General features: G+C 41.1%; 10 protein-coding genes across 15 annotated transcripts; 4 read left to right on the forward strand and 6 right to left on the reverse strand.

The window, feature by feature from the left end:
• Window positions 1-20,145: 20,145 nt before the first annotated feature.
• LOC148891383 (netrin-G1-like) lies at window positions 20,146-90,414 on the forward strand. 2 transcript variants are annotated; one of them, XM_089008157.1, is made up of 7 exons: window positions 20,146-20,263; window positions 30,314-30,822; window positions 57,290-57,933; window positions 74,925-75,097; window positions 81,037-81,063; window positions 82,380-82,424; window positions 87,293-90,414. In XM_089008157.1, exons 2-7 carry the CDS (start codon window positions 30,577-30,579, stop codon window positions 87,517-87,519), a joined length of 1,362 nt encoding a protein of 453 aa, XP_088864283.1. In that variant the 5' UTR covers window positions 20,146-20,263; window positions 30,314-30,576; the 3' UTR covers window positions 87,520-90,414. The 2 variants fall into 2 exon arrangements, with proteins under 2 accessions (XP_088864283.1, XP_088864284.1); XM_089008158.1 differs by lacking the exon at window positions 82,380-82,424.
• Window positions 90,415-107,931: 17,517 nt separating this feature from the next.
• On the reverse strand, window positions 107,932-141,986 carry LOC148891384 (guanine nucleotide exchange factor VAV3-like). 3 transcript variants are annotated; one of them, XM_089008555.1, is made up of 28 exons: window positions 141,652-141,986; window positions 138,505-138,621; window positions 136,688-136,746; window positions 136,373-136,438; window positions 135,628-135,736; window positions 134,417-134,509; window positions 133,807-133,875; window positions 133,603-133,706; window positions 133,385-133,484; window positions 133,213-133,308; window positions 131,227-131,295; window positions 130,808-130,894; window positions 129,244-129,329; window positions 129,052-129,184; window positions 127,771-127,880; window positions 126,366-126,467; window positions 126,191-126,282; window positions 125,174-125,196; window positions 124,987-125,044; window positions 123,260-123,390; window positions 117,925-117,990; window positions 117,605-117,639; window positions 117,418-117,534; window positions 115,483-115,570; window positions 114,237-114,366; window positions 111,084-111,137; window positions 110,430-110,578; window positions 107,932-109,212 (listed from the first exon to the last, which is right to left on the reverse strand). In XM_089008555.1, exons 1-28 carry the CDS (start codon window positions 141,853-141,855, stop codon window positions 109,171-109,173), a joined length of 2,589 nt encoding a protein of 862 aa, XP_088864681.1. In that variant the 5' UTR covers window positions 141,856-141,986; the 3' UTR covers window positions 107,932-109,170. The 3 variants fall into 3 exon arrangements, with proteins under 3 accessions (XP_088864681.1, XP_088864680.1, XP_088864683.1); XM_089008554.1 differs by having other exon boundaries at window positions 107,933-109,212; window positions 134,417-134,512; XM_089008557.1 differs by lacking the exon at window positions 111,084-111,137 and having other exon boundaries at window positions 107,935-109,212; window positions 134,417-134,512.
• A 1,720-nt stretch (window positions 141,987-143,706) lies between these two features.
• dcaf8 (DDB1 and CUL4 associated factor 8) lies at window positions 143,707-155,751 on the forward strand. 2 transcript variants are annotated; one of them, XM_089008334.1, is made up of 13 exons: window positions 143,707-143,941; window positions 144,283-144,338; window positions 144,410-144,487; window positions 145,388-146,046; window positions 147,638-147,778; window positions 147,880-147,974; window positions 150,094-150,204; window positions 151,948-152,078; window positions 152,278-152,385; window positions 152,454-152,584; window positions 153,006-153,125; window positions 153,204-153,320; window positions 153,751-155,751. In XM_089008334.1, exons 2-13 carry the CDS (start codon window positions 144,302-144,304, stop codon window positions 153,856-153,858), a joined length of 1,836 nt encoding a protein of 611 aa, XP_088864460.1. In that variant the 5' UTR covers window positions 143,707-143,941; window positions 144,283-144,301; the 3' UTR covers window positions 153,859-155,751. The 2 variants fall into 2 exon arrangements, with proteins under 2 accessions (XP_088864460.1, XP_088864461.1); XM_089008335.1 differs by having other exon boundaries at window positions 144,410-144,469.
• Window positions 155,752-156,578: 827 nt separating this feature from the next.
• ndc1 (NDC1 transmembrane nucleoporin) lies at window positions 156,579-166,250 on the reverse strand. Its single transcript, XM_089008333.1, has 18 exons — window positions 166,101-166,250; window positions 165,595-165,715; window positions 165,419-165,520; window positions 164,798-164,972; window positions 164,601-164,727; window positions 164,416-164,524; window positions 163,546-163,597; window positions 163,338-163,470; window positions 161,316-161,408; window positions 161,160-161,241; window positions 160,931-161,098; window positions 159,954-160,202; window positions 159,780-159,892; window positions 159,179-159,229; window positions 159,046-159,109; window positions 158,872-158,972; window positions 157,612-157,772; window positions 156,579-157,192 (listed from the first exon to the last, which is right to left on the reverse strand). The coding sequence occupies exons 1-18, from the start codon at window positions 166,137-166,139 to the stop codon at window positions 157,129-157,131; spliced, it is 2,004 nt and encodes a 667-aa protein (XP_088864459.1). The 5' UTR covers window positions 166,140-166,250; the 3' UTR covers window positions 156,579-157,128.
• A 578-nt stretch (window positions 166,251-166,828) lies between these two features.
• LOC148891387 (uncharacterized) lies at window positions 166,829-167,597 on the reverse strand. Its single transcript, XM_089008667.1, is given in 3 exon segments — window positions 166,829-166,892; window positions 166,894-166,931; window positions 166,933-167,597. Coding segments are annotated over 3 exon segments (711 nt in total). The 5' UTR covers window positions 167,542-167,597.
• A 1,153-nt stretch (window positions 167,598-168,750) lies between these two features.
• On the reverse strand, window positions 168,751-174,212 carry yipf1 (Yip1 domain family, member 1). 2 transcript variants are annotated; one of them, XM_089008239.1, is made up of 10 exons: window positions 174,139-174,212; window positions 173,789-173,901; window positions 173,192-173,334; window positions 173,016-173,096; window positions 172,679-172,766; window positions 172,467-172,583; window positions 171,643-171,809; window positions 171,354-171,536; window positions 171,126-171,221; window positions 168,751-169,530 (listed from the first exon to the last, which is right to left on the reverse strand). In XM_089008239.1, exons 2-9 carry the CDS (start codon window positions 173,820-173,822, stop codon window positions 171,141-171,143), a joined length of 894 nt encoding a protein of 297 aa, XP_088864365.1. In that variant the 5' UTR covers window positions 173,823-173,901; window positions 174,139-174,212; the 3' UTR covers window positions 168,751-169,530; window positions 171,126-171,140. The 2 variants fall into 2 exon arrangements, with proteins under 2 accessions (XP_088864365.1, XP_088864366.1); XM_089008240.1 differs by having other exon boundaries at window positions 174,168-174,186.
• A 259-nt stretch (window positions 174,213-174,471) lies between these two features.
• On the forward strand, window positions 174,472-177,424 carry lrrc42 (leucine rich repeat containing 42). Its single transcript, XM_089008426.1, has 7 exons — window positions 174,472-175,153; window positions 175,395-175,526; window positions 175,594-175,715; window positions 175,886-175,971; window positions 176,054-176,167; window positions 176,235-176,319; window positions 177,012-177,424. The coding sequence occupies exons 1-7, from the start codon at window positions 174,750-174,752 to the stop codon at window positions 177,287-177,289; spliced, it is 1,221 nt and encodes a 406-aa protein (XP_088864552.1). The 5' UTR covers window positions 174,472-174,749; the 3' UTR covers window positions 177,290-177,424.
• Window positions 177,425-177,968: 544 nt separating this feature from the next.
• tmem59 (transmembrane protein 59) lies at window positions 177,969-183,886 on the reverse strand. Its single transcript, XM_089008974.1, has 8 exons — window positions 183,655-183,886; window positions 183,415-183,520; window positions 183,203-183,297; window positions 180,764-180,916; window positions 180,609-180,654; window positions 180,392-180,512; window positions 179,334-179,451; window positions 177,969-178,472 (listed from the first exon to the last, which is right to left on the reverse strand). The coding sequence occupies exons 1-8, from the start codon at window positions 183,802-183,804 to the stop codon at window positions 178,311-178,313; spliced, it is 951 nt and encodes a 316-aa protein (XP_088865100.1). The 5' UTR covers window positions 183,805-183,886; the 3' UTR covers window positions 177,969-178,310.
• A 214-nt stretch (window positions 183,887-184,100) lies between these two features.
• On the forward strand, window positions 184,101-186,655 carry tceanc2 (transcription elongation factor A (SII) N-terminal and central domain containing 2). The gene is made up of 4 exons (XM_089008544.1): window positions 184,101-184,751; window positions 184,833-184,974; window positions 185,326-185,519; window positions 186,054-186,655. Exons 1-4 carry the CDS (start codon window positions 184,653-184,655, stop codon window positions 186,240-186,242), a joined length of 624 nt encoding a protein of 207 aa, XP_088864670.1. The 5' UTR covers window positions 184,101-184,652; the 3' UTR covers window positions 186,243-186,655.
• A 146-nt stretch (window positions 186,656-186,801) lies between these two features.
• Window positions 186,802-193,858, reverse strand: cdcp2 (CUB domain containing protein 2). The gene is made up of 6 exons (XM_089008668.1): window positions 193,826-193,858; window positions 192,723-192,948; window positions 191,072-191,419; window positions 190,295-190,636; window positions 189,172-189,528; window positions 186,802-187,638 (listed from the first exon to the last, which is right to left on the reverse strand). The coding sequence occupies exons 1-6, from the start codon at window positions 193,856-193,858 to the stop codon at window positions 187,154-187,156; spliced, it is 1,791 nt and encodes a 596-aa protein (XP_088864794.1). The 3' UTR covers window positions 186,802-187,153.
• Between the last annotated feature and the right edge of the window lie 94,500 nt (window positions 193,859-288,358).

Consider the following 288,358-nt stretch of genomic DNA (forward strand, 5'->3'; position numbering starts at 1 on the left):
CAAATAATTATGATGTGGACCAGGATATATTCGATTCCAGACAATGTTAAATTCATTTACGTGCACTTCCAACATGAACCATTGCTCCCAGTACCCTATGATGTTTGAGTACAAGACAAACACTTTATGACATGAAGCAGTTCTAGATGAAAGAGCATATTTTGCATTTAAGATGTCATTTAAAACATCGTGTTGTCACATGACAATCAGGTCAAATGAAAAGAGCCCCCCCCCCAAAAAAAAAACATACCACAAAAATAATCTTGCTTGACTTTGCCATTTCCTTCAAGGATATTCTCTGCATCCTTAACTCTTTGTCTCTGCAGACATGACTGGCGTATACACACACACAAATGCGCGCACACACACACTGCAATGACAACACCTTGCATGGTCTAATGAGAAATGACAAAGGCATAAATCATTCAGGCTCCGGTGCGACACACAGTCAGTCGGGCACCACGCTCCAACGATGAAGACTAACGCCAAAAGACTCACGTCACAGTGCTGACTTGATAAAATATTGTCCATGATGTTCAACCAACCAGTGCATTGCCGTCATATCGTAAAATGGATGTCAAAATATGGAACTTATGGAACAATTTGGACCCATTTGTTCCCAAAATAACGCCTGTGTCAAACTTGTAAAAATCATCTGGGCGGACGTCAGGTGTGCATGATGATATACGGCGAATTATTTGATTATTATTTTCAAGATGCATGGTTTATTTGACAGAATGCAGCAGTGATGAAAATACAAAAATCTACTTCAGAGCCAGCACTCCATCCCTTCACACGCAGTTAGTTCAGAGGCTGCAGGGTCAGTTGGAGGAATCCCACCGACCCCCCGCTCCCCTTCCCTGCTAACCTCCACCAACTCCAAATCACATCAGAGAGGCGGGAATCCCTCAGCGGCCAACAAGCCGTAACCCGCCGGCATCCCCTCTTTCAGTGGCGTGGAGGAAATGGAGGCTTCGGCCATTTGATTCGCTTCCCGGCGGGGTCTATTAAGTACTTCAAAATAGAGTCCACCTGCCACTGCTTTCATCATGTGTAGCGCACCAAACAAAGAAGCCTCTCATAACCGAAATAAGGAGTATTTAGATTTTGCAAAGGGGGGAGAGGAATCATGAAAATGAAAGGCTAGGAAAAAGCAGATGTGTGTGTTGGGGTGAGGGGTAGTCGATACCAACTCGAGTAAAAGGGCAAGATAACAAAAACAGGCACCTACCAAACAAAACTGCACATGGACTTAAAGGACAACCGACGTCTCTGGACAAGTTGTGTCCATAATTTGTAAAATGGCTTCAAATGACTTCTACTGAGTGTATTTTACAAAGATTCCACCGCATATAGCTATATTTTACGTTTTAAGACTTTTGCTGAATATTCCGGAAGTCTTGTTTTTGAGTTGGTGACGAGTCCTCAACCTACGTCACTGAAGGCACGCCCCTAACCGAGAAAAGACATACCTTGCATCACCTCAATGCATTTTGCGGTACTTTGTTTGGTCTGAAAACTTCGTGTTGATCCGTGTGAAAACACATAAATTACGCAATGGTGAATCATTGTATGTTACACCGAGACAACTCTTTGATATTCGTTGACAAAAATCCCAAGGTGAAGAATAAAACTATTTCCAACGGAGCTCTGCCGCCATCTTCTGCATTTTCTGGAACACTACACGTCAAAATGATCCTGAAGACCTTCTTTAATCGATTGCAAACATGTATGCTTTCCTCTTCAGAACTATTTGAATCATATTCATTAGTGGATGAGTAACAAGAAAGCATCTTCTCCGAATCTGAAGCCATTGTTTTGATTCTAGAGCAAGGCAAGACGTCCTGGCATGATGTCACTAACAAGGGGGCGGGACCTTCTGAAACTCACCATTTCCGAGGTCATTTTGAAGTAGTTTTAGGACACTTTAAGTCATTTTTTATTCGTGTTTTGCATTTGACTAAAAATATCAGCCTGCGTGTTTTGGGTATTTTAGATGATATAAAAGGTTTTTGCTGATGTCAGTGAGGAAACAAAAAAATTGTGTCGGTTGTCCTTTAAGTCATTCACTGCCATGCACGAATTGATTCGGGAGTTGAAAATATGACGTAGAGCACAATTCACGAATTAGTTCGGGTTTTGTTTTTTGTTAGTCATTATTAATGAAGCAGGAATCAAAGAGGGAGGGGCTGGTTGGAAGAGCTTTTATAAAGACGTACAGGATGTGACGTCATGACAGGAAGTCCGAGAAAATAAAACGATGTAAAGATGGACAGAATGTGACATGATGACAGAGAAAAAAATAAAATGATGTAAGGAAATAGAAAATATGTTAAAAATTTGTTCAGATAGCAAATTGCACTAACAGTTTTTCTTGCTTGGGTGAGAATAAAGCGCTGGTCAGACCTCTGGTAATGTTTTTTCCCTTCCACAAGGGGACAGACTTCCCCTTTTTTACATGTTAGCACTTTATTCCAGCTTCAGCTATTGTTAAAGTGCTATATAAACCAATATGTATGCATTGCATTGTATTTTGGGCAGCCGCCCGCATATGAGGCTCATTCAACTCCAGACCCTATTTTTTTATCTGATGAAACAAGAGATTCGAAGGTTTCTTAGGCTGCATAGAATATTTATGTAGTCCTAAAACTTAATATTAAGTATGTCCTGGAATTTGAGTGACAATGACACAAACCCTGGCACTGGAGTAGACACATTTTTACACGTCTGGAAGGCCACTAGAGAAACCTACCAAAATAATTCTGAAAAAAAAAAAACTACCAAAATAATTCAGGAAAAAAAATGGTTGATTCGAACTCCAAGAGACAACAGAAAAAATCCCAAAAGGAAGCTTTCTGCGGACGATTTGAGCAAATAACGCGGCTGAGAAGTTGGTATGGCGGTGTGATTTTTCTCCTTACAAGGCAACGGCTGTCATTTTATTTTAATATACTGAGTGCCCAAAAACCTTGAATAATTGAGTAGCAAGTCAAGGTAAAAAAAATAAAATAAAAAAAAACAAGCGGTTACATAATTTATCATGACACGTTAAGCAAGGTACTCACAAAGCAACATGCTGTTACTTTGTTGAAACAAAATAATCGCTTCCGGGTTTAGGTAATGAAACAATGTACCAATTGATGCTATTTGCTAACACGTCCATGCAAGTTGTCATGAGGTGTTAGTATTAAGCATTCAGACAAATTGTATGTTTGTTTTAGATTAGCAGTGTAGACCTTTACATTTCACAGGAGCAAAGTAATGAAAACAAGAGGAAAGGAAAGGAAGACGTACACAAATAAAATTGAGGACCTCCTGTAAAGGAAGCCACTCTCGTGCTGCGATCTTAAAGTAAAAATAACACAAAAAAACTAAATAACAAATAGTGTGACACAACACAAAAGACACAGACAGTTATTCAATCTGAAGCACTGTCCGCTGCACCCACTTTGTTGTATGAAGCAGTTCTAAATGAAAGAGGAGAGGATCAAAGCGTCGCTTTCACCAGTGGATCAGGGACGACATGTTGGAATGTGCACGTCTACGACAAGCCAAATGTTGAAAACAAACACGAAGCTGTATCATCCATTGATGCAAAGATATTGTCTCACATCTCCTGTCCCACGTAAATCCGCTTCAATTCTAAGCTGCGACAGTACTGACCTTTCCGCTGAACAAAGCGGGACTGTGAAAATGCTGTCCATTACAGACGCAAAATAAGCACAATCACCCCAGAGCTGTCCAGCGATGACAGTCAAATGGCACCGACATTCTTGCCAAATCAAAAACAGTGCTGGCACATTCGTGCTGCCGAAAAGATGCAACCGCTCAGCACAGTCTCCTCCTTGATGAATGTCGTTTTTGAATGTGCAACAGGGTCGTTGTTTCGGGTTGAACAACAAATGAACAAATTGCTGCCACTTTCTGAAGAATTCAGCCATACTGTCGCATGTTGTAAAGTCAGTGGAGAAGAGTTCACTGACTCCAAATAGCGCTTGTACCCCAAATTGCAATTTTGATTGTGGTAACGGTGAAATACGCTGGGCATTAGCTAATATCGGAAAAGTTGTGAAAAGTAGGACGCAAACATTTCTATTTTATTTGTTTTTTGGGCCTTGTTTCGAATGTCTGGAGTTTTCCGAAATGTTTTGTCAACGGCTTGTCAACAGCCTACCTACAGTACTTTTTCCACTCAAAACTCAAGAGGCGTTGTTTATGTATTCCAACAGCATCCCGACACGTGCCCATCACTTCATCCAGACTTGTAAACAGCAGCCTCAAACGAAGAGCTTCCTGTGTGTATTTTCTATTTATTTTATTTATTTTTCTTCCCCCTCATTCCGGCTCCTTGAAGTCACCTTTGTCATTCCGAGAATCTGCAATGCAGGGCGCCTCTCCTCGGTGGAGGTGTTTGTTGGGCGCTGGCGGAGAAGGCTGCATTATTTATGACCAGGCGGGCCGAGCTGCAAGTGATCGGCACCGGCAAGTCGAGAGCGAGAGCCGTCGTAACCGCAGTGGAGCAATCAGAGAGCGGCCTCGCCACGCCGCTTTTCATTTCGTGTCATTAGATGTTGCCTGGTTCCCGCAGGCGGTCCGAGCGTTTTCTCCCTAAATGCTGATGGGGGAATTGGCAAGGAATCGTGATAAATATCCAACGCGATGAACAGGGACACCTTCATCTCCGGGCCAATTGGCGTCGTGTTTTTTCTGAAAAAAAGTAAAATCAGGGCAGGGGGGCATAAATTCACGCCCGTCCCCCAATGTACAAACACATACGCGTGACACGCAATGTACGGCCGTGCATTACCCATTCCAGAAGGTGTTATTTGTGCGACGCTACTGGAAATGAAAACGGCATGAAGTGTTGAGGGTTTAAGGAGACATATAGATACGTTTCACCCAGGATCGTGTGCCCTGTTATGAAGACGTGTCATATAATTATCTTTCCGCTTGTTATTCATGAAAACGGCGAAAAAGAAATCAACAATAGGACTCCAAAGAAGCCACAAAGTCAAAGCGCCTGTATGCTCACTCACGCTGGAGCGTGTGCACTTGAAGCATGGTCGGTCACATAGGATGATAATTAAGGCGACGACGATGGGTTGTTAACTGTAAAAGTCACTTTGCACAATGGAAACTAACATAAGACCCCCCCACCCCCCACCCCCAAACCATGGCCTGAGGTATGTTCACACACGCGCGTATCTTCAAATGGAGATGCATCATAAAAGCAGGTAAAATTCAGGCACGATTTATGATTGAGGCCAGATTGAAAAATAGAAATCAACAAATACTCAACATGAGCGGTGGAAACGTTGACACGCAATCCTCTGTCAATTTTATGTCACACAATAGAAAAAGCAACAGAATGACAGTGAACCACAAAGTGCTATACTATATACTAAATAAAAATAAAAATAAAAATAAAAATAAAAATAAAAATTAAAATAAAAATAAAAAAATTAAAAAAAAACATTTAAAAATTTTAAATAAAAAAATAAATAAATAAAAATAAAAATACAAATAATAATAATAATAATAATACTAATAATAAATACTAATAAAATAAAATAAAATAAAATAAAATAAAATTATTGACATGCGATCTTCTGTCAGTTGTTTATGTCAAACGTGACTTGCCTTGCACAATAGAAAAAGCAACAGAATGCCAGAGTTCACCGTAAATTAAAAAATAAAATATAATAAAATAAAATAAAATAAAATTCAATAAAATTCAATTCAATAAAAGAAATAACATAAAATTACATTAAACCAGACAGAGTAGAATAGAATATAATAGAATTGAATAGAACAGTATAAAATAAAATTAAATTAAAAAAAGGCCAGTTATTCATGAACCAAACCACCGTGCACACAATAGAAATAAACGGAGAAACTGGCAACAATCGAAATGACCGTGTATTATGAGTGAATATTTATGTACCTCTGCTGATTGATATACATTTTCATGTGACATAAATGCAATGGAAATTTAGTAATGTCTCTTTCGGCCTCGTGCCTCAGAGATAGTGTAAAAAGTAATACAGTAAAGTCTCGTTATATCGATATCGGATATATCGATAGTCCCGGTTATATCGATACTATTTCTATGCACGCACGGAGAAAATTACATGCAAACAGGGTCGGATATATCGATAGTCCCGGTTATATCGATATTTTTTTGGACTCCCTTGAATATCGATATAACAAGACTTTACTGTACTGTATTCCTTTTTTTGAGTGTGTGTGTGTGTGTGTGTGTGTGTGTGTGTGTGTGTGTGTGTGTGTGTGTGTGTGTGTGTGTGTGTGTGTCATTGAATGAGATCACTACAGGGTCTTCGCTTCGGACAAATAAGTTTGATCCTTTCATTCCCGCAATTGACTTCAAATCCACCAAAATGGATTTCAGTGTTCCTCTGGAGGCTCTCCCGGCACTGGCCTCATTTTTCTGATCAAAAGAGTTTGTGAGTGTGTGTTTTCCTGTTCCAGTTTTTTTTGGGATTAAATGGCTATCTTTGATGAGTCACTTAGCGAAATTACAAGATAAACAACCCTCCCTCGCCCCCAGTTTATCTCCTTCCACCTGCATGTGAATCATCTACTGATCAACTTTATGTCCACTGAATGTCTTTAGTGAAACAGCCATTGGTTCATATTTCATTGAGCATATCTATTTTTTTAAATATTAGTCAATGCTGGTTGTTTTCGTGAGAGGTTGTGTTTCGCTTCCGCTAATGTTAGCCTGAGTTAGTTACGGCTAAAGTTTGTCTACTGTGTATCCATTTAACTAATATTCAATTCGATGGATTGCTAATGCTAATGTTAATGTTGACGCCGTATTAAATTCGAGTGCAGGTTACTCTTGAACCTAGTCACTTATACTGGTTTAGAGAAAAGAGACATTTGAATGTGTTGTTGGTTTACAGTAAATCAAGTATTGTGGTGGATGTACTACGAAGCAGTCACGATGGAGCAAAGCTCAACGGAGTGAAAGGACGGAAGGAGAGGTTGAATGGGGGTGGGGGGTGGCGTCAGGGCTAAGTGTTATGCGGAGGCAGCCGTTGACCTAGCAGCTCACGAATTGGCTCCAGATGGGAAGTGGCAAGCGGGAGAAGCGTAAGGGAAATGGTATTGACAAGCCTGGCCCGGGCAAGCCTTGAGCAATGCCATTAGACCGTGTTTCCAGTCACCGGGGAAGCATCTGAGATTTCACTTCACCTCCAGGATGTGTTGAAGGCAGGCAGCACCATCAAGTGCCATAAAAGGTCAAATAACAAAAAGAACAGCGGACAACAATACCTGTTCAACACGTTAAACCTTATATTAATTGATACGGATGATACTTTTGGTTTAATGAAATATGTTGCGCTTACTGTATTTTCCAGTGTATAAGGTGCACCCAAAAGCCTTGATTTTCTTCAAAAGATGACCCTGCGCCTTATACGCAGGTGCGCCTTATAAGTGAAGTAATATGTGAAGTGTGTAGTGCGTAACCCCAGCCGCTACTGTAGCGCCGTCTTATGTGGTGTGCCTTATATTTGGAAAACATTTATATACAGTAAAGTCTCGTTATATCGATATTCTCAGGAGTCAGAAAAAATATCGCTATAACCGGACTATCGATATATCCGATCCTGCGGCATGTAAATTTTCTCCTTGCGTTCATTGAAATAGTATCGTAATAAGCAGTACTATCGATATAACCAATATCGATATAACGAGACTTTACTGTATCTATAGATTATATTTGGAAAACCTTTGCCATTCATGAACGTGCGCCTCATACTTAGGTGCAAAAAGTTTGAAAATACATCATTCATTGAGGGTGCACCTTATACTCCGGCGTCATACACAATGCTTGAATTTATAGTGTTTTGGAGGGGGGCATTATTAGTATGTTGTGCGTGTAGTGTCAACATCACAGCAGTAACAGTTTAATCGTGACAATATTGCTCTTTGTTATTGTAGTACAATTTGCTTGAATGTGTAGGGTAAGACTGTAAGCTTTTTCCTCTGTATTGTATATCACAGTTGTCAAAGTCAAGGCTCGGGGCCAAATCTGGCCCCCCACATCATTTGATAGTTCAAAGGCAGAGTGTAGACTGCAAGGTTAAAATTCCCATCAATCAGGCTCCACAAATAACCCGCACTAGCCATCAGTTCAATTTGAAATGAGAAGAGAAGCAAGGGAACCAGCTATTGATGTTTCCAGTGTGTCCGCTTGCATCTGTTGCTGTTGCTTCCAAGATGTACAACCCAGAGCTCCTTGAGACACTTTTTGCAAAAAGCTATCCATTCCATCAAAACATCGACCATCACAAAGGTAAATAAAATGACTTTATTATAAAGTACAGTTCATTTCTTTAATTATAATACCATAGCACATTTATTATACGTAAAACAAGGTATATTTTGTGTAGTTTTAAGGCTTAGAAAATTAGAAAGTAGAAAATTATGTTTTATGGGCACCTGGGAACGGATTATTCTCATTTTAATGGTTTCCTATGGGATACACATTTTTCACCTTACACACTGTCTGGGAAACAATTAAGTTCGTAAACCAAGGTATCACTGTATGTGGAGGAGAGTAAACATTCCAATCGCTTCCCCTAATTCATAACGGCTACCTGAGAGGAAACCGTAACTCCAATGTGGCCGGCGACAAAAAAAAGACAACCTTGCTATATATGATCAGCCGACACGAAACACAAGGTAGACATTCTCACCTCACTCTCTTTATGTGCTGAGTTACTCGTGTCTGTCACCTCTTGCGGTAACGCGTTGGCTTGTTAGCATGTACATGCATGTGGTGCTTGCCTTGTAGGACTTCCCAAGTTGTCTGAGTCGAGGGACTTGTTACAAGAAGCTCGGTCTGCTTTTCTTGGCGTGAAAAAGAAGAGGAGCAAAAACACGATAGGTGATGTAGCTGATGCGTTATGACAGGTTGCCAGTGTGTTTAAGGGCTGCACCTGATAAAATACGATTGTCATCACACGATAATAATTCACTGTAATTACGAAACAAGAAGAAACAATGCATCCAAAACCAATACTATTTTGACGAGTGTACAGTCAAACTTTGGTTTTTGACCATAATCCGATCCAGAAACCTGTTTGAAAACCGACTTGGTGGAAAACCGAAACATTTCCCATCATAATCTATGTCAAGGGTCTTCAAAGTCGGTCCTCGAGGACAGGCAGGACAGCGGCCCTCAAGAACCGACTTTGGAGACCCCTGATCTATGTAATCAACGTCTGCTTATTTTTGTCGTGATTGAACAATACAAACACGCCTCCTCACAATGAAACGCTACACTAGGATAATGTGTAGATCACAATGAGAAGTGACACAAGGAAGTGATGTATAAGACAGCAGAGGGGGGCCAAGTGATGCATTTAGGTACGCTCAGTTTGGTCGAGAACCGATTTTAAGATGTAAACCGAGGCATAAAAATTCCAAAATCTTTGGTCGAAATCCGAATTGGTCGAGAACCGAGACATGCTAAAACCAACGTTTGACTGTACTCCGATACTATTCGTTTGCTTCTGAAGGTCTGACATGCCAGAATTTCTGTTCGTCTTGCCACAGATTATTATGAGGTTGATGGTGATGCGAAATTGTCAGAAACCTTAGACTCTCTTCTTTCATCAGAAAAAAATTATTATTTCCTAAATTATATGGGTCAGAGTTATCTTAGCTTGAAATGCGGGCGGCTGTCCAAAATGCAATCCATACATATTGGTTTATACAGCACTTTAACAACTGTTGCAGATGCAACAAAGTGCTAACATGGAAAAAAGGGAAATGCTGCCCCCTTGTGGAAGGGAATACATTGCTAGAGGTCATGCCAGCGCTTAATTGACACCCAAACAAGAAAAAACAAAACCCGAATTAATTTGGGAATGTCGCTCTACGTCCTATTTTATAGTCCCGAATAAATTTGTGAATGGCAGTGAATGAGTTCAGGATTGGATTGATTCAGATGGAGCACAACTGAAGGCCTAGGTGTGAAATTCACGGCTCACCACTGATTCTTTGTATTAAAGGTACTTTTGAAATATACTTCGATACTTTCATTTGATTTCATAAATACGATATGATGCAATACAATTGACTTCACTGCTGCGAGACCAAATGAAGATTCGATTAGGATTCACTTCCACTACAATGTGCAGCAATACAACTCACACAAATTATCATGCGATACGTCATATGACTCCGTCCAATTACACGACTCTCTTAAATCACATTGCAGCACAAAACAATGAAATTCCCTCAAATTGAAATTTATGATTCCATCCAATTGCGCAATTCACTCGCCATGATATACAGAGAGATTAAATCTAATTACGCGACACAACTACCTCTAATTATGGTACGACTAGTCCAAACTACTACTCCAACTAATCCAAAATTCCTCAGCCCGGATCATCACTAAAACCCCCTCCTTTCACCACATCACTTCTATCCTGCAGCAGCTCCACTGGCTCCCTCTTAAACTTCGTATTGAATTCAAGATACTTCTGTTCACATTTAAAGCCATCCATAACCCCCCCTCCCCTATCTGTCTGACCTACTTCAAATCTCCGGTCCCTCTCGGGCCCTTACATCCTCATCCTCCCTCCACCGCTGTATGCCCTCTGCCCGTCTCACCACGATGGGGTGAGGAGCTTTCAGCCGCTCTGCTCCCAAACTCTGGAACTCACTTCCACCCAACATCCGTAATATTGACTCCCTTCCTACTTTCAAATCCCACCTCAAAACCGACCTGTTTAAACTTGCTTTCATGGTCTAGTTTAATCTGCTATTTTATTACAGTAAAGTCTCGTTATATCGATATTCAAGGGAGTCCGAAAAAATATCGATATAACCGGGACTATCGATATATCCGACCCTGTTTGCATGTAATTTTCTCTGTGCGTGCATAGAAATAGCATCGATATAACCGGGACTATCGATATATCCGATATCGATATAACGAGACTTTACTGTATTTATCGTTTTATTCATGTTTTTATTGTAAAGTGTCCTTAGGTGTTCAGAAAGGCGCTTGTAAATTAAACGTGTTGTTATTATTATTACGATGCATTATTCACTCCAATTATCATGTGACACAATACGAATATGACCCCCCCTTCTTCCACCAAATATCCTTAATCCCAATTATTCCATCCTTGACAAATAAACAAAAGTATCCACTCCCAGTCATCACGTTATAGATGAATCCTAATCTCATTGTGAACACGGACAAATGATTGCATGTGCGGGCTTGCCTCGTCTGAGCGGCTGATGGATTTCGCAGACGCAACCCCTATATTTCCCTCCTTGGGCATGGATAAACGAATTAGTGAGGCCAGAGTAGCTTTGGGTTTTTATCTTGGAGCACTATGAAGCACATTACCCCGAGCCGTTAAAAGCCTAAATACCTGCCGGACCCCCCGCCGTAGAGCGGCTGGCTGCCTTCGGGAGCCCGTAGAAGTGAGGGGAGTGGTGGATGGCGGCAAAATCCATTCATTGATTGAGTGGACAACCGGCGTGAGGATTGAGTTGCATGGCTCGGATAAAAATAAAGTGTGCATTACGTTTTTAACTGAGTATAAAGAAAAAAAATGACAGACGTTTGGCGTTTCACTTTACATGCCATATCTGTGTTCACTACCTCTCTACTACACATTGTGTTGATTCACGGCCTGTCTCCTAAAAAACACCATGTGTCAACTACCCCAAGAGTCCTGATAACAGTTTACACTGCATGCTTCTTTTCTCCCATCTCACGGCGCTGACGCAGAATTTAGCCACAGGTCCCTAGCAAATGAAATGAAAATGACTTATTATACGTGTTTGAAGATAAATACGCAAAGTCCAGACACCGCTAACATTTAGCTAGCCTTTCCCGAACCACATTGCTAACTTTTCAACGCGTTAGCACTAATCCTGACTTTTACCTCAAGACGATAACCAACCGTGGGGCTGTCACAATCGACGATGTGTAAAAATGCGTCCACTCCAGTGCCAGGGTTTTTTCATTTTCACTCAAATTGCAGGACCAACAGAATTTTGAGTTTCACGACTACATTTAAACATTTAATTCGGCGTAAGAAAAATCTTGGAATCTCTTCTTTCATTAATAAAAAATAGTGAATTCCTAAGTTAAGTCTGGGCCTGGAGTTATATGAGCTTGAAATGGGGGCAGCTGTACAAAATACTATATATATATATAGATATATATATATAGGGCGGCCCGGTAGTCGAGTGGTTAGCACACCGGCTTCACAGTGCAGAGGTACGTATATATATATATATATATATATATATATATATATATATATATATATATATATATACGTATATATGTAATACATACATGTATATACATATGTATTATGTATGTATATGTATGTATATGCATATGTATATGTATATGTATATGTATATGTATATGTATATGTATATGTATATGTACAGTAAAGTCTCGTTATATCGATATTCAAGGGAGTCCGAAAAAATATCGATATAACCGGGACTATCGGTATATCCGACCCTGTTTGCATGTAATTTTCTCCGTGCGTACATAGAAATAGTATCGATATAACCAGGACTATCGATATATCCGATATCGATATAACGAGACTTTACTGTATATGTATATGTATATGTATATGTATATGTATATGTATATGTATATGTATATGTATATGTATATGTACATACATACATATTGATTTATATAGCACTTTAATAACAGCTGAAGTTGGAACAAAGCGCTAAAATGGACAGAAGGCAAATGCTGCTCCCTCGTGGAAGGGTAAAAAACATGGTTAGAGGTCTGACCAGCACTTTATCGGCAACCCCCGCAAGAAAAACCAAAACCTGAACAAATTCGAGAATGGCGCTCCACATCACACTTTTCAATTCCCGAATAAATTCGGGAATGGCAGTGAATGAGTTAAAAGCGAAACGCCCGACACCCGTTCCTCTGTCGTGTTGAAAACAGACACAGAATGCGGGCTGCCAAATTTGCTGTGAAATGAACAACGCAGCTGGAAGAAATCCGATAAGACAGCGGCAAACATTTTGGCTCTCGGGTTGCTTATCTTCCACAAGTATGGCCACGCACGAATGCTAAAGTTGCTTTTATCGAGATCCGGATAAGAAGACAGCAGCTCAGATAGGAAGACAAACAACATACTGCAGATCATCACCGAAGCTAACAGTACGATTTGTACAAATTCACATACATATATTTCCATTATTCAACAATTCATTTTGCGATGCGCTTTATCTTCATAAGAGTTGTAGGCAGTAGACGAGGGACACCCTGAACCGGTTGCTCGCCAATCGCAGTGGAACTGGCATTAAATCAGGTACCTCTGCACTATGAGGTCGACACACTTCCCACTTGACTATTGGTCTACCTGTATTTTTGAATACAGGCGCTCCCCACCTTACGAACGAGATACGTTCCGAGCCGTCGTTCGTAAGGTGAATTCGGTCGTAAGTTGCTTCAGTGCTATATTTTGTATGGAATATATGTTTAACTCAAAGACTGAACGAGGACGTATAAAACAGATGCTCTAACAGTCGTAAAATAAATTCATACATTCATGGGTCTTCAGTAAGCCATTACTGAAGCTGCTGTCAAGTATTTCCTGAATTACGTGCCAGCAGCCATTACTTTTTGTTATGCATCGCGTCCTCCATGAGCGCCAACTGGGAAGAGAGATTTCCTCAGTACGCAGCCAATCGCAAGCGAGCTCGGACGGAAAAAGGCGCGTGATACAAAATATCTAACTTACAGCATCTCTGTCCAAACATTTTTCGACATACCTGCAAAAATGTTGGTATGTATCAGTTTTCGTAATCCAAATATCTGTAAGTCAGGGAATGTCTGTACAATACAATACAATACAATACAATACAATACAATACAATACAATACAATATACTTAATTGCTTTCCCTGTTCAAGACCAAACGAGGTGTCAAGAATGTGAAGATTTTTTTCTCACAAACCAAATGAAGCTCGTCGTCGGCAGCAACAACACAAAGGGCGAGTGAGTGAAAGGACCTTCGACCGCGCTCTTAACAAACACACACAAACAAAATGCCTTTCTGCGTCTGCTACAGCTCTCATACAAACCTCAGTGTTGGACAATTACAGGGTCGACTGTCACAATACTAAGAGGGAGTGGGGTTCGACGGGGGGGGGGGGGGGGGGGGGGCACTTAAAAAGAAAACAAAAGTTTTATTACAAAATATGCCGACAATTGTTAGCTAAATAGCTATTTGCTATCAATAGATGAGCTCCAACATGTGATATCAATTACTGAAAACCCAAATCAAAGTCATTTGTTGACAACAACAAAAAATATCGCAGAAACAAGTCTAGGAAAGATGTTTGTGTTTTGCGTTGCTTACGGACAGATGATGTATGTATTATGTTGGTAAGCTCCCCTAAAAAATTACTCAAAAGAAGGCGCGATCCGGTCACGGTGGATATAGAAGACAAAACGTAATGCCTGTAACAGGATTTGCAGCCGTCTCACTGTCATCTCTTCACTTTGACTTTGGTATTGGACGATGGAAAAGCAGGTAACCATTATGAGAGGCCAATGAAACAAATGAATATGACACTAATATGGGTTCATGGATCCCTGCAATTTCCTGATGGCATCTTCTGTATGGTGATGATAGACAGACATTGGATTTGTGGGATGGATTTGTAATTTAACAGAATAGCAGTCTTTCTATGAATGTTTTTTTAGGAACACGGGACTTTATTTGCCTTCTCCGTTAGCGGTGTTGTACATTTGAATTAATCTGTGCTGCGATCACTTTTATTTTTTTGGGTAGGTTTCTATTTCCTGTTTTTCTTAACGTGTCTGATGCGACTCAGGGTGTTGATGAGCATTTGTCTCACATTTATCTCCATTTGTTTTTGCTCTTTATGTTTTGCCGACTTCTCTTCAGGTCTTTTTGTTCCCTTGATAGAACTTTCAGCCATGGCCAGAATATAAAAAAAACATTTTGTGAAAAAAGGATTTTGAACACTTAGTTTGAAACTGCTTTTAATGGTACAACTCTACTTCCTGTTTTGGTCCCCATGGCGGGAATAACATGATTTTGATTAGATATTTCTCTGGTCTGTGACCTATTTCAAAACCCTATTTTCTTTTTCTTCGGTTCACAAAATCGGTCACTATTTAGCTAACAACGTGAACTACCATAGAAAATAGATTTGAAGCTGAATACGCTCTGGCTGCACAGTGCAGTTCGATGTGGCTCAAAATAGGGCGGACCTAAATTTGACCCGCCCACATGGAATCCTCAAAGCTCTTATTTTTCTTTATTTGTTAACAAATATTTCCTTGGTGGCTATAATTATCTGCCAATTCATTATTTGACACTATTTCACGTTGAAATTTGCAAACGATCAATTGATGGAACCCAAACACTCACAAAACTATACAGGCAGCGCGCCCTCAGCTGGTAATATTTTATACGACACCATTCGAGTTAGCTGCAACTGTCTGAGGGTTGAAATATATACGTTTGATATATTTTCAATATATCAAGCGTAAAAAGTAAGCCTGACGTCATTAGACACCATATCATTAAAAAACCACCAAGGACATATTTTAACACAAAAAAAAGCTTCCACATCCAGCATTTAATTGTTTACTATTACTTGCATTTTCGCAACACATCCCCCTCGCGTTGTTTTAATAGCTCCTAAATTGTTTTTGGCACCGTTTAATTTGTGTTCATGAAATCTGCATCAACTAACAGTCCTTTTTTCCTGGCATCTAAAGCCGCAATTACAGATTTGTGTAATGAGATAATAGTTGTGCAATCTTCACAACGGATTAATCTTCACAAGGAAACATGAATTCACCAAACAGCAACAATTTATAAAATGTTGTCACTTTTATAGCATGATAAATCAGCGTGTCGGTTCATTTCCCCAAGTGATGTTAAAAACGGCGTAACTGGTTTTATTTTGGTGAAAAGGTTTCTTCAGCCGTCATCTGTACTTCTCTGAGGTGTCGGAGGTTTCGCTTCTTATCCAAGAAACTTCGTCAGCGAACTAAAGTCTTACTGGTAGTTTAGGCCCTATATATATATCCCTACTGTCCAGCAATGGCGGTGCCGGACTCTGCTATGATAGGTCCCTGCTCTCAGATTGGGGGGAGCAGAGGACTACTCCCTGCAGCTGTTCCACTGATAGTTCCTATCGTTCTGACCAACGACTGGCCTGATTGCCGCACTTCCACCGGTATCACCTCATAAGTATTACTAATCCTATGTTGACTAAGCAGGCTATTGTATGAACGATCCAAATTGAACCTCACCCCACCAAACCGGTTTAATGAAGGATTTAGTTGTTTTATGAAATCGCTTCTTTTACTCTCCTTTCAAACCATCTATGTTCTTTCGCGAAGATTTTAACCTCATTGTCGTCAAATGAGTGGTTGCTAGCTTTAGGTGCACCTAAAAGTGTCGTTTTTTTGTTATTCAACAAGATCTTAGATGGTAAACAGATGCCTGAAGAATGGATATGAAGTGTACTCGTGCCCATTTTTAAGAAAACATTGAGATGTGCAGTTGTACATGTAACTACAGTGAATAAATTTGATGAGCCATACAATGAAACTCTGGAAAAGAGTAGTTGAAGCTAGACTAAGAGCAGAAGTGAACATTTGTGAGCAGCAGTATGGCTTAATGCCAAAAGAGAGTACAACAGATGCAGTGTTTGCTTTAAGAATGCTGATAGAGAAGTACAGAGAAGGTCAGAAGGAATTGCATTGTGTCTTTGTAGATCTGGAGAAAGCGTACGACAGGGTGCACAGAGAAGAGCTGTGGCATTGCATGAGGAAGTCTGGAGTGACGGAAAAGTATGTCAGAGCAGTGCAAGACATGTATCATGACTGTAAGACAGTTGTGAGGTGTGCTGTCGGTGTGACGGAGGAATTCAAGGTGGAGGTGGAACTCCACCAGGGGTCAGCTCTGAGCCCCTTCTTATTTGCTATGGTGATGGACAGGCTGACAGACGATGTTAGACAAGAATCTCCTTGGACCATGATGTTCGCAGATGACATTGTGATCTGTAGCGAGAACGGGGAGCAGGTGGCGGAGATGTGGAGATATGCCCTGGAAAGGAGAGGAATGAAGATCAGTCGCAGCAAGACGGAATATATGTGTGTGAATGAGAGGGATCCAAGTGCAAGAGTGATGCTACAGGGAGAAGAGATAAAGAAGGTGGAGGATTTTAAGTACTTGTGGTCAACTGTCCAGAGCAATGGAGAGTGTGGAAAAGAGGTGAAGAAGCGTGTCCAGGTAGGCTGGAGCGGCTGGAGGAAAATGTCAGGTATGATGTGTGATAGAAGGGTTTCAGCTGGAATGAATGGAAGAGTGTATAAAACAGTGGTGAGACCAGCCATGATGTTTGGACTGGAGACAGTGCCACTGAAGAAAAGACAGGAAGCAGAGCTGGAGGTAGCAGAGCTGAAGATGTTCAGGTTGTCTTTGGGAGTGACCAGGTTGGATAGGACCAGGAATGAGTACATTAGAGAGAGTCAGAGAGGCTAGACTGAGAAGGTTTGGACATGTCCAGAGGAGAGAGAGTGACTATATCGGGAGAAGGATGCTGAGCCTTGAACTGCCAGGCAGGAGACCGAGAGGAAGACCCATGAGGAGGTTTATGGATGTGGTCAAAGAGGACATGAAGGTAGCTGGTGTGAGAGAAGAGGATGCACAAAACTGGGTTAGATGGAGGACATTGATTCGCTGGGGTGACCCCTGAGGGGAAAAGCCGAAAGGAAACACTAATATCCATCTCAATTGTATTGTTTCCTTTTATATAAATCAGTGATATGCCCATTTGTGTGCATACATCCAAGCAACAGGAGTGAGTTAAATCATGCGTGCTCTTCCGTGCAGGGCATCTCCAGGAGGAAGGAGTTAATGAAAATGTCAAGAGCAGCAGTCGCTCAGAGCCCAAGCATTTTTTCCTCAGAAGAGACGCGTGTCGTCATTCAAGCAGTATCCACGATACCGCCCCATAAAAAAACACTAACAACACAAAGAAAAAATGTCACTGTGACTTCTTTTGATAGGCATACAAGTCTTTCATTACAATTGAATTTGATACATATCAATAAAAAGAGTGAAGCGTTGCGGATGCAATCAGCTCGCTCACTGAGCGAGGTGTGATGGCAGACCATAATAAGCACCGTGATGACAGATAATCGGCATTCTTTACTTAAAGGACAACCGACGCCTCCGGACAAGTTGTGTCCATCCATCCATCCATTTTCCGTACCGCTTATTCCTCATTAGGGTCGCGGGGGATGCTGGAGCCTAGCTCAGCTGTCTTCGGGCACGAGGTGGGGGACACCCTGAATTGGTTGCCAGCCAATCGCAGCGCACACAAAGACGTACAACAGTCACTCTCACACTCACACCTAGGGACAATTTGGAGTCAATCTGCCTGCCATGCATGTTTTTGGAGTGTGGGATGAAACCGGAGGACCCGAAGAAAACCCATGCAGGTCCGGGGAGAACATGCAAACTCCACACAGGGAGGCCGGACCGGGACGCGAACCGTCGACGTCGGCACTGTGAAGCCTGTGTGCTTGACTACCGGGCCGCCAAGTTGTGTCCATAATTTGTAAAATCACTTCAAACGACTTCTACTTAGCATATTTTACAAAGATTCCACCGCATATCGGTATATTTTATGTTTTAAGACTCGCACTGAATATTCAGGAAGTCTTGTTTTCGAGTTGATGACGATCCCACGTGACGTCACCATTGGAACGCCCCTGACCGAGAAAGCGACACATAATGCATTGTGCGGTACTTTGTTTGGTCTGAAAACTTGTTGATCTGTGTTGATGGCAAAATTAGAATGAAAACACATAAATAATGTGATGGTGAATCGTTGTGTGTTGCACCAAGACAACTATTTGATATTCGCTGACACAAATTCCCAGCAGACAAATCAGCCCATTTCCAACGGAGCTTGGGCGCAATTTTCTGCATTTTATGGGTGCTACATTGCTGTCATTGACGGCTCGAATTGAGATGGGAGGACTCCTTTAATCGATTGCAAACATTTATGCTTTCCTCTTCAGAACTATTTGAATCATATTCATAACTGGATGAGTAACAAGAAAGCATATTCTCCGAATCTGAAGCCATTGTTTTGATTCTCGAGCAAGGCAAGACGTCTTGGCGTAATGTCACGAACTGGGGGCGGGACTTTCTGAAAATCCTCAATTCACAGCTCAATTTGTTGCAGTTTTAGCACACTTTAATAAGTCATTTTTATTGGTGTTTTGCATTTGACTAAAAATATCAGCCTGCGTGTTTTGGGTATTTTAGATGCTATAAAACGTTTTTCTGATGTCAGTTAGGAAACAAAAAAATGGTGTCGGTTGTCCTTTAAATACAAATGAAACACATCCTTCCTGCTCATGACTTACTTTTTTATTATCAGAGGTGTATGATTGGTACCTTACCAGACTATGTATTCGCCCTTGTATTTGTTGGTGTTTTTATTTTTGATATGTTTTGACTTCAGGTTCCTCCCAATTAGTGATTAGCGTTCTGTGCGTGAAGGACTGTTGTTGCTTTTATGGCATCTTAATGTTATTTTATATTTTCAAGTGTTCAAAGTTGTCAGACAGAAATGAAGTCGATAGACAACTTAATTTTTGACAATTTAGCCTTTAATGGCAACATTGCCCTTGCTAACATGATGCAGGACGTGTGATTATTTTTTTGGTCCTGCAAGTCAAAGGAGACAATTGGGTGGACAAAAAAAAGTAATCTTCTTCTTCTTTTCCTTTCGGCTTTTCCCTTCAAGGGGTCGCCACAGCAAATCAGTGTCCTCCTCATACAATATATAAAATATATTTAAACAGCATCTATAGTTTCAACCTATGGACATGAATTAAAAAAAATCACTGCGTGCCATTATTAGCGACATCTCACGACGAAGTGTTGGTGGCCCGCAGAAGAAGAAGAAAAAAATAAGAGGAGAAGGATGAAGATGAGGAGGTGGAGAGGAATCCAAGACTCCTCGCCGGGAGGGAGGGGGTAGGTGGTGAAGTGGAGGGGGGGGTTGGTAAAGCCCACCCAGCCAGCATTGACTGCTGCACCCGGCAGTGTGCGCTGCTACGCGGTTGGCCGGCGATTACACCCCCCCTCGTACCAGGATTATTATTTCACGGGCTTCTCCCTCATACTACTAATGGAAGGTAAGACATTTTACAACCCCCAACCCTCGTAGATTTACAATCTCACCTCTTTATGTTTACTGTGATTTCATCCGTTTAAACGTCCGTTGCACGGTTTGAGCAAAAGCCTCCCCTGCTCGTTAACTTTAATAACGGCAGTAAGTTGTGAACACGGCGTCGATATGTGCGTAATTACGCCATAAATCAGCGTTTAAAATGATACGCGCGTCTTTTTTATGAGTTCGTATAAGTTGAAAGATGATTTTGGCGTAAAGGGCGGCAGGTGTTACCTTTAGGACCTCGCGGGCGAACAAAAAAAACGGAAAAAATGCGCTTGCTTCAATATTTTGAATCCATCATTAAACATCTCGATTCGCTTCTGGAAGGCAACAAACAGAGCGATTCTCCCGAATGTCATCAAAAAGGAAAAATAGCGACATCGACACGTGAAGTGTTTTTGTAACGTCGATATAAGCGACGTCGTTCTGGCGGCATCAAGTGTTGCCAGAAATGCTGGGGACGTGTTAAAAGTTGCCCGAATACGTCGTCGTCGTCGCTGTGGACAACTTGTTGAACGTGAGTATTTTCTCCACGTTGTGGCTTGGGTGCATCCCCAATAATGATGCTGGTGCGTATCGAATACATTTTGATTGAACTCAACGTTTTTCTTGACGGTGTTTGATTGCGTCTCATCAAGGTTTGATTATTTTACTTCCGTTATCGTATGTTTGTCAGTTATTTTTTTTGGTTTCAATATTTTTGGAAACATTCTGGTAAACATGAATGCATTTTAGGGTTCTTATTCCATCTACCCACGCACCCCTAAATATCACTGTCGCTCTGTCTGTCTGTGTGTCTGTCTGTCTGTCTGTCTGTCTGTCTGTCTGTCTGTCTCTCTCTCTCTCTCTCTCTCTCTCTCTCTCTCTCTCTCTCTCTCTCTCTCTCTCTCTCTCTCTCTCTCTCTCTCTCTCTCTCTCTCTCTCTCTCTCTCTCTCTCTCTCTCTCTCTCTCTCTGTCTCTCTCTCTTTCCCTCCCCTCCCTCACCCCACCTCTCTCTGTCTCTGTCTCTCTCCTCTCTCGTCATGAAATTCAGTCCATCAAATCCATCATAATATGACACCCAAAAAAAAGTCTCGAGGGCCCATGCTCTTCAATTCAGATGGAGGTTGGGCTGATTTGTATTGAATTCCGATTTTGGGGTGAAAAATCAAAATGAACCGTGATCTGAATATTTGTTGTTGTTATTTCATATGGGTGGATATCAAAATGGAACACAGTGCTACCTCAGTTTACGAACCCCTTGGCTTACAAACTTTTCGGTTTCCGAATGTTAAATTTATGAAAATGTTACCTTGGCATAGGAACTACAGCAAAGTCTCGTTATATCGATATCGGATATATCGATAGTCCCGGTTATATCGATACTATTTCTATGCACGCACGGAGAAAATTACATGCAAACAGGGTTGGATATATCGATAGTCCCGGTTATATCGATATTTTTTCGGACTCCCTTGAATATCGATATAACGAGACTTTACTGTATTTTACGGGATACACACGGAGCTGCCACAATAAGTAATGTGTCGTTCGCGAACGAGCCCGTTCTCCTAAAAGAAAATGGCAGCCAGCTTGTTTTGGTCCTCTATTCCCCACCCTCAGTCGTCGGTTAAAGCCACGTGATTGGTCAAGAATGCAGCAGTGAGGGGAGGTGGTTTGAAGTTTAAAGAGACAGGCAGACGACAGATAGAGAGTGACAAAATGGATATAAAATAGTGAAATTTGGACGAGTTTCAACTTTGATAGTTCAAAGGCAGAGTGTGGAATGCAAGGTTAAAATTCCCATTAATCAGGCTCCACAAATAACCCGCACTAGCCATCAGTTCAATTTGAAAGGAAAAGACAAGCAAGGAACGCAGCTATTAATGATGTTTCTAGTGTGTCTGCTTGCATCCGTTGCTGTCGCAAGATCACAACTTCCGAGATGTACAACCCAGAGCTCCTTGAGACTTGATGCAAAAAGCTATCCATTCCATGAAGCCATCAACGACCATCACAAAGGTAAATAAAACGACTTTATTACACAGTACTGTTTTTTTCTTTAAATATAATACCATAGCACATTATAGATAAAATAGGGTATATTTTGTGTAGTTTTAAGGCTTAGAAAATTAGAAAGTAGAAAGATGGAGGACACTGATTTGCTGTGGCGACCCTTTGAAGGGAAAAGCCGAAAGAAAAAGAAGAAGAAGAAAATTATGTTTTATGGGGACCTGGGAACGGATTATTCTCATTTTAATGGATTCCTATGGGAAATAATTTTTTGGGGTACACAATTTTCGCCTTACACACACTGGGAACCAATTAACTTTGTAAGGTATCACTGTATTTATTTTGAGGATTCACCACGAAAGACAGTGGGAAAATAAAGCTCCCTTGAGGTAAAGTTTTTCCCATTGACATGCAATGGGGGAGACAGCATGCATGAAAAAGTGTGCGTGCCTGCAGGTGTTGCAGATTTACATCTGTGCCAGCGTCTCGTACAGTAACACTTGGCTTTCGAGCAGGGAGACTCCGCTGATAAAACACACCCGACCCTCACGGGCCCCTTCAATGTACGTTCACTCAGACGCTATGGCTTGTTGCTTTCGGATAATTAGATGAGTAGAAAAAAATGGTGCAATGGGGTCAAAAGTGGGCGGGGCATGTTCATTGAGACCCATTACAATGCGCCTTCACGCTTGTTTTCATTTGTCGATAGCTAAATTGGTGGCTATGACAGTGGCAATTGCTATCAATACACAGGTTGGGTGTACGAAAGCCGCAAAACTTGACGATTGCGGGCAGGGAGCCGGGAGGAAGTTTGCGTCGATGTGCGTCCAGTGTGAAAGGGTCTCCTGGGTTATTTACCATGTGTGCCGTCTGCCTGTGTGGTTGCATGAATGTTACATGAATGCTAGCGATGTGCTCCACATTTTTTTGGGGGGGGCGGTCATCTGAGAGAAGTAGTGCGTGAATAATGCACAGTGATAACAAGGTCCCTCACGTTGTCACCCCTTCCATGAAAATGGAAAGTGATCCAACCAATACAACGTTTGTCTTATTTTTAGTTGGTACGTCGAGTTATTTCCGCAAGGTTCCTGTTCAAACTAACACGGAAACATGGAAGAGGATTAGGTGCCAGTGCGATGTGTGGGGAGGTTCCAGAAGGAGAAAGACAATCACAAACACGTGCCAGCGCAGACATGCTAGCTCCTGCCAAACTGATCCCGCTGTGACGCATTTCAGACGACGGGAGGAGGGGGGGCACCCGTTGGCTCCGACGTCCCCCGGGCATCGGCGGCGGCAGCATGGACCCGTCGATTCTCGGGCCGAGCAGGTGTTCCATACAAAGACGAGTCACGGTTGGAATGGCCGCACAATGGGAAGGCTTGTTTTGTTTTGAAATTGATTCAATTTGTGACACAGGTGTTGGAATCATTTCCACGTTTTGGCTCTCTAGCTCCCCCTGTAGGAGTTAAAGGGGAACTTATCCTATCCGGCAACTAAAATCAATGCAGGTGCGTGTGTGATAACAAGTTGATTTCTAATCTGAGTTTGGAAAAATTAGTTTAGGGTTATGGTGTCAAAATCGGTGATTGATCAGCAAAATAATTGACAACTACTGTATTTTCCAGTGTTTAAGGCGCACCGGAGTCTTTTCAAACGTTTTCAATACAAGGCTCACCTTCAATGAATGAAAAGAAACATTTCCATATATAAGGGACACCACATTATAAGGCTCTATAATAGAGGCTGGGGTTACGCACAACTTCTTCTACAGGGTGAAATGGAGTCAGTGGCTGCTGACAGTCGTTGCCAGACCTGTTGTGGCGCAATATGACTTCACATATAAGGCGCACCGGGGTATAAGGTGCAGGGTCATCTTTTGAAAAAAATCAAGGCTTTTGGGTGTGCCTTATAAGCTGGAAAATACTGTATTTTAATCATTTAACTTATAATTGCCCAAATATGTGGATTCCAGCCACTCAACTGTCATTATTCTCAGATTTCTGTCATCCTTCATCAAAGCATATGGATTATATTTTGTATTTGATCGCCATAATGCATTTAGTTGCAAAGTAAATTTGGACAAGATTTACTGATTCGCTGCCATTCCCATATTTGTTCGGGTACTTGTTTTTCTTGTGGGGGTGCCGATAAACTGCTGGTCAGACCTCTGGCGATGTTTTTCCCTGCCACGAAGGGACAGTATTTGCCTTTTGTCCATGTTAGTGCTTTGTTACAGCTTCTGCTGTTGTTAAAGCGCTCTAAAAAATCAATATGCATGTATTGTATTGTATTGCATTGTATTTTGTACAGCCACCCACATTTCAAACTCAGATAATTAACTCTTTCTTTGGGATGAAAGAAGAGAGTCTAAAGTTTCTTACGCTGCATTGAATGTTTATGCAGTCCTAAAATTCAATATTCTGTGGGGCCTGCAATTCGAGTGAAAAATAACGAAAACCCTGGCACTGGACTGGACACATTTTTGCACATCGTCTGGCAATGAATGAGTTAATAGGCAAGATTAATCGATAGAATAATTAATTCTAAATATATGAAATTGTGACAGCCCCACTGTTGGGATTCGTCTTGAGGTAAAAGGCAGGATTAGTGCTTGGTCGTTAGAAAGCTAGCGATGTGGTTCAGGAAGGGCTAAATGTTAGCGGTGTCGAGCCTTTGCGTAATTATCTTCAAACACGTATAAGAATTAATTTTACATGGTCTTTAAACTCCGCTTTCACATCACCCCAATCTTTACACGAAGAATATTCCAAAATCAATCAGCATTTTGTTTTTCTACTTCTTTCTTTCTTTTCATCTTCCTTTCAGCTTTTCAGCAACTTTGTTGCTGTGAAATGTAAATTTCGCCACTGCGAGACTAATAAAGATAAAACCAATCCAATCGAGTGAATAAATGTATCTTTTTTGGCTAATGTTCTAATACAGTAAAGTCTCGTTATATAGATATTCAAGGGAGTCCGAAAAAATATCGATATAACCGGGACTATCGATATATCCGATCCTGTTTGCATGTAATTTTCTCCGTGCGTGCATAGAAATAGTATCGATATAACCGGGACTATCGGTATATCCGATATCGATATAACGTAACTTTACTTTATATTGTTTCCTAAATCATGTGGTACCAAAAGATTCAACCAGAGGTCACTGGCAGACATTCATACCAAAAAATAAAAATACAAAATCTACTAATAAATAATCTTCAGATTTTTTTTTTCTAAACCAACGAATCTAATAAACGCACTCTTGGTGTTGGTGAAGCCGACGGGGAAGCTCTTGACTGCCTGCTGACTTTGAAAATCCGTCCATGTTTTGAGGCTGTGTGAACCCACACACATGCACACGCGCACACATAAAGCAGCGTTTCACTCGCTTGAGGGGAAAAAAAACGAGTGAAAGCAACAGAGTGAGGAGGAGGGGGGTGCACTCACGGGGTGGTCATTTAACATCCTGCCTTTCCTTCCAGACTGACAGCTGCTTTAATATTGATGATTACTTCGAATAGAATGGGACCGCGTCTTATTTTTCAAATGACTTTTTATGAGATTTAACTTGCCAAGGTTGTGTCAGTGGACGCGGTAATGCGACAGCTCCTAATACCGGTGATTCGCGATCATTGCGAGACTGCAAAGACGAAACCAACAGGACAAGTAGAAATAATGCAGCGTATTGAATACAGTGAATAGAAACGTAGAATAACTAAAGCAGTAAAATTTGTGACTGTTTTTCTTTTAAACTCATTCACTGCCAGACGATGTGCAAAAATATGTCTACTCCAGTGCCAGGGTTTTTGTCATTTTCACTCAAATTGCAGGACCCACAGAATATTAAAATAACTTTGCTGCTGTGAAATCTCAATTTGTTCTCAGCGAGACGAATAAAGGTACATCCAATCCAATATTGAGTTTTAGGACTACATAAACATTCAATTCGTCATAATAAACATTAGATTAACTTTTTTCATCAGAAAAAAAATCCTGAATGATCTGTGTCTGGAGTTATCTGAGCTTGAAATGAAGGCCGCTCTCCAAAAATACAATACAATACATACATGGTGATTTATATAGTGCTTTGACAACAGCTGAAGCTGTAACAAAGCGCTAACATGGTAAAAAGGGAAATGCTGCCTCCTTGTGCAAGGGAAAAACATTGCCAGAGGTCTGGCCAGAGCTTTACAAAACCTGAACACATTCGGGAATGGCGTTCTACACCACATTTTCAATTTGCGAATAAATTCGGGGATGGCGGTGAATGAGTTAAGTTTTAGGACTACATAAACATTCAATACAGTGTTTGAAACCTTAGACTCTCTTCTTTTATCAGAAAAAAAGCGCAAATTGCGAAATTATACGGGTCTGGAGTTATCTGAGCTTTAAATGGGGCGGCTATCCAAAATACAATTCAATACATACATATTTATTTAAATAGCGCTTTAACAACAGCTGAAGCTGTAACATAGCACTAGCATGGACAAAAGGCTAATGCTGTCCCCTTGTGGAAGGGAAAAACATTGCCAGAGGTCTTGCCAGAGCTTTATCTGCACCCTCGCAAGAAAAAACAAAACCCAAACAAATTCGGGAATGGCAGAGAATGTGTTAATAAACACATACCAGATGCACATCACCAACATACCAACATTTCCACTCATACATTCTTCCATTTAGACAGTCATCAAACAATCAATATTGAACCACTTTGCCGAATCACGTCAAAGACATCCGACTGGAGCACGCCAACACCTGTCTTTCAAACTGACTTTTTCCATCAAAGCAAAATTGCCATTGTTGACTTCAGTTGCTGCTGCTTATTAGCTTGTTGTGTTCCCTATTAAATAAAAAATAAGATGGGAGTGGTTGAATTGAGGATGCGAGGTGCCGCCACCACGAGCCACCCTGCTGCTGGTGCTTCATTTGGCTGCCTTGGTAATGAAAGTCAGGCGTTATGAAAGCAGGGCGCGTGTCGGGGGTGCCTTTGCATGATGCCTCCTCAGATCAGAAGCTGACATTTACATTTTTTTATTTTGAAAGGTGCATATTAACATGTTGGTCATCAACATTTCATCATGTTCCGTCGCCAGCTTTATTTTTCTTTTCCTCATTTGAGCCGTCGCCCCTGACATGGCGGCCAACCGCCGTCAGGCGCCGTCAACGGTTCGTCGTCTTGATGGATGACTTGTGATGGCTTCCATCGCCAAAAGTACAATCCTTCAAAGAGACCATTTCTGTCTCGCTATTTGACTTTAATATTTCCCCAAATGCCTCGCGAGGCTCTGTCGGCAGCGCCGGCGGATTGGCGACGAGGCAGCAGTTTGGAAAAGCAATAAGTTAAATGCAGCGACTTGGGCGGATGGAAATAAGCCCCTTTGTATGAAAATCACAAAGCGATTTGGGCCTTTGCGGCTCTCGGGCATCACTTGAATCCTATACTCTGATTTGTTATTACAGAGCCGCGCACGCGTAAAGCCATGGAGGAACCAACGTCAAATCAATTTGCTTTATCACTGTGCAGCCTGTGTTAGTGCATGTGAAACATATATGTTGTAATACAAACATGGGACCCTGCAAAGTCACCCTAACAGCACAAGCAAGACAAATGAATGAAGCCGGAGACTCAAAAAAGCCAAATTCTATTGCTCACAGAGGAACTGAATGTATTTAAATTAGATATGATGTAAAGTGATACCTCAGCTTCTGAATTTAATTGATTCCCAGAAAGTGTGTGTAAGGCAAAAAGTTTGTCTGCCAAACATTAATTTCCCATAAGAAACCATTAAAAATGAAAATTATCCGTTCCCAGGTCCCCATAAAACATAATTTTCTACTAAATAAGCCTTAAAACTACACAAAAAATACCTTATTTTATGTATAATAAATGTGCTATTGTATTGTAATTAAAAAAATAAACTACCGTATAATAAAGTCGTTTTATTTACCTTTGTGATGGTTGTTGATATAGTTGCCTCTTGATGATATCTGAGTGAAGTTGCCGTGCTTTCTCTGCGATAACACCCTCACTCACACTGTCCCCTGGTAGCTGCTTTTCGTCAATCCAAATCAACAGAACCTCTTCTATTGCCTGAGATCGTTGCTTAGACAACACAGAAACACCCTTAGCCACACGTAGCAATGGTCGACTTAGCATACTGGTACTGGGACGCAAAATCACACAAACGCACACCTCATTTGTGTTTTTCAATGATCTTCTTCAGCTCAACCGTAATTTTCTTTTGTGTCCTCTTCGACTTAACACTAGCCTGCGGTGGGGTCTTTTTCGGTCCCATAATAGCAAAAGTCCACTTGATAACAAACCACGTCTGCACTCAAAGTGTGTGTGGAAAACTAGTCCGGCAGCCACCGTGACGCTGTGTGGTTTGGTTCGTCCGCCGAAAACTAGTTTGTATGCCAAGATCATATTCTCGCGAATTTAATGTTCGTAATGTGAAAGGTTCTCTCAGCTAAAGCGTTCGTAAACTGAGGTATCACTGTTTATGTTTGGAAGTGAACACCCATTGGTTTGGTGTTTGTGCGGTTTAATGTATATATCAGACATGTCCAAAGTCCGGCATGGGGGCCAAATGCGGCCCGTGGTTAATTTTCAACTGGCCTGCAGTCTCTGTCATAAACATGTCTGGCCCATTGGGTAGTAGCACTGTTACTTGCGTGTGCTAAGTACTGCCATCTAGAGGCTCAATTAGGAACAGCAACTTAGTACAGTAAAGTCTCGTTATATCGATATTCAAGGGAGTCCGAAAAAATATCGATATAACCGGGACTATCGATATATCCGACCCTGCTTGCATGTAATTTTCTCCGTGCGTACATAGAAATAGTATCGATATAACCGGGACTATCGATATATCCGATATCGATATAACGAGACTTTACTGTATGTAAGTAATTGACTGAATGAGCCACCTAATATGCTAAAATCGCGATTATTAAATATGTTAATTACTGTTAAAAAAGTTAGGTTTGTTGAATATTGTATTTCAATTTTCATTGTTCTTTCAATTTTGATATGCATGTTTCAAATGAACCAAAAACATGCTTAACTCATTCACTGCCATTCCTGAATTTTTGCTGCGACAAAATACCATTAACGGAAAAGGAATTACATTCTACCATAATATAACCAGTAACATTAAAGTCAGACAGACCCAGTCGGGGAAAAACAATCAATTGTTCACAAAAGTTGGGCCAATTCTGGCGGAAAATTCTTTTGATGGGACAAAAACAAAAACAGGAAGTGGGAACCTACCGAAATAAAAATGGCTTGATTAGATTAGATTACCGGTAGATTAAATAAAACTACATTTAATCATTTAATGCCATTCCTGAATTTGTTGGGGTTTTGATTTTTCTTGCAGGGTGGGGTGCCGATAAAGCGCTGGTCAGACCTCGAGCAATATTTTTCCGTCCCACAAGTGGGCAGAATTTGCCTTTTGTACAGCTGCCCCCGTTTCAAGATCAGATAATTCCAGACCCATATAATTTAGGAATTAATTTTTATTTCTGATGAAAGAAGAGCGGCTCAGGTTTGTCACACTGAATTGAATGTTTAAGTAGTCCTAAAAGTCAATATTCTGTGGGTCCTGCAATTTCAGTGAAAATGACAAAAACCCTGCCACGGGACTGGACACATTTTTGCACATTGGCAGGCAGTGAAGGAGTTAAAATAGTTCAAATAAAATCAAAATCAAATGTTTGCTGAAATGTATTTAAATTAATTGCTGTAATATGTAAAGGACAGTCGCCAAGGTTGCCCCACCCCCTACATTTTTAACACATCAAATCTTGCCCACTTTGAAAAAAGTTTGGACACCCCTGTTATGAATTAATCTCTATGCTATGAAAACCAAGACCACCATGAATAATATTTTCCTTTTCTTGATTTTTTCCTTCTATTCTTTTTGATAATTTTTTTCATATAAAGGATTCAACTCGCTGCTTAGCCAACCAGAGGACCTTATAATTAAGGTCTTATTTTTTTTCTGCCCCTTAGGATAGCGCCGCCCGTGGGCCCAAACACCAGTGTGGGGATTTCCAATCGCCGCATGCGACGGCCTGTTTGCGTATCATATCTGAATGCAAAGCAAAGAAGCTCGCCGTCGACACGCTTGTTGATCACACCTGGAGCGGCCACGCGCAAGCTAATCATGGAAAGGATGCTATGGTAGCTGTCAACCATGAGGCTCATCTAAATCATCCGTAAACGCGCTTTTGTGACCATTTAATGCTCGAAAAAGAAGAGGATTCAACTCAAACATGATCTTGAGCGTCTTACTCGCACTGCACGCCGTCTACGGCGGCGTAGCCTACACCATGCAACATTACCCCGCCGCATGGGGACACTACGACGTTTGCAAGTCGCAAATCTACACGGAGGAAGGCCTGGCGTGGGACTATATGGCTTGTCAGCCAGAAGCCACCGACATGACAAAGTACTTGCGGGTGGCCCTCGACCCGCCCAACATCACATGCGGGGATCCGCCGGAAACCTACTGCGCTCTGGTAAGTGAGAAGCTCACACGAAGCTCAGATGGAGATGAATGAGGATGCCGGTGTGGCGGGTCAGAGATACGCCAGGCGAGGCATTGTTCACCGTAACGGAGATTAATGAACATGGCGAAACCTTGGGCGTGCACACGGGCGGTTGCGCGTGAGTTACCCCAAAAGCCAGAAAATAGGGAACTTTCACAAATTCACTAGTTTTTCATGTCGTCGGATGGTACCCGGAAATTTGGAATACCATGAAAGTGAAAAACAGTACAGTGATACCTCGGCTTACGAACGACTTGGCTAACGAACTTTTCGGCTTACACACGTTACATTCACGAGAATTTAATATTGGCATACAAACTATTTTTCGGGATACACACGGAGCACCACAATGTGTGATGTGTCGTTCGTAAACAAGCCCGTCCTCCTAACAAGGAAATGGGAGCCGACTATTTAATTGTCCTCTATTCCCCACCGTCAGTCTTTGGTTAAAATCGCACGTGATTGGTCAAGAATATAGCAGTGAGGGGTCAGGGCTTACATAAACACAGAGCTGCAAATAAAAGTAGATTAAAGCCGTTCATAATTCTGTGGTTCCTGCCATTTGAGTGAAAATAACAAAAACCCTGGCACAGGGAATGACTTAAAGGACAATGACAGCATTTTTTTGTTTCTTAACTGACATCAGAAAAACGTTTTATAGCATCTAAAATCCCCAAAACACGCAGGCTGATATTTTTAGTGAAATGCCAACACCAATAAAAATGACTTATAGTGTCCCAAAACTGCTACAAATGATCTTGAAACTGGGGAGATACAGAAAGTTCCGCCCCCTTGTTCGTGATGTCACATTAGGTTTGGCCCGCCCACCCACAAGCTGCCTTGTTCCAGAATCAAAACAATGGCTTCAGAGAGTCCAGATTCGGAGAAGATCCTCCCTTGTTCCTCATCCAGTTATGATTATGATTCAAATAGTTCAGAAGAAGAAAGCATAAGTGGTTCGCGATTGATGAAAGAAGTCCTTGCGCAACTTATCGGGCGGTGTCGGTTTTCCTTTAAAGGACAACCGACGTCTTCGGCCAAGTTGTGTCCATAATTTGTAAAATAGCTTCAAATGACTTTTACTCTTGTTTTTGAGTTGTTGACGAGTCCGTACATGATGTCACTGAACCAAAAAAAAAGACACATTGTAGCAGTCCTTCCATCACGTCAATGTATTTTGCCGTACTTGTTTGGTCTGAAAACCTCATGTTACACCAAAAAGCCGCCAGAAGAGGGCGACCAAGCTCCATGGAAGGAATTTATCAGCCTGTGGAAACGGCATGATTAATTCCTCACAGGAGCTTGGATGCCATTTTCTACCTCTTTTTGGGTGATACATTTCCCCCCAATGTTGCCTCAAAATGGCACGGAATAAATTCTTTAATCGATTGCAAACTTGTATACTTTCCTCTTCAGAACTATTTGAATCATATTCATAACTTGATGTGTAACAGGAAAGCATATTCTCCGAATCTGAAGCCATTGTTTTGATTCTCCAGCAATGCAAGACGTCTTGGCGTGACGTCACAAACTGGGGGCGGGACTTTCTGAAAATGCCCAATTCGCAGCTCAATTTTTTGCAGATTTTGAACACTTTAAGTCATTTTTTTGGTGTTTTGCATTTGACTAAAAATATCATACTACGTGTTTTGGGTATTTTAGATGCTATAAAAGTTTTTCTGATGTCAGTTAGGAAACAAAAAACTGATGTCGGTTGTCCTTTAATGTACGAGCCACATCACAAAATTTTCATTTCTTAGTCCAATTTAGGCCTCAGCAAACTAAACAATTCAATGCGAAAAGCTAGCACGCTGACAGGATTTTCCCAACATGCTGTTGATTTTTATTTTTCCTCTTTGTCATCTTACATTAAAAAAACAAAAAGCAGCACATAACAGGCAGCACCGCTAATAAAGTGATTGACCTTAAGCGAGTCTCATTGGTTATTTAGTGGCTATTGTCAAGAGCCGAGCCACAGGTTGCGTTTATCCGCACTCACAATCAAAGACGGCATCAGCGTCAGGAAGCGCAGTGGCGCTTAAAACACGCTCCGAGCGCAGCCCCGCTGAGAGCTCCAGCTCGTAAATATTTACCAATTAAAAGCGTTTAAAAAGCGGCGCGTCGGTGCTGGTGGCTCCAGATGGCGCTGAGACGTTTAATGCCACCGCCGGATAGAGCGAGGGAGAAAGAATGGACGTGCTGAGCTTTACATCAAAACAAACAGCAGACAAAAAATTAAGTAGCTCCGAGCTTTAGCGGAGGGGGATAGACGAGGAGGCTTGTGGTGCTGCATAACGATGAAGACACGATGGAAGTTCTGTCAGGGGAACAAGAGCACAAGAGTGGAAACCTACCAAAATAAAAGCAGCGTAAACAGATGGAGTCAAAATGCACGACAATATTCACAGAACAACCAAATAAAAGTAATTTGCTCTGCTCAACACATCGCCATGCTAATGATGATGTTTACGATTATTATTGTATTGTTATTTTTGCTGTAATAAAATACCGTTAAGGGAAAATAAATTATAAGCTCCCATAACATAATCAGTAACGTCCTGGAATTCCAGTGACAGTGACAAAAACCCTGGCACCAGAGTGGACACGTTTTTGCACGTCTGGCAGTGATTGAGTTAATATTTTATCTATTTGTTTGCTGCTCCTGTACATTGAATCTTCTAATCTGAATTTTTTCTCTGGCCACGAATAAAGAATATATTATGTTCTGCTTGTGACGGGAATGACAGAAACATGCTGCATTGACCAAATCACTTCGACGGTCTTGAATGACAAGCGAAATGAATAGAGAAGACTCCGATTGGTGTTTGATAAAAAGGGCAAATAGGGATAACGGCCATCGCACTTCTGGAGGTCCGTCGGGGGAGATCAACCGAGGAACGTCGGCTTTGAGTTAGGGCACTATTGGCTGACACGTTTCTGCGTCGGGCACATTTCTTGCGGTGTCTTTTGAGTCTAGCTGGGTGGATCCCTGTAATCCCGTTGAACTCTAAGAATGGATGAAAGAGCCCCGGCTGCCAGTTCGCCACATCACCCCCCGCCCCTCGAGGTTTAAGGATGGCAACACAAGATGAGAGCCGGCACTAAGCCGCTGGGGAGACTGCTGTATATTTATTGTTCATCGACTTGGAGAATGACTTTTATCTGCTTTTTGGCTAATCAAGTCTTCACTCTAAGGTTGATGGTGTTCTCCGGGAGCTCAACTTATTGGATGGTGGTGGGGGGATAGGAGTGTTGGACCTCACACTGATACTGAGACATATTTGCAGATATTTATCATCCTACTTTGATGTCTCCCCTATCAAAAGAAAAGAGGCATATTCCTTCAAAGATGAAGTGGAGACAAAAATAACGTTAATCAGGTGGCCAGAGGCGGCCATCCACATAAATGTTGATCTGCATCTGCTGGGAGCATCAATAAGCAAGTGTTTACAATCAGGTGACAAGTTGTCCGCAAAACGCTTTGATTCAAGACATTAATGCAATCAAGATAAGTTTGAACATTTTTTTTCTCACTAATGGCACTTATTTATTGGGTTATTATTTGTTTATTTACCCATTTGTTTATTTATTAGTTTATTTATTTATTTATTTATCATTTTAATTATTTATTTATTACGAAAGCATGACCTGTTCACAAAAAAGGTCCAACTTTTTTATACGGTTTAACTGGTATAACTGGATTTTTGTATTTGTTTTTTAAATGTATTTATTTATTTATTTATGCATTTATGCATGTATATGTTTGCTGGTATGAGAGAAGAGGATGCACAAAACCGGGAAAGATGGAGGACATTGATTCGCTGTGGCGACCCCTGAGGGGAAAAGCCGAAAGGAAAAGAAGAAGATGCCTGTATATGTTTACATATTTATTTATATTTATTTATATATGTATTTATGTAGTCATTTCTTTACATGTTTTTTAAGCTTGATTCCTTTAAAAATGTACACCGTATTTTCCGTATTTTCTGGTGTATAAGGCGCAACGGAGTATAAGGTGCACGCTCAATGGCACACCTGAAAAAAAAATCTAAATATAATATATTATATATTTTTATGTAAGGCAACCCACATTATAAGTGGAGACTTCATCATTGGTGTAAACAGTACTCAACAGTATTGATATTTTCTCCCACCCTAAATTCAAATGGTAATTATCACATAAATATCAATTATGTATCATCAATAAAAATAGACTGACTTGTCACATTATGACTATTTTGTCCCACCCGTGGTTAAAATTAATTAATAGTTGACACTTGTATCAAAGATGCAGCTTGGAGCAGTTAGAAACGGGCGGGTTGCGCCATTGTGGGCGTGAACAAGGCTGTGTCGCTTCACACCCAATCAATGCGGCTCCTCTGATTCCCTTTAAAATTAATGCACAAGAGGGGCACTTGATTTGCTCGGGCCCACAAAGGAGGTCGAAATATGTTTAGAAGGAACTGCAATTAGCATATTTACTGTAAGGCGCACCTTCAATGAATGAAAAAAAGTTTTCCAAATATAATATACAAATATATAGAAATTTTCCAAATATAAAGAAAACCACATTATAAGGTGTTACAGGAGAGGCTGGGGTTACACACTACTTCTTCTACAGGGGGAAATTAAGTCGGTGGCTGCTGACAGTAATTGCAAGACCTGTTGTGGCTCATTATGACTTCACATATAAGGCGCACCTGCGTATAAGGCACAGGGTCACCTTTTCAAAAAAAAAACAACAATCAAGGCTTTTGGGTGCACCTTATACACCGGAAAATACAGTAATTTTATTTTATCTGGGAAGATTCCAATCCTTTAAAAAAATATTTCTTTCCAACTTAATTTACAAAAACATATTGCTTTATTTTCCGTCTTGTAATAATTACTACGTGGGTGGCATCGATCAATTAACAAAACATTGTTTTTATGACCAATGACACCATTTTTGATCCCAATTAAATGAGATTGGACAATATACCACCTGAACACAACACTGCGTTTGGGAATCAGTCTCAGAACGTATCATATTTTACATCGTCAGTTTTGGATGTCATAAAATCGTATTGTATCCGAGATGGAGTGAAATGTATTGCGTCATATTCGAAGTTTGTTCTATCGCGACGTCCCATCTCGCTATCACGTCTACAAATGATGTCAATGTTTATCTCAGCCGACAAATCGAAGAAAAAAAAAATCAAACTCCACCCGGTGTTATTTATATGATAACGGGGTCACATCCTTGCTTCAGAATGTCACACTTTTAAGTGCTCGCTAAATCAGTTGGTGAACCTCCCTCCCCAGACCTCCACATTGACCGTTTACGGAGTACTGAGTTTTGGTTTGACGAGGCGAGATTCACTCATCCGTGCATTTGTTTGAAGACGGGAAATGGTTGGAGCGTTTAGCCTGCTGTCACCCCACCGCCCTTGACTCGACCCGGGGCATCATCGCCGCACCGGTGACCGCCGAGACACGGCGGTGACGTGTGACATGTCCCCCGACGCCAACAGGGGGTGGCAAAGGGAACCATCACTTATGCTTTCATTCGCCTGCCACCGTTTTTTAATTTTCCCACGCCTTGTTTTCTGTCAAGCGATGATGCATAATATCTCGGCCTAGGGTTGGCCACTGTGTAGGCTTGACAGGCAGAGATGTCGCCATTATTTGCAGTTACGCGTGACAGGTTAATTCCTGGCCGGTTGTAAATACAAAGATGGATTGAATTATGCATGGGACAAGCAAAGGGGGCGGGGGGTACTGGCCTATGTGTGTGTGTGTTTTCTTCCTGGACCGTTTCACACACTCCGCTTTACTCCACTCCGAATGATTTGACTTTTTAAAAAGCTTCCGCGGATGACGATTTTGCTAATTGGCTTCAATGAATTTTTGTTGTCGCACAAGCAAAAAAAAACTAGCTATCGACAAATACATGTCTGATTTGCATATGCTCTCTCGAGTTGTTTATTTGTTATCGGTGGTTCCCCTTTTAAAAATTTTAGGAATTCACGATTCTGCGAAGGCAGATTTTTCGGCTGACACTTTCTGGGAACCAATTCAGTTCGTAAGCTGAGGTATCACTGTACGTATTTTATAGGTTGTAGTGATTTTGAATCAAAATTAGTATCAATATGCAGTGTCTGAAACTCATGACAAAAAGCAGACAACTCAAAAGTTGCCCTCCCGGCCATAAAGTTGCCTGCCCCATTTTTCACAACTTGAAACGACTAATCGCAAAAACAAAGAAAAACATTGTTGCGAAGTATAAATATTTTTTTTAATTAAGGAAGTACCTACCATAAATGCTCCCTTGCTTCATTTAGGGTAAATATTCCTTGCTGAAGATTTTGCTCCAGTTGTCGTTTGTCGTCATGGTGCACAATGCAATGATTGCGTTGCGTTGTCTGCTCAAAGCCACATGGACTCCTCTTTCTAAGCGGCTTTCAAAACTCGCAAGTACACTTTTCAGTCACGGTGTTTCGTGCTTCGGACTACACCGTGACTGAAAACTGTACTTGAGAGTTTTGAAAGTCGCTTAGAAAGAGGAGGCCACGTGGCTTGTAGCGGTTTGTTTGTAGCCTTTGCTTTATTGAATAAAACAAACATTGTTTTTTTTAAGAAGTTGTCATCCACCCGGGCCGAGATGTTTTGAAAGTTGTACGCCCCGGACCACCGGGCAGACGCTATTTCAAACACTGCAATATGTATTAGGATCAATCATTGTAATCGACATGTGTGATTCTGTAATTTGAACAAATCGTACCGTAATATGAGTCTATGCTCTTGTACCGTATCCAATTGTATATTCAATGGAGAGAATCGTCTTGCGTTTCATGAGACAATGTAATTGGAGTCAATTTCATTGCACTGCGTTGTAATGAAAATAAATCGGATCGTAAGCGGAGACAATCGTATCGTATTGCCTTGAGTCTAATCGTCGTTGGAGTGAATCGCATTACAACCGCCGATGTTGGACCAAACTATATTTTAGTTGCTCACAAACAAAAAATAATCTTCACATTCTGGTTGAATGACAACTTTCCACATTTGCAAACCAAAGCCACATCTCACCATTGATCCAAAGGCAACCCTCTTATTTCATCATGACTCACACGTTTTGCTGCAAAAAAAATTACAAACGCTCATAATCGTCTGGCGCGGGAAAAAAAAGCCCGGCATGAGTGCGTCACGGCTGAATTGTGCTTCTCACACTTGGTTAATTTGACATTTCGCTGATGAGACAGACGTTCCTCGACGGTGGCCGTTATTCACACTCTTCAATGAGAGCATGTTGTTTTATTCATTTATTTATTTTTGCGATTCACAAATTCATCCCTGACCTTCGCATGCTGCTTAAACTCCAGTTTAAAAGGCATATAAGGTCTTCATAATAGCATTTCTTTCCCGTTTGTTTGATGATTGACGACGAGGAAACTGACCCCATCAAGCCATCTATTAAAGTGAACCTCCGGCGACCCGTTTCGCGTTATTGATGGAGAGCCGTTTTATAAACGTTGATAAAGAGCCGGCCGGTGTTACCTTTTTTTTTGTGTCCGGGCGGGTCTGTGAGAAAGGCACCAATGTGGTTCATTTTATTTATTTTTTGTTTCCTAAATGATATCAGAAAAACATTTTATAGCATCTGAAATACCCAAAACACGCAGGCTGATATTTTTAGTCAAATGCAAAACACCAATAAAAATGACTGAAAGTGTCCCAAAGCTACTTCAAAATGCCCTCGGAAATGGCGAGTTTCAGAAGGTGCCGCCCCCTTGTTCGTGACGTCACGCCAGGACGTCTTGCCTTGCTCTAGAATCAAAACAATGATTCAAAGGCTTCAGATTCGGAGAAGATTCTTTCTTGTTACTCATCCAGTTATGAATATGATTCAAATAGTTCTGAAGAGGAAAGCATAAATGTTTGCAATCGATTAAAGAAGTCCTTCCGGATCAACTTGAGGCGTCTGGACTCCAGTGTAGCTCCCAGAAAATGTACAAGATGGTGTACAAGCACCGTTGGAAATCAACTGATTTGTCTGCTGGGAATTTGTATCAAATAGTAGTCTTGGTGCAACACACAACGATTCACCATAGCATTATTTATGTGCTTTCCTTCCAATTTTGCCATCAACACGGATCAACACAATGTTTTCAGACCACACAAAGTAGCCAAAATGCATTGTGTGTCGCTTTCTCGGTCAGGAGCGTTCCTGACGTGACGTCACATCAGGAATCGTCACCAAACTCGAAAACAAGACTTCCTGAAATTCAGAGCGAGTCTTAAAACGTAGCATATAGCTATATGCCGTGGAATCTTTGTAAAATACGCTCAGTAGAAGTCATTTGAAGTGATTTTACAAATTATGGACACAACTTGTCCGGAGGTGTAGGTTGTCCTTTAAGGTGGCATTTTAAAAATGGCGACACAGTGATTAAGTGGTTAGCTCATCCGCCTCGCAGTGTAATCATAAGCTGACGGGACTAACTCGAGTTTTATTTATTTATTTGCCTACGCTATCCAATCATAGCCGAGCATGGCATCAAAATTTCAAATCTTTCGGTGCTTAATGTCAAAATGTCTGCTTTTGTTTGACCACCTTGAAGGTAATCATCAGAATCAGAATCATCTTTCTTGGCCAAATGTGTAGAACACACAAGGAATTTGTCTCCGGTAGAACACGCTGCTCAAGTATTATCATTAAAAAAATGTTATAAATAAGTATGGAAGGTAAGTAGTACCTCTCAGGAATCAACTGTGCAAAATATAAAGCAAAGCGAAAGTGATCAGTGATATAATGAAATATGATAACAGTTGTACAGTTGGTGCAAAAAATCAGTGAACCATTTTAAGTCATTCACTGCCATTCACGGATTTATTCAGGAATTGAAAATATGACATCGAGCACCATTCCGAATTTGTTTCGCTTTTGTTTTTTCATGCTTGGGTGCTGACAAAGCGCTGGTCATAGCCTCTGGCAATGTATTTTCCTTTCCGCAAGGGGGCATCATTTCCCAATTTTTCCATGTTATCAGTTTGTTCCAGCTTCAGCTGTTGTTCACGCGCTATATAAACTAATATGTATGTATTGCATTGCCACCCTCATTTTAAGTTCATATAACTGCAGAAGCATATAATATAGGGATTAACTCTTTTTTTATGATTAAAAAAGAGAGTCTAAGGTTTCTAACCCTGTACTGAATGATTATGTAGTCCTAAAACACAATATTCTGTGGGTCCTGGAATTCAAGGGACAATGACAAAAACCCTAGCACTGAAGTTGACATATTTTTGCATGTGTCTGGCAGTGAGTTAAAGTGATCAGTCGCTGTAATTGTAGTACAACACATGTGCAATTATGCAGATTTCCTTGAGCGCCTCAAAGTGTCTGTCGCAGGATATTATATTGGTCAGTAACAGTGGTTCAAGGGAGTCCAGAGCTGAAGCTACAATGATTATAACGGGATGCTGTTGCACAGCGTTGTGCAAAATTGCAAAGAGGCACTATACAGTTACATTTGGGTTACTGTTTAGAGTTAATGGCTAGGGGGAAGAATGTTTAAATGTCTGCTGGATTTGGTGCGCATGGATCGATAGCGCCTGCCTTAGGGGACTTGCTGGAAAAGGTGGTGGGTAGGGTGGGCAGGGTCCAGTCAGATTTTCCATGCCCTTGTTTTGGTTTTTGCAGTCTTTGAGAGTGGGACCCTTCTCAATGATTTTTTTTCCGCTGTCCTAACTGTCCGTTTAAGTCGTAATTCTGCCCATGGCTCAATAAATACATTTCCATGTAAAATGTGGCTTATACAAACCTTTTAGATATATGGATTCACTTTATTTACTCATTATCATGTCATCACAAAGAGGGTACAGCAAGTCCTGAAGAATGAACGTCTCTCTGTGTCTTTCATTTGTCATATTGTCTCTATGCTGTCATATTATTTGTTATTTAGTTTTTTTTTTTGTTCTTTTGACTTCAAGACGGAGCCGCGAGAGTGGCTGCCTTTCCAGCAGCTCATGTATTTTGTTTTTCTACTTTCATTCCTTTCATCACTTTGCTGCTGTGAAATGTAAATTTCTCCACTGTGAGACTAATAAAGGAAAATCCAATCCAATCCAAATCCAATCCAATTATTTCATCATTTTTCACTCATTATTCACTCGTTATTCACTCGTTATTCACTCATTTTTCACTCACTCACTCACTCACTCACTCACTCACTCACTCACTCACTCACTCACTCACTCACTCACTCACTCACTCACTCACTCACTCACTCATTCATTCATTCATTCATTCATTCATTCATTCATTTATTTTGAGTTAAAAAAATCCTGCAGCGCCCGGACAGGTTTGAAGTCAGAAACAGTGGCAGGATGACATGCAACTGTTGGGAGCTCGCTCTCCCCCTCAGCCATTACGTTGTCAAGCCACATCGATCTGAGAGGAAACCAAAAAGTGTGTGTGTGTGTGTGTGTGTGTGTGTGTGTGTGTGTGTGTGTGTGTGTGTGTGTGTGTGTGTGTGTGTGTGTGTGTGTGTGTGTGTGTGTGTGTCTGTGTGTACAGGCCCGGAAAGAACAGGGGAACGGACTTTTTTTTTCGGGGTGGGCAGGATTTTTATATAATACTGAATGAAAGGCTGACATTTGAGCACTGCTTTATTTCGCAAGCCGGCTGGCATTTGAAATTAATCGACGGCTCTAATAACTATGCAGATTGACGCGGCGAGTTAGCACAATAACCGCGCGATTTTCCCAGTCTCGCTCTCAATATCATCTATTTGACGGTGTCGACCGTGATAATTCACCGCCCTTTGTGAAAGCACAACCACCACCTCCCAAAAAAATACTATCATAAATGACTTAACTCAAAATATTTTTTTACTGAAAAAAAATGGAACACCCCCTCCTCCCCAACATCAAACATGGTGAACTTGTCACCTCCGTCTGCCGGAGTCAGCGCGGATTTGGTGCTACTTAGCGTTTTGATTCTCTGGAGATGTGACAGACCTACGCCGGCATCCCCGCAAGTGATGTTATGAAGAAGAAACCAGACTTCAATTGACAGCAACGCAGAATTGTTTTCACCCGCGGTATCGTGAAGTGTCAGATATCGGACGTCCAACTTGGTAAAATCTTGTGCGACTCAGAAAATGCAAGATGAGTATCGAGAGGAATACATGGCGGCCCAATTAGTATCGAACGCAAACACGTGACAGGATGAGCAGTGGTCGCTATGGCAACAATGGAGATCACCAAGACAAGACCGAGACTGGGAGTGGAGCCTGAAACCAGACCAAGACCGCTTTTGAGTGTTGCAACACTTTTTTAAAACTCATTCACAAATTTATTCGGGAATTGAAAATATGACGGAGAGCGTCATTCCCGAATCAGTTCGGGTTCTGTTTTTTTCTTCCTTGGGTGCCGATAAAATGCTGGCCAGACTTCTGGCAATGTTTTTTCCATTCCACAAGCGGGCAGCGTTCCCCTTTTTTTCCATGTTAGCACTTTTTTCCAGCTTAAGCTGTTGTTAAAGCGGTATATAAACCAATATGTATGTATTGCATTGTATTTTGGACAGCCGCCCTCATTTCAAGCTCGGATAACTCCAGACCCATCAAATTTAGGAAATAACTTTTTTTTTTAATGGAAAAAGAGAGTTTTTTATGCTGCATTGAATGTTTGTATAGTTCTAAAATTCAATATTCTCTGGGTCCTGGAATTCAAGTGGCAATGACAAAAACCCTGGCACTGGAGTGGACACATTTTTGCACATGTCTGGCAGTGAATGAGTTAAAGAATATATTTACTAATTTCAATTTATTGTCAAGTGAGTTAATAATAATAATAATAATAATAATACATTTCATTTATAAGCGCCTTTCAAAACTCTCAAGGTCACTTTACAGTCACAGGATAAGTTTTTTTGTCGGTGAGTAGCGGCAGCCACACACCCCGGCGTTCACTCAACACGGAATTAACTCAAATAGAAAGAAAGCTAGCTCACTAGCTAATAGATAGCCAATAGATAGCTAAAAGTTAAACAGATAGGTAGCGGTATAACTAATAGATAGCCAACGAGATAGCTAATAAGCCATCCGAATAGCTAATAGATAGCAAATAGATAGCCAGCTAGGTAGCTATCTAGATAGCCGGCTGAGTAGCCTGCTAGATAGCGACAAATACAATGATAAATAAAAAAAATAGTCACTATACAGTGCATGTAGCATACATTTCCACCTTATACTCCGCAACAAGGGTGTCAAACACATTTTTTTGCCACAGGCCACATTGTGGTTTCCTTTCGAATTTGGGAAGCCGAAAAAACGTTTTATCCCCTCCACACATTACATATAGAGCGCACAAAAAATTAATGAATCACTAGTTTTCAAATCTGGAGTCACGAATAATGACTGTTATTGTGGTTTACGTATGACAATTTGAAATTTTGGTTCAGATTCTAGCAAGGAAAATGGCACTTGAAATGCTTGATTTTCTTTTGCGGACCGAATAAAATGATGTGGCGGCCCAGATTCGGTCCCCGGGCCTGTACTTTGACGCCGTTGCTCTAAAAGGATGTCTCGATACGAAATGAACTGCTGTCCCCTTTATGAAGTTATGTATCGAGCTCTTTGCTTTAAATTTACCCCTTACTAGCGAACCACTTAACAGGCGGCGTGATAAATCAAGCGCATCGCAATCCGAGAACTTGCAGAGAGAATTAAAAAGCCGCTCATTAGAGTAACGTTGAAGCGTTTTATTCAACCCTCAACATCAGAGAGACTCTAATCCCGTACGCACACACGAGTACACAAACGTACCACGCAACGATGTTATACAGACATGGAAAAGTTTGTCCGTACACACAACTGTTAGTGGCGCTATGATCACGATAAGCGGCGTTAAATGCGGTCCAGTGGGACAGCGCCACGTGGGACAGATAATGAGACAAGGTGTTAATTAACACACAGCTCTATTTCCCTTTTGTCTGCAGTCGTAGATCTCAATTTGGATTCATGGGGCAGTGGCGGCGGGGGGTGGACAGGGTGGGTGGGGGTGGGGGTCTTATTTGGCTAGGCGTCGACTTCAAAGGAGCAGACTTGGAAGCGGTGGCGTCCTCAAAGGGACTGCCTCGGCTAGGTCTACGTTTACGTAAAAAAAAAAAAAACGGGGGGGGGGGGTACACAGTGCTTGATGTGCGGCAATTGGAAAACATGAACACGCCGCAAGATGTGTGGCTTTTCCGTTGGTGGTTTATGATTAAAATGTTGACGCAGATAGCGAGTTACGAATGTCACCTCTGCACCCCCACCCAACACTTGACGTATGTCTTTTCATGTCTTTTTTTATATAACAGAGTGAAGCCCAAAACATTAAATTGACCTAGCGTTAACTTGAATTTATTTTAATACTCCACTCTTTGATGTACAGGATGGACGACATCAAAGCCGGCCGGCGTGATCTGTTTCATTTCTAAATCCAAAACACAAGATGTCAACGTATCACGCCAACGAAGAACACGTCAGACTCAATCACGGGGAATTACTCATTGTCCTTTGCTTCTTCATGTGGCTCACCAGAAATCTTAAATTGCTCCAAGATTTGGTACAAAACAAAAATAGCATCTTGACAACCCTTAATAATAATACATTTCATTCATAAGCGCCTTTCAAAACTCTCAATGTCACTCTACCGTCACAGGATACGTTTTCCTTTGAGTGAGCAGTGGCAGCCACATGCGCCAGCATTCACTCAATCTGTAAGTACCTAAAATAGATAGAAAGCTATCTAGCTAGCTAGCCAATAGATAGCTACCTAGATAGACGGCCAGGGAGCTAGATAGCAAATAGATAGCAGATAGCTATAGCTAGCGAGATAGCCAGCTAAATAGCTGGATACCTAGATAAATAAGTCATGAAATATTCACACTAAATAGGGGACTTTTCTTTGACTCTTTAGCTTTAGCTCTGCAATTCATACAACAGGTTGTACTAATATTACATCTTTTACCGGATTCCTTCATTTTCTAATCCACTTTATCCCCCACAAGTATCACAGGGTGTGCTGGAGCTTATCCCAGCTGTATTTGGGGGACACCCTGAACCGTGAACAACCATCTGAGCTCACACAACCGAGCGATAATTTGTGTTTAATCATCCTGCCATGTTGTAGCTACGATTTCCTCTCTGGGACTGTTGTGAATTTGGGGAAACCATTACAATGTTTAATACCCTTCACATATATTTTCCGGTGTACCTAAAATGAACCTGCGCCTCATACGCAGGTGCGCCTTATATGTGAAGTAATATTGAGCCACAACAGGTCTCGCAAATCCTGTCAACAGATACCGACTCCATTTCCCCCCCTGTAGAAGAAGTAGTGTGTAACCCCAGCCTCTACTGTAGAAACTTATAATAATGTGGTGTACCTTATATATGGAAAGTATTTATAAGTTATATTTGGGGAACATTTTTCACTCATTGAAGGTGCGCCTTAGAGTCCGGTACGCCTTATTTATGGAAAAAGTTAGAAAATACACCATTCATTGGGGGTGCGCCATATACTCGGTGAGGCTTATACACTGGAAAATATGGTACATATTGAACGCACAACACATTAATGAATAACTAGTTTCCGGACTTTGTACCGATCTGTCGTGGTGAAGAAGGAGCTGAGGCAAAAAGCCGGTCGACCTACGTCCAGACCCTCATCTATGGTCACGAGCTATGGGTTGTGACCGAAAGAACGAGATCCCGGCCGGGTACAAGCACCGAAATGAGCTTTCTCCGTAGGGTGTCCGAGCTCTCCCTTAGAGATAAGGTGATAAGCTCGGTCATCCGGGGGGGGCTCAGAGTCGAGCCGCTTCTCCTCCACATAGAGAGGAGCCAGATGAGGTGGCTCGGGCATCTGATTAGGATGCCCCCTGGACGCCTCCCTGGTGAGGTGTTCCGAGCGTGCCCGGCTGGCAGGAGACCCCGGGGACGACCCAGGACACGCTGGAGAGACCATGTCTCCCAGCTGGCCTGGAAACGCCTCGGATATCCACCAGGACGAGCTAGGAGAAGTGGCTGGGGCGAGGGAAGTCTGGGCTTCCCTACTGAAGCTGCTACCCCCGTGACCCGACCCCGGATAAGCGGCAGAAGATGGATAGATGGATGGATAGTTTTCAAATCTGAAGTCAAGAATAATGCATGTTATTATGGTTTGCATACGACAATTTTACATTTTGGTTCGGACTTTAGCAAGCATCATGGCATTTCACAAGTTTAATTTGCTTTCACGGGCCGAATAAAATGATGTCGGGCCTTGACTTTGATACCTTTGTGATATCAGTCACTCGCCTGAAAATTATACCACCATATGAATTTTGGGCTGTACACAGTATACAGTTATTTTTGCTCAACACCCTAACCCTCCAAATTTAATCTGCGAGGAAATTTTAGTCCTCCAGGACTTTTTGGATTCCACAACAGAAAGCCAATGCGTATGTGGAATTGTCGCAGCTTGGAATTGAAGCGGATTTACGTGGGACAGGAAATATGAGACAGTCTCTTTTCGTCAATGGATGCTACAGCGTCGTGTTTGCCTTTGACATTTAGCTTGAAGCAGACGTGCACACTTCACCATGACGTCCCTGATCCACTGGTGAAAATGACGCTTTGATCCTCTCCTCTTTCATCTACAACTGCTTCATACAACAAAGAGGGTGCAGAAAGTGTGTCACATTATTTGTTATTTAGTTTTTAAATGTTATTTTGACCTCAAAATTGCGCTTTGAGAGTGGCTGCCTTTACATCAGCTCCTGTATATTTTCTACTTCTTCCTTTCCTCTTACTTTATTCACTTTGCTGCTATGAAATGCAAATTCCTCCACTGCGAGACTAATAAAGGCTAATCTAATCCAACCTTGCTTATCTCCTGTATATCAGATGTACTCCACAACTTTCCAAGTCATGTGATACTCGATCCCGAGATATGATCGAGCGGTCACTCAACCCAGATGGATTTTGTAAGCCGCAAACGGCCCAGATATGTTGACCCCTATTCCCGTCGGACGCTTTATAAGACACTCAAAAGGATCAACAGTCCGATAAAATAGAGCGACACACTTGGTCCTTTTTATAGGCCCGATCTCTGTGGATGTCATCCACTTAGGAATCATTTGGATTTACACAGCGTTGCTTTTGGGGGCGTTGGAAAAATGGAGTTTGCCTTTTCAACCGATGAGAAGTTTATTGTGTTCGCCGATTGCCACCTTGCGATTTCATCTAGTGGTGCTTCATCCGTTCGCCATTTCTGTTGTCCGGCGGTGGGGGTGGATCAATTCCCACTCGGAGGAATATAATGGAGAAAGACGCCAATTGTCAAAGTCCTGGTGGAGTGTGATTCATGGCAGACATGTGGCGGGGTGCATGCGCAGGTGTCATGTAGCAGGTTGGGAGGTGTTAGGACGAGCGGGACCGCCGGCTGATTAATCCAGCGACACCTCTTGCTTTCACATCCAATGGAAGTTTCTTCTTTTTTTTCCAGCCCCAAAGGTTTTGTTAAGTTACGCTCTATTTAAAGACTTTTTGTGTTGTTTTGACTAGAAGGCTTTGGTTGATGATGAAAAAACATACGCCCAAAAACAATGGTGACGATGTACAATAAGAAACATACAATCCATTCATCCGCTTTATCTTTAGAAGGATTGCGGGGGAGGTGCTGGAACCTATCCCAGTGGTCATTGGATAGTTGGCGGGGGGGGGGGGGGGGGGGGGGGCACCCTGAACTGGTTGACAGCCAATCGCAAAGCTCAACTAACCATTGAGAAAACTAACCATTCACACTTACAATCACGCTTTAGGACAATTTAGTTTTTAATCAGCCTGCCATGCATTTTTTTTTGAGTGTGGGAGGAAATCGGAGTACCCGGAGAAACCCACATATGCTAATAATGTGGTGGTCAGACCTCTGGCAATGTTTTCCCTTCCTCCAGGGGGCAGAATTTGCCTTTTGTCCATGTTAGCTTTTTCTTAGCTTCGGCTGTTGTTAAAGCGCCACATAAAGCAATACGTTTGTGTTGTATTTTAGACAGCCGCCCCCATTTCAAGCTCAGATAACTCCAGACCGATATAACTATAACACATTTTTACACATTCAGTTTTTTCAATCACGTGTTTATTAAGAAGCCTGACAGCTGACAATTGGGCAGCATTTCCCTTTTTTTCTATGTTAGCGCTTTGTGCTAGCTTCAGCTGTTGTTAAGCGCCATATAAATATGTATATATTGCATTGTATTGTGGACAGCTGGCCCCATTTCAAACTCAGATCACTCTAGACACATATAACTTAGGAATTAACTCTTTTTTTTTATGAAAACAGAAAGTCTAAGGTTTCTTACACTACATTGAATGCTTATGTAGTCCTAAAACTCAATAATCCTTGGGTCCTCCTGGAATTTGAGTGACAATGACAAAAAACCTGGCACTGAAGTGGACACATTTTTACACATCATCTGGAAATGAATGAGTTAAATATGAAACCAGCTGCTTAGGTTCATCAGTAGCTTTAAAAAAATATATATGGAGCCTGATGTTGACCGTTTTTATGACCCGCCTTATTAAGACTGTTGGAATATTTTCATGCATAATTTCCATTCACTTTGTTTTATTTTAAGTGTGCTCGGCTTTTCGTATCAGCATCTTGACTTTTCATTTCATGTTTGATTTTTTTAAACCGATTGGCCGGCCGCCAATTAGATCGGCTTCTTAATTCCACGCCCGCTGACATTTAACACGATCTGCGCCCCCCACCCTTTTTGCTTTTTTTTTTGGTTTTGCTAATGATCGGACCCTCGCTGCCATTGTACACGTCTCCATCGTCACCGCCATGCAGCCGGGAGACTGCAGATGGTCGAGGCTAATAACATGGCGCACAATGCAGCGCCCTTAAGATCAACCTTATATTACTGTTGAAGGAAAACAGGGTGGGGGGCATGATTATTTCCATCTAAATCTCATAAATCCCTTTTCGTCAATGGATGCTACAGTTTAGTGTCTGCTTTCAACATTTAGCTTCTAATAGACGTGCATATTCCATCATGACGTCCCTGATCCACTGGTGAAAAGGATGCTTTGATCCTCTCCTCTTTCATCGAGAACTGCTTCATGTAACAAAGTGGGTGCAGAAAGTTCATAACAATGAATGACTTCCTGTGTCTTTGTGTTGTCATATTATTTAGTTGTTTGTTCTTTTGACTTCAAGATGGCGCCGCGAGAGTGGCTGCCTTTCCAGAAGCTCCTGTATTTTGTTTTTCTACTTTTTTTTTCCTTTCTTTTCTTTTCTTTCATACTATGCTGCTGTGAAATGTAAATTTCTCCACTGTGAGACTAATGAAAGATAATCCAATCCAAATCCAATCCAATAAAATAAGAACATTTTGATTTTCATTTTTTTATGGGATTATGATGCCAATATCTGATGATTTTTTTTCTGCCAGGTTGCGATGCCAATTATGATTTTTTTGGTCCTTTTTTTCAGGGGGGGGGGCGGCATAGTCGTCTTAATTATTGCCTTCTTGAAATAATTTTATGTACCGATACCTCACATGAAAAATGAAGTCAAAGTGCCCCTTGAAAAGTCCAGTAAGTGACTCAATTGGATTGTGCGACACTCCCAAAGTGATCCACAGCGGCTATATGATCACCTGTTGAGTCAGACAATTATCGGTTTCATCTTCGTTGCCTCTGCCTTGACTGCAGGTGAAGGATCAAGCTGATGGGGCTTATTGTTTTCCAATAGGTGGCCCCAGGTAGGTAGCGAGGCTATCGATCAGGCAGGAGGTGGTGTTTTCGTTGTTAAAGGACAACCGACATCAATTTTTTGTTTCCTAACTGACATCAGAAAAACGTTTTATAGCATCTAAAATACCCAAAACACGCAGGCTGATATTTTTAGTCAAATGCATAACACCAATAAAAATGACTTAAAGTGTTCAAAAACTACTTCAAATTGAACCCGTAAGTGGCCAGTTTCAAAAGGTCCCGGCCCTTGTTCGTGGTGTAACGCCAAGACGTCTTGCCTTGCTCGAGAATCAAAACAATGGCTTCAGATTCGGAAAAGATGCTTTCTTGTTACTCATCCAGTTATGAATATGATGCAAATAGTTCTGAAGAGGAAAGCATACATGTTTGCAATCGATTAAAGAATTTATTGCGGTCATTTTGACGCATGTGGAGAGAAATGTAGTGACAAACTCTTTAGTACTCACAGTACCCAAAAAAAGGCAGACGAGGGCGAAAAAGCTCCATGTAAATTGTCTCCTGGGACGTTTTGCAAGCGAACATCAAATACACTGTAGAAGTCTTAGGCGCAACACACAACGATTCACCATCGCGATATTTATGTGTTTCCCTACTAATTTCGCCATCAACACGGATCAACACGAAGTTTTCAGACCAAACAAAGTACAGCCAAATGCATTGAGGTGATGCAAGGTATGTCCTTTCTCGGTGAGCGGCGTTCCTTCAGTGACGTAGGGTGAGGACTCGTCACCAACTCAAAAACAAGACTTCCGGAATATTCAGTGCGAGTCTTAAAACGTAAAAAATAGCTATATGCGGTGGAATCTTTGTAAATTACGCTCAGTAGAAGTCATTTGAAGCGATTTTACAAATTATGGACACAACTTGTCGGGAGGCGTCGGTTGTCCTTTAAATAACCACCGCGGGACATCCGACGGAAGGCTCTGACCTTCTTTTCCTTGCCCGAGCCATCAGAAAGAATTCCGTCGCGGTGGGCGTTTCGTAGCTCAGAGTAAATAGTGTCACTTACTGTTAGATGGGGAAAGTGCCTCTGCTCTATTGAGCATTATTAATGATGGAAGGGACTTTTGTGAAAGGAACGAATCCCCCCGCTGCTGCCGAACGGGGCTTCCTCCAAGAGATTGATCGCTTTCCCCGAAGCCTCAAAGTGGATGCGGGCGACGAGAGGATGATTATGGATTGAATTTATGACCACTTTCCTCATTTCTTCTGCCGGCGCGGCGATGCAAATGTCTCCCTTATTTACTTATTTGCGGCTTGCTGTTCGATGGGGAAATTGCTCGTCGTTAGCTGCGGACGTGACGTTTCAGGGAGACCAACAAATGAAAGACCTTGGGGAAATCACAGGTTCTGTAAAACCTTCAAATATAAGACCATATAACAAAAAATCCCACTACTTTTTTGATCATATAACAGGCTTGAAGCTAGCTAGCTAATTTCCTGTATAAGAAGCTTAGGGAGATTAGAAACTTTTTTTTACGCCGTGCTTTGTCTTGTCAAAGAGCACTCACAAATAGTCAAAACTCGGTTTTTGAACAGCTCGGTTCTCAACCAAAATGTTCTTTTATTTTATGCCTCGGTTTACAACCGAAAATGGGTACTCAACCAAACTGAGTGCACCTGAATGCACCACTCGACTCCCCTGTCCTTCCTTCTACATCACTTCCTAGTGTTGCGTCTCATTGTGACCGAAGCATTATCCTCGTTTAGAGTTCCAATGTGAGCAGAAGTGTTTGTATTGTTCAATCACGATAAACAAAAACAAAAAGCATTGATTGCATTGATTACCATGGAAAATGTTTTGGTTTTCGACCAAATTGGTTTTCAAACTGGTTTCTGGAATGGATTATGGTCAAAAACCAAGGTTGGACTGTAAACAATGTTCCTATTAGATCCAAATCAAAGTTCTTTGGTATCCAAAATTTGGTTGAGTGGATTCTCATGTTGTCTTTAACTCATTCACTGACAGACGTGCAAAAATGTGTCCACTTAAGTGCCAGGGTATTTGTCATTGTCACTTGAATTCCAGAACCCACAGAATATTGAGTTTTAGGACTACATCACACATTTAATGCAACGTAAGAAACCTTAGACTTTCTTCTTTCATCAGAAAAAAAGAGTTCATCCCTAAGTTATGTGGGTCTGTAGTGATCTGATCTTGAAATGGGGGCGGCTGCACAAAATACAATGCAATACATACAGACTGGTTTATTTAGTGCTTTAACAACAGCTAAAGCTGTAACAAGGCGCTAACATGGGAAAAGGGGGAAATGCTGCCCCCTTGTGGAAAAGAATTAACATTGCCAGAGGCCATGGCCAGCGCTTTATCGGCACTCAAGCATTAAAAAAAAAAAACCCGAGCAGATTTGGATTGGCACTCTGTCATATTTTCAATTTCGGACTAAATTTTTGAATGGCAGTGAATCACATAATGAACATTGTCCAGCACCATGCTAGCTACATGCTACTTGTTGTCCATTTGGCACGCATTGGACACTTTTCCTCTTAGAAGGGAGATACTTAGAAGGGATATTTTTGACATTTTTCTTCTCCAGTTGGCAATTTTGATCAGGAATCTTGTTAATATGTTTCAACAGTCACGCTTGCTAAGCTCTTTGAGACTTGTGTGATTAAGAGCTATACAAATTAATTGAACAATTTTGCTATATTGGCTCTGGTTGACAGTGTCATCAAGCCAAGAATATTGAATATGAAAAAAAATGTCGGAGGCTGCCAAAACAAACCACAAAAAGATGGCCTCAAATGCACGACATCAATAAAAAATTCATGTGCACAGGAAGTACGAACCTACCAAAATAAAACCAACAACAACCCAGATGGGCTGAGTTGCACTACTAAGGTCCCCGAAAATCCAAATAATGTGGATTTTTTTTAACATTTCAACATTTAGCTTGTAGCACATTCCACCATGCCTAATCCACTGGTGAAAAGGACGCTTTGATCCTCTCCTCTTTCGTCTAGAACTGCTTCATGTAGAAGGTACAGAAAATGATAAAGAATGAATGATTGTGTTTTTGTGTTGTCATATTATTTGTTATTTACTTTTTTTGTTCTTTTGACTTCAAGATGGCCCCGCGAGAGTGGCTGCCTTTCCAGCAGCTCTTGTTTTTCTACTTCATTCTTTCCTTTCCTCTTCCTTTCATAATTAATAAATCCAATCCAATCCGATTTTGTCCCCCAAACGTTGGACAATGATGGCTCAGAATTCGAATCCAACGCAATGGGAAGAAAAGGAACATCTAAAAAGCTGTCAAAGCAAAACCAAAGGCAGCAAAAACAGACTTCATCAAATACAGTGATACTTCAGCTTATGAACGGCTTAGTTTACAAACTCTTCGCCCTAAGAACATTAAATTCGCAAGAATATAATCTTGGCATATGAACTAGTTTTTGGCAAACAAACCAAGTCATCTATTGACAACTATTATCACAAAGGTAAATAAAATGACTTTCTTATACATAGTACAGTTTATTTCTTTAATTACAATACAATAGCACCGTTATTATACATAAAATAAGGTATATTTTGTGTAGTTTTAAGGCTTATTTAATAGAAACTTATGTTTTTTGGGAACGGATTATTCTCATATTTATGATTTCTTATGGGAAATATATGTTTGGCAGACGAACTTTTCCCCTTACACACACTGTCTGGGAACCAATTAAGTTCGTAAAATGAGGTATCACTGTGCTTAATGGCAATCTTAGGAGATTTAAATCAAAGTCACTTGTTCATAAAACATTGAGCAATAACCACGTATACGCACCGAAAAGAGAAAGTCAACCCAAATTACAAAAAATAAAATATAATAAACAGAAACCACAGACATAATTCAACATGGCTTTGATGTATCAAATCACGACTTCCATCACACATTTTGTTTTATTTTTTTCTGCCTCTTTGGCCTGTGCACGAGTGCGTTGCCGTCTCAAGAAGGGAAACACTTAAAGGACAACCGACGTCACTTTTTTGTTTCCTAACTGACATCAGAAAAACATTTTATAGCACCTAAAATACCCAAAACACACAGCATGATATTTTTATTCAAATGCAAAACACCAATAAAAATGACTTAAAGTGTCCAAAATCTGCAAAAAATTGAGCTGCGAATTGGGCATTTTCACAAAGTCCCGCCCCCATCCCTGATGTCACGCCAAGACGTCTTGCATTGCTGGAGAATAAAAACAATGGCTTCAGATTCGGGGAATATGCTTTCTTGTTACACATCAAGTTATGAATATGATTCAAATACTTCTGAAGAGGAAAGCATACATGTTTGCATTCAATTAAATAATTTATTCCGTGCCATTTTGAGGCAACATTGGGGGCAAATGTCTCACCCAAAAAGAGGCAAATAAAGGCCACCGAGCTCCTGTGAGGCATGGATCAGCCTGTTTCCACAGGCTGATAAATTCCTTACATGGAGCTTGGACGCCCTCTTCTGGCTCTTTCTGGTGCAACACGAGGTTTTCAGACCAAACAAGCATTGATCTGATGGAAGGACTGCTACAATGTGTCCTTTTTTCCGGTCAGGGGCGTTCCTTCAGTGACGTCACGTACGGACTCGTCACCAAGTCAAAAACAAGACTTCCTGAATATTCAGTGCAAGTCTTAAAACGTAAAATATAGCTATATGCGGTGGAATCGTATTAAATATGCTCAGTAGAAGTCATTTGAAGCCATTTTACAAATTATGGACACAACTTGTCCGGAGACGTCGGTTGTCCTTTAACAGTTTCGATGGAAACACCGCCAGCGGAAAAGGTCTCCTTTTCCATTCCTCCCCGCTTGTGTCTCGGCGGCATCACCCTTATTAGCCTTCTAATTGGATTACGCCACGCGCCTTTGAGTCGGGCTCGCCCTGCAATCTTGCCGCCGCGTGGCCTTGTTATTGACTCCCCACTTTGCTGAAGTGCAAGTGGCTGATAGAGTTGGAAAAAAAATGGGGGGGGGGGTCTGTATCAGGGCGCAAGGGTCATGAATCAAGCCTTTTTTGAACAGTGAAATAGAGCTTCAAATAAAACGCCTTTTGAGATAAATGCCATGTGACAAAGATTTTTTAAAAAACGCGTGTGTAAAAACTCATGAGCTCAGTTGAGGCTAAAAAGAGAAAAATAAAAACGGCTTTAAAATAACAATGCTATGGCTTATCAGTATTGTTTGTGGTGATTCTCTATCAGCCGTGTCCATCTCGCGTCTAGAGAGACGAGAGCGAGAGAGAGCAAAGCGACAAACGACTGGCTGTCGCCAAAATGATTGTTCCACCTTTAGATAATTCCAGCGTGTGGGGTGTCAAATGATTGCTGATTATCGAGCCGCTTACAGTGGGTGCGAATCTCATCAGCACTTAACCTCATTGTTCCGCGGGAGGTCGGAGGTGGAGGTGGTGGGGGAGGGCGGGGGGCGAATCGGGCAAGGGTGAGCAGAATGCCAATGGAAGTCAGTCTTCTGATCGCTCGCTCTCTTACTCTGTCTCTCCTCGCTCCCATCTCTCTATCGTTCTCACATCCCCCTCGCTCTGTCTGTTCCCCTCTATCTCTCTCTTGCTCTCCCCTCTCTCTCACCCCCTCACTCCCCCCTCTCACTGCCATCGCTTCCCACTCGCTCTCTCTTGCCCGCTCTTCCTCTCTGTATCTCTCTCACCCCCTCACACTTTCTGTCCCCCTCACTCCTCTCTCTCTCTCTCTCTCTCTCTCTCTCTCTCTCTCTCTCTCTCTCTCTCTCTCTCTCTCTCTCTCTCTCTCTCTCTCTCTAACTCTTCTGCTCTTTCTCTCTTCCCCGCCACTCTTCCTCTCTTTCTTTCTCCATCTCTTTCCCTCGCTCTCTCTCCATCTCTCTCTCTCTCTCTCTCTCTCTCTCCCTCCCTCCCCATCTCCCCTTCTTTCTATTTCTCTCTCCCCCTCTCTTCTTTTCTTTCTCTCTCTCCCCCTCACTCTTCTTCTCTTTCTCTCTCTCTCCCTCTCTTCCCTCCCTCTCTCCCCACCTCCCCCTCTCTTTCTATTTCTCTCTCTCCCCCTCTCTTCCTATCTCTCTCAGTCCCTCTTTCTCCGCATCTCCCCTTCTTTCTATTTCGCTCTCTCCTTTTCTTCTTTTCTTTCTCTCCTCTCTCTGTCCCTCTTTCCCTCCCTCTCTCTCCCCATCTCCCCTTCTCTATTTTTCTCTCTCTCTAATTCTCTCTCTCCTCTCTCTTTCTCTCCCCCTTACTCCCCCCTTCTCTCTCCCTCCGTCCTCTCTCTCTCTCTCTCTCCCCCTCACACCCCCATCTCTCTTGCTCTCCCTGCCCTCCCCCCCCTCTCTCTCTCTCACACACACACACACACAGAAACACACGTGTTTTTGTCGTCAGATCCTACTCAGAGATAAATGCAGAGAAGACACACACACACACACACACACACACACACACAAACAGACTGGGTTGATGCCTGTCGTATACAGAGCAGACTGGGGTGGCCATGAAAAATACATGTGACTCTGATGCTTTATAAGAAACAAGTCATTTGGATTCCAGTCCCCCTCTCGGCTCTGAAATACCAAAGAGGAATATCAATTACAGCAGCAATTTGGGTGGCGGTGGTGGCAGAACGCTAGTTTGCGAGCATCGGCGTGGACATCTTAATGAGGCGCGCCATGCATCGAGTGTGCGCGCTTGATCAAATGCCCAAAGTACTGAAATGAACACTGGCGGAAGAAAGGCCACTTGTTTTTTTTTTTGTTTTAATGGTGAGAAGTGGGGGAACCAAGAATTCCATTTTTGAAGTATTACACTGAGGTTTTGACTTGACATACAAGTCCCACTTGTATTTCTTCATTCTTGCTTTGAAAGAGATTTTATAATGTTATTCAGTAATTTCCGAATCTCTGTTTTACTTTGACATGTTTGAGTGGGGTTGTTTTGTGAAATGTGTCACTGTGATTCTTTGTTGCGAAATGAAGCTTGTTAACAATTGATGAAAATTAGTGTTCAGATTAACGATTAATGTGGTGTAAGAGACACATGATCAATAAACACGAAATATATTTGTCAGGAAAAAAAGTCCGAAAGTAAACAGCAATTCCACCATTGTGCGTGTTTCTGGCATTAATATTTTACACGTAAGCAGTGGTAGAGGAGCATGGTTGTGATCATTGTACATTACACTATACAGTGATACCTCGGTTTACGAACTTTTCGGTTTACGAATGTTACATTTATGAACATTTTACCTTGGCATACGAACTTTTTTCGTACACGGAGCTGCCTCAACGAGTGATGTGTCGTTCGCGAACGAGCCCGTTCTTCTAACAACAAAATGGCAGCCGATTGTTTATGTCCTCTATTCCCCTCCCCCAGTCTTCGGTCAAAGCCACGTGATTGGTCAAGAACGCAGCAGTGAGGGGGGGAGGGTTAAACATTAAAGAGACAGGCAGACGACAGTGAGAGTTTCAACTTTGATAGTTCAAAGGCAGAGTGTAGACTGCAAGGTTAAAATCAGGCTCGACATCAATCAGGCTCCACGAACAACCCGCACAAGCCATCTGTACACCAAAGAGTGAACAGAGTGGCTCTTAGGGTTCGGATTTGTTCTTTTTTTTTTTTACTTTTACATGTGATTGATTTAATTTTTCTTCACAGGAGAACCCTTACATGTGTAACAACGAGTGTGACGCAAGCACAGAAGAGCTGGCTCATCCGCCCGAGCTAATGTTTGATTTTGAGGGTCGCAATCCCACGACCTTCTGGCAGTCCACATCCTGGAAAAAATATCCCAAGCCGTTGCAAGTCAATATCACGCTGTCATGGAACAAGACTATCGAGCTGACCGACGACATCGTGCTGACTTTCGAGTCGGGCCGGCCTGAACAGATGGTTCTAGAGAAGTCGCTAGACTACGGCCGGACGTGGACGCCCTACCAGTTCTATGCCACAGACTGTTTAGACGGATTCACCATGGAACCAAAAACGGTGGGCGATCTCACCCAGCGCACCCTGCTGGACATCATCTGCACCGAGGACTACTCGCGGGGCTACGTTTGGAAGAATGACAAGACGGTTCGTTTTGAGATCAAGGACCGCTTCGCCCTGTTCGCTGGGCCGCGCCTGCACAACATGGCCTCCTTGTACGGCCAGCTGGATACCACCAAGAACCTGAGGGACTTCTTCACCATTACCGACTTGAGGATTAAGCTGCTGAAGCCAGCCACCGGTGCCACAATGGTGGACGAAAACAACCTGTCCAGATATTTTTACGCCATCTCTGACATCAAAGTACAAGGAAGGTGAGAATGTTTATTTATTTTTGGTAATTTCACCAGGTTCTGTTCAATCCATTTTGCCTCATTTAAAGAGAGCGGGCGGTCCTCAGTTTACAACAATCAAATAAATTAAAAACATGAAATCCCGTAAGCGTAAAATCAACCTCTGTTACTCATGACAGATTTCATTTTGCTACTCGCTGGATCATTTCAACACGCAGTGACACTTGGTGGAAACAGCAGTTTTTCCAAGTGTGTCATCTATGTGTTTGCTGGTTTCCGGTAAATTATTAAAACAATCAATTTAATTTCTGTGAATCAATCTTTTTGGCTCTTCCACTAAGACTTCATATTCTATCACTCAAACCCTCTTTTTTATTTTTCACAAAGATTCCCCTGAAAACCACTGAAATGATTGCAAAATACACCATAGCAGTAGAAACCACTGTGCCTATGTGGCGGCCATGTTGACAGGGGCAACTTGCCTGTTATGCATGGGTAAAATGTGTGTTCGGGGTACTTAACATGTAATAATAATAATAATAATAAAACAATAACTTCAACAAGAACAAGAATAAGAATAAAAATATTTTTTATGTATTTGAAAGTGCTTTTCATCACACTCAAACACACTGTACAGGAGCTTAAATTGCAGAATAAAATGTACACCTGAAGGCAAGCATGCATAATTGTCAACAAAACATCTAAATGAACAAAGAAGCCCCAATATACATATTTTTTCCCTGTAAAAGGTTATTTCCCATTTTCTGACTGTGTAGGTGTCAAGCTGAGGTCATGGAGGGGCGCTCGCTGTCTTGCATGCTTTCCTGATCTTCTTCTTGCAGTGAATATTTTACAATGCACCTGGTTTAAGTGATCTAGGACTCTTGCAATATCATGTGCAAGACCATATTTAATATGATGTACCGTGTTTGTGTTCTTTCAGCTATCTTGCCATGCACACACTTGGAATTCACTTGCCCTTACTAGCTTAGCATCGCTAAATGACACAATAATAATAATGAGCATTTGTTTGCCTACCATCAATGACATGGTCCTGTTTTTATGTCCTTTCTGAATGTTCTGAACTTCTGTTTCCAAGACAGGTGAGCCACAGTCTTTCTTTAGACATCAAACTCATCAAAACCAACGGCGCCTCTGTGAGTTGTTTTACGACGCCATTAATCTCCAATCAACTCCGCACAATCGAGCTTGTTCTTAACCGTGGCGGTAAATGCTTTTTTTATTTGCCTCGATGTAACTCCAAATACCTAACGCCCGTATAAACGATTCACTTACCTTCTGTCAACAGAGCTACGAGTCCCTTTGCGTTAGAGTTCGCGCTATAAAATGTACATTTACAGAACATTAGGGACATTTAATTAGGACAAGGTAAAACGCCTCTGTTGCCACTGCGGTTTTCTTTTCAGGGGGACGGAAACGTTATATTGGCGATGGAGGGGAAGGGCCCTCAAGATGGCCATAAAACATTGGCAGCTGCTCTCCAAACTGGAGCGGTGCTGCCAGCCTGGCGGTTGGTTTATACGAATATAACTAGGCTAGTAATGACCCATCAGAGGGGCCCCCGAGGTGAATTGAAACAGTTAGTCCCTAATTGCGATTCAGTTGGCAGACGAGAACCATTAGCGCATTGGCAAATTGGCGGGAGCCTAATGTTGTAATTAAGAGAGTTTGCGGCTGATTAAATGGTAATCACCGGGGACGTGTCAGCGGAAAGTGAGGACATGGGAGAGTTTGCCAGGTTTGCCCAAATTTTCCCATTACAAAAAATGGGACGTACGCTTTGAATGAAAAGCCATTCCGTTAAAACAAGCTATGCTGTATGAGATTGAGTTTTCGAGTTGATGACAATACCTGACGTGATGTCATGTCTGGAACACCCCTGACCGAGAAAGCGACACACAATGCATTTTGGGTACTTTGTTTGGTCTGAAAACTTTGTGTTGATGCCGAAATTAGAAGGACAACACATAAATATCGCGATGGTGAATCGTTGTGTGTTGCACCAAGACTACTATTACTAGTACTTCACCAATAGTGAAGATGGTCATCTCTTGTCAAAGAGGACGATCACCACTATTTGATATTTGTTGACACAAATTCCCAGCAGACAAATCAGCCCATTTCCAACGGAGCTTGGGTGCCATCTTGTGCATTTTCTGAGACGCTACATTGGAGTCCTGATAGCTCGAATTGATCCGGAAGGACTTCTTTAATCGATTGCATACATTTATGCTTTTCTCTTCAGAACTATTTGAATCATATTCATAACTGGATGAGTAACAACAAAGCATCTTCTCCGAATCTGAAGCCATTGTTTTGATTTAGAGCAAGGCAAGACGTCCTGGTGCGATGTCAAGAACAAGGGGTCATTTTGAAGTAATTTTGGGACACTTTAACTCATTTTTTATTGGTGTTTTGCATTTGACAAAAAATATCAGCTTGTGTGTTTTGGGTATTTTAGATGCTATAAAACGTTTTTCTGATGTCAATTAGGAAACAAAAAAATTGTGTCGTTTGTCCTTTAAGTCATTCTTTAGCTTTAGCAGCAGAAACATGACGGAGAAATAGTTGTTAATGTCTATCAGTATGCAGCACCGCTTCCACGCTCATCCAACAATGTGATGCTGAATCGAGACCGTTCAACTTAACTCATTCACTGCCATTAACCAATTTATTCGGGAAATGAAAATATGACATAGAATGCCATTCCCGGATTTGTTCGGGTTTAGTTTTTTTTCTTGTTTGGGTGCCGATAAAGTGCTGGCCTCTGGTGTGTTTTTCCTTCCACAAGAAAGCAGCATTTACTTTTTTTCCCCATGTTAGCGCTTTTTTTCCAGCTTCAGCTGTTGTTAAAATGGTATATAAACCAATATATATGTATTATGTTGTATTTTGGACAGCCACCCACATTTCAAGCTCATATAACTCCAGAATCATATAATTAAGGAATTAACTATTTTTTTCTGATGAAAGAAGATCATTGACGATTTCTTACGCTGCGTTGAATGTTTATGTCGTCCTAATACTCAATATTCTGTGGGACCTGGAATTTGAGTGAAAATGACAAAAAAACCCTGGCACTGGAGTTGACATATTTCGGCACATGTCTGGCAGTGAATGAGTTAAAATAAAATCAAGGCATAAGATAAAATTAATTACCTACATATGCTTGCTCGAATAATGAGTACCACTCTTAAATTCCGTGTTGTACTGCTGCTTTCACCCTAGCGTCCGTGTTGCATTATAATTCTCCACTGTACTCTGCAACATGAATAAATGCAAGTCTGGAATTATACCACCCATAAATAAACCTTTCGTTCGAAAATAAAAAGTTGGGATGGACAGGGAAAACGTGTGATTTGTTCAATTCTACCTGCTTATCCGCTCCTGGGCATTAAATGCAATTTTACCACCCTAAAAAACCTTGCGGTGTAAATTGAAGTGAAATGAACGTAGTGCTTATGTCCAGCGGCGGATCAGCGAGTCAGTAGCGTGAGGCTGAGTGGACTTCCCGGCAACGTCGGCGACCCTCTGGCGAAGGGAACGAATGTGAAAATCTTATCGCCGTGTGTCAGCGCCTTACTAGAAATCCTTGTCCATCAACCATGGAAGGTTTCCCACAACACCTTTCTTTCCCCCAGCATCATCTAAGAATGCTTTCATTTTCATTCGGCACAGGGCGATGAATACAAATTTAAAAAAAAAGTCCCATCTTATTGAATGAATCAGACCTTCATACGGAATCCGGAGTAGCAATGTCGAAGGGATCATATGAGACCGCTGACTGGCTTCTGCTAAATATACAAGGCGTGCCAGATCATCTGAACACTGCACCCTCGCCTCATTTGTTTCTCTGACTTGAGTCGGTGGATTCACAGAAGACGAAAAAAAAAAATACAGACTCAAGATGATTCAATTCTGACTCAAAGAAATCAGCCGCAAGATTTCACGGTTTCGCCGGCTTGTGAAAGCAGACTACGGTCAACAGAAACATCGTACATTGCATATATTCATTTGGTCAAATCAAGTGACTGACTCAAGTTAATGGACTCAGTGGTCATGTGGTTTGATCACTCCAGTTAAACAACTCCCCGTCGAAACAGAATCGATTCTAACAACAAAGTACCTGAAGTTCGTTACAGTGTACGTTGAAACAAATACACTACTAAAAAACGTTCACAATGAACCTAAAATAGATTTAGCTTTTTTTTTTTTGGCACGACTATCTCCTCGACGGGTAAATATATTTACACACACATGTTTTTTCAGTTTTTGCTATCAAGTTTGATCACAGGTGTCAAAGTCAAGGCCCGGGGGCCAAATTTGGCCTGCCATATCATTTTATTCGGCCCATGAAACTAAATCCAGCATGTCAAGTGCCATGATACTAGCTAAAGTCCGAACTAAAATTTTTAATTGTCGTCTGTAAACTACAATAACAGTCATTTAGATGGTTTGAAGGGGAAATACCATCAAATGGTTGTTTGAAAGGGGAGTAAAAGAAGCAATTTTTGTAAAACAGCAAAACACTTCACTAAATCGCCATGGTGGTTTGAGGTTTAATTTATACCATACTTAGAACAGACTTCTTAGGTCATTACCACATAGACTTAGTCATGCTGATGAGGTGATACCAGGGCGAATGAAGCCATCAGGGCCAGGCATAGAACATTAGAGGTAATCATACAGGACAATAGATGTGATCAGATTAGCTTCAGGGAGTAGTCCATTGCCCCCACCCCCGCAAACTTAGAGCAGGGACCTATCAAAGCAGAGGTCCGGCACCGCCACCTCTGTCCATTAAGGATATGTATATCCTAAATGGAAGCTCTTTGAATGAGGAGCGAAACGTCCGACACTTTCAAAGAAGTACAGATGACGGCTGAAAAAACCTTTATCAATTCTAATGGTTTCCCCAAATTCATAACGTCAGTATTCTTGACACTTCATTTGAAAACTACCGTATTTTCTGGTGTATAAGGCGCACCGGAGTATAAGGAGCACCCCCAATATAATTTTTCCATATGTAAGGCTCACTGGACTACAAAGCGCATCTTCAATGAATGAAAAATGTTTTCCAAATATTATATACAAATATATATAAAGGTTTTCCAAATATCAGGCACACCACATCATAAGGCACTAAAGTAGAGGCTGGGGTTACGCAGTAATTCTTCAAGGGGGGTGAAGTCGGTTGCTCTGGCAGTAGTTGTGAGACCTGTTGCGGCTCAATATTACTTCACATATCAGGCACACCTGCGAATCAGGCGCATTTTCACCTTTTGAAGAAAATGAAAGCTTTCCGTGTGCCTTATACATGGGAAAATATGGTAGTCATTAATTTGTTATGCATTCTGTATATATGTGGAGGAGATGGAACACTAATGGTTTCCCCAAATTCATAAAGGCCCTTGAGAGGAAACTGTAACTACAACATGGCCCCGGCAAAAAAAATTAGTTTCATACCCCTTAGCTAGAACAGTTACCATGACATCATTAAATAGCCCACAGAAGGCACTTTAAGTTAAATAAATAAATAAAATACAAAATCAATGCAAAGAGGACGGAATGGATTTTTCCATCCCCGAGTCGTGTCGTGCACTGCTGCTATTCTGATGTTATGTGAGCCTTTGTAGGAAAGGTGGCGAGAGTTTTTCTTCACCTTCAACGACTCATGCGGTGAGGTTGGTGAGCCTATTGAGCGCCTGCTACAAGAGCACACAAGAAAACCTTGAACCGCGCCGACTTGTCCTACCTTTTCTCATTTATCGATCCCACGCCCGCCGGCTAATTAAGACGCTGCCGCTAGCGGATGCCCGCACGGTCATAGCTGCGCGTGCCTGACTGGTCGGTGGGGGGCCTGGGAACCGTGGAAGCGGCTAATCCGTAAGCTGCTAATGCGCAATTGCGCTCATTCCCTTCCATGTCATTCCCAACATTGTCTGTTTTATTCCGCGTCTCCTTTGACCTCCATTTTTTTTGTTTTTTTTTCTCTGTCCTCAACCCTGACCCATCTTATTCATGTGACATTACAAAGAAAACAACACCTGTTCACTGTAAGCCTTCACGGTTTGACTTGTACCTCAAGGGTAGCTCATGAACACCCCAAACCCTCAGCGGAAAGATTTTTTTACAAACAAGGGTAGTCTTGCTGAATATTTTTTTATTTTATTTTATTTTAACTGCAGATTATTTGAACCAAGAATTGTAGGGTGTTACGACCGGGTTCCGTTCCGACAAAACGGTCGTAAGTCAAACGGTCGTAAGTCGAAATCCTTCAAAATGGCCGAACTGACGTTTCCGCGACAGGATAGTTGCGATGTCAATCTGTTGTTTTCATGCAACATTTTCTATTGACGAGAAGGTTTCTTCACCTGTACTTTTTTTAAGGTGTTGGACGTTTCGCCTCCTATCCAAGAGGCTTATATAAATATATAAATAGGGCCGATACGACCAGTAAGACTTCAGTTCTCTGACAAAGCCTCTTGGATAGGAGGCGAAACGTCCGACACCTTCAGAAAAGTACAGATGACGGCTGAACAAACCTTCTCATCGATGGACCACTCCCATACGACTGAGAGCTTACGCAGACGAACATTTTCTATTGAATACTATTTTACAATACATTTTTTATACATTTTATAACTTAGTGTCATTTTTAGCTTTTTATATTTTGTATTGTCAATTTTTATTACTGTATAACTGTACCTGTAATGTATACAAAACTGTTTACTGTACAGTTCATTTATAAATGTTATACTTACTTTTAGTGTCATTTTCATCATTTTATATTTAATATTATTGATTTTTATTACTGTTTAACTATATATGTAATGTATACAAAACTGTTTACTGCACAGTTCATGTATAAATGTTATACTTACCTTTAAGTTTCATTTTTATTATTTTATATTTCATATTATCGATTTATGTGTTATATTTAGATTGTACATTGTGGGTTAAGGAAAACACTTATACGTAAAGAATACAGCTGTTGAAAAATCGCTCTCCCTGCTAACAGCCAGAAGACGTCACCCGACAGACACACTCGGACTCAGGCGGACGCTGAAGGAAAAAAACAGTGTACAGTACTACAGAAGATGTTGCCGAGATGGTATCTGCAGTGTATAACTACTGTATTGAGTGTCGTCACGCAATAGATTGCTGTGCGAGTGTGTGACATGCTGGCTGGCCAAAATTGTAGTACGCGTTGCCGGCTGCTTGCGCGTTGCGGTGCCAGGGATAAAATAAAAAAAGTGTCTGGCGGTCATGGTCGTAAGTACGGGTGGTCGTAAATCGCGCCGGTCGTCACTCGGATGTTACCTGTACATACCTCAGGTCAAAATTTTCCAACATGGAGAGAAATTACTTTTGCAATGTATAAGGACCTTGCCTTTGGCAATGTTCAGTCTGACTCTAATTGCCTTCCACTGGGCTCCTTTCTTGTCACACAGAACGCAAAGTCAAACGCTTTCTCTTCATGTTGTCCATGTCTGAGCAACTGCTTTGGTCAACTAACACCCCCCACCTCTTAAAAAAGGTTATTGACAGTTATACTGAAATCAATCATTCAAATCTATTCAGTACCTAGCCCTATTTTAACCTGTATAAGTTCATTTTTTTCTTGATGATAAACTAACTGGTACAGACTTTGTCAGCTTTTGCACTCTGACAATTCCATATTATCATACATGCTTGAAAAAGAATCAAATGGGGGTCTGAGATCTCCTTAATCGAAACAGTCGAGTTGACAGTGATTGAAAATGATGACCATTTGTGGGTTTCTACGACGTGGGTTTCTACGACGAGGCTGAAGTGAAATCGAATTACTCGCATATGCCGAGCAAATGATGACACACTTACGTTTGGAAGGCAAGCGAGGGAGAGAGTGCGAGCCGAGTTGAAGTTCCGTGTTCAATCATTAAACCGTAAGGCCTCTCATTATTGAACAGGACAAGGCCTTGTCAGAAGGCCCGGTCGGGATGTGCAAATTTTCACCATCTGAGCGTTTTTGCTGACGACGTCTCTCTGAAGATCGGTCACATTAGAGCAGTCATTTCAACACAAATGGATATTTAAAATAGCAAACTCTCCAGGGCTTTGTCATTTTGCACCATTTGAGAAGAAATTGAGGTCAAACTGTGTGTGTTACACAACCGTGACCAGCGGGGATGCTGTTGTCCACTACTTTGCCATCTGAAGAAGTAATTGCACATATATTTTCCTCACATAAACAGAAATATTCTGTTCATCATCCATTCATCCCGTTTCTAAATCTCCTCAACTGTTCAGAGTTTTGCCATTTTGAGCTAGTGTATTAGTACGGAGGGTTTTGCTGTTTTATGGAGATATAGGTGATCCCCAAATAAACTTAGTTAGCGTAGTTAGCTTAGTAAGCTTAGTTAGCGTAGTTAGCCTACTTAGCGTAATTAGCATTTCAAAAGATTGACTTGTGGCTTCAATGAATAATTGTGCGAGCACTTTTATCGGAAAGTTAATTTAATATGAAATGAAAAGCCCCTGTCTGTCTTCTACGGTCGAGTGATTGATATATTTAAGCTGCGACTCCCTTACTGAGCAAAGCAGTCTCCCGTTAGCTTGCATCTTCACCTATTCTCTCTCAAGATGGCCACGGTCAGAAGCTGTAATGCGCCTCTGTGCTGTATAAATGCATAGTGAAGGGATCTGGAAGAAGCGTTCCTAGACATGACACTCTGAAAGCCTCACATGTTCTGAGAAGTGGTAGATCTGCAGGAGAGAGGTGGAGAGAAGACAGATCAAGGCGGCTGAGGAGAAACTTTGGCCTTGCTGAAAGTTTTGGAGGGGAAAAAATGCCTGTGTGTTACCTGGACAAACTGGAATAACTGACAAGTTTTGTTTCCAGGGCCAAGGGAGGTAGTTTGACATCTTTTGAAGGGATGTAGCTCTGTCATCCAGGCATCCAAATGGTGAAATGTGATTTTAAAAATACGTCCGGAGGGCTTAAGGGTGTTTTTAGTCTCTTGCTCACAGAAAAGCCAGGAAATTGCATCAGAGAGGGCTTGTTATCCATCTTTGTCTTTGACACGGAACTATCCATCATTGACGCGTCACAAGAGATCCAGCAAAATTACAAGAAATCACAACGTCTGACATTTAAATATCCCTACGTCTTGGCAACACAACAGTCGCGAACACATAAGGGAACGCATTTACATTAGCACGTAGCATTAGCAATGAAGCTAACTTCAACCTGAGGCTTTCTCGCAGGACATTTGCGCAAAGTATTAAGCAGAAAACTTCGAGCTTACTGGGACATTTATCACAAGTCAATTGTTGGGTGATTCTAGCATAAAATATCACCTGTTGTTCAATGCACACTGGCCTATCGTGGTTTTTAGAAACACACGATATATCCGGTGAAAGACAAAAAGGTGAAGGCCTACTGTATGTACATAATTTGAACGATTTAATTGCCCGTCACCTTAAATGGCACGTCCACGTTCCACCAATATATACAAAGAAAATTGTGGCTCAGTGATGGTAACAGAAAAAAAGCAATACAAGAATTTATGTACGATCCTGGACAGCCATACATTACACATAATACAAGCAACAATTTGATAGCTGTCTAATCATCATCCAGCAACTTAAAACATGATCGTAAAAAACACTTTACAAAGCAATGGCAAACTATGTGACAGAAAACCGGCACTAACAAGCCCTTCCAGCAAACACTCCATCATGGGAACCATTTTTCCAATCCATACTTACGATATGTAATATCAGAGTATGAAGATCATTTAAAGGACAACCGACGTCTCCGGAAAAGTTGTGTCCATAATTTGTAAAATGGCTTCAAATGACTTCTACTGAGCGTATTTTACAAAGGTTCAACCGCATATAGCTATATTTTACGTTTTAAGACTTGCGCTGAATCTCATCTCATCTTCCGTACCACTTATTCCTCATTAGGGTCGCGGGGGTTGCTGGAGCCTATCTCAGCTGTCTTTGGGCACGAGGCGGGGGACACCCTGAATTGGTTGCCAGCCAATCGCAGGGCACACAATGACATACAACAGTCACTCTCACACTCACACCTAGGGACAATTTGGAGTGGTCAATCTGCCTGTCATGCATGTTTTTGGAGTGTGGGAGGAAACCGGAGGACCCGGTGAAAACCCACGCGGGTCCGGGGAGAACATGCAAACTCCACACAGGGAGGCCGGACCGGGACGCGAACCGGCGACCTCTGCACTGTGAAGCCGGTGTGCTAACCACTCGACTACCGGGCCGCCCGACTTGCGCTGAATATTCCGGAAATTTTGTTTTTGAGTTGGTGACGAGTCCGTACGTTATGTCACTGAAGGAACGCCCCTGACCGAAAAAAGGACACATTGTAGCATAAATTGTAGAATAAATTCTTTAATCGATTGCAAACATGTATGTTTTCTTCTTCAGAACTATTTGAATCATATTCATAACTGGATGAGTAAAAAGAAAGTATTTTCTCAGAATCTGAAGCCATTGTTTTGATTTTCGAGCAAGGCAAGACGTCCTGGCGTGACGTCATGAACAAGGGGGCGGGGCCTTCTGAAACTTCTTGCTGTGACACCACGAACATGGGGTTGGGACCTTTTGAAACTGGCAACTTCCGGTTTCAAATTGAAGTACTTTTTAGACACTAAGTCATATTTTTTGGTGTTTTGCATTCGACTAAAAATATCATACTGCGGGTTTTGGGTATTTTAGATGCTATAAAACGTTTATCTGATGTCAGTTCGGAAACAAAAAAGTGACATCGGTTGTCCTTTAAGAAAGAAAAAAAACATAGAAAGTCATTTAGAGCCCATTGTCATCACTGCTTTCTTTAATTCCTTCTGTTTAATCACACAAAACATCCACCGGCATCCCAAAGAGTATATTGCTTTTGACCTCTGAGCCTCACCTATTATAATTATGCAAATGATATTTAATTTATACACAGACTTCATTAAAACATGAAAAAGTAGTCGCAGAGTTGAGGTCAAACGTATAAAAACGTGTCTGTTTTGAAGAATTTTGAACAAAAATGACGTTTGCTTCAATGAGCTCAAACATGCTATGAGTTGACCGGTAGGTCAGTCGCTCCTTGTCAAGGTACAGACGATCAGTGTTTGTGATCTGATGCGCGCTGAAATAACTAATTTACATATCACTTCGTTAAAATGTGTATTGGAAAAACTGTCATCACATAAAATTATTACAGTGATACCTCAGTTTATGAACTTAATTGGTTCCCAGAAAGTGTGTGGAACACGAAACGTTCACCTGCCAAACATTTATTTCCCATAAGAAACCATTAAAAATGAGAATAATCCGTTCCCAGGTCCCCATAAAACATAATTTTCTACTAAATAAGCCTTAAAACTACACAAAATATACCTTGTTTTATGTATAATAAATGTGCTATTGTATTGTAATTAAAGAAATAAACTATACAGTATAATAAAGTCGTTTTATTGACCTTTGTGATGGTCGTTGATGTAGTTGCCTCTTGATGATATCCGAGTGACGTTGCCGTGCTTTCTCGGCGATAATACCCTCATTCACACTGTAGTTCTCTCTTTGGTTTGTATTTGTAATTGTATTTTATTTATTGCATTGTATTTGTGATTATATTTTATTTATTATAGTACCGATGCTTGTCTGTGACTGTAAAGTGTCCTTGAGAGCTTTGAAAGGCGTTTAAAATGTAATGTATTATTATTATTATTATTATTATTATTATTATTATTCATGTTTTAAAACCAACAACACACACACACAGACACACACCATGCAGTACCTCGACTGTGTGTTTACCACCCTACTTGCATGACACGATCATAGCCATGTTGACTTCTGCGAGACATCCCTTTAGAGATATCACTTTATGCGATATACATTTTCCACAAATGTTATTTACAAAAGCAGCGTGGCCTTTAACGAGCGCTAATTAAACGCCGGAGACCACCGAATGACTGGCAGTAAACATCGCAGCATGTGACAAGGCATCTGTAGTAAGAGGACGGGTGTGAGTGCGGTGGGGGGGGGGGGCGGGGGAGGGCTTCCTCTTCCTCCCAACCAATGCGAGTAACGCTGTCTGGTTGTGCGCACCCACACTTGAACCTGACTTGTGAATTCTGTCAATCACGCCGACAACAGCTGCCATGGTTCACTGGGCACGTACTCAGAGGATTGGAAAAGCGTGTGTGTGTGTGTGTGTGTGTGTGTGTGTGTGTGTGTGTGTGTGTGTGTGTGTGTGTGTGTGTGTGTGCCTGTGTGTGTGTGTGTGTGTGTGTGTGTGTGCATCTGCGCACGAACTGCATGTGGGCATTTGGGATTAACGGGCTGATGTGTGCTGATTCCAACGAGTAGCAAACATTTCTGTCATGAGTTTGTTGTTTTACTGCGAGCACGAGGAATATAAATAAATGCTTTGCTTTGTTGCTCGGCACGAGTGCAATTAAAATGCAAGAGAAGAACTTGAGAACGGTCCCTGAATAGCAGAGCGCTAACAATATATATTGCCGTTCAATGACAAAGCGAAAACCGTCGGAGGATGTGACGCCTCTGCCTCGAAATGTCTAAACCTGCCAATGCGGTCGGTCCTCACTTTTTGCAGGTTCTGTTCAGATTTTAACTCATTTACTGCCATTCCCGAATGTATTTATTAATTTATTCGGGAATTGAAAAGATGACGTAGAGCGCCATTCCCGAATATTTTGTTTTGTTTTTTCTTGCTTGCCAATAAAATGCTGGCCATACCTCTGGTAATGGTTTCGCTCCCACAAAGGGGCAATATTTCCCTTTTTTCCATCATAGCGCTTTGTTCCAGCTTCAGCTGTTGTTAAACTGCTATATAAACCAATGTATGTATGTATTACGTTTTATTTTGGACAGCCACCCTCATTTCAAATTCATATATCTCCAGACCCATATAATTGAGGAATTAGCTGTTTTTTTCTGATGAAAGAAGAGAGTCTAAGGTTTCTTTTGCTGCATTAAATGTTTATGTAGTCAATATTCTGTGGGTCTTGGAATTTGAGTGACAATGACAAAAACCCTGACACTGGAGTTGACACATTTTCGCAAATGTCTGGCAGTGAGTGAGTTAACTGTACACCGATTTTTTCAATATATTGTTTTTGTTTGTGATGATTTTCAGGGCTACATTTCCTGAGTCATGCCGTAATAAGCACGAGGAGTACTTTTACACTGAATAAAAGAAGCTCAATTGCTTAAGTTACTCCGCTGAATGTCTCTGACAAAGCTAATTGAACATAGTGGTTGCAACAACTGGTACTTCCTCATTTGCTGACGTCTACGTCACTCACCATGTCAAGCCCCGCCTTATAAAGACAGATACCGTAGATATGAACACTGAGTAGGTCAATGGAACCGTTTTGAACGAAACGAAGGTACAAATGGTAAAGTGGTGAATCCGGAAGAAAATTGTTGAGGGTTGACAATAAACCTACGCATCCTGGCCAAATCCCGTGTAATCCAATCACGTTTTTCATCTGGCACAGCATTTAATCCTCCCCAAAATTGTAAGAAAACCGAGAATGTTTTCAAGCTTGCAGCTGGAGAAAGACACCGACAGGTTTAGCGGGATATTTGCCCGTCAGAAGATGAAACGCGAGATTCTGTTAGATATCCTGTTTTGCTGGCAAATCTTGCCATCGACCACTGAAAGGGAGCCTCCGCCATCCTGAGGGTTTAGATCTCCCCCGTGTGTGTTTTTGCAGCGGGGCGCCACGCTTGTCGCAAAAGGCGGTGATGGAGAAGCTTACAAATTTAGACTTCTTTTAAGTGTCTCATTGTAGCTGAAGTGTGTGCAAAGCGGCACTTTCATGAGCTTGCGGCACCCACCGGAGGAAGGGGGGCGGCGGCAGAAGGGTACGCAGAGTTAGGCGATGGCTTTGGGGGAACATTGGGGAGCATAAAATAACACACAGACGCTTTGTAGCTTCACTAAAACTATTCATTTTGTCTAGATTGAATTTGAATAACACGTGTATACCTCTGAGGGAAGACTGGTGACTTATTTATATTACACAGACAGATAGATAGCTAGACAGACAGATAGATAGCTAGACAGACAGATAGATAGCTAGACAGACCGATAGATAGCTAGACAGACAGACAGACAGACAGACAGACAGACAGACAGACAGACAGACAGACAGACAGACAGACAGACAGACAGACAGACAGACAGACAGACAGACAGACAGACAGACAGACAGACAGACAGACAGACAGATAGATAGATAGATAGATAGATAGATAGATAGATAGATAGATAGATAGATAGATAGATAGATAGATAGATAGATAGATAGATAGATAGATAGATAGATAGATAGATAGATAGATAGATAGTTCGGTCGGTCGATAAAATGTTTTACACAACTCAATAAGAAGTTGACGTTTGCTGGCAAAAGGTAAACGTCAACATCATGAGGTAATTTTATTTCATTTGCCCGCAAGTTACCAAGGGCAGATACAGCCGCCGGTGGGCTCTTAATTCCTTTATTGAAAAAGAGAAATGGGTAATTAGCACATTCATCAGGTTTCTAAAACCCACAGGTGACACGAGTCAGTCAATACGCCGACATGCTAATGGTGAGCTTGATAACAGCCTGCTGATCACTTCACTTCATCAACAGCTTTCTTTTATGGATATCCACGCCACTCACCCTGCCAGACCTTTCCTTTCAAAGCCATATTTTGGCAAATATATATACTGCAATGTAGAATGGGAAAATGTCAACCCTAATTGAACACAATGATATGTTTTCAATTGAATTGTGTGGTATTAGCGCTTATTGTATAGCCGCGGGAAATAATTTGCGGTTAGGAATGTTGTGATTAAAAATGTCATTGTATTTTTTTCTGTTCCTGTTTAGCATTACATTGCAATACGAATGAGAACCAAACTTGAACCTTCAATATATTTGAATCCCTCTGCAAAAATTGTAAAAAACGTTACGTGGCGTAAACGAATCCTGTTACAGTATTAGCCCTTCACAACGTACTGGCAAAAGCGACATGTGTGGGATCTATTCTAATTGAAGCACAAAGGTTGAATCCTTCTATCGCTTTTGTCGACTATTGAAAAGGGACTGAGGTCATCTTTGACCACTTGACTGAGGTCATCTTTGACCTCAGTCAAGTGGTGTTCTTGCTCCCGTGAGATGGGGTAAAAACTTTATTTATATTTATATCTATTTCTTTATGATAATGCCAATGGCAAAATCATCCAGTCACTACAAGCCTAACCCACTAGGCTCCACATTCTCTCACCACACCAACTGAGGCCAGATGATCCAGATTTTCCTGGTTTTTAATTAACTGGAAGGTCAAATCTAATCGCTCGACTTCAGGGAGCGACTGCTGTCTGTGTGGCAGAAGGGCGACACCCAATCATTAATTTCATCGAGCACGGTTGTAGTACTGGGCGGTGGGGGGTTCCATTGATTAAACAATGTTGGACTTTGAGGAATTTTTGTGGTATGAGATGAGCTATAGCTAATGCAATGAAACCCTCTACTTTGCGGAAATGTATCCATCGCTGTTATCATGGAATATCACGTAAGAAAAGTCAGGCAATACCATATTAACTGTATTTTGAATTTCTTTTTATTTAAGTTTTAATTTCCGTGTCATTGTTTGAAAGTTAAATAGACAAAAATATCTACCCAGTACAGACAATGTAAAACGCAGTGAAAAGCCGTGCATTTGACACCTAGGCCTTCAGTTGTGCTATGTCTGAATCAATCCAATCCTTCATAACTATTTTATGACTTTACAACCTCGACTACAACTGCGACTATGATGTATATATCAAAAGTGTAGTGTTATTGACTACAAGTCCACTAGAGGGTAGCGTTAGCCAGGAAATAAGGCCTGTGAGAAGGCCTTGGTGTTGCCAACTCGAAATCTGATTGGTTAAAGCAACAATATTATTGACACTTATTTGATGTGATGGGGCCCGCAGAACTGATTGTGAAGGCGTCCAGGTCGATTTCTGACACTGGTAACAAATAATGGCTGCAAACGTGATTGGTCAAATGCTTAAATACGAAAACACACAGCACAACAGCGGAAAAGCAATGAAAGGAAGCTGAAAGACAATTTGGAATTATTTCATAAGAATTTATGGACAAAATAGAATTAACATTAGTGTGTGATTCAGATACTTTTAGGTAAGTAGAGAAGGCTTTGCAAGCACAGATTGCCCATCACTGGTAAAACGCCATCTAATGGCACAATTTCTGATCATGTCTTACAAATGAAGCCACGCAGCTGCAGTGGGCTTTTTTTATTGTTCACAGTCATTTACCGGCAATGTCCTTTCCGTGCTGCAGGTTCTACATTTCCCCCCAACCATCCTCCCATCTCCCTTCGGTGATCTATCATTAACGTCAGCCGTCGCCGCAAGGCCAGGAAGTCAATTAGAATGGATGTATTTCGGACTGCCGCTGTCATTTCTCCCTCTCGTGTTGGCTGGCATCATATAACCGAGCTGGTCACAAATGATGGACGCTTTTGCGCTCAAGCCTTTTGTAAAAACAAAAACTTGGCGGCGGTCGATGCTGTGGGGAGGAAGGGTAGGGTGTCAAATTGAGTGAACGGTCACCTGCCCTGAGACCGTTTTCCTCACGCTAGTTTGAACCTTTCAAGATCTTTGTCAAAATAGGGTCAGTCGCCGCTCAATCAGATCCCTGTTTGATTCTCCCTCAGCAAAGAGCCTTTTATTTCAACACCCCCTGTTCTCTTCGCAGAGGCACTGACAAATGAGGCCTTGTCGCTCTCTTTTCATTTTTTTCCGCCCTCCAAAGGGAAGAATAATCAAGCTTTGATCCAAGTCAAACAACTCAACCAGGATTTCAATTTAGCAATGTCAAAACAAACCAACATTTTTTTTCGATGGATTCCTCAGGCGACCGCCTTGTGCGCTGTGCTTTCTCTCTCCGTCTCAGATGCAAGTGCAACCTACATGCCAACAGCTGCGTGTTTGACAAGGGGAAGCTGGGCTGCGAGTGCGAGCACAACACCACGGGGCCCGACTGCAGCCGCTGCAAGAGGCATTACCACGGCCGAGCCTGGAGCGTGGGTTCCTATCTCCCGATACCCAAAGGAACCGCCAATATATGTGAGTCCATCCCCATCCTTCACCATGGATACTGTCTGGCAACAGCGAACAGCCGTGCCTGGCGTCACTATGGCGATCTTTGTGGAAGCGAAACCATCTGATCTGGGGTTTCAGATCCCCGCTGAGTCATCCTTGTTGTTGTACTGAGTCACACCCAATATGGGCCATCTCGTCATGTCCAAGCAACCCTGCGCCTCACCCCCTAGTGGGTCGTGGCGTCGCCAACAAGCATCCGCTACGCGAATCAACCAGTGGCTCGGCATGAAACCAAATAAAAGGGCAAAAGTTGCTCAGTATTAGAACATTTTTGAATGTATCAGTCATGTGCTCCTTCTACCGCCGCGGCTACTTCACAATATTTTTATATGTACAGAAAACTCACAAACTGTGGTTACCCTCAGTGGTCTTTTAACAAATGTCAAAAGGAAAGAATAGGGAGCAAAACCAAAAATTCTGAAGATGCTAAAAGGAGAGGAGTAGTAGTACCTTACATTGCAGGAGTTTCTGAAAAACTAGTCTTTTGGCAACACAAAATTCCTACTTATTTCAAACCTATAAACACTAAGGCAAATATTAGTGGATCCAAAAGATAGGCTGCCAAATGAAAAACAAAGTAATGTAGTTTATTCAATACATTGTAAAAATGAAAACTGTAAAGAGCAATACATTGGGGAGACTAAACAAATTCTCAAAAAAAGACTATGAACATCGCAGGAATAATACTAGTGGGCCTCAATCGGCAGTACATTTGCACCTAAAAGCTAGCAACCACTCATTTGACGACAAAGAGGTTAAAATCTTAGCGAAAGAAAATAGATGGTTTGAAAGAAGCTATTTTCATAAAACAGCAAATCCTTCACTAAACCACCATGGTTCAATTTGGATCGTTCGTACAACAGACTGCTTAGGCAACATAGGCTTAGTTATGCTGATGAGGTGATACCAGTGCAAATGGGGTAATTAGGCCAGTTGTAGACCTCATACTCAGGCAGGACAATAGAAGTGATCAGTCAGGACAATAGAGTAATCAGTGGAGCCGCATGGAGTAGACCTCTGCTCCCCCAAACTGAGACTCACAGCAGAGTCCGGCACCGCCACGTCTGGACAGTAGGGATATATAAAGGGCCAAAACTACCAGCAAGACTTTAGTTCGCTGACGAAGCATCTTGGATAAGAAGCGAAATGTCCGACACCTTCAAAGAAGTACAGATGGCGGCTGAAGAAACCTTGTCATCGATGGACCACTCCTGTACGACTGAGAGCTTACACAGATACACACAAAAGAGAGCGTCTGGACATATGTAGTTATCTGTCTATAGCTAATACAACGGGTACCATCGATAGCTCAGAGGCAAAATTAGCAGCGGGTTTTGGATCTGTGTGCTTTTCGTAGCGCATAAAAGCAATGCGGGACTAGCATCAAGTTTCAAGTCAACCGTAGTTTCAAGCTTCATTCTAAACAAAGACGCTTATGTATGGATGTATGCGATGTATGGATTTCATATTGATGATTTAATGACCCGCTCGCTCTCAGTAGCCGTGCGATTCCGGAGGGCCAAATCCATAGAGCGGTCGCTGAGAACACTTTCAACTGCTCTTCACCGGGAGCCCAGGTTTTCACGTTTATTTCACAACGGATATGATGCTAATGACAGACTAGCTAGCGCAAACAGTTAATCGCTTGGTTTCCTCTCTGATTGAGTGGCACAATTTAACACGTGCTTTTTTTCCAGCTGTGATTTGCATCACTCAAACTGGGTTTGTAGCCATTAGCCTCGGTGAAGTGCATGTTTTTTCAATTTAGCAAATTTCTCTGACAAATATACGCAGTGCCTCATTTAAATACGCACAAATACCACAGCCGCACAAGAGCCGCATTCTGCTCCGTATCTCGGTTTGTGACTCATGTCACCATCTGCCAGTCCTTTGCTGATTAGATGCTATCTATGGGCTCCATTTTGACCGGTTCATACTGTGCAAAAGCCATGCAATCCTTCACAGAATTTTGGCCGTGAGAATCTGATCTCTTCTCAATTTGGAAGAGAAACAGTTTCCGACCTGAATCGGAGACCAAATTGGAATTGGATTGGATTTACCTTTATTTGTCTCGCAGTGGAGAAATGCACATTTCACAGCAACAAAGATACGAAAGGAAGAATAAAGGAAAGAAAGAAGTAGAAAAACAAAATACAGGAGCTGCTGGAAAGGCAGCCACTTTCGCGGCGCCATCTTACACTCAAAAGAATACCAAGGTGGCGGAAGATGAACTAATCCTCTGGGCGAGTTAGGGTTGCAATACCCACTCTTAAATCATAAATCAGGTGTGGCAATCACTCCACCGCCATTCATTATTTCACCACGTTGATACATTTCCTTTACGTATGTGTAAGCGCTCAGTCGTACAGGAGTGGTCCATCGATGAAAAGGTTGCTTCAGTTGTCATCTGTACTTCTTTGAAGGTGTCGGACGTTTTGCTTCTCATCCGAGCAGTGTCGTCAGCGAACTAAAATTTGCTGGTAGCTATGACCCTATATCTATCTATCTCGATATGTATATCTATATCTACATATATATGTGTGTGTGTATGTGTGTGTGTGTATATATATGTGTGTGTGCGTGTGTGTGTGTGTATATATACACACACAAAACTAATACGACTTGCGACCACCCGTACTTACGACCACGACCCCCAGACCCTATTTTAAAAATTTTAATTCTACGCCTGGCACCGCACCACGCTAGCAGGCTGGCAACACGTATGTAATTTTTGCCAGCCAGCATCTCACTCTCGCACACCAATCGACCGTGTGATAGCACCAGAGGGGGGTGTTTGCGAGTCATTTAGCCTCAAAGTCTCTATTCAAATTTTGAATGTATTTCAACTTACGACCATTTTGACCTACGGCCGTTTGGTCGGAACGGAACTCGGTCGTAAGTTTTATGCTACCTGTATATATACGTCTGTGTAAGCTCTCAGTCGTACAGGAGTGGTCCATCGATGAGAAGGTTTCTTCAGCCGTCATCTGTACAAAAGTGAAGGTTTCGGACGTTTCGCCTCCTATCCAAGAGACTTCGTCAGCGAACTTTCGCTGACGAAGTCTCTTGGATAGGAGGCGAAACGTCCGAAACCTTCACTTTTGTACAGATGACGGCTGAAGAAACCTTCTCATCGATACCTGTATATATAGCAAAACGTCCGACACGTTCAAAGAAGTACAGATGATGGCTTTAGAAACCTTTTCATACATTTCCTTTAAAAAAAAGGGTTGCTTTTTTTGTTTTTTTTTGTCACATTATTGACATAATTCGTCAAGATCCTCCACTCAAAAATCGCCACAAGGGATTTTTTTTGTTTTGCCCGTCACATCATTCCCATACCTGCCTTTCTGCCTGCTAAATCAATTCATCTTCATTCTTTCACTCATTCACCAGCGATTTAACACCAATTTCCCAGTCGAGGGTCCACTTGAAATGCTGCCCGTTTTTTTCCTGCCCATGCACAGGCAGAAGATGATCTTTTTGCACGAAGCCACACGATGATCTTGGATTGGAGTTTAGTCACATTCATCAAATCCAAAATCTGACTGCCTCTATAAATCTCATCCCGTCACTCGGGGATGCGCCGCTGGTGGACGGGCAGCATCGGCCATCAGCCTTTGCCATCGTCCGAGACGCGCCGTTTGATCGGTGATATCGCATTGCGAAAATCGATGTGCGATTTTGTTCTCAGGAAACGCCAGTGCGATCATCTCCGGCGGTTTCTTGTGGAGGATATCGCGTCTCTTTGTTGTCGTACGTGCGACATGATGCGACGCAGCGGCAGCGGAAATCCGAGGAGATATTGCCGGGTTCACCTTGTGCCCGCTGCACCGTGGATTGACAGGCCGTTATTAAAAAAGAAAAAAAAAGAAAAAAAAATGGAATGCAAGGCCGCATCTGGAGTGAAGTGATGAAGGCCCCGGTCTAGCTGCTTCAAAAGCAATATGAGTGCTTATTTGGCAGCCGCGTAAAATGCAATAATGTCACACATGGAAGTGACGAAACAATATTGCCCCCCCCCCCCACTACCCGCCCGAGGTGCCGAATGAACTTACTTTTGTCTTCGATTATTCCCATTCCCTTCACTTTAAGCCATTAGTGTTTCCGACGGGAATATTAAACATATCGCGGGCCTCATATGAAGACAAATACGCTGAGCGGGCGAAATGTAATTAGGCCGTAATTGCTCTCATCTGTCATTAGGGTCCTCCTCTTTAATCACGACGGTTGTTCGTCAGGCAGGTGGGACCGCAATTCAAGTATTAGAAAGTACACGACTTTTCCGTTTTAAGGGGGAGGTCATTTTCAGAAAAAGTCACTTTACGCTAAATACAGTGATACCTCAGTTTACGAACCCCTTGGCTTACGAAGATTTCGGTTTACGAACGTTACATTTATGAAAATTTTACCTTGGCATACAAACAAACAAAGAAGAACTGATGTCCCTGATCCACTGGTGGAAAGACGCTTTGATCCTCTCCTCTTTCATCTAGAACTGTTTCATGTCATCACAAAGAGGGTACAGCAAGTCCTGAAGAATGAATGTCTCTCTGTGTCTTTGTTTTGTCATATTGTCTCGATGCTGTCATATTATTTGTTATTTAGTTTTTTTTTTTGTTCTTTTGACTTCAAGACGGCGCCGCGAGAGTGGCTGCCTTTCCAGCAGCTCATGTATTTCGTTTTTCTACTTTCATTCCTTTCATCACTTTGCTGCTGTGAAATGTAAATTTCTCCACTGTGAGACTAACAAAGGCATATCCAATCCAATCCAATCCAATCCAATCCAAACTATTTTTGGGGGATACACACGCCGCTGCCACAATGAGTGATGTGTCGTTCGCGAATGAGCCCGTTCTCCTAACAAGAAAATGGTGGCTGACTGGTTTTGTCCTCTATTCCCCGCCCCCAGTCTTCGGTTAAAGCCACGTGATTGGTCAAGAACACAGCAGTGAGGGGTGGGGTTTCCAGACGTAGAGAGAGTGAGGCCGTTCTCCCAAAAACAAAATGGTGTATTCGGTTAAAGCCGCATGATTGGTCAAGAATGCAACAGTGAGGGGGGGGGTTTAAACATGAAAGAGACGGGCAGATGACAGAGAGAGAGTGAGAAAACACACAGACACACGAAAGGGAGATGACAGAGCTTGAAACAAAAAAAAAACAAAAGTGAAAAAAACAAAATTAAACAAAAGTGAAAAAAACAAAATTAAAATGGTGAGAAAATGGATAGCAAACAGTCAAATTTGGACTCTTCAACTTTGATAGTTCAAAAGCAGAGTGTAGACTGGAAGGTTAAAATATCCCATTAATCAAGCTCCACAAATAACTCACACAAGCCATCTGTACACTTGATGCAAAAAGTTATCAACCCAGCTAAACAGAACACAATTGATTGAGGATTGGAAAAGTCTCGCAAAAATTACATTTCACAGCAGCAGAGTGATGTCAACGCAGAGAAACAGCTCCAATGGATCATTCCTCAAGATGGTGAAAGAAGAAGGCTTCGTTCCTCATCAAGTGTTTAATGCTGAGGAAATCGGCCACTCTATTCCATCAAGCCATTAACGACCATCACAAATGTAAATAAAACGACTTTATTATACCGTACAGTTTATTTCTTTCATTGTAATACCATAGCACATTTATTATAAATAAAATAAGGTATACTTTTTAGAGGTTTAAGGCTTAGAAAATTAGAAAGAAAATTATGTTTTATGGGGACCTGGGAACGGATTATTCTCATTTTAATGGTTTCTTATGGGAATTTATTTTTTGTGATACACACTTTTTGACTTACACACTCTGTCTGGGAACCAATTAAGTTCGTAAGCCAATGTATTACTGTAGACTGAACATATTTTACAAAACTAAACTAAAACATGGCTCTTGCATTCTTTCCTCAGGTATTCCGAGCGGTCACGGACCTGCGCGTAAGTTGACCATTTCCTTCTCCCCTAGCATGACTGCGACTGTCCCCCCCTACCCTGATCATTTGTGACGCCAGTTACGTCGGCATGCCAGATGCACTCCCCCTCCCCTGTCACGCTTGTTATTTTTTGACATGGTTGCAAAAGTTTTTCTCATCAAGCCACTTAGCTGCAATCACATTTTAATGTTCTGCTCCACGAGGGGGATTACAAGAAGACAATTAGCGACATTAGCATCTGTCGAACTGCCGCTTGTTGTGAAGTTAACGCAACTCAGTTCACTGCCAACTTGTGGGGTTCATATCTTGCATTTTTGCTCTTAACTCAAACGTGAAAAAAAATTGTAATGAGACAAATGCGGACGTTAACGCAGCCCAGTTCACTGCCGGCATGCGAGGCTCATATCTCAAATGTTTGCTCTCAACTCAAAGCATGTGAAAAAAAAAAAACAATTGTCATTAGCCAAATGCTGAAGTTAACACAGCCCAGTTCACTGCCGGCATGCGGGGCTCACATATCATATTATTTTTGTCATGATGGAATCACCATTGTACTTGCTGCTTTTTTTTTTGTATTTTGTATTTTATGTATTGGGGGGGGGTTCATCCAAGTATTTACTGTAAATCTGATTCAGCTGCTAGGTTAGCACATGTCAAGCATTGAAAGGCAGTTTTCGATAAATTTACCTCACATTGCCATTGTGGAAAAGAAATTCCCTTGTAAACCAAGGACCTCAAACGTTTATTGTTTGTAAATACAACAAAAACAACCTGAGAAAAAAAATAGGCTTGAATAATGTGAGTTTAGAAAATAAATAGAAAATCGCATACTAGAATCTTGAATGGTTAAAATGGTCCATCACCCACTAGGCCGTAGTGACTAGGGGATAAAAAAAAAAAATCATTTCTGCCTCTCAGACATGAGCACGGACTAATATTTGCCCAGAGCCAGAGAAAAATAAATCTCATATATATATATATATATATATATATATATATATATATATATATATACACACACCAATTTTTTCTCCCCCTCTCTCATCACCGTGCATGCTGATGCCTGAAGGTGACTCTTTGGTAGCGGGTGACAAAGCAGCTGCCACGTCTAAATGTCTCCAACTTTGTCATCCATCGAGAATGCATACGGACGTCACCAAATGACATCATTCTCCTCCAACTGCGCTCCGCAAATGTCCTTGATTCATGTTCATGGGAAGAACACGCGTGCATGCCGTCCCTGTGCTTCAATTGGCATGACCATTGTGACTCGCCAGAGTGATGTGTAACATTCCCCCCTCCCCCTTCGTCTTTACGCAGATCGAGCAAACGCGTCATCGCTTGGCGTCACAAATCGTAACCAAGGTAGGCTTAGAGGCTTTGTGACTTCAGCATGCCGATAACAGAAAAGAAAAAAAAATAGCGCCCCCTTGTTTGTAACGCCGCCATTTCATATCGTTCAACAAACAAGTACAGTGATACCTCGGTTTACAAACCCTTTTGCTTACAAACTTTTCGGTTTACGAACGTTACATTTATGAAAATTTTACCTTGGCACACGGAGCTGCCACAATGAGTGATGTGTCGTTCGCGAACGAACCCGGTCTCCTAAAACAAAATGGCAGCCGGCTTGTTTGGTCCTCTATACCCCGCCCCCAGTCGTCGGTTAAAGCTACGTGATTGGTCAAGAACGCAGCAGTGAGTGGAGGTGGTTTACACAATAAAGAGACAGGCAGACGACAGAGAGAGAGTGACAAAATGGATAGAAAACAGTGAAATTTGCACTCGTTTCAACTTTGACAGTTCAAAGGCAGAGTGTAGACTGCAAGGTAAAAATTCCCATCAATCAGGCTCCACAAATAACCCACACTAGCCATCTGTACAATTTGAAATGAAAAGACAAGCAAGTGAACCAGCTATTAATGATGTTTCTAGTGTGTCTGCTTGCATCTGTTGCTGTTGCAATATCACAACTTCCAAGATGTACAACCCAGAGCTCCTTGAGACACTTTTTGCAAAAAGCTATCCATCCCATCAAGCCATCAACGACCATCACAAAGGTAAATGAAACGACTTTATTATACAGTACGGTTAATTTCTTTAATTATAATGTCATAGCACATTTATTATAAATAAAATAAGGTATATTTTGTGTAGTTTTAAGGCTTAGAAAATAAAGTAAAAAAATATGTTTTATGGGGACCTGCGAACGGATTATTCTCATTTTAATGGTTTCCCATGGGAAATTAATTTTTGGGATACAAACTTTTCGCCATATACACTCTGTCTGGGAACCAATTAAGTTCGAAAGCCAAGGTATCACTGTAATGACGTTGTTTGCATTCGAATGCTGTTGCCCGGTGGCTGCCATGGCAGTCGTGATAAACGGCGACGCTTTCATGTTAATATGATAACAGGGGAGGGGCGCGGCAAAGAGCGCTGGGTTTCGGCTTACTTTGCCTGACATCATGGCCAAAGTGATCGATCGGCCGTCATCGAGGGAAACTAACGTCCAATTAGACGATTCTGTATCTGAAAACTGTCTCCCATTATTTACTTACACAGGGTGGTTGGGTAGGGGGGGTTCATCTACAGCTTACCGAGGTGGTGGGGACATTAGTTGTTATTGATGTGTTGTTCGTAATCATTTTAGTGCTAAGTAAATATATTATCGGTAGGAATGGACTTAATTGGCCATTTATTGGAAGGGATTCGGTCAATAGTCGAATTAGAAAGCAGTTGAGGCAAACCGATGAAAAGGTTTCTTCAGTCGACATATGTACTTCTTTGAAGGTGTCGGACGGTTCGCTCCTCATCCGAAAAGCTTCGTCAGCTAACTAAAATTTTGCTGGTCGCTCAGGCTCTATACAGTGATACCTCATCTTACGAACGCTTGAGCACAGTTGAGGCAAAATAGAGCAACCTGAGGAAAGGAGACGGGGTCTCCCTTCTAATACCGTTCCACATGTGGCAGAGACATTATCAGTCTGTCATGTGATTTTAACAGCGCTAGTTTGATCGGGATCATGTCTTGATTCAAAACCGTTAGCACAGTAAAACACTTCTGTTTTCATTTCTCAACTCTCAACTCAACTCGTTTCAAAAGTATCTCCGTGGCACCACTAACTTACTCGACGGCTTTTCTGCCCTTTTGTTACATTACTGTAGCGACTTTGGTCCCCGTAGCCCGAAGCACACTTCTGTCCAAACAGTTTTAGCGCTAAAACTCTCTCACCTTTCGAGGTGCGAGGTGGGACATATGTCGCCCAGAGAAAATGTAGGGGGGGACCAAAATTATCCTTGAAGCTGACGCCATCAAACAATGGGACACTCGGCACGGCAACACACAAAGAACGTTTTCATGGATTAGAACCTGATTGTTGAATCTGTCAAAGACAACAAATAAAATCAGAATCAGAATCGTCCCACATTGGGGAAATTTGCATGGTAAGAAGATACATTATACCCTGCGTTGTGTTAGTATTTTGAAAATGTTGATTCCTATTTTAGATCTTTACCAAAGCATGAGTAGTAAATGTTGACAGACATAAAATAATCAGTAGCGAGGACACTCCTTCCAGTCTGCAAATGTAAAGCATCTGCCTGATCTAAATTGTCTCCAAGGGCATCGCTGTGAAAATGATCGCGTTAGCATTGATACGCCTTTAAGAGTAATTACAGGAGAAATTAAGATGGGCCTGGTAATATAATATGCTCTCAACTCGAGCGCATCAGATGTTCATCGACTAAAAAAAATAAAATGAAATGTAAATAGAAGACTTAAGGACACTGTGTCTTCCATCACATTAGCTGTCAAGGACTATCTTGTTAGCTTAAGCGAGCTAATGTCAAGTTCGGAAGGCTAAACATGTGATTGTGCGACAGAAACTGTATTAGGCATATTAGGCATAAATTCAACAAAGAGTAACTTGACACAGTCCTCTGATATGAAGAGGAAGAAACAAAGGCTTTCAAATTCTCTTTCCATGTTTATAGTTTTGAAAGGCGCTTAGAAATTAAATTTATTATTATTATTATTATTATTATTATGTTGTTGTTGTCTGCTGACCAATTGGAGTATTGCAGTCTGTCGAGCGTGACCTAACCGCTACCATCTTTTTAGCTGGTGATTGTTCATATTTTTCTATGTACCTCTTACAGGCATAAAATATCTGAAACATTTTTAACTCATTTACTGCCAGACGATGTGCAAAAAATGTGTCCACCCCAGTGCCAGGGTTTTTGTCATTTTCACTTAAATGGCAGGATCCACAGAATATTGAGTTTTAGGACGACATAAACATTCAATGCAGTGTAAGAAACCTTAGACTTTCTTCTTTTATTAGAAAAAAAAGTGTTAATTCCTAAATTATATGGGTCTGGAGTTATCTGAGCTTGAAATAGGGGCGGCTGTACAAAAGGTAGATTCTGTTCCCACGAGGGGATGGAAAACATTGCCACAGGTCTGACCAGCACTTTATCGGCAAACCCACCCCGCAAGAAAAAAACAAAACCCGAAGAAATTCGGGAATGGTGCTCCATGTCATGCTTTTCAACACCCGAATAAATTCCAGAATGGCAGTGCATGAGTTAAATATATTTTGTTGGGATACCATTCATAATAGTTCACTAATCTCCCAAAATCTGAAAATCTCATTTTGACAAGTTATACCCTTCCACAACTTTGCCAAAATAATAAATAATAATTCAAAATGATGACAACAAGCAAGTTAACTGCCTGTCTAATTTGCTTTTTTCCAGGAGAAATATCTTATTTGTTCAGTTTACAAAAAAAGCTGAGTCGCGGAACACCAAAAACCAAACAAAAAAGATTATGCCATGGTGGCTGTCCAATTACTTGAAAATTTCTGGGTAAATATGACCTCTTCACCGATTTGCGCAACTGCCAACGGCAAGGCTGCTGGACAATAATGGACTTGCGAGTTGTTTTGCCGCAGAATGGTGAATCATAGCTTATGTACACCTCAGCTCTCAATCAACGCTGGAAATTTTTATTAGCATAGCGCCAAATACTTGCTACCTGCATTTAAGTTAATTTTTCTGTCTGTACTCAAGTATTCTTCTTACTTTTACTCCCTGCATTTGGAAACAGATTAGATATTTTTTTTGTTCATCATTTCACTACATTAGCAAAGGAATGCGAAATGAGATTTAATAGCATGAGAGTTGAGCTAAAGCTACCTTTAGCTTGGTAGTGCTTAACTCATTCATTAACAATAATAAATTTCATTTTAAGCACCTTTCAAAGCTCTCTAGGACACTCTCAAGGTCACAGACAAGCATAAGTACAATAATAAATAAAATACAATCACAAATAGAATACAATGAATAAGAGCAGCTGAAAGCCCTGTCCTCCATCGTGCTGAGACGGGCAGTGGGGGCACACAAATACAGCGTTAGAAACCGTAAACTCTCTCGTTTCATCGTAAAAAAAAGTTAATTCCTAAATATATGTCTCGGAAGTGTGGCTGTCCAAAATACAATGCAATACATACATATTGGTTTATATAGCGCTTTAACAACAACAACTACAACAACAACAACTGTGAAATGTAAATTTCTCCACTGTGAGACTAATAAAGGCATATCCAATCCAATCTAATCCAACACCTTAAATTGGAACAATGCGCTAACATGGAAAAAAGGGAAATTGTGCCCCCTTGTGGAACAGAAAAACATGGCCAGCGCTTTATCGGCAATCAAAAATGAAAAAACAAAACCTGAACACATTTGGGAATGGCGCTTTACGTCACATTTTCAATTCCCGAATAAATTTGTGAATGACAGCGACTGAGTTCAGAGAAGAACATGAAACATTTAATATTTATTTTTGATGATGTAAATTAGATCAACTGTGCCGTGTGCATACATTTTTATGTATTTTATTGTTCCGATTTCATATCCATTGTCTTTGCCACCTCCCCAGCACTGAAAATGAACACAGCGGCCCGCCTCACAATACACACACAGCTTGATTCATTCATTTGACTTCATGGCTTTTTTGTCGCTCTTTGGCTTTGCTTCCCACTCGTAGCATATGTCTTGTCCCACTCTCAAAATGTCTCATAAAAGTCCTTGTCCCAACCTCCCTCAATGACTCAAGACAAGACGAGAAGAGGCAGCTCATGGCCCCGCGGACCCTCCTGCTGACACTTTCCCGACTGACGCGCCCTATTTCTTGTTTCTTTTCTTTTGTTTTTTTGTGTCCGCAGCGCGTGTGTGTGACAACGCGATGCTACGCTGTCAGAACGGCGGCACGTGCCACCACCACCAGCGCTGCCACTGCTCCCCGGGCTTCACCGGTGTCCTGTGCGAGAGGGCCCGCTGCCAGGGCCCCGGCGAGTGTGACAACCAACTGTCGGGACGGGCCGCCCGCCGCCATCACGCCATTTGGCGTTTTGTCCTCGCCTTGCTATTACTGATTGTTTCTCTTTGCTGAGTAACCAAAACCCAGATTCCCCCAAAAAATATATAAACAATACAAAAAGGGACATGGACGCAAAGAGGCTGACTTCTGGATAGTGTGGACCTCAGCAACCTGACAAATCTTTTTGTACGTGTCAGGAAGGCCTCTCGGCGCAGTACGCGACATTGACTGGTGAAACATCACTCCTGTCTTGTAATCTCACGCAAGAAACAACTGTTACATGAAGCGATATGCCGATAGTTTGCCGAAGAGAGCAGTCAAAACTACCTGTAAACTGTATAAAGCTACACGTTATTAGAAATATCCGAAAAGTATACCGTCACGGGAGTGTCAAGACTCCATATTTTCTCCAATTGCACCATTGACAAAAAAAATGTACAAATCATGACCTTATGGAGGTTCAAGAACCCTTTCGTGAGCTGGTGTCAGTGGCTCAGTCACGCTTTGCAAGATTGTGTGGGTGGTGGTGGACCCCAAAAAGCATGCAGGAGGGAGGAGTAGGTAGTATTTGCCTCATTGTTTTAAATAAAGTCGGCAGAAATAAAATCTCAAACAACAAAGTCATTAGAAGAAAACGGTCCAAAGTAGCAAACAAAACCACAAGTACATGACAAGACGGAAAAAACCTGACAGGGTGAAACAAACAAGGACCTGACACCGAATGGTCATGCCGGGAGTCCTTTTAACTGCCACTGATTCTAATGAGCAACACCTGTGCAGCTGCAGGCTGGGTCCTACCGTGACATACTGAAAACAATCGGCATCATCAGAGGGACACTTGCAAGATCCTGGAACTTTTTACAACAGACGATAAAAGACCACCTGCCCAAAATTTCAAAGTCCGTCCATCCACTGTACATAGTCGACAACTGGGACGAAATGCTTTTTGCAGGAATACTGATACAATCCAGACCTGGACACAAGTTATTTCAATGGAATCCAGCAAACTCGACTCATTTTGTAAATAGAAACCCCCTTTCACGTTGTTTTCTCAGCAAATGAGCAGAAGAGTATGGCGAGACAGATTGCTCATTTCCGTGTCCGCATTGAGCGTTCGCGCTGCTCTTACGCATTCACATACGGTAATTCAAAGTCAGCACCAGCGGGAACAGCCGTAATTGCTTTCGACATAAGCAGTTATGTTCAACTTAAAGGACAACCGTCACCATTTTTTTTGTTTCCAAACTGACATCAGAAAAAAGTTTTATAGCATCTAAAATACCCAAAACACGCAGGCTGACATTTTTAGTCAAATGCAAAACACCAATAAAAAATGAGTTAAGGTGTCCCAAAACTACTTCAAAATGACCTCGGAGATGGCGAGTTTCAGAAGGTCTCGCCCCCTTGTTTGTGACGTCACGCCAGAACGTCTTGTCTTGCTCTAGAATCAAAACAATGGCGTCAGATTCGGAGAAGACGCTTTCTTGTGACTCATCCAGTTCTGAATATGATTCAAATAGTTCTGAAGAGGAACGCATAAATGTTTACAATCGATTAAAGAAGTCCTCCCATATCAATTCGAGCCGTCAGGACTCCAATGTAGTGTCCCAGAAATTGCACAAATGGCTACCAAGCTCCTTTGGAAATGGGCTGATTTGTCTGTTGAGAATTTGTGTCAACTAGTATCAAATAGTAGTCTTGGCCCGGTGCAACACACAACAATTCACCATCGCGTTATGTATGTGTTTTCCTTCTAATTTCGCCATCAACACTGATCAACACGAAGTTTTCATACCAAACAAAGTACCCAAAATGCATTGTGTGTCGCTTTCTCGGTCAGGGGCGTTCCTGACGTGACGTCACGGTAGGCATCATCATCAACTCAAAAACAATGACTTCCTGAATATGCTCAGTAGAAGTCATTTGAAGTGATTTTACAAATTATGGGCACAACTTGTCCGGAGGCCTCGGTTGTTCTTTAACGCTCGGGTCATGGCGTTGAACTATCGCTTTACAAACTGCCGGCGTTCTACCTCCGTTCGGGTTCCGATAATAAGCCACGTGGCGGTAAATTCACGGGAGCGACTTCAACCCGCCATCCGATCATTGAAATGCTAATACGAATAGGATAGCGAACCATGACAAAGACAGCTAAAATGGTCAGTGTGTGAAAGGGGCTTCAGATAACAGTGCATCTTTGATATAACGTCAGAAGATGGCAAGTTCGATCGGAAGTGAAACTAGAAAAAGATGAGAAGTCAAGGGTGACACATGGACTCTACATTGGTGACAAAATAATAATAATAATAATAATGTGACTGTTTTTTCTTTCTGCCCCGGGAGACTTTCACACAGCCGCTGTGGTTAATTGTCACATCGCCGGCATAACGGAGTCGTCATTTTTATCGGCTGCGCCTTTCCAGTGACACTTTGATTCAAAACAAAAGGGTGAATGAGGGCAGCGAGTCTTGGATATTCAGTCTCGAATCAGAGTAAAAATAATCTTTATTGGCCAAGTATATCGAACACGCAAGGAATTTGTCTCTGGTAGAACATGCTGCACTAGTATCATCATTTAAAAAATTGCAAAGAGGCACTATAAGGAGAGTTAATGGCGACGAAGGAAGAAGCTGTTTTAAAGGATAACCGACGCCACCGGACAAGTTGTGCCCATAATTTGTAAAATCACTTCAAATGACTCCTACTGAGCATATTTTACAAATATTCCACGGCATATAGCTATATTTTACGTTTTAAGATTCGCGCTGAATATTCAGGAAGTCTTGTATTCGAGTTGGTGGCGATTCCTGACGTGACGTCACGTCAGGAACACCCCTGACCGAGAAAGCGACATGCAATGCATTTTGGGTACTTTGTTTGGTCTGAAAACATCGTGTTTATCTGTGTTGATGGCGAAATAAGAAGGAAAACACATAAATAACTTGATGGTGAATCGTGTGTTGCACCAAGACTCCTATTTGATACTAGTTGACACAAATTCCCTGCAGACAAATCAGCCCATTTCCAACGGAGCTTGGGCGCCATCTTATGCATTTTCTGGTACGCTACATTGGAGTCCCAAGGCCTCGAATTGACAGGGAAGGACTTCTTTAATCGATTGCAAACATTTATGCTTTCCTCTTCAGAACTATTTGAATCATATTCATAACTGGATGAGTAACAAGAATGCATCTTCTCCGATTCTGAAGCCATTGTTTTGATTCTCGAGCAAGGCAAGACGACCTGGCGTGACGTTATGAACAAGGGGGCGGGGCTTTCTGAAACTCGCCATTTCCGAGGTCATTTTGAAGTAGTTTTGGGACAATAAGTCATTTTTATTGGTGTTTTGCATTTGACTAAATATATCAGCCTGCGTGTTTTTGGGTATTTTAGATGCTATAAAACGTTTTTCAGTGTCAGTTAGGAAACAAAAAATGGTATCAGTTGGCCTTTAAATGTCTGCTGGATTTAGTGCGCATGGATCGGTAGCCCCAGCTTAAGGGGAGTCGCTAGAAAAGGTAGTGAGCAGGGTGTGGAGGGTCCAGTAGGATTTTCCGCACCTTTGTTTCGATACGTGCAAGTCCTCGAGAGCGGGTAAGGCGGTGCCAATGATTTTTTTCCGCCGTCCTAACTGCCCGTTGCGGGTGAGGGGAGGTGGGTGTCTGAGGCCAAATGATGTCAATCTGGGTTGGTTCTCCGCCAATGTGAAGACAAATGCTGAACTAAACCAGTTCTAAAACTCATACCCTTGTCTGGCAAGGCACTTACATGCTAGCGTATGTTTTAAAATTATTGCTGCACTTTGAGCGTTTCAATTTTAGGGACGTGTGTAAATCGGAAGAAGATATTTGATGTCCGGAGCTGTGATTGACACGTTTGTCGGAAAAAAACACGGGAACTAAATATAGAGACAAAGAATTTTTCGGCACTTCTTTGCTTTCCCTTCTGTGCTTCTGGTGACCCCCCTTAACTCCCCCCCACTTGTTTTGCCAAAAAGCTACAATTGACAAAATCTATAAAATTGCTTCATATTCATGTCAAAGTGTGGGGATGGGTTAAAAAAGTTGTATTATAAAATAAGTGTATTTAATTTTTGTAAAAAAAAAAAATATTTTCATGAATTTGCCAAGATGTGTTGCTTGTTTTCTATTGCGGCAGGCAGAAGGCGGACGTGGACTTGCGTAACCAGTTTGGATGTATCGTTTGTTTGCTTATGTGCGCACACTCAGACAGTTCTCTTAAAAAAGAAAAGAAAATGTTTACACGATCACAGAATACACTTCTGCCAAAGGGGAAAGAGTAAAAACTGTCTTGTCTTGTTGAACATTGAGAGCATGTGTGTGTGTACGTGTACGTGTATGTGTGAGAACTGCGTTTGTACATTCAATGAATCACGCTCCATTTGGTGACCCAATCCTAGTTGGGACATCAATCAACACACACAATGCAGCACTTTATTCCCTTGTGTCAAGCCAGCAAAGCTAGCATTAGCAGTCGGCATGTTCACTCTGTGCTCCTTTTTGCCAAATAGCAAAAACGCACATTCGAATGCTAAATCAAAAGCATACAGCTGTCACAGAAATGCCAAATAAAATCCTCTGAACGTGAGTGAGGGTTTTATCGCCGAGAAAGCACGGCAACTGCACTCGGATATCATTAAGAGGCAATTACATCAACGACCATTACAAAGGTAAATAAAACGACTATTATACAGTACAGTTTATTTCTTTAATAACAATACAATAGCACATTTATTAAAACATAAAATAAGGTATCTTTTGTGCAGTTTTAAGGCTTATTTAGTAAAAAAACGTGTTTTATAGGGACCTGGGATCGGATTATTCTCATTTTTAATGGTTTCTTATGGGAAATAAATGTTTGGCAGACGAACTTTCGCCTTCCACACACTTTCTGGGAACCAATTAAGTTCGTTAGCTGAGGTATCACTGCAGACGCAAAGTCACAACTCCGGCTAAAAGCACGCTAAGCAAGCTAACACGAGTCAACAAAAACAACGTATAAATAAATGGACTGAAATGCACAACATTGTTCTCCTAAGAACCAGAACCGAGTAATTTCTTAACAAAAAGCCGACATACAGTAACTACTCATCTTTTCAAGTCAAAATAACTTCTACCTAATTCAGCGTCAAGCTAGCTTAGATGAGTTAATGGAGAGGTGCGCTGATGTCTCTAAAATGTGTTTCATGGTAGTTACGCGTTAGCTCTAAAATTCAAACTTGCAATCATTATTTAGGTTCATGGAGAAGGACCTCCATAGCTACAGAACACAGGTGTCAAAGTCAAGGCCCGCGGGCCAAATCCGGCCCGCCACATCATTTTTTTCGGCCCGCGAAAGCAAATCAAACTTGTTAAATTCCATGATGATTGCTAAAATCTCAGCCAAATTTTCATATTTTTGGATGTCAACCACAATAAAAGTCATTATTCTTGACTTCAGATTTGAAAACGAGTTATTCATTAATTTGCTGTGTGCTCTATACGTAATATTTGAAGGGATTTAAACATTCTAATGGGTTCCCCAAATTCATAACGGCCCTCAAGAGGAAACCATAACTACAATGTGGCCCGCGGCAAAAAATGACTTTGACACCCCTGCTATAGAAGATCGGTCAGTGGTGAGCTCCCAGTTGGGAATCACGACTAATCCTTAAATCAAAATGGGAGAAAAATCGGAAAGACGGCGTCCTGCTGTGGGTGCCTTCATGTCGGCGATGCGCTGAGGGAAAATTAGCTTGAATTCAAGGAAGGTCAATGAATAAAAATGAAGTGGCATCCCACTGGGTGGCATATTGAGTGCTGAGACCAATCTTAGTTGTGAGATTAATTTCTCTCCCGAGGGTTGTCGCGAAACACCTTTCTCTGCTTGAGTCGACTGTAAGTGCCTCTCATTAAATCGTCTTGGCGGTGAAAGATGGAAAACGGCTGTTTTTTGGAATTGTAAAATAATCATAATTGTGAGGAGCCAATTTAGGAAGTGGAGGAGGGGATTGAAAACCGAGCAGGATGGGATATTAATTCACTGGAGCGTTTTATGTTGCTTGAGACAGGAGTGTCATTTGCATTGTTTTAATTTGCTTTGGAATATATTTTAAAAATGGGAACGTGGTAAATCCTTGAAAAAGTTGAATGCTCTCACAGTGCAGATGTACAAACGCTTTGCACTTTTGCAGAAATAAAACCACTTTAATGTGTCAAACTTGTAAAGACAGATTTTCCGAGCTCGTGTTTTTTTTTTTTTTTTTTGTTTTTTTTTTGTTACTTCATCATGATCCAAAATAACCTTTTCATTTTTCAGTTATAAAAAGATACAAAATCTCTTCGCCCTGCATTTGTCAGTGAAGTGCTGACATTCAAAACCAGAAGTCACTTTTTTAACTCATTCACTGCCAGACGTGCAAAAAATGTGTCCACTCCAGGGTTTTTGTCATTTCACTTGAATTGCAGGACCCACAGGATATTATAATATATAATATAATATACAGTATACATATCAGTCTGCTGACATTTTTATTTTATTATGCTTAGAATATCTTGTTTTTCTATTCCCCCCTCCCCCCACCATCCCCTTTCAAATTGCTGCTGTGGACTGCAAATCTCCCCATTGTGGGACGAATCAAGGTTTTCTGATTCTAATTCTGAATATTGGGTTTTCGGACTACATAAACAATCAATACATCATTAGAAACCTTAAACTCTCTTCCTTCTTTCATCAGAAACATCTTATTTAATTCCTAAATTCTATGGGTCTGGAGTTATAGGAGCTTGAAATGAGAGCAGCTGTCCAAAATACAAAGCAAGACATATTGCGTTTTGACAACAGCTGAAGCTGGACCAAAGCACTAACATGGAAAAATGGGAAATGCTGCCTCCTCGTGAAAGGGAAAAAAACATTGTCAGAAGCCATGGCAAGCGCTTTATCAGCACCCAATCATGAAAGAAACAAAACCTGAACACATTCGGCAACAGCGCTCTACATCATATTTTCAATTCCCGAATAAATTCGTGAATGGCAATGAATGAGTTAAAACAGAGAGGCTCCCAATTTGCTCTAATTTCCCTTTGTGTTCTTATTAAATGCCGACATCAAGAATTAATGAAAAAACAGATTCACGCTGTTTTCATTCATTCAAGATTATTTTTGTGCACAAGCTAACACGAGTCATTTTAAATCTCATGATCGAATTATCAACTCAACAAACCAACAAAAGTGTAAAACATATTTTTTCCTCTCAATTTTACCCTCCATTCAACAGACACAAAAATCCATTTCGCTAGCTAACAATGCTAGCAAAAAAAGTGACCTTCACAATATTATATGCTCCAGCAAATTATCGACCGTACTGTAGCTCGGTTTTCCAACCTAGAGACATGACAAAAGATAACTTTATATCATCCGCAGAGAGAACGATAGTTTCATCAACTAAAGATTTCAAGATAAGATAAGCATAACAATGGTGACGAGTATTACTTTGTTGCGGTTATTTGCTTCTGAATTCAGGGCAAATTGAATCAATCAGCAAAAGTGCTATTGTTACAACGCATGCTATAAAATGTCTCTGACCCTCATCGGTGATTTAACAGTTTAGCTTGAGGCCTCGCCGCATAAAATAACCCGCGCGGAACGTGAAGTGGCACGTTAGCGATTGCGGCGGTGGTCCTAAGGGCCGACGATTACATTTATAACATGTTAGTGCAATCAAAGTGATCTTTTATGATACTTGATACCCGAGGCCTTTGGGCATGAATCACTGTTCATGTGATATTAAATGTGAAATTCGTGCGGGTCAACCAGCATTCAAAGCAGCCACAAAGTACTGTCAACACTCTGGATGTAACAAAAACATTTTTCTTACATTTCACGTTAATAACTATATAAATGAATACGTAAATAAATAAATAAACAAACGTATATACATATATAAACTAGTAAATAAAGTAATCAATTTATGAATTTAAAAAATAATGTTATATAGCTAGCTAGATAGATAGCTACATAGCTAGCAAGCTAGCATATCATTTTGTATATACAAAATTTTGTATATTTATTTTTTAACATGAAATGTTCATTGAAACCATCTACCTGTCAAGAGAAACGTAATAATAATAATAATAATAATAATAATAATAATAATAATACTCTTTTCTTTCGGCTTTTCCCTTCAAAGGGTCGCACAGCAAATCAGTGTCCTCCATCTTGAGAGGTTTGATCCGCATGTTTGTTTTGGCCAAGCTTTTACGTCGGATGCCCTTCCTGACACAACCCTCTGAATTTATCCAGGCTTGGGACCGGCACAAGAAGACTTATGTCCCTTTGTGGCTACAGAACAAGCAACTCGCTCGGTAAAAGGCTCCCAAACACAAAATGGTCATCGGCACAGCAACATTCAAAAAAGCAAAAACGTTACTAATAAAAAACTCTCAAGGTCACTTTTCAGTCACAGGATAAGTTTATCTGTGGGTGAGCAGCGACAGCCACACGCGCCAGCGTTCAATTAACACGGCCGTAACTCAAATAGATAGAACGCTAGCTAGCTGGGTAATAGATAGCTAACACGTAGCTATTGAGATAGATAGCTAGATTGGATTGGATTGGATTGGATTTGCCTTTATTAGTCTCACAGTGGAGAAATTTACATTTCACAGGAGCAAAGTTATATTATTATTATTATAAGTTAGATAGCTATATATCTAATAGATAGATAGCTAGATAGCTAACAGAAAGCTAGCTAGATAGCTATATAGCTAATAGATAGCTAGCTCACCAGCTATAATAGTGTGAATTTTAGACGTCTAAAAATGTATCCCAACTGAATTATCCTGTGGTAGTAAGGCTGACAATTGTAAATGTTAAACAATGACCGACACAGGGACAATGGGAAGACTGGCAGATCTGTTTTTTTGTTTTTGTTTGTTTATTTATTTTTTTTGCAGCACCCTAAGATCTTACACATGACAACAAAACAACAAAGTAGAGGCGGTGAAAAAACACAAATCCCAAGACACACCATTCTCCTGGATTCTACAATGCAGTTCTCTAAAAACCGTCAAATGGAACGCAGTCAATGAGGCGGGAAACATTTTTCTGCCGCATGACCACGAATTCCCCCCGTTCTCTCAAAGATCCCAAAAGCAAAAGCTTCACCGCATTGGGGGATCGACTTTTTCTGTCACTCGACAATGTAAATACAACATTCAGCATGCATATACGATGAACCTCGCCATATCCCCAGCTCTGCGGTTTTTTTTCTCCCCCGAAACTCTTTGAATATTAATGACGCTCCAGCTAAAAATGGTAACGGCGCAGCCTCGACTTCTTTCCAGGCTTTTTCAACTTGAAATGAAAAAGTCCCCCTGAACTTCGGTAGCACTCGGGGATGTTTACAGTGAAGCTGAGAGAATCCGGGGGAAATCAAAGCAGCAGGTGCCGAGTGTGACGCTCGGCGATGAAGAATAAATCATCCTTGACCCGTCGCCATTGAAACAAACGCGAGTTTCCTCGGAGGGCGGCGTCGAGCACGACGGGCCTAAGACAGCAATGTTCAGAAGCGATCTGCTGCTTGACAAAAGGACGCTTTTGCCTATTTGTTGACTTTTCAGGGCACAAGTTCAGATTGTCTATGGGAGTGTGTGTGTCTTTGAAAGTGAGTCTCGATGAAATATGCATTGCTTATGGCAAGGGTGTCGAAGTCAAGGCCCGGGGGCCAAATCTGGACCGCCACATCATTTTATTCGGCCCGTGAAAGCAAATCAACTACTGTCAGCAGCCACGACTTCATTTCCCTCTTTAGAAGAAGTAGTGCGTAATGCCAGGCTCTACTGTAGCACTTTATAATGTGGTGTGCCGTATATTTGCAAAACCTTTATATACAGTACAGTGATACCTCAGTTTACGAACCCCTTGGCTTACAAACTTTTCGGTTTACGAACGTTACATTTTACCTTGCATACGAACTTTACTTTATTATACAATACAGTTTATTTTTTTAATTTCAATACAACAACACTTTTATTGTACTTAAAATAAGGTATATTTTGTGTAGTTTTAAATCTTATTTAGTCGGAATTTATGTTTTATGGGGACCTGGAAACTGATTATTCTAATTTTTAATGCTTTCTTATGGGAAATTCATGTTTGGCAGACGAACTTTTCGCCTTACACACACAATTTCTGGGAACCAATTAAGTTTGTAAGCTGAGGTATCACTGCATTTTCTCCCACCTCTGATTAAAATTAATTGATTGCTGACAGTTGTCTAAAATACGCAGCTTGGACCAGTTAGAAATGGGCAGTTTGCGCCATTGTGGGTGTGAACAAGGCCGTGTTGCTTCACATCTAATCAATGCAGCTCATTTAATTTACTTTAAAATTGGAGAACAAGAGGCGTACTCGATATGCTGGACTTCACAAAGGAAGGTGAAGTACGCCAAGTAGGTTTAGAAGGAACTGGAATTACCGTATTTTCCGGTGTATAAGGTGCACCAGAGTATAAGGTGCACCCCTAATGAATGGTGTATTTTCAAACTTTGTCCATATATAAGATGCACCGGAGTATAAGGCGCACCTCCAATGAATGAAAAATGTTTCCCAAGTATAATATATAAATAAAGTGATACCTTGGCTAACAAACTTAACTGGTTCCTAGACAGTGTGAAAGGTGTGTAGAAGAAGTTTTTTAACCTCTTCTATTTCCTGAGACCGTTGCTTAGACAACACAAACACCCTTAGCCAAACGTAGTAATGGTCGACTTAGCATACCGGTACTGGGATGCTAAGTCACACAAACGCACACCTCGTTCGTGTTTCTTCGATGATCTCCTTCTGCTCGACCGTAATTTTCTTTAATGTCTTTTTAGGCTTAACACTAGCCTGTGCTGGGGTCTTTTTTGGTCCCATAATACCAAAAGTACTCCATTCGATAACAAACCACGTCTGCACTCAAACAAAGTGGGTGTGGAAAACTAGTCCGCCAGGCACCGTGGCGCTGTGTGGTTTGGTGCGTCCGCCGAAAATTAGTTTGTATGTCAAGATTATATTCCCGCGAATTTAATGTCCGTAAAGCGAAAAGTTTGTGCGGTAAAGCGTTCGTAAGGCGAGGTATCACTGTAGTCATGTGACAACTTAGTCTATTTTTAGTTATGCTACAGTATTCACACGATGATAATTCCATACGACCTGAAATGATGCGATGTTGCTCGCTAAATTACGGTACAATGGCATCTATGGTCCTCTTTTCATTTTTATCTTAGCTTGCTGAAGACATAATGTAAGACAAGAGGATTTTTTTTAAATAATCATCGAGCAGAAAGGATGCAAACGCAACGGCAGGCAATGAAGTATGACGCGATCATAACCTTGAGTTGTAATGCGTGTCTAATGCAACAACAAATAAGGCATGATGCGTATTTTCGATTTATCTTCAGGCGAGGTTGAAGTTCACCCCCCCCCCCCCCCCCCCCCCCGAGTCCACCAGAAAACTAAAAAATAAAAATCAGCTTTCTCGTCACGATCGCACTCCAGTGGTCATGCGTCTCCTCCTTTTAATACAATCGCCTCCCCTAGATGGTAATCCCGTTGGGTGTCACCATCACAGCTCTTGTCCCTTATCCCTCAATGCCATCAAATCTTTCCACCTGGATTGCAAATCAGCCTGGGCTGGGATTGCCAACGACCTTAAAGAATCATATGTGTATCTGTTCCTGACGGCGTTCATAAATAAAAGAGCGAGTCTGTCTGCTCGCCTCCTACAGCTCGGGAAGAAATCCGTTTGTCCTCGTTTATTTCAGGCGGCAGCGGTGGGGAGCTTTAATGGTCCCTTTGCCTCTGCACTGACAAGTTGAACTGGGAAAGGGGGAAGAACTCAAATAACACATCAGTCGCTGTAAAATGTACAAAACATATTTTTGCTTCAGTACCTTGTGAACATTTTGTTTTTTTGGGGGGAGATGGCAGTACAACCTGGATATGAGTGTGTTAAAAATGCTAACGTATCTTTAAAGGACAACCGACGCCTAATTTGTAAAATCACTTCAAATGACTTCTACTGAGCGTATTTTACAAAGATTCCACGGCATATAGCTATGTTTTACTTTTTAAGACTGACGCTGAATATTCAGGAAGTCTTGTTTTTGAGTTGATGACGATGCCTGACGTGACGTCACGTCTGGAACGCCCCTGACCGAGAAAGCGACACATAATGCATTTTGGGTACTTTGTTTGGTCTGAAAACTTCATATTGCTCTGTATTGATGGCAAAATTAGAAGGAAAACACATCAATAACGCGATGGTGAATCGTTGTGTGTTGCACCAAGACTCCTATTTGATACTAGTTGACACAAATTCCCAGCAGACAAATCAGCACATTTCCAACGGATCTTGGGCGCCATCTTGTGAATTTTCTGGGACGCTACATTCGAGTCCTGATGGCTCGAATTGATCCGGAAGGACTTCTTTAATCGATTGAAAATATTTATGCTTTCCTCTTCAGAACTATTTGAATGAATCATATTCATAACTGGATGAGTAACGAGAAAGCATCTTCTCCAAATACGAAGCAATTGTTTTGATTCTAGAGTAAGGAAAGATGTCATGGCGTGACATCACGAACAAGGGGGCGGGACCTTCTGAAACTCGCCATTTCCGGGGTCATTTTGAAGTAGTTTTGGGACACTTTATGTCATTTTTATTGGTGTTTTGCATTTGACTAAAAATATCAGCCTGCGTGTTTTTGGGTATTTTAGATGCTATAAAACGTTTTTCTGATGTCAGTTAGCAAACAAAAAAATGGTGGTGGTTGTCCTTTAAATAACTTCACAACTCATACTTTAATATTATTATTATTATTATTATTATTATAACAATAATAATAATAATACATGTAATTTCTAAGTGCCTTTCAAAACTGTGAAGGACACTTTACAGTCACACTTTAAGAAAGTTATTGACTTTGAGTGACACTGCCAATGGTGTTTAAAAATGATCAAATTTAACCATTATGTTTTTTGTATTTTGGTATAAGAGCGCACAAAAAACGAAACGGCAAAATAATCGGGATAAGCACCATTTTCAGACATACATACATTACTGTATTTTCCAGTGTATAAGGCGCGTCGTATAAGGTACACCCCCAAAGAATGACATACAGTAAAGTCTCGTTATATCGATATTCTCGGGAGTCGGAAAAAATATCGATATAACCGGACTATCGATATATCCGATCCTTCGGCATGTAAATTTTCTCCTTGCGTTCATAGAAATAGTATCGTAATAAGCAGTACTATCGATATAACCGATATCGATATAACGAGACTTTACTGTATTTTCAAACTTTTCCCATATATAAGGCGCACCGAAGTATATGGCACACCTTCAATGAATGAAAGAAGTTATATAAAATAATTAGTTTCCAAATAGGGCAAACCACATTATAAGATGCTACAGTAGAGGTGGTCTGAAGCTGATTTTAGGGGAGAAGCAGGGCATTGAACTAGTAGTCATTGTTTCTTTATAATGAATCTATGTATAACTGATGAACTAAATGCTTCCAGTACACTATTTGAGTTAACTGGCCAGGAAACAAAAGAGTCAATGTTGTGCTCGTGACAAAAAAGGATGCAGGTCGGAAAGGCTGATCGGTCGCCCCTGCCAAATCGCCATCCGTGAAGAGCAGTGCCACCTTGTTCAAGGTGTCCCCCCCCCTCCGCCCCACACACAGCCCCCCCCCTCGTCACGGACGGCTGCTCCGCCTCTCTCTCTGTAAGGATGCTGCTCGTCAGCTTGCCGGCCAGAAGCGACTTTTGACCTCCGTGCTGTCACTTGTGTGCACACCGCCGCTGGTTCGCCACGCTCGACATGGCACGGTTACTTTTTCACAGTGAGGACCACCCGCCCCCCCAACCACCACCCACCCAGCCTCCACCATAATGATGTGATAAAAAACAAAGTCAAGCAGTCTCTATTGTGCCTAATGGGGTAGAGCCTATCCCCGGGTGGTTTTGGTGAGATACACCCTGGATTGGTCGCCAGTCAAGTGTACTTGCAAGACAGACATTTTATTTCACAAACCACGAAAACCACTGTGTTACTGTAAATTTTCCAGTCTTTGTTTAATAATAACTTTTCCTTAAGTCATGGCTCAAGGAGACGGTAGTCGCAAGTACAGATGCTCCCCTACTTACAAACATTCGCGTTACGAACAACGTAACATACGCACATTTTTGTAGGAACATATGTAGTATTCTCAGTGTACATGTACACATCTTTATAGAGCATCTATTTTATTAAATGTTAATTTTTCAGAACAAACCAATGCAGGTTACTTATACAAGCCATAAAAATGCATTCCATATAAAATATTGCACTGAATCAACTTACGAACGAATTCACCTTACGAACGACCATTTGGAACGCACCTCGTTCGTAAGTTGGGAAGCGTCTGTAAAACATGAAAAGCACACCCAAATCTTGCACTGATGTTCAATCATTCACTGCCCGATAATGTGATGTTTTCTGATTCTACCTTTTTTTTGTTCATCACTTCACTAAGTTAGCAAAGGAATGTGAAACAATATTTAATAGCATGAGAGTTGAGCTAAAGCTAGCCTTAGCTTGGTAGTGCTTCACTCATTCACTGTCAGACGTGCAAAAATGTGAAAAAAATGTGAAAATGACAAAAACCCTGGTCATTTTCACTCAAATTGTAGGACCCTCATAATATTGAGTTTTAGGACTACATAAACATTCAAATCACCATAAGAAACCTTAGATTCTCTTCTTTCATTAAAAAAAGAGTTAATTTCTAAGTCACATGAGCTTGAAATGGGGGCGGCTGTATAAAAGGTTAAATGATGCCCCCTTCTGGGAGGCAAAAACAATGTCAGAGGTCTGACCAGCGTGAAAAAAAGGGAAATGCTGCCCCCATGTGGAAGTGAAAAAAACATTGCCAGAGGCCATGGCCAGCGCTTCCTCGGCACCCAAAAACGAAAAACCAACCGGCGAACAAATTTGAAAATGGCGCTCCACGTCATGCTTTTCAATTCCCGAATACATTTGGGAATGGCTGTGAATCAGTTACATACAGTGATACGTCGGTTTACGAACCCTTTGGCTTACGAACTTTTCGGTTTACGAACGTTAAATTTATGAAAATGTTACCTTGGCATACGAACTTTACATTGGCATATAAACTTTTTTCATACATGGAGCTGCCTCAATGAGTGATGTGTCGTTCGCGAACGAGCCTGTTCTTCTAACAACAAAATGGCAGCCAACTGTTTTTGTCCTGTATTCCCCGCCCCCAGTCTTCGGTTAAAGCCATGTGATTGGTCAAGAACGCAGCAGTGAGTGGAGGTGGTTTACACAATAAAGAGACAAGCAGACGACAGAGAGAGAGTGACAAAATGGATAGAAAACAGTGAAATTTGTACTCGTTTCAACTTTGACAGTTCAAAGGCAGAGTGTCGACTGCAAGGTGAAAATTCCCATCAATCAGGCTCCATAAATAACCCGCACTAGCCATCAGTTCAATTTGAAATGAAAAGACAAGCAAGGGAACCAGCTATTAATGATGTTTCGAGTGTGTCTGCTTGCATCTGTTGCTGTTGCAATATCACAACTTCCAAGATATACAACCCAGAGCTCCTTGGGACACTCTATACAAAAAGCTATCCATCCCATCAAGCCATCAACGACCATCACAAAGGTAAATAAAACGACTTTATTATATAGAACAGTTTATTTCTTTAATTAGAATACCATAGCACATTTATTATACATAAAATAAGGTATATTTTGTGTAGTTCTAAGGCTCAGAAAATTAGAAAGTAGAAAATTATGTTTTATGTGGACCTGGGAACGGATTATTCTCATTTTAATGATTTTCTATGCGGAATTATTTTTTAGGATAAACACTTTCCGCCTTACACACTGTGTCTGGGAACCAATTAAGTTTGTAAGCCAAGGTATCACTGTACATCGAAACACTGGCCATGAATGCAAATTCCACTAGCGGCTCGCATTTAAGGAGCACGGCCTCTGTCAAACATCAAAGCGGACGAGCACAAACGACTTGAAGAGGGAGTAACGAGGGTGACGAGGCGATAGCAAAGAAGCGCTCATTTGGACTCTTTTGATCAGAGAGATCTTAATTCGCATTGCTACGGATGCTGTCGTAAAAAGGCAGAGGTAGGAAGCCATTACACATGTGTTCGCCCCCCCCCCCCCCCCCCTTCCCTGTCGATCTGGCACAGGGACTGTTTATGCACAGCAGTTCTTGAAGAAAAACGATGGGCTCGGGAATGCGGGAATCTAAACAAAACAACCTTTACTGAAGTGACAGATGCCCTTTAGAGACTGCGAATGTGACACTGCCAAGGAGGAAATCAAAGGGGTGTTAGGGGTGGTGGCAGGAGTGTGAAACTCAACTGACTGACAGATTGTTATTATGATGTTGTTTTTTTTTTATTTTATTCAGAATCCTGCACACCCTGAGTCATGACGCTCTGGATTATACTTTGGATTGGATTAGATTTGCCTTTGTTAGTCTCACAGTGGAGACATTTACATTTCACAGCAGCAATGTGATCCAATTAAGAGGAAAGGAAGTAGAAAAACAAAATACAGGAGCAACTGTAAAGGTAGCCACTCTCGCGGCGCCATCTTGAAATCACTCGCTGCTGCTTCCCCGACAGTGAGCTCTGCCTGTAGCCTCGTAGTTTAGCATTTGAGGCTAACAAAGGCGATAGTTGACATTTCCCGTACATTCTTGTTGACGTGTACATTGAAAGTGTAGGTTTTATCGATGGCAGTTTTTTTGAGTACTTTTTATGCTTTTAATGCGTTTTTTTGTGTATTGCTTGTATTATGACTGTTAAATTTTGTGAAGCACTTTGTGGTTTTACCTGTGAAAAGTGCTATATAAATAAAGGTCTGTGTAAGCTCTCAGTCGTACAGGAGTGGTCCATCTATGAAAAGGTTTTTTCAGCTGTCATTTGTACTTCTTTTGAAGGTGTCGGAAGTTTCGCTTCTTATCCAAGATGCTTCGTCAGCGAACTAAAGTCTTTTGCTGGTAGTTTCGGCCCTATATATATCCTTACTGTCCAGACGTCACGTCAGGCATCGTCATCAACTCGAAAATAAGACTTCCTGAATATTCAGCGTGAGTCTTAAAACATAAAATATAGCTATATGCTGTGGAATCGTTGCAAAATGCGCTCAGTAGAAGTGATTTTACAAATTATGGACACAACTTGTCCGGAGGTGTCGGTTGTCCTTTAAATTTGCATATACTCGTAAATAAAAAGCTTGGCAAAGGGCTGTAGAAGTTGGGTGTCCGTCATGAATGGCTACGTCCCCTGCCGGCAGTAAAAGACAATCTTCCTGTGTTCGAGCCTTTGTTCACAGTGTCCCAACAAACATCTTTGACAAATCCGATGCTATGTGTTTTTATGTTACCATATTTAGGGGTTGGGCTTTGAATTTGAAGACAGCGGTGGTACATCTAAGGGTGAGCATGAGAGAGGGAGAACGTGTTGCTGGGCGCTGACCATGAGGACTGTAGAATTACCTGACGAACAGGGGCGGGGGGTTGGGTGGGTATAGGGAGATTGAAAGCGATGTCCGAGGGCAAGGCGGTGGCGGCGAGATTTGGAGCGAGGCAGCCCGAGGTGCTCTGTTTGATTGCCTCAGGACGCAGGTAGCAATATCAGTTGGTCTTCAGGGGAGGATAAAGACAATACCTTTGCGGATTGCTAATGATCCGGTTGGTTGCATTTCCGCACGAGGCCGGGGGAATCTCATCAAATGTACCTTTGACTCACTGAAAATGCAATCGTGGCTCTTTTAAGATTGCCGTACCACGGCTTCCACATCCTTTATCTCGTCCATGGATAGATACATGTCTGTCCACGTCTGCAGTCCAAAGTCCTTGTCGCCGCCTTTCATTCCCAAGAGAGGAACAATCAGATGACGGCAAGGAGGCGCCTTAAGAGGGGACATGTTGTTTTTTTTTTTTGGGGGGGGGGCTTTTTTGTGTGACGGGAGCGTTAGTGCCAAAGTGCGGCTGAGCGCTCAGCCGGCAGATTCGCGTCATTAAAGAGGCTGCAGAGCGCGGCGGGTAAAGCACGCCTCAGGCGGTGTTTACATTACGGGAATACTGATAGCTCAACGCCGCGCCGCAGGAGCCAAAGCTCGTCATCCGCGCGGTGTTGCGGTTCAACCGCGGCTTGGCAATTGCAGTCGGAACAAAGCGGAATGTGTCAAGAAATCATCAAGAGAGTAGATATGAAAAATGGTTTTGCGGTATTGTGTGATATGATTGCATACTGTTAGTATGAGGGTTTCAAATTTCAGTTATCGTGATTATTGACTGGGGGGGTTGCGGCCTTCTTGCATCTGTGGCATGCCGCGGCGGATGACAAATGGGGAAACAACTGAGGCGGGAATTAAAGTTTTTTTTGCCCTTAAAAATATACTATTTAAAAGAAAAAACATATATATAAAATCATATTATTATTTTTTGTAAATACATATATATATATATATATATATACATACATACAGTATATACAGAGAGTACACACACACATATACATATATATTTACTTTACTGTATATATATATATATATACACACATATATATGTACATATATACACACATATATATGTGTATATATACATATACACATATATATGTGTGTATGTATATATATATATATATATAGTAAGGTCTCGTTATATCTCGGGAGTCGGAAAAAATATCGATATAACGGGACTAACGATATATCCGATCCTGCGGCATGTAAATGTTCTCCTTGCGTTCATAGAAATAGTATCGTAATAAGCAGTACTATCGATATAACCAATATCGATATAACGAGACTTTACTGTATATATATATATATATATATATGTATGTATGTATATATATATATATATATATATATATATATATATATATATATATATATATACACACATACATACATACATATATGCGTGCACGTTATTCACCGGAAAATACAGATTTTTTTTTTTTTACATTTTTATCTATCTTTCCAGCATATATGTTTTTCCTTTTGTCAAATTTTCACAGTGTTTTATATTTATTCTTCCAATATTTGGGTGTTTTTTAATAGTTTTTCTCCAACTTTTTTTGGAGTCTAATCAACAATGACTTCAACGAACGACTGACGTGTCGTGTGTCCACTGACTGCATCAACAGAGCCCAGAAGAGGTGGGACTTAAACAGAAACATAAGCTACAGTACAGCAGAAGTCCACAGATCTTGTCTAAGAGCATCTCATTTGACTTGGAAAAATTGGGGAAAAATGGTCACAAACCTATTGGTTATTGGCCCCTTTTGCGCCTCCCCAATCTGACACTTGTCAAGAACAATTCAAAATAAGATAATTTGATCAATTATTGATGAAAGTCACTGGACATCGTCACTTACACGCCTTTCGGCTCCCGATGGAGTGAACAGGTGTTACATCACGCTTGAATCATACCACAAAGATCGGGGAAAAAAAATGCAAACAAAATCCACCATCAAACGAAGACCGCCTCCTACTTCCCCCACAGTAATTCAAATGAAAACCTGAACATCAAAGAATACAGTCCACCTCACATTCACATACTTTTAGATGTTTACATACGGATGAAGACAGACTTCCTTTAGATACAAATGTCACACCATAAAAGTTTGGAGGCATTTTTTACCCCCATCCAACTTTGTCGAGACAACACAGATTAATGTTAAACACTGAAAAGAACATTACAACCAGCGTCAAAGCAAACAACACATTTTAAGTCATCTGACTTTAATCTCTCTGCTAATACAATTACGCATTAATTTTCACAACATATCTGCATCATCAATCAAGCATCATCCACATTTTAAAGAGAATCTTTTTGCTCTCCTACCTGATCTTCGCCGCCACGCCCTCCAAGTCTTTCCACTCTGACAATTGTTCTTCCAACTCATTCCAAGTTGCAATTTCTGTTTTGTCCTCATATCCATTGTCAATCCTTTCCTCCTACGAAGCAGCAAGAGTCATATATCCTCCCCATTGACATCCAAGGAGGTGATCAACTTCTATCCAAACATTCAGATCCTGCTTCTTCCTTCCACCAACAATTTCTTCTTCGTTGGTGTCTTATAAATCATTTAACCAATGTAACTCGTGCACCACACTGCCCCATAGAGAGCACATTCACATTCACAATCACACCAAGGGACAATTTTGAGTGCTCAATCAACCTGTCGTGCATGTTTTTTGAAATGTGGGAGGAAGCTGAAGTACCCAGAAAAAATCCACATAGCCACAAGCAGAGCATGAAAATTCGCCATAGGAAGGCCACAGCCAGAATCGAACCCTGCACCCCTGCACCGTAAGTAAATATTTAATTATTGGTTATTATTTAATAATTGGTGGAAAAAAATACTCAACACTATTGATATTTTGTCCCACCGTAAATTCAAATGGTATTCATCACATAAATATCAATATTGTAGGACAAATAAAAATAGACTAACTTGTCACATTATGACAATTTTGCCCCATCTGTGGTTAAACTTGATAGTCTAGACTTGCATAAAAGATGCAAGAGGCAGACGACAGAGAGAGAGTGAGAAAATGAATAGAAAACAGTGAAATTTTGACTTGATGTTTCAACTTTGCAATGTTAAAATATCCCATCAATCAGGCTCCACAAATAACCCGCACAAGCAATATGTACATTTGATGCAAAAAGCGATCAACCCAGCTAAACAGAACACAATTGATGAGGAACTAGATACAATTATCACAGAGAAAGCACCTACAAGGGATCATTCCTCAAGATGGTGAAAGAAGAAGGCTACCTTCCTCATCAAGCTGATGAAAGCCCACTCCATTCCATCAAGCCATCAACCACCATCACAAAGGTACATAAAACGACTTTATTAGACAGTACAGTTCATTTTTTTAATTATAATACCATATCACTTTTATTATATATAAAATAAGGTATATTTTGTGTAGTTTTAAGGCTTAGAAAATTAGAAAGTAGAAAATTATGTTTTATGGGGACCTGGGAACGGATTACTCTCATTTTAATGGTTTCTGATGGGAAATTATTTTTGGGATCCACACTTTTTGCCTTATACACTATTTCTGGGAACCAAGGTACTATCACTGTATGTCAAAATGTTGATTTTTTTTGGGAGGGGGTTCAGGGGCTAATCCCCCATTCCGTTGACAAAAGTAATAAGACACATCACCGAATTGATGACTGACACAATTATATAGTAAATATTCCATTTTATTTACCTGACTTGTGAAAATAAGAGAGTTTCGGCATCACCCCGGCACCCGTCAGCTGGACGTGTCTGCCCTCCAGTCGGCTGACTGAGCCTTTCCCGCTAACACAACAAGACGACAACTTTCACACCAGCTCACCAAGTCATCAATAATAAGACAAGGTGAGTCGGCAAAGAGAGGACGGAAGAAGGGGATTTAAGGGGGGGGTCTAGATACAGATCCGTGATGTGACATGTGCTCAACCTAAGAGTCCTGCCTGCGGGTCTTGGGGGACGTAGAGTTTGGAGGGTGCGGCCCTTCCCTGTTGAGTTTCTCCCCGTGATATCAAAGAGACGTGGCATGCAGGAGAGGTGACACTGCGTCGTGGTCACATGGACGGGACATTCGTCCAGCTGGTGGAGTCAGTCCTCTTCTTCGACGTAAGTGGAAGGAAACCAGCCCACCTGGAGACAAGAGTCCACACACACAACTCATGCAAAGGCTCTGAGCGAAACAGAGAAATATTGGTAGCGGATAATGTTTAAAAAATATTTCAAAATGGAGGAGGGGGCGTGTGGGCATGCATTGCAGCAGATATGGTATTTTGATTTGACCTTTTTTTAATTCATTGTTTTTGTCCATAAAAAATGTTTGAAACGGCTGAGAAATAAATAAATAAATGGATGGATGAAATCGATAGATAGCGAGCTAGCTAAGTAGCTAGCTAGATTGATAGCTAGCTAGATAGCTCGGTGGGTAGATAGCTAGGTAGCTAGTTAGATAGCTAGCTAGCTCAATAGATAGATATTTTACTTTTTTTAATTCATTGTTTTTGTCCATAAAAATGGTTGAAATACCTGATAAATAAATAAATAAATAAATAAATGGAATAAATAAATAGCTATGGATGGATGCCTATCGATCGATATCTATCGATCGATAGATCCATCGATCGATCGATAGATCGATTGATAGGTATCGATAGATCGATTGATAGGTATTGATAGATCAATCAATAGGTATTGATAGATAGATCGATAGGTATTGATCGATCGATAGGCGTTGATAGATCGATAGGTATTGATCAATTCGATACCTATCGATATATATACAGATATATCGATATATATATATATATATATATATATATATATATATATATATATATATATATATATATATATATATATATATATATATATATATATTTTATATATATATATATATATATATATATATATACAGATATATCTGTATCTATATCTTATATATATATATATATATATATAGATATATTTATATAGATATATCTGTAGATTTTTGAGGAAATGCAGTTCCTTTTAGGATGAAAAAGACATGACAAAAACACTTTCACAAGGGAAAATGTGCTGATGAATGGTCATTCATGGGTTAGGCAATTTGTGACTGTCAGGCAGACGCAAAAAGTAATTTTTTTGTCCCCCACAATAATTTTTGTGGAAATTTGTGGGAGAAAATTCAGTTGAACACAATCATTTACAAAAACAGATCGTTGTTCCACAATGTTCTTTTCTGCATGTTTTTTTAGTACGCAAAAGAAAATGTATATTCAAGACATTTTAAGGATTTGCAGGCCCCGTATGAGCAAATAAAAAAAAACCTAAATTGGATCACATTTGCCTGCAGTCCGAACGTGGCGTACCTTTCCAGCCACCTCGCCCTTCCACCAGCCACTGGCCATCTTTGAGTAGATATTGACCATGTACCCCCGCAGCAGAGGCAGCTCCCACGGGTCCCGAGAGCTGAAATCGTAGCGAGCCACAGCCACGGCCACGACCCTGGGAGAAAACACTGGTGGACCGCAAAGGGACGGACGGATGTCATCGGGGGAGCTTCAAAATGCAATCATTTTGAGTGAAAATGTGATGGAAAAAAAACATGGGAAAAAAAACATGGGAAGGTCACATCCAAGGATTTCTTCTGAGTGTGATGTAACCGTGTTTCATTGTCTGTGCTGTAGCGCTATTTGTTATTATTGAAAAAAACATGATTCACATTTATTTTTTATTTTTTGCTGTATGATTAAAAAGAAACAGTACTTTTTAAACTAAAATTAATGATATATATTTTTATTTGTACTTTATTTGGTATTCCTAATGATTGATCTAGGTATATTTTGACCATCAGGAACAATAGTTTCTCATTCTTTTTTTTAAAGCTTATTCATGATGCAAATCCTGGCTGCTGAGTGTCCACACTTTTTTTGCATTATTTATTTGTCGAATGGCAAAAAAATAATAATAATAAAATGTCATGCGGCAAGACTGGAGAGCAGAGAAAGGCCGTGTAGCAGTACCTGACCAGAAAGGAGAGGATGAGGGAGGTATAAAGCTGCAACCACCGGAAACAACTACACACACAAACACAGCCCAAAAAGAGAGTGTGAGAGAGAGAGAGAGAGAGAGAGAGAGAGAGAGAGAGAGAGAGAGAGAGAGAGAGAGAGAGAGAGAGAGAGAGAGAGAGAGAGAGAGAGAGAGAGAGAGAGAGAGAGAGAGAGAGAGAGAGAGAGAGAGAGAGAGAGAGAGAAGAGTGAGTAAGTTGGCAAAGTCATAGAGCAAGCAAGAGAGAAGAATGAGTGGACATCTGCACCAAAGGGACAGACACACATATAGGCAAGGGCTTTAGTAAATACATTGTGAAAATTAAAATTGTAAAGAGCAATACATTGGGGAGACTAAATACATTCTCAAAAAAAGACTATCAACGTCGCAGGGATAATACTAGTGGGCCTCAATCGGCAGTACATATGCACCTAAAAGCTAGCAACCACTCATTTGACGACAATGAGGTTAAAATCTTAGCGAAAGAAAATAGATGGTTTGAAAGAAGCTATCTTCATAAAACAGCAAATCCTTCACTAAACCGCCATGGTGGGGTGAGGTTCAATTTGGATCGTTCGTACAACTGACTGCTTAGGCAAAATAGGATTATGAATACTGATGAGGTGATACCGGTGGAAGTGGGGCATTCAGGCCAATCTGCCGCTGCTTACCCACAGAAAAACGTACAAAATAGATTGAGTTTTTTTCTTGGGCGAGCCTCAGTTTATGACAGTTTCTGCTAAGAGTGCCAAGTTTCTGTCTGTTTCATCAGGTTTATTTACGTTGCCGATTCATGATAGTAAAATCTGTCAAACCTGGTTTTGTATTCCGTATTATCATGGAGCTAGTTAGATTTTTGTAGTTTGGAATGGAATGAGTTAGCCTTTATTTTAGTGTTTTCATTTCACAGCAGCAATATGATGAAAGTAAGAGGAAAGGAAAGGAGGAAGTATAAAAACAAAACATATTGATTTGTATGGCGCTTTAAAGGACAACCGACGTTACTTTTTTGTTTCTTAACTGACATCAGAAAAACGTTATAAAATCTACAATACCCAAAACACGCAGTATATTTTTATTCAAATGCAAAACACCAATAAAAATGACTTAAGCTGTCCAAAATCTGCAAAAAATTGAGCTGCGAATTGGGCATTTTCAGAAAGTCCCGCCCCCACTTTGTGACGTCACGCCAAGACGTCTTGCATTGCTTGAGAATGAAAGAACAATGGCTTCAGATTCAGAGAATATGCTTGCTTTCTTGTTACACTTCCAGTCATGAATATGATTCAAATAGTTCTGAAGAGGAAAGCATACATGTTTGCAATTGATTAAAGAATTTATTCCGTGCCATTTTGAGGCAACATTGGGGAGAAACGATCACCAGAAAAGAGGCACAAAATGGCGACCTCCTGTGGCCACCTCCGTTTCCACAGGCTGATAAATTCCTTATATAGAGCTTGGACACCCTCTTCTAGCGGCTTTTGGTGTGCAACACAAGGTTTTCAGACCAAACAATACAGCAAAATACATTGACGTGATGAAGGACTGCTACAATGTGTCTTTTTTTTTCGGTCAGGGGGCGTTCCTTTAGTGACGTCACGTACGGACTCGTCACCAACTCAAAAACAAGATTTCCGGAATATTCAGCGCGAGTCTTAAAACGTAAAATATAGCTACATGCCGTGGAATCTTTTTAAAATACGCTGAGTAGAAGTCATTTGAAGCCATTTTACAAATTATGGACACAACTTGTCCGGAGACGTCGGTTGTCCTTTAACAAAAGCTGAAGCTGTAACAAAGCACTAACATGGACAAAAGGCAAATGCTGCCCCCTCGTGGAAGGGAAAAAAACATTTCCATAGGTGTGACTAGCGCTTTATCAGCACCCCCGCAAGCTAAACCAAAACCCAAACAAATTCGGGAATGGCGCTTCTCGTCACGCTTTTCAATTTCCGGATAAATTCAGGAATGCAGCGAATGAGTTAATAACATGATTAAACTGTCCACTGTAGTAAACATTGACCCTTGAAAGGGTCAATTTGAATGCATTTGTATGTGTACAAATACATTTTTGATGAAGTTATTGGTTGTACATATTTGTCATTGGCCAAATAACAAGTGGACAGGCAAATATCTCAAGGTGATGCCTTTATTTGTGCACTTCCATCTCATCAAATAAATAAATGCCTGTCTGGCAGAGCAGCAGAAGCGTCTATAAGCACTTCTTTTGATTGTGTTTATTTATGTTGCGTTCTTTTTTGGGGGGGGGCATAGCATCCAGCTCACCACGGAAGCCCTTGCCCACACAATCTAGCTCTAAGTCTGCGGGGGAGGATGACTTCAGGCAATAATAATCTATCCCAGAATGCACTGAGGAAGCAGCGCCTCTGTAAAGGCGTCTTGTCGTGAATGGCGCCCGCTGCTGCTTTGATGCGAGGATGAGCAGACACGCCCACACCCACACATAGACACATTCATACACACACAAAAGGCTAACGTTAGCTTTGTTCCGGCGATGGAGTTTGTTTACGTATTTTCACTCCAGCTCCCTCCTGCGCTTTTTATTTGCAAACATTTTCCCCGGGTAATATTCCCGCCACGACACCCGGGTTTCCCTTCGGTTTGTGTCACTCACACTTCTTCTTTCCCTTTTCTTCCTCTACTCGGCTGGCTGCGCGAGTGACAGGTCAGGAAAATTGTGCATGCGTGTCAGAGGCGAGCAGCGTGTTATCTGGCATGGCGGTCATGAATGATGGGTCTCCCGTTGCCCGCCTGGGGCGGTGACCTCAAAATGCCTGGTGAGCTGCCACCATGCCTCTCCATTCATTTTACTTTTATCTCATCCCTTGTCTGTCCAGCCGCTTCATTAAAGTGACTTCATCCCTACCTGCCCTCTCTTCACTCCTTCTTTCCAGAACGTGCTTGTTATCAAAGACACCACGTTGACATACCCCTGATGGCTTTTTACGGGCAAAATGAATTTTTCCACCAAAGCCCACAAGACATTGCCATCAAATGAATTCAGATTTTTTTTCTTAAGCATCTGTATTCTCTCTAAAATGGGAGCATCTATGGCTGTCAGACGCAAGAGTCTCTGCGGTAAAATCTTTTTGCGAGGACGCACTCACCGCTGCCAGTCTTGCTAATGGCCCAAGACGAGTTTCCGTCACAGCATTCCCGGTAAGGGACACGAAGATTGGTATCAAGGCTGCTGAAGCCTTCTTTTAAGGAGTGTTGCTCGTAGTACTTCACCAGGTCCTGAAAACCAAAACCCATGTAACCAAATGACATCTTAAGCCTGGAAACTGATAAAATAATAATTTAGTGTACTGATCAACCTACCTTTCAACTGTAACTACTAACATCTATGTGCGTAAATATCAAACTATCTGCTAACCTGTTATTTACTCTTTTTATTTGACACCTAGGCCTTCAGTAGTGGTACATCTGAATCAATCCAACCCTTGATAGCTATTTTATGACTATACAACCTTTACTGCAGCTACAGCTGAGACTGCAACTCATATAAAAAGTGCAGTGTCATTCACTACAAGTCCACTAGAGGGTGCTAGAAGGGCCTTGGTGTCGACAACTCAAAATGTGATTGGTTAAAGCAACAGTTTTATCAACACTTATTTTCTGCTAGAGGGCCTGCAGAACTGATTGTGAAGGCGTCCAGGTAGATTTCTGACCCTGGTAACAAATAATAGCTGAAATGTGATTGGTTAAATGTTTAAATGCGAAAACACACATCTGGAAGTGGAGCAACAGGTGAAAAGCAAGGAAACAAAGCTGAAAAATAATTTGTAATTATTTAATAACAATTCATGGATAAAATATGATTAACATCAGTCTGTTATTCAGATATGTTTAGGCCAGCACAGAAGGCCCTGATGATCCTCTACTGCTATTACACGTAATCACTGTAGCTACCTACCTATGATATTTCGCTAATGACACATACTGAGGGGGGGTAGGGGGGGGGTCGCATTAGACATTAGATATGTCCCCTCTGCTTTAAAATATGGATCTCGATAGAAATAAATAAACCCCAAACTTTTTCAGTGTACTTTACTGACCAAGTGCTCTGAGCTAGCAAGAGAAGCTAGCAAGAGAAGTTAGTGTAAACAGTAGCTCGCTACGACTCTGCCTTTCCAATTGTAGTGAGAGAAAATGCTCTATTACCACCCATCAACTCACTACTCCCAATTTTAACCATACTTCCTTTAATTTATGAATGTATTCATCGAGTTAGCATGTTTTAATGATGCCGTTATTCTGCAGTGATGGCCAACAAAACTCTCTGAAAGCAACATCATCAAATCAACAGGATTCCACAAGTTTCGTGCTTTGTGGAGCATCACGGAGCCTTACCAGCAACGTTTTGAAGAGTCGACTCTCCGCGATGTAAAAGCAGCCGTCCTGGGTCAGAATCTTAATGTGCTTGACTCTGTCGTTGAACCTGCACGAGGATGAATAAGACATGCGCTGCTAATCAACGAGACATGCTTGCAAACGTCGGGCCCGGCCTCCCCGTGTTGAAAGTCACGAAGGTCTTTGCGAGAGCAACACTCAAGACCTTTTTAGTGCATTCCATATTCACTCACATCAAATGAGACCATTGGCTAATGGCAGAATGTTGTCACGTTTGTTTAAACGTGCAGTCAGATTGAACCTTCCTGTTCATCAAACTGACCAGTTCGTAGGATTTCAAATACCGGGTACTTTGGTGCGCCGCTGAGTTGATCATTTCAATGAGGTGCGTTGGAGGAACTTGATCGCTTTCCTCGAGTTAAACATGACTTAAAGTGTGCGGTATAGTCACCTTTCTCTCCCTTTCTAGTTTATTTCCTCGCAATCGCATACAGCAGATACATTTAGCGCTTGCGCAAGGTCTCTGACGAATGCGGCGGCAGCCTCTGTCACACTGGTTGCGTAGGCTGCAAAGCCACGTACAATCAAAATTGAATAGAGAGTATAAATACAAGCGTGGGTGGTGAGCCACATGCTACTTCACCTCTTCTTATCGACTCAAAGAGACATATCATCCTGCTCTGATCAATTTTGGTATCAGGTTAAACGCAGGTCTCGGGACTACTTTGCCGGGCAATAGCAAACATTTATCAAAGCAGGGCCTGTTAAGAATGTAGAGAAAAAAAGGCAATCAAATGGGACCATTTAATTTGCCGATCATTTTCAGCTTGGCAAAGGAAATGTCGTCGCATTACTGCGTGGTGCAATTTAGAGTTGATGGAGTTTGCGGGTTGTTTTAGGTGGCATTAATTGTGGAGTCACTTTCATGTGTTGCTTTTCGTTCCCTTATTTAAAAAAGCGGAACTAAGGTATGGAGGGCATAATCCTTTTTGGCTTATGGGATATTGTTATATTTATCTATTTATTTATTTATTTATTTATTTATTTATTTATTTATTTATTTATTTAATATTGATTTCTTTATTTCTTGTTTTTTTATTTATTTACTTATATACGTATTTATGTATGTAGGTATTTTTTTACTTTTATTAATTTGTTAGTTTGTTTGTTGATCTATTTAATTATTTTTGGGAGAACCAACGTCTTATAAATAAATAAATAAATAAAAATGAATTTAATTCATTCGTTGCTAGATGCGCAAAAATGTGTCCACTCCAGTGCCAGGGTTTTTGTCATTGTCACTCAAATTCCAGGACCCACAGAATATTGAGTTGGGACTACATAAAAATTCAAACAAGCGTTAGAAACCTTAGTCTCTCTTCTTTCATCAGAAAAAAATAGTTAATTCCTAAATTATATGGGTCTGGAGTTGGGTCTTGAAATGGGGGTGGCTGTCCAAAATATAATGCAATACATACATATTGGTTTCTATAGCGCTTTAAGAATAGCTGAAGCTGGACAAAGCGCTAACAAGGAAAAAAGTGAAATGCTGCCCCCTTGTAGAAAGGAAAAACATTGCCAGAGGTCTGGCCAGCGATTTATCAGCACCTCAGCAGGAAAAAAAGAAAACCCAAACTAATTCACATCATATTTTCAATTCCTGAATAAATTTGTGAACTGCAGTGAATGAGTTAAGGATCGGTCAGAGTGTTTTATCGGCATTCAAGAGTCAATTTTAGGCACACACATTCTTGCATCACCATGATCCAAAACCACCAGGCACACGGACACGCACGCACACTGAACCGCCGCAGTCCCCAAACAATTGGGTGGTAAATTATCAAAGATTTCACGACAAAGATTTCATGATCTCTGTTGTGTTTGCAGATTAGCATTGACAACCGAGCCCACATAGCATCCACGATGACGACTTACTTGATACTAATGGCATACTCTGTGCATTCTTTACTCCGATGTCGAACCAGATAGGTGCTATTCCCTCTATCCTGTAGCTCCTCTTCGGCCTGGTACCTCTCCATAGGCCCCGCAAACCTGCAAAACCACCAGCAAGTCGTCGTGAACGTGAAAAACTGGACGTCATTGACAATTCCCGTGTTCTTACCAGAGCTGTGCGGAGTAATCGACAGGCTTGGGTAACTGGCACGTCGCAGAAGAAGAAAAGAAACAAGCCGGTTATTATTCGATTCATTGCGCTTGAAAGGCACGGAGGTCAAAGGGCCGCTAATGTGATAGTGGAGGCACGGCGGGAGGTGTGGAAGGCGGCCGGGGGGGTTCAAATCAGACCTCAACAGGAGTGCAGGCATGTAATGGAAAAGCACATCTTTTGGCCGCACACGTCAATATGGGCCATTTACTGGGCTAAATGCATGGCGCTCACGCTTAATTCGCCGTATCGATCGTCGAGAAAATATGCAGACTTACGCAGGGGCAAGGCTTCACGGCATCGCTGGGAAAAAAGCCAATCTTGCCGCTCGCCGGGATTCTGCCCTGTGAAATACAACGGGACGTTAAATCACATCAAATGTGTCCCGCGCTTTCCCGTCCAATCACGGTCCTTTTCCTCACTCTTTCCCTTCCTGCCCACAACGTCGCGGATAAATCCTCGGTAATTAGCGCGCAACAAGCGGCACGTCTAGTTTGAAGCTCCCCCCTGGTTAATTACGCTGGCGACTTTGTCGGCGGTTTGATTTGTAGCGCGTCACAACAAGCGGCTCGTTTAGGCCCATAAAATAATGGAGGGTCGTTTGTGCCAGCGAATACTCAAGCAGCGCGGAGATCAAGCAAACTGTATTTTAACGAACAATCTTGTTTATCTCTATTCGGAATTGCATGGAGACGTGTTCATTTGATTGCCTGTTTGCAAAAAAAATAAATAAAAAGAGACAACCGATTGCCACGAAAGGTGAGAATCATGACAATTTGATGCCTCATAATAAGCAAGAAAGGAAAAAAGGAAGCGGAAGTGCCTTGGCTTTGGCTAGCAAACTACTACAGTAAAGTCTCGTTATATCGATATTCAAGGGAGTCCGAAAAAATATCGATATAACCGGGACTATCGATATATCCGACCGTGTTTGCATGTAATTTTCTCCGTGCGTGCATAGAAATAGTATCGATATAACCAGGACTATCGATATATCCGATATCAATATAACGAGACTTTACTGTATATCGCAAGTGTTATGATTTTAGGACATGTGTTTCACTTTCCCAGAGAGATTTTAGCCACAGGTGTCAAACTTGTCACAGGGGCCAAATCTGGTCCCCACATCATTGTATGAGGCCCGGCGAAAGCAGCTCAAACACCTTTCTGTGAGTTTTTAAATTCTCATATGTAATATTTTAGAGGTGCATTATATCTTAGCATTTTCTTGTTATCCATCCCCACATGAGAGTAAATTAACTAATTCACTGCCATTCTGGAATTTATTCGGGAATTGAAAAGCATGACGTGGAGCGGCATTTACGGATTTGTTTGTGTTTTTCCTTCTTTGTTTTTCTTGCGGGGATGCTGATAAAGCACTGGTCAGACCTCTGTCAATGTTTTTCCCATCTACGAGGAGGAAGCCTTTTTGTCCATGTGAGCGCTTTGTTACAGCTTCAGCTGTTGTTAAAGAGCTATAAAAATCAATATGTATGTATTGCATTTTGCATTTTCAAGCTCAGAGAACTACAGACCTATATCACTTAGGAATTACCTTTTTTTCTGATTCAAGAAGAGAGTCTAAAGTTTCTTACGCTGAATTGAATGTTTATGTAGTCCCAAAACTCAATATTCTGCAGATCCTGCAATTTGAGTGAAAATGACAAGAACACCGGCACTGGAGTGGACACATTTTTTGACGTCACCTGGCAGTGAAAGAGTTAAACAATAATTAAATCAACAGTTCTTCTTGATATGCTCCCCCCCTTCCCAACAATTGAAATTCTTTTGCGGACCCTGCATATGATATGCCAGATATCCTTGGCAAAGGTCCGCCTTCCAAAGTGACGCTGCGGTCCATCTCGTGAACTTCATTGCGACAGACTGAGTTCATTTGTAAACGTTTAAGTCAACAAAGCAGCCGGCGTTAGCACTAATTGAGAAAACGGAGTCCCCACTGACACCCCTTTATGTTTTTTTGTTTTTTTTGGGGGGGGGGGGGTAGCTCATCGACTTATCTCCAATTGGCCACTGCACTTTTTTAAGCCGAGAATGTGCAAGAAAAAAAAAGTCTGCCCTTTTAACTCGATTAGAGTCTCCGTGATTCTTCTACGCAATAACATTTCATCCAAGCTCTTTTGGTTCTATTTGTTACGCCCTGGATAAGCGTGCGCGAAAAAGATTAAACACATTACTCGGGAAGCATAAGCAGGAGGCACCCGCCGAAGGATCAAATGAAATCACTGTGATTGATTGTATTGTTGTGCCAGCGGGACGGAGATAATTGCCTTCTGGGTAACGGCAGAGTTATGGATGTGTGAGGGGGTGTAGAGATGGGGAGTTGGAGGGTTTGTTAGGTAATTCCATCCTGTGGCGCCGCCGGGGACGCCCGAGATTAAGGGTACCCTGTGGAGCTTTAATTGTCATCAAGTGCTTCTGTTTGGAAACCCCCCCACAGTAACCTTTGAATTTAGAAGACAGCATAAATGTCTGTTTTTATGCTTTGTTTTCTTATTTTGACAATAGTGTCGACAAGGAAATGAACTGCCAACCCCAAATGGTCCAGTCTTGTCCTATAATTGCATTAATTAACTGGTGCACATAAGAGGGAGCATAGAACACCAATTGTGGGCTGTCTTCATGGGCTCTGAAAAGTTGCCTGCCCAGCCATAAAGTTGCCTGCCCCATTTTTCACAACTTGAAACACAATAATAAGACGATGAATCGCAAAAACAAACATTGTTGCAAAGTATTAAGGATTAATAATCCAAATATATAACAAAAAAAAAACACTTTAAAAATAAGCAATGGATGTACCGACCACAAATGCTCCCTTGCTTAATTTATGGTAAATATCCATTGCTGATCATTTTGCTCCAGTTGTCGTTTGTCCATACACTGTTCGGCATGTTGCACAATCCAATGTTTGCATTGCGTCGTCTGCTACAAGCCACGTGAACTCCTCTTTCCACGATGCTTTTAATGTACGTTTATGTTTTGTAGCGTCATAAATTTTGTTAGCTTCTTTTGAATCTCTCATCTGGGGCTATGATGCTCGGGAAAGTCCAGAAGCACCATTGCAGGCTTCTGATTGGCTGCCGAGTAGGCAAATTGCCAAACAAACCGAAATTCCGAAATTTCCAAAACGAACAAAGATTTCGAAATCGGAATAAAACAAACGTTTGATTTAAAAAAAAAACTTTTTTTTTCTTGAAAAAGCTGTCGGCCACCTGGGCGGAGACGTTTTGTAAGTTGTACGCCCGCGTAAAATTGCCTTGGCGTCCGGGCAGACGTTTTTTCAGACACTGCCAAACTACATGCTTAAAACAGCTGAAATGAAAATAAAAAAAAAGAAAATGTGAAACACAAAATGGCTCACTGAAATTTCTTGAAATTAATTGCTATTATATGTAAAGAACGCGCACCAAGGTTGCCCCCCCCCCCCCCCCCCCCCCCCCTACATTTTTAACACACCAAATCTGGCCCCCTTAGCAAAACGTTTGGACAACCCGGCTTTGAATGGTCTCGCTTCACTTTATACTTGTCTGTTTGCAGTACTACGCTTTGGAATGACCCTCCGTTAAGTGTTAAGCACCCCCACTGCCTTCCTCCCACCGACCCCCACCCACTGTCAACTAATTGCCGTTAACAGATTGAAAACAGTGATCCATCATTGGCCTCACTTAAGAAAAATGCACCGCCACACCGTGAAAAATAGGCTGCAAAGAAAAAGGCCAGAATGTTGCTGTCCCGCTCAAGCCTCTAAATTCATCAACTCGCCGCCGACCTCACACAATGTTTACATCACGCAATGATTTCATCTTACCGAGCAAAGAGGGAGTCACGTGACCTGTGTGTCATATGTGACAATAGATGCTTTTGCGTCATCGTTCAAGTGACAAACGGGAGTAGAGATTTCCACCAAGGCGTGGAGGGATTATGCCCCTGGCAATTTTTAACGGCCTCATATGGACATATAGGACATATATCAGATATGCCCCCTTTGACAGGGTTTCATTCTAAACACTTCCCTCATTTTCGATTCCTGCTGATAAAAACAACAAAGAAACTGAGGTAATAGCATAAAATAGCATCAAACATTTAACTAAATATGAATAATGAATCCCCCCCCCCAAAAAAAAAGACTTTACACTAACAAATGAAGCAATTTTAACGCAAGTGGAAATTGCTTGGCTGATTTCTGATTCGTGCCGACACAAGAAAATAAGAACAAAACAATATAATAAATAATTATGAAACGAGTCTAAATTTCACTGTTTTCTATCCATGTTCGCACCTTTTCACTTTTTTTGTCACTTTTTTTTTTTTTTTGTTTGTTTCAAGCTCTGTCGTCTGCCTTTCCTGTTCATCTGCAGCTCTGTGTTTCTGTAACCCCTCCCCCGCTCACTGCTGCGTGTGTCCCGCATCGTGTGTCCCCTCCCTCCTCTACCATGGATCTTGACCAATCATGTGCGGCGTTAACCGAAGACTGGGGACTGGGAATAGAGGACAAAAAAGTCGTCTGCCATTTCCAGCCCCTTGTTAGGAGCCCCAAGAACGACACACCACTCATTGTGGCGCTCTGTGTGTTCCCCGAAAAATAGTTTGTATGCTAAGATTATATTCTTGCGAATTTAACGTTCGTAAGGTGCTTTAGCTAAAGCGTTCGTAAGCCGAGGTATCACTGTAGTTTGAAAGACGAGTAAAAGAAGCAATTTTTGTAAAACAGCAAAACACTTCAGGAAATCGCCACGGTAGTTTAAGGTTTAATTGAGACAACAGGATACTAAGGTCAATACCATGTAGGCTAAGTCATGCTAATGAGATGAAACCAGAGTCAGGGATAGAACAGTAGAGGTCTTCAGATTGGCTAATGAGTTGAATCCGGAGCCAGGGATATAACGATCGAAGTAATCAGATTGGTTTCCATTAGGGATATAGGGCCAGAGTTACCGGCACAACTTTAGTTCGCTGACGAAGCGCTTCGGATGAGGAGCGAAACGTCCGACACTTTCAAAGAAGTACAGATGACGGCTTAAGAAACGTTTTCATCGATATTTCATGTGATATTCTTTTTTAATTTTTTGAGATTCAAATTTTGCAGTTTTCATGGGCTGTAAGCCATAATAATCAACATTCTAACAAATAAAAGCTTGAAATATCTTCACCTTTTAAGTTGAATTACGTAAATGAACGAACTTTTTCATGATATATTAATTTTCCGAGTATTGCCTGTGATGTAGAAATGAACTCTCAAGGTCATTTCAATCAAAGATTTGGTGAAACTTGTTTTGCTAGCGTTTAATTGATGTGAATAAAAAAACAATACGGAAATGATGTGGTAAACAATCGTAATAAAAAAAATTAAATCGGGCTGATTTACTCGACAGAACAGATTGTCAATTTCAATACGGCGTCCATCTTTTTAACTTTCGGCAGCAATTTTTATTAGATATGATTTTTTTTTTCGGCCATAGTGCCATCACAGCGACACGAACGCGCTGCGTGGACCTCCAACAAAATGAATTTGCAGAGGACGTCGCGTGCAGGCCGAGACACGTACTCCCTCCCCGAAGAGTGGCGTGAGGCACGCACACACGGAGACACACGCACCTGCCACCAGGAGCTGTGCAAGTCGGCGAACATCAACTCGAGCACGTCGCCCGTGCGGGCGCACAGCGGGGGGCCGTGCGGCGGGCAGGGGGTTCCGCCGTAGTCTCGGATTACCAGCATCCTGGCGAAACCTTCAACATAAAGGCATATAGGCCACTCAGGAAAAAAAAATCTTTGGTTACTACAGTGGAGAGCTTGTTGTGTTAGCATTCTAGAAGAATTTTGCGGAATTTTCAAGCGTTAAAAAAAAAAAACGGATATTTGAGGTGGGGGGTTGGGAAACTGAATCTGAAGTGTAGCTCTTCCATCTCCCCCACTAACATTAACTCATTCAATGCCAGACGATGTGCTAAAATGTGTCCACTCCAGTGCCAGGGTTTTTGTCATTGTCACTCAAATTCCAGGACCCACAGAATATTAAGTTTTAGGACTGCATAAACATTCAATGAAGCGGTAGAAACTTTAGTATCTCTTCTTGAATCAGAAAAAAATAGTTAATTCCTATATTATATGGGCCCCGAGTTATCTGAGCTTGAAATGGGGTGGATGAGTAGTGCACCTGAATGCACTACTCAACTCCCCTGCGGTTCCCTATACGTCACTTCCTTGTATCGTGTATCATTGTGACCAACACCTTATCCTCGTGTAGCGTACCAATGTGAGCAGACGTGTTAGTATTGTTCAATCACGATTAAAAAAAAATAAACATAGATTACATTGATTATAATGGGAAATGTTGTTACAATGGGAAATGCTTTCGACCAAATTGGTTTTCAAACAGATTTCTGGAACAGACTATGGTTGAAAACCGTGGTTTCACTGTACACAATGTTCATATTAGATTAAAATGAAAGTACTTTGGTATCCAAAATTTGCTTGAGTGAATTCGCATGTTGTCTTTAACTCATTCACTGGCAGACATGTGAAAAAATGTGTCTGCTCCAGTGCCAGGGTTTTTGTCATTGTCACTCAAATTGCAGGACCCATAGAATATTGAGTTTTAGGACTTCACTAACATTCAATGCAGCGTAAGACACCTTAATATCTCTTCTTTAATGAGAAAAAAAGAGTTAATTCCGAAATGATATGGGTCTGGAATTATATGAGCTTGAAATGAGGGTGGCTGTCCAAAATATAATACATATTGGTTAATATAGCACTTTAACAACAGCTGAAGCTGGAACGGAGTGCTAACATGAAAAAATGGAAATGCTGACCCCTTGTGGAAGGGAAAAAACATTGCCAGAGGTCCGTACAGCGTTTTATCGGCACCTCAGCAAGAAAAAAAAACGAACAAATTCACGAATGGCGCTGTATGTCATATTTTCAATTCAAGTCCAATTCGGGAAAGGCAGTGAATGAGTTAACACCTCCTTCGCCAAAGCGGTCGTTCACTTGAACAACAGATTCTTCTGCGTCCTTCCTGAATGCAATATTTTATAAAAGCATTGAAAAAAACCCATGGCTGCCGGCGTCAGGCTCTGAGTTGGAGACGGAACGCTCATGCCAGGGCCGGCGACATGGCCACTTTGTCACCCACCTCCATCCAGACCCCCCTGAGGAACCTATGAACCGCCCCGCTCCGTGCTCACATTCTCAACATGAGACTTTTACACAAAACAAAGCCAAGCGGGATGTTGCCGCAACTGTGCCACATACAAACTTTGACGACAGGGGTGGATAAAACTAAATGTAAATAAATAAATAAACAAACAAGACAAACCAACCTGGATCTGGAGGGGTTGTGCCTTCCTGAGGAGAGATGAGAGACGGGATCAGTGGTACCTAAACGACATCGTGATGGACAGAAATTGAGAAAAAGGTACACTTAAGACATCATCATTCATATCCATTTCATACATGAAAAATAGCAAATCTTATGTAGAAGGAGAAAAACAATGAATAACTTCTTACCTTGAAGCGATGCTTGGATGACTCTGCGGGTGAATTTGGTGAAACCATTAAAATGCTTAATCCCTCCACATATTACATATCGAACACAAAACAAATTAATGATTAACCAGTTTTCAAATTTGAAGTAAAAAATAATGACTGTTGGTTTGAACTTTAGAAAGCAGCTTGGCACATGACAGGCTTGATTTGCTTTCTGGGGCCGAATAAAATGATGTGGTGGGCCACATTTGGCCCCCGGGCCTCGACTTTGACACCAGTGCTCTAAACAAACCACACTTATCTCTCTATACACCATATATAAATAAATGTATTAACAGCAGGTAACCATCGCGGAATTCAACGTTTTTGATCTGATCATGGAGAAGTCGTTACACAATTTTAAATGTCACGGTGTGTGGATACCAACTTGGACATTATCCTAAAATTCGAGATCGTGTTTAAGTCATTCACTGCCATTCCCGAATTTATTCGAGAACTGAAAATATGATGTAGAGCACCATTCTCGAATTAGTTTGGGTTTTGTTTTTTTCTATACTTGGGTGCCGATAAAGCGTGGGTGCCTCTGGCATTTTTTTTCTTTTCCACAAGGGGGCAGCATTTCCCCCTTTTCCATGTTAGCACTTTGTTCCATCTTCAGCTTTTGTTAAAGCACTAATTAAACCAATATGTATGTATTGCATTGTATTTTGGACAGCCACCCTCATTTCAAGCTCTTACAACTCCAGACCCATATCATTTAGGAAATAACTTTTTTTAAGAAAGAAGAGTCTAAGTTAACCTGGGTTCGGTGTCTCCAACAAGATTAAGAACCACTGGCCTAAGGTTTCTGACGCTTCACTGTAAGTCCTAAAACTCAATACTCTGTGGGTCCTGGAATTCGAGGGACAGTGACAAAAACCCTGGCACCACATTTTTGCACCTCGTCTGGCAGTGAATGAGTTAATTCATCTGATATATATTTGTAAATTAGGCACTTCCTTCATCTTGGGGTGAGAAAAAAAATGATGTTGTCCTCACCTGTCCTTCTACAGAGTCCCAGCTGACCAAGGCACTCCTTGTGGACAGCCAGCGCACATTTTAAACAAACGTAGCCCTGGTTGAAGACTCCCCTGCACGGAGACACATTTTGCCATAAATTGATGTCATCTTCATGTTCATGAATCAACACTTAAATAGAAAGCGTGAGTGTCACCTGAGCAGCAATTGACAAAAGTTGCATGAGGAGATTCGATCAAAGGTGTGCATCTTGAACTGGTGACCATGATGGTTGGCCAACGCCGGTCGGATGTTCGATCTGGTTCATCAAATGTAGAAGATAAACCATCTGAATTTATTTTTTTTAGTTCGGTTTAGTTGGTTAATGACGAGCCAGCAGACGGCGGATGAAAGCAGCATTCGATCATGTCACATTTGCAAGTAGCAATGATGCTAACGCTATTACATTCTTCTTCTTTTCTGTTTGGCTTTTCCCTTCAGGGGTCGCCACAGCGAGTCAGTGTCCTCCATTTTCAGAGGTTTGATTCGCATATTTGTTTTGGCAAAAAAAAATTACGTCGGATGCCCTTCCTGACTCAACCCTCTGTATTTATCCGGGCTTGGGACCGGCACAATAAGACACTGGCTTGTGTCTCCTGTGGTGCTATTAAAACTGGAAATTTAAAAGTACTGAAAAAAAATGTCGGGGAGAATCACTGTAAAACACGGACGGGTGTCAAATTCAAGGCCCGGGGGCCAAATCTGGCCCGCCACATCATTTTATTCGGTCCCCAAAAGCAAATCAAACTTGTGAAATACCATGATGCTTGCTAAAGTCCGAAACAAAATTTCAAATTGTTGTATGTAAACCACAACAGTCATTATTTATGACTTCAGATTTGAAAACTACCATATTTATTCAAGTATAACACGCAAAAATTACTACCTAAAAAATAACTCGAAGTTTGGGAGCGCGTTATATATGGACCTGGGGAAAAATCTCATATATATTTAATGTTTTATCCCTTCTAGGAGGGGGCAGCATTTCCATGGCTTCAATTCTCTGAAAGACCCGGATCACGCGCATTCCTTTTTTTTTATTGTTGATAACCATTCATTTAGCTACGCTTCATTTCCTTTCCTCGCCTTCGCCCACACTGAAACGTGACTTAAGCATTGCTGTTTTGCACAATTACCAATATCCAGTTTCGATTCAGTGTTTACATTGTCAATAAATGATTTTTATCACAATGCTTGGTCTGAGCCGAGAAAAAGTGAAACCACATTTTTTAGCGATTTTTTATTGAAAATTAGGGGTGCATGTTATCAACGTGTGCGCGTTATACTCGAATAAATACGGTAGTTATTCATTCATTTGTTGTATGTTCTGGATGTAATATGGAAAGGAGATGAAACATTTTAATGGTTTCCCCAAATTTATGACGGTCCCTGAGAGGAAACCGTCACTACAATGTGGCCGGTAGCAAAAAATGAGTTTGACACCCCTGATGTAAAGTAACACCACTCTTACTCAAGTACAATTCATGGTTACTGAATCAACCTCTGATGGAAACAATGACCAACAGACAGCATGCAGATTTTTTTTTTCCAATTATACTTACACGGCCATTTCAAACTGATCCAGCCATTTCTTCTTCAGCTCCCTGGTCTTGAAAAAGAGCTCAAAGCTGGTGTGTCCTTGCTGATGCGTCACGTAGAAGCCGTAACACCACTATGTGAGGGGGCGACAAAAACGACAACAATTTGAAAAGGATTTTAAAACATCCATGTAGAGCAGGAGGGTAAAACTCTTCGAGGGCCACTTCGGAGTTACGGCTTCCTCGATAGGGCCGATGTAAAATGTCAATGTTATTTTTTGCCCATTACAATTTCACATCCATACAAAACCCAGCACGTTATCATGACAGTTGACACAAATGATTTGCTCATGATTTGCAAGGTGGTGGTGGACCCCAAAAAAAGCAGGCAGAAGGAAAAAGCAGAGTGTATTTGAAGTATTGTATTAAATAAAGTCTGCAGAAAAAAAACCCTCAAACAGCAAAGTCATCAGAACAAAAAGGTCCAAAGTAGCAAACAAAACCACATGTAAAACATGAAAAGACGAAACAAACCTGACAGGGTGAAACAAATAATGACCCCGACACTAAACAGTTGTGCCGGGAGTCCTTTTAACTGCCACTGATTAAAATGCAGCTGCAGGCGGGGCCCTACAGTGCCACCCGTTGGTCGCAAACCGAAAAGTGACACAAAAAATTGCAAAAAAAATCCCCATTGTGGGACTATTAAAGGCTTTCTTCTTCTGATAAAATGATGTGGTGGGCCAGATCCGGCCCCAGGGCGCTGACTTTGGCACCCGTGATGTAGAGCGTGCCTGAAAAAAAAGAGTTCAATCTCCAGAAATTATCATTCCCGTAATGTTTACCTAAAGAAAGTTGTTCCCCAAAATACTAGGTATGTTAACGAAAACGACTCCAATTATACTCATTGCATTGTGATTTTTTATCAATATGTATCCATGGTAAATTAAAACACATTTATTTTGTCAAAGAAAAAGCCCCAGTGTGCTGCTGCTTGTGGTGTCACATCTGATCAAATCAACTTCAGCCATCGCTCGCCAATTTTTGCCCTCTCCGAACTCCACAAGTGTTTTTATAGAGATCCAAAAAATGTGTTGAATCAGCCGTCGCCCCCGCTGCTACTCCACATTCACGCTCTGAAGTTTCATTTTGCAGCAAATGACATATTGCTGTGAGCAGCTTCGGACTAGCGAGCAAACGCGGCATTTATTTCCAGTTCTTATTTTTGCTTTTTTGGCAAATTAGTGATGATATTGCACAAGTATACCTCATCAACTATTACATGTGATCATGATGTCAGATCACCTTCTTGGCCTCCTTATCCGACATGGGGTTGTCTGTGATCTTGAAGACGTTGAGGTCGATCACGTCCTTCATCTCGTAGTTCTCTCCGCGTCGTTTGCAGACCACCGCGGCCACGTCAAACAAGAATAAGTGCCTGGAAAACCAGGAAGCGCTAAAGTGTTGAGATGAAGACAACATGTCCGCTCTGCAAACCTGTCCAGTTTCCGGCGGTCGAAGTTGGACACCATGCGTACTTCTCCGTCTCCTCTCGGTCGACCGTAGCGAATTAGGGGCTGATTCTTGAGGGTATAATAGCGAATTACTTTTGTTATTAGCCGAAAATATCAACATTAAAACAAAAAGCAATTTATATGTATCCATAAAATCAGAACATACAGCCACGTATTGTGTTACAAAACTTTACTCATTCACTGCCATTCCCCAATTTATTCAGGAATTAAAAAGCATGACGTAGAGTGCCATTTCCAAGTTTGTTCGGGTTTTGGTTTTTCATGCTTGGGTGCTGATAAAGCGCTGGCCATGGCTGCTGGCAATGTTTTTTTTCCCTTCCACAAGGGAGCACCATTTGACTTTTGTCCATATTAGCGCTTTGTTCTACCTTCAGCTGTTGTGAAAGCGCTATATAAATCAATATGTATGTATTGTATTGTATTTTGTACAGCCGCCCCCATTTCAAGCTCATATAACTCCAGACCCATATTGCTTAGGAATTAACTTTTTTCAGATGAAAGATGAGTCTAACGTTTCTTATGCACCTTTGAATGTTTATATAGTCGTAAAACTCAATAATCTTTTTGTCCTGGAATTTGAGTGAAAATGAGAAAACCCCCCTGGCGCTGGACTGGACACATTTTTTGAACATGGTAGTGAATGAGTTAAATCAACCTTATATTACATCTTATTTATTTATTCATTCATTCATTTCTGTATGTATTTATTATTTTTAAGAGGTTGGTTCTCTCAAAAAGAATTAAATAAATAGATAGTTAAACAAACAAACAAATAAATAAACGGACAAATAAATAAATAAAAATACATAAATATATATATATATATATATATATATATATATATATATATACATAAATAATGGAGTGGACACATTTTTTCATGTCTGGCAGTGAATGAGTAAAAAAAAACATTGAAATACATTACTAAATAACGCCCCCCCAAAAATGGGGATTTTTTTTCCTAAAATTTTGTTTTTCCTAAAACAGAGGCTTTTATAAAATATGCATTTTTTTTTCCTTCCAACAATTTTGGTAATAATAAAAGTTTATTTAAAAAAAATGAAGCTTGATCCTAGTAAAATTAGAACAGAAAAGATTTCACCTCACAATTTACACGATGATGGTTATTGGGTCACGAAAGAGTTCAACTCAACACAATTTCCTCTCAACGCTTTTCAAAACAAATTAAATTGCATTCATGCAAAATCAACAACTGTACTTTTAATGCCATTTGCTTTTCAGCGCGGCCCTCCTGACACTGGACTGAATAATCAAAACACATCATAATAATTAAAAGAAGCAACCGGTAATTCATATTGCGCTGGTTTCTATACCTTTCGGCATGAATGCCGACCTTTGTCTCATTCAATGCGACCAGCAACAATTACCGCATTGTTATTGGCAGCTGATGTTTACGCGCTCAATGAAGACTTTTTTTTCAACAGGGTGACCCTGAGCACATGCAATTGTATTTCTTTGCGACATAAACATGATCTGAATGAAAATGTGACATGCGGCAGGCTTACCAGGTTCTCGATGGACCGCTGGTACTGGTCCATCTCCCGGAGAGTCTCGTTGTCTCTCTTCATCTCATTGACAAATTGAGCCAAGTCCTGACACACACGCACGCATGCACTTAATTGTGCAGAAGTTGGACAGATGCAAAAATAATGACAGCGTACACAATATTAGGGACAGATAATCCTTACTGTTCCAAACAAGCCACACCACAAAGAGTCAAACGCTGTATTTATTTTATACAGGTATTATTTATACCTGTATAAAAGTATCATTGCCGATAGATGCCACAAGATGGCAGTGAAGCACTAATTTTCTGTTAGACAAGGCTATGGTCTGACTCACTGAAGCTCCGAACCACACTTCAACACAGTTGCCGAGCATTCAGAGCAGAGAATAGGTAACAAGAATTCACCTTTCTACTTACTTTCATGGCATCCAGCGCCACCTTCAGGTTGATCTTGTCTGTGGCATCATGAGTGTGTTTGAGAAGCTCCTACGAGGGAAAATAATTAGAACTGTACTTTGAATGTTTTTTTAAACAAAAATTACAAACAAATTTGATCAGAGAACACGAAAAGTCGCATTATGATGAAATGTTTTGAATAAAAATATAACGATGCCAATGTACGGTTATGATTGTTGATTAAAAAAAAAAATCACAGAAATACGGGAGGCCATTTTTGTCTGTAATAATCCATCCATCTATCTATCTATCTATCTATCTATCTATCTATCTATCTATCTATCTATCTATCTATCTATCTATCTATCTATCTATCTATCTATCTATCTATCTATCTATCTATCTATCTATCTATCTATCTATCTATCTATCTATCTATCTATCTATCTATCCATCCATATATTTTTTGTGACTGTTCAGTGTCTTTGAAGGCGCTTATATATATACATATATATATAGGAGCGGCCCGGTTGTCGAGTGGTTAGCACACCGGCTTCACAGTGCAGAGGTGCGTGGGTTTTCCCCGGGTCCTCCGGTTTCCTCCCACACTCCAAAAAACATGCATGGCAGGCAGATGGACCACTCCAAATTGTCCCTAGGTGTGAGTGTGAGAGTGACTGTTGTATGTCTTTGTGTGCCCTGCGATTGGCTGGCAACCAATTCAGGGTGTCCCCTGCCTCGTGCCCGAAGACAGCTGAGATAGGCTCCAGCAACCCCCGCGACCCTAATGAGGAATAAGCGGTAGGGAAAATGAGATGAGATGATATATATATATACACACACACACACACACACACACATTTTATTCAGAAGCGCCTTCAAAGACACTTAACTGTCATAAAAGAAGCACAATAACAACACTGATAAAATTATAAATAATAAAAGAGAAGATAAAACTACACGGAGAATGCCAAAATAGGTCATATCGATCTATCATCTATACAGTATATCATATCTATCTACGATTACACTGTATATATATCATATCTATAATAATAAGACTAACCCGATATGAGATAGTATCCCCGAAAAATGCGATACCATGGCATAATTACGTATTGAGTCAAATATCATGAACAACTTCCATTTTCATTTCCATTTCCAATTGTAACTTTTTCCCAGGAAACAAAAAAATAACTTGGAAAAAAAGTTGAATCTTCTAAATATAAAACTTTTCAAATAAAATTGAAAAACTACAACAAATACAACCCCATAAAAACACCTGTGTGGTGTTAATCCTAAAGATGCTGAGGGAATTTGCCTTGAAGCGCATTTCACTTTCAATTCACACATGCACACGCCATCCTTCCGAGCAAGAAGCAATGGGACATTATTGATGGAAGGAGAGGGCGTGTGTGCGGGCGGCCATCTGTTGACGACACCTGAGGACGACCTTTCCAAGGTCAACGCAAATGAAAGAGCCCAAAGGGGGACTATTTCCCCTTGTTTCTTACACTTTCAAAGCTGGTCCTTGGTCAATGTTAGTTTTTTTTACTTTATTTTTTTTTTAGATAAAACAATCAGGATGTAAAATAAGCTGATAAAATGATAATTTAACAAGTGGTGACATTAAATTATGGCAGTTAACTTCTTGAAGGACATATTCGATGTGAATAAGTACTTCTTGAGACTGTGAGACAAAATGTGGCGAAAGTCTCCCCCTTGTGGTTAAACATAGAACGGTAACCTCGACAAAAATTTCACCCACTGTCACCATGTTTGCTTTTTTCCATTTGTTTTACGTGTCACAAATTTGATGACTAATATGTGTTCTACATTTTGATCACATGAAGTGAATATTCATAAAATATAATTTGAAAAGGTTATGTTTTTGAATCATCTATTTTGCATAAAGTCAGCAAATAGGGTTCCTTGACTCTATTTTACATAGTATACGAACAATTGGAAAAAAAGAATAAACGAAATCCTTCAATGAAAATCCCATACCTGCAACAAAAGGTGGTACTTGAGGACCCTCTGCATAGGGACCACCAGCAGGTCCCTCAGGGTAAATTTTCCATTATTAGCCCTTTTGGAACACTCCTACAAGTGCAAGAGTGACCATAACTCCTGGAACATTCGTGATGAGCGCGGTAGAGATAGCTGGTAAAATCCTGACCTCTAGCTTGAGTCGGACATCTTCCTTCTCCTTGCAGATGTGGTCCAGCACAGCGATGGCGATCTCCACGCGGCTGCAGTAGATGCCATATATGAGAAGTCTGTGAGACAAAAGCGATACAAACCACTGTTAAATTGAACTTGCAAGGCAAATTTGACTTTTCAATGGCTTGCATTCAAATAGTTGGGTCTCTGGAATGCATCCTGGTTGTGAAATACCTGTCTTTATAGCTGATGAAGATTTGGTAGAGATTCAAAGCGTTCTTGTTCTGGATGGAATCCTGAACGTCGGCCATTAGGCTCTTGTGAACCTTCACCAAGTCCTGCGGCGAGTATGAAGGCAGTGAAATGTATACAATGACTACAAGAATCAAATTTTTTCATCCATCCTTCAAACATACGACAAAGGGAAAGAAAACTCACCGGGATGTTGACAAACACTTGATCGATTTCAGCCACGGAGAAAATCCTCTTGAGTGGGTTGAGGAAATACTGTGAGAAGACACAAATATCAGCATCATTAGCCAACCTGCTGGCAACAATATGAATGCAAATGTGTGTTAATTCATGACTGCACTCAAACGGAAGCCGGCGGCATTAAAAATAACGGGCCATAAAGAATGAGGCATTTACATAAAAACTGTAACAACTGCTAGATAAACAAGATAGCTAGTTAGCGAGTTAGCTAAGTAGCTAGCTGGAACTGCTGGATAAACAAGATAGCTAGTAGCTAATTAACTAGCTAGTTGGACGGATTAGCTAGCTAGATGCGCGGGCGGGCGAGCGGGCGGGCGGACGGACAGATAGACAGATAGCATGGCCGAAGAAACTCATGATTATGTAAATTCGCTAAATTAGCTAAATTGTGACATCATAATGAATTTTATTTGCTGAGGTTTTTTTTTGTGAGAAATCTCAACTCCACCTAAAATCTTGAATGTGTGACATCCAATCCAGAATAATTATCCGCGCACCAGAAAGAATTCCACACTTGATTGAGGTTGACGCAAAGATCCGAGGGCAACGCCGGTACCTTCTCGATGGATTCCAGCGTCTCAGTGTACTTCTCCTCCGTCTGTTTGATTTCGGAGAGGCAGCAACTGCGAACGTCTGCCATCTCAACCTGCTTCTGAAAAGAAACATGGCTGATTGTGAATCTTGATAAAGAGATAAAAAGTACATTCATTGAGTTGCAAAGAGTAATACTTAGTAAGTGAAGTGTACTGGACCACAGATGCTCCCCAACTTACGAACGAGATACATTCTGAATGGTCATTCAGTGAATTTGTTCGTAAGTTGCTTCAGATTTTGTATGGAATGTTTGTTTAAAGCTTATATAAGTATGTTTAAGGTTTATATAAGTATGTATTTGACAATAAAGCTGACTTTGACTTTGATCTTTAAATGACAACCGACACCGTTTTTTTTGTTTCCTAACTGACATCAGAAAAACGTTTTTTAGCATCTTAAATACCCAAAACACGCAGGCGGATATTTTTAGTCAAATGAAACACCAATAAAAATGACTTAATGTCTCCCAAAACTACTTCATAATGATCTGAGAACGTTTCAGGTTCAGAAGGTCCCACCCCCTTGTTCGTGATGTCACGCCAAGACGTTTTGCCTTGCTTGAGAATGCACAATATGGTGCCAAAGCTCCGTTGGAAATGGGCTGATTTGTTTGCTGGGAATTTGTGTCAACAAGAATCAAATTTTAGTCTTGGTGCAACACACTAGATTCACCATCACGTTATTTATGTGTTTTCCTTCTAATTTCACCATCAACACTGATCAACACAACGTTTTCAGACCAAACAAAGTACCCAAAATGCATTGTGTGTCGCCTTCTCGGTCAGGGGCGTTCCCTCCGTGACGTGACGTCAAGAATCGTCACCAACTCAAAAACAAGACTTCCTGAATATTCAGCGCGAGTCTTAAAACGTAAAATATAGCTATATGCCGTGGAATCTTTGTAAAATACGCTCAGGAGAAGTCATTTGAAGTGATTTTACAAATTATGGACACAACTTGTCCGGACGCGTAGGTTGTCCATTAAGGCTTGTATAACAACCTGTATTGGTTGTTACTGAAAAATAAACATTTAATAAAATATATGCTCTATAACGATATGTACATGTAGAACTGGAGAGACATGTACAACTGGATGTATGTAGCATTGTTCGTAAGTCAAATTTTTGGAAGTAGGGGAATGTCTGTAATTTGTGTGTGAATGTGTATAAGTACCTGGTGCTCTGTCCTCATAAGGTCCTCATAAATCTCTCCACCTGCATCGTCTTCTTCCAGGGTGTATACGGCCGCATACAAATCCTCCTCATCTTCCATGGCATGTTCACTACAACCACGACCAAAAATACATTTAAATATGACATTTAGTCGGCATCTGTATCAGCAGTAGACTCACAGAAAAAGTCTCACGAAGCATCGAATAGAAAGAAAAAAAGAAAAAGGCATGACATTTTGCTTTGTGGTTGTCATTTTGGTTGTCATGTGAGCCCTTTTTGAGGGGTCCTTCAAAGACAGAATGATTGCTACTAACGTTGAGCGACAGTCTGTCTTTGCATTTTCATTACGTATAAGCTAACTCTGACAACTTGCTGTGAAACACAAAACCAAAAACACACCTGCACAAGGACAGAGCTTGACAAAACCTTTGTAGTGAAGGTCCAACTCTAAAAGCGATTCATTTGCGTCCCCTACTGGCACGACAGGCCATAAAACGCTCTTGGTGGAAGTTGTACCCCTTACGCCCCCCATCCCACCCTCACCTCTCAGGAATTTTTAATAGGCATGTCATGCAAAGTCATTCATTTCCTTTGATAATAGCAAACAAACAGAGCAGCGCCTCGGAGAGCCAAGAAGATGGGCCGAGATGGTTCTGACACGCGCTGACATAATTATGTTCTACCAACAGCGATAATAGACCCTCAGAGAGGGGGGGGGATGCGGGGGGACGACACCTCATACATACTCAATAAGGTCTTCCAGGTGATTGTAAATGTCCTCGTCCTTTAAACTCTCCTCTGTGGGGAAAGGCCTGCGAATGACAAAGAAGACATTTGAAGATTACAAAGGCTTCATTTTAAAATTCTGATCGTGGTCTAGAATTCACGGAATGGTTTAAATCCTGAATATGTTCAAAAATCTGGGTCAGGCTATGATGTCTCGTCACTTGGGTCAATGAGCGGAGTTAAAATGAAACATGGTGACGTTGAATTTAGCTGTCGTGAAATGCTTTTTTTGTGTCGTTGCTCGGGCGAAGAACATTGTGAAAATAACAACTTACTTGAATCCTGCTTGCTGGGCTATTGGTGTATAAGAGAGTTTGGATAGACTGTCCATGACCTGGTGGAAGATGTCCATTTTTAGATGAGAGAAATATGATATACCCGTTGAGTGTCTCTTCATACATTGACATGAAATTTACTATCCATGAAAGTTGAAATAAGGCCTGTTTGTTTAGACACGTTCATGAAAACCACAAAACACGGCTAACATGATTTTGGAAAATACGTTGGTTTCACAGTGCACGACCCGCAAAATGATTGAAAGGTGAAAATAAGGAAGGGTGCTGAAAATCTTAAATAAGAGTCAATTTTGGTGGATATGCTAATTGTTTCTTTTTTTTCTAAATCTGATTGTTATTGTTTTTATTATTAATAATGATTATTTTTGCACTATATGCAGCAGAAGTTGATGTACGTCGCCACTTGAGGTTTTGTAAAATATTCCAAAGGTGATTTAATACAATGCTTAACACATAATTAATCAGAAAAATGCTGCATACCGTATTTTCCGGTGTATAAGACGCACCCAAAAGTCTTCATTTTCTTCAAAAGAAGACCTTGCGCCTTATACACAAGTGTGCCTTAGATGTGAAGTAATATTGAGCCACAACTGGTGTCACAATGACTGTCAGCAGCCACCATCGCCATTTCTCCCTGTAGAAGAAGTATTGTGTAACCCCAGCATCTACTTATAATATGGTGTGCCGTATATTTGGAAAACTTTTATATATTTTCGTAATATGTGAAACTTGTTTCATTCATTAAAGGCGCAACTTGTAGTCTGCTGCACCCTACAATAATAATAATAATAATAATAATAATAATAATAATAATAATAATAATAATAATAATAATAATAATAATAATAATAATAATAATAATAATACGACATTTCATTTATGGAAAACGTTTGAAAATACACAATTCGGCGCCTTATCCTTCAGTGCGCCTTATACACCGGAAAATACAATATTATTTTTATTTTTGTATTATTAGCATTGTCATTATTATTACACTTTATGCAAGTGTACAAGGTTACAAGAAATGCTTTTGGGAAAATCTGAAATTGGAAAAAAAAACATATTTCCTGATTCTTTTCTCTCAGCTCAGCTTTGCCAAAAATTGGCATCAACGCGGGCACAATAACATCTATCAAAGTTCATCTTTTAATAGCAATCAATTTTTGCTATGAAGTGGAAGGGTCAAATAGTACGTATACACCCAAACTACTACAATAGTTTTAGTTGTCGTTGTAATAGTAGTAGGAGTAGCAGTAGTAGTAGTAGTAGTAGTAGTCACTCGACGTATGTTTTTATATGGTCACTGTAATGTCGGTTAGTCATCTTGTCATCAGTGTTCTAATGCTGAATCTTCTTGACCTCCAGTTGGCATCACTGGCAAAAAGTGGATTATCCCAGTTTTGGTTTTTCACGTGCCATTCTGCGGAGGGGAAAAAAAGAACACCACACCTTTTCCATTTATTTAAATTATTAGCATCATCAACTGGATTTCATCCTTCAAAGATGAACCTGACATACTAAATGGTGATGGTGTTGTTGACACCTTGCCAGAAGGTTGTTTGACTGGGATTATACGGTACTGTACAAGATGCCTGGTACAGTACATATTTGCAGTGTGCTGGATTATCAGATTAACTGGAAGCTTCTTTGGACCTCAACTCACCGAAAAGAAAATAGCCAGCAACGGGCTTTGGAGTTGTCGCCACGCATCGGAGAGACCACACGTGATGTTGATTGATAACGGAAAAAGCATGCGAGGAAATATAATGAATGGGTTCAATCAATCGGAATGTCACCTTTACGAAGTCACGCACGTCAAACAGGTCGAAGGCATCGAACAGGTCACTTTTCTTCATGCCGAACACGTCGCAGCAGCACATCAGGAAGGTGCGGATGTTCTTCAAGCACAGGAACTGGGACAGTGAAAGGCAGGAGATTTTTTTTAAGTACACTACAATAAAAATGAATAAATAAATAAATAGAAAAACGCATACATAAATAATAATAATACATTTCATTTGTAAGCGCCTTTCAAAACTCTCCAGGACACTTTACAGTCACAGAATATTTTTTCTGCGGGTGAGCAACGGCAGCCACACACGCCTGTGACTGTAAAGTGACCTTGAGAGTTTTGAAAGGCACTTATAAATGAAATGTATTATTATTATACATAAATACACGAATAAATAAATAAATAAATAAATAAATAAATAAATACAAACACAAATTATATCTCCAATAAAATGACTTGTGGGTCATATGTCTTTCTTCTATTTTATATTGTGAGGAATGTTTTTTAGTTTGAGTCAACAAAATTGCATTTTTAACCCTTTCGGGGACAGCGATTGTGACAGTGCACACCAAGAAAAAATACATTATACAAAGTACGACATTATGTAACAAGTGCTGATCAATTGGCAAATGGGGAAACAGTATGAAGCATTTTTTTGTCCCAAAGGTAGAAAAGTGCTCCATAATGACCGTATAAATACAAAATATTACATAAATACAATTTACCATGCATGGAATTAGCAGCGCTAGTTGTAGTAGTCGAATCGTTGTAACAGAAAAAAAAGTTGTAGAATTAGTATTAGACATACTGTTGTAGTACAAATGGTGATACTAGAAGAGGTATGATGAGTGGTGGTACTGCAAAGAAGTCGTTATCCAAATGGAATGTCATTGTCACGTTTGTAATCGTTTTTACACAAAGTACGTGTACATATTCGATAGCCTGCTCGCTGTATCCAATTAGGACATGTAGTTGTAATGGGAAGGACTCGCAGTGAAAACTACTGATTTCACAATGAACCCGCGAGTATAATGTCTACCGGCAACTTCAAAAAGAACGCAATTAAGATAAACATCTTGCCATCGTAACAATACGTGTTTGGTCTCTTACAACTAAAGGTCCGAGTGTGCATCTGGCAAAAGCAACGCTGGAGGGAGCCTTGTTTGTTCCACAACACTGTGCTCCATTGACCCTGATGCTTTCCTTTCCACACAGGAGAGGTAGTGGGTCACCGTGAAAGGGGGTCGCACAGATATATATATTTATATTTTTTTTGCTTGTATGCGGCCTACAGCTACGGGCTATTCTACTGTGTTTCCATCACAGTCTAGTGAGTACACACAAGAGGATCACACTGAAAACCTGACCGCAGCATCGTAGGGCTATTCTAAACTGACCATTACATTTCATATTATCTCCTGACATTAATTATTGTACAACGATATATTTGCCCTTTAACATGGTCCGATAAGAGGAAGCCGATATTTTCGGACGTCCCACCAGTCGATAATGTGGGCATTTTTTTTAAATTGCCGTATTTGCCGGTTAATTAATAGTTGACACTTGTATTGAAGATGCAGCTTGAAGCATTTAGAAGCGGGCGGTTTGCGCCATTATGGGTGTGAACAAAGCCGTGTCGCTTCACATCCAATTAATGGGCCCGCTGATTCCCTTTAAAATTGATGCACGAGAGGGGCACTCGATTTGCTGGGGTTCACGAAGGCGGTTGAAGTACGAAAGTGTGTTTAGAAGGAACTGGAATTACCGTATTTTCCAGTCTATAAGGGGCACCGGAGTATAAGGCGCACAAACAATGAATGAAAACTGTTTTCCAAATATAATATATAAATATATAAAGGTTTGCCAAATATAAGGCACACCACATTACAACGCGCTGGGGTTACTTCATCTACGTGACGTGAGGGAATGGAGTCGGTGGCTGCTGGCAGTAGTTGCGAGACCTGTTGTGGCTCAATATGACATCACATACCTGTATAAGGCACACCGGCGTATAAGGCGCAGGGTGATCATTTCGAGAAAATCAAGGTTTTTGGGTGCGCATTACACACCGGAAAATACAGTACTTTATTGAGATTGATTCAGAGCACAATTACTTTAACTGGCGTCTCCAGTGGAACCGAAAAGGAATACAGTGAGACCTCAACTTACAAACACCTTAAATTACAAACTTTTCGTCTTACAAACGTCAAATTTATGAAAATTAAACCTTATAATAAGCACTATTTTCATAATACACACCCACCACGGCTGGCGGAGTGATCTTCGGCGGAAGCACATGACCGAACAGCACCAGAGGTTAAGTTACCAACAGTCCTTATGGAAGGTGACTCTCCTTCCATAAGCCATCAACGACCATCAAAAAGGTAAATACAACTTTATTTTACAGCAGTTTATTTCTTTAATTACAGTCCTCATGTAATGTGCCTCTCTTTCCAAACAGCAATTCCCTTTGACCTTCAACCTCCAACGCCATTCCATCAAGCCATAAATGACCATCACAAATGTAAATAAAGTGACTTTATGATACAATTCAGTGTATTTCTTTCATTACAATACAATAGCACATGTATTATACATAGAATAAGGTATGTTGTGTGTAGTTTTCAGGCTTATTTAGTTGAAAAGTATATTTTATGGAAACCCGGGAACGGATTATTCCCATTTTAATGGTTTCCTATGGTAAAATGTTTTTTGAGATACACACTTTTCGCCTTACACACTCTGTCTGGGAACCAATTAAGTTAGTAAGTTAAGGTCTCACTGTACCTCAAATGTACAGTACGTACTGTATATGATTTTGACTTCATGTCTTAAATCTTTCTAAAGTGGTGCTTTAAGATGCAAGAGTCACAAATGGCTTTTTTTTCATATCCGGTATAGATTTGAGTTTTTTTTACATTGACTTGATGGCAAAAATGTAAGATGTCAGCTTTGTATAATGGCAGTGAACTCCATAGCAATGTGCTGTTTGGCATATAGTTAAATGTTTTTTCCTATATATGTACTGCAATAACGTGATAAGGATGATCCTATTAAAAAATACTGTACTTTAATAAGAACCCATTCCCAATGATACGTTAGGCATTTACTTTCATATACTCGAGTACTGTCGCGTTTGTATTGTTGATACCTGGGACATCTGTGGCCTAAGGTTGATGTGCTTCAGGTCAATGGTGTGAGCCTTCAGGTTGTTGAGCAGCTGACAGAGCAGCACGCCATCTCGGAGCGTCTGCGCCAAGTCGAACACTTGCGCCGTTTCGACGGTGACGCGATGGTTGAGCGGCAACACTTTGCAGCCGATGAGCCACGCGGCACACTGCCTCCAGTACTCCATGACGGGCGGACAGACGGACGGAGCGTGGCTTAGTTTACAAAAAAAGATGAAGTTTACACGAAAAAAATCACGGCATAACTACAGCGGCATCGCTCACAGGGGGCGCAAAGGGAAGACTCAAGAGCACTACCGGCGCAACTTCAGTGATGTGGGTCAAAAGTGGGCAAAGATCGACTCCCCCCCCCCCTCACTTCTTTCCTCCGCCTTCGAGTGACATTTTCCATCCGTGTAAATATCACTCTCGGAAGAACACAAACGACGAATTGTTTATGTTTACGTTTAAAATTGTTTGTTTATTTTTTTAATGTATTTTTGAAAGTGTATTATACAATGCCTTCATTTTAAATTTGTATTTATCTCTATTTTGGGAGACAAAATGTCATCAATGAATCAAGTTGCAGCATTTATCTTCTCAATTTCAAACGACAAGTACGTTTTTGCACTTTATTGCGATTTGTGTAGTACGTTCATTTCCACTTTTAATGTAATAACTACAACCATGAAGAACTAAACCACGACAAAATTAAATTTATAAAACAACAAAATTAAATTTATATTAAATCAAGTGAATTGAGTCTTAAAATTTAGTGACGTAATCACCTTCACCTGTCCATCATTAATCCTGACCTATCACTACGTGTAATAATGGACATTGTCGACTGGCCACTGGCTCTCAAGCAAAAAAGCACAAGTTTATCTTGCCACTTTAAACATTCTGTTTACACTTAGGCATATTTGATTGTGAGATAAAAACTGAACGTTAAGCACGAACTGAACTGCAGTATGATCACGAAGGCTGACATAAACACAGGAAGGAAACCATTTTGTTTCTCACCGGATGTTTTAGTATTCCTCACCGAGCTGGACTGTGTGATTAGTGCAGTCTAGTTAATACACAATTCATTCAAATAGTTTCGAGACGTTAATGATTTTGTGTTTCTCCTGGTCATACCTGGTTTTATTTTCAGGGGGAAAATGATTTACAGTAAATCATTTACTGATAACACATCCCACACCAAATGATGATCACTCAGGATATTTTAGAGGCATGCGATTGCCTGCTTTTTGTTGTTGATTTATATCTGGAGATGTGAGGAGAATTGAGGAGAAAAGTGTCAGTAAAAACAAGTTTTTTATTTCAATGCACAAGACGTCGTTTTGGAGTAAAACCGTAAAAACGCTATGTACCAGTGATGAGGCCATCGTATCACCGGAAATACGACCGCAATAAAATAAGAGGTACCAAAATAAAATAAAACTAAACCATCAAAAATGCAACAATAAACGTATCCAGATGAAAGAGAAAGAGACACTTAAAACAAAACAACATGAACAATATCATCATACTTCTTAAATATATTTTTTTGCTTATCTTCTCCAGCTACTTCCGACTATGGAAACTTTTTGGATACAACCTGTAACGTCACCGGAAATGAGCATAAATCAAATTAAATCTGAACCATCAAACATAAACACAAGATTATTTGTCTCCTATTAGCCTAATATTGTGACTGTTTCGCATTTTTATAATGCCATATATGGGAAGTCTGTGAGACAAAAATAAATAAAACCAAATTCGCAATTGTTTTATTTTCGTTTCTTTTTGTTGCGGCACTTAACTGGAATACACCCCCATGAAATCTGTCGTCAAAACGCAGACGTGCGTTTTTTTTTGTTAAAAATATAAGAGGGTGTAGCAGTTGAGGAAGGAGAACACACGATCGACTGGTCATTCGGAAACACAGGGGATTTTAATGTAATTTTATTTTATTTTTCGCGGCTGGAACTTCCGGGTTTTTAAACAAAAACGTCACGTACTCCATGTCGGAAGTCCATCCTCTGCCCCCCCCCCTCCCCCCCACCAAAATAGAAGCCGAACCGTCAAAACATAAACAGAGCAAGTCGACCTTGTTTGAACGCTGCAGAGTTTGTTTTCCTCGGAAAACTTGACGCGCGATGCGGCGTCTTTTTTGTCTCAGCCCGGCTGGGAGAGGCGCGGTGTGAGGATCGCAAAGCTGCCATATAAAAGGACTTGGCTTTCAGAAAGATAAAAAAGAAGTGCGTTGAGTCGGGCCTGCGAGTCAAGGTAAAAAAAAGGCTAAAGCTAAGTTAGCAACTGTGTATGTGACCAAACAGGTGTTTGCAGCATCAAAAATGACAGCAGCGTATTTAGTCAAATATTGTGCTAACGGTGGTTATCACGCTACACGCTAATGTCAGAGGGCCTGTAAACGTCAAACCGAGTTTTCACGATGCCGTCACAAAGAGGATAAATTTGGGTGGCATTAGCTCGCTGGTTAGCCAACCTCGCAGGTTGCAAACGCCTCGCACGCACACACTAAACTGGACAATGCTGAACTTTTACAGCAAACTTGATTACTTTGAGACACATGTATGACCCCCACTACCCTCTTACGTGTGTGACAGACTTGCCTTCACGGACGTCATGGCAGAAACAGAAGGCAAATCCACGTCGCTCAACGGTAACTGATTTGCAAACCACCCGTGGTAGCCTTTTAAGAACGTTTCAGACCACTGTTGGCTTCTTTTTAAGGGGCCTCTGGGGAGGAAGAAGCCCAAGGGGATCACCACAAAGACGCCTGTGGGAGCAAAGGTGGAGTCAAACACAGTGGTAATTTTTTGCAACATTTTACTTTTCTTCCTGTCAATTGCACACGAGGAGGTTGGAATGTTGGAAAACGAAGGTAATTTAGCAAATAACTCATGTCACGTGAATTTCATATCTGAGTGACAAGGTCGTTTTTGGTAACAGTGGAATATTGGTCCAATGGAGGCATTACGGTTACAATATTTTTCAATATTTCAACTACATCTGAAATAAAACGACTGCGGTATCTACCTACAGTTTGGCATAGAGTTCAGTTCAGTTGTTCTAGTTAGATGCTGAAATGTATTGTTATTATTGCTTCACCACAGAAGTTTTAAGGCACAATTCATTAGTGAATTAACCAAATTTACACTGCTAAATCAGTCATGTTTAATGCAGATGTAAAAAGACAACTGCCTTTCCCACCTTTTTTAAAACTTTCAACTGACTCCCTTTGTTGAAAGCAATACTAATTTCATACCTGTCAATGTATATTTCCCCCATATTTTATGTTTTTTGATTATTATTTCAAATAGTGTATACCAAACTTTTATACAGGAACAAAATATGAACCGATATTACAAAGACCATTTTGGCTCAAAATCAGTTCGTCTCAACTGCTGGTAGCCAACGGCAATGCTGCCGCCAATCGTTACTATTGTTACGGCAAACCAGCAAACCAATGTACCAAAGTAATCCTCAATTGGTTATTTATTTTATGGCTGAATGCGGTCGGATTGATAAAAGCTTAACGCGCACATGTGCGGTAAACTGTCTGCATATCCGCTTGTGTTAGCATTTTTCTATCATTTCAAATAATGTACGGTGTACAATTTTTATACGGGAATTGTAATCGTTTATAAAGGCAGCTATTAGCCAAGATTCACATGTTTGTATTTTCCACATATGTTTCTCTACTTGAAGACAACGGAGAGGCATCTGGTGACAGGAAAGTGCCAGAAAGTGAGCCAAAGGAAAATGAAACTGAAGAAGAAGAAGAAGGGGAGGAGGATAACGATGACGAGGAAGACACCGACAGCATGGATGGCAGCGGCCTCTTTTCTCTGACCGAAGATGCTGAAAGAGACAGCGAGGGAGGCAGACAAGACAGGGCGAAAGATTGCGGAAGAAGGGCCGCACAGAAAAGGAACAGACCCTGCGGCGGCAATAACAACAACCGTTCCTCCAGCTCGGATGCCGATGACGAAGAAGAGCTGAAAGACGATGACGACGACGAGGACGACAAGGAAGACGACGAGGCCATGGAGGCGTGGTTGGGCGCCGAGCTGAAAGACTTACGCGGGCCGGCGTGGCGCGCCATCCCCTCGCTGCGGTGTCGGGAGATCGGCCGGGACTCGCAACAGTTTGTGAGGCGCGTGTGCGGCGCCCGTGGCCTGGTGCAGAGGTTGGAACTGCAAGGTCGGCTGGAGAGACACGCCGGCTGCGTCAACACGCTGCACTTCAACCCGTCGGGCACGCGTCTGGCGTCCGGTAGTGACGACCTCCGCGTGGTTATCTGGAATTGGGCCATCCGGCGCGCTGAGCTGGAGTTTGACAGCGGGCACAAGAGTAATGTCTTTCAGGTGAGGTGGGGGGGCGGCAAAACTGAACATTCACTGACCGGGACAGTCACTACACAAGTGGAGGTACAGTGATACCTCAGCTTACGAACTTCATTGGTTCCCGGAAATTGTGTGTAAGGCGAAAAGTTCCTCTGCTGAACATTTATTTCCCATAAGAAACCATTAAAAATAAGAATAATCCGTTCCCAGGTCCCCAGAAAACATAATGTTCTCCTAATTAAGCCTTAAAACTACACAAAATATACATTATTTTATGTATAATAAATGTGCTATTGGATTGTAATTAAAAAATAAACTGTACTGTAAAATAAAGTCGTTCTATTGACCTTTGTGATGGTTGTTGATGTAGATGCCTCGATATCCGAGTGAAGGTGCCATGCTTTCTTGGCGATAATACCCTCACTCACGCGGTCCCCCGCTAGCTGCTTTTTGTTAATCCAAATCAACCGAAGTTTTTCAACCTCTTCTATTGCCTGAGACCGTTGCTTAGACAACACAGAAATAACCTTAGCCACACGTAGCAATGTTCGACTTAGCATCCACGTACTGGCATGTTAAGTCTCACAAACGCACACCCCGTTCTTGTTTTTCGATGATCTTCTTCTGCTCGACTGTAATTTTCTTGTGTGTCCTCTTTGGCTGAACACTTGCCTGTGGTGGTCTCTTTTTCGTTCCCAAAAAAAGCAAAAGTATCCACTCGATAACAAACCACATCTGCATTCAAGGAAAGTGGGTGTGGAGAACTAGTCCGCCAGCCACCGTGACGCTTTTCGACTGTGTGGTTTGGTGTTCGTCCGCCGAAAAATAGTTTGTCTGCCAAGATTATATTCTCGCGCGTAAAGTTCGCGAGCTAAAGCATTCGTAAAACGAGGTATCACTGTACTTAGTTTTATCCCGTTTTTGTTGTGGGAAACTTAGTGAACCAAAGAAGAGCAAAATGTGTATCCCCAGGATGCAAAAATTGTAATCTCACCATGACTTCACTTGTGTTAGCTGCAAGCTGAATTAAAACATGCTACAGACGCTCCCCACCTTACAAACAAGATACGTTCCGAGCGGTCGTTCGTAAGGTGAATTTCTTCAGTGCTCTATTTTGTATGAAATGTATGTTTAAGTCAAACGTTGAACGGGGAAGTATAAAACAAAGACGCTCTAACAGTCAGAAAATAAATTAAACCCTACTGTAGTACGACAATTTATATTTTGGGGTCTTCAGTAACCCATTACTGAAGCTGCTGGCATGTAATTACTGAATTGCATACCAGCAGCCATTACTTTTTGTGATGCATCACGTCCTCAGAGCGTCAACTGGGAAGAGGGACTTCCTCCCCACCCACATCCTCTACATAGCCACTTTCAGCATCTCTGTCCAAATATTTTTCGACATACTGTACCCGCAAAAATGTTCGTATGTACCGTTATTCGTAACTCCAATGTTCGTAAATTGGGGAGCATCTGTACTGCATTTTTCTAAAAGCCGATAGCTTCTCTGGTCACAAGTAAGACACATGAAGATATTCGGTTTTCATTTCATTACAAGTCTCATTAGATGCCAAGATTAAACACTGTGAAATTTGTTTTGGCCCACAAGGCCAAGTTCCTACCTCACAGTGGCGATTCCACCTTGGCCATGTGCGCCCGTGACGGTCAGATTCGTGTGGCGGAGCTTTCAGCCACCCAACGCTGCAAGAATACCAAGAGGGTGGCTCAGCACAAAGGGGCTGCACACAAGGTTCAGTACACCCCCTCACGATATTTCTAGATACATGCATGCACATTTCCAAATGCATAAACATAACATTGATGTAACTTACTGTTTCTTTTTTGCATCAGTTGGCCCTGGAGCCCGACTCTCCGTGCTCCTTTCTATCGGCGGGAGAGGACGCCATCGTGTTCGGAATCGACCTGCGGCTTGACCGTCCTGCTAAGTGAGTTTTCTTGTCTCAATACTGTGCTTGTATTGTTCCATGAGCTAAAAAAATGCAATACATTTGATCGCAGCATACACTGTGGAGATCAAAATATTAAGAGTCCCTCAAATTCAGCCCTACGTGTTTCTTTTGTGAAATTAGTAAATTGAATTCCCCCCCCCGCCCCCGCGATTGAAAGACAATCATTTTTAGTAGTACCGTCATACCTCGGTTTACAAATCCCTTGGCTTACGAACTTTTCGGTTTGCGAACGTTAAATTTATGGACATCTTACCTTGACATACAAACTTTACCTTGGCATACAAACTTTTTTCGTACGCGGAGCTGCCTCAATGAGTGATGTGTCGTTCGCGAACGAGCCCGTTCTTCTAACAACAAAATGGCAGCCGACTGTTTTTGTCCTCTATTCCCCGCCCCAGTCTCCGGTTCAAGCGACATGATTGGTCAAGAACGCAGCAGTGAGGGGAGGTGGTTTAAACATTAAAAAGGCAGACAGACAACAGTGAGAGATTCAACTTTGATAGTTCAGAGGCAGAGTGTAGACTGCAAGGTTAAAATATCCCATCAATCAGGCTCCACAAACAACTCGCACAAGCCATCTGTACACTTGATGCAAAAAGCTATCAACACAGCTAAAGAGAACACAATTGTTGAGGAACTAGATAAAATTATGACAGAGACAAGCACGTACAAGGAATCATTCCTCAAGATGGTGAAAGAAGGTTACGTTCCTCGTCAAGCATTTAATGCTGATGAAACCGGCCACTCCATTCCATCAAGCCATCAACGGCCATCACAAAGGTAAATAAAACGACTTTATTATATCGTACGGTTTATTTATTTAATTATAATACCATAGCAAATTTATTATACATAAAATAAGGTATATTTGGTGTGGTTTTAAGGCTTAGAAAATTAGAAAGTAGGAAATTATGTTTTATGGGACCTGGGAACGGATTACTCTCATTTTAATTGTTTCCTATGGGAAATTAATTTTTAGGATACACACTTTTCGCCTTACACATTCTGTCTGGGAACCAATTAAGTTTGTAAGCCAAGGTATCACTGTACTGTGTATTTAGAATAACGACACGGCTTTTCTCAATCTTGATACAGTGGGGAAACTCCCATCTGCACTTAGGCTGACAATTAGCATCTTGTAGCAGTGTTTAGTGTAGCAGCACATTTAGATAGATAATACAACATCACTCAAAAATGCCAAGCAGCACAATCTTCATTGAAAAGTGTGGGGGAGGGGTTATTATTCATGTTTATTATGTTTGTTAAAGTCATTATAAGTGCCTTGCATGCTGGGTCCGAGAGGACAGTATTTTCATCTGTGCTGTATGTCATACATATTAGCATATTTGACAATAAAGCTGACTTTGACTTTGATTAGACGATGTCCTTAATTCATTCACTGCCAGACGACGTGCAAAAACGTGTCCACTCCAGTGCCAGGGTTTTTGTCATTTTCACTCAAATTCCAGGAAACACTGACTATTAAGTGTTAGGACTACATAAACATTGAATGCAGTATAAGAAACCTTCGACTCTCTTCTTTCATCAGAAAAAAATAGTTCATGCCTAAGTTATATGGGCCTGGTGTTATCTGAGCTTGAAATTGGGGCGGCTGTACAAATGCTGCCCGTTCGTGAAAAAACATTGTCAAGGTCTGACCAGTGCTTTATTGGTACCCCCCTCCCCCCCAAAAAAAAAGGAATGGCGCTCCACGTCATGCTTTTCCATCCCAGAATATCCCTTTCAACAGTAGCCAAAATGGAACTGTATAGTGCCACTTAGCAGTTTTTTTTTGACGATACTAGTGCAGCGTGTTCTACCGGAAACAAATTCCTTGTGTGTTCTACATACTTGGCAATAAAGATGATTCTGATTCTGATTCTGATAAATTTGAGAATGGCAGTAAATGAGTTAATATTTGTTGAGAAATAATCATTCTACCAGATGGCCATTACACCCGCACAAAAGGCAATCCATGTATTGCCAGGGATGGATGCACCATCATTCGGAAACACTTGAGCACCCCCACGATTGGTTGAGTTTGGTGTGCAGGATGCCCTTTTACCACCTGTTAAACCTTTGCCTTGTTTTGCAGCAAACTGGTGATGGTGAAGGAAGGTGACAAAAAAGTGGGCCTCTACACAATCTACGTCAACCCAGCCAAAACGCACCACTTTGCGGTCGGCGGGAGAGACCAGTACATCAGGTTTGTAAGCATCATGGCCGCCGCCACCATGACATAACGTCAGTCAGTGCAACACAAATCGGTTTTATGACCATTACAGCAGTTGGATTCAAATTACTATATGTTTAAGTGTATAAGGCGCACACCCAATGAATGATGTATTTTCAAACTTTTTCCATAGGTGCACCGGAGTATAAGGCGCACCTCCAATTCATTTGAAACATGCATGCCAAAATTCAATTAATATTGAAATTTGAAATTGCATATTCACTTCACTTTAATTAACTTGTTTGTAATAGTTGAACAGAAGTAATTGAACTCTTGGTCACACGCAGGTACCAGCGCTACTGCTCAATGTATTACCGTATTTTCCAATGTGTAAGGCGCACCTCCAATGAATGGTGTATTTTCAATTTTTTTTCCATATATAAGGCACAACGGACTATAAGGCGCACTTTCAATGAATGAAAAAAGTTTTCCAAACATAATACAGAAATACAAACGTTTTACAAATACAAGGCACACTACATTATAAGGCGCTACAATAGGGGATGGGTTTATGCCAGTGGTGGGCAAACTTTTTGACTCGCGGGCCACAATGGGTTCTAAAATTTGACAGAGGCACAATGAAATACTGAAGCTCAATAATATCTACTTGTGTTAAATTCCACAAAATCATGGATGGATTGTTCTGACCACGCGCTCTAGAAAACTCGCCACGGACGCCCTCGCCTTCACGCGCAAATAGTACATGTGTATCGTTGCTAAGCACACAGACACAGGCTGTATTAAATATCCTACCTGCATCTGAAATTTGAATACTCGGCACGACAGCCAATCAGAAGCCTGCTTTTGCTTCCGGACTTTCCTGAGCGTTATAAGGTCATGCATATCATTTGCATATCATTTTCCAAAGTTGATGCACAGAACCTCAGCCCCAGAAGAAAAATTCAAAAGAAGCTAACAAAATTTATGACGCTACAAAACATAACTTTATTATTATCCAGTGACTGTAAAGTGTCCTTGAGAGTTTTGAAAGGTGCTTAGTGGCTTTTAGCAGACAACGCACCATAACGAACAATGTATGGACAAACGACAACTGGAGCAAAATCTTCAACATGGGATATTTGTCGTAATTTAAGCAAGGGAGCATTTGTGGTAGGTACATCCTTAATTTAAAAAATCCTTAATACTTTGCAACAATGTTATTTTTTGCTATTAGTCGTCTTATTGTGTTTCAAGTTGTGAAAAATGGGGCAGGCAACTTTTCAGAGTTGTCTGCCCTGGTGTCCGCTAACTTTTTGTCATGTTTCAGCCAGTATTTACTATAATTTGGACAAATTCGGCGGGCCGCATTAAAAGGCCTTGGTATGTGGCCCGCGGGCCGTAGTTTGCCCGTGTCTGGTTTATGCACTACTTCTCCAGGTGGAAATGGAGTCGTGGCTGCTGACAGTAGTTGCGAGACCTGTTGTGGCTAAATGTTACTTCAGATATAAGGCGCACCTGCGTATATGGCGCAGGGTGATCTTTTGAAGAAAATCAATGCTTTTGAGTGTACCTTATACACCAGAAAATCCAGTAATTGTACATTTTGCCATTTAGCGGTAGAGAGTTAAATTGCTCTGCCTCTAAATAATTATTGCAGGAATAGATACATTTACCGGCATCGATAAGTCAATTAAAAAAAATTGGAATTTATGAAGTGAACGTGGATTATTTCCACACACCGCCCTTGACTGCCCCCTCGGCCTTTGCGCTCTGTAGGATTTACGACCAAAGGAAGATCAACGAAAATGACAATAACGGCGTGCTCAAGAAGTTCTGCCCCTCACATCTCGTATCCAGCGAGTCCAAAACCAACGTCACCTGCCTGGTGTACAGTCATGACGGCACAGGTAACCCATGGTACATACATGATTGTATTCTGGTGTTCAATTACCCCAACCAACTCAACCTTCACATGAGGATGATTGAAAAAAAATGTTTGAAAATGTCCAATCATAAATATGCAAGCCTTTACTGTATTATTATTATTTTATTTGTATTTTTATCTCTATTTTTTATTTATTATTATTATTATTGTTATTATTATAGAGCTACTAGCCACTTACAACGACGAAGACATCTACCTGTTTGACTCCAACCACAGCGACGGCGCCGACTACTGTAGAAGATACAAGGGACACCGCAACAATGCCACAGGTAGAGGATGTTAATTCTGATCAAACGCGTATAAAATTTCAAAATCGCTTCTCCCATCCACCCGGAAGTGAAGGGCGTCAACTTCTACGGACCGTGCAGCGAGTTTGTGGTGAGCGGCAGTGACTGCGGACACATCTACCTGTGGGACAAGTACTCTGCTCGCATCGTCCAGTTCATGGAGGGAGACAAAGGCGGGGTGGTGAGTATCTTTGTGTACCGTATTTTCCGGTGTATAAGGCGCACCCAAAAGCCTTGATTTTCTTCAAAAGATGAGCCAGCACCCGATACGCAGGTGTGTTCTATCTATCTATCTATCTATCTATCTATCTATCTATCTATCTATCTATCTATCTATCTATCTATCTATCTATCTATCTATCTATCTATCTATCTATCTATCTACCTTTTGAATTTACTAATGTACATTTATTTCACACATATTTAATATGAGCATGCAACTTGGGTTGTATTATCGTTTGTTTTTCAATTATATTAATAAACTCAAAAATTTCATCAATATGTATTATCTCTTTTTTGGAACCTATGGGGACATGAATGTAAAGAGAAAAAGATGGAAAATTGAAAAAAATGTTTTTTTTTTCTGGCATGATGTCACCCAGGTGAACTGCTTGGAGCCACACCCCCATCTACCAGGCATGGCTACTAGCGGCCTGGACCATGACATCAAGCTGTGGGCCCCCACCGCCGAGGTTCCTACTGGACTAAAGGGCCTCAAAGAGGTACTCACTTCTCACCAGAAGCTTTTTGAGCAATGGTACCTGAAATCGAACCTGGCTGTGTTTGTGCTCCACCTGAAGGTGATGAAGAAGAACAAGCGGGATCGCGACGAGGATAGCGTGCGGCATGGAGATCAGTACGACACCCAGCTGCTATGGTTCCTGATGAGACACATGAGGAATCGACGGCCACCAAGGGTGAGTCTGGGGAGAATTTTTTTGCTCGATTCTCCCGGTGTACCAAATAAAGTGTCCATAGTTGTGTTGTTCAGTGGTGCCTTAAGATCCATGTGACCCGACTTGTGTGTTGTGTGCGTGAACTCAACTCTACAATAAGCGTAGCTGCCTTTCGGTGCTTCCTGGTGGACACGTATTGACGTCATGCACCTGATGAAAAACGTTATCCTGTGACTGTAAAGTGTCCTTGAGAGTTTTGCAAGGCACTTATAAATAAAATGTATTATTATTATTATTAATGGTCTGGAAATAAAAGAAACCTAAAATTAATTCAGTTGTTTTGAGCCGAGAGCATGGACATAAAACAAATTCAACTCATGTCTCAAAGACCAACGTTCTGTATATAAATGAATTCCACCTGCTCACTCCCTCTCCTTCGGTCTCCATCCAGACACGACGTGAAGGAGCTGACGCGGACACAGATGAGTCTTGGAGCTCGCCGGACACCTCAGACGAAGAGGAGGGGGGTCCAGATCATGTTCAGTGCATGTCCTCCTGAGCCAAGCACATATGCACGAGCACGCAACATATACAGATACAAATACTGTCCAGTAAAAAGCAGGTACTGTTGTCTAAAGAAATAAAAGTACAATGAAAAAAATGTGTACAGAAATGTTTTGGAGAAAGAGAAATAATTAACTGAAAATGTAGTACATATATTTCAGATAATAAGCAAACAAATTCATCATTTGTTATGTGTCTAAAAAAAAATAAAAGGTCAGGGATGCAAATTTATATGAATAATCGATGAAGCAAATTTAAAAAAGTTTTCATTTCTATCCTGATATTTTAAACAGGGCCTTCTTTCAAATTAGGGGGGAAAGGTGTCCAAACTTAACTAATATAAAAATGTATTATTATTATTATAAATTTGGACAAAAAATCCACCAATGTATTGTTTCTAATAAAGGGAAAGGCATCAAATATCTTTTGGTGTGTGTGTGCCCAAAAGACCAAAACTGAAGGTAATTAAAAATGTGACATTTATATTAATTGTCAATTCTATATCCAGGAACCCCCCCCCCCCCCAAAAAAAAAAAAAATAAATAAAATAAAACAAAAAAAACATCAGATTGTTCGCTTTCCAATTTGCACTCATATATGTGCCCGAAAAAAATAACCATTTTGCTCAGTATATTGGGACAATCAATCAAAAAGTGAAGTTAATTTTTTTGCACAAAAGATGGCATAAAATGTTGACTTGTGGGGGTGGGGGGGTTCTTAAAAAGGAACAAAAAAATGTCTCCACAAAACTCGGAGGTGCATGCATTTTATTGTACCTTGAATTTGCATTCATGTGTACACAAGAAATGTCAGCAAAAATAGCCAATGACCAATAAAAGCATCCATCTCCAACTCGTGTAAAAACAATGCTACTGCCTGCTTTTTACTGGGCAATCATGATACATTCATGGCCTCTTTATCACCAATGACACACTGACACACAAATCACACGTGGTGGTGGAAAATGCTGGCCATCGTTCAGACATCAATTTTCCTCCGTCTAATGTTTGACTGCTGCCTCTCAACGTACACCAGCACGTAGCCACACTCCTTCCCATCTTCGTGACAAGCTCCAGATTGCTGACCGCTTCCAAACTACTGAGTGCACTTTAAATCAGGGATGTTATCGTTTGAAACATGCACTAAATGGTGATTTTTTTTTTCTCCTCACCACAGCATTGGTAGATGTTCTCACTGAAGTCTCTCAGTTCGAAACCCATTTTCGACATGAAACTTTCCCTGCATGTGCCACGGACTGGAACCTTTTATTTTTTCGCCACGACCCCACCTGATCGGATTCAGTGCAATTGCTCCATGCAATTTTCCAGTTCTACGGCCCTGAGAGGGGAATCAAAATGGCAGCCGACTGGAAAGGAAAACAACGATTGGAACCCCGGCAATCTGAATTAGAGGCATCTGATTGGCCGGAAACTAGAAAAAGTATATTCGGTTGCATTTGGAGGAGGGTCACTTACGGTTTCGTTGGACATCATGCTTGCCTGTTCTTTGAGTTGTGATCGCGATTGAAGGTTGGCTTTTTTTTCTCGTTTTCAGAGAATTCTTAGTCAAATTGTACATATATAAATATGAAAGTGTAAAAAAAAGAAAATAAAAATCAACCTATAGGAGATGCTGTTTGTCATGCAACACATTTGATTGGTTAAAGATTGCAGAGGTTTATATTCGATACAGATCCAACAAGTTTCTTTTCCTCCTGACTGCCTGCAACTGTCCTTTACAGTATTTCCATCATACACAGTACATATTTTTCTTTCTGAAAAATTAATTCAAATTTACCCACCCACAGGTTAACATTTATAAAATGCTAAATGGTTCTGTTGGAAATCTGTTGGAAGAATTTGTGCAATAAAACAGACAGTACTCTTGATGCTTTTTCCTATTTTCACACGTCTCGTGAAAACGAATTCTCCCGTGGTTGCATGCATTTCCCGACATCAGGGAGGATTAGCGGCTCGGATCATGGATAGGAAATTGACTCAATTTGGACATTTTGGGCTCGATAATGTTAGATTCCCTTTAAAGCAACACATTTCTGCAGCAATTTCTTTTAGATACAGTGGGACCTTGTCTTACGAACTTAATTGGTTACCAGACAGAGTGTGTAAGGTGAAAAGTGTGTATCCCGAAAATTAATTTCCCATCGGACCCCATTAAAATGAGAATAATCCATTCCCAGGTCCCCATAAAACGTAATTTTCTAAGCATTAAAACTACATAAATACACCTTATTTTATGTATAATAAATGTGCTATAATGATTAAAGAAATAAACTACACTGCAGAATAAAGTCATTTTATTTACATTTGTGATGGTCGATAATGGCTTGATGGAATGGAGTGTCCGGTTTCCTCAGCATTAAACACTTGATGAGGAAGATAGGCTTCTTTCACCATCTTGAGGAATGATCCCTTGTAGGTGCTTTCTCTGTGATAATTGTATCTAGTTCTTCATCAATTGTGATCTGTTTAGCTGGGTTGATAGCTTTTTGCATCAAGTGTACAGATGACTTGTGTGGGTTATTTGTGGAGCCTGAACAAAAGTGTGAGAATAGTGAAAAAATGACTGGAAAACAGTTAAAATATCACACTCACACTTGTTTTTTTGTTTCAAGCTCTGTCATCTCCCTTTCGTGTGTGTGTTTGCTCACCCTCTCTGCCTCTCTTTAATGTTGATCTTTAATGTACCCCCCCCCCCCCCACTGCTGGGTTCTTGACCAATCACGTGGCTTTAACCGAAGACTGGGGGCGGGGAATAGAGGACAAACACGGTGGCCACCATTTTCTTGTTAGAACGGGCTCGTTCGCGAACGACACATCACTCATTGTGGCAGCTCCGTGTGTATCCCGAAAAATAGTTCGTCTGCCAAGGTAAAATTTTCATAAATGTAACGTTCGTAAACCGAAAAGTTCGTAAGCCAAGGGGATCGTAAACCGAGGTCTTACTGTATATGAAATTTTGACACCATCCGAATGAACTCTCACCTCAAAATGCTCATCTCTGAAGCTTCCCTGCCACCAAGATGCCCTGAAACCTTCGCCACGTTCTCTCCTCTGAGATTATTTTCAATGAAACCTGGAGATGGTGTTTTTTTCTTTTTTGGTTACATCATATTTTTATTTAACAAACAACCTAATATGTACAAAAAGGCCCCTGACCTGTGAGCGTTTATTCATTGCGCTCATAAAAATTAAAAGCATCCATCATGTGCTCTGTATCAGCATAATACAGAGATGTGAACATCAAGTCATTCCTTGTAGTGCAGGAAAAGCTGCAGCCTTTTGCGGTGCTCTGCCGACATATGAACAGCACTGAAAGGGGTGGAGGGGCAAGAATAAAACGTTAGTATGTATGCCCGTAGACCAGGGGTGTCAAAGTCATTTTTTGCTGCGGGCCACATTGTATTTATGGTTTCCTCTCGAGGGCCGTTATGAATTTGGGGAACCCATTAGAATGTTTAAATCCCTTCAAATATTACATATAGAGCACACAGCAAATTAATGAATAACTCGTTTTCAAATCTGAAGTCAAGAATAATGACTTTTATTGTGGTTGACATCCAAAAATATGAAATTTTGGCTCAGATTTTAGCAATCATCATGGAATTTAACAAGTTTGATTTGCTTTCACGGGCCAAAAAAAATGATGTGGCGGGACGGATTTGGCCCGCGGGCCTTGACTTTGACACCTGTGCCGTAGACGGTGAGACTGACTCAAACAAGAAACTCACTTCAGGTGATCTCCAAAGGTGGTGGTGATTCGATAAATGGCCGTCTTGAGCGCGGCCCTGAGAGCAAAACGCAGCGTCTTGTAGGCAGGCTCGCCCATGCCACCTGCTGTACGCAACGGTTTAGTGGAAGCATGGGGCAGCTTGAAGTGTCGGTCTACTGCCTGTGAAGAAAACCATATAGGTAACGTCCGAGTTACGAGCGGGTTCCGTTCCGACAAAACAGTCGTAAGTCGAAGTCGAAATGCATTCTAAATAGCCGACGTGATGTTTACACGACAGGATACTATACAATGTCAATTTATTGTTTTTTTAAAGCAACGTTTTCTATTGAATACTATTATATACCGAACTGTTTACAGTTTATTTATAAATTTTATAACTTTTAGTGTCATTTTTATCATTTTATATTTCATATTATCGATTTTTATTACTGTATAACTGTACCGGTAATGTATACAAAACTGTTTACTGTACAAGTGTGTGAAGGCGGAAGTAGTCGCCGAAACATGTCAGGTATTTGAACACCGACAATACACTGTCTGTAAGTAAGGAATCTGCTTAACATTATGTTTACTGTACAGTTCATTTATAAATGTTATACTTACCCTGCTCTCGCTGCAAACAGCCAGAAGAGGTCGCCCGCAAAGCCAAGAGGACACACGCTTGGACTCAGGCGGACGGACGCCAAAGGAAAAAAGCAGTCTACAGTACTGAGATGTTGCCAAGACGGTATCTGCACTGTATAACTACTGTATTGAATGTCGTCACGCATTGCTGTGCAAGTGTGTGACATGCTGGCTGGCCACAATTGTAGTACGTTTTGCCGGCTGCTTGCACGCTGCAGTGCCAGGCGTAGAATTAAGAAAAAAAGGGGTGGGTGTGGTCGTAAGTACGAGTGGTCGTAACTCGCGCCACTCGTAACTCGGAAGTTACCTGTATATTTTTTATTTTTTAATTGACTGTCTTTTGTGTTGTGTCATTTTATTTCATTTAACTTGAAGATGGTGCTGCGATAGTGGCTGCCTTTACAGCAGCTCCTATATTCTGTTCTTCTATTTCTTTTCCTCTTACTTTCATAACTTTGCTACTGTGAATTTCTCCATTGTGAAACCAATAAATGTTACCTTATCTTATTTTAATGTAATAAAATGTGTATTTAGGCTGTCTTTCCATTTGTATGACCGTTAGGAATGCTGAAATAATGCAAAATAAGGATCAGGAAAGTCCAAGTCCTGGTTTGGTCACTACAGTATAACTGACCTCTTGCAGAAGCAGCATTGTGCTAAGGATGCTGGGTAATGCCGTCTGCACCACGCCAAAGTGGTCCTCCGAGAAGGAAGCTTGAACCAGGTAGGATAGTCCTGGAAAACATTCACGTGGTTAATCTCACACGTTGAAAGAGGAGGAGGAAATTTGTTTTTGTTTTTTGTTCACCCTCCAATGCCCAAATGTGGGCCTGGCTGTCGGCAAAGAGCGCTTCGCTGGAAGCTTCTGGAAGCTGCAAAAAAGAAAAAAAGGCATTAGGCATTCGCATTAAATGTGGTTGAGTGTTTTGTACAGAGCTCACCTTGTTGAACAAATACGCGATCAGCACACGCTTGGACAGGAAGCTTTTAACCTGAATGGGGTAAAGTTAGTGATTTACTCATTGAAAAGTGTGAGTGGAGCGCCATTCCCGAATTTGTTCGGGTTTTGTTTTTTCTTGCAGGGGTGGCAAAAAAGCGCTGGTCAGACCTCTGGCAATGTTTCTCCTTCCCATGAGGGGGCGACTTTTGCCTTTTGTCCATGTTAGTGCTTTGTTCCTGCTTCAGCTGTTGTTAAAGCGCTATATAAATCTATGTATTGTATTGTATTGTATTTTGTACAGCCGCCACCATTTCACGCTCAGATAACTCCAGACCCATATAACATATGACATAACTTTTTTTCTGATGAAAGAAGTCTAAGGCTTGATTGCTTATGTAGTCCTACAACTTAATAGTCTGTGCCTCCTGCAATTTGAGTGAAAATGACAAAAACCTTGGCACTGGAGTGGACACATTTTTGCACATCGTCTGAAAGTGAATGATTGAAATGGAGATGTTGTGGGATTCTTATGCATACTGTAAAGAGGCCATAGCTTCTTCATCTTCCGCTTGTGTACCAAAGCACTTTTCTTCAGTACATACCTGTTCTTTCCTATTGTGGAGGAACTGGGCCAAAAGACTTGGTTGCTCTGCAACCTGCTTGGGACTGGGCAGTGGGGAGGCGGACTGCAGTGGGCTGCCACCAGCCTGCGAATCTGTACGGATTGAGTGGACAAGTGACTATAAGTCAACCACAGAGTTCCACAAGTACATTACCTGTGGAGGTGGACCACAATTTGGGGGCCCTCCTCATAACATGCGGGCTCTGCACGGAGCCATGCCATGGCGAGCCCTGGTAAACAGATGTGGCGAGACGTCGCAGGCCCGGTGAGGAGAAGTAGCTGTCCTGGTAGGGTGGGGTGAACGGTGCCGTTAAGTGTCTTGGTTCCGCGCTGCCAAAGACACAATCTGGACTTTGGATCGGGATGTTTCTGGCCATTTGACTCCTCTGATCCTCTGAGATGACTTTCAATGTTGAAAAAGATGGCAGCATCCATCAGGTTAAAAAAAGAGGAGTCAATAATTCATAAATCTCCAATAAGACTGAACATATTTGATAGGAGCCTGACAGTTGCAGGAACTAAGTGAGTTTTTGGTTGTTGTTTTAACTTCAAGATGGCGCCATGACAGTGGCTGCCTTTTCAGCAGCTCCTGTATTTTGTTCTTCTACTTCTTTCATTCTATTCCTCTTCCTTTCATAACTTTGCTGCTGTGTAATGTAAATGTCTCCACTGCAGGACTAATAATAGTAAATCCAACCCAATCCAAGTAACATACATATTGTCCTTGGAACTGCAACAACAAATCAGAAAAGGTCACTGGAACTTCAGTTCCAGTGACCTTTTTATACATTATATAGAAGACCTAAAGTAACAGAAAATAATTATCAATAGTTCCTGGAACGACAAGGACAAAAAGGTACGGAAACTACAAACACTAAGAAGTAAAAAAAATAATAATAAATCCCGGAACTGCACTGAAGGTAAAGTTTCTTGCAACTACACATCTCTGGTGTTACGAGTACAAAACCTCGACCCAATCAAACAGAAAAAGCCACTGAAACCTTCAATGGGAAGAAATAGGTCTTCAATGCTCTGCAGTTTAAACTATTCCAATCACAATCGTGAAAATCCCCCAAATCAGCATTATCGGATGCCCGTTTCAGGGGTTCATCACCAAATGAGATCACTTACCCGAAGATGAACCCGACGAAGACTTCAGTTCGCCATTTCCCGACGGAAGCGACTTAGCTCTGCCATTGGTAGCCACGCTGTCGTGGTATGTGATGAGTCGTTGGGTCAGGTCCGCCAAAAGCGATTGACACTCCTTGCTAATTGCATTCCAGTTGTGAGGATGTCCACCTGTTGGAGAGTGAGGGAATGGGTGTCATTTGAATTTCCGTTGAAATATTAACACACATACCTGGCTGACTTAGGCTGAACACCTCGCCACGTCGCCATGGCGAGTGCTGAGAGAGCAGAGCCAAGTCTTGCAAGGCTAGGAACTGTGAAGGCGCAGAGATTTCAAGTAAATTTCCAGATATTGCAAAGAGACGGAGGAGGAAAGCTGGAGGACTACCTTTAATATTCCTGGTTGTGGTTCAGAGAGAACTCTGGGAAGACATTGGTGCACATCTTCTGTAAAAGACGACTGTATTGGGAAACTGTAGCCCTGTGTATTAGGAGCAAAATAAAAGCGAGATTCATGTAATCTCTGTTCAATCATGACAGCGATAACGGCATGACATATGGCGACAACACCATAGATATGTATACCGTATTTATTCAACTATAACGGACACACGTGGATAACGCACACCCCTAATTTTCAAATAAAAATCGGTATAAAATTTTGTTTCACTTTTTCTCGGCTCAGATCAAGCAATGTAAGCGGCAACACATGCGTCCATGATAAAAATCATTTATTGACAATGTAAACGTATTCACTTTCTTCGGGTGACAGTCTATCAATTAAAATACATAATACGTATGAAGAACACTGGATCAAAACTCTGGATATTGGTAATTGTGCAAAACAACAATGCTGAAACTCATGTTTCAGTGTGGGCGAGGAAAGGAAATGAAGCGTAGTTAAAGAAATGGTAATCAACAATAAAAACAATTTTAAAAAAGGAGGAATACGAGTGATCTGGGTCTTTCTGCGAATCAAAACTGAAGGGCACCTTGACAACAGCTCGACTATGGAGAATAGCCATGGAAATGCTGCCCCCTCCCGGAAGGGATAAAGCATTAAATATACCGGTATATGAGACGTTTTTCCCAGGCCACGTATATAACCCAAACTGCACCCAAACTTTGAGTTCATTTTTAGGTAGAACATTTTGCGTGTTATACTCGAATAAATATGGTAATTACTGCAATTTCCAGACTTTAAGCCGCGACTTTTGTCACAAGCTTTCACCCTTATGCAACGATGCGGCAGATTATGATTTTTTTTCTCACGACCGCCAGTGGCGCTCGAGCACTAAATGTAAGAGTGAGACAGGGCGAATACCGTATTTATTTGAGTATAACGCACAATATTCTCTACCTAAAAAAGAACTCAAAGTTTGGGTGCGCGTTATAAACGAGGCCTGGGGAAAAAAAATTCTCATATCTATTTATTTAATGCTCTATCCCTATTTTCACCCTCCAATTTCGATTCTCGGAAAGACCCGGATAACGTGCATTCCCGTTTTTTGGAGTGTTCATTAGCATTTCTTTAGCTAAGCTTCATTTCCTTTCCTCGCCCACACTGAAACGTGAGTTAAGCATTGCGGTTTTGTAAAATTACCAATATCCAGAGTTTTTATTGTCAATAAATGATTTTTATGTCAATGCGTGGTCTGAGCCGAGAAAAAGTGAGACAAAACTGTATACCTTTTTTTAATTGAAAATTAGGGGTGCGCGTTAGACAACGTGTGCGCGTTATACTCAAATAAATACAGAATATGTCGAAAAGCCAGTCTGCTGCGTTACGGCGTGCACAGCACAAGAAGCTCTGGAGGGACTTTACCTCAGGATGAAAGTGACACAGCAACAACGAAAGAGAGAATCAGAGCGTGTGTGGCGAGGAATATCTGACGCTATTCCAATCTGATATGCAGGAGGAAGACTTCCATGGTTTCAGTTTACAGGAGGATGTTTTTGTAACCAGTAACCAGTTTTAGTCAGTGCTAAAGTATTTCTTCCGTGTCTCAGTGACTTTGTATGTTTTTGTACCCAGAACTGTTAGCGAGTGCTAACATGTTGTTGCCGTGTCGCACTTTTACCGGAATATTATTTTTAACCAGCCCTCTTCGGGCTGTTCTATTACCGTAATGCTTGTTGTGTTGCTGCCGCATAACAGGCAAAGTTAATGTATATTATTAAAACTTTGAACACTTTTTCTGTGTACCGTCTTTCTTTATAAACATGCGGTTTATAGACATGTGCGGTTTATGCAGTTTATGTATGTACACAATGTTTTTTCCTTTAAAAATGTACTGGGTGAGGCTGATAATCAGGTGCGCTCTTTAGTCCGGAAATGACGGTACCTCTCTTGCTCCCAATGCCAAATGATGACACAATGAAGTAGTAAGAAAAGTGTATGGACACACACCTCTGTGATAAAAATCCTGAAAAGCAGCAAGGCCATGTTCCAAGTGAAAAGTAGAAAGGTGGCACTGGTCCACAGGTGGTAGAGCAATGTCAAGTCCAGAAGTCCGCTAATGGTGTCCAGACGGGGAGTAGAACTGGGAAGGAAAAGGGAAGACTTGTGAATATTGACAGGCACATTTGAAAAAACGATGTTCGGAAAACAAACCGACCTGTTTAAATGAAGGCTGAAGATTTTACAGATCCACTCTCTTGGGATGTATCCTGTCAACAGAAAAAAAGAATAAGGCAGCGTAAAAGTTCATATGGACAGTGGGTCTCATGGACCACTGGCATCTTTTCTTTGACGCCAATTGCTATCATATTTTCCGAAGTATAAGGTGCACCCCCAATGAATGGTGTATTTTCAAACTTTTTCCATATATAAGGCGCTGCGCCTTATGCACATGTTTATGTATAGATTTATTCATGTATCTATGTATTTATTTCCTTATTTATTTAGGGAGTAATTTATTTACATGTTTTTTAAGATCCATTCCTTTAAAAATGTGAACGTATTTTCCGATGTATAAGGTGCACCCCCAATGAATGGTGTATTTTCAAACCATTTCCATATATAAGGCGGACCAGACTATCAGGTGCACCTTCAATGAATGAAAAAAGTTTTCCAAACATCATATATAAATCGATAAAAGTTTTCCAAATATAAGACTCACTACATTATAAGGCACTACATTAGAGGCTGTGGTTATGCATTACTTCTTCTCCAGGGGGAAATTGAGTCAGTGGCTGCTGACAGGAGTTGCGAGACCTGTTGCTGCTCAATATGACTTTGCATATAAGGCTCAGAGTAATTTTTGAAGAGAATCAGGGCTTTTGGGTGCGCCTTATACACCGGAAAATATGGTATTCTAAATGAATTATATTTACAATATTGCTATGTGTCTTTAAAAGCTCTGAAGCGGAGTCCTGCGTACCTCAAAGCACCGGTGTATCTGGACTTTTAAATCCTTTTAGGTGAATTTTGAGACTCAAAGAAATGAATGTGTTGTGGTAAACTCATGGAAAGAAACATTACATACCCAAAAAGTAATAGACTACAATGTAGTTCCTAATAGAATAAACTGCTTGGGCAGCACTGCACTTCACCACCAGTGGCAAGGACTCCTTAAAACGAAGGTACTTGTATTGCTGAGGAGGGAAGAAATGGTTCAAACAGACAATCAATATAAAATCACTCAACAGACGTGTCTCACAGTACATGTACCTGAACGGTGGGAAAAGACACATAGTTCATGTTGTGGATGACGCCAAACAGGTTGTGGGAAAAGCCCACAAAAGCTCCCGCCAGCAGGAATATGAGATGGTACTCGTTCAGACATATCTGAGAGGGACTATAAGACAGTTATGAGTGCACGCTTTGGCAATTAGGGAATCACAAAAGCTGCGTGATAGCAGACTTACGCATCTTCAACGCCGCAGGGGTAGGTGTGCATCTCGTAACGGCCCCTGATGTTGACCGCTGCCCACCAGGTCACCATGAAGCCCATGAAGCAGTGGACTAAGGAATTGGCCACGTGACGCGGGTGCAGTAGCTGACCCAACAGAGCGATTTTGGAGCAGGCGACAGTAGGGATGACTAGCAGGAAGCCAAAGACAAATCAAAAGTGGCAAGTACAATATATATTTTTTTTGTTTTATGGGGGGTTCTGGCCTATGATAAAACATACAGCAGGGTAACAGCGACTGTAAAAAATGCAGTTTTTGATTAAAATGTAGAATTATATGATTCCTGTCAAATAACTGTTATTCAATTTAATCTAAAGTGTCACACAAAAAAATCTAATTGTAAAAATTATGTAAATTAATTATTTTTCCCCACTCAATTATTTCACTGACTCATTTTTGTAATGTTGTGATTTCTACGTTGAGTCAGACTAGCACAGAGCCAGATAAATTATATTTATATGCCTGTCTTTTTGGTATTTTTTTCTTTTAAGCACCAAACTCCAATACAACAGAAGCAAAAACAGAAAGACAACAAATCACAAGAATATTTCACACTGTGATTTGAACCCCACTCACCCGTATAATACACAAAGATCAGGAAGCCAACAATGGTGGTGACGCTGCACAGCAGGACAAATGACAAAATGCCACTGGCGCTTGTCACTAGGGACAAACATTCTGAAGAGAGAAGACAATTTGATTTGGACGCATGTTAAATGATCAGGTGAAATACAAAATAGAGACCGACTGACCTGACAGGGTCTGGATTGGGAAAAGAAGACTGAACTTGCTGAGGATGACAAAAACTGCCGTGGATGGTGGCAACAAGAAGACAGCCCAGGCAATGCTGGCTGCAGCCCTCCAGCAAATCACCTACATATACCGTATTAATTCGTTTTATTGCATTTGTATTAATTATGTGTGGTCATTTCGATAAAGACCACATGATGAACTCTAAAGTTTCAGTAGTACCGTGGGTTGGGGTTCTATAATAGCATTTAAATGTAATCATTGATACTCGTGTATACATCTAGATTTAGTCTCTGTGAGATTTCATGACAGGATTCATAGTTCAAAACTGTGGTTGAACAAAAGGTTAGGGTTTCAAAACAGGTTTGGGGATTTAAAAAGGGATACGTGTTCAGATTTGAGTTACACACATACATTAGTTGCTGTTATAGGCTAGCATGCTAACTAACGCCGGTCGACCATTGGAGGAGCGAGGGGGGAGGTCGACTTTAGAGTGACAGAAACTCACCTTGCGGACAAACCAACAATTTTGGTCCGCAGAAAACATAATGGAGAGCGTAAAGTATTTCTTCTTTCTTCGTCAAAACTTCTAAATTGCCATGATGCCGCGCCACTTTCGTTCAAAAGGACCTTCAGCAGGACCAACATTATGAGAGGGTCTCCATGTGTATGCCTGTTTTAAAATGACGTTTTTATGTTTTGCAGAAATGTTGCCTTTTGTGACTCGGATGACTGGGATGTGTTGAAATAGTTTTGATGACATGTTGTATTGGTTGAAACACAACGTCACGTTTTGAGATATGTGTCTAACAATTTGCTTCAGGCATATCCAAAAGTATGCGTCCAGACTGAGCTTGAAACCAAGAGGCAATTTATTTATAAACTAGACAATAAAACATTTTTATTAACCTTCCTATGATCCTTATATAAAACGCATTTTACCCATGAGATAGATTTGATCCCAGTTATTTCCAGCCATTATGTGCAACAATCCCTCGTTTTTCGCAGTCAATGGGGACCAGGACCACCCGCGATAGATGAAAATCCGCGAAGAAAAAGTTATAATAACCCACGTGCTAAAACAGAGGGGGCTTAAATTCTTAAAATGGGGAAACATAGCTATGCACTCACTTAGTTTTAAATGCAATAAAATTGTAATTTTTAGACAAACCGGATTTGCCACTAATCATTCCTGGATTGGTAATGTGTGACTTATTCTATGAGTTGCGAAGCCCTTTACTCATCATATATAAAAGACTTGTTTTGATAAGTGGTAAAGCTCTGTCTATCAAATGTGATCTGCATCGTCAGTCTTGGTCTCAAAAGCGTTGACCGGTAGGTAGCATTTTAGAAGCACTGATGTACATGTCCGTCTGAATGGCCTTCTGGGTAAAAGTGGGATTTTTCCCCGGCTTGAATGGGATGGCAGGCAGAGCTTGCTGCTCCCGCTGTATCCTCTTGACCTCCCACAGCTTGAGTAGACGGCGGTGGTTGTTGGTCATATCCTTTAAGTTCTGCTGCAAAGACTGGACCTGCTCCTCCAGCAAAGTCTTGGACGTTACAGTGTTGGCCAGGTCGGATGTCAATTTGTCCACTGTAAGGCCGAGCTTGGCCGCGTTGTCTATTAAGGCGTTGCATTCGCGCTCCTTCTCATGCAGGTCGTTGACAATGTCTTTGGTGGTCTTGCCGTGAAACTCGGGGCTGCGCTCCAATCCGATTTCCACACGCAAGGCCTTGACTTGCTTTTTCAACTCCTTGTTCTCCGCCAGCAGGGTCTTGAGCTTCTGTTTCAAGGCCTCAGTGGAGCGCAGCCTGGACTCGAACTGGCGGAGTTTGTCCCGCAAGATGCCCTCTCGCTGGATGGCGTCATCCCGTTCCTTTTGACATTTCTCCAGGAGTTTTAAGATCTCAAACTTGGATACTCTATCACTTTTAGCAGTGGCCATCATACCACAAATCGGCGTTATAAAGTCATTGTTTCGCGTCCTCCAAAAAGTCCGCAAGCGTCTACCTGTGAGCTGGATCGACACTGAGCTGCTCTCACGGGGTCTGTGCCGAACTCTCGTCTGTAACCCAAGACGGGTGGCTAAGATGACCTGTAATTAGGTCACCAGCTACCACCACTGATGACGTTTCCAGTGACACCATTTTTTTCATCACTCCCCATTTGCCTAATTAAACATACAAACCTTAAAGTAGAATGACGCACATCATGGAACCTTAGATTGCTGAAATTTTAATCCACAAGTGAAGCATTTTGACATATAAAAAAAAATGATTGTTGTTTCTTATTATAAAGTGATAACAAATCAAACGTAATTGGTTCCCAGAAAGTGAGTGTATGGCGAAAAGTTCGTCTTCCAAACATTTATTTCTCATCAGAAACCATTAAAATGAGAATAATCTGTTCCTAGGTACCCATAAAACATAAATTTCTACGAAATAAGCTTTAAAAGTACACATAATATACCTTATTTTATGTATAATAAATGTGCTATTGTTTTGTAACAAGAAAAAAACTGTACTATATAATAAAGTCGTTTTATTTACCTTTGTGATGCTAATAGTCAATGGATGACGAACTTACAGGTTGCCTCTTGATGATATCCGAGTGAAGTTGCCACGCATTCTCGGCGATAATACCCTCACTCACATTGTCCCCTGCTAGCTGCTTTTCATGAATCCAAATCAACAGAAGTTTTTCAACCTCTTCTATTGCCTGAGACCGTTGCTTAGGCAACACAGAAACACCCTTAGCCACACGTAGCAATGGTCAAATTAGCATACTGGTACAGGGGTGACAAAAACTAGCCCGCCAGCCACCGTGGCGCCGTGTGGTTTGGTTCGTCCGCCGAAAACCAGTTCGTTAGCCAAGACTATATGCTCGCGAATTTAATGTTTGTGAGGTAAACACTTTGTGAGCTACAGCGTTTGTAAACTGAGGTATCACTGTATTATTATTACTGATGTTTTTTTGTAATTTGTCATTTATACATTTAATATTGCCGTCAAACAAATACACATTTTTATCAAATGTCGCCTGCCGATCAGCAAATATGAATTATTAAATAAAATGACAGCATTTGAAATTCACAATGTATTTTTTAATATATGTAATACATTGGGGCCATACTGAAAAGAACGAAAAAGAAACAGAATGAGGTAAATAAATACATCATTTTAATATTGGGAAAACCATTTTTCTTTATGCCCAAAACCTTATTCATAAATGATAACTTTATTCGAGTCAAATTCTTTATTTTTGAAAACTCGCAACTTTTCGTCATACAACTTGAACTTTTCCTGAATTTCTCTACAAAATTCTGACTTGATTATTTGCAATTATTATGACACATGAGAATTAAAAATATATATTTTTAAGAACAAAGACCTCATAATGTTACATGACCAGTGTTGTAACATTTGAAAAACAAAGTTTTCATTTCAAGGACAAAAAAAATGAATTGTATTGTATTATTATATTTATCTGATGATCATCAACCAAACAATTTCGCTTTTTCCCTTCATTAAATTATGATTTATCATCTCATTTCTTTTCTCCTTTACATTTGACATTTTGTTGTTGCTTCAGTGTGGCATAAATAGCTCCGGTACGCTTGTCGACATTATTAAGAAGGAAAGAAGATTAAGTACAAATTCTATGGCGTGCTGTCTGAATCCCACTACCCGAATATTCAATAACAGCATCCATAATGTCTTTGATGCCATTTAAACACCTGTAAGATTGGTCGTGCTTTGGCGATAAACAGAAATCCGTAGTGCAACACCTCAGCGATCACGTTAGAAAGAACGTACTTGGTAGCAGTGCACTAAGCGTACTCGCCCCCTCACAGTAGGTCATAAGGTGAAATCCAGACGGCCCATGACTTCATCGCCACACTGCAACCCGATTCTCTTCAATAAGGCAACAGGAGACGCTGCAATTTTGGAAAGGTAAAAAAATATATATTGAGAAAACAAAACAAAGCGGACATTTGCTTAAAGTTCTTGATTTTGATTAGACAGGATTGAGGGGATTTTTTTTTATCCCACCAATTATGACAAAGAAAGATTATTTGTTTTATTCCTCCCTTCAATTCTTTTTACTTATTTAGCTAACCAACTGTCTATCTAGCTAGCAGCTAGCCAGCTGTCTAGATAGCTAGTTATTTGCTATCTATTAGCTATCTATCTATCTATCTATCTATCTATCTATCTATCTATCTATCTATCTATCTATCCATCCATCCATCCACTGACCTACCTACTGAGCTGGCTATTAGCCATCTATTAGCAATCTTTCTATCTATTTGAGTTACAGTAAAGTCTCGTTATATCGATAGTCCCGGTTATATCAATACTATTTCTATGCTATTTCTATGCACGCACGGAGAAAATTACATGCAAACAGGGTCGGATATATCGATAGTCCCGGTTATATCGATATTTTTTCGGACTCCCTTGAATATCGATATAACGAGACTTTACTGTACTTCCATGTTGAGTGAACGCTGGACCGCGTGGCTGGCTCCCGCTGCTCACCGATAGGAAAACGCATCCTGTTGCAGTAAAGTCACTTTGGGAGTTTTGAAAGGCGCTCATAAATTAAATGTATACAGTGATACCTTGGCTTACAAACGCTTTAGCTAATTAATTTTTTGCCTTACAAACATTAAATTCGCAAGAATATAATCTTGGCATACAAACTAGTTTTCGGCAGACGAACCAAACCACACAGCGCCACGGTGAGTGGCGGACTTGTTTTCCACACCCCCTCTGATTGAGTGCAGACGTGGTTTGTTATCGTTTGGCGTACTTTTGCTATTATGGGACCGAAAAGGACCTCATCGAATTCTAGTGTTAAGCCTAAAAAGACATTAAAGAAAATTATGGTCAAGCAGAAGAAGATCATCGAACGAGGTGTGCGTTTGTGTGACTTTGCGTCCCAGTACCAGTATGCTAAGTCGACCGTTGCTACGTGTGGCTAAGGGTGTTTCTGTGTTGTCTCAGCAACTGTCTCAGGCAATAGAAGAGATTGAAAAACTTCTGTTGATTTGGATTAATGAAAAGCAGCTAATAGGGAACATTGTGGGCGAGGGTATTATCGCCGAGAAAGCACAGAAACATTACTCATTTATCATCACGAGGCAACTACATCACAAAGGTAAATAAAATGACTTTATTATACAGTACAGTTTATTTCTTTAATTACAATCCAATAGCACATTTATTATATCTAAAATAAGGTATATTTTGTGTAGTTTTAAGGCGTATTTAGTTGAAAATTATGTTTTATGAGGACCTGGGAACGGATTATTCTAATTTTTAATGGTTCTTATGGGAATAAATGTTCGGCAGATGAACTTTTCGCCTTAAACTTTCTGGGAACCAATTAAGTTTGTAAGCTGAGGTATCACTGTATTATTAAGGATGTCGTCCGCCTTCAAATACCAGAATGTGACATCATAGGGTATCGTGGCATGAAAGAAGGGTAAAATAAATCCAGAAATTAGGTAAAAAAAGTTGGCTCTACCTTTTAATAATCTTCTCATGTAGCATGCGGGACCACTGCTGTCATCGATCGATTGGTGAATGGTGCCACCGGTTCGGCTTTGCTGAAGAAATACGCCTAAAAATTGATTAAACAAAAGACTTACAGACATGCCGGCTAACTCAGCAGACCAATTATGAAGATGTGAGCGAATATGCGAACACTGGCTGTGTGACAAAATGTGTCACGAAGGAAATGTGGAGTGTTTACTTTGCATCCGACGGCGAGCAGGGCGTTAAGCACCACAATTGCCAACATAACCGCGGCGATCACTTTGGGTTTGTCGTCGCGGACGGCGGGCCAGAAGGTGATGATGAGGACAGAACCGGAAAGGCAGAGCGCCACCACGATGGAAAGCCACCGCAGCCACTCGTACGGGAAAATCCACAGAACCTTGTGTGGAGAACGACAACAGGTTTGTAAATGACTGCAGGGAAGAGGATACAATACAGGGCTGGGAAGACAATTTTTGCTATTTTTGACAGATTGAAAAACTTACCACAGCAGGAATGTATATGGAAAGTGAGTATCCATACACACAAACAATCTCCATGAAGGAATAAGACACCAAGTTCATGATCTTGTTGTTCCGCCAAAGTAAGAAACCCCACACGGCGAGAGGAACCAGCCAAGCGTAGCTGAAGATGGCCGTCGCAGCTATGGTGACTGGGATGGAAAATAATGCACTTTTAAAGCTCGGAGAAGATATACAGTTATTTCAGACAGCTAAAAATCTTTTTGGGCTTTGGGTAAGCTATTGGCCTTGTGGGGTTAAGTTAGTGGAGTTTTTTTTAACTCATTCACTGCCAGACGATGTGCAAAAATGTGTCCGCTCCAGTGCCAGGGTTTTTGTCATTTTCACTCAAATTGCAGGACTCACACAACATTTAGTTTTGGCACTACATAAACATTTAATTCAGCGTAGGAAACCTTATACTCTCTTCTATCATCAGGAAAAAACAGTTAATTCCTAAATTATCAGAGCTTGAAATTGGGTCGGCTGTACGAAATACAATACAATACAATTTATAGAGCGCTAACAAAGCGCTAACATGGACAAAAGACAAAATGCTGCCCCCTCGTGGAAGGGGAAAACATTGCCAAAGGTCTGACTAGTGCTTTATCTGCACAGTGCCGCAAGAAAAAGCAAAACCCGAACAAATTTTGGAATGGCGCTCCACGTCACACTTTTAAATTCCCAAATTAATTCGGGAATGGCAGTTAATTGCGAAATTTTCCCTTGCTTGGAGTATCAAGTCTCTCTCACTTTACGTATCACACATAATAAATAATTAATTTTTTACACATTTTTATGGCACTGACCTTTTCCAAACTCAGGTGTGTACTTGTAGTTTGGCTTTCCCAGGTTCACCAGGAAGGTGGAGATGTTTCCACTGATGGCCATTGCAAACACAAGCGTGGTGCAGATCCAGAACGGGCCTGAATGAGGATGCATTCAAGTATCAGCTCGATACAAACTGTAAATATTTTAAGTTGATCTCAATGGGGAAATAAATGTGTCTCTGCTAGCTGACCATAGAGATCGGGATTCCTGCGGAGGTACACGTGAATGAAGTTCTTGCCCGGCCATGGCAGCACTGAGCCAACAATTCTTTCCGTTACCTGAAAGAAAATGTCAAATCATCATACATCACATACACGCGCCATAAATGAATCGATTTTTAGTGTATATGTATTGTATTGTACAATCAAGTTCACGTGGTTCTGCTGCTTTTTATTTTTTTCCCACATTCTAAGCTTGAGGAATTGTCAAAATGTGTTTCAGACTGTCTCTCCTGTCAAATATCACTCAGGGGTTTTGCACCATTCAAATATTTGTGCTCATTTTTTTAAAAACAAAATCAGACTTACATGGTGTGTGTCGACGTCGAAAAACTGTTGGTAGTATTCAAAAGTCCAGAATGGGATGCTTTTCTTCTCCCCTGATAGAAGCTTTAAGGTAAAATAAATGAATCATTTCAAAGGAAAAATGATTAAAAAGCTCCTAACAACATGTTTGCGCCAAATCCACATCATAACCATTTTACCTCAGCTTTGTCATCTTCTGCTGTTAGGTCTTCATCAACACTGGGAGCAAACCCACTGGAAAACTTCGGGTTCATAATATCATCCTCGATGCTGATGGTAGTCGACTCGCTAGTCGGTGCTAGCAGACTGCTCTCTTCAAATTCTTAATTCATGAGAGAAATATGTAAAACATAAGTTCAGTTGCACTGGTCAAAGATCATATATTTTTTACAGGCTCCGAAATTGGGAACATCTGGGACTCCTACACGTAATAATGGGACTGTGTGGAATGTACTATAACAAGACTGCAAAAATACTGCACACAATTGTACCATATACATCTTCTCAATCAGTTCACAATTTATATGAACTTAAAAACATACCCAAAAAATAATACAGATTTTCATAATGTACATGATATGCTGATTGATAAATGTATCAATGTAAGCACATAGTTACAGATGTGTGTACAATTATCTGTCATTAGTTGAATAACTTTATCAAAAGTGTTATTGTTATGAATTACATTATCAATGTTTGTCATCAAGAAAGTCCACAACCCGATAATACAGTGACATTTTGGAACAATTTAGTAAACATGTTTAAATATCACGCACCTTGAAATTGAAATGGGTCGTTTGTAGAAGCCATCTATGCCAACCAATTGGAGAAACAGTGGTCAGTTTGCAAGTTGAAGTGAAAGAGAAGCTGTGGTTTATCTCTTGGTAAGCTGTGAGAAAATTAAAAACAACACACGGTTTAGAGGCGTTCTCCATAACAAGTGACAAAGAAGCACTCGCAAAACAAGCCAGCGTCACAGCTTGGCTACTTGTTAGCATGTCCACATTCCGGAAACGAGGACTTTGCGTCATACACGTACACTGAAACAAATAATCAATACCACTCATTCGTGTACGAGAAAATATTGAGTTTAAATTTCGACCACAATCGTAAATGAAATGCTCACTTCAACCATGCAAGATCCGAAACTCATGCCCCAACTGTTAGCCTACGTTGACGGAAGCAGGATCCGGATGCGTTAGCTTTGTAAATAGACCGGCTTCTTCTCTGTCGTTTTTCAAAATAATATTTGTGACATGTTTTAATCGTTGGTACAATACATGTTTAACAAAAATCTAAGACTATTGAGTTATTTCATAGCAATAATGCTGTTTATTATAATTGTTTTCTCAATTATCTTGATAATATTATTTTTTATCTCTAACCATTCTTTTGATACCACGAATTGAAAGTGACATCCGGCAAAACTGTCACGACACACTGTCATTAGGCCATTCAAACGAAAACGTTCAACAAGTAAAGAAATTAGACTGCAACCCCACATTAAACAAAGGGTCAAATGGGGTGTGTACAATACGTTGTAGATAGACAAAGACGCATTAAGTGTCGTGTTTGGCGTGTGCTCGTGATAAAACGTGATGTTTCTTGTCAAATACCTTTTATTTTGACACCAACAAAAGCAATACAGTACTAAGTCGAAAGTAGGCCCTGGCTTGAATTTTGAAAGGAACAGAAATACATCAAGTTGATAGTGTGGTAAGGGAGTCCACGCCAATAATGGACGCCAGCGGCGTGTACGTGCGGGAAAGAGGCAAACTGCGTCGTATCAGCGACATCGTGCTCAAGCCTGTGGTGGGCTTATCGTCATCTTCGTCTTCTACCTGTCGGCGGACCGACCCACTGGTGCTTCGTAAGGAGCACTTCGTGTTTACGTACAACGCGGAGGGCAGTCTGCGTTACAGCAGCAAGTCGCTATTTGACATCACGCTGCTTTTCGTGGCGGGCAACGTGCAGCATGTGGACTCGCTGGTGGGATTCCCCGAGCAGATCGGCGACCGACTTTTCGCGGCGGCCGAGGAGAACCGCGTGTTCCTAAAGCCGGACGTCTCACCCAAAGCCCTGCGGCTCTTCAGCGACGCCTATGGGGAAATGGTGCTCGGCTCCCTCTGTCTCAGGAACAGGTCTGTCGGAATGCTACCCACCAACCCGCTGTGTCGTTATTCATTGAACGTTAACAATCTAAACAAATACGAGTTTGATTAGTTCTGGGATGACGCTCGCAACCCAAAACATTCGCCTCACGAATCGTCTTTCACCATTGAAATGAACAGGAATGCCATCAATCCGTTCCAGCATTCCAGAAAAAAAAACCAAATAGTATGGTTTTAACAATAGAGATGTGATCCTTGTGGTGTCCTGCAGGTTTCCTCTATTAAGTGAGCGTATCACTGACATCAAGACCTTCCACAGTTTGAAACGTTTAGACCTGTTTGGCTGCCGCCTGGGCGACAACCATGAGATATTCCAGCACCTGACATCCGCCTCTCTGGCAAGGTGATAATCTGCTCTGCGGTCAGTGTTGACTCATCGTGCCGTTAATTTTTGCTTTCTCCTCTTGTAGATGCTTGATTCAACTCTTTATTGGCGGCAACGGCCTGTCAGACGCTGGCCTGCAAAGACTGACGGCGCCAGTGAGAATGATGAGGAAAGGATTGGACTGTCTTCAGTCCCTGGACGTTTCACGTAAGTTAGTTTGCAAAAGACTGTAAAGAAACTGTCTCGTTATGAAACAACTACATTTGCACGTGAGGTTCAGATGTTGCCCATTTGGGGTCGCCAATGTAACTCCTGCGTATATTCTTCTCATAGGCCAAATAAAAAGATAAACACTGAAAATTATTTCTCTAAACCAGATAATCCCCTTTCTGAGAGGGCTCTCCGCTACCTCAAGTGTCTACCAAAGCTTGATAAACTGGACATATCCGGCACTGGTGTGAAGGTGCTTGAGGCACACACAAGTTGGTTCTTCTCTGCACTTAGCTGATTAATATTCAACAAAAGAAAATATTTGTTGTTTGCAGTTTGGCTCAAGACTCAAGTCGAGCATGTGGGAGATGCTGGGTCTGACTTATTCTGAAAAGGCGTTGGATGTCTTTGATCACTCTGGATGTAAAACACAAGGATGGGCGAAACAGGTAACAAGAGTTGTTGTTTTTCCTGAAAAGTCGCTTTCTTGTGTGACATCTTATGTGTGGTCATCAGGTTGTAAACCAGTGGGAAGCCAATGGATCGCAAATGCCGAAACAGAACAAACTTAATGAGTCCAGGATATCAGCGCTTCGCTTTTGTAAGTGTTTGCCATGCGCCTTTCTGGGTGTGCGGAATCTTCCATGAATTGTCATTAATGTATCTTCTTGAAACCTTTACTCTGGGTTTAGATTTAATAAAATAATTTTAGTAGTCATTTAACTCATTCGCTGCCAGACGATGTGCAAAAATGTGTCCACTCCAGTGCCAGGGTTTTTTGTCATTTTCATTCAAATTGTATAACCCACAGAATATTGAGTTTTAGGAAAAAGCGGTCTGAAAAATTGATGGAGTACATAAACATTCAATTCAGCCCAAGAAACCTTAGGCTCTCTTCTTTCACCAGAAAAAAAAAGTTTATTCCTAAATTATATGGGTCTGGAGCTATCTGAGCTTGAAATAGGTGCGGCTATACAAACTACAATACAATACATATTTGATTTATATAGAGCTTTAACAACAGCTGAAACTCTAACAAAGCGCTAACATAGACAAAAGGCAAATGCGGAAAACATTGCCAGAGGTCTGACCAGCGCCATATATCAGCACCCCACAAGAAAAACCAAAACCCGAACAAATTCAGGAATGGCGCTCCACGTCACGCTTTTCAATTCCCGAATAAATTTGGGAATGGCAGCGAATGAGTTAACCTTTTACATGGCAAAAAATAGTATTCAGTTACTTTTTAAAAGTATAGTACTATATGTAATGTATTTTTATTACGGTCTGAAGTTGGCAGGCAGAAGTTTGTCCGGGAGGTGTTGAACGCGGCACCATTGTGTCGCAACACCATCGCAACAGCCGAGGAGCAACATCTGCACTTCTACAAAGTTCCAACGGCTTGCACCACAGACGACACCACCCTTGACAGAACTTGTTGGAACGCAGGCAGCAAAAGGAAGCAATCGTCCGAAACGTGCAGTGACCGTTCCACGGCCAGTCCGCCGATGAAACGTGCATCGTCGTCGTCGTTGACCGCCGATGACATGGACTTGTTGAACCAATACTGAGATACATGGGCATGAGCATTCTAGTCACACAAAATGACTAGGTTCTAGTCATTTTTGTTGAGAAATGTTTTATAAATAAAGTTATTTTGTATGCATGTTGTTTTATGCCATAAAAGTAAAATATTTTGAAATGTTTTTCAGTGAGAGCCACACGCACGCAAATACGCACGTATGTCATTTCAACAAAATGTCAGAATATATTATTTAAAATAACTTAAAGGAATAATTTTCCGTTCCTCATGATTGGTAAAAAAAAATCCAGCTGAACGATCAGAATAAAAGAACTTGCCTGGTCCAAAGGCGAAGCTAATGCGAGCTAGCCTGCACACTGCTCATTAGCTTGCACGCTTGCTTTCTGCTGTCTCTCACAGAAGTATATTGATGCTAACGTTAGCATGGGGCTTGTGCCACTGATATTCAACTGTTTCATTTATGGTATTGTTTCATTGCAAATTTGAATCGGCCATAGGTCAGTATCATCCAATCAAAATTGTGCTTTCCGCCAACTGCCACCCAAACAGGAAACGAACGGGCGAAAAAGCAAGAATATATATTTAGATTTATTGCCGAATCAGATGCAATCATCACAATAGCCACATATGTCTCGCGAGCCATAGGTTCCCGACACGTGTTTTATGCACTTTGCTTTTCAACCGTAATGTAGACCACAAGAATTCAATTAAGAGCAAATCCTTTTTATTGTTAAACTCTGCTAAATGCAAATGACGGCAGCCAGACCACAAGAGCAAACAAGGAGTTACTTTGGCTACCGGATCGCATGTCATAAAAAAAAAAAAAAATTAAGTGTCTGTCTGAAATGACCTCAAAAGATATCACAACCTAAAATTAAAATAAGCATAGTCACCAAGCACGAACAAAAATTAGGGGAGAGGGCTGGTGGTCAAAACTAGTTTTTAGTACTGGCCTGACAGTACCATAATGCAACCAAGCGGAATGAGTAATTAGACAAATCATTTACAAGTCATTTCTCTTATAATGCAAGCGCATATGGAGTCAAAACTTAGATGTCTGACTGGCCAATATTTACTTTGGAAGGAAGGGGCCCCACCTCCTTGCTAACGTCTCCTTGCCCTTTGGAGGTGATGATAAACAAGGAGGACGCAGAGTATGGAATGAGCTTCTGCTGCGCAAAGAAATCGCTGTCACCGTAGATGCTCAATTTCTGAAAAATAAAACATAATATATACTTATTCTTTTAAGTAACACTCGCACATTCGTTCACATCACAACTCCCTGCCATTTTTACATATGAGGATTAGGGCTAGCAAAGAAGGAAAACAAGTTGGCACGTATCACAGTTTTATCTCAGAATACTGACTTTCATCTCAAAATTCTGACTTTAGTCAGAATTCTGAGATAAAAGTAACAATCCTGCCATCTTTATTTTCATTTTCTTCGTTGGCCCCAATCTTCTTGCATACATTTTGACTATGTCAAATCGCTACCAGGATTTTTGTCATTTTCATTCAAATTGCAGGACCCACAGAATATTGAGTTTTAGGATAAAGCGATCTGGAAAATGGATGGACTACATAAACATTCAATTCATTTCATGCAAAAAAAAGAGTTAATTCCTAAATTATATGGGTCTGGAGTTGAGTGACCGCTGGCGCGTGTGGCTGCCGCTGCTCACCCGGGGAAAAAAACATCCTGTGACTGTAAAGTGTCCTTATGATGTTTTGAAAGGCGCTTATAAATGAAATGTATTATTATTATTATATGAGCTTGAAATGGGGGCAGCTGTCCAAAATACAATGCAATGCATACATATTGGTTTATATAGCGATTTTAACAACAGCTGAACCTGGAACAAGGCACTAACATAGAAAAAAACGGAAATGCTGCCCCCTTGTGGAAAAGAAAAAAAACTTTGCCAGAGGCCATGACCAGCGCTTTATCGGCATCCAAGCATGAAAAAAACAAGAACCGAACAAATTTGGAATGGCACTTTCCGTCATATTGTCAATGCAGGATGATTACTGGTTAAAGGGAAACAATTCCCAAATACCTCACAGCAACTGACCTCAGAGGGCACATATTGATCCACGGCGGTGGCAACAGTGGCACAGCAGATCCAGATGAGGACCATTACAGACAGGATCAAGGTGGTGGTGAAAATCCAGCCTGGCAGCCAAGGGTTCCTGAGGAGCAACATTTTCAATTACTTCTGTAGTGAGGAGTTACGTTAAGTGTGCGATTGTATACAATTATACAACACTTTTGGGTTCACTTTGTATTTAAAGGACAACCGACACCATTTTTTTGTTTCCTAACTGACGTTGGAAAAACGTTTATAGCATCTACAATACCCAAAACACACATGCAGGCTGATATTTTTAGTCAAATGCAAAACACCAATAAAAATGAGTTAAAGTGTCCCAAAACTACTTCAAAATGACCTTGGAGATGGCGAGTTTCAGAAGGTCTCGCCCCCTTGTTTGTGACGTCACGCCAGAACGTCTTGCATTGCTCTAGAATCAAAACAATCGCTTCAGATTCTGAGAAGATGCTTTCTTGTGACTCATCCAGTTATGAATATGATTCAAATAGTTCTGAAGAGGAAAGCATAAATGTTTGCCATTGATTAAAGAAGTCTTTCCGGATCAATTCGAGCCATCAGGACTCCAATGTAGCGTCCTAGAAAATGCACAAGATGGCGCCCAAGCTCCGTTGGAAATGGGCTGATTTGTCTGCTGGGAATTTGCGTCAACTAGTATCAAATAGTAGTCTTGGTGCAACACACAATGATTCACCATCGCGTTATTTATGTGTTTTCCTTCTAATTTTGCCAGCAACACAGATCAACACGATGTTTTCAGACCAAACAAAGTACCCAAAATTCATTTGGTGTCGCTTTCTCGGTCAGGGGCGTTCCAAATGTGACATCACGTAGGGGATTGTCATCAACTCGAAAACAAGACTTCCTGAATATTCAGCGCGAGTCTTAAAATGTAAAATATAGCTATAGGCCGTGGAATCTTTGCAAAATATGCTCAGTAGAAGTCATTTCAAGTGATTTTACAAATTATGGACACAACTTGTCCGGGGGCGTCGGTTGTCCTTTAAGTGGGTTGTTAAAACCTTGAGAGGCAGCTGAAGATGTTGTAATTATCAGTGCTGCGGTCAGCGCTCATGTCACGATCGCGCTCTTGGATGAGCGTACGCTCGTAGTCTTTGTAGACGGGGCTGTTCACATCAGAGACTTCACAGGATAACAACAAAAAAACACATGAGGTTTTTTTATTATTCTTATGTAAGTCAGACATTATATTATTTCTCGTAACAAATATGTACTTACGTGTCTTTTGTATTTCCGGGGGGTCATCCTCTTTCTCTGTTTCAAACTGAGTAAAAAACAGAATTGATTCAGTCTGACAAGTTTAACATGTACACTATCCCATATTGTTGAAAAGTAGTCACATGACTTGTTTTTCCCCATATTGTGTCACACACCTGGAAAATGACGACTTTGCCATCGTCGGCCTGGAGATAAAGGGTCCATGTTGACGTGATGATGCTGTGCGCCTGATTTATCATGTCCTCCCACAGGTCCCGCACAAACATCAGCGGGTAAACCAGGTGAATCGGCGGCACCATTGCTTCAAGCTAAACGGAACAAGTATGTGAGGGGGCAGACCTCAAATTCATCTATTTGTGCTTCGCCTTCAGTGGATTTGCTAAGCAAGTGCCGAGATGTTACGTTGACTTTCACTTCTCTCTTGGGTTACATTCCAAGTACTGTAAATCATCCTATTTAGACAATCACTTGCACGTTTCATTTCCTCGGGATCCATAATGAGGGCTAATTTGAGGCAAAAAAAAAATCCCTAAAATATATTACACAAAGAGTGAATGGATGAGAAGGTTTCTTCAGCCGTCATCTGTACAAAAGTGAAGGTTTCGGACGTTTCGCCTCCTATCCAAGAGGCTTCGTCAGCGAACTAAAGTCTGACTGGTCGTATCGGCCCCATTTATATATCCCTAATGTCCAGACCTGGTGGCGCCGGACACAGCTATGATAGGTCCCTACTCTCAGGTTGGGGGGGCGCGGGACCCCCCCCTTGTGGCCCCACTGATTGTTCCTACATTCCTGACTAACGATTGGCCTATTACACCCACTCCCCCCGGTATCACCTCATCAGCATAACGACCCTCATCAGCATTGCGAAAGTTGCCTAACCTGTTTTGCCTGAGCAGGCTATTGTATGAACGATCCAAATTGAACCTCACACCACCAGACCGGTTTAATGAAGGATTTTGTTGTTTTATAAGAATCGCCTCTTTCACCCCCCTTTCAAACCATCTATGTTCTTTCGCTAAGATTTTAACCTCATTGTCGTCAAATGAGTGGCTGCTAGCTTTTAGGTGCAAATGTACTGCCGATTGAGGCCCACTAGTATTATCCCTGCGATGTTGATAAAGTCTTTTTTTGAGAATTTGTTGAGTCTCCCCAATGTACTGCTCTTTACAATTTTCATTCTTACAATGTATGGAATAAACTACATGACTTTGTTTTTCATTTGGTAGCCTATCTTTTGGATGCACTAATTTTTGCCTTAACGTGTTTATCGGTTTGAAATAAGTAGGAATTTTATGTTGCCAAAGGACTCTTTGTAATTTTTCAGAAACTCCTGCAATGTACGGTACTGCTACTCCTCTCCTTTTAGAATCTTGAGAATTATTGGTTTCGTTCGCTATTCTTTCGAAACGTCCGAAACCTTCACTTTTGTACAGATGACGGCTGAAGAAACCTTCTCATCGATGGACCACTCCTGTACGACTGAGAGCTTACACAGACGTAAAGAGTGAATGATATTTCTGCTACGTGACGAAAAAGAACAACTGAACATTCTGTGTAAATGTGTGATGCTTTGGATTGGATTTGCCTTTATTAGTCTTGCAGTGGAGAAATTTCCATTTTACAGCAATGTTATGAAAGGAAGATGAAAGAAGTAGAAAAAGAAAATACATGAGCTGTTGGAAAGGCAGACACTCTCGGGGCGCCATCTTTAAGTCTAAAGAACAAAAAAAACTAACAAATATGACAACACAAAGACAATATGACAAAGACGCAGAGTAGTTCATTCTTAAGCACTTTCCGTACCCTCTTTGTTACATGCAGTTCTAGATGAAAGCGGAGAGGATCAGGCGGATCATGGTGGAACGTGCACATCTACTACAAGCTAAATGTTAAAAGCAAACTCAAAGCTATAGCATCCAATGGAAAAAAAGATTGTCTCACATCTCCTGTGCCACGTAAAGCCGCTTTGATTCTGACAGTTACACAAATGCATCGGCACTCTGCACACTCAAACACTAATTGTCCGAAAAAAAGCCTGGTTATTTTTATTTTAGTTTTATAAAACTAGTTTTGGGATTATCCAGTAATTCAGTAATTAGGGGTGAATTTGTTCCAATTACGCGGCTCAATACGGATTGGACTGACCTAATATTAAGTGTGTTCAATATTTCCGACCTAAAATATGAATGTGTGGGGAAAGCTGCAGACTCCCTGAAAGATGACTGTAAATAGTGATGTGACATGGAATGTAGCTCATCAAGAAAATGTCGAAAGAACAAGGAAGCATACAAAAAAATGCCTGAACCATAATTACAAGGCCACCACACTAGTCATTCGCTTCACTTGGGAATATGCCTCAAGATCACTCAGTAAACTATAAATTCGGTTGATATATAAATATGTATATTGTGAATTTGGGTATATGGACAAATTGTACATTTAGTACCAGTGTGTCTTTAATTGCTGTATTACAGTGAATCAAGCTACCAGAGACAATTTCTGTTTGTCTTTTAACATATTTGACTCATGAAAATTATATTGGTTCCAAGTTTAATGCCAGTATTCGAATAGATATCCAATATTGTGCGTACCTGTTCATTGCGTTGCTCGGCAAAAGGACGTTGATTGAGGCAGCCAAGGTTGCACGCGTACTGCTCGTTAACTCGGGTGTAAGCTTCTTGACAGGCTGTAAAAGATATTTTATTGTAGAAACACCCTCCCCTCCTTCCGTTTATAACCACTAGTTCCAGGTGAATGTAAATCTACTGACATTAGAGTAAACGTCGGTCATTTTATTACTTACTTGACTGACAGTCGACGGTAGTACGATTCAAGTCTTTACTGTCACGAACAAACTGGCAAATAGAGAACAACCGACATCCTCGTTGACACGCGTATAGTTCCTCTTCCTTGGAATGCACACAAACATACACACAAAAACACCACAGAGGTCAATTCAACACGTACTGCAACACATGACATAAAAACAAACAGTAAGCTAAATAAGGCTAAGCTAAAGCGACTCAACTATGTGACAACTCACTTGCGGGTATGTGTGTAAAGTATATGTCATTTCACAAGACCGATGACAAGACAGGGTGCTTCCCAAAACGCTCTCGAACACTTCCGATGAAGCTTCGGTTAAAGCCCCAAAGAGACCTAAAAAGCATACAAACCCGTACACAACCCCCATTTTTGTGTGGACGGATAACAAAACCCAAACAAAACAAACACCATACGCTCGCTTCCTCTTCCTCCTTAAACGGATGAAGTCCTCGCGAGAATCTATTCGACTGCGAGTTCTCGTTGTTTATTGGTCACAGAACTTTTTGGTGCGCGTCGTTCTCGCGAGACACAGACGACCTATTTTGATGCATTGAACCTCTGGAAATCTCACCGTTCATGAAGAGCTAAGACAAAATTTGACTCAAGTACGTATGTCTTTAAATTCAACTACTACAACGAGAGTTATGAAAATATAAAAGAGCTAAGAATATAGCAGCATATAATTCAGAAAATATGTGTCGGTCGTATCTGCACAGTTTATTTGGACCATGAAACAACGCCACGTTGAATATAGCGTTTTCATAACAAATTTTAATAATGTATTCAGAATATAAACCTAACTCAACCACAGAGATGAAATAAAACCGAGGGCAACTCGTGGACCACCATCTCGAGAATTGTATACAGTATTTGTAATTGTGTATGTAATTGTATACAGTATTTCCAAACAAAAACAGGGCAATTCGTGTACCCTACTTTCGAGAATGTTATATTTCCGACTACACGTAAATGCAACATAGGTAGCCTAGCACTGCTACCCGCGGCTAAACTTTGCCATCTGATTGGATTTTCCTTTATTAGTTCTGCAGTGGAGAAATTTACATTTCACACATTGCAAAATCATGAAAGGAATGAAAGAAGTATAAAAACAAAACACACGAGCTGCTGGAAGGCAGCCACGATCGCGACGCCATCGTGCAGGCAAATAACAAATACGTAATATGCACATGAACATTTTGTGAACAACTCTTGGAGATGGACAAGTTTGTGGTGCGTATACCTAAGGGAGAAACGCCGAAAACGTCGAGGAGCAATGCGAAGATTTACAAGCAAGCCACCATAGAATCCCTACGGGTGAGTTGAGGGGGTTTGGAGGGTGCATGTTTCCTTCAATGCACCCCTAATATGAGCATGCTAATAAAACGTTTTCCCCAGAGGGTGGTCGTCATTGAGGACATATTGCGATATAAATCCTCACTGGAGCTGCCGGGACAGAGCAAGGACAACATGCTGAATGCCTTGACCGAACTGAGTAAGAAGATACCATCCAAGGAGGTTTTGAAGTCCACTAAAATAGGTATAATTATGTCAACAATGTTGACTTACCAACGTGGGGACTCACAGCGAAATTCTTTCGTGTAACATAAAATACGGTTTCTTGTTTCTCATTTAAAAATAAACAACACTTTTTGAAGGCATTGGAAATAAAACTGTTGTAAGTGGGTGAGTCAATAGCATCCTGTAGTTATACTCCATTCATGAACTTATATTGCATTTCCTTGAATTAAGAAAAGTTTGAATTGATGAAGATGATAGGGACGATATTGTGTCATCTATGTCAGTCGTTAAAAAAAATCACAATCAAAGCAAATTAATGGCATTTGAAGTCTTAACTTATTTCATATTATATTCCCCTTGTCTTCCTCAGGTCACACCGTCAACAAGCTACGGAAACATCCAGAGCCTGAGGTGAGCTCGGCGGCTGCCATGGTGTACACAGCCTGGAGGACGTTTGTGGAGGAGAATTCTAATAAGCCGTCAATTGAAGTGCGCTCGGACAAGCAGTCAGAAGGCCTGAGGAGCAATGCCAGGAGACTTCTGGCCGAAGCCCTGAAGCTCAAGGTGAGAGCTCGTGTTGGAATAACTGTCATTCAAGGGTTGTAAAGCTGAAATTATACATGCTATTTGTTAGCCTATTTACAGCATTTTGCATTGTGTGTTAGCATCAAGCTCTTGGAAGGCAAAGTCAAATTGTTTCACAAGGTGGAATCCTCTTTTTTATGTTTATTTTGACAGTAAACGTAAGCCAGAAGTAACTTTAAAAAGACTGAAGCCTCTTTCAAGAGGACTTGTTCACTATCTGCCAATTTGCTGTCTCGTAAGTCAAAACAAAAATATGCTGAATGATTGAAGGTATCGAAGAAAATGTACACTTGTTTCTCCAGGCAGCAAAATTTCATTTTTCCCCCTATGGCCTTGTTGCATACAAAATATCTGTGTAAAAACATTGCAGTCAGGCACCGAGGATCTTCTGCTAGCGCCAATGGAACAAGTTTCTTGGTATCTCCCCATTTGTGCCCACCGGGTCTTGCAACCGCACTGTTAATTTTGTATTTGTTCATATTTTGTTTTTGCATTTCACTTATTAACTCACAGGAGGACTGCAGGCTTGTGGACAACATGGAGAGGGAGGTGTTCCACCAAAGCGGCCGGCTGGTCAGCAGCTCATACCGAAGGACGGTGCGAACGCTGGTGTTCGCCTTCAAACGGCAGCCTGAGCTCAGAGCTCATCTGAAGCAGGACCACGCTTCAGTTGCCCAGCTGGTGTCCAAGTATAAGAGATAAGCGTCTAACAATTAATCTTGCTTTTTATGCACCATTTTTTTGGGAAATAGTGTTCAATGTAATTAAACAATTTGTGATCCATACATCCATATAGACTAAACTAAACATGAAATAACATAGGATGTTTACGGATGTGTATAAAAACGTTCTATCAATTGACTTTTTTGAATCATAATTGTTAATGCCTCTTTGTTTTTACAATGTCAGCATGCATTCAAGCAGAGAAAGTCTCAAATGTTTCTCTTGCTCCACTATTATAAGCGTTCCATTATTTTAAAACTATTAACTTTAAATGAAGTCAAAAAAGACCCTCTTCAAATGTTTTAAAAACAAAAAAAGAAGTAGCCCATTTATTTAGTGCAGTGTTTTTTTTGTTTGAGACTATGTATTTTAAATTAAAGGTACAGTCTGTTGATCTTTTTTATTTATTTTTTTACATTAACTCATTCACTGCCAGACGTGTAAAAATGTGTCCACTACAATGCCAGGGTTTTTGTCATTGTCATTCAAATTGCAAGACTCCTAGAATATTGAGTTTTAGGACTACATAAACATTCAATGGAGCGCAAGAAACCTTAGACTCTCTTCTTTCATCAGGAAAAAAAAGAATTAATTCCTAAGTTATTTAGGTCTGGAGTTATCTGAGCTTGAAATGGGGGTGCCTGGAGAAAAAGGCAATGCAATGCATACATATTGATTTCTATAGCGCTTGAACAACATCCGAAGCTGGATTAAAGTGCTAACGTGGAAAAAAAGAGGTCTGACCAGCGCTTTATCTCCCCCCACCCTCAAATTCGGGAATGGTGCTCCACGTCATATTTTCAATTCCCAAATAAATTCGGGAATGGCAGCGAATGAGTTGAATTGCTTGGTTATGTGTCCCTAATAATGTGACCACTGAACACTGTGCGCTAAAGCAAAACAAGCCAGACAATGGCGATCACCATGAGTATAACAGCCAGGACGCAGATGCTAATGAAAACGATATCGCTTAGGTCAGGGGGCTCATCAAGGCGCCCCACCTCGGCCCCTGCGGCGGCGGCCTCACCCCTCATGGCCTCCCGCTCGAGCCGTCGCTCCTCAGCCGAGATGATCGACACTGAGGCCAACTTGCGCAAGGCGTCGCACTGCACCTTATACTCCTGCACGTTCCGCCGTTTACCGTTGGAGAAATCGATGTACAGCTTGTTCACCAGCATGGTGACGTTGCGGTGCCTCTGACTGGCTGTCCCGCAGTTGACGAATTGGGCGAGGATCTTGTAGGAAGTGGGCGTCAGTTGGGCGGTGCATGTCGGGTTGCCGAAGTAGATGCGTTCGCGGTCCAATTGCGGTAGCGAGTGCTGGGGTATTAGGATGGTGAATTCTGACCTGGTGCAGCTCACGTTCACCGGCACCACTGCGGAAAGAAAAAGAACTTGGGATGCGTACTTATGTCTTCAATCTTATGCTGTAGATTTTAAATCCAATTTATTAGTTTGAAATTTTTCAAAATACTGTAGTTTTTGGTGTATAAGGCGCACCCAAAAGCCTTGATTTTCTTGATGAACCTGCACCTTATACACAGGTGCGCCTTATATGTGTAGTATTGAGCCACAAAAGGTCTTGCAACTACTGTCATCAGCCACCGACTCCATTTCCCCCCATAGAAGAAGTAGTGCGTCAGCCTCTACCGTTGCGCCTTATACTGGACACCTCTGGGCCGATTACGCTTTTTTGGGCAGCATCTTCACAGCCCCGCTTTGTTCAGCGGCAAGGTCGGTGCTGTTGGACAGTCTGCGGCTGGATGGATGCATGGCTTGAGGAGCCCGCGATAAGAAGAAAAGAGCGTCAGCGCAGACTGCCGATGCATATGTGGAACTGTCACGGCTTGGAATTGAAGCGGATTTATGTGGGACAGGAGATGTGAGACAATCTCTTTTCGTCAATGGATGCTACAGCTTCGTATTTGCTTTGAACATTTAGCTTGTAGTAGACAAGCATGACGTCCCTGATCCACTGCTGAAAAGGATGCTTTGATCCTCCCCTCTTTCCTCTAGAACAGCTTCATGTCACAAAGAGGGTACCAGCAAGTGCTGAAGAATGTGTGTAATTGGAAAACTTATATACAGTAAAGTCTCGTTATATCGATATCGGATATATCAATAGTCCCGGTTATATCGATTTTATTTTTATTATGTTTGTCAAAGTCATTATAAGTGCAAACAGCTGGTCGGATATATCGATAGTTTTATCTGCGCTGTATATCGATATTTATTTGACACTCCCTTGAATATCGTAATGTAATTGAAACTTTATGTATTTATAAATTATATTTGGATAACTTATCATTCATTGAAGGAGCGCCTTACAGTCCGGTGCGCCTTACACGTGGAAACATTTTTAAAATACACCACTCCTAGGAGGTGCGCCTTATACTCGGTGCGCCTTATACACTGGAAAATATGGTAGTCCATGTATATTTTTTGTTGGTTTAATTGTAGGAAGAGTCATCCAGTTTATAATAATAATAATAATACATTTCATTTATCAGCACCTTTCACAACTCTCAAGGACACTTTACAGTCACAGGATATTTTTTTCTGCGGGTGAGCAGCGGCATATGCCATTCAAATATTTGTAATTGATTTCGGCGCAAAGTGGTTTATTCATTTATTTTGGTACATGAACTTATTTTTCAAAAGTTTATGGATAAACTGCACCTTATATTTGGAAAAGTTTTATCTATTTGTATCTTATAGTATTTGGAAAACGTTTATAATTCATTGAATGTGCCTTATAATGTGGTGCGCCTTATATATGAAAACACTTTGAAAATCCACCATCCTTTGGGGTTGCGCCTTATACTCCGGTGCGCCTTACACATCGGAAAATACGGTACTTTTGGAACCATATCGGGTATTCCACCAAAAATCAAACCAATGAAAATGACCTCCGACATAAGAAGCGGCGAATCCCCCGTGCGCTTCGTCCCTGTCGGTGCTCAGCACCACCAGCATCTTATTGCCCCGGGAAAGGAATGACGGTGGCCTCTCTGCGCCGCACCAGCGTCCGAGCAGCGCATCTGCCACCTGCCCATCACCGTCGTACACGGCCACCCAGTCGTAGTCGCACGCTTCAGTCAGGCTGTTGCGGCCCTCCAGATCCATGACGGGAAAGAAGAGCTTGATGCGGTAGCCGGCCGGTAGTGAGATGCTCCAGTGGCAGTCGATGTTGTTTGGATAGATCTGGGGGAAGTTGGGGCTGCTGAAGTTGCCGCACACATCGGACAGAACCTGTTGGCATTCGCCTGTTGGGTGAGACGTCGGACAAACATCACAGATAGTTGGGACATGGTTTTCTCAACCGAAGCCTCCGGACAAGTTGTGTCCATAATTTGTAAAATCACTTCAAATGACTTCTACTGAGCGTATTTTACAAAGATTCCACCGCATATCAAAGTCAGCTTTATTGTCAAATATGCTAATATGCTTGACATACAGCACAGATGAAATTACTGTCCTCTCGGACCCAGCGTGCAAGGCACTTATAATGACTTAACAAACATAATTAACATAATAAATGTCTTTTCAAAGGACAATCTACACCATTTTTTTTGTTTCCTAACTGACATCAGAAAAACGTTTTATAAAATACCCCAAAAAATTATATATTTGTAATTTATTTATTACTTGATCTCATCCGTGAATGTTTTTAAATTGAGAGTTTTGAAATTATTTATTCATCCATGTATTTATATTACTTATTTTTAAATGCAATTTGTATTAAGGTTTAAGAATTACATTTGTCAGTTTTTTTTAACCTGTTATAATTTTTTTTGTTTTAATTTTACTCATTTGCTTTTTTGTTGACACCCAAAAAATAATTGTATATTTTTTTTATTTTATTTCATTTGTGAAAATGTATTTAAATTGAGTCTTTTAAACATATTTATTTATTCATATATATTTATTGTGTGTTTATTTATTTATGTATATATTAATATTTGTTTGTTTCATTAAATCGTAAATAATAAGCGTGGGATTTGGGCAACTCGACAAAATGAAAAGCAGTACCTGAGTAGTAGTAGGCTTTGAACCCCCTTCCCCCGATATTAAAGTCGGATTTGAAGACGAGCAGTAGCTGACTGGTGGTAGTGATGGTGGCGGGGGGCTTGTTGGCCCCGCAGTATGTGCCCAGGTGGCGGTGCGCCACGGTGGGTCCGTCGAACAGAGCCACGTAATCAAAGTGACATCCCTCGTTGTTTTCCATCTGGAAGTCCAGGAAGAGAAGGGTGACGACACTACTGTTGGACATGTGGATTAGCCACGTGCAGTCGGCATCGTTGGTGTAGTCGGCGGGGTAACCCGGGCTGGAGATGACGCCCGACAGGCCGGTCAGCACCCCGCCGCATATATCTGCATGGCAAAAAAAATGTGAGAACAACTCAGAGTAGATTTGCACAATAGATGATATGCAGTATGTCTTAGTATGCCTTCTGTCTTACAATAAAATAGTTTCAGGAAAATGACACTGCAAAAGCTAAAAGTGAAATGTGAATCACATCCAGGCTCTTGTCAATCAATTTCCATGTACACAACGGTCCAACTTTCAATTTCGAAGACTGAGTGTGTTATCAAAATTTGGGCCATAGTTTCCATCAGAATGTCCCTCCAGAGTCTATTGGCAACTTGGCAAAGCAACTGACATTTTCAATGACACAAATATTCACTTTATAGTGATGCATGAAAGCTTTTGAAAATGAAAATGTCGAGGAACTATGTTTTACTATATTTTTCACCTATCTGCTGTTTTGCAAATTTCCGTTTATTCATTCCAGATTGGCGACATACCTTTCCTATAGCTCAAACTGAAGCCCCTGTGAGCCACATGACGGTCCGAGCAAAAGATGACCGACATGACGTTCCAGGATGAGGTAAAAGCCGGTGGAGGGGCGTCACCACAGAAAGTACCAAGCAGGTTGCCCTCATCACCGGCGACTCCATTATAGATCTTGACGTGGTCATAGGCGCACCTGGCGTGGTACTCCAGCTCAAAATGGTGGAACTTGAGCAATACTGAGGAACCTTCCGGCACCACGATGAGCCACGAGCAGTTGATGTTGTACGGGTAGAGACCTGGGAAGTTTGGGCTGGAAAGGTTGCCGGAAGAGGCCGAAAGGATGCCGCCGCATTTTACACCTGAAAAGATAAAATTAACCTTCTCAGGGACAGCGGTTGCTCCACTGGACTGCCTTCGTGTTAGGGGTGTATGAAAGGGTCAAACTGAAGCTAATATGGCTTTAATTTGGGCCTCTAATTAATTGGACATGTTTGTTTGGGAGTGGCCTGGTTGTCCAGTGGTTAGTGCATTGACCTCACAGCTTCGAGGTACCAGGTTCAATTCTAACTCCAGTCTGGAGTTTGAATATTCTCCCTGGGCATGGATTGATGAATGGGTGGATGGATGAAAGGATAGAGGGATTGAAGGGTGATGGATGGATGAATGTGTGGATGGATGACGAGATGAATAGGTGGATGTATGGACGAATGGAAGATTAAAGGATGGATCGGTGGATGGATGGATGATGGATGGATGGAGGAAGGAAGGATGATGGATTGATGAATGCGTGAATGGAAGGACTATGGATGGATGGTGGATGGATGGGTGAATGGAAGGATGATGGATGGACTGATTGATGGAAAGGTGGATGGATGGTGGATGGATGGGTGAATGGAAGGATGATGGATGGACTGATTGATGGAAATGTGGATGGATGATGGATGGAAGGAAGGATGATGGATTGGTGAATGGGTGGATGAAAGGATGATGGATGGATTGATGATGGATGGATGGATGGATATGAAGGATGATGGATGGATGGGTGAATGGAAGGATGATGAATGGACTGATTGATGGAATTATGATGGGATGAATGGGTGGATGAATGGATGGATGGAAGGAAAATGGATGATGGATGGATGGATGATGATGGTGGATTGATAGATTGGTCATGGATGATGGAAGGATGGATGATGGAAGGATGATGGATGGGTGGATGATGTGTGGATGGTGTATGGATAGAAGGATGATGGATGAATGGATGGGGGAAAGGAAGAATGATGGATGGACTGATTGATGGAAGGATGATGGATGGATAAATGGGTGAATGGATGGATTATGGGTGGATGGTCGACGGATAGAAGGATGATGGATGAATGGATCGATGAAAGGATGGCGGACAGATGGATATTTGTTTGGTTGGCTAAACAAAAGACCCCTTCAATATTTTTTAATTAAACACAAGATCTCATTTCATAGATTCTGGAGTACATTTGAGCATTCAACAGCACAATTCAAGTTCGGCTTCTTGCTAAACCCACACTGCATGTCACGTTTTTTTTCCCCCCCATAGACTCGGAATTCATCTGACACGTTGAAATCTTAAACTGACACAGAAGCAACCTTGTCGAGCACGCGTGCGAGCGATCACAACAAACTCACCTTTTTGATCCACCGCCTTGTCAACAAGCAGTAGGAAATAAACAAGTGGAGCCACCGAGAGCGTCATCTTCGCTGATGCGGGCTTTTTGTCACACCTAAAGTCAGCATTGGGATAAGAAACACGGCAGCATAATGATGAAGGTGTACACAGACAAGTAGTCCTTAGCTGCAGATGTGTTGGGTTGCTGCTAAAAAATTCATCCCCTAACCTGAAACTCACCTGTGTCTATCGCTACTAAATTTTAATGACGATGTTGCACCTTGTTGGGCCCGTGTACATTTTTAATCAGCTCCATTGAACATGAAGATGACAACGCAGAACTCACGTGGAACATATTAGGTGATGAGGTACGGGCACGGAATTTACAAACAACCATAGTGTAGTTATTTTAGCATAGGCTTGCTAGCGGTATGTCAAATAATGGCACCAATGTCATTATCATTCAGAATATGTCTTGTCTCAATGATTGTTTGTAGAGGCCTCCCCCCATGCAACTGAGTGATGGTATGGCTGAAAAGTATTTTCAATTGAGGAGGCAGCACTTCATACACAACACGAGTGATTCCAATCCCACCATGATGTGAAATTATTATGGATTAGTTATTTATTTGTTATTTTGTTTGACGAAAGGAGCGTCAGCATAGAGCGACGAACTGGAACTGTTGCAGCTTGGAATTGATGCGGATTTACATGGGACAGGAGATGTGAGATAATGTCTTTTCATCAATGGATGCTACAGCTTTGTGTTTGCTTTCAACATTTAGCTTGTAGAAAACGTGCACATTCCACAATGACGTCCCTGATCCACTGGTGAAAAGGATGCTTTGACCCGATCCTCTTTCATCTAGAACTGCTTCATGCAACTAAGAGGGTACAGGAAGTGCTAAAGAATGAATGACTCCGTGTCCTTTTGTTCTTTTGACTTCAAGATGGCGCCGCAAGAGTGGCTGCCTTAACAGCAGCTCCTCTATTTTGTTTTTCTACTTCTTCCTTTCCTTACCTCTTCCTTTCATAACTTAGCTGCTCTGAAATGTAAATTTCTCCACTGCGAGACAAATAAAGGCTATTCCAATCCAAACAAACTCAATGCAGCTCTGCTTACCTTTTGGGTTTGACGCAATGACTGAGATGACATGCTCGTGGGTGATTGTGCGTGGTATCATTTCAGGTTGGAATTGGCTCTGGATTTCCCTCCAACTTTAATGATCTTGTCATGGACAGAGAAGCCCACAGGGGTGGGGGGGAGGGGTTATGCAAATTAGCCCGTGTAGAAAAGATCAACCGTGAGCATGTTTCATACAGTAAAACTCATACTAAAAATGCATGATTGTTTATTTCACACTTGAGGGATGGGAAGCCAGTATAACTATTAGTTTGTGGCATTAAAAACTAAATTTGCCATCATCCAGTGAGACCTCAACTTACGAACTTAATTGGTTCCCAGACAGAGTGTGTAAGGCGAAAAGTGTGTATCTCAAAAAAAAAATAATTCCCATAGGAAACCATTAAAATGGGAATAATCTGTTCCCGGGTTTCCATAAAATCTACTTTTCAACTAAATAAGCCTTAAAACCACACCCAACATACCGTATTCTATGTATATTCAATGTGCTATTGTATTGTAATGAAAGAAATACACTGCATTGTATCATAAAGTCACTTTATTTACATTTGTGATGGTCATTTATGGCTTGATGGAATGGAGTTGGAGGTCAAAGGTCAAAGGAAATTGCTCTTTGGAAAGAGAGGCGCATTACATGAGAACTGTAATTAAAGAAATAAACTGTGCTGTAAAATAGTTTTATTTACCTTTTTGATGGTTGTTGATGGCTTATGGAAGGAGAGTCACCTTCCATAAGGACTGTTGGTAACTTCTGGTGCTGTTCGGTCGTGTGCTTCCGCCGAAGATCACTCCGCCAGCCGTGGTGGGTGTCTATTATGAAAATAGTGCTTATTATAAGGTTTAATTTTCATAAATTTGACGTTCGTAAGACGAAAAGTTTATAAGATAAGGTGTTTGTAAGTTGAGGTCTCACTGTATATCCTTTTTCAAAATATTACCTGGAGAATTAATAAAATAAAGGTTTTTATGATGCTCACAGTTTGGCTCTGGAACTCTATTTGCATTATTTCCCATGGGGGAAACCACTTTCTCCGGTGCTCAATTCTTCACAAAATGATTACAGGTGTTCTATATAAAAAAAAACACAGACGACCACAAAATTAAAATGTAATACTCAGCCTGTCATGCTAGACGGCGCTGTTGCATCACGATGACAATTAGGTAGGAGTTGTTTTTGTCCTCCCCCATCATGCCAAGTCATGCCAAGTCCTAAGCATGAAATAAATAAGAATGTGATTAAAATCAGTCCAGTGCTTTTTGTGCCCCACCACACAACGTCTGCCGTGCACACGCTCACACACAGATACACACGCACACACACACACACACACACACACACACACACACACACACACACACACACACACAAATATGCGCAAAAAAAATCCTGGAAGTGACTCCCTTGCCTTTGAATTTTAATTCCATCCTCAATGAGAGGAAGAAAAGCTCGTCATTGTTCAAGGATTCGGATATGTGGCAGGGCAGCAGTTGAAATGTGTTGCGGAAAGATAGCGGCCAACTGTTCAGACAATTGGGGGCGGGAGGGTGGAGGGGGTTGGTGTGTGGTGCAATTAAATCACCTCGAGTAATACTCCAGAAACAAATAGGCTTGAAATAAACCAAAGGAATGTGAAGGCTTGACTGATAGTTTCAAATCAAATGGAGCCTAATTGAATATTCGTCAATTGTCCATGCATCCAAGTTAGACTGAAATGGTGATGCTGGCTAAATTCACGTGTTTATATCAGCCATTAACTCATTCAATGCTATTAATGAATTTATTCGGGAATTGAAAATATGACGTAGAACGCCATTCCCGAATCTGTTCGGGTTTTTTTCATGCTTTTCAACTTTTGTTTTCTGATGAAAGAAGAGAGTCTAGCGTTTTTTTATGCTGCATTGGATGTTTATGTCGTCCTAAAACTCAATATTCTGTGGGTCCTAAAATTTGAATGAAAATGACAAAAACCCTGGCACTGGAGTGGACACGTTTTTGCACATGTCTGCGAGTGAATGAGTTAAAGAATATGATGATGAATCATACATATTGATTGAAATTGTATGCTTTTCGAATTCATTAAAAATACAGCTAAAAATCATTATTTTTAAAGCGTTTTTGGATGATAAAAAAATGAGGCGGCAGCATTTGCCTTTTGTCTATGTTAGCGCTTTGTTACAGCTTCAGCTGTTAAAGCGCTATATAATTCAATGTATTGTATTGTATTTTGTACAGCCGCCACCATTTCAAGCCCATATAACTTCAGAACCATATAATTCAGGAATTAACTCTTTTTTTCTGATCAAAGAAGAGAGTCTTAAGTTTCTTATGCTGTATTTGATGTTTATGTAGTCCTAAAACTCAATATTCTGTGGATCCTGGAATTCAAGTGAGAATGACAAAAACCCTGGCACTGGAGTGGACACATTTTTGCACATGTATGGCGGTGAATGAGTTAAGACTGATATTTTTATCAACCTACATTTAGGTGGAAAAGTCATCCGAGGCCTCTGGCAACCATCTGCATTCATGAGAACACATCGTACAGATTTGGGAAGTATTTAGTCAAATTTTATCTTGCTAACAGAAGCTATTTATCAGCTCTCTTGTTACGCAAATCAAAAAAATGGCAAATGCCAAAGCTCAGATGGAAAAAGTGTGCATGTGCATTATAATAAGCAGTGAAATCACATTTGTCACTCTAATGAGGGTAGTTTAAAAAAAAGTCACATTTTCCAAAAGGAAAATCATAATTCTCCTTAAAAAATACACACATTGCATTTGGTTGTGTGTGTGTGTGTGTGAACGCCAATGTTCAAATGAATATCATTTTGCTTAGTATGGAAAAATAACTTTTATAATAATTTCAAATGTAATTGATTGCTCACATGACAATGCTTCGGTCGAGTGTACTCCGACAAAATATGGAACGTGGCGAGAGTACCAGTGTGTTCTTTGGCGTGCGTCTGAATGGCTCCTGCCTGCGTGACTCAACATGCGGCATCATAAGATGCCACAAGATGATCTCGGCATGAATATTCACGCTCGAGTTGTTCAAGTGATTGGATGACGAAGTGGATGCGGCGTGGCATGGTGGAGACGGCCGCCGAAAATATTGAGGACAACTTCTTAAAAATTTGTTTTGTGTCATTTGTGACAAGGTGTCTCGAGAGATCTCTTCGAGGTGAACGTTTGCATGCTAGCTAAACCAAGCTAACATTTTTTTTCTCTACCGATGCTGTCAAATGTCACCAAATAGCCTCCCATGAGTGCTCTCTGGACCGTTTCGGAAAATAGCCAACCAGCGATGGGTCTTTGCGACTTTTGGAGAAATGATTACAGCATACATATTTGCTACTTTTTTTTGGTTGTTTGTCCACACACGTGGTTAATTAAGCAAAATAGCCGACACCATCGATGAAGACTGTTAAGCAGAATGGAAACTTTCAAATGTTTCCATGAAATCATCTGGATTTGCGAGTTGGGCCTGTCTTGGACATTTGCGACTTGAATTTGACTCTATAACAATATATATACAGTAAAGTCTCGTTATATCGATATTCAAGGGAGTCCGAAAAAATATCGATATAACCGGGACTATCGATATATCCTACCCTATTTGCATGTAATTTTCTCCGTGCGTGCATAGAAATAGTATCGATATAACCGGGACTATCGATATATCCGATATCGATATAACGAGACTTTACTGTATATACATTTTTTGCATTGTGTTCAGTCAATCATCGTCTATCACAGGAGTGCTTGCACTTCAGCATGGGAGCTACTTTTGAAATGAACAAGCCAATATGTACCCATTATATTTATTCAGAAATAGATTGAAGATTCTTGCAACTTATATATCACCGCAAATGTTGCCGTTACCTATGTTCACTGTGATATCTGTCAGAGGCCTCCTCCCACTCTGTCTGAAAATGATACTTTTTTCTTCTTACTTGGTCCAGCCCCCTACTCATTTTTAGACCCTATTTTACGTTGAAGAGGAAAAAAAATATAATTAGGATGTAACAAACGACTAGCTTGGTAACTTTGCACTTTGCACTCTTATTGATGCTGTTTGTTTGAGTGCTGTACTGTACCAAAAAAATGATGTCATCTGATTGGCTTTCCGGGTTATCAATCTAGTAAAGATCCCTTCTGATAGGCTGATATCTAGTTTTTTTCGAAACTTTAAACTTTATTTGTAAAGTGTCAGTCCATGACAATACCACATCCTCAGCTTGTCATTAGATCTACTAATAGTACGTTGGAGATCGACTGGTCGAAGTATCGAGCACCTCTGATCTATCACCTGCCATTTTATTCGTGTCGTACTCTGCCACACCGGTAGGGGGAAGCAGTAGATTGGTAATTGTTTTATGCTTCAAGACAAACGAGGCCACACAACAGTTTCATTTCAATGTTTCATTTTGATTTACGTTTTCCGCAGATGGAATGGCACCAATATTATCTCAAAGGTTCGCAACTGTCATCAAAACCAACCAAATTTAGCCTGCGCAGTAATGCACTGAATGAATTCGCAATGTAATTCCGGGAGTGACAGGTGTGCAGGCAATCACACACACGTTAGCTATGCAGCCAACCACAGCATTGACAAAGAGGCTAATGCTAATGTTTTATCACGAAGGAGCAACGGGCAGTGAATGCGATTCGTCGACTCCCCAAACCGAACTAAGAATTAACTGCGGCGCTTTCAAGTCGGAATGGAGAGACTAAGCAGTAAAATTGGGTGAGCTTTTTTCTTTTTCGAGGTGTGCTCAACAAAACATGCAGCAAAGCTAAAGTTACGGGAATTTTACGACCGAAAACAGAAAAAACAACAACCCTGCGCAGTTAAATTTCTCACTGACTATATTTTATTTGCCATAAAACTGAATTCACAACCAATTAATTGATGTTGATTGGATTCCTATTCAATGGGTTATAATACTGTACTGCATTAATTTTCAAGGTTAAAAATACGTTTTTAATAACACTTTACACTATACAACACTATACAACACTTAATTGTTAACATGAGCTTTTTCCACATTTTAAGTTAGTGGTGTGCCACATCATTTGTTTTCAATGATAGAAATGTGCATTGGCTCGAAAAAGATTAATAAACGGAGGTATACTGTATATGTACAGTATGTACAGTAGATCTATTGAATTCCTGATTCGCGCTGGTTCGTCTCCGGTAATCTGACCAAACTCACCTCACCAAAAACACAAGACAAGCCGTATTGTTTTGTGACATTTCCTGGCTCATTAAAACCAGTCTTTGTTGCTGTAATCCCACAGATATTTCCCAGTGAAAACAAAACACGTGTTCTTACACCGCGACAGTACAAAGGCGCAACTAATCCCACCTGCCTGCCTGCGTGCATGCTGTGTGAATAAACAGCTGAGAGATAATCAAAACCTGTGGAAAATATTCCAAAGAGAGTTATGTATCGTAAATGATCCCATGAAGCCATTATATTAACAGCGTGTAAGGACGAAAAGATGACTAAGTGTACCTGATGTGTTTGGAGAAGGTTTCCTAGCAGTCCTAATCCCTTTTTTTGTTAGTTCCCATTTTGGGAACTAAAATATATTCATGACATGTTGGCTGCTTGAATTTTTCACCTCTTCACCTACAAGTTGATGAAATGCTTCCAAGAACCAGAGAAACATCACCCCACATCATTTCCATAATCAATTTTTGACCAGAGACAAAAAAAAACAACTAAAATAATAAGTTAGGATGCAGCAGGCGTGAGTTGAAAAGGAACCATGCGATCACATCACCTTTGGCTGGATTAAGAAACCAAGTGGCTCTGCGAAGCTTCAGGCAAGCGATGGAGATTGGTGAAATTTTATCACGGTGCAGCAAAAGCTCATTCATCACAGTCTTGGTAGTGTATGGGAAGGAAGGAAGAGAAAAGGTTAATGCGCAGCAGCGGTGGTAATAATATGTTGGGGAGGGTACATGGAAGGGGGGGGGTGTCGTTGGCAATATGGCAAAAGCAATCACTGCACTTTGTCACGGCATTGTGGTGGCTCCACGCACATAAAGTGCAGGCGAAAGAGACGCCAAATGCGGGAATGTAACAATCCAAACACAGCCCATGGTCTTTATATTTGTGTGTGTGGGTTGGGGGTGGGGGTTGCAAATCGCTGTCACTGGAAATCTCACTCAGCCTCTCCTCCATCCAAAATCCTACACGTTGGGAAAAAAAAATAATTCTCAACATAACAAAAAAGAAAAAGACTTCCATGCAAATCTGCTTTGACACTCTTTTCTGACGTTGATAGAAACATGAAGACATTTTTTTCAATCACAAGATGAAATAAAAGTGCAGCAAGGCGCTCTAGTGTCTGCCTGTAGTCAAGCGGTTCCAAGGTTGAAACTCAGACTTTGTGTGTAGCATAATCTTCCTGTTCTGCCTTGGCTAATTATCTGCTGGTGTTTGTTTCATTGTCCATGATAGGGGTCTGTTTTTTTTGCCCCCCCCCCCCCTCTCCCCATTTGCAAATGTTTAACCAACAACATAACACAGCCTATGCAATTTTGTTAGTTTTTTTTGGTTAAACTAAATAAAAAAAAATCCTTGGAAGAAGGAATGGTGATTGTGGCCAGTTATAAACATGCTTTGTCGTCATGGCAACCAGACGTCAAAAAGGTGCCCTGCGGAGACCATTTCTGTAAACATGAATAATTGACACCATTCAACCTACATGAATCATTCATGTACCCGTATCAGATACATTTGTACACAAGACCTCCGGAATAGGTTGCCCTTAGCATTTTAGAGTTGATTTTTGTATAGTTGGGAGGAAATTAAAGTGGCTTATGCCAATGTGAAAAGGCTGTGAGATCCTTTAGACACCGTCAAAGTGAGAAAATTTACACCTCACGTCGTCAATATCTTCAAACGGAAACGGTAGCGAAGACGCTGCCGAGTCGCTCGTAGCAAGTCGCGAACACGAAGTGTTTTTTTGCTCAGATCAAATAATGCGTTTCGCAGATATTGGCCAGTCTTTAACTCATTCACTGCCAGACGATGTGCAAAAATGTTTCCACTCCAGTGCCAGGGTTTTTGTCATTTTCACTCTAATTGCAGGACCCAAAGAATATTGAATTTTAGGACTACACAAACATTCAATTCAGCGTAAGAAACCTTAGTATCTCATCTTTCATTAGAAAAAAATAGTTAATTCTTAAGTTATACGGGTCTGGAGTTATCTGAGCTTGAAATGGGGGCTGCTGTACAAAATACAACACAGTACATACATATTGATTTATATAGCGCTTTAACAACATCAGAAGCTGTAACAAAGCACTAACATGGACAAAATGCAAATGCTGCCCCCTCCTGGAAGGGAAAAAAATTGCCAGTGATCCGACTAGTGCTTTATCGGCACCCTCCGCAAGAAATTCCAAAACCCGAACAAATTCGGGAATGACATTTCACGTCACACTTTTCAATTCCCGAAGAAATTCATGAATGGCAGAAAATGAGTTCAATAACTGGTCATGAGTAATATTCTCCTGCTCAAAATAGCATAAAAAATGGCAGATATTTGCATTTTGGTTGTGGATGAACGTTTGCCGTATCTATCTATTTGCTATCTATTAGCTATCTAACTAGCTAGCTGGCTATCTATTAGTTATCTATTAGCCATCTTGCTAACTTTCTATCTATTTGAGTTATTCCGTGTTGAGTGAACGCTGGAGCATGTGGCTGCCGCTGCTCACTCACAGAAAAACTGATTCTGTGACTGTAAAGTGACCTTGAGAGTTTTGAAAGGCACTGATAAATGAAATGTATTATTAGTATAAAATATAGCAACAAAAAAACTAGTGTTGAAATGAAATTCCTTAACTCACTTCACCCTAGATCTTTGGCACCAAGATGTCGACAAACCAATACTAATGCAACACTACTACAAAAGTATCATCACTTGAATTTGGGAATGGCAAACTTGTCATGTTAGGAGCCGAATGATGACCCGGACGCAGACATGACACGCAAGTTAAAAACGTTTTTATCTTTGAATATAAAAACGACCGATATTTAAAATAAACACAAATGTGTCCATTTTGGTTGGAGACAGTCACCGGGTGGAATTACAAAGCTCTTATTTTCATAAAGTCCCGCTGGGGAAAGCTCCAAATTAGCAAGTTTAATAATCATTTTGCCGATTTGCTCCGATAAACTGGGTGCAAGGACAATTGCAGTTGCTGCTCATAACGTTAATTATGGTCTCTATTAGGGACAAAAGTTCACTCTTATTTCATTTGGTGCCATTCTTTTAATGACCCCTGGCCCCATTTCTTTCTTCGAAGTAATAGCGCGTAAACAACCCCCTGAGAAATATTCATTTATTTTTGGTCATTGTCCACACGTTCTCACACAAAAACTCAAATAGTACGTGTTGTAAAGTAAGTATGATGTCAGGTTGAGGGTGTATATTACCCCCGTAATAGGGACCTTCCCCCACTTATCTCCATAGGATGCCCGGTGAAGCAAGAAATTAGAAAAAAAAAAACGTGTGGGTAGCACTGTACTTACATCACCTATATTGTTAAGCCTTGCTGGCGCGGACGTGAACAGTGAGGATGTTCATTTCACGCTTAAAAGTTACACGTGTCAACTGGAGACGCCTCCGAGTTAACCACCAAGCTTTTTTGTCAGGGGCCTTTTAACTGATGTGTCTGTCAGATCATGGAGAATAAAACGTATGCACATACCTGGAACCGGATGGAAATTGGGCCGAAATGTACAGTCTCTGAAACCACCTTGTGACTTTGATTAATTGCTCATAGTTGTAGAATTTTATATATACAGTGATACCTCAACTTACAAACTTAATTGGTTCCCAGAAAGTGTGTGTACGGCGAAAAGTTCGTCTGCCAAACATTTATTTCCCATAAGAAATCATTAAAAATGGCAATAATCCGTTCTCAGATCCCCATAAAATATAACTTTTGACTAAATAAGATTTAAAACTACACAAAATATACCTTATTTTATGTATAATAAATGTGCTATTGGATTCTAATTAAAGAAAGTAAACTGTACTGTATAATAAAGTTGATTTATTTACCATTGTGATGGTCGATATAGTTGCCTCTTGATGATATCCGAGTGAAGCTGCCGTGCTTTCTCGGCGATAATACCCTCACACACTGTCGTCTACTAGATGCTTTTCGTTAATCCAAATCAACAGAAGTTGTCAACCTCTTCTATTGCCTAAAACCGTTGCTTCGACAACACAGAAACACACTTAGCCACACGTAGCAATGGTCGACTTAGTATACTGGTAGTGGGACGCTATGTCACACAAACGCTCACCTCGTAAGTGTTTTTCGTTGATCTCCTTCTGCTCGACCGTAATTTTCTTTTGTGTGCTCTTCGGCATAACACTAGCCTTTGGTGGAGTCTTTTTCAGTCCCCAAAAAGCAAAGGTATCCACTCGATAACAAACCACGTCTGCACAGAGGGCTCAAACAGAGGGCGTATGGAAAACTACTCCGCCAGCCACCATGGCGCTGTTCGACGCTGTGGTTTGGTGTTCTTCCGCCGAAAACTACTCCGCCAGCCATTGTGGCACTCAAGATTATATTCTCGCGAATTAAATGTTCATAAAGCGAAAAGTTCGTAAACTAAATCGTACGTAAAATGAGGTATCAGTGTGTGTGTGTGTGTGTGTGTGTGTGTATATATATATATATATATATATATATATATATATATATATATATATATATATATATATATACAGTAAAGTCTCGTTATATCGATATCGGATATATCGATAGTCCCGGTTATATCGATACTATTTCTATGCACGCACGGAGAAAATTACATGCAAACAGGGTCAGATATATCGATAGTCCCCGGTTATATCGATATTTTTTCAGACTCCCTTGAATATCGATATAACGAGACTTTACTGTATATATATATATATATATCAGTGGCTGGCCGTGCATGTCACTCATAGGCCTTCAGTAGTGCTACTGAATCAATCAGCTGCGAGTGTGATGTGATATTACTGACTACCTGACTGCCCACCACTGATGTTATATGTTTACTGTATGTGTCTATGTATAAAAAGAGAGTGTGTTTTTAATGAAGAAGCGTTGGAACCCCTTCTCTTTTATCTCAGTGAAGCCTATAGGAAAAATCATCTATGATTTTTCTCCCCCTTGCAGTGACCCCACCAGCTTCAATAATAATAAGTCGGCACTCTGCAAAGAATGAGCAGTTTAGGGTTCACGTATGGTGATGATGAAGAGAACTTCCTTGAGTTAGTAAAAAAAATTAAAAAAGTAGGTCGTGTGGGGAATATCTTGCGGGATAGTCATTTGCTGGGAAATGAATTTCTAATGGGGCAAAATGAAATTGAAGACGCTTTTTTTACACATGACGCAACGCCGGAGGAGATGTGAAATTCCATATATTATTGCATTTTATTCATGCTAATATTAAGAGCACTATTACCAGTTTAGAAATAATGTTGGATTGTACCCTCCTGCGAAATGAGCTCGAGTCGTTAAAGTGACATTTGAAACTATTATTGGTGTTCATATTGTGGCTAGCTGACGATAGCCGATTGTTTTTAGCTAATACCCTGGATCTAGTACTGCATCAAGTAGTAGAGTAGGGTGTTGCTGATGAGGTCTAGAGTAGTTGGTTCTTTAAAAGTGAAGTTTGTGTTTTTTGTAGCTAGCTCGTTACTGTGCGTTTATCTCATAAACCGTTAGCTCGTAAACTGGAAACAGTAGTTTTAAGCTAATAGCGGTCAATGTGAACCTCCAAGCAGAAAAGGAAAAAAGTTTGTCATATTGAAAAAGTGTTGAATCAGCTTGAAGCTCATCATTCTGAGCTTGAAAACCACTTGGAAAAGACAGATTTTGTTTTATTTACCGACGCTGGTTCGTTAGTCAGGGTGCTTCTTTTTCAAGGTAATTGTGGTGAGTGAAGGAATGCAAAAATAGACCTCCAAAATGTTAGACCTTAAATAAGACACCAGCTTTGGCTTTTAAAAAACAGTTGCATGGGTTGCTAACATTGAGCAGCTAACTTTTTCATGAATATCTGCTTCTTCCATATTCCCTCCTTTAGCTTGTTGAGTGAAGAAGATTTTTGGGTGAGGAAGTAAACAAGTTTGGAACTTGGGCTGCGCTTGCTGGACCAAACGCTGCAGTGGCTAATTAACAAGCTAAAAAGCCCAATGGTATGGTTGCAAACGTCAACAAATTGGTTTAAGGTAGGTGGCCACTGTTCTATTGATGCTAAGCACATCACTGATTTTTGTACGGGACAGGAGCTTTATAAGCATTCTTGCATCTTTTTTTTTTATAATTCAGCAGTTTTTTTTGTCCCTCCACCTCTAACGATAAATAAGTCGCACACAAACTCACGTGAATTAATCTGAGAGCCTCTTCATCTTCAGTTTCTGTAAAGGTGCCCCGTAGACGGGAAATGAAGTCGTCGAATCAATAGCATTTGCACTTTAATGTAGATTAATGCACAGCATCTGTGACGCGTAAATAAAATAAATAGGTGCTTTCCGCGTTCATCGGATTGAAACATTTTGCAGCCCATCTCACGGCGGGAAAAAAAAGTACCAAAAAAAGATTAATGTTTTACATTAGCATCTTTTCAACCATGCCTTTCATGCTTGTCTAATATGGTTTTACTGGGTGTACAAACAATTTTTAAAAAATCATTTATGTATCTGTTTTTGTGCTATTTAGTGAAGCCTTTTGAGACAATGAAAACCACGAAAATGAAAGAAAAAGGCTTTGCAATTACGCCAAACAAACAATAATTCGGTCTTGTAAGATCACTAATGTTGACTTGATTGACAATTGTAATCAGCGACAAAAATGATTTCGTTGCTCAAACCTGAGCGACATCAACATTTAAATCTTGACATGTTTGGTAGACTGAATGTTGGTCCTCTAACTGTCATTGATCAGTCAATCTGAGACTTGACAAGATTGAACCATTTGACTATTTTTCCACCATCAAAAAGGTAAACACATATTTTTTTTTACTTTAAACATTGCACAGTTACTAAATGTTTCAAAATGGCACCACTAACCCTGGAATGAATTTTGACAGGAATCCTTTAACCGTCAGTGAATATGTTTTGCCCTTGAACGTGTCACACCCTCAACCGAGGATGTAGAAACGCGTTAAGAAAAACAAGATATTTAGTAGAGCAAATGTCCTCCAGGAATACTACTTAAGTAGGGTATTTATTTACGGCCGACGTGCGCTCCGAGGTAAGTCTTATCTCTATATTGCTTATGTGACAGAAAAAGAAATAAAAAGTCACCGGGCGATGCGGAAGATGAATAATTAACATCCCGAGCATTTTCAAATGTTTACGTGTCAGGGCGGCGTGTGGTTTGGCATTTCGCTTCTGCCAGCGTGATGGGTTGTGACAGAACATTGAAGTCGGCCAAAGTGATGGTCGCCCACGCACGTGCCTTGAAAAGACACGTCATTCGGCTTGTCAACTGTACTTTTGTGGGGATATTTTATTGTTGTCATGGCCAAGAGGCAAAGAAAATGGGAAGTGGGACTTCAAAATCAGCTGCCATGATTATAAAATAGCATCATATATCATATTTATTCATATGATGGCTCAGTCTATTGTCGGAGAGGTTTTGAATAAGCGACAGAGACCTGTCTGTCTGCCTGCCTGCCTGCCTGCCTGTCTGTCTGTCTGTCTGTCTGCCTAGCTAGCTAGCTATTTTCTCTATCTAGCCATATCTATCTCTATTTATTATCTATTTATTTATTTAAATATAATATAAATAATGTTTTTTTTAATAACACACTTTTGAAATTATGCTTAATGAATATAATCGGTTGTCAGGGAAATTAAACAGGAGTTTGTAAAAAAAAATACACACTGCCTCCATGACAAAAAAAACGAAGAACCTCATCAAAACAATACTTTTGTTGTTTCTAAATTACCGGTAATGCAATTATTCCATGAATAAAATGTCAGAGTGAAAACAAAATCAATGCAAAATAAGATATCCGACGATTCATTACAATCAAGAGCAGGTTATTTTCAAGCACAGTGATTCGATTTGAAACGATTCATATCACGTGGATGAGTTCGAGAGTTTCTTGTAATTTTACATGGGTTTGATTAGTTAGTCAATTGGCAACTCTATGTTGAATTTTCTACAAAAATGTGTTATTCCAATAACAAAATTTCGATTTTCAGTTTTTTTTTTGTCATCCTGCTAATCGCAAAATTTTGCTACCGTGAATTTCATGTTTCAGGGCGAGGTGACTTCATCCTGGTTAGTAAATGAACGTTATGGAGAGTCTTCGCCACATGAGCGATGTACAGTGAGACCTCAACTTACAAACACCTCAATTTACAAACTCTTTGTCTTAAAAACGTTAAATTTCAGAAAATTAAACCTTGTAATAAGCACTATTTTCATAATACACACCCACCACGGCTGGCGGAGTGATCTTCGGCGGAAGCACACAACCGAACAGCACCAGAGGTTAAGTTACCAATAGTCTTATGGAAGGTGACTCTCCTTCCATAAGCCATCAACGACCATCAAAAAGGTAAATAAAACTTTATTTTACAGCACAGTTTATTTCTTTAATTACAGTCCTCATGTAATGCGCCTCTCTTTCCAAACAGCAATTCCCTTTGACCTTCGACCTCCAATGCCATTCCATCAAGCCATAAATGACCATCACAAATGTAAATAAAGTGACTTTATGATACAATGCAGTGTATTTCTTTCATTACAATACAATAGCACATTTATTATACATAGAATAAGGTATGTTGTGTGTATTTTTAAGGCTTATTTAGTTGAAAAGTATATTCTATGGAAACCCGGGAACGGATTATTCCCATTTTAATGGTTTCCTATGGGACTTTTTTTTTAGATACACACTTTTCGCCTTACACACTGTCTGGGAACCAATTAAGTTCGTAAATTGAGGTCTCACTGTATATGTAATTCTGGTTAAAAAAAATCTGGAAAATTATTTATTTTCCGAGTAATATTAAAAACAAAATTTTAGGTCTTGGGGTATTCGTTTTTTTTCCATTTGCACTTTCACCTATGAATAAAGGCAATTATTCACATTTTTAGCAGAACCGTCACTTACCCATGACCTTTCTCTCTTCGCATCAGGGCTTGGTCCCTATTCCGATTACTGGACTGCTAATACAACAAATTGAACATGATTCAGATTCAGGGCATCATTAAACGCCGCTTCGAGTGTGACTGTTGACATGTGACGCTGTCCCCACTCGCGGCCCACCTTGCCTTTACCGCCCCTGTCGCCGATATTCATCTTTTAATAAGCGCGGCCGCCCGTGGATTAGCATACGCATGTCAGGCGTTACCGCGCTCCCTCCTTGTGCACCGGCGGTGGGCGAGATAAGGTCAGCTGTTAAATATTATCTTTGGCAATGGAGAGCGAGAGAGAGGCTAGGGGTGGGATCGGATTGGATCGCGGCGGGTGGGAGAAGGCGTCTCCTGCCACATGTAAATGCATTCAGAAAAAGGCTAATCAATGTGAAGGCGTCTCGAGCAAACACTTGTGCAATCTTCAACATGTGGCCAGGCGTGACATTGAACCCTGTCAGGTTGACTCTCAAATAACAATTGCGATCGGACTTGAACAAATCGAACTCAAGATCAAGAGGATATTTTTGTTAGTCATCCCTACGACGATTGCCGAGGAAAAAATGAATATCCACCATTTTCACTTTGATACTGCGGTGAGGCAAATGTTAGTCACGGACAGTTGTTTGTTTGTAATCTTGGCGCATCCGAGATCTGCTTCGCACGGCTTCTCCTTTTCATAAGGAAGGGATAAAGCTGACAGTCAACTCTCGTTCCACTCAGCGAGGACGACATCATGCGGTCGCTTCCATCAAAAGCTTACAGTCCGTTCCCGCAGCATGTACGTCATGTCGCTGACTTAGCGCCGTCTAATAACCAATGGGTCAAAAAGAGTCCATAAATCATAAAATGTGCCATTTTTACTCGGCTTTGGCCTCGGCTCTCCACCGTAATGGAAAACGGAGCAGAGATAGATTGTTATTACAGCTCTCTTACTGGCGAGCAGTGGTCGGAAGACGGAGGTGAAAAAAAAATCAATTGTATAATCATAGCGTGAGGAGAGGAGGGGGTGAAAGGGTGAAATATCCCCCCTTATTCCGCTCGGCGTGCTGGATCACAATGCCAAACAAAACAAGGCAGTATAATAACTGCAAAATAGAGAGCAGCAAGAGGAAAGTGAAATCACACAAACAAACAAACAAAAAATCACCAGACCCTCCCCTGACTCGAGTTTTACCTTGTAAAAAGTCTCCTAAAAGTGAAGGTCACATACACAGAACTGAACAGGAAGTTGCATGTTTTCAAGCATATCTCGTTTGAGGATTGACTATGACAAAGTAAGCCTTATTCGAAACAAGCCATCCTGGCTGGATGGAAGGCACACAATGTGGACGGGGCATGCCGTCAAATTGATGAACATATCGTGCATTCGCCCAAAAGACGGTGGCAGGGCCCATCCATTGTTGCTCGCAGCTTGAATTGTTTTGGTTTTTTTTCTTTTTCTTAGAGCATATATATGTGTGTGTGTGTCTGTGTTATTTTCATTCGCCAAAACAATTTCCTCTCAGGTATTCAGCCATGAATACTAAACACAAAGAAGAGCAACACATTTCAGCTGAAAACGTCAAGACTATTTCAGTCGCGCTTTCTTTGTTTTGGCTCCAGGTATAACGTTGCCACAGGAGCATTCTGCCACGCGAGGCTCATCATCTCCTGCCGCCACGTTCATTGTGACTGGGGGGCGTTTATGGCATCGCGGCGAAACGGCTGCCTGAGTTGCCGCGGGTTGGAGTAGCAAGCTTCAAAGACGCTCACGAGCTCATTTGGAAGTTTCCTTGAGAGGTGTTTGTGAGTTCTGTACTAAAATTATTTCTATTTAGAGATGAGTGGCAGGGGGTCGGGTAAATTGTCAAATTGGTCGATGGGGGTCATTGATTAAAAAAAAAAAATCAGCTTCAGCAGAAAGATTCTTTGCGTGTGATTTCAGTTGGGTTATTATTTCATATGTTTAAAAAATACTTGAGAGTTTCCTTGAGAGGTATTCGTGAGTTCTGTACTAAAATTATTTCTATTTAAAGGACAACCGGCGCTTCCGGTTGTGTCCATAATTTGTAAAATCGCTTCAAATGACTTCTACTGAGCATATTTTATAAAGATTCCACCAAATCTAACTATATTTTACGTTTAAAGAATCACAATGAATATTCCGGAAGTCTTGTTTTTGAGTTGGTGACGAGTCCTGACGTCACGTCACGGAAGGAATGCCCCTGACCAAGAAAGGACACACTGTAGCAGTCCTTTCATCACCTCAATGCATTTTGCGGGTTTTTGTTTGGTCTGAAAACTTCGTGTTGATGGCGAAATTAGAAGGAAAACACATAAATAACGTGATGGTGAATCGTTGTGTGTTGCACCAAGACTACTACAGTAAAGTCTTGTTATATCGATAGTACCGCTTATTACGATACTATTTTCATTTCCCTTGCACATTTGTAGTCTTTTTATGTATAATTAGTACAGTTTAGTACGATACCCGGTTATTACGATAATCCGGTTATTACGGTGCTCCTTTTCATCCCCCGCCGGCCATTTTTGTTGTTTATATCGATATATCCGTCGCGCCATTGGTCAACTTAGTCACGTGTCTTGTGACGTGAGCCGCCATCGGTCGCGCCATTGGTCGACTTGGTCACATGAGCCGCCATCGGTCGCGCTATTGGTCGACTTGGCTGTGTGACTTTATCACGTGACATGCCATCGGTCGCGCCATTGGTCAACTTGGTCACGTGTCTTGGTTACGTGTCACGCCATCAGTCGCGCCATTGGTCGACTTGGTCAGGTGACTTGGTTACGCGCCCAGCACCCGTGTAGCAGAGCCATTTTCATTTTCAGACGCTAGCTCGTGTGTAGCAGACGAGATTGAAGTGTTTGTGTTAAAAGGTAAAAATGGGAAGCAGAAGAAGATTGATGACTTTTTAAAATTGTATACATAATACAGTAAGATGTAAGCGTTGCAGTTTCCCTGTTGTGTTATGTACATGCCCACTGTACGGTATATGAATGCAATCGTTTTTTGCAACAATATTTCTTGTTTTGTCTGCTGAAGCGCGATGATTTTGAAAATTATTAACATTCCATACTGTGTATTAAAGGACAGCCGATGTCACTTTTTATTCAAATGCAAATAAAAATGACTTCACGCCAAGACGTCTTGCATTGCTTGTGAATCCAAACAATGGCTTCAGATTCGGATAATATGCTTTCTTGTTACACATCCAGTTATGAATATGTTTCATATACACTGTAGTTCTGAAGATTAAAGCATACATGTTTACAATCATTAAAGAATTATATGTGCCATTTTGAGGCAACATTGGGGGAACATCTCTCACCCAAAAAAAAAGGGAGCTAATGGCCAGCTCCGTTTCTTATATGGCGCTTGGCTGCCCTCTTTTGGCGGCTTTTGTTTAATGCAGTTCGGCGCAGGATCGGATATATTGATAGTCCCGGTTATATCGATATTTTTTCGGACTCCTTTGAATATCGATATAACGAGACTTTACTGTATTTGATATTCGCTGACAAAAATTCCCAGGAGAAAAAAATCAGCCTATTTCCACGGAGCTTTGTCACCATCTTGTGGGTGCTACATTTCTCTCCAGATGCCTCAAAATCTATACAGTTTTGAAAGCTTAGAAAGAGGAGTCCATGTGGCTTGTAGCGGTTTGCTTGTAGCTTTTGCTTTATTGAATAAAACAAACGTTTCATTTGAAAATATATCAAGGCCGACAAAGCCTTCTCTGCTGGCCTAAAAATATCTCAATATTTGAATCACAGACTGATGTTAGTGATTTTGTGCATTAATTCTTATTAAATAATTCCAAATATATACACAAATATAAGAATATACACAAATATTAATAAATGCACAAAGATAAATATATGCACACACATAAATATCTAAAATATTTATATAAAAATAGTAACCCAACTGAAATCACACACAGTTTTGCTGCTGAAGCCGATTCCCCATCACAAGGGGGTTAAAAAACACAAAAAAACTCATGTTATTTACAACAACAGGATTGTGATTCATGTCTCCTAATTGAGCTTAAATAGAAGCCGGAATATGTTTATTAAAATGAAGTGCTTGTGAAGCATGGAGGAGAGTAAATTGGCTATTAAACAGGTAAGTCCCTTGCCAAGACATCTTGTGAAGACTGAATATAATTGCATACCAAGTGGAAAAGGAATAAAAATACAGTAAAGTCTTGTTATATCGATATTCAAGGGAGTCCGAAAAAATATCGATATAACCGGGACTATCGATATATCCGACCCTGTTTGCATGTAATTTTCTCCGTGCGTGCATAGAAATAGTATCGATATAACCGGGACTATCGATATATCCGATATTGATATAACGAGACTTTACTGTACGAGTAAATGAACCCCTCCCCCAAATAAATGACAGGAAGCAGAGGAAAAAAATAAGAATTATTTCCTGAAAAGAAAGCCCCTTTTGATTTGGATTGGATTGTCATTTATTAGTTTCGCAATGGAGAAATTTACATTTCACATCAGCAAAGAGATGAAAGTAAGAGGAAAGGAAAGGAAGAAGTAGAAAAACAAAATACAGGACCTGCTTTCTTAACTTGAGCTTTGTTATGCATCGGAAAGTGTGGGAAATATGGGTGGAGTGAATTGTATCTAGCAACAAGTGACGACTAAATCCCCCCCCTCCCCCCTCTCGGCTGTTCAAATATACAGAGAAAACATTTTAATACAGCACCAATCATCCCTCTCTGGGTCGTCCTCAAAGGGAAATGACAAACATAAAACGTGGGAGTGAAGACGCTGATTTGCGGCTTCGCCTTCGGCTGTCCACGAAGGCGCCTTTTAGGAGTCCGCGATTAATCTTACCGAATGGGAGTCAGTCTATTAGCAGGAAAGAAGACATCAGTCACGCTTTGTTCAAATCTGCTACATGGCCAGCTGGCTTTCTTACACCGCTACACTCTTTGCTTTGATGTGCAAAACACAAATAAAAGTATTGCGAACTCACAGAGGAAATAACAACGATTGAACACTAATTAGCAACAAGTGACCACCAAGGTCAGCGTGTTGAATAACATAAAAACAAAAAACACGGATAACACAGAGTTTCTTCGCAATAGACTTCGCAGCCACCCTGGGTGAAGATCCATAGCAAAAATAATGTAGCCAAAACACCATATTGGATTGTGACTGAAAGAATGAGATCTCGGATACAAGCGGCCGAAATGAGTTTTATTCCCGCAGTGTCTAGGCTCCAACGCATCCGGGAGGTTCTCAGAGTCGAGCCGCTTCGCCCATACTGTACGTCGAGAGGAGCCCAGAGGAGGTGGCTTGGGCATCTGATTAACTCATTCACTGCCATTCTTAGATTTATTCGGAAATTGAAAAGCATGACATGGAGCGACATTCCCGAATTTGTTCGGATTTTGGTTTTTCTTGCAGGGGGTGCCCGTAAAGCGCTGGTCAGATCTCTGGCAATGTTTTTATCTTCCACGATGGGCAGCATTTGACTTTTGTCCTTAAAGCGCTATATAAATCAATATGTATTGTATTTTGTACGGCAGCCCCCATTTCAAGCTCAGATAACTCCAGACCCATAAAACTTCGGAATTAACTCTTTTTTTTTCTGATGAAAGACGAGAATCGAAGGTTTCTTACGCTGAATCAAGTGTTTATGTCCTAAAAACTCGATATTCTGTGAGTCCTGCAATTTGAAATAAATAAATAAATAAATAAATACACACATACAAACACACATACATACATACATACATACATACATACATACATACATACATACATACATACACACACACACACACACACACACACACACACACACACACACACACACACACACACACACACACACACACGCACGCACGCACGCGCACACACATACATACATACATACATGAATGTCTGAATAAATACATTAATAAATGAATAAATAAATACACCAACCAACAAAAAATGTAATGAGCCAATTTCACTGTCGCGAGAAATATGCTGTGCATTATCCTCACCTTTTCCTAATGACTTTCTAAACAACAGCAGCACTTCTTGTGTTATTTCCAATGGGGGCAGTTGGTGAGCAAACAAGCCTTGAATTTGAATATCGTGAGCCCATTTGGGATGAGGACGACATTAGATGGTGCTAATCTAAAAAACAAAAAACAAAACAGAGGGGGTGCTATTTGCATAAAAAGCACCTTTGCATAACTCAGCGTGGTGATGTAATGTCTTTTCACTCACTCATTAGACGCACGCACTGAGAGGTAATAAGAACTCCATAATATATCCCCCCCCCTCCCCCCTCCCAGAGAGACAATTTGCATGGAGAGCAGTCGCCTATTTTACATGAAGTATAGTTTGCGTGTGCGATCGCAGTCGTAATTTCACCCTGCTGACACCGACTCGTGATGCATTGTAGGAAAATGTTATGGAGCATCTGTTGTGTTATATTAGGAAAAAAAGGGCAAAAAACGGTCTGTGTCTACAGGCATGGCAAAAAAGTAGTTTGTAGGCAGTGTGATGGGGTATGGAACAAAGGTGTCACCCATCTCTTGAGATGACTTGGAACGTCCCCAGTAGCCCCCCCCCCATGTGTGCCTACAACAGATGACATTGTGATGTCACATATTAGCCTTTCGCTTTCATCCTAAATCACAGCGAACGGAAAAATGTATGATCGGACGTTTCAGCGCCGAAAGTTTCCTTGCAAAGTGCACACGCTCGAGTAGAAGTGGCGGAATAAATGGGAGCGGTCAGAGACGAGATGGAGGAATAATGGAGTTCCTCGCAGGTCAACGCTGAGCCGCTGACCCCACGCCGCGTTGTGTCCATCCTCCCGCTCATCCGCCACGTCTCCATCACTCAAACCAACTCCGCCGAGCTTTGCGCCGAGCGAGCGAGCGAAATCGGTAAATGGAAAGAATACTTTTTTCCTGTTTCCCTTCCCGAACATCAATCAACGTTGTGTTGTATTTTGTCAGTTCTGCTGATTGCAAAGCGCAATTTAGAATAAAAGGTTGAAAATATTGGGTTTTACAGGCGGCGTAAATAGGCTTGACAACGCTTTATCTTGCCTCTGCTGTGGCCCTGTCAACTACTCCAAGAGCATAAAATTGCCAGACCGACGTCATCCCTTTCATGGGAAAGGTTTGAGATTTTTGAGGGGGCGTTGTTTTTGAATGTTTTGCACTCATATGGTTCTTTTAGTACGTTGGGCGACGGATTGTGGTAATTATTTGACTTTGACACCCCTCCCCCCTTTTCGTTTTGGTACTGTATTTCAATAGAAAAGGGGTGATCTGAACAAAAACAACAACATTACTTTAACTCATTCTCTGCCTTTCCAGAATTTATTCAGGAATTGAAAAGCATGATGTGGCCTTTCCTGAATTTTTTCGGGTTTTGGTTTTTCTTGACGGGGTCCGAATAAAGCTCTGATCAGACCTCTGGCAATGTTTTTCCCTTCCACGATGGGGCAGCATTTGCCTTTTGTCCATGTTAGCGCTTTGTTACAGATTCAGCTGTTGTTAAAGGGCCATATAAATCAATATGTATATATTGCATTGTATTTTGTCCAGCCGTCCCCATTTCAAGCTCAGATAACTCCAGACCCATACAACTTAGTAATTAACTCTTGTTTTTCCTGATGAAAGAAGAGTTTAATGTCATGATTTGCAAGGTGGTGGTGGTTGACCCCAAAGAATGCAGGCACGAGGGAGGATCCGGGTGTATTTGAGAAACTATTAAAAACTAAAGTCAGCAGGAACAAAATCTCAAACAACAAAGTCATCAAAACAAAAAGGTCCAAAGTAGCAAACCAAACCATAAGTAAAACATGACAAGACGAAACAAACCTGACAGGGTGAAACAATGACTCGACCCTGGATGGTCGTGCCGGGAGTCCTTTTAACTGCCACTGATTAAAACGACCAATACCCGCTCTACAGTGCCACCTTTTGGTCGCAAACAGAAACGTGACATCTCAGGTTTCTTACACTGAATTGAATGTTTATGTAGTTCAAAAACTCAATATTCTGTGGGTCCTGCAATTTGAGTAAAAATGACAAAAACCCTGGCACTGGAGTAGAGACAGTTTTGCACATCGTCTGGCAGTGAATGAGTTAAGATGTACTGTGAAAATATTTGTTTTTATGACTAACCTGAGTTGGTGTTCTTCATACCACAAACATCAAACCCCCATATTGGTGCCATTTAACAACATGGAAAATGACGGCTTTTGCACGTGGCGCAGAAAAGGGCTATGATCTTCTTGTGAGTGTCTCTCTAGTGTGAGTGCCTTTCAAGACCTCATCCGTGTGATCGACACAACAACCCCACTTTTTTTCGGAGGGCATCGCCGGAAAAAATGTGTCTCACGCACACACAAAAAGATTCGCAAAAGGTTAATTGGCTCGACTGACGCTGACATATTGAGCCAAAAGCATCTTTTTTTCCGTTGGATTGTTGAGTGCATGAAAGTGGGGCTAGTGGTGATGCGGTGGAGCCGAGAGTGGGACTGAGAAGTTTGTTGTGGATTTTAGAAACAGAAAGAAAGCGTTGTCGTTCAAAGATGCTTTGAAGTGAGCTGACCATTATACAAAAAAATGACGCGACAACAGAGCTAGAGCAAAACACCAATTGTGGCAGCGCTGTTGTTGTTTGCTGACGGTGCGGTCCAATTAAGACCACCGTCAAGATGGAGGCTGCAGAGGTGGCCGCCGCTAACGAGTCTTCAGCGTGAGAGACGGCCAGGCAATTAGGAGACATGTGACATGCCAGGCGCAGTCCCAATTACCGGTTGATCGGAACTATGAAGGAGGCGGGGTCGCCGATCATTTCGCCCCGGGCGCGTTGATGATGGCCATAACCGAGTAACCGAAAATGGCGTGGTGACGCGCCGCTTGTCTTTGTTGTGACGAAATGGAGTTGATTAAGTTGTGGTGAGACTCAAATCAAAATAGTGACAGACAGATATAAGAAAATGATCAATACATTTGGATCTTAATGATCCTCATTATTATATTATTAAGCCATGGAAAACTAGGAAAAAAAGATGATAGGAATTTGTCTGTGTAAGCTCTCAGTCGTACACGAGTGGTCCATCGATGAAAAGGTTTCTTCAGCAGTCATATGTACTTCTTTGAAGGTGTCGGACGTTTCACTCCTCATCCGAAAAGCTTCGTCAGCGAACTAAAGTTGTGCTAGCAGCTCGGGCCCTATATATATATATATATATATATATATATATATATATATATATATATATATATATATATATATATATAGTAAAGTCTCGTTATATCGATATTCAAGGGAGTCCGAAAAAATATCGATATAACCGGGACTATCGATATATCCGACCCTGTTTGCATGTAAATTTCTCCGTGCGTGCATAGAAATAGTATCGATATAACCGGGACTATCGATATATCCGATATCGATATAACGAGACTTCACTGTATATATATATATATATATATATATATATATATATATATATATATATATATATATATATATATATATATATATATATATATATATATATATATATATATATATATCCCCCTAATGTCGGGTCAGATCTACCAGAGCTACTCCTTGTGGGTCAGAGCTAAAAGAGCTACTCCTATAGGGTCAGAGCTACTCCCATATACATTAGGGATATATATAGGGCCAGAGCTACCAGCACAACTTTAGTTCGCTGACGAAGCTTTTCGGATGTGGAGTGAAACGTACAACACCTTCAGAGAAGTACATATGACTGCTGAAGAAACCTTTTCATTCATTATAAAACAAGACGTGTTAATTTATGTTTCTATTTTTTTTTCGAGTGAGCACATAGCTAAAATCAATTATTATTAATTTCATGAAAAATGTAATGGACTGAAAATTAAAAAATGTATATCCTATCTGAATATTTCGATCAAAATGTCAATACAGGCAACTCATTAAGGTAATTTATGATATGCAAATGACCAAGTGGCATTTAGATTAATTTACATATCAAATAGCCCTTTGGCTGGAAATGCTAGAAATAAATAGAAGTTGCAAACGTGCACGTGTATATTCCACACGTCTTGAGCATCAGTGAAAGGAAGATTTGGTCCTTGCATGGCGCTCCGTGTCCTCAGGGCAGTCATCACGGATTACTTGGAACGAAGCATGAGCCTGTAGGGGGCGTTCGGGGACGTGCTGACGCATGCGGCTAAAAATTCATGAGGCCTAATTTGGCAAAACGTAGAACCTTCTTGTTAAATATGAAATGAAGATGCTGGCTCCTCGCATCAGGGATCACTTGGGCAGCCACCAGGGGGCAGTAGCTCACTTGCAGTGCTGCGAATAATAGTTTGTTGTGGAGATATGAAGGGGGGTTGCATGCATGTAACCTCTGGTCGGTCTGGACTACACAGTTTAGCCGTATACTCATCCTCAAGCTGCCCACCCACTCTAACACACACACCCACACAAACACACACACCCACACACACACATACACACACACACACACACACACACACACACACACACACACACCCCTGTTACAGTAAATGACTCCTTTGCGATATATCCTTATCTCAGGAATACTGCGAGGAAAATTATATTGAAAAAAAAAACGTATAAATAAAAATCAATTTGCATGCTATTATTCTCCAAGCTAAGTAGGTATTGTGCATCAGTGGGTCCTTAACTAAAAGACAATGTGATTTATCTTCTTTTCTCGCAGAGTTGTATATTTCTGTAATTCTGCCAATAAAAATGGAGGGCTCTTCGACTGGGATTATTCTAAAGTATTTTCAAGAGATGTTTTTTTTTCCTTTTCGTTTGTTTTTCTCACCGGTGGGGAAGAAGCATTAGGGGAGGAGTAAGAATTGGGGTTAGGGTTATCGCTGAAGGAAGCATTTAAGAATCTGGAGTCATGCACTCAAGTGTGTTTTATAGTCAAGTCTAATGCTACGTAGAACGTTTACTTTAGAGTGCAGGGGCTGTCTATCTCTCTATCTTTATATCTATCTAGATAGCTAGGTAGGTCGGTTGGTAGGTCGCTATATAAGTAGGTAGTTTGGTAGGTAGCTAAGTAGGTTGGTAGGTAGCAAAGTAGGTAGGTAGCTGAGTAGGTAGCTAGCTAGCTAAGTAGGTAGCTAGGTCACTAGCTAAATAGGCAGCTAGGTCTCTAACTACGTAGGTATATAAGTAGCTAGCTAGCTAGCTATCTGTTTGTCTATATATTGAGACTGAATCCAATATAATTACATAACTCAACTATTCACTAAAATTATATGTGTATAATTTTTCACAGGGTCACAAAATTGTTTGATGTATCCTTTTGGATGAAAGCTCAGACTATTCTTTGAATAGCAATGCCCTGTCTGAACTGGAAGTCAAACATCTTTTTCAAATGATGCACTGCTTCCTGTTCCGGAAAGTTCTTTGTCACCACTGGTGTGTCAAGTGGCGACGGCACCTATTTCATAGGTCGACTCAATTCCCCCCTCCAACGTTTACATGTCAATCTAATATGCACATCGGAAAGAAGAGTATTGCGGAGATGCTTATGAAGTCCTCTTCCTGTACACGGAGGGGATTAACGGCTTTTTTTGTTGGGCGGTGTCGATGAGTATTTAGCACCTGCTGTGAAACAAGCCTTCTGCACAAGTCTGATAGTGTCACAATGATTGACGCCGCACTGACATCTCTCGATATCACACCACTTTTTTTTACAAAAGAAAAATACTACCTTTCTGTGACGCTTCCACTTCTTATTAGGAAGTGAGAGGGGATAACGAGGGGAAACAGTTCTCATGTTCCTTCCATTTTGACAAGCTGCTGGGGACAGTTTCCAGCATCCCAGACATGAAGACTCGCATACCACGGGACATATTGCTTTATATTCCAGGACGTGTCATAGATGACGGGAGACAGGATCAGTTCGGAAGTATGTTGCCAGTAAGCGGGTCTTGTTATTGTCAAGATTTGTGCCAAGTGGCAAGGAATGGAGCATTTCATATTGAATTTGTTGAAACGGACATGTTTCATACAGAACAGATCACTTGCATTGACATTGGAAATATCTTTTTATGACAGTTTTTTTATTTGTATTTTTTTTTATCCATCACGCTCCCTCAACTGCCGGCACGTAAACAAGGAGAAGTATCTTGTGCAACGGCACCCAAAAAAAAAAACAATTATGTCAATGGAAACTCAACAAATTCAGAATCGCCCATTTTTAAGTGGCATCCTTCATATATACATTGTTGTTAATGACAGCAAATTTTATAGGTACTGCATATTAATCACGTGTCAAACTCTGATCTTAAAGTGCCAATTTCCTGTAAAATCAAAGTCAGCTTTATTGTCAAATATGCTAATATGCATGACATACAGCACATATGAAATTACTGTCCTCTCGGACCCAGCGCGCAAGGCACTTTTAATGACTTTGACAAACATAATAAACACGAAAGCGGCAATTTGCCGTGAGAGAGCGGCTTCTCTGCGTGTCCACGCGCCACCATCTTGGCAGAAAAAAAAACCCAAATAAATGAAAGACAACACACAGACACAGAGAGTCATTCATTCTTCAGCACTTGCTGTACCCTCTTTGTGACATGAAGCAGTTCTAGATGAACGTTTCCATCTCACCCTGTTACAACACACCTGGTTCAACTTATCAGCTCAAGCCTGATGACAATCCTGATCACACAATCCTTATACTTAAAGTATGCTGCGGCAGGCGAAGAATGGGGAAAAAATGATGCCCCTGAGGGTCCAAGTTTGACACCAGTGGTCGGTCATTAGTAGATCCGTAATGTAGTTAGACTACAAGGATTTTGTAAATCTCACTACTTGTACATGCCCCGAAATTAAGACTATTCTGTGTTTTAGTCCACTAGAATGTCCCCTGTGTTGCTGGTGGCGGCGTGGATTAGTCTGTCGCTGAAAACTGCAGGTTTCTTGCCGGAAAGCCGACGGAGAACAAGTTTGGGCTGCAGTGTGTGATTCATTGGACTGATGACCTTCCTTCAAATGGGGAGGGGTACGGGTGGTGATGAACAACCTGCTGTACTAGACCTCAGGACTTGGGGGCTGCATCATCCCCCCTACCACTCAAACTCTGCCTCCGCTCTTCCTTCTCAGATGTCTGTAGCCTTACCTTCAGCACACATTCAATCACTGTGGCAGCCGAGCACCTGATAAATTCTGACCATATGACTGCCGTCGTCAATCGGCGCGGAAAACCTACTAAAATGTCATAGTGGCATCTAATCCTTCCATAAGTACAGTATCTCCGACACTTTGCCTCCTCCCTCGCCACTTTGCCCATAATGGAATGCATTAGCGTGGCTAATGGACAAGATGACAGGCAAATTAAAGCTCAGTAGGAGAAAAAAAATCTGATCCTCTATTTTGAGGACATAAAATATTTCTCCAACATTTTATTTTAGTCACGATGTGTATTATTTTTCCAGCGTCATAGCTTGATGACAAAATGGCCGCAAATTATCAAAATGTATAGGCCTACGTTGTGTAAAATAGTTATGTCAAAAATAATTTCCCAACAACCCGTATGGAGTCAGCTACCAAATTGAAGGCCACCACGAGGGCTTTCTGTACCTCTAAATCACAGGTGTCAAAGTCAAGGCCCGCGGGCCAAATCCGGCCCGCCACATCATTTTTTTCGGCCCGCGGAAGCAAATCAAACTTGTTAAATTCCATGATGATTGCTAAAATCTGAGCCAAAATTTCATATTTTTGGATGTCAACCACAATAAAAGTCATTATTCTTGACTTCAGATTTGAAAACGAGTTATTCATTAATTTGCTGTGTGCTCTATATGTAATATTTGAAGGGATTTAAACATTCTAATGGGTTCCCCAAATTCATAACGGCCCTCGAGAGGAAACCATAACTACTATGTGGCCCGTGGCAAAAAATAACTTTGACACCCCTGCTCTAAATAGTTTGTGAATTTGAGCTTGTATGGTAACATTGTGATCGTAAAAACTGAAAAAATGTGTTCAAAAAATGGATGTAAACTCACAAAAGAGGCACCAAATTGCCAACTGCTACAACGACTTCAAGTGGCGAGTTACAACTCAGCAATAAAGAACATAACAAATAACTCCTTCATACCCGGGCTTATTATTTGTCATATTTTCAACAAGTTGGACTTTAATAAAGTGTCACCGCTTGTGGTCATGCTGCCACAGGGGCAGTAATGAGACCGCCCGATAGCAATTAGACTCTTCGCCTCCTCCCGCCCTCTTGGAAACAACCATTAATTAACCAGCTGTAGAGTGATCGAGTGCGCTATTTGCTAATACGGTGTCACGCCTTAATGCTGCAATTTAAATGCAAATGTTGCCTTTTGGACCCCAACGTCATGTTTACTACGAATTGTTGCCTTTTTCATGTTTTGAAACTAGATCAAATGACGGCAATCACGAAGTTATGAAAACACCTTGATTGGCCTCCTTCAGTGTCATCACATGGTAGAAGTGTGAAATGACTATGATGAATAATTAAGTTGAAGAAAAAGCGATCAAGTGTCTATAAATGTAGCACCGGTAACGCCACAGTTTTATTCTATGTCCCTGGTTGATAACCTTCACCATAACGTCGAGGTCCGAGCGGGGCCGTACGACGGCTAAATCGGTCGCTTGAAGCTTTATGCAAATGAGCCCCGGCTAATGAATCTTTGAAGAGGTGATGTCAAAGACGAAAGGGGGTGGGACCAAACGGTCTCAGAGAAGCAAGTGGTTCCCATTTGGATAAACTCACTATTCCACACACTAATGGACTTGCATAATTAGCCTAATTAATGCCAGTGTCAACAAACAAATATATGCGGTATAGCTCCCTAAGTGCCTGCTTTAAATAATTAGCATACAATAATGGTGCATGCCTAGGAGGGTTTGGGGCACACACAAAAAATATTCATCAATGGACTGGACATATGTCACATATTACTTTTATATAAAAAAACAAACAGCTGATTCAATGCATCTAAACTTAAATTTCCTCCTCGACTGTCAACGTTTCAAAGGTGTGCATATTTTAATTTCAACAGGATGATGATTTCATCTCTTTACACGGAGGCGTCCATTCAGTTCACATTTTAAACAAACAAAACAGAAAAGAAACAACAAACTAATGAGCAGTTTACAGTTTAGAAACACAGCAAAGGAAAACACCACCACTGTGTGAAAATACAGATGTAGGTTTTGTTTACTCCACACTTGAGCTGCAGCCCACTGAACATTAAGCACGTTGCTTTTCTTTTTCCTTCATTTTAACAGAGCAAACCCACCACTCTTATAAAGGCGTCTTTATTTTATTTATTCATCATTTTTCTTGTCACTAAGCAGAATTTGTACCGCCAATCTTATCTAACAAAGTGGTACCTTGACTTACAAATTTGTTTTGTGTATCGAATCTGATTCGATATCTAACTTGCTAGATATCTAGCTATCTCGATATCTAGCGAGCTAGGTACCTAGCTTGAATAAGTTGATCACTCGCTACCTCGCTGTCTCTCCATCTAGCTACTGTAGGTATCTAGGTACCTAGCTATCTCGTTATTTAGCTAGCTAGGTACCTATCAAGCAATCTAGGTACCTAGCTAGCTAGATAGCGAGATTGCCAGGTACCGAGCGATCAACTCATTCAATACATTGGATCTCAGTACTTGTGTCAGGCCCTCCCATTTTTTCCCACCAGTTAATATGAGGCATATCACCGAATATTGCTGGAGAGAGGCCAAAAGCTTTACTTTTCTTCCAGAATGTTGGTGCTAGCGGGGATGAAGGTTTTATCGGCACATTTCAAACAGCAGACAAGCTTTGCTCTATGGATCTCACAGAACAAAGGGAAAGAAATACAACTTGGCTTCTGGCAGTGTTGTATGTACTTCGGTAGAAGAAATCAGGAGGACATGGACTTGTGCGTGTACACGCACGCACGCACGCACACACACACACACACACACACACACACACACACACACACACACACACACACACACACGCACACACAAAACGAGATTTCTCTGCATGATGCAATTAGAATTCATACAGGAAAAAACAACAATTGCGGGTCCGATTTTTGGCAGCTTTCTATAAGATTGTTGCGCACTGAAATGGCTGTCAGAAATGGCTGCAAATTAATCCACATCAGAGATGAACATCAGTCGCTTGCCAATTTATGCCCAGATCACACATCACCACATACCAACTGATGTACTGTAAACTAACGTGAAACTACTCACAGTTTGACAGGCTTGTGATGGTGAAATGAGGAGGAAAGTATCGGTGGAGCAATTCCTATGTTGCAACTTTCTGTGGTCGAATCGGTCACCAACAAGACCAAATTAGGTGCAGAAGATAAAGAATATACACTTGTAAGTGTTGCTCCACTAAATCTGTTCAAATACCTGTTGTTAAAACGCCAATGCTATTTGTTAGCCTGTCTGTGGCAAAGGTCCCTTTTGACACCGAGGACCTGGGTGACTGCCAAAGAAAGAGTAAAATCTAATTAAAAATAACGAGGCACTCTCGTCACGCAGATAATTCTTCACAGTGACAAGATGATGACAAACCTAAACATTTATAGGGGGGGTATGTTTGTCAGCTTAGCGACCGCTTCTGATTTGTTTTTCCCCCCGTTGATTATTTAGTGCATTCGCACAAAGTCGTTACCACCGGGGAAAATGATGTACCTTTTTCTGAGGTGATGCTTGAAGGTCAGCGCGCACCGCTGGCACAATTAAGATTCAGCCGGTTCTTCACTCGACCCGCCGCTTGTTTAATGAGGCTCCTCACTTTTTATCTTACATATTAAAATATAGACTCCAATTTGGATGTTTGGTTCAAAACTTTCCAGAAATGAATGCATAATTGATGCTTCCATGCCACAGTGGGGTTCGCTGGCGGCAGCCATTTTCACCCATGAAATAGGTGTTAACATGGTTGACATCCATTCTTATTGTTATTCTCATTATTTTCACGACTGTTCAAGTTATTGTTCTTATAATCTCTATAATTTTCAATGGGAGCGCTGTAACGTTGTTCCTCCAACTTTATTTCTCTTGTTCTGTCTTGGTTGTGTTTCCCTCCACCGGGTGCACCCGCGCCCCGTTTGCCCATCACACCTGGCTCTGTATTTAACTCATTCATTGCTAGTGTGCAAAAATGTGTCCACTCCAGTGCCAGGGTTTTTGTCATTTGCACTTAAATATCAGGGCCCACAGAATATGGACTTTTAGGACTTCATAAACATTCAATTCAGCGTAAGAAAACTTAGACTCTCTTTTTTCATCAGAAAAAAGAGGTATTTTCAAAGTTATGTGGGTCTAGAGTGATCTGAGCTTGAAGTGAGGGCAGCTGTACAAAATACAATACATACATATTCATTTATATAGCGCTTTAACATCAGCTAAAGCTGTAACAAAGCGCTAACATGAACAAAAGGGAAATCCTACCCCGTCGTGGAAGGTAAAAACATTGTCAGAGGCCTGACCAGCGCTTTATCGCTATCCCCCTGCAAGAAAAAACAACCCGAACAAATTGAGGAATGGCGTTCCACGTCATGCTTTTCGATTCTCAAATAAATTCGGGAATGGCAGTGAATGAGTTAGACTGACAATCTGTTTGACGCTTGTCAGATTATTGACCTTGCTGGCTGTGACGGTGTGTGTTCGAAGATCAGTCTGTATAGTATTTTTTTTTGTTATTCTAGTATTGCTCTTTCTTTTCGTGTTGTTGGATATTTCGTTTGAGTAGTCTGTGTTCTATTGAAACTGTGAAAAATGACAAAACATTATTTGCTTTGGTCAGACCCTAAAAAATTCATTATGTTGTTAACTTATTTGTGCACTCGTGTGACAGTTCATTGGAAATGATTGAGTTTGATACCAATCCCCCATTTAAATCTCGAGGTCTCTCAGTCACTCATGGCAGAGACTGAGCGTGTCAACATTCTCATCATGTGCAACATGTTGCCGTCGTAATGAGCTGAAGCTAATTGGTAGAGTATCACGTCCCTGACAATCATGCGAACTTGTTAGTATTCGGCGGCGGCATATTGAGCCACGTCGCTGTTTTAATGAGATGCGCGACGCCGTTAGATTTATGATCAGCTCCACTTGTAATACGTGTCGAATCTCGGCCCTAACGCGGCGCCGCGGGGGCCCGACACACAAACAAACAAATGCCGCCTTTGGATGCATTGATCACTTTGCGTTGCGTTCGCCGTGTTTGTGTGAAAGAACAGTTGCAAGGTCGGTCACTCCTCAGAGACGCGGCTATATCTTAGGTCCGTGCTGGCTTGGTATGAATTAGAACTTGGGAGAAAACGTATAACTGCAATTGGTGTTTGGCTAATTGTTATTTTTTTTTTAATGTAGATGAAGACAATGAAATGAAATGAAGACAAGTGAGCTTTGGAGGTTTCACTGTCTTTCTTGTGCACGATTCAGATCAATATAAACATGACAATATCCAGATCGTCAAAATGAAAAATGTTCTGGCTTTTATATCGAATGTGGTTTTCCCAAACAAACATCTCACTCCCACTTTCATTTCAGATCTATTTTGCATTGTGGCGTCTCAAAAAATGTTCCTCGCTTTCGTGCCTGCTCACTGTCGATATGACAAGAATTATATTATGCACAGCTCAATCTGCTTTGCCCGACAGCAAATTGAAATTCGGTATGTTTCTTATGAGAATACCCACAAAAATGTGTCAAGAACCCACATTTTATATGGAAGAGGAGCAATAATAGTGTATGATTTTTTTTATAATGTAAGATTTATTTTGGCATAGGTTTGAAAATACAATATATATCTTGCGCTTAAAACTCCTACCGCTACTGTTCGATCACGTGCAATAAGCCCGGGGGTGCGACGTATAATATACTGTAGACACCAATCCTGCACTCACGCTTTGCCTGAGCAACTGTTCAATTGACCTTAAAGGCCACTTAAGGAACCAAGTGCGAAATATTCCACTTGATGGAATTTGCATGAAACCTCGTCATTTATTCATATCAGCGTGAGAAAAGGGGAGCAAATCCTGAATAATAACACGGATTTGAACCTGCTTCGTCCTAATTCTCGGTCACTCCCGAGACATACCCCCTCTCCCCTGGCCGCCCACACGCCCTGATCGTGTCATAACATGTGGAAAGAGGCAGCTTTAACATTAATCTGTATTAAGACGTCTTCAAGGGGGGAAAAAGGAGGAGGCGGTAATTGGGTGTTAGTGCAGATCTGAAAACATGGCCAGGAAGTGACACATCACGACCACTTGAAAGGCAAACGGAAGCCCAGCCCTTTTTCTTCGAAGTTTCGTACTTATTCAGGCAACCTTTGTCTCATAAAGTTATTTTTAAATCTCCATTGGCTTGACAACTTCATTCTTGAAATGAAGTTAAATTATTGTGTCGGATTTTGTCCAACAGATAACTTTGTGGTAAATGTACGGCTTTTCAAAAAGCACAAAATTCTTATTTTTGGACAGGGGTTTCACTCATTACTTATTACATCAAGACGTTTTTCTGGGATCATAACAACTCGATTGTGATCACATGATCACTTAAAAAAATCCTTCTGAATGATGATGTCATTCTCAGCAACTTGAATGGCTGAAAGATGTCATCCGGATAGCTCGACGTTAGCACTTAGGAGTCTGAATAAAATGTAACATTGCATCGTGGAGTCTCTTAATGCGGGACATCCGAGAGCCTGGCGGCCTGGCGGAATCTAATTAGGCTCCAAGGAAAACCACATTTTTGCCTCATTACCGTTAATTGACCTCTCAGAGACCTGTTACTGGAACGCCAGAGAGGATGCCTGTATAAAGACATAAACATTATGGTTTGGAAATGGATATAAAAGCTTGTTAACCGTTCACCAGTCCATTGTTTTTTGCACATACTTGATCAAATAGCCTCTGGTCGGAAGACTTGAATTGGGTGTTAAAGAGCAGGAGAAGTTCATTTTCCTTTGATCAGATTCATGCTGCTTCGGGTACTTGGACATGAGGCAGAATGATACAAAGACGCTGCTTTAACTGACAAACACACTGGACAGAAGCGCTGCGGGTAGGTGGGTAGGTGGGTATGTAAGTACTGTGGGTATGAAGGTACTGTGGGTAGGTAGGCAGGTAGATACTATAGGTGGGTCGGTAGGTAGATAGGTAGGTACTGTAGATAGGTAGGTAGGTACTGTAGGTAGGTAAGTAGGTACTTGTTAGAGAATAAGAAGTTATCATATTTAAAAGTTTCATGCTGTTATTTGCTTAGTCAACATGTGTGACTCGAATACACAATTGAAGCACAGACAACCTGGGGTCAATCAGGTCAACAGACACAGATTGTTAAAATGTCATCTTCATCTAGGAGAGCTGGCCTTGGACAGAATTTAAGACTTGGGAAACTCCTTATCACAGGAAGACCTCATTAGGCAGGTAGCAAATTTATCAGTTCATGGAAAAAACAATGTTTTATTGCTTACAGCTGTTGGGGCTCAGAACGTTTCAGGGCCGTGGTATTCTAATCAAGAAAACAGTTTTACTAAGATACCACTTAAATTTGCACATACTCTCAATAAATAGCTTGGCAGAGTGCTGTAGAATTCAGCCGTCTGTCATGAATGGCTGCGTCTCCTGCCGGCAGTAAAAGACAATCTTTCTGGGTTTGACTCTTGTCCACAGTGTCTGATCGAACATCTCTGACATTACTGTAGGTAGGTATTTAGGTAGGTACTGTAGGTAGGTAGGTTGGTCGGTAGGTTTACTTTATTAACCCACATTTTTTCTTGTTGTCTGCCCTCTGCAACTTTTCCCTTGAAGATGCAAGGAGCTCAAGGCAGGCCTAGGCATCCCCGTTGCCTTCCAACTCTTGATGAGTTGCTTTATGTGATGAAGGTGCAACACTGTTTTATCTGACAAAGGCAGTGTATTGTCAGATTATTATTACCCATTCATGAAACGCTGCACGTCGGGGTCAGATCTATGCCAACCCAGCATGAATTATGATTCCCAACACAAGAACATGCATTCCGACAGCACAATCCCATAAAAAGGAATCATAAAAGGTGCCGAGCAGGATGAATTTCCACCCTCCACCCCCGCAAGTCGCGCACCCCCCCACCTACACCCCCCAGAGTCCCCCGCTTTTAAAAGCTACCCGTAGCTTCGGGCTGGCTCCCATCTTGCCTCATTAAATTCTCACGCAGCCATCATCAAAATACATCTTTCATGCTGTCAATGGATGCTTGCTGTCAACGCAGTGGGTAGAAGCCGTTTTGTGTTATTTTTTTCTTTTTTGTTTGCTCCTCAAAAAACATAGACGAGTGCCTGGAAAGCGAGAGATATTCACCAACAGCTGGCGTCAGCGCAGAAATGTCAGCCGCGGGTTGATATTGTAGTGATCATGAAACAGAAATTATAAAGTACGTTTTTGCCAGCTCTCCTGCAAAGAAGATTCTTGTCATTTGTTGCTAAACACATGGAAACATGCTTTTCACACTAAATAGTGAACACCAAACTGCTTTTGCTGATTGATTTGTTCATCAAAAGTATCACGCTGTTTGAATTTCAATGGTAAAGTTGGCATGGTTTACTCAAAATGGTTGCTGCGTTCAATTAGATATCACACTGGGTGAAATGTAAATCACTTTTAAAATACAATATTGTTTTTAAAATATAATATTGCAAGTGGTAAAGTGTGAATGACTGTACTTCAGTTTTACAACTAAAATGTGCATCAGCAAAATAATTAAATATGAATGTGCGCAACACCAAAGTCCAATTAAAAAGCATATTGTGACAGGATGACCCGAAACGATTAGAACCCATCAAAAGTTTTATTTTAAAAATGTATTTTAATATCTTGCCATTTGGGATTTTTGATTATCTCGAAATGTTGTACAAAGTGATCATTTGTAAACATGAACGCAGACAGGGATGCATTCATAGAAATAAGCTGCTGCATACAGATTTTCCTGTTCAGGGAGATGACCAATCACATCTCATTTATTTTCTGAAGCTGAACCGTGATTAGCTGTTATTTTGGCGCCAGTGATGTTATTTTCATTCGATGGCAAGTGACAATATGGCCGCCCTAGAGATTTTTCTGTTAAACTTGTATTGCACAAACACAATATTAACTCATTCACTGCCATTCACAAGTTTATTGGGGAATTGAAAACATGACCGAGAGCGCCATTCCGGAATTTGTCCGGGTTTTGTTGTTGCTAAAGTGCTGGCCATGCCCTCTGGCAATGTTTTTTACCTTCCACAAAGGGGCGGCATTTCCCTTTTTCCCATGTATAAACCAGTATGTATGCATTGCTTTGTATTTTGGACGGCTGCACTCATTTCAAGGTCATATAACTCCAGACCCATATAATTTAGTAATTAACTATTTGTTTCGATAAAAGAAGAGACTCTAAGGTTAATTACGCTGCATTGAATTTTTATGTATTCCTAAAACTTAATATTCTGTGGGTCCTGGAATTCAAGTGACAATAACAAAAACCCTGGCACTGCAGTGGACACATTTTTTCACGTCTGGTCGTGAATGAGTTAAACAGACTGCCACATTTAGACCAGTGGAATCGCATACACAATATTATTGTCAAGAAAATGTTTTTGTTGACCTCCCATTAAAAGATAATTAACATTTTTTTTCCCCCATTTCAAAGGTCTGACTCAAACTGGGAGGCATTTGCATGAATCACTACACAAGATGAAGCTCTCAGTTTCAGGAAGGTTGGTGATGTTCTTTCTCTCTCATCACATGAACTACTCTTATATATCATCGTGAATGTGTACAATGATGAAAAAGCTATTTTAGTACGAAATTTGAAAACAACAACAGTTGGACGATTGTCGTACTAAGGAAGTGACATTTAAAATGGATTATTTGGGCACGGTTCGTTCAAAATGACGTGTTTTATAGCTAAACATTGACACCACGAATCCGTGCAGAGATTGTAAAACGGTGTTATGGGGCGGATAGCGCTGTGTGTAAACCAGGTGTTTATTTGGAAGCAGAGCTGCGGCCTGAAGCGGTTTCAAAAGCTGCAGCGACCCCGGGGGACACGTAGTGTATGAAAACAACATTTTATCAGTGTCAGCCAACAATAATAAGTCAGCGCTGGGCAGTGTCCACAGTAGAGCGACACGGTGGCTGCAGGCCACAAAAGTGCTCGCTCGTCGCCCCAACACCCTCCCGTACACTACACGTTTCAGCCAGGTGCAAGGTCGTATATGGAGTGCCCACACGACCTTCCGTTAGGAAGACAAAAGAACGTATCTGGTGGAGTTAATGAGCAGATAATCACTCGCTCGTTATTTTAAACAAATAATAATATGCCTCATCATTCTCAGAATTGAGCAAAAATGGGATGCCGGGATGAAAAGGGGAAGGTCAAGTAGCTGCGGCGAAACAAATAAAAAGACAATTCTTATGACTATAACTTTTCTTTCATTTTTTTTTTACTTTTTTCCTCATGGTACTTTGGATGAAAAGGTTTCTTCAGCCGTCATCTGTACTTCTTTGAAGGTGTCGGACCTTTTGCTTCTTATCCAAGTAACTTCATCAGCAAACTTAAGTCTTCCTGGTAGTTCAGGCCCTATATATATCCCTACTGTCCAGACATGGCGGTGCCGGACTCTGCTCTGATAGGTCCCTGCTCTCAGGTTGGGGGGAGCAGTGGACTACTCCCTGCAGCTCCACTGATTGTTCCTATTGTTCTGACTAACGACTGGTCTGATTGCCCCACTTCCACCGGTATCACCTCATCAGTATTAGTAATCCTATGTTGCCTAAGCAGGCTATTGTATGAACGATCCAAATTGAACCTCACCCCACCATGTCGCTTTAATGAAGGATTTAGGTAATGAAGAATACTAATGAAGGACTCATGGTACTTTATCTATCATTACGTGATGTTTTATTGTGTGTTCTTCACTTGTTTTGGTCACCTCACGTTACTGCTATTTTCTTTTTGTTTCATTATTTTTTTTATGATATTGATTTTGCGCAACTATCTAACTTGCTACTGGTAGCAATAATTATTTTAGAATCAGAAACAGAACGTTTTTAACTCATTCACTGCCGGACGATGTGCAAAAAAATTTGTCCACTCCAGTGCCAGGGTTTTTGTCATTGTCACTGGAATTCCAGGACCCACAGTATATTGAGTTCTATGTAGGACTACATACACATTCAATGCAGCAAAAGAAACCTTAGACTCTGTTCTTTCATCATTAAAAAAGAGTTAATTCCAAAATTATATGGGTCTGGAGTTATAGAAACGTGAAATGAGGGCAGCTGTCCAAAATACAATGCAATACATACATATTGGTTTATATAGCGCTTGAACAACAGCTGAAGCTGGAACAAAGAGCTTACATGGAAAAAAGGGAAATGCAACCCCCTCGTGTAAGGGAAAAACATTGCCAAAGGTCTGACCAGCGCATATTTTCAATTCCTGAATAAATTAACTCATTCACTGCCATTTACGAGTTAATAGTCCCACAATGGGGAAATTTGCGATCTACAGCAGCAACATTGAAAGAGGTGGAGGGGTCAAAGATAAAACAAAGTATACTATGAACAAAATCCCATAATATGCCCGTAATATTGATACCGTAAAGTCTTGTTATATCGATATTCTCGGGAGTCGGAAAAAATATCGATATAACCGGACTATCGATATATCCGATCCTGCGGCATGTAAATTTTCTCCCTGCGTTCATAGAAATAGTATCGTAATAAGCAGTACTATCGATATAACCGATATCGATATAACGAGACTTTACTGTATTTTCTTTTCACACTTTTTTTCCTTATTCTCACGTTATGAGATTTTTTTTTCTTTTTTGTGGTATTCTTATACCGTTTGGGCTTCTGTTCTGACAGTGCACAAGGCACACGTTCACTACACGCCCTTGGTAGCCTCGTAGGTCAGTATCGTTGTAAGTCAAGGGCCCTCTTGTACCAGCAACTGCATCCAAGCGCGTCTTACAAGCAGCAAGTTTCACACCTTCTGCGTTGTGTCTGCTCTTTTTTGTTTTTTGTTTTTTTCCAGCAATGGCACTTTCAGCCACACGTCCGGTCGATAATATTTCTTCAAAAACCATTACGGCCACGTATTCCTTGCTCCCCCGAGAGCGCCGCCTGTTCACCTCAGAAAATAGAAGCCTTAGCGATGACGTTATCGAGAGATCTCATCTCCGAGTAGATAAAGTAGAGTTTTCTTGTTCCTTTTGCGTGTCATTTTTAGCCAGATACAAACAAAACGCTGATGAATTACTCGTCATTGAGAAGTATTGTCTGGTTAAAGGACCTACTTGGCGAGGAAGTAATCAAACACTTCTCGATGGTCATTGGAAGATACAGGCACTGCCGTCCCGGAGACAATGGCGCCAGATGGGCGATTAGCTCGAGTGTCGGGCAGGCCCTGGTCACGTGCGAGCACATCCGCAATCAGCGACCCCTTCAGAAAGAAGATGAGACCAGGCTAACAAACAGCTTCTTGTGAGTCGTCATTCTTAATTTACAAATGCTTCTGATTTCAGTCTTAATTCACTTTTTAGCTTTCACGTGAGAGCGAAAAGCCTTCAAACGGAGTGTGAAACATGTTTTTATTTATTTATTTATTTATTTGTTTGTTTATTTATTTATTTAAATCTGTCAAATCACTGCTTGTTGTGAAGGGAAGTTGAATGAGTTCACTGCCACTCAGTCTCAAATGTAAAAAACGGCCCTAAACTCCTCGTATCGCAAGACAATCCATGTTAGGTCACTCCTATTTCAAAGAACAACTGTATGTATCGCTAGCCATGGAAGTCACTGATTCGTTCTGGCGACCCCTGAAAGGAAAAGCTTAAAGTAAAAGATCACTCAAGGAAATTTTCAGGAAAAGTTTAATTTCACCCTGATTGGGTGGGCAGACCCTTGAAAGAGACAACTTTTTTTAAATAAATCAATTATCAAGTATGTTTGCCATATTAAGTTCCTTTTAATGACATCATCCATTCCTTTCCAAGCTAATTAACACAGAGCACAAAGACAAGCTGGACCAGGTACCATTAAAAAAGCAGCTCATATTTGTGAGCAGTATTAATGGCTTTGAGAATGGCCGGATGACAGCTCTCGCTGGGTTGGAAAGTAATCATTAATCAAAGATTGCCATTGTGTGCTTTGGAAAGGAGGAAAAAAAGCCCAGAGAAGCCTGTCGAGGTCACGAATTGAAGTATGGGAGGTGGGGAGGGGGGTTCACTGGACAATGTTCCTTGGATGACAATGGTCAGTGCTGTTGACATGTTTAACTTATTCATTGCCATTCCCGAATTTATCCAGGTATTGAAAGGCATGACGGGGGTTGCGGGTCAAGCTTTGGTCCAACCTCCGGCAATGTTTTTCACTCCCACGAGGGGTCATCATTTGCCTTTTGTCCATGTTAGCGCATCGTTACAGCTTCAGCTGTTGTTAAGGCGCCATATAAATCAATATGTATATATTCTAATAATAATATAATAATACATTTTATTTCAAGCGACTTTCAAAGCTCTCAAGGACACTTTACAGTCACAGACAAGCATAAATACAATAATAAATTTCTCCACTGCGAGACTAATAAAGGCAAATCCAATCCAATCCAAATAAAATACAATTATAAATAAAATACAATAAACAATTATGTGATTGGCTGGCAACCAATAAAATACAATTAGGAATAAACGGAAAATGAGAGATGAGATGAGAAATACAAGAAACAAGAGATAGAGCTACACAGAAAATGCAATTGCATTGTATTTTGTACAGCCGCCCCCATTTCAAGCTCAGATAACTCCAGACCCATATAATTTAAGAATTAACTCTTTTTTTTCGTGATGTCACGATTTGCAAGCTGGTGGTAATTGACCCCCAAAACGCAAGGAGGAGGGAGGAGCAGGGTGTGTATTTGACAAACTGTATTAACTAAAGTCAGCAGGAACAAAATTGGATTGGATTGGATTTTTGCCTTTATTAGTCTCGCAGTGGAGAAATGTCAACCAACAAAGTCAGCAAACAGAACTGTGAGTAAAACATGACAAGACGAAACAAACCTAACAGGTGAAATAAGCAATGACACAACACTGATTAAAATGACTTTCACCTCAGATAATTCTAGAACGAAATAAGCTTGAGATAAACTTTTTTTTCTGATGAAAGAAGAAACGCTGCATTGAATCTTTATGAAGTCCTAAAACTTAATATTCTGTGGTTCCTGCAATTTGAGTGAAAATGACAAAAACCCTGGCACTGGAGTGGACACATATTTGCACATGGTCTGGCAGTGAATGAGAAAAAAGTGACACACAATTAGCTAACAAATGAGATCCAATGTTCGTTTTGTCAACTTATACAAAACAAAACTTTGTCCCCCGTGCAAGCATGTAACGAGTAGCCTGCCATCCCCATTAAGCACCTCCTCATTGCTAGGACATTCAGATTGAAACGCAAAAGCTATGTTGCGCTCTTTTGGCTCATGGTCGACGCCCCATGGAGACAAAAGCCAATCACACTGAAATTCCGTCATTATTCTCCCTTTGCTGCCATTTAAATGAAAGCTGTCTGACTCAGCATGGGGTGAGCTAGCTCTTTATAAAGGGGGCACAGTTGGACAACAAAGACGTTTTGCTTTTTCAGCCGCAGGTACAAATGAAACTATACATATCGTTGTTATAAAACATACGTCACATATACTGCGCTGTTTAGATGCGATGGGAGCTGTGGGGATATCACATTATACCTGAAAATATTTTGTATGTTTAGGTGACAGTCACTTCCTTGTCCACTTTCCACAGAAGCAATTATAAATATACAGTAGTCAAATAAGAAGAAAAGAAGAGAAGTCGAATATTATTGTAAAATAAATTTCTAGTTTTGGTGTATTCATATTCAGTGATACCTCAGTTTACAAACTTAATTGGTTCCCAGAAATTGTGTGTAAGGTGAAAAGTGTGTCTTCCAAACATTAATTTCCCATAGGAAACCATTAAAATGAGAATGATCCATTTTCACGTCCCATAAAACAGAATTTTCTACTAAATAAGCCTTAAAACTACACAACGTATTCCTTATTTTCTGTATAATAAATGTTCTATTGTATTGTAATTAAAGAAATAAACTGTGCTGTATAATAGTCGTTTTATTTACCTTCGTGATGGTTGTTGATGTAGTTGCCTCTTGATGATATCTGAGTGAAGTAGCCGTGCTTTCTCGGCGATAATACCCTTACTCACGCTGTCCCCTACTAGCTGCTTTTCGTTCATCCAAATCAACAGAGGTTTTTCAACCTCTTCTATTGCCTGAGACCGTTGCTTAGACAACACAGAAACACCCTTAGCCACACGTAGCAATAGTCAATTTAGCATAATAGTACTGTCACACAAACGCACACCTCGTTCATGTTTTTCAATGATCTCCTTCTTCCTCGTAATTTACTTTTGTGTCCTCTTCGGCTTAACACTAGTCTGCGGTGGGGTCTTTTCCGGTCCCAAAAAAAGTAAAAGTATCCTTGATAACAAACCATGTATGCCCTGTGTGCACTCAGAGAAAGGGGGTGTGGAAAAGTAGTCCGGCAGCCACAGTGGCGCTGTCTGTGTGTTTCCGGAAAAATACTTCTTATGCCAAGATTATATTCTCGCAAATTTAATGTTCGTAAGGCAAAACGTTCATTCGCTAAAGCGTTTGTAATAGGAGGTATTACTGTATGTGTGCATAATTTGCATGAGGGTCCCATGTGAGCTGGAGGATCTACAGTACAGCAATCCTCATTAATCCTGGGCAGCTACGTTCCAAAAACGACCTGTGATAAGTGAAATCCGTTAAGTAGTCATCTTTATTTTTTTACAATGTCACAAATTGTACCTAGGAGGCCCGATCTGATTGTTAAAAAATGTTTAATTTGTTCTTTTTATTGATTATATTCGTACAATTATAGAATTATGGAGCACTAAAACTCAACTGCTTCGTTAACAGGATATTTGAGCAATTATCCTCCAATGATCTAATGGCCAAAACTCACAGTGACCAATTTGAAGTTCCAGGAAACAGAGGCCAGCATTTCCCTTTCACATTGAGTATAAACAGCCAATCGGCTTAACGAAGCGGATTTTCCTCCAAGAAAGCGCCGTTAAGACGTTGAAAGCAAGTCTGAGGCATGCTTATAAGAGCATCCCTCGAGGCGCAGGGTGACCTTGAATGACCTTCGCGAACTTTCCTCAGAGTTAATGTGGATTAATTCTCCCCCCTCTTGTCAGGACGTGCCAATTAAATTAGGCATTAACTTTAGTTTCTTTTCCGTCGAGCCAGACTTTATTATCAGCCGGGTCTTGATCCTAGGATTGGTCGCATGACAACCCAACCCCCTCCACCCAAAAAAAAAACAAAAAAACAATGAGTAGCATTGTCTAAATTGCAGGCGAGTAATTATTTTGGATTAGCTAGCAAGACTGGGCTAATTACATCGGTTGCCATTGAATCAGGATGACGGTGGACCATGGAAAATGTCCAGTTGGAAAAATTTGCTCACATATCGACATTATGGATAATCATTGCCCTGAAATTTTAGCCGAGTCTTTTTTTTTTAACAATTATTCAGCTGTGCGAAGCAATTGCAATATCCTCTTTTTGTCTTTCTGTGTTAACAACCTGCTTGTAGCCGTGTACTTTGCTCAAATGTCATGTCATTTGTTGAACTTTTCTCATATTTCCCATGGAACGAAAACAGAAAAAAAGCTTTTCTTGTCTTGCACCAGCGAAAGAGAGAGCTAAATGAATATTTGATAGCGTGAGATGGATAGGTGCTCCTCGGCTGGATGCAGTCCCATTTTTGTGCTGTATTGGCCAGAATGTGATGTCCTGGGAGCAGGAGTGCAAGCAAGTCTTTTCTGCTCCCTTTTAATCCGCGTCATCTCCTATTTGTACCGACATGATTGTGATTCGACATAGGTTTGTGAATACCTCTGTTTGCTTCATTGCTGCGGCAACGCTGTAATATCTATTAGCTAGCATCGTGTAGGCGAGTAAAGATTTATTCATAGATTTATTTTGATATTTATTTAGATATTAAGTTTTTTTTCATTAGACGAGGTTGAATCTTACTCTTGTCATTTGAATCACGATAAAAGTCCACTTTCCTCCAATATAAAAATGGTTACCTTTTCGTCATTTTATCTTGTCGTCAGTGGAAGTAGCCTTTTGGCTAAAGATAAACATTGCCCGGGGCCAAGTCCAGCGCTTTATCGGCACCCAATCAAGAAAAAACAAAACCCGAAAAAAATCAGAAATGGCCATCTATATCATATTTTCAATACCCGAATAAATTCAGGAACGGCAGCGAATGAGTTAAGTAAATCTCAGTCTGTACTTTTTTTCTCCATTTAATAATAATAATACATTTCATTTATAAGCGCCTTTCAAAACTCTCCAGGTCACAGGATAAGTTTTTCTGTGGGTGAGCAGTGGTAGCCACACGCGCCAGGGTTCCCTCAACCCGGAAGTAACTCGGATAGAAAGCTAGCTAGCTAATAGATAGCTAACAGATAGCTCGGCCTTCACTCAACCCGGAAGTAACTCAGATAGAAAGCTAGCTAGCTAATAGACAGCTAATAGATAGCTAAGTAACTCGGATAGAAAGCTCGCTAGCTAATAGATAGCTAACAGATAGCTAGCCAGGCCTTCACTCAACCTGGAAGTAACTCAGATAGAAAACTAGCTTGTGAATAGACAGCTAATAGATAGCTAATGATTTGCTACGATAAAGATGGTCAGTGGGTGCTTTTACCTGCGTTTCTTCCAATCGCCCTCACCTCGCCCGGTGTGAAGCAGCGCCTACCAAGCTGAGGTGAAATCGAGACTTGGCACATAGTGGTGGTTTGTTCCATTGGGAAGATTTCGCCTTAGTATGTCTTGACATTGAATGCGGGCAAGAACACTTTAGTGATGGTGAAATGCCACATTGCGGTGGGCCTCCAGATGAGACTAATTGAACCCAAGGTCATACTGAGGTGACGAAGGAAGCGTGAAAGCAAGGTTGGGACAGAATGTTATTGCAAAAGGGTTGGCCATTTCACACCCACCAACCAAGCTTGCATGTGAATAATACATGAAAAGGCAAAGAAAATGTCGCTCTGCAAACTTTGGTTCAACGAGTGGAGAATAGTTAAAACATTTTTTCTCCTTCGCGAAGCCAAGCTTTAGGGTCAGCAAAAATACTAATTTTCCATCTTTCTCGCTGCACCATGTCAGTTCTCGCCCTTTATTGCAGCCGTCTCGGCTTCTCGCTTCTGTCGCAGAAGTGCTGAAGTCAGTAAACTTTCTCGGATTTGTTTCTTTGGAGTGTAAGCACTAGTGTGAAATCTTACCGCCCTGCAAGATTAACTGGCCAATGACAGGGGTTTTCACTGGCCGGCTTCCATCATCCAGGGGTGACGCGCTCCACCTGGAATTCTTTTATTTCACCACTGGGAATTATCGGTGTAAGAGAGCCAGTTGATCAAGCGCTCCGCCACTTCTCCAATCTCAAGCAAACCAAGCGAGGATTTGGAAATTGGAGATAGCTATCAGTCATTTAAAACCAGACACGGAGCGATAGTCGCCCATGAGACGAATGTCAAGGAAGGATATACAGTACGAGGGCCTGTGAAATAGGTGGCCATTTATGCATTTAGTGAAGCGAGACTGTGATTGAAAGCAACAGGTCTGTAGATCAAAACGGTGATTCAGTGGGAAAAGTTTAATGGCCTAGTTCTGGAAATCACACTTTTATGGCAGGGGCATGTTTAAAATCACACACCCGCAGCTCTCTCAAGTTTGAGGGGTGCTTTCTCCAAACTGCATGTTTTGTGCTCCATTAACTCATTCACTGCCAGACGATGCGCAAAAATGCATCCAATATAGTGCCAGGGTTTTTGTCATTTTCAATCAAATTACAGGACCCACAGAATATTGAGGTTTAGGACAACACAAACACTAAATGCAATGTAAGAAACCTTAGACTCTCTTCTTCTTTTATAGAAAAAAATGGTTCATTCCTAAGTTATATGGGTCTGTAGTTATCTGAGCTTGAAATGGGGGCGGCTGTACAAAATATAATAAAATACTATAACAACAACTGAAGCTGAAACAAACCCGTAACTTGGACAAAAGGCAAATTATGCCGCCCTCGTGGGAATGGAAAAACATTGCCAGAGGTCTGGCCAGCGCTTTATTGGCAGCCCCACACCAAAAACCAATACCAAACAAAGTCGGAAATGGCGCTCCACGTCATATTTTCATTTCCAGAATAAATTCGGGTATGGAAGTGAATGAGTTAACGCCCATTCTTGGGTCATTTTTTAATTTTTCTATATTTTTATGGGTGGGGTGGCGGGATTGCGCCAGAACATATCCATAGTTGTGCTTACATAATCAGAAAATACAATTACGCAGCCGTCTCAGTCTTGATACTCGTCCGCCACGACAGAGCCGTAGGACACTTGGCACAACATTTCACTTGAGAATGTCTTGATACTCTTGAGATTCCATTGTACCATGCACAGATTTGAAGCACACTCTTTCGAATAGAGTAAAGCAGCCGCCTGCAGACAACAGGGCCGCCTCCATATTTTGAGTCGAGTGGTGCGTTTTGTTCCAGAATGCCTTGATAGATAGTGTTAGGATTTCATTGGGCACGACGTCTATTGAGACACTCTGTTAAGGCGGCAAAGTTGCCTAAAAAAAAAAAAAAAAAACAGCTCAGCCTCCTCCATGATTACACTCCAAAAGATACGTCTGTGTAAGCTCTCAGTCGTACAGGAGTGGTCCATCGATGAGAAGGTTTCTTCAGCCGTCATCTGTACAAAAGTGAAGGTTTCGGACGTTTCGCCTCCTATCCAAGAGGCTTCGTCAGCGAACTAAAGTCTGACTGGTCGTATCAGCCCCATTTATATATCCCTAAGGTCCAGACATGGTGGCGCCGGACACAGCTATGATCGGTCCCTACTCTCAGGTTGGGAGGGGCGGGGGACCCCTCCCTGTGGCCCCCCTGATTGTTCCTACATTCCTGACTAACGATTGGCCTATTACCCCCACTGCCCCCGGTATCACCTCATCAGCATAACGACCCTCATCAGCATTGCGAAAGTTGCCTAACCTGTTTTGCCTAAGCAGGCTATTGTATGAACGATCCAAATTGAACCTCACCCCACCAGACCGGTTTAATGAAGGATTTTGTTGTTTTATAAGATTCGCTTCTTTTACGCCCCTTTCAAACCATCTATGTTCTTTCGCTAAGATTTTAACCTCATTGTCGTCAAATGAGTGGTTGCTAGCTTTTAGGTGCAAATGTACAGCCGATTGAGGCCCACTAGTATTATCCCTGCGATGTTGATAAAGTCTTTTTTTGAGAATTTGTTGAGTCTCCCCAATGTACTGCTCTTTACAATTTTCATTCTTACAATGTATGGAATAAACTACATTACTTTGTTTTTCATTTGGTAGCCTATCTTTTGGATGCACTAATTTTTGCCTTAACGTGTTTATCGGTTTGAAATAAGTAGGAATTTTATGTTGCCAAAGGACTCTTTGTAATTTTTCAGAAACTCCTGCAATGTACGGTACTGCTACTCCTCTCCTTTTTGAATCTTGAGAATTATTGGTTTCGTTCGCTATTCTTTCTTTCTGACATTTGTTGAATGACCACTGAGGGTACCCACAGTTAGTGAGTGCTCTCCTGATATGTTTTGACTCCTTTTCTCTACCTTCAGTGCTAGTTGGTATTAGTTTAGCCCTATGCTGGAGGGTTCTGATAACTCCTAGTTTATGTTGTAAAGGGTGGTTAGAGTCAAAAAGTAAGTATTGGTCAGTGTGCGTAGCCTTCCTGAAGACTTCTGTTTTTAGCGCTCTGTCCTCTTTTATAATTACTTTACAATCCAAGAAGGCTAGTTGGTTCTCTTGAATGTCCTCACGAGTAAATTTAATGTTGAAGTCTACAGAGTTGAGGTGATCTGTGAAGGATTGAATTTCTTGTTTCTTAATTATGACAAAAGTATCGTCCACATATCTAAACCAGTGTCTAGGTTTTGTCCCTGGGAAGGATGTGAGGGCCTGTTTCTCCATCTCTTCCATGTAAAGATTAGCCACTATGGGTGAAACTGATGAGCCCACTCCAAAAGATACAAACGCATCTCACGTTCGCTCTATCTTGTGCAAAGAAAATGTTAAACAAAATCTGTAAAGTATGCCCAATTTTGTTGGAGACATATTTAAGACCCGTGAATGGCAGATTGCAAGATGAAGCTGCATTTATAAGGATAATTAAGTCTTTTGGATGGAAACCATTTTTATTGAACTCCTTTCCGGTTCTGCACACATTTTACATTTATTGCTAAGCCTAAACTAACCCTACGGTGGTTTTTCTTCCGTCGGCGAGAGTGCCTGAGGATCTACCTGACTGGGATGCAAGCCTTTTTGTGTTGCAGGCACTTATCTGCACCCAAACCAGCAGAGGCACATTTGCAATCACATTCAGATAATAGGACAGATGAGGTTAGGGTGGGTGGTAGTCGGGAGGGGGGCAGGCATGGGCTCTTCCCACTGCGAAAAAACAAATGCCACTGGTGAATTTTCACGATTGGAAGACTGGCGATGGGAAATCAGGAGGTGACCTTACTTACGTTGGAAATTTGAAATTTCATGTGCAAAGGAAAACGTCTTTAATTGCAAAGCCGAAAGCAGTAAAAGGCTATCGGCGTCATCAGCACAAAAAAAAAAGAAACCGAAAGAGTAGGCAAGGAAAAAAGTCCTTCAAACAGCTCAGCTTCTTTGAAGCTTTGCGAACCAGACAGTGAAATCCAGCAAGCTAAAAGTAATAAGACCATCCTTAAATTTTGACCATTTTGGTTTCAGCAAAGGAAGCAGATTTGATATCTTATGTATCACAGGCCAAATGCGGTATCTTGCATATCAGCAATGCTTGTCATCTTAAGTATAGGACAGAAACTATGTTACGTACCGTATTTTCTGGTGTATAAGGTGCACCTCAAAGCCTTCATTTTCTTCAAAAGTTGACCCTGTGACTTATACGTAGGTGCGCCTTGTATGTGAAATAATATTGAGCCACAACAGGTCTCGCAACTACTGTCAGTAGCCACAGACTCCATTTCCCCTGGTAGAAGGAGGAGTGCCCCTAGCATCATGTATTGTGCCTTATATTTGAAAAATCTTTATATATTTATATTAGATATTTGGAAAACTTTTATCATTCATTGAGGTTGCGACTTTTAATCCGGTGCGCCTTATACATGGAACACGTTTGAAAATACGCCATTCTTTGGGGGTGTGCCTTATACTCCTGTGCATCTCATACACGGGAAAATAGGGTATGTCAAGTCTATGAGATTCTAAATATCCACGCCACCACAAATGTTGTTGTTGTTGGTTTTTTTTGTATCTGTAAAGGAAGTCATTATTAGGACCGGGTTTTCTACCTTATGTATTAGGAGAGGCAGTTTTATTACTTAAAATATCACAATACATTTTTGTTACTTTATTACTGAAAAAATGACCATCATTTAAAGTCACACAAGAAACACGCAAGGAGCTATATTTTGTACCTTTAGTATCAAGGAGCAATAGATTGGATTAGATCATTTTTATTCTGTGCATGTCACTCCTAAGCCTTCAGTAGTGCTACTGTGCACAGCCGCGAGTGTGGTGTGATAAGGTATACACATACTAGAGGGAGTCATTGTCCAATAAATAACTTGTGATTTGAAGAAATTTAAGAAATAGTCATTAAACTGTTCAATTTTTTACTATGAACGTGTGGATTTATGATAACCATAAATAATAACCATCATCTAAATATGCAATATTATTTGCTATTTTATCTAGCTTCGGAGCCGTCCAAACTTTCTTAATGATGTTCATCTAATTTAAAAAATGTTCATCTATTCTTCAAAAGTCCATCTTGAAAATGGCTTTAACAGTATATATGCAACCAAATCCACTTCTTCTCCTCCTTCAGCCATTGCGGCTTGACAAAACCACTATTGAATGAACAAAACATGCTTGCTACAGGTACAGTGTGCTAGCTCTGGTCAGTATGCACCTATTACTCACGGCGAGTGATACTATGGTTGGCTAGTGCTAGCTAGGAGCTGAAAGACAATTTGGAATTATTTAATAATAATTTATGGACAAAATATAATTCACATTAGTCTGTGATTCAAATATTTTAGGCCAGCAGAGAAGGCCTTGCAGGCCCTTACGGCCCACCACTGCCTTTATTACCGATCCATGCGCACCAAATCCACCAAACATTTAAACAGCTTATTCCCCTAAGCCATTAACTCTCTAAACAGTAACCCAAATAGAACTGTATCGTGCCTCAATTTTTCTCAAATATTTGACAATTCTAGTGCAGTGTGTTCTACATACCTTGCAATAAAGATAATTCTAATTCAGATTCTGATTAGTCTCACAATGGAGAAATTCACTATTCACTGGTAAGTACCAGGAAAGGAAGCATATTTGGTACCACAACAAATAAACTGTAAATTGCATTTTATTTATTATAGTACCTATGCTTGTCTGTGACTGTAAAGTGTCATTGAGAGCTTTGAAAGGCGTTTAAAATGTAATGTATTATTATTATTATTATTATTATTATTATTATTGTTGTTGTTATTGTTTTTATTAATAATAATAATATTTGAAGCCGAGGGATCAAAATAGGACAGATATTTTCAATCCTGAAGTATCTAATTGTAGGGGGGTGAAAGTGTTTGTGTTGCATAGTCAGATCAAATCTACTAAAGTATAATTGCCTCAAGTTGCGGTGCGCAAAAAAAATATTTATATATTTCACATTTATGCTTGCGGTGTAAAAAAAACAGTCAAATTGTTGGGTAACAAATGACTCAAATGCATCATGGCATCAAGCGAAGTGGGTGCACGACCCACAAGGAGCCTCATGCCGACGTGCTCGAGATCCATATTCAACATGTTTCCATTGGTCCTGATTAAGAGCAACAGCTTCAGCACCGGTTGTATCCCCAATTCCCACCCCTGCTGCCGCTCAACCTCCCTGCTCCCCTTCATCCCGGCGACTTTGATCCTTCCCGACCCGCCTCGGCACTCGACTGTCTTGTTTGCTCCTCGTCAGGCGTTTTGCCAGGGAACATTCGCAGCCCGCTTTGAATGTGAAACGACTCCTCCGGCGCAACGGGCGGGTGGGATGGGACAGTGGGGTAATTACCGGTCAAAGTCGTCAATGCCGTCATCTCCTAAGAGCTAGTCTGCTAACATTCACCTCGAGGCTGCTGGCGGTGGTGGTGGTGGTGAGGGAAAGAAGTTCCTGTCAGACTAATCAGAAATTTTTACCCAGCGATGGATGACAAAAAAAAAAAAAAAAAACAATGGCTGTTTACGCGTTTGAAACCTCACACCAAAACGAGGAGCTTATTCACACTGACAGGATATGACAGAGTAAATAAAGGTGCTTGATAGCCCCTGCGGTTATCTCTTAAAGTTTACCTTCTTGTGATTTTTTTTTTTTTTTTTTAAGAAAACAAAAATGCCCAAGTAGGTCTCATTTCAGAACAATCAAGCGTCATTGAAGGAATGAATTGATTTCCATTGTGCTCTGTTCTAAAGAAACAGCCATAAGCCATCCGTGGTTAGGTAAACAAGTATGCTTGTCATTGCAAGTGTCCAAGTTGAGGACTATGAGAAGACAGCACGAGAGAAGCACAAAAAGTCAGGACGTTGGTATTATAGCTCACCATCATACCATTGTCACTTATCAAATATTCATATTTATAATCATATCTCTTATATTTAGTACCATAAGTATTGTGCTTCAAGAATCTGGTACCATGTAAATCTTTATTTTTCTTTGTGTATCAAGTATCTTGCCTGTTACCTTAAGTGGCATGAAATAAACCATATTTGTTGACAGGTCAAGTTCTAGGACACATTTTGCAGTACCGTATTTTCCGATGTATAAGGCACACCCAAAAGCCTTGATTTTCTTCAAAAGACTGGTGATGGGAAATCAGGATGCGACCTTACTGGACCGTTGGAAGCAGGAAAATTGTAAATTTAATGTGAAAAGGAAAATGTCTTTAATTGCAAAGACAAAAGCAGTAAAATGCTATTGCTGTCATCAGCGCAAAAAAAAGAAGAAAAACGAAAGAGTAGGCAAGGAGAAAAGTACATCAAACAGCACAGCTTCTTGGAAAACATATTTGTTGACATGTCAAGTTCTAGGATACTTTTTTCAGTACTGTATTTTCCAATGTATAAGGCACACCAAAAAGCCTTGATTTTCTTCAAAAGATGACCCTGCGCCTTGTACGCAGGTGTGCCTTATATATGAAGTCATATTGAGCCACAACATGTCTCGCAACTACTGTCAGCAGCTTTTATATATTCATATATTATATTTGGAAAACCTTTTTCATTTATTAAAGGTGCACTTTATAGTCCGGTGCACCTTACATATGGAAAAAGTTTGAAAATACACCATTCGTTGGGGGTGCGCCTTGTACTCCGGCGCGCCTTACACATCGAAAAATACGCTACCTTGCGTATCAGGACGCTTTTCCTCTGAGCTATTAAACATTTTTTGAGGGTCTGTGAAGAAAAGAACTACATTGACAAGTATGATTCGCGATGTTTAGGGGAAGTACAGAGATCAAACGGCTCTTTTTTCCACTGGTACGGTTTTCGACTTGTTCTGTCATCTACGACCTAGCATAACCACATCTAAACCTGTTGAATAGGATTTTTTTTTCTTTTAAGACGATCATCGTTACAGAGCAAAGAGTTAGCATGTTGTTTTTCTTCGAGGCTTTTCAAACTTGATGCTTTAATGGCATCTCAATGTGAGACCTTGCCACAATTAACATCAGTCTTGGCGTGACTCTCTTAGAATGTGACATGAAAATGAGTCTGGCGCGCAACGCTCCGTCCTTCCAACCGCTCAGACACCGGCAGCGTTTCGCTACAAAACAAAACAGATGTCAGACTGATGACCCACTCGTTGACTTGAACGAAAGTCGAAATAGGTTTAGAAGCAACGTGGAATCCGATAAATGGACCTAATCTCGTTGCGTCGGGGGTCGCTGGTCGGGAAATGGCAGCTAACACCTGAGACCCTGCAATGCGTCGAGGCTCCGTGGCGGAGGGTCATACATCTCCATTTGACATAAGTCACGTGAGTGTATTCTTCGGCGAGAAGGAGGTGCGAGAGAGAATCTCAGGGTGAGATTAGAGAGGGGAAGGGGGCAACAAAAACATTATCAGTTTGTTTCAGATGATAAAAATGGGCTGCGGATATTGTCTCGGCCTGATTCAATCAAGGTGGACTCCTATATGTAATTCACGCAGAAAGACTGAAACACCATTGGAGGCAATTGGCAAAATGTGCCGTGAGACACTTGAAATTGTAGCTCATAAAATCCAAAAGCTTTTACAATCAGAATCAGAATCATCTTTATAACTAAGTATGTAGTACACACAAGGAATTTGTTTCTGGTAGAATCAAAAAATTGCAAAGTTAATGGCTTGGGGGAAGAAGCTGTTTAAATGTCTGCTGGATTTGGTGCGCATGGATCGGTAGCGCCTGCCTTATGGGAGTACCTGGAAAAGGTGGTGTGCAGGGTGCGGAGGGTCCAGTAGGATTTTCCGCGCCCATGTTTGGATTCTCGCAGTGTGCAAGTTCTCGATTTTGTCCATTTTTGTGGCGGCCCCAAACCAAACGGTGATGGAAGAACATAGGATGGATTGGATGACAGCCGTGTAGAAATGTTGTAGCACCTCATGTAGCAGGCCATACTTCTCTAGCAGCCTAAGGAAGTATATCCTGTGCTGGGGCTTTCTCAGGATGGAGTTGGTGTTGATCTCCCACTTCATGTCCTGGGAGACTGTGATTCCCAGAAACTTGAAGGTCTCAACGGTTGACACGAGGTAGTTGGATAGTGTGAGGGGCAGTTGTGGTGATGGATGTTTCCTGAAGTCCACGATCATCTCTACCGTCTTGAGCGTGTTCAGCTCTACGTTGTGACGGCTGCACCAGAACTCTAGCTGCTCCACTTGTTGTCGGTACGCAGACTCGTCGCCGTCTTTGATGAGAGCGATGACCGTGATGTCGACTGCGAACGTTATGAATTTGACAGCTGGGTGTGTTGATGTGCAGTCGTTTGCTTACATGCCATTTCTGTGCGTTCTTAGCTATAGGCCCGCTGGAGATCTCTATTGTTCGGATGGATTTGTCCCTCGCAATTGGCTAAAATGCCTGGTAGTGCTCTCATACATCGGCGATTGTTCAGAAATATGATGAAAGAGCCATGCCCTCCTTTGGTGTTCCCGCCACCATCTGCAAGCCACATCGCACACCATCAAGAGTTGAAAATTAATGTCACCGCAAGTGTCACTGTGGAGGGAATTACATGCACACCGACAGGGTGTAATCTGTCCGGAGCTGGACCATATTTGATCAATGCTACATCATTTCACTCGTTTAATCATTTACCCTTCATAGATAGATAGATAGATAGATAGATAGATAGATAGATAGATAGATAGATAGATAGATAGATAGATAGATAGATAGATAGATAGATAGATAGATAGATAGATAGATAGATAGATAGATAGATAGATAGATATCTAATTATAATTTAATCCACAAATAATGGCCGTACAATTCTCCCTCCATTTTCCGACTCCTTACAAATAGGCTGCGTCTTGGTACACTATTTAGACAGCTGCCATGAGTTAAGCGAGACCTGATCAAATTTGTCTTGTTCAACGGGCGGATGTAGATTCTGTGAACTTTCATTTGCCTTGTTGGCTAATGGAAGGCAAATTCCGGCGGTGTGTGACATGCGGATATTATGATTTATTCCCTTAATTAAGTTGCAAAATGTGACAAATTAGTCATGCCAATTACATGCTGATCAAACGCATCCATTACTCATCGGCATACATGTTCTTTGACGGGCCCACACATGCACGGACATTGCTCAAAATATGCGTAATTGTAAAACTAAATATTTTATTGAGCATGTGATCTTTGGGTCATTTGTTATGCTACTCCGTTAGCATTATCTGCAAGAATGGCACTCTGGAGAAAGTTTACCTCCTTCAAGGCAATTTGCCGTCCTTTGTTCTGTCATATGCTGCATGTGACAACCTTTTTGATTTATCAGTTACGATATTTAAATGTTTTTATATGTATACAGTCCATATATTGGGAATTATATTCCGTGTTTGCACTAACGTTGACAATATTGATCAAGGACCATATTTGCCACTTTTATGTACTAAAGATTACTTTCTGAATCATATATCTGTAATGGAACCATATTTCGTACCACTGATCTCTTATTTAGTATATTGAGTGTAGAGACTATTTTTGGTGGCTCCTCATCAACCAACAAATGACCAAACACAATACTCACTTGGCATTCCAATTCCATGCTATGATATGAAGCAGTTGCTGTTTCTGGCAGCCCTGCCCTTTCCAACCCATTATCATTAGCCTCATGAGCACTCACACTCCCATTCTACTCCTGCACGGCGTTTCCATCACGTGCGAATTTTCAGCATCCGAGTGAGTATCACGTTGCAACAAACAAGCAGATCTTTTCCAGTCAGTCATTAGAGTCAAACAGCGCTGGGGTGAGCTAATTGCAGTGAAATAGCGGGAGAGGAAATGGACATTTTTATTTATTTTTTGACTGGCATGGGTCGTCCCTCGTGTTCTGTTCCGGCAATTTCACTGCCGTGACTGTTACGTGAAGTTAGAGACGACAATGTACACACAAAGTTCCCATCAATGTCAGCCCCCCTTCCATTCCCTGTCCACCCACTTCGCCACTCTCTTGTAATTAATCGTATATCTCTAGGGCATGGAGATAGCGTGGCGGAGGGGACAAAAACTGAACGCAGGACACCATAATCTGACATTGATGTTCCAGAAAAAACATGGACGCCCTGTTTCACCTTCCTTTTGTTCACAGGAATTGGAAGTGGTGTGTGAAAGGGTTGTAATTAATGGACCTACAAATCGCTCCGGTTGGGTTGAATGATAATCTATGCATTGCAGAGCAGCCGCCATTGTTACTTTGGCAACGATGAGCTCCTGACAGGTGATGCTCTATTATTATTTTCTTGAATGCTAATCAAGCATAGCACATCCTCGGATCGCACCTTAGGGGCCAACGTGTTGGGCATTCTTCGGTGGTGTGAATTGGGGAAAAGGAGGGTGGGTATTAAGAGGTAGGGGTGGGTATTAACGCTCTTGATCATCGACGAGGCCGCCAGCGTCGGCTTGACTTCCCTGAAAGACTCGCCGCCCAGGCTGCCAATTTCTAATTGATGCTTTAAATGAGGCAAATGAAGCAAGCGTGACGAACGGCGTCAAAACAAGTCAGACAGTCTCACGGAGGAGCTCAGTGCCAAAAGGTAGATCAGAAGCATGATCAGGTTACCACGTAGCGAGAGCGAATCTGCTCGCTCACAGGGTGCAAAGTTTCACAGCTGGGCAACAGTCAGCCACTGGTTTTGTGCTGATTAAAAATTTAAATTTGAATCACAACGTTGCAAGAGTAACAATCAACAGCCTCCACATTCGAGCAGAATTACAATATTTCAACACGTAACAGCAATTTTACAAGAGAAAAATGCTGTTACATGTTGAAATATTGTAATTCTGCTCGAATGTAGGAGGAAACCGGACCATCCAGAGAAAAGGCACACAGGCATGGGAGAAACAAACTCCATACAAGAAGACCGGAATCAAACACTGCACGCCTGCACTGTGAGCACTGGTTAGGACCGCCACAGTCCTAACCAGTTAACCACATTGTACTCTAATGAAAGGGTGTCAAACTATTTTTTTTTGCCGCGGGCCACATTGTATTTATGGCTTCCTCACAAGGGCCGTTATGAATTTTGAGAAGCCATGAGAATGTTCAATCCCCTCCAGATGTTACATATAGAGCGCACAACAAATTAATGAATAACTAGTTTGCAAATTTGAAGTCAAAAATCACTACTTACAAGTCTTTAGCAAGCATCATGGAATTTCACAAGTTTGATTTGCTTTTGCGGGCCGAATAAAATCATGTGGCGGACCAAATTAGGCCCCCGGGTCTTGATTTTGACACCTATGATCAAATGGCTCACATGAACATCTCAAGTGACTCAATTGGTTCTTCGCCCCCATTGTAATTCATTTTTATATTCAGACCATTTCTAAGAGCATATCTGCGTCTCTCATCAACCCGTCAAGGCGCCATCTTTTTTCACCGTATGCTTATCTCCATCTCTCAAAGATTGTCAAACCTTCCGTTAATCCTCAAAATCTGCAGACTGAGTCAAAACGCGATTACAAACTCTCTGGTGACTCGTTCTGTATTGTTCTCTGTGAATCAGAAAATTCCACACCTGTGAGTTTTATTAATTTCAGTCAGGCAAAGGAGCCACCAAGCACTCCAACGCTCCACTCATGCATTGATGAGGTCCATTGTTTTTTTGTTGTTGTTGTTTTCCCCCAATCTGATACAGAAGCATGGTCCGCTTATAATGTGCCTCTTTGCTGGGCACAATAATTGCGAGTGAATGCACTTTAGAACTGCTGCATTCCCGAGGGGGAAAAATACAGGAAATGGATTTGATTAAAGAGCTTTGTTGACATCTTCTATACATACTTTGTTGACATCTTCTAACATGGCCTGATATCAGCGCTTTTTATACCAATTGAGATAGATCCAGTGGATTGTAATGAGGCTACAAGACAATCTCGACCTAACAGCAATTTTTGTGATGCCTCGTCATGCTTGTATTTCATAGCTCGTGGGGTAAAAATAGCTTTCCTCTTTTTAGTACCGTGACCACCATCTGGAATGGAGGTGGAAATGTGAAAAATAGGGCCCAAGACGCTTCTAAAGAACATGCAATCTCCCCCACCCCCCACCACCACCACACGTACAAATGTTGTGCATTAGTGAAAATTGTTCTGCTCAGTTGTATGTTTATAGTCGCACATGTGTGACCATAAATGTGCTTACATTTTCGTTTTAATTCTTAAATATTCTTCCTCCTCCTCCTCACAAACCCCCGCTCAACTCTTGTGCCTATTTATCACCAATATCATAAAAATAAGTGGAAATGTGTAATATAACTGCCCCATAACCATCTTCTACCCTTATACATTGTCTTCCTGTATGTTTTTCTCCAGCGTTTGAGTGAAAATTGCTTATTTTAAAGGAACATTACTTCCAGAGGTCTAAGCTAATTAGCATTAGCTTTTCTATAGGATTTATGAAAGACTTTAGCAGGAGTGCTGGCAATCTTTTAGAAAAACAAATGATTTATCTAAGTATACAACATGTTTAACTCATTCACCGCCAGACAATGTGCGAAAATGTGTCCACTCCAGTACAATGGTTTTTGTCATTTTCACTCAAATTGCATGACCCACAGAATATTGAGTTTTAGGACTACATAAATATTCAATGCAGCATAAGAATCTTTAGACTCTCTTCTTTCATCAGAAAAAAATAGTTAATTCCTAAGTTATATGGGTCTGGAGTTATCTGAGCTTGAAACGGGGGCGGCTATACAAAATACAATGCAAGACAGATTTATATTGCAATTAAACACCAGCTGAAGCTGAAACAAAGCACTAACATGGACAAAAGGCAAACACTGCCCCTTGTGGAAGTTAAAAACATTGCTAGAGGTCTGACCAGCGCTCTATCGGCACCCCCGCCAGAAAAACCAAAACCCAAACAAATTCGGGAATGGCACTCCACGTCATGCTTTTCAATTCACTGTAATGACAGTGAATGAGTTAATTGAAGAAAAAAAACTCGTAGAACAGCAAGTTGCCAATGTTGTGAAAACACTCCAAATTCAACATGGCGCACGTGCAGATAGCCCAAGTGAGCTTTAGGCTTTTGAATGACACCCCAGTTGAATTTAACAAGAAAAGTGAACGGTCCAAAGGGCCTCATTTTGGTGTAGTGGTTCACACAGATGACTTTGCACAGGCTCTCCATATAATGGATGGATGGTGTTTCAAAGTATCAGAGACGAGATGATTCTGCTTCACCGTACTCGTCCTCCAATCACCCTGCCCAACTCCTCCCCATGCACCCGTACCGCCTTTTTCCTGTTGATCAATCGCTGCTGTGTGCTGTCTAGTCATCTACTTCCATACCTTTAATTACTGTCTGGACTCTGGATGAATCGCAGCTTGAAGGTCCCACATTCCTCTGAGAGCCTCATGTGTGCTCTCTGCACGCCTGGGTGGCCTTTCGCATGACGGGCCGGAATTCTGGTTCACCACACCTGACCAACCTTGAACCCTTTTCCAAAGCTGGATGGCACTCCCTCAGGGAAAAACCCTCTGCATCTCCAGGCGGTCTCCGGAGTGAGAGCAAAAGCTTTCTTGACTTAGTGTAGTGAGGCGAAAGAATGATTTGATCCACTGCTGAATTTTCCAGTTCGCAACCTTTCAAAGATTAAAAATCACAATTGTCGTTATTGCCAAGTATGTAGAACACACAAGGAATTTGTCTCTGGTAGAACACGCTGCACTAGTATCATCATCAAAAAATTGCAAAGAGGCACTATACAGTTCTATTTGGGTTACTGTTTAAAGAGTTAATGGCTTGGGGGAAGAAGCTGTTTAAATGTCTGCTTGATTTGGTGCGCATGGATCGGTAGCGCCTGCCTGAGGGGAGTAGCTGGAAAAGGTGGTGGGCAGGGTGCGGAGGGTCCAGTAGGATTTTCCGCGCCATTGTTTGGATTCTTGCAGTGTGCAAGTCCTCGAGAGTGGATAGGGCGGTGCCAATGATTTTATTCCGCTGTCCTAACTGTCCGTTGAAGTCAGATTTTGTCCATTTTTGTAGCGGCCCCCCCAAAAAAATGGTTGTCGAAATGAACAGTTACAGATTAGTTACAGATGCATAGTTCCAGATTATTAGAAGGCGCTGATGGTATAGTGATACACTATCCATGACTTGCATGTGAATAGTTGTTGGTCACTATGTGCCCTACGATTGACTGCCGACCTGTTCAAAGTGTGGTTTGCCTTTTTTCCCCGAAATTTGCCCCGAAAGTTTGGTCAGGCTCCAGCAACTTCCTACGACCCTCTTCCAGATAATTGCTATTCCATATTGTGAAGGGGAGAGATTTTGTACTTTTGACTGACATTCTGTCGAACCCTAAATCAAAATCCATCCATCCATCCATCCATCCATCCATCCATCCATCCATCCATCCATCCATCCATCCATCCATCCATCCATCCATCCATCCAGTTTTTAAAGCATGTTGTCTTCAGAAAGGCCTCAGGGGGTCGTGGAACCTACCCCAGCTGTCTCCGGGCAGTAGACCCTCAACAGGTTCCCAGCGCACACCAAGAAGAACAAGCATTGATGCTCAAACTCACACCTACGGACAATTTTAAGTGTTCAATTAGCCTTGCATGTTTTTGAAAAACGGGAGGAATCCGGAGTACCCGGAGAAAACCTGGAAAGAGATGCAAACCTCACAAAACAACCCAAAAATGGACTGTATATTCCTAAAGTGAGCTAATTTACAAATTCAGCCAGGGATCAAATATCCTCTTCTGGAAGTCTGACTCAGACTTGAAATATATGAGAGTCTCAATTTGCAAACCCTGGAGAGAGAGAGAGAGAGAGAGAGAGAGAGAGAGAGAGAGAGAGAGAGAGAGAGAGAGAGAGAGAGAGAGAGAGAGAGAGAGAGAGAGAGAGATAAAACACCCAAGAAGGTGAAAACCCGTCTATCCTCGGGGGGCTCAAGTTCTACTCACTGTGACAAGAGACGAGATTAGGCAGTTGCGAGGGACTCATATCTAAGAGTTTGCGCGGAGGTAAAAGCTTGCAATCTTTTACCTGGAAAAACTGCCCAAAGTACGTCCTCAGTTCCTCCTAACTTAGATGAAAACCCTCACTTGTATTGCACTGCATTTCAAAAGGACGACTCCGGTTTTGTTTTTGTGTCGTCAAATTACCCATGGTTTTTAAATTATTTCCCTAACAGCTAACATATTTGCTGTTAAATATACTCAAATCCACATAAGCAGTCTTAGAGCAAGACAAAATGAAAATAATGCTTATTTGCATGGCAATCGCCATTTTTTATTTTTTTTTTTTTTTTTTTTAGCATTGCAATGCAAACCATTCCTACCTCAGAGCCATCACATGTAATTTGCGCACAAACGTGACACATATTTACATGTTTTAACAGGAAAAACTGTGTCTTCATTAATACCAACAAGAGAGCTCTTCCAAGTAAAAATAATGACGCAATGGATGAGTGGCGCGCCGTAAACAATTAGCGTAATGCTAACTTAACCCTTTTAAGGGCAGCGGTTACCACAGTGGACAGTTTATCGGGTTATCAAGTTACAGGTTATCATTATTGACCCTCTTGGAGGATAAAACATTTAAAATACTGCCCCAGCTCGCTAGTGCGGTCCGAAAATGTCCAACTTTTTCATCGGACATAATTGTCCAATGATGCTAAAGCACAAATATGTTTGCTGCGAGGCGCTCACGCGCAACACGGCAATACAGTGTTTCTCACTCCTTGGAAAACACGATTACATAAATCAGCTTATAGCCTCTCGTGTCACTGGAAGGCAATCCTTTCAGACAGGCTAATAAATTACAGCAAACAAACTTAGCCGTCCTCTTGCGGTAATAGGGTTTGCTGTCTGTTGCCGCGCATTTCTAAGGAACTTTGTTATGCCTAATCATAAAATTCAACGGGCGGACATAATGTTGTTTTGGCGATAAGTCGGGCGAGGGTGTGTTAGGGGCGGACGCGCCGGCCGATTTGAATATGCTTTCGACAGGATTTAGCATCAGCGTCTGCAGCATTGTGACCACCCGTCATTTTTTATTCAGTGTTTATTAAACGGGCAGAGTCACCGGCGCAACAGAGGCGCGCGGGCGCGGGGGGAGACATATTGTTGAATACCGACGCGGCGAGCAGGCCGCTTATCACGGATGCCGTCTCGCGCCATTAAGCAGGAGACGGGATACTGATGACTCAAGGAGAAAGGGATAGAGGGGGGTGAGCGGGCACGGGGTGCAGAAACATAAAATGCAAATGCTTACTTACAATAACAAGGGGTGATGCACAATCCACTCCAGCAGGAAACCCAACCCGGTGATAAAGAAAACCAAAGGAGGCTTTGGACGGTTTCAGTACTAGAGGCATCACATTAAGACATGTTATCGTGCTGGATGTGCGGTAAAGTCTGCAGATTGATACGGCTGCTGAATTATTCACCGAGCGCTCAAGGGAAAAGGCTTGCTATTGATTAGGCCTGTTACACGTGTCATATGACCCCGGCGTTATCAAATTATCCGCAAAGATTGCCTTTTCCCTCAGCGCGGATTCGAAGCCCCCTTTTTCCCTCTGTGACTGGATCCAATAATGAGGACTAATCTGTACATCAAAAACCTCTTTTGACCTTCGGGTGTTCTTCACTTTTCAGATCCATGCAATCACGCTTTGGGAAGCTTTGGCGTACACTGAACCATTTTTGGGACTGTTTGTTGGCCTGTAAATTGATAACATGCACAGGTAGCCTTGGGTGTGGAACTATTTTTTGTCAAAATTTCAAGTGCATGCCACCTGCAGCACTTTCGTCAAAAACATTACTTCAGTATGTCACGAAAGTCTTTATTTTAACAGACATTAGCGTCTTATAGCTCAGGTAGAATTACCGAATATCTGAGATGCAATTGTTTTGCGGCTTTTTATTCGGAATCACCCTGAAAGGCAATCTGGTTAGAGCAACAGCTGTTGCTGATGCATCATGATATATTACATGACGTGACGTCGCGCCACATGCAGCTGGTGACAAAAACAGAATATGGATGTGAGGAAACAGCCACCGATTTAAGTCTGGGTGCTTAATCTGGATGGCAGGAAACAACAATTCATTCTTGGAGGATGGTCTGCAAACGACAGGTACTTAGAATAAAACTCCATTCTTACTTTTTTATTCCATAAAAATATTCCCAAATAAATATATGTATATAATAAATTCTATCGAGCTTCCTAGCTATCTATCTATCTAGCTAACTTGCTATCCATCTAACTAGCTAACTATCCATCTATCTAGCTAGCTCGCTAGCTATCCATCTATCTAGCTCGCTAGCTATCCATCTATTTAGCTGGCTCGCTAGCTATCCATCGAACCATCTATCTAGCTCGCGTATATATATATATATATATATATATATATATATATATATATATATATATATATATATATATATATATATATATATATACAGTAAAGTCTCGTTATATCGATATCGGATATATCGATAGTCCCGGTTATATCGATACTATTTCTATGCACGCACGGAGAAAATTATATACAAACAGGGTCGGTTATATCGATAGTCCCGGTTATATCGATATTTTTTCGGACTCCCTTGAATATCGATATAACGAGACTTTACTGTATATATATATATATCCGACCCTGTTTGCATGTAATTTTCTCCGTGCGTGCATAGAAATAGTATCGATATAACCGGGACTATCGATATATCCGATATCGATATAACGAGACTTTACTGTATATATATATATATATATATATACAGTAAAGTCTCGTTATATCGATATTCTCGGGAGTCGGAAAAAATATCGATATAACCGGACTATCGATATATCCGATCCTGCGCCATGTACATTTTCTCCTTGCGTTCATAGAAATAGGAGCGTAATAAGCAGTACTGTCGATATAACCGATATCGATATAACGAGACTTTACTGCAGGGGTCGGGAACCTTTTTGACTAAGAGAGCCATAAAAGTAAAATATTTAGAAATGTTTTTCAGTGAGAGCCACACGCACGCACGCGCGCGCATATACAAACGCTCGCGTACGCGCACACACACACGCACGCGCGACCACTTTTCAACAAAATATCAGAATGTATTATTTAAAATAACTTTAACATGGATGGTTTTCCGTTCCTCGTGTTTGGTAAAAATCCAGGAAAACGATCGGCATGAAATTCAATTTGCCGGTCCAGAGGCGAAGTTACTGCTAGCTAGCCTGCACACGGCTCATAAGCTTCCACACTTGCTATCTGCAATCTACTTCTCGCAGAACTATATTGATGCTAACGTTAACAAGGGGCTTGTTAAAATGTCACTGACATTCGACTGTTTCATCGATGGTATTGTTTCATTGCAAATTAGAATCAGAACATTTTCTCTCCTCGAATGCTCCAGTGCATTCACGCTGAAGTGCACTAGTTGGGCTCATTTAAAGGGGCGTTTACATGTTTCAACATGACGGCCACTATCATCCAATCAAAATGGCGCTTTCGGCCATTCTAGGTCAGTGTCATCCAATCAAAATTGCGCTTTCCGCCAACTGCAGCCCCAACAGGAAATGAACAGCGAAAAAAAAACAACAATATGTATTTAGTTTTATCGGCGAGCCATATGCAATCATCAAAAGAGCCATATATGGCTCGCGAGCCATAGGTTCCCGACCCCTGCTTTACTGTATATATATTGTTTTTCCAGCATACATCTTTTTGTATAATCAAGCAAGAAAACCCATTCATTTTGGCAAATATATTTAACATGACACTCACGGTGTTACCCCCTCTCTAAAAAAATGGCACCCTGACATCTGGAAAGACAAATTCACAACAAAAGATGTACAAACGAGCGCCAACGGACTGCGTGCAACCAGGTCTGTGACATACTTCCATTTCCCCCCATTGAGCAGCAAATCAGCCGATGCGCTATCTGCCGATTGCTCGTCAGATTTCAAGTATTCCGTTGGAAACACGTAACCTTGCCAAGGCTGTTTCGTTTTCATCCAAGGCGAGCACAGCGCGGCGGCAAGGTTCGACGTGTCATGCCGTGACAGAGGCGCGTGTGAGGACTCCCCTTCGTCCCATCTCGTGGCATTAATTCTTACCGCTATTATAATCACGGTGAGGGTTCTTGGCTCACACGGATTGCAGGCATGTGGGAACTCTGCTCCCATCTGTTACCGTAGTGTAAGAAGATAGCTTCCCATGTACTTTCATTACCTCTTCCATTACTTTCTCGTGCTGAGAAAGCCACTCCGGTAGATAGTGTATACTGTAGCAGAGGCCTCCTGGCATTTATTACCCAATCAATACCCAACTTAATCTAATTTAGTGGGAAGTGGTGAACTCTTTTACTTCCACCGCCTCCACCTCTCTTCATCGGGTATAAGGGCCTCTCTCATTGCGACCATTTTTTTCCCACTGCAGACAGATACAATGTTCTCCGAGCAGACGCCGTGACTGTTCTCACGCTTTCCCGTCCTTCAGCGCCGTGACGAGAGAAAGCCGCGTGGATGCCGGCCAACACTCCGTTCTCTTACTTTCTCAAAGCAAAAGGAAAAAAAAGACGCTTTCCCCCAAACTTTTTAAACAACCGGTGGTCTCCGGTGGCCTTGACACGATCAGAAGCGTTGACCTGAAGTAATACCCTGACAACCGTCCATTCATTCTCTCTTCCGCTTATCCTCACGAGGGTCTCGGGCAAGCTGGAGTCAATCCCAGACTTCAGGCGAGAGGCCGGGTACGCCCTGAACTGGTCCACAGATGATTAATAAGGCGGATGCAGACAAACAACAATTCACATTGACATTCTCAACTACGGACAGTCTAAAGCTGGCTATCTAGCTAGCTAGCTACCTCGCTGCCTATCTATTTGCTATCCATTAGCTATATGGCTGGCTAGCTATCTATCTAACTGGCTAGCTAGCTATCTGTCTATCTATTGGCCTTCTATTAGCTAGCTATCTTTCCATCTATTTGAGTTACCGCTGCCTCTGCTCACCCACAGAAAAACTTATCCTGTGACTGAAAAGTGACCTTGAGAGTTTTGAAAGGCACTTATGAATGAAATGTATTATTATTATTATTATTATATTATTATTATTATTATTATTATTATTATTATTATTGTGGTTATTGTTGTGGTTATTGTTGTTGTTGTTGTTATTAAGCACAGGTGTCCAAGTATATTTTATGCTACCCATGAAAGCTCGATGATGCTTGCTAAAGTCTGAACCGAAATTTCAAATGATCGTATGCTATCCACAATAATAGTCATTATTCTTGTCTTCTGATTTTAAAACTAGTAATTTGTCAATTTGTTGTGTGCTCTATATGTAATATGTGCAGGGGATGATACATTCTAATGCTTTCCCCATACTCAAAACGGCCCTCGAGAGGAAACCATAACTACAATGTGTCCCGCTGTTAGAATGGTAACACTGGCAAGGAAAAAAAGGCAAAATGTAATCTTATACAGGCGGCATGAAAGGGGCTCTAGACAAATATTCATACTGAGACCAACAAAGTCGATCTTATCCTAACCTACGTGGTTGTTTTTGTAAAAAAGTACAAAACGTTTGGGGCTCGGCCAGAACTCTGCGAACCGCAGGGAGTTGTCTCATAACAAAACACAAAACACAGGTGGTCACACCTTTGTGCAGTCAGTTCACTCCCCGCACGCGACTATTTGGAAACATAAAAAAGGCAGTTGCCATTTTTTAATTTTTTTTAAAGCTGGGGTGGAGAGCCCGCACACCATCTATTGGCCTGCGGTGGCTTATTTTGCACACTTGAGCCAAGGTTTGTTTTTTTTGTTTTTTTTTTAGATCAGAGAACACTTTGATTGGCCCTGATTTTGATCCCAACTGCGTTTAGTGGTGGTTGATTGGGGCTGAAATGAGCACTACATTTGGACAAAAATACATCACACTGTCGGGCAAATTGCGTGTTGTGTTGTCACGCAATCAGAGGCCGAGCCTGATTGCGTGAGAGACGGCCAGCGAGTTTGCGTGAGAGACGGCCGGCGACGTTGAAGCCGTCCAACAGGCAAATTAACACACAGAGTTTTGGGATTGTTTGTTGCGTCAGTCAACATGTGCACATATTTGCATCCATCCATATTTCCTTTCTTCCTTCCCACCTCTCTCCCTGTCCCTTCCTCACTACTTCCTTCCTTCCTTCCTTCTTTTTATTCCTTCCTTCTTCCTGACTTCTATTCCTCCCTTCCTTCTGTCCTTCCTTCCTTCCATCATCCCTTCCTTCCTTCCTACCACCCTCCCTCCTTCCATGCTACCATACTCCCTCCTTTCTTCTTTGCTTCCTTCCCTTCCTTCCTTCCTTCCTTCCCCTTCCTTCCTTCCTTCCTTCCTTCCTTCCTTCCTTCCTTTCTACCACTACCTCCCTGCTTCCTTCCTTTCTTCCTTCCCTCCTCTCCCCCCCAACGCTTCCTCACTACCTCCTTCCTTCCTTCACCCTTCATTACTGCCAACCTGCCTGCCTCCCTACTTGAACATCTAAAATGTATTTCTGGGTTAATTACAGGCACTTTAATTTTGCCAGATGTCTGCCGGCTACTCACGGGTTTGGCTGCGATTGGTTAATTCTGAACACGGCCAAATCCCCGTTTCAAAGGAGGCTTACACTTGTGCAACTACATTTGTCAATTTTTTTATTTTTCCCCCAAAAAAAGAACAATGGAAAAAAATCATGAATTGAATTATTAACTTTACAGCCAACATTAATGGAGATTTTTTTGATGATGTTTTTTTTTTTTGTCACAAAAATATGGTAGTAGAACAGGTATGTATTGACTTTTCATATCCACTGTATAACTCTGCAGACAACACAGACACACCCTGTGGCGTGCTGACTCACATAGACGATCAAAGTCGCTCCGTCACCGAGTCCAACAAAGAGACAGAAATAAAAGCGAGAAGAACTCTAGTAAAACAGCTTTGCACTGAACGCGTTGCGCGGGGGCGGCGTGTTCAAGCATCCATATCAAAACACCGCACGGATAAAGAGTGCAGGCATCGGGCGACCCGTATTAATACCCAAACATCTGCTCGCTTGCCTTCCCCTTCCTGCACTTTTTGATCGTATGCGAGGGAACGCCGATGCTCCAGTCCTGCCTTGCTAAACGCTCACCAGCTGTTGAGCACCGCCCCCCCCCCACACCATCCTCCCACCTCCTCCCAAGGAGGCCACCATGTTGCGCTGCGCCTTCTCCATTCCCAAGTCGCTTGCTCCCTCGCTCATGCTTGTTTGCCATGCCCAGAATGCCGACGAGCACACTTGAGTGTTTTCAAGCACGTGTTCCAATACTAATGCTAACATCACGGGTTGGTCCTGGCCGGTCCCGCGTGCTGCTTTGGCCTTAGCATAGCAATGTTGTTTGCCATATTGGAAGTCTGAATGCTTTTAAACTTGTGTTCAATTTGACCCTTTCATGCATCATAACCTATAACATGACAAAATGTCCACTTTTTAATGACCAGCGTCTCAGAAATGGTCAAAGTTCAGACGATGACACATATGGCGGGCCAAAATGTGTGATACGGTACACATTTCGATTGAACTAGATTCGGTAGGGAAGCAAAGAAATAAAGAAAGGAATGACAATCGGAGAGTATAAGAATTCAGAACAGTATGTTGGAAGAAAGATTCGAACTATCTGACACAAAGCGACGCCTGAAGAGGTTCAAGCTTTCTTTTGTTTGTTTTGTCAGTATTATGAGCAAAGTCAGGTGGATTAACTCATTTACTGCCAGACGTGCAAAAATTTATCCACTCCAGAGCCAGGGTTTTTTCATTGTCAGTCGAATTCCAGGACCCACAAAATATTGAGTTTTAGGACTACATAAACATTCAATACAGCGTTAGAAACCTCAGACTCTCTTCATTCATCAGAAAAAAGTTCATTCCTAAATTATATGGAGTTATATGAGCTTGAAATGACGGCGGCTGTCCTAAATACAATGCAATGCATACATATTGGTTTATATAGCGCTTTAACAATAGCTGAAGCTGGAACACAGCGCTAACATGGAAAAAGGAAAAGACTGCCCCTTTGTGGAAGGTAAAAAACATTGCCAGAGGACATGGACAGCTCTTTATTGGCACCCTAGCATGAAAAAACAAAACCCGAACAAATTTGCGAATGGCGCTCCAAGTCATATTTTCAATTCCCGAATACATTTGTGAATGTGTTAATGATGAAAACAATCATCAAAACGGTTAGCAGTGTATGACATAGAAAGGTAAATAAACAACAACAACAAAATGAATGTATTAAAAAACTGTTTTTATCTCCGCAGGGATCTTTTTTTCCAACCTGCTGGCAGACACAGATAACAACAATGCTGCGTTACTTTTAGCACCTGTTGTATTTTGTTCAGACAATCACTGCTGGAATGATCCCAAAGATTTTAGCTTTTGTTTGTTTTGGGTGTCTATTAATCATTTGGAGCCACAAAAATAAAACTAGAAAAAAAACACTTTTCAATGCTTGGGATCAGGTTTCTGAAAAAAAAGTTGGGTTGTATTGTATGTACCTCCTTCTTCCCAAGGCTTGCCTTTTTCCCAAGTGACTGTGTTATTGATGAAATGGGAAACGATCAAGCTTGACAGAAAGCCAAAGGAAGTGAAAACGCTTTGTGACACCCTCTTTGTCCGTATGTCGAAAGAAGCACAAAATGACCTTCTACAGGCGGCAGGGCCAAAAAAAACGACAATCTCGTCTTTTCCAGGAAAGAAGGAAGGGGAAAAAATCTATATTTCGCGTGGCTTCTTCCTCCCCTTTGGAGAACTTTGACTTTGTGGACACTAGGAATTCCAAACTAACTCGATTAGGGTCAAATCTGCTGCTCAATCGATGCTCCAACTTTTATTTTGTATTTTTATTTACAGTCAAAGGTCGGTTTTTGACCATAATCCGTTCCCGAAAACCGATTTGGTCGAAAACGGAAACATTTTCCATTATAATCAATATAATCAATGTCTGCTTTTTTAATTTTATTTTTATTGTGATTGAACAATACAAACACTCCTGCTCACAATGGAACGCTACACGAGGACAATGCGTCGATCACAATGAGACACGACCCAAGGAAATGACATATAAGGAAGCGAGGGTAGAGGAGTGGTGCATTCAGGTGCGCTCAGTTTGGTTGAGTAACGAGTTTCTGTTGTAAACCAACGCATAAAAAACACTGACATTTTTGGTCTGAAACGGAAATATTTCCCATTATAATCAACATGAACAATGTCTGTTTTTTTTATCGTGATAGAACAATACGAACACACCTGATCACAATGGAACGCTATGCGAGAAAGTGACATATAAGGAAGCGGAGGGGAGTCCTGTGGTGCATTCAGGTGCACTCAGTTTGGTCGAGAACTGACTTTCGATTGTAAACCGAGGCATAAAAAAAACTGTCATTTTTGGTCAAAAACTGAAATATTTCCCATAATAAGCAATCTAATCAATATTTTCTTTTTTTAATCATGATTGAACAATACAAACACTCCTGCTCACAATGGAACGCTACACGAGGATAATGTGTCGGTCACAATGAGATGCGACACAAGGAAGTGACGTGTAAGGAAGGGGTGGGAAGTCAAGTGGTGCATTCGGGTGAGCTCAGTTTGGTAGAGAACTGATTTTGGGTTGTAAACCCGAAGCATAACAAACTGACATTTTTGGTCAAAAACCTAAATATTTCCCATTATAATCAATTTAATCAATGTTTTCTTTTTTTTAAATCGTGATTCATCATTGAAATGATGCCTCACAATGGAATGCTGCACAAGTGTACTGCGTCGGTCACAATGATACACAACACAAGGAAGTGACATACAGTGATACCTCGGTTTATGAACCCCTTGGCTTATGAACTTTTCGGTTCACGAACGTTAAATTTATGATACTTTTACCTTGCCATCCGAACTATTTTTCGGGATACACACGATGAGTGATGTGTCGTTCGCGAACGAGCCCGTTCTCCTAACAAGAAAATGGTGGCTGACTGTTTTGTCCTCTATTCCCCACCCCCAGTCGTCGGTTAAAGCCACGTGATTGGTCAAGAACGCAGCAGTGAGGGGCTGGGGGTTACAGACAGAGAGAGAGTGAAGCCATTCTCCCCCAAAAAAAAATGGCACCCAACATTTTTTTATCCTCTATTCCCCGTCCCCAGTCTTCAGTTAAAGCCACGTGGTTTAAACATTGAAGAGACAGGCAGACGACAGATTTTTGGGATAATTGATTTTATTATGATTAATATATTATTAATTTTTGGGATACACACTTTTCGCCTGACACACTGTCTGGGAAACAATTAAGTTCGTAAGCCAAGGTATCACTGTATTAGGTAGTGGAAGGGAGTCGAGTGGTGCATTCAGGTGCGCTCAGTTTGGTCGAGAACTGATTTTCAGTTGTAAACCCGAAGCATAAAAAAAAAAAAAAAATTGGTTGAAAACAGAATTGATCGAGAACCTAGATATTCGAAAACCGAAGTTTGTCTGTATCGGTATCACACCATGTTTAAGACATTTCAAGGGTTATTTTTACTTATCATTTATTGAAATGAATGGACAGAAATGGCCGTTTCACGGCAAGTGAAATGGGCAGCGCCAGCGTGTTATCAGTTTCATACCATCGCACATTCAGCACAGCAGTGACAAGACGATAAATGCATAGTATTGATCTCCCAGAATCCCTTGCATTGATTGGCTTTGTCAGAGACGTTGCAGCCCATAGCTCGACCATGTTCAGAAACGCTTTGCAATATCACCGCACACGTGAAAAAAAATGATGAATTGCTTGGTCATCACCGCGATTCTTTACAGCCGTTATGTGTGAGCATGATTAATATTCAGGAGATGACGGGAAATGGTGTCCTCTCGCTGACCTGACACTTTTTGGCTCCTTGTAATTGCAACATTCCCCTAAAGGAGGTACGAGAACCACCCTGGGAGTTTCCCCACCCGCCGCTGATCAAAAACCAGAAAAACTTAACCCTAATTACACTTTGGTAAGCTACGCTTTGCATTGATTGCCGGGTAGAGTTCACCCAAAATGCTGTTTTTAGGCTAAGGAGAACAGATGGTCCCAATAAGAGGTCGACGGCGCTCGCCCGACAGCAGCCAGCAGGAACAGATTTGTGATGCTGTGTGTGCAGCGGTGTAGACCAGAACAGGTTCACTGGGATTGTTTTTTTTTCCTGGTCACTTGGATGGACGCTCTTTGCGAGGTTTAATTCATAAGTCTGAATCATAACTGCGCCATGAAGGGAATAGGAAAAAATGTCGTTGGCTGGAGTGGCGGTCGCCAGAACCTCATATTCAAAAGTCGCGACAAATTGTCACATTTAATTTTAAAGGACAACCGACGCCTCCGGACAAGTTGTGTCCATAATTTGTAAAATCACTTCAAATGACTTCTACTGAGTGTATTTAGAAAGATTCCACCGCATATAGCTATATTTTATGTTTTAAGACTCGCGCTGAATATTCAGGAAGTCTTGTTTTTGAGTTGGTGATGATTCCTGACGTCACGTCACGTCAGGAACGCCCCTGACCGAGAAAGCACAATGTATTTTGGGTACTTTGTTTGGTCTGAAAACTTTGTGTTGATCCGTGTTGATGACGAAATTAGAAGGAAAACACATAAATGTGATGGTGAATCGTTGTGAAAGAAAACTATTTGATATTCGCTGACACAAATTCCCAGCAGACAAATCAGCCCATTTTCAACAGAGCTTGGGCGCCATCTTGTGCATTTTCTGGGACGCTACATTGGAGTTCAGACGCCTCAAAATGACACGGAAGGACTTCTTTATTCGATTGCAAAAATGTATGCTTTCCTCTTCAGAAGTATTTGAGTCATATTCATAACCGGGAGTAACAAGAAAGCATCTTCTCCGAATCTGAAGCCATTGTTTTGATTCTCGAGCAAGGCAAGACGTCTTGGCGTGATGTCACAAACAAGGGGGCGGGACCTTCTGAAACTGAAACTTTCTGAGGTCATTTTGACGTAGTTTTGGGACACTTTAAGTCATTTTTATTTGTGTTTCTCATTTGACTAAAATATCAGCCTGTGTGTTTTGGGTATTTTACATGCTATAAAAGTTTTTCTGATATCAGTTAGGAAGCAAAAAAATGGTGTCGGTTGTCCTTTAAATGCCTTTTTTTTTAATTAATTCGCTCAGTAAATTAAAAAAAAAACTCGTACTGCAACCAATAAAACCAAAACTAAAATCAAGCATATGCAAAGAAAGTAATCACGCCTGCTCTAATAAATTCATTAAAACTTCAACCTTACAAGAATAAAAATTCCAAAACTACTAACCCTGGTTAGAACAGAATTTTACCAATCGAGCAATAAGGACAAGGACTATATTGTTATTGTTATTCTTAATCAAACGTGATAGTAACTTTGTCCGCTCACGCCTGTAAACTTTTTGATTTTAAATGTTTCAAAAACTCAGATTTTGACCTCAACCCAAATATTGACCACATATAAACGTAATCAATGTTTTCCTATTTACATTGATTAAAATATCCGTACTACCCTATTGGCCCATTTGTGGTACCAGTTGTCAGATAAACCAAATCCCAACTACACTCACAATTAAACAGCTACTTGAAGATTTGTTTTTTTGCTTCAGCAGGCGCATTATGAAAAATGCTAAATACGATTTCCACTATTTATGGCTCACACAGATAACAAAACACAGGCTAATTTTTTTCCCGGTCAACCCATCACCCATTTTTTGCCAGACAGAAAAATGGCCCATCAGAAAATGTGGAGAGAGAAAAAATCTTATGCCAGTCATGCTCACAAGGATACCGCAGCAGCAGGAACATGAACTCGGGCACACAGCGGTTTCACAAAGACAAATCCTAATCAATCACAATCCAAAGTCCACGGCTTGGCATGCCTTAGTATCACTCTGCTCCCATCCGAAGGCTGGTATTACTGCTCTTTGGGTGCTCACGTTTAAACATTCAAATACATTGCTGCGGGAGCTGTAACGTGAAAAGACCCTCTGAAGGACAATGATGTTGATTAGCGTGGCCGTTTTCGATTTGGAGGCTGGCGTGAAACAAACGAGCTTCCCGTTCAAATTCTCTGCCTGCGCATTTGTGTTGCGCTTGATTGTAACTCCCTCAAATGCACTTTTATTTTTCTTCTGTACCAAGAAAGCGATCGGTCAGCATTAGCACTTAATAAGCCTCGCGGTTAAAATGTTTTAACGCAACCATTTCAAGTCATGGGTTTTATTGAGGAAGAACCGCCAAGCCATTAGGGGGGCGGCATCGAGATTAGCATAGATGATAACGTAGCAACATGTCTTCCAAGTAAAATTTGGCGAGTCAAGCTAATCTCAATAAGCATCTGTAAATTAAATTTTTAAGGGAGTATGGGTAGGAAAGAGCAATCCAGCATTGTGTCATATCACGACAAGCGAGACCATGGTAGTTCCAAATAGCCAAACATGACTGCGTGTCTGCATTATTAGCATATGAACACACCCAGCAGCTTAGCTTGCCACACTCTTTGTTCACGGGCGGACCGCCACGTTGCTTGGGCCTGATATGGCTTGCATGCTTTTATTTTCTTCATTGTGATGCTTACTGTCATTATCAATGGCAAACACATGTCGGGCCTGCCTCTCACCATCCCGGTAGTACGCTGACCGAAACATGCTAATCCGCCGCCGCCTCTGAATGGATCCCCAACAATTGCTTCTTGGTATTGGTGTCACTCACGTGAGATTGTCTACTTCGGTGGTGGGAAGACATTCTTTTCCAACCCCAAATGGATTAATCAGAGAATACAGTACTGTTTAAAGTTACGTTTCTAATATTATTATCTATTATCGCTCATGAATTCTGCATCAGATCCTTTGGAAATGTCCCCATTGTGGGACGATTACAGGCATTCTGATTCTGACCAGATGCCAAGGAGATCATCTGTCCTTCGCAATTCATTTGTTGCAATGTGTCTTTATGGTTGTTACACAAGGAAATCAAGCAATTTGACGAAACGATCAATTGGTGTTTTGACTGATGGATAGGAGGCTTAACTTGACCAACCCCTCCACCCCAAAGGGATGAGAACTGGCTCACCTCAGTCGTCGTCTCTAGATGTTACGGTCACCCGGCGGGTGAGCAGATGACTCACTTCATCAGACAGACCCGAAGGAGGTGCATAGCGCAGGATTAACCGTGGAGGGTTTAAAACACCCACTTTGTTTTTTACAAATGATGACGAGTCCCACAGTCATCTGAGGTCTCGCTTTTTTGACCAACCAACTCGAAAAACCCTCGAGGGCATGATTCTGATCATCGAGTCGCCCTTCAGAGTCGGCCAGATGTCCCTTGTGTCCCTTGAAGTAGGCATGAGTCGACTTTGACATTGAAAGCTGCCTCAAGATGTTGGCCTTGGTACGTTGATGATGCTCATGCTGGTCATCTGTTGAACCGCAGTAAAGGAGGTCACAGTGGGGCATCTTGACTTATCTCAGGCCCATTTCTTCGGGCTGAACCTTTACCATGCCATATCGATCGGTCGATAAAGATATAATGTTACAGGAAGTAACATGGAGACTGGGCGATTCAACATGATCAAGATATATCCAGGACTTAATTCTTCATTACTAATGATTAATCGGATGACTGACCAATGAAATGTGAGATCTGTCATTAACCAACTGTTGTTGACTGACAAATCCACTGCTACCAGGAAAGTACTGGTCTTGTAGGTCATGATTGACATCTGACCAGACCAAAATCAGTTAAGTGATGTCATCAATCTACCAATAGTGCCGCAGATCATGACTGACACATTCCAGTAGACCAACCAAAAGTCCTGTATGGCATGACTGATCTGTCCCCAGACCGAGCTAATCTTACGCAACAAGGACAATAGTCGGCATTTGACATGACAGTCATGAAAAACAAAAATACAGTGATACCTCGGTTTATGAACCCCTTGGCTTACGAACTTTTCGGTTTACGAATGTTAATTTTAATACTCGACCGCCACTTAAATAGGCTTTCAAATGGAATGTTTCTTATCAAGTTGTTCACAAGACTTAATTAATTGTTTCTCCTTCCGCTGTTGTGTTACAGTTCTGTACTGTAGTGACTGTCGAATGGTGAGTATAGTTTTGCTTTTTTAATTGTTGCTGTGCCAATGACCATTTTGTGTTTTGGAGCCTTTTACTGAGGGAGTTGCTTGTTCTGTAGCCACAAGGGGACATAAGTCTTCTTCCGCTCCCAAGGCCGGATAAATACAGAGGGTTGTGTCAGGAAGGGCATCTGACGTAAAAGCTTGGCCAAAACAAACATGCGAATCAAACCTCTGAAGATGGAGGACACTGATTCTATGTGGTGACCCCTTGAAGGGAAAAGCTGAAAGGAAAAGAAGAAGAAGAAATGGATGACAATTTTACCTTGGCATACATTTATACTATTTTTCGGGATACACACGGAGTTTCCACAATGAGTGATGTGTCGCTCACGAACGAGCCCTTTCTCCTAACAAGAAAATGGCAGCCGGCTTGTTGTGGTCCTCTATTACCCGCCCCCAACGCAGCAGTGAGGGGAGGTGGTTTAAACATTAAAGAGACGGGCAGACGACAGACAGAGAGAGTGACAAAATGGATAGGAAACGGTGAAATTTGGACTCGTTTCAACTTTAATAGTTCAAAGTTCAAAGGCAGGGTGTAGACTGCAAGGTTAAAATTCCCATCAATCAGGCTCCACAAAAAACAAGCTATCAACCCAGCTAAACAGAACACAATTGATGAGGAACAAGGTAAAATTATTGCAGAGAAAGCACCTACAAGGGATCTTTCCTCAAGATGGTGAAACTGGCCACTCCATTCCATCAAGCCATCGACCATCGCAATGGTAAATAAAATGACCTTATTATACAGTTTATCTGTTTAATTATAATACCATAGCACATTTATTATACATGAAATAATTGTATATTTTGTGTCGTTTTAAGGCTTTGGTAATTAGAAAGTAGAACATTATGTTATGTTTTATGGGGACCGGGGATCGGATTATTCTCATTTTAATGGTTTCCTCTGGGAAATTGATTTTTGGGATACACACTTTTCGCCTTACACACTCTGTCTGTGAACCAATTAAGTTTGTAAGGCAAGGTATCACTGTACAGCTTATACCGCATGCCCGTTAACCTACTTTCAAAACACATTTTAAACTGTTTATTTTTCGACCAGCGACTTAAGTGTACTTCTTTTTCGTATCCTCAAATATGGCACCTTGCGATTATTTTCGAGCAGAAACTTCCCTTGCATCCCCTCCCCAACCCACTGACAAATCCCATATCAAAGGCATGCATCTGAAACCTAAACAAATCATTTTCCAGTCCCATGCCGGCGCCGCCCCGGCCCTGTCTGAATACCTGCAACAGTAAATAGATGGGCGGGGAGGTTGATTTGCATATAAAAAGGCGGAGTGATAAAAGAAAACTCCTTAACCCGGACTTTCTCGCCAGCCAACACTCTGGCACCTTCACGATGACAGAATGCTTCTTTTTATCAAAGGGGATCCCATTATAAGATAATTGTATGTATGCTCCATGGAGAACAAAAGGTGCAACAAATAAGCGGTCGGTAGGAACTCCGATGCCAACCAGAGACGTTCAAGGTGTCCGCTCGCATTTGTAACAACTCCGCGTGTTCCCCAAGATGGCCCCTTTGAACTCATTGCAATCTTAAGGTATAATTCATGTCCCGTCAATTTCTCGGCAGCAAATGCGGATGAGCAGAGGTGGTGGTGGTGGAGGGAGAGAGAGGGCTCACAAAGAATAACTCTTCAAACAGTTTACGTTCTTCTCTACCCCCCCCCCCCATGATAAATGCACTGCCATCAAGCATGCAGTCAGATCTCCCCCCCCCCCCAGGTTTCCATCCTGATTTATAAGATTTGTTTTTGCCTATGTAGCAAGTTGAAGTTTATGACATCATCTTAGCAACTTATTTTTCCTGTTCATTGCGGAAACAAACCTGAGCCCAATGTGGGATAAGGCCACATTTCCACCTACATGTACTTCAGAATATTTTATTATTTTAATTTAAATACTGTATCCTGTATAATTTAAATACTGACTAGCCTTTGGTGCTTTGCAAATGGGTATTATCCGACCTCAGTGATAGACATTTAGCAGTAAATTTCGAGAGAGTCATCTGAAGTCGAGTAACACATGGTGTACCTCACGGCTCAATTTCATCATTTAATTTTTATATGCTCCTGGTTTTAAAATGTCTTTATGATCTGAAGAGCATCCAGAAGTCAATAAAGAGTGAGTAGCCCAATCAAACAGGCAAACTATGTAATCAACCAACCACCAGTGTTGCCGATAATGACAGACCTAGCGACAAATTACTTAAGTGTGAGTGATTTAATTGACAAACAGACGGTGCTATGTCATGACCGACATTTACACAATGGACCAACCATTAGACAACAAGTGGAAAACGAATACATGCTTAACAAAAATGCGACTTAAATCCTTGATGGGGTTGATACATACCATGATGTGATGGTGTCATTTGAAAAAAGATCAGGATCACCGATATCAAAATGGAGCCTGGGGCATGCATTATTGAACCAGCAAGGCCAACACGTGTATACTGACAGCGCTGACACATCTTCACCTCAAAGATTGCTTTTTATCTTTAATTAAACCACAGCTATTTGGGTGAGGTAGGAAAGGATTACTGACTAAATCTGTGACACACAACACTGGTACAAGTCCTCATTTGACTTGCTCTTGCACAGCCGCGGGGCGCGAACAAAAGGTGGCTGCTGTCGTCCGTGCTGGAGTGTATTAAAAGACTCAGTCGGGCAAACGCGTCGAGATTTGTAGCAGCTGGGCGATTTATAATTAAATTGTTGTGAGTTTTCCGTCACTGCCAAACAAGAGAAACATTTTCTGGCGCAACTGGATTGGAAAAGCTTCTCTTTAGCTGAACTGTAATTGACGTGCAGGATTTGGGGAACAAATGTCAGCAGCTTTTTCGGCTAATTTAGCAGATTTGTAAGGTGCCATGTCATGGCATCAGTTGAGAACAATTGTGTAGAGATTTTCAGAATGAGGGCAAAATCATTTTATTCCTCCTCCATTGAAATATTTACCATGCCAATCGGTTGATTATCCAAAGGCGAAAGTCAATGGAGGCCTGCCAAAATCGAATGTGTCCGAACCGTGACTAAAGGTTAACCGTTCTACCCTGAGGGCATTTGAAACCATTTGGCCCCGACCGCATGGGTCAGAGGATGGCGGTCATAAATCACACACACTCGTGATCAACCAGCGCAAAAGGGGCCATTTCAAGTTCCTTCTGTCTCTGAATGGCTTTTCTGCACAAGCAAGAAGCTGCTACATGCCTGTGATGCATTGGCTCTTTCAAATTTAAAAGAATTACAATACACAAGTTATACAAGTGCAACTATATTATTTTATTATAGATTTTTCCAGTTATGCAATTTCTTGCAATTTTCCCCATTTTGGGACGATGAAAGACTTTCTTATCCTGATTCAGATTCTTGATAGAATTGGTTTCTGACTTTGCATTCTTACATGATTGTTCATTCATTTTTAGTTCTTGATTAACTCATTCACTGCCAGACGATGTGCAAAAATGTGTCCACTCCAGTGCCGAGCCAGGACCCACAGAATATTGAGTTTTAGGATGACAAACATTCAATTCAGCGTATGAAACATTAGACTCTCTTCTTTCATCAGAAAAAAGAGCTAATTCTTAAATTATATGGGTCTGGAGTTATATGAGCTAGAAATGAGGGTGGCTGTCCAAAATACAATGCAATACATACATTGGATTGGATGCACCTTTATTCATCTAGCAGCGGAGACATTTGCATATCACAGCAGCAAAGTGAGGAAAGGAAAGCTATCTATTCGCTAGGTATTAACTATCTATTCGCTAGCCATTAGCTATCTATTCGCTAGCTATTAGCTATCTATTTACTAGCTCAGAGCTATCTATTCACTAGCTAATAGCTATCTATTCGCTAGCTAATCACTATCTATTCACTAACTATTAGCTGTCTATTCACTAGCTATTAGCTATCTATTTGCTAGCTATTAGCTATCCATTCGCTAGCTTATATCTATCTATTCGCTAGCTAATAGCTATATATTCGCTCGCTATTAGCTATCTATTCGCGAGCTATTAGCTACCTATTTGCTAGCTAGCTAGCTTGCTATCTATTTAACTTCCGGGTTGACTGAACGCTGGCACATGTGGCTGCCGCTGCTCATCCGCAGGAAAAAAGTTATCCTGTGACTGTAAAGTAACCTTGAGAGTTTTGAAAGGCATTTATAAATGAAATGTATTCTTATTATAAGGAAAGAAAGAAGTGGAAATGCAGCCACTCTCGCGGCACCATCTTGAAGTCAAACAAAACAAACATTACTGTACCCTCTTTGTGACATGAAGCAGTTCTAGATGAAAGAGGAGAGGATCAAAGCGCCCTTTTTACCAGTGGATCAGGGTCATGATGGAATGTGCACGTCTACTACAAGATAAACCATGTTAGTTTACATAATGCTTTAACAACAGCTGAAGCTGGAACAAAGGGCGAACATGGAAAAAAATGGAAATGCTGCCCCTTGTGGAAGAGAAAAATTGCCAGAGGCCATGACTAGCGCTTAATCGGCACACAAACAAGAAAAATCCGAACAAATTCGAGAATGGCGCTCTACGTCATATTTTCAATACCCAAATAAATTTGTGAATGGAAGTGAATGAGTTCAAAACCCAAAAGTTGTTATAATATTAATCCATTTTGCTAGTACACTGTGCAGAGTCCATTCAACATGATAATTTAGCTCTTGCCACCATTGTCTGAATGTGTTAACACACACAATCAAGCACGGCTAAAACGGGTCAATTATACAAACTATCCCAAAGGAAATATCCTTCTTTTCTCTCAGAGAAAAAAATACTGTTAGAGTTGTCCCCATGATACCTCAGAGAGTCATTTCCCATCTTTCAGCACAGCTTTCGTTGGCACTTATTATGAAGTCGTCATCTCCGAGGTGATAAACGACTTCCACCACCGCCCGCAGCCGAATACGTGCATCCCGGCGGTAATTACCCGGCATGTGCAAAGTTTGCCATCTTCCGCACCGTCGGATGAAACTGCCCACAATGCCAACCGTTCCGTGTTTCATTTCTTTGTTTTTTTTTGTGGTCATTTTCTTAACACCTAAGTGGGTTGTAAAATAGAAGTCGGAGCTGCAAGCCACATTCCCTTCGCTTGCCGTCCAATAATATTTTTAAAAAATAAATAAATAAACCACACTCATGGAAGTAAATCAAGTTCTCGCCTGCTCACCTCTTCTCATACCTGGTGATATTTGGTGCCTTGTCCTACGTGGTCACCGTTTGATGCCGTAAACAGACAACAAGAGCAGTCCAAGGGGAAATATCAGAGTCAGGAAGAGATCCAGTGACGCCATGATTTATGATGTCATTATGGCATCGCTATCCCATGCAGGGTCTTTGCTGGCCCAAGTATGGTTCCTGTTGATGGTACCCGAATGGTTCCACTGGGTAGTCACAAAATAGTGTCCTTCGTTGGCCATGCGGTTTTCTGCATATTCATTTTGATATGTCCAGAAAAAAAATCCAGAAACAATCATATTACTAGGTGATCGACATTTTATTATCCATAAAGTAGTAGTGGTTAGCAGATATTAGCCTCATGGGTTGTGTTAGTTATCAGTTATTTTTATGTTACTTTTCTTTCCTCCAGTTTAGCAAACAAAAGACATATACACCTAAAAGCTAGCAACAGCTCATTTGACGACAGTCAGGTTAAAATCTTAGCAAAAGTAAATAGATGGTTTGAAAGGGGAGTAAAAGAAGCTATTTTCCTAAAACAGCAAACTGAACCGCCATGGTGGGGTGAGGTTCAATTTTCAAACAGTGGTTTGGTTCAAACAGTACACATATGTGCAATGTGGCTTGGACTGCCTGGTTTGCTTTTTGAAATGGCTGGAATACATGCATTTCATTGAATTTCAATGGGGACAATTGATTTGATAGACAAGTGCATTTGAGTTACGCCTCCAAGCTTGGTCATGGAATGAATTAAACTAGTAAGTCAAGGTGAGTATGGGAGGGATGATCCAGACTGTGCTCATTTCCACATTTGTCAAGGACATTTTCCGGCATCATCCTTCACTGTGAGCAAATCGTTGGACTCAAGGTGATTTTTTTTTGGGTGGGGTGTCGGGATGGGGGTGCATACCTAATTTAGCCTTGAGCTAAAGATGGCACGAATGCTCATCCTGACAGCTCCATCTGGACTCTCCACGCGGGTCTAAGATCGCAGAGCGCACCATGCGGGAATCCCTCCCATCGCATGAAAAAAATAGACCCACTGCCCACTTAGCTCCGCCTTTTAACCGCCATTTTCCCACCTTTGATACAAAAGCATTATCGGCCGGAACCATGAAGGAGATTAATGTTAAACCCGGAGAATACTCCCAAGGAGATTTACTGTTTGATTCGCTTCTCTGTGAAATGTACACAAAATGCCATTGGTCGTGTGTGTGCGGCTGGTTTTGATTGAGATATGTGACGCTAACACAGTTTTATGGCGTGACAGGTATAGTGGTGTCCTTGGGGGAGGTTGCGTTGCTGTCCTCACTTTAGTTCACACCTACCTACCTAGCAGTGACTCCATCAATCAGACGTGCGCAAGTGCGCAAATCACTCGTTGGAAGAGCAAACAGCAGCCGTCCACCGACAAACAAGACAGGTCGTTGCAATAAATTCCCAAGTCAAACCTTGGTAACATTCCAAACCGTCAGTGGAACTATCATTTGAATTGTACCGTATTTTACACACTATAAGGCACTTTGGAGTATTAGGCTGACCTTTAATAAATGGCTTATTTTATTTTTCATACACAGGTAGTACACAGAGGGAGTGGCTGCATTTGTGTAATAATAACAATAAGAAGAAGAAAAAGAATAGATGGGATTTGAGATGGGATTTGAAGGCGGGAAGAGAGTCGGTGTTACGAATGTTGGGAGGAAGTGAGTTCCGGAGTTTGGGGGCAGAGCAGCTGAAAGCTCTGTCCCCCATCGTGCTGAGACGGGCAGAGGGGCATACAGAGGTGGAGGGAGAAAGAGGATCTGAGGGAATGAGATGGAATAGAAATTTGAAGAAGGTCAGATAGGTATGGGGGGGGGGCAAGGTTATGGATAGCTTTAAATGTATAAAGAAGAATTTTAAAGTTGATTCTATATTTGACTGGGAGCCAGTGGAGCTCTTGGAGGACGGGGGTGATGTGGTGAAAGGATGAGGTTTGGGTGATGATCCGAAGAAGAATTCTGGACGAATTGAAGTTTGTAATACGTAATACGTCCACTAAAGGGAATACAATACAAAACAGCCATACCTGTCACTCGGCCATATTTTTTCGTATTCTGTACAATTTTTGCACATTTTTAGATGTGTACGACATACAAGACATCCAAATCGGAATAAAGCAAACGTTTGATTTGAATTTTTTTTTTTTTTTTTGTCGGCCACCCGAGCGGAGACGTTCTGTAAGTTGTATGCCCGACGTAAAAGTTGCACGCCCCGGGCGTCCGGGCAGATATTCTTTCGGACACTGAATACATCCAAGGAGTCAGAATACTCATGCATAGATAAAGCCCATTGAATTATAAGGCGCACTGTCGGATTTTGAAAAAAGGCAATGATTTTAGGTTTGTCTTGTTGTGCGCGAATGCAATCATTATAATGAATAACGTATTTAGCATCGCTAAAACATTACAGACACTCCCCAACTTATGAACATTCGAGTTAGGAACAATGGTACATACGAACATTTTTGCGGGGATGTCGAAAAATATTTGGAAAGAGATGCTGTAAGTTAGATTTTGTATTGCTTGTATTGTCTTTTTTTCCGGCCGAGCTTGCTTGCGATTGGCTGCGAACTGTGTTTCACGCACACGCAGGCACGCAGACACATGCTTGTCTGTGACGGTAAAGTGTCCTTGAGAGCTTTGAAAGGCGCTTAAAATAAATAAAATGTATTATTATTATTATTATTATTATTATTATAGGTTTAAAGAGATGGATGTTTACGTGACGGCCACTAAGGCTGACCAATCATGCTGAAGTGTTGCCAACAAGTTCAGGCCCCGATCCACCGTGCTCACTTACGATTGGCTGTGTAGAGTGTGGGTGGGGAGGAAATCCCTCTTCCTTGTTGGCGCTCCAGGATGACGCGATGCATAACAAAAAGTGGCTGCTAGCACATAATTCAGTAATTACGTTCCAGCAGCTTCAGTAATTGCTTACTGAGGACCCAAAGATATATGTCGTTGTACTACAGTCGGTGTGAATTTATTTTACGACTATGTTTTATACTTCACCGTTCAGTAATACGTCTGTGTAAGCTCTCAGTCGTACAGGAGTGGTCCATCGATGAGAAGGTTTCTTCAGCCGTCATCTGTACAAAAGTGAAGGTTTCGGATGTTTCGCCTCCTATCCAAGAGGCTTCGTCAGCGAACTAAAGTCTGACTGGTCGTATCGGCCCCATTTATATATCCCTAGGGATATCCCTACGGCTGACGAAGCCTCTTGGATAGGAGGCGAAACGTCCGAAACCTTCACTTTTGTACAGATGACGGCTGAAGAAACCTTCTCATCGATTCACCGTTCAGTGTTTGACTTCAACATACATTCCATACAAAGTACAGCACTGAAGCTACTTATGAACAAATTCACCTTACGAATGACCGCTCAACGTATCTCTTTCGTTAGGTGGGGAATGTCTGTCCTGACAAAACGGTATGTCCTGGTAATGAGAGTGACGATACATGTCTCTGGTAACATCTCTGGTCCCAGCTTCTCTTTGATGCAATGTGCACTCACTTAGCGCAACATTACTGACAAAACCGCAGGTTGTCCTAAATAGACCCAAATCCACATGTGATCAAATTTCAAACAACTATTACTTTGGCACCATCGTTTCAAATGGTAATTCTTGTCAATACTGCGTTCCGTATCTCTGTAGGTGGCTCCTCTTTGACGCAACATGTGCAAAACAACATAAAAAAAGGGATAACATTTCAGGCAGTTACTACGGCAGTTTCAACTGGCAATTATACCATGTTTAGCGTCTTTACGAATCAATGTCTCAGTCACCGGCTCCGTTTGCGCAACATAATATTGTTGTAGAGACATGAATATTGTCATAAAAATCCCCCGAATTCAAATCATGGTAAAATTCCAAAAGGTTATCCTGAATACGATCTCAGTCTTTGCAAGTAATCTCCTCCATAGCCAGCGTCTCTTTGTTTGCTGCAAAACATTTTTGCTATCATCACCCAAGAGATGATCCGTGCATCCAACCCCATGCTTGTTCAACATTCTGACATTCAGCTCCCAACAATTAACTAGCTTGTGTAATTTCACACTTGATGGGTCGGCGAGCACTCTCGAGACCGCGTTAATTGTAGACAAGTCGTTTCAAAAAACAATTTTCCATCGCACTGGATGTGTCCTTTGTGAGCTACCTGGAAATATCTCAATTTGGACCTTTGGGCAGGAAATCTCATCTCCCGAGGGGAGGGTTTTTCCTCATAAAGTGATTCACATTATTTCAAGCGGGTGACACAGACGTATGTTTCAGCATGGTTGCCTTGCGTGACCGCCACCGAGGAAACGCCGAATGTTCTTGTCCAGACTAAATTTAGAGGCGACGAGCTGTAGCATCAATCCTGATTAAACCTTAAACCATAGAACCGGTGAGGAGAATATGGTAGCGGGAATGGATGCGGGAATTTGTCTTCTAAGTGTTTGGTTCGCACGGTCACGGCATACCTGTCAGCGTGAAACACCCCATGGGAACGCTGTATAGCTGTTTCAAGCCGGTTGCCTACAAGGTGGACGGTCTCCATAGAAACCAGGACGATGGATTAAGTTTGAGTGCAATCCATCATCTCTACGCTGGTTGCACTGACAATCACGCTAGCATGACTTGGCAAATGTTTATTTCCTAAACGACAAATCTTTACCTAGCTAAACTTGAATATATTTTGTTGACTGGATTGTATTATTTCATAAAATATGCCACCAACGTGGTACTAACAGTTGATTCTCATGTCCTGTAGCATAGTGGTAGCATAGGTGAATCTAAATTCTCTGATCCGAGTAGATTCTAGCATTGCGACGCATGGCCAATTCTAGTGAGAAATCTTTAGGTTAATACCCTGTAGCAAAGCTCACCATAAAATCCCGTAGGATAGCCATAGCAATGCTCATTTGTTGTCAACGTCTGTTCGTATAACTAATTTGCTCTGTAGCATAGCTTATGCTAGCGTTCCGCATTATAGCAGTAGCATGAACTTTAAATGTTCACCTATGAACAGAAACGAAGACTTATGTCATTTAGTTGTCTATTTCATCTACCGAGGTTCTACATTAGTACTCGTTTTAACTCAATCACTGCCATTCATGAATTTATTCGGAAATTGAAAATATGACGCAGAGTACCAATCCCGAATGTATTCATGTTTTCTTTTCTTGTTTGGGTGCCGATAAAACGCTGGCCATGGCTTCTTGCAATGTTTTTCCCTTCCACAAGGTACAACATTTCCCCTTTTTCCCATCTTAGCACTTTGTTCCAGCTTCATCTGTTGTTAAAGCGCTATATAAACCAATATGTATGTACAGTGACACCTCGGTTTACGAACGCTTTAGCTTCACCTTACGAACATTAAATTCGCGAGAATATAAGCTTGGCAATCAAACTAGTTTTTAGTAAACACACGGAGCGCCACAATGATTGGCGGACTGGTTTTTGGCGGAAGAACGCCAAACCACACGGCCGAACAGCGCCACAGTGACTGCTGGACTACTTTTCCACACCCTCTTTCTCTGAGTGCATACGTGGCATACATGGTTTGTTATCAAGAATACATTTCCTATTGTGGGACCGAAAAAGACCCCACCACAGGCTAGTGTTCAGCTGAAGAAGACACAAAACAAAAGTCAAATAAAACGACTTTATTATCTAGTACAGTTTATTTTATTTATTACAATACAATACCACAATTATTATACATAAAAGAAGGTATATTTTGTGTAGTTTTAAGCCTTATTGAGAAGAAAATTATGTTTAATGGGGACCTGGGAACCAATTATTCTAATTTTAATGGTTTCCTATGAGAAATTAATGTTTGGAAGACACACTTTTCATCTTACACACACTTTCTGGGAGGCAATTAAGTTCGTAAGCTAAGGTATCACTCTATTGCATTGTATTTTGGACAGCTTCCCTCATTTCAAGTTCATATAACTCCAGACCCATATAATTTAGGAATTACCTCTTTTTTTCTGATGAAAGAAAAGAGTCTAAGGTTTTTTACGCTCTGTTGAATGTTTATGTAGTTCCAAAACTCAATAATCTGTTGTCCTGGAGTTTGAGTGACAATGACAAAAACCCTGGCAATGGAGAGAACACATTTTTAGCACACGTCTGGCAGAGAATGAGTTAACGTCCGGTAGCATAACTGATTCTGACATTCCATTGCTTAGCTAACTGATGTCCAGCTGCATAATTGTTTCCATTGTGCCGTTGCATATGTCATTGCAATATCTGTTAGCATAGCTAATATTAATGTCTACTAACATAGCTGATTGAAACATACCGTAGCAAAGCGATAGCATAGCCAGTTCGAATGGCATAGGTTGTTGGAATGTTTTGTAGGATACAAATTCAGATGCGGCTTCTGTTGATGAAATAAACATTAAAAGTAACCCACATGTGCATTTGGCCCCCATACGTGTGTGTGTGTGTGGGGGGGGGGGGGGGGGGGGTCAGAAGGTATTCATGTGAGATACTCTTGTTAGTTAAGTGGACAACTCAAGCCTGTTTTGTCACACTCAGACGATAAAATAAGTCTTGTGTTGTTTGAATTCGCCGGTGGCAGGACAGTACTGGAAAAAGGCACCGTTGAACATTTTAATGAGGGTTTGTGTTTTTTTTTTCATTCACCTTCCTAAAAGTGGAGCTTCTCTTCAAAGTCTTTGTGTGTGTGTGTGTGTGTGTGTGTGTGTGTGTGTGTGTGTGTGTGTGTGTGTGTGTGTGTGTGTGTGTGTGTGTGTGTGTGTGTGTGTGTGTGTGTGTGTGTGTGTGTGTGTTTATGTGCACGAGGTACCACAAAGGTGTCGCCACTTACAAGTGATAGCTATTCTTTGCTTGTCCACTTTTGCTGCACCATATAATGGCCGCAGCCTGGCGGCTTTAAATTGCACCAATCATTCAAGCCAAAACACATACACCCCCCCCCCCTGCACCTGACCACCTTATCCCCCCAAAAAAGCTCTAATACCTTTCAGATCTCTATGTGGTAAGCGCAGTCAACATCATTTTTAAATGGCCGTGCAAGGCTGACTGAAATCTCACACAGCATTGTTTTTAATTCATAAACTGCCATTCCCAAATTTATTAACTATTTTTCTTCTGATCAAAGAGGAGAGTCTAACACAGAATTGAACGTTTATGTAGTCCTAAAACTCAATATTCTGTGGATCCTACTATTTTAGTGAAAATGACAAAAACCCTGGCACGGGAGTGGACGCATTTTTCCCCATTTTAAGCTCAGATAACTCCAGACTCATAAAACTTAGGAATTAACTGTTTTTTTTTCTGATGAAAGAAGAGAGTCTAAGATTTCTTACACTGAATTAATTATTTATGTAGTCCTAAAACTCAATATTCTGTGGGTTGTGCAATTGGAGTGAACATGACAAAAAAACCCTCCAGTGGAGTGGAAACATTTTTGCACATCGTTTGCCAGTGAATGAGTTAACAAGCAAGAGCGTCGCTGATTGTAATTTTTGGTAACATACCGGATTGCAAAATCTGAAGTGATTTTAACGTAAAGTAGAGAGTACCTCTGGCATAGCTGTAGCATTCATCATTGTTATTTGCTGTCGAATAACTCATGCTAATATCGCAAAAATGTTTCACTTTGTCATGTAAATGATGAAACATTTTGAGACAATCAGCAAATGTGCTAGGAAACACTCACACACTGTTGCCCGTAAAAATATAAATATAGAATAAATAATAATCCCTTTTTGTTTCCATGCAGCAGGTTTCATCGTGAGCCTGACATTTTAACGGTCATCATCTTATGCATTATGGATGCCGTTGTAAACATAAATAAGCACATGTAGACAACGTTTAAACCATTTTTTTTCTCGTTTGACCGTGAATCAAACTGACTCTGAGTCCCTGTGAAGACTGTTTACTTGAATGCGTGTCTTGCCTGCTGACGTTAGCAGTCATTTGGAAGTTCTGCTCGCAGGAAAACGTGATTGCACGATAATTGTGCAGCAGCCTTTGTTGTAATCACACCATCTCGACATGAATTTGAAAGGGCTTGTTTTTATGTCAAATGTTCCGAGGCAACTAAATTCATGACTCAAAGTCCGCTTCGACCTGTCTCAAAATTTAGATGGAAAGAATACAAGAGTACTCATCGTGCTATCGATTAAAAGGTTTCTTCAGTCGTCATCTGTACTTCTTTAAAGGTGTAGGACGTTTCACTCCTCATCCGAAAAGCTTCGTCAGCGAACTAAAATTGTATTTGTTTAATCAGATTAGCTTCAGGGAGTAGTCCTCTGCTCCCCCCAAACCTTAGAACAGGGACCTATCCAAGCAAAGGTCTGGCACCGCCACCTGTGGATATTAGGGATACATACAGTATATAAGGCCAGAGCTACCAGCAAAATATTAGTTAGCTGACAAAGCTTTTGAGATGAGGAGCGAAACGTCCGACACCTTTAAAGAAGTACACTGACACATCAGCTTACAAACTTAATTTGTTCACAGAAAGTGTGTGTAAGGCGAAAAGTTTGTCTGCCAAACATTTATTTCCCATAAGAAACCATTAAAAATGAGAATAATCCATTTCCAGGTCACCATTAAACAAAGTTTTCTACTAAATAAGCCTACTACACAAAATATACCTTATTTTATGTACAATAAATGTGCGAGTACATAACAATAAATGTGCTATTGTATTGTAATTCAAGAATTAAACTGTACCGTATAATTTTGTGATGGTAGTTGTCAATGGATAATGAACCTCCAGGTTGCCTCTTGGTGATATCCGAGTGAAGTTGCCGTGCTTTCTCGGCGATAATACCTACCCTCACTCACACTGTCCCCTGCTAGCTGCTTTTCGTTAATCCAAATCAACACGTTTTCAACCTCTTCTATTGCCTGAGACCGTTGCTTAGACAACATAGAAACACCCTTAGCCTCATGTAGCAATGGTCGACTTAGCATACTGGTACTGGGACGCTAAGTCACACAAATTCTCACCTCGTTCGTGTTTCTCGATGATCTCCTTCTTCCACTCGACAGTAATTTCCTTTTGTGTCCTCTTCAGCTTAACACGAGCTTGTGGTGGGGTCTTTTTCGGTCCTATAATAGCAAAAGTATCCTTGATAACAAACCACGTCTGCACTCAAGGAAAGGGGTGATGAAAACTAGTCCGCCAGCCACTGTGGCGTTCCGTGTGGTTTGGTTCGTTTGCCGAACTAGTCCATATGGCAAGATTATATTCTCGTGAATTTAATGTTCGTAAGGTGAAAAGTCATAGTAAATTATAGCGTTCGTAAGATGAGGTATCACTGTATCACTGACGGCTGAAGAAACCTTTTCATCGATTGACCACTCCTGTCCGACTGAGAGCTTACACAGACGTCATCGTGCTATAATGTCAGAAATAAACCCAAAGGAGGACTCCACAGTGAGGTCATGAAATATGACCTGATCCGATGTCGCGATACAAGCTATGTTTCTCACTTGTTTTAATTTACACAAAATCCGGCTAACTTCTCTTGTCAGTGGCCTGGCTCACCATCCAAGGCTTGTCTCATGATGAACACATGATGTGACATGAGGGCTTAATATCTGCCGGTACGCCTTCCTCATGTACCCAAAAGCTGTGATGGATTTCCCCTTTCGAACATGCGTGTAATGGCATTACATGAAATGAAATATTTATTTAAATGTGGCACTATATGCGTCACTTAGTTCATGGTGGGGGTGCGGGGGGGGGGGGGGGGTTAAATATTCCATTTTCAAGAAGCAAAGTGCATCTTGTCTGTGATTCATCATGTCAAGCATCAATGCGGCAGGCCTGTTTTCACGCTGGATATTCATAAAGAACGACTTGCGTTGTCACTTGCGTTGTCAAATCAGCTCTGACTTCTCCACAGATGCTCTAATTATCTGCCCAAGAGGGGTGGTAGGGGTGGGAGGTGAGGAGGGGAGCATCGTGCTCATTCCCACCATCCCCCCAGATGGCAAGACCTCCTCCTTCCATGTCACATTGTCACAGAAGCATGCACAGGATGCGTCACCTCCCAATGGCAAAATATGAAAATCTATGGACTACTCATATTGCTTCAGAGTCATCATAAGTATGAGTCGGGTGGGGGGGAGGGGGGGGGCTACTTGAAACAATATTCTTAGAAGAAAATAGCCTCATCTTTATCCGATTATAATGGCAATAAATTTGCAATATTGTGAGAAGGAAGTTATACAAGTCAATTTTCTTGGGGGAAAAGGCTAATTTTCCATGAATGTCCATATTTTTTTTCTTAATGACCCCATAAATTGGATTCAGACTTTTTGGGGGTAGATTTTTACGGCAAACGTGCCTAGATTGAGAATTATGGAGAGGGTTTTAATTGTGGGAATGTCGCATTCAACTGTTTTCTTCACAACAGTCTTATTTTATTTATTTATTTAGTAACTTAGTTAGTTGATTGGTTGGTTGGTTGGTTGGTTGGTTGGTTGGCTGGTTAGTTAGTTGTTTGTTTTTTGTTTGGTTGGTTAGTTGGGTGGCTTGTTTGTTGGATAGTTGGTTGGTTGGCTATTAGGTTATTTGGTTGGCTAGTTGGTTGGCTAGTTGGTTAGTTAGTTGGTTAGTTTTTATTTTAATTTGGGTGCTGTGGCTAAAATATTGCCCATGACACTGCAGTACAACGACTTCAGGTTGGTTGGTTGGTTGGTTAGTTGGTTGGTTAATTGGTCATTTAGTTAGTTAGTTATTGGCTAGTTGGTCAGTTGGCTAGTTGGTTAATTGGCTAGTAGGTTAGTTGGTTGGCTAGTTGGTTAGTTTGTTGGTTCGTTGGTTGGGTAGTTGGTTAGTTTTTTTGGGGAGCTGTGGCTAAAATATTCCCCATGGCACTGCAGCACAAGGACTTCAGCAGCTACATTCACATAAGCAGTTAGCACCATGCAGTTAGCTAGCTCGTGTTTCGCGAATGCATCTTCCCTTAGTCCACTACAGCGCGCCCGTTGTTAGACACACATTACCAAAAAGAGATGGCCGAAGAGCAAGGTGAAATAGTACAGTGTCAGGTAACTGTCAGTGTGTCTACAGGGGGTTCGTGCTAATATGGCTTTAGAGTGACTCATTGTCATGTCGTAGAAAAGCTCCTGGGTGAAGCTGACTGATTTCTTTATTTTAATTTATATATACAGACACTCCCCAGTTTACGAACAAGGTACATTCCGAACGGTCGTTCGTGAGGTGAATTTGTTCGGAAGTTGCTTCAGTGCTATATTTTGTATGGAATTTATGTTTTATATAAGTATGTTTAAGGCTTGTATAAGTAACCTGTATTGGTTTCTACTGAAAAATAAACATTTAATAAAATATCGATGAAAAGGTTTCTTCAGCCGTCATCTGTACTTCTTTGAAGGTGTCGGACGTTTCGCTTCTTATCCAAGATGCTTCTTCAGCGAAAAATGTAATAAAATATATTACCTATAAAGATATGTACATGAACAACTGGAGAGAATATCTCATCTCATCTCATTTTCCGTACCGCTTATTCCTCATTAGGGTCGCGGGGGTTGCTGGAGCCTATCTCAGCTGTCTTCGGGCACAAAGCGGGGGACACCCTGAATTGGTTGCCAGCCGTTGCAGGGCACACAAAGACGTACAACAGTCACTCTCACACTCACACCTAGGGATAATTTGGAGTGGTCAATCTGCCTGCCATGCATGTTTTTGGAGTGTGGGAGGAAACCGGAGGGTCCGGGGAGAACATGCAAACTCCACACAGGGAGGCCGGACCGGGACGCGAACCGGCGACCTCTGCACTGTGAAGCCGGTGTGCGAACCACTCGACTACCGGGCCGGGCCGCCCTGGAGAGAATATGTTACTACAAAATGTTCGGATCTACCGTTGTTCATAACTCGAATGTTCGTAAGTAGGGGAGTATCTGTACATATATATTTTTTTTATTTGGTCGGCCTGTTAATAACACATTTTTCTGTCAAATGTCAATTATTGAAGACATTTGTTTTCACCTTCAGGGTCTTTTAAGTTGTTTTACATTGTATTTTTTGTGGAATATTCCTAATCAATTTGACACAATTTTTCACACTTATGTAATGTGCATACTGTTAATTTCTATTGAGTGCTTCACATTTGTTCCCCATTTGGAAGAAAATGTCAACTTTGCAAAGAAATGACATCCTATTCGATGACACGTTGTCACGTGTATGACTCCATTGCATTTTTTTCCCCGTTGGTGCACCTTGGATGGAAAGTTCTCTCCATTACATCCCACCATGGGTCAACGTTATTGATCAGCTCTCACCGTCATAATTGCATGGCCGCCTATTTAATTTGCCGTTAAGCTTCCTCGTTAATTACTCTGCTTTCCACGCGGGCAGAGCTATTCATCTGGGATCAGTCGAATAAGCCTCGCATCCGGCTCACTGTCATAAACGGCTGGGAAACACACAGAGTTCCCTTTCTCGACAGAATAAAGCCAATCGCCCTGACTTTATTTCTATCAACCAAATGCCTGCTTATTTGTTTTTTGTTTTTTTTTTTTTCCCCGATGACATACAACATATATAGTGTATATATTCAGATTGTGTAGTGGTGGTGTGACAATATCAATGGTCGTATATTTCGATGACCTTTTTTTAAATTGAGTCATTGCGTATTGATATCAAAGAAGCAACAAAGAAGCTGATCATGTTCATTTTTTTTCATCCGCTGTTTGCACATACCAGCAAATTAACATACATCACAGACAAAATACTCAGATTATATCGTGGTTCAGTGTCTTTTTTGTAACAATATTATGACAAATGGAGATAGCCAAACTTCGTGGTCACGAGCCAAATGTTCCAACAAGGTGATTCAGTGATACCTCAGCTCATGAATATAATTGGTTCCCAGAAAGTGTGTGAGATGAAAAGTTTGTC

This window comes from Hippocampus bargibanti, linkage group LG11 (assembly GCF_051943395.1).
Source record: "Hippocampus bargibanti isolate YZ-2025 linkage group LG11, ASM5194339v1, whole genome shotgun sequence".
Lineage (NCBI taxonomy): Eukaryota > Metazoa > Chordata > Actinopteri > Syngnathiformes > Syngnathidae > Hippocampus > Hippocampus bargibanti.

Bases quoted from the DNA above. Each gene is read 5' to 3' on its own strand.
- tceanc2 (XM_089008544.1), top strand. From the start codon at position 184,653: ATGGACAAGTTTGTGGTGCGTATACCTAAGGGAGAAACGCCGAAAACG. The intron at 184,752-184,832 runs GTGAGTTGAGGG...CGTTTTCCCCAG, and splicing joins CCACCATAGAATCCCTACGG to AGGGTGGTCGTCATTGAGGA. The intron at 184,975-185,325 runs GTATAATTATGT...TGTCTTCCTCAG, and splicing joins TTTGAAGTCCACTAAAATAG to GTCACACCGTCAACAAGCTA.
- tmem59 (XM_089008974.1), bottom strand. From the start codon at position 183,804: ATGGGGGTTGTGTACGGGTTTGTATGCTTTTTAGGTCTCTTTGGGGCT. The intron at 179,452-180,391 runs GTTTTAACAACC...GTTGCTCCTCAG, and splicing joins ATCTTCAGCTGCCTCTCAAG to GAACCCTTGGCTGCCAGGCT. The intron at 178,473-179,333 runs GTCAGTTGCTGT...TTTATTTTTCAG, and splicing joins ATCAATATGTGCCCTCTGAG to AAATTGAGCATCTACGGTGA.
- LOC148891384 (XM_089008554.1), bottom strand. From the start codon at position 141,855: ATGGAGTACTGGAGGCAGTGTGCCGCGTGGCTCATCGGCTGCAAAGTG. The intron at 134,513-135,627 runs GTACTTATACAC...GTTTCTTTTCAG, and splicing joins TTATGAGGACAGAGCACCAG to AAGCAGGTTGAGATGGCAGA. The intron at 117,640-117,924 runs GTAAGTCTGCAT...GCGACGTGCCAG, and splicing joins CCGTGAAGCCTTGCCCCTGC to TTACCCAAGCCTGTCGATTA.
- cdcp2 (XM_089008668.1), bottom strand. From the start codon at position 193,858: ATGTCATCTCAGTCATTGCGTCAAACCCAAAAG. The intron at 191,420-192,722 runs GTGAGTTTGTTG...TTATCTTTTCAG, and splicing joins CAAGGCGGTGGATCAAAAAG to GTGTAAAATGCGGCGGCATC. The intron at 187,639-189,171 runs GTCATTTTCATT...TTCTTTCCGCAG, and splicing joins CGCCGCTTCTTATGTCGGAG to TGGTGCCGGTGAACGTGAGC.
- dcaf8 (XM_089008334.1), top strand. From the start codon at position 144,302: ATGGCAGAAACAGAAGGCAAATCCACGTCGCTCAACG. The intron at 147,975-150,093 runs GTGAGTTTTCTT...CTTGTTTTGCAG, and splicing joins CGGCTTGACCGTCCTGCTAA to CAAACTGGTGATGGTGAAGG. The intron at 152,386-152,453 runs GTAGAGGATGTT...TCCACCCGGAAG, and splicing joins ACACCGCAACAATGCCACAG to TGAAGGGCGTCAACTTCTAC.
- ndc1 (XM_089008333.1), bottom strand. From the start codon at position 166,139: ATGTTTTCTGCGGACCAAAATTGTTGGTTTGTCCGCAAG. The intron at 160,203-160,930 runs GTAAGTGATCTC...CAACATTGAAAG, and splicing joins TTCGTCGGGTTCATCTTCGG to TCATCTCAGAGGATCAGAGG. The intron at 159,893-159,953 runs GTAATGTACTTG...CAATCCGTACAG, and splicing joins ATTGTGGTCCACCTCCACAG to ATTCGCAGGCTGGTGGCAGC.
- yipf1 (XM_089008239.1), bottom strand. From the start codon at position 173,822: ATGGCTTCTACAAACGACCCATTTCAATTTCAAG. The intron at 173,335-173,788 runs GTGCGTGATATT...TCATGAATTAAG, and splicing joins CGACCCATTTCAATTTCAAG to AATTTGAAGAGAGCAGTCTG. The intron at 171,537-171,642 runs GTAAGTTTTTCA...TCTCCACACAAG, and splicing joins CCATATACATTCCTGCTGTG to GTTCTGTGGATTTTCCCGTA.
- lrrc42 (XM_089008426.1), top strand. From the start codon at position 174,750: ATGGACGCCAGCGGCGTGTACGTGCGGGAAAGAGGCAAACTGCGTCGT. The intron at 175,716-175,885 runs GTAAGTTAGTTT...TCTCTAAACCAG, and splicing joins TCAGTCCCTGGACGTTTCAC to ATAATCCCCTTTCTGAGAGG. The intron at 175,972-176,053 runs GTGCTTGAGGCA...TGTTGTTTGCAG, and splicing joins TATCCGGCACTGGTGTGAAG to TTTGGCTCAAGACTCAAGTC.
- LOC148891383 (XM_089008157.1), top strand. From the start codon at position 30,577: ATGATCTTGAGCGTCTTACTCGCACTGCACGCCGTCTACGGCGGCGTA. The intron at 57,934-74,924 runs GTGAGAATGTTT...TCTCCGTCTCAG, and splicing joins GACATCAAAGTACAAGGAAG to ATGCAAGTGCAACCTACATG. The intron at 81,064-82,379 runs GTAAGTTGACCA...GTCTTTACGCAG, and splicing joins GAGCGGTCACGGACCTGCGC to ATCGAGCAAACGCGTCATCG.